The 288,358-nt window shown below is 41.7% G+C and overlaps 5 protein-coding genes across 19 annotated transcripts; 3 read left to right on the top strand and 2 right to left on the bottom strand.

Moving 5' to 3' along the window:
* Nucleotides 1-28,180: 28,180 nt before the first annotated feature.
* On the bottom strand, nucleotides 28,181-30,754 carry FOXD1 (forkhead box D1). Its single transcript, XM_063180636.1, has one exon. It carries the CDS (start codon nucleotides 30,752-30,754, stop codon nucleotides 29,489-29,491), a length of 1,266 nt encoding a protein of 421 aa, XP_063036706.1. The 3' UTR covers nucleotides 28,181-29,488.
* Nucleotides 30,755-41,033: 10,279 nt separating this feature from the next.
* BTF3 (basic transcription factor 3) lies at nucleotides 41,034-48,569 on the top strand. The gene is made up of 6 exons (XM_063179830.1): nucleotides 41,034-41,128; nucleotides 41,394-41,462; nucleotides 44,652-44,765; nucleotides 45,003-45,204; nucleotides 47,670-47,726; nucleotides 48,208-48,569. The coding sequence occupies exons 2-6, from the start codon at nucleotides 41,394-41,396 to the stop codon at nucleotides 48,252-48,254; spliced, it is 489 nt and encodes a 162-aa protein (XP_063035900.1). The 5' UTR covers nucleotides 41,034-41,128; the 3' UTR covers nucleotides 48,255-48,569.
* A 15,738-nt stretch (nucleotides 48,570-64,307) lies between these two features.
* On the bottom strand, nucleotides 64,308-73,437 carry ANKRA2 (ankyrin repeat family A member 2). 3 transcript variants are annotated; one of them, XM_063179747.1, is made up of 9 exons: nucleotides 73,311-73,437; nucleotides 72,407-72,795; nucleotides 70,275-70,433; nucleotides 68,757-68,822; nucleotides 67,537-67,634; nucleotides 67,251-67,376; nucleotides 66,792-66,858; nucleotides 66,625-66,705; nucleotides 64,308-65,116 (listed from the first exon to the last, which is right to left on the bottom strand). In XM_063179747.1, exons 2-9 carry the CDS (start codon nucleotides 72,693-72,695, stop codon nucleotides 65,061-65,063), a joined length of 942 nt encoding a protein of 313 aa, XP_063035817.1. In that variant the 5' UTR covers nucleotides 72,696-72,795; nucleotides 73,311-73,437; the 3' UTR covers nucleotides 64,308-65,060. The 3 variants fall into 3 exon arrangements, with proteins under 3 accessions (XP_063035817.1, XP_063035818.1, XP_063035815.1); XM_063179748.1 differs by having other exon boundaries at nucleotides 73,260-73,431; XM_063179745.1 differs by having other exon boundaries at nucleotides 73,331-73,431.
* Nucleotides 73,438-73,603: 166 nt separating this feature from the next.
* UTP15 (UTP15 small subunit processome component) lies at nucleotides 73,604-90,513 on the top strand. 2 transcript variants are annotated; one of them, XM_063179750.1, is made up of 12 exons: nucleotides 73,612-73,802; nucleotides 74,139-74,231; nucleotides 74,313-74,497; nucleotides 75,597-75,775; nucleotides 76,546-76,671; nucleotides 77,330-77,465; nucleotides 85,190-85,274; nucleotides 87,262-87,411; nucleotides 87,673-87,774; nucleotides 87,971-88,104; nucleotides 88,600-88,658; nucleotides 89,168-90,513. In XM_063179750.1, the coding sequence occupies exons 1-12, from the start codon at nucleotides 73,713-73,715 to the stop codon at nucleotides 89,389-89,391; spliced, it is 1,563 nt and encodes a 520-aa protein (XP_063035820.1). In that variant the 5' UTR covers nucleotides 73,612-73,712; the 3' UTR covers nucleotides 89,392-90,513. The 2 variants fall into 2 exon arrangements, with proteins under 2 accessions (XP_063035819.1, XP_063035820.1); XM_063179749.1 differs by having other exon boundaries at nucleotides 73,604-73,802; nucleotides 74,139-74,497.
* A 5,323-nt stretch (nucleotides 90,514-95,836) lies between these two features.
* On the top strand, nucleotides 95,837-213,256 carry ARHGEF28 (Rho guanine nucleotide exchange factor 28). Of its 12 annotated transcripts, XM_063179675.1 has the most exons (35): nucleotides 95,837-95,867; nucleotides 102,018-102,234; nucleotides 103,319-103,362; nucleotides 129,527-129,710; nucleotides 130,947-131,129; nucleotides 134,325-134,397; nucleotides 138,079-138,125; nucleotides 139,631-139,691; nucleotides 159,762-159,892; nucleotides 162,364-162,665; nucleotides 165,137-165,281; nucleotides 166,574-166,685; nucleotides 170,998-171,070; nucleotides 171,581-171,704; nucleotides 173,033-173,165; nucleotides 173,543-173,598; nucleotides 175,093-175,144; nucleotides 175,673-175,820; nucleotides 175,930-176,051; nucleotides 176,928-177,068; nucleotides 177,532-177,782; nucleotides 178,676-178,798; nucleotides 179,191-179,308; nucleotides 180,205-180,459; nucleotides 181,342-181,418; nucleotides 182,061-182,239; nucleotides 182,907-183,001; nucleotides 183,881-184,063; nucleotides 186,644-186,775; nucleotides 187,405-187,487; nucleotides 190,804-190,842; nucleotides 190,932-190,979; nucleotides 192,791-193,270; nucleotides 195,420-195,720; nucleotides 212,170-213,256. In XM_063179675.1, the coding sequence occupies exons 6-35, from the start codon at nucleotides 134,367-134,369 to the stop codon at nucleotides 212,328-212,330; spliced, it is 4,203 nt and encodes a 1,400-aa protein (XP_063035745.1). In that variant the 5' UTR covers nucleotides 95,837-95,867; nucleotides 102,018-102,234; nucleotides 103,319-103,362; nucleotides 129,527-129,710; nucleotides 130,947-131,129; nucleotides 134,325-134,366; the 3' UTR covers nucleotides 212,331-213,256. The 12 variants fall into 12 exon arrangements, with proteins under 12 accessions (XP_063035745.1, XP_063035755.1, XP_063035754.1 ...); XM_063179677.1 differs by lacking the exon at nucleotides 95,837-95,867 and having other exon boundaries at nucleotides 101,947-102,234; nucleotides 170,998-171,043; XM_063179679.1 differs by lacking the exon at nucleotides 95,837-95,867 and having other exon boundaries at nucleotides 101,947-102,234; nucleotides 176,967-177,068.
* Nucleotides 213,257-288,358: the final 75,102 nt, after the last annotated feature.

Genomic DNA, 288,358 nt, shown 5'->3' with positions numbered 1-288,358 from the left:
TCTCCAAAAGGATGCAAATCTTGGTTTAGGCAGTTATAGATGAGGTATTTGAAAGGTAGATGTATTTCTAGTGGCAAAAGCTCATATACAAAGTCATGAAAAACTGTTTATTATATTCTAATCTCTCTTTTAGTGGGTATTTTATCCCTCACCCCCTGACCTTGAGCACTCTGCACAGCAGTTCTGAAGCAACCCCAATTAGTTACTTAGAGCGTAGGCAGACATGGTCGAGTGGCTTGGCATTTACAGACATTCAGCCATAACCTGAGCAGCTAGATTTGCTTTAATCCCATAAAAAGTAGTCAGGAATATAAATGTGCCAGATTATCAGCTGAGACAAACTAGCTCTGCATCACTGGGCTCAGTGACGCTGTGCACATTGAATCCATTGAAGCATTTGTCCTCGATATATCCTAGAGAAAGAGTCTTTCATAAAAATAATCAATGCAAAACAATGTTGTCATTGGAAAGCCTGGATGAGATGCATGTCAGAATTACTCAAGTTCTTTGGTGTGATATTTAAATACCAGTGTTTGAATGACAGGGAACTACAGGCCAAATAAACTGTTCCAAGTTGGATTTGGTAAGCACTGGCTTTTTCTATAAAGAACATTACTCATAAAAGTTCAGTCAAAAGTCATATGTAAGATTATTAGCTCTTGTGCAGGGGTTTTCTCATTTGTGTTGGCTCTTCAAACACTTTGGAAGCTGTACTGAGCAAAACACTGAACAGCTGAAGACAGTTGTGCTGGAGGCAGGCTTTTTTCCATGCCTTCCTCACTGCGCATCCGCTTGTTATTGGAATCCCACAAGAAACAAATTCCATTCTTACAATCATAGTTTTGGGAAAGCAGTTCTGCAAAAGGGAGGGAAAAATATTATGATGAAGCCTCCTTTTCCCAGCTTTCTTAGTATTAGAGACAATGGACCCCGTGGTGTCTCATACAGTTAAACAAGGGAAGGGACACAGCAGTCAAGAAAAGCATTGTCATGCTAAATAATGTTTCTAATGCTAGGATTCCAAGTTGTGAAATGGTCACAGCCTTAAGTCTGCCTCTTGAATATATTGTGAGAAAGCCCCTAATTCCCTGTTTATTAATCTTATCACTGAAAAACATTCATTAATGAATTAAAACATGATTAAAGCAAAAAAAAAAAAAAAATCAGTATGTGAGGCCCAATAGGTCACCCTTACAAAACTAATACCTTTAGCTCATATAGGTGTGAGCAACCTGCAGGGGCCAGACAGCTCAGGGACCAGCAGGGGTTCTTCAACAGCATCCTGAGGCTCCCAGTGACCAAAGGATTCACAGCACTGGAATGGTCTAGTGCAACCATGAAACTCAGAACTAGCTGAACTGCTTGTAAAGACCACAGAGACTGGAGGACCTTTTGAACACAGGGCAACGTGTGTAGTCTGGCAAGTGAGTTAACTAGTTGAGTGCCTCACACATGAGTCTGGTTCAAATTAGGTACTCCACCAATAACCTGGTGGCTGCAGCTTCCCATAGGGATATTGGTTTTTTCCTATATACTTCCCTAAGAATGTGTTGCAAGATACAAAAAAACTGTGTGGACACTTTAGTCTGACTGGGCAAACCTTGTGTTTTGTGTTCTCATTACTCTATCAGACAGATGGGCTGAAGCCTGACTTACTTCAAGTGTAACAGGCGCACTAGGAAAGACAAGCTATGGCAGACATGCCCTTCCAGGCAGTGAAAGCAAAACAGCTAAATTGGTCTTCCTGCCTCTGACACTATGGCTCTTCTGCTCTTTCCATTTTATTTTCATACCTCATATCCCAAGTAACTTTGAAATCAAATTCATGTTCACATATGACAAATATATTGTATTGATCTTTCCTCTAGACTGGCACAAGGCTGAAATGCTATTCATAAGCAATAGTGTCAGCACTCCAGCAAATGGGAAGAGGCAACAAGTACATCTCATCTTGAGCTCCCTCTCCGTCCTTCTACTCCACTGACAGTCAGCTTTCAGCTGCATTGACCTCCTGAATGGTCTGCAGGTGTCTTTCAGAAGAAAGCTCAAGCAACTACTTTGAACATGGTTTAGGCATAGCAGCCTCCATGAATTTATTCTGTACCATGCTCTGCTTCTGTACTCAGTTACAAACATTATTTGGCTCTAAATACAAAATAACTTGGAAGTTACCTTCATCATACTAATTTTATTTCGAATCATGTAGCTCTAGAATCGGATTTATGTCTTCTATATATCAATGTCTCTTGAAGTACAGCTACACTTCAAAGCAAAGTTAAAAGTGCATGTGAACACATAAAAATATGTGTGTTTTTCCTGTTTTCCCCACCCTTCCCAGCTTACTGTGATGACACCACTAGCACCCCAGTGGCAGGACAACATGCTGCCAAGCAGTAGTTCAGAGCAGATCTCCTCACTGGGTGGAGTGGGGTTGTACCATCCAGTTACAACATCTGCAGCAAGTCCTCCTCCCATCCTGAGCAGGGAGTTACATCTTCCTTCAGTCCTTTCAGCCTCTGGCATAGACCTCTGGCTTGTCTTGTTATATTTTTTAACCTACTCTCTAGCCTGATGATTAATTAATTAATTAATTGATTTTCCAATGAATATTGGGAAATTCTGAGCAAGCTGCCTTATGTCATGATTTCACAAACTGCTGGTCAGTCTAACACAGAAATGGAAACTGGAAGTGAAACTGTTGGAGTAAGAGCCTGTAAGAAATACAGAGAGAAAAAGAGAGAGAGAGAGAAAAAGAGAGAGAAAATGAGAGTAGGTCCCCTCTCTCTGTTTTCCTAAGATCTTATTTTCCTTTATTTTCATGGATTAATGAAAAAGAACAGCTGAAGAGAGTTGTTAAAAATTTGTGTTCTATAAACATGAAAAAAAATCCCTTTTTTGTGCACTCCTTCTCTGTAGTAACCAGTCCTAGTTACAGATCTGAAATTACTGATTGGTATCTTGGAGACTTGCACAAGTGTACAATGCACAAATAAGACTGTCAGTGTGCTCTGAGTAGAGGAAAGTTAATGATTATCATGTTTATGACTTGCGTTAAAATGAGAAAGCCATAAAGACAAACTTCTGATAAGGTAGTACTCACATCTGGTGAACTGTGAGTTTTCTACTGGGCACCAAGGTCTCCAGTCTCATTACTGAGTCACTTGCACAAACTGCTTATGATGTTGTTTAACCTAGCAGGACTATATTTGACAAGTGTCTGCAGGAACACTAGCATAACTCCTTGCTTTGTTCAGCTAATGTGCTAGGCCTCCTCTTGGGTGTAAGTCTAAAGGAGTATTATTTTTTCTTTTTTTCCACTTTGAAAATCCAACAGAGCTTATTCAACAGAAGGTAGCATCTCTAAATTGCAGCAGGCAGGTTGTATGTACATTGGTGCAAACCAAGTGTTTACTTTGACTGTGCTGTGTTGGAATATATGGATCTTTCATGAGCAGCATGAGAAATGGAAGAACCTGCTGAAGTCAGAAAGGGACCTTTGTCTTCAGATCCCAAACCTTCAGCAGTATCCTGTGCCATTGACTCTACGACTGCAGCTGGGGTACCCATCTGCTTTGTAGTGTGCTGCCACAGGTGCTGACTGCTGTTGTTTCTGACCGTTTACATATGCTCATCTGAACAACTGGACAAGCGTCTTTTTGTTTCACTAATGTTGTCAAGCCTGTTATTCACCCTGCAGATAGAGCTTCATATAGGAAGACACTCAGGTGAAGCTTTACTGAAGAATAAACAAGGTTATCCAAAACTTAGCATGATCACGCTTCCAGTCACTGGAATTGGATTGGAACCGAAGCCTTGAAACACAGAAGATGTTGGAGAGGTAAAATCCATTTTGCCTGCAAGAAAGAAAAGCAATAGTCAGCTGGATAGTATCTCCTCTCTTTCCCTAAAAATTATGGCTAACTGATTAGGATGAATGGTTACAGACAGTAAAGAAAAGAGTGAGGAATAGATGTGAAGTTCAGATAAAAGGTGCGATTGCATCACACTGTACGCAGAAATTAAATCCTGTGGTATTTTTGCAAACATTGGCCTGTGTACAGCAAAAGGATGAAAGCTCTGAACTCCAATTTAGATACTTGAGAGGTCTCAGAACACTGCAAATAGCCAAGAGCTGCTGGTGGAATTTTCAGTCTTTTTCTGTGTGTTAAATCTGGAAAGAAAAAAAATCTCAAGTAACATGGAGATAAAATGGAACAGGCAAGCATAACTCTTCATTCAGTAAAGCTCTGGAAAACAAATGGACAATCTTGGGATATTATGGATAAGGAGATTGATTAAGTTTTTACATTTTATAAGATAATAAAACAACTATAAAAAATATTTTCTAGCGCTGCTTATACTATCACAGCTCTGAGAAACAGCAATGTATTGACTGCATGGGCACTCTATGGAATTGTGTATCGAGTTTGTGCTTTGCTGGTCAACACATTGCAATGGATGTCTGGGTTTGATTAATTTGTTCATGTGTTTTTTTGATATTAAGCTACAAGTAAGGATCACACATTAAAATATGTTTCACACAACAACTGAGTAGAACTGCATCTATAATTAGAGGATTCCCAATGGTATATATTTTTTTTATATTTTTTTGCTTTTGGCACAGCTGGGAACTATCTTAATTAGCAGAAGTATCTTAAGTCTCTCCAAATGTGAAAGAGTTTATTACCAATTGCTATTTTTCAGTTTCTAACCAACTAATGACTCTCGGAAAATAATCAGAAAGACAAATGCTGTCCCCATATTACAAAATCAGCAGATATAGAAAGAACAAGCCTTGGACTTAACAAACAAGTATTTTTCTCATGATTTGATGAGTAAAACATGATATCAAGCCGTAGTCCAACAAATTCCAAGCTTGTGACTCCTAGCCACCTGCTAGGAGCTGTTGTAGGGCTAGTGAATATGGAGTTCTTGCTGTCTTTTGTGTTTTGGATCGTCATCACTGCAGAGATAAATTTGGAGCTCTACAGAATCTTGTCTCTTGGGTATTGCTAACATTCAGAAGTGGAATGAGCCTTTAGAAGTAGCATCACCAGAGTGGCTAAATACCACAAAGAAAGGCCTGTCATAGGGAGAATGGGAAAGTCCACAAGATAGGCTGAGACATACACACAGTAACCAAATTAGCCAATCCCAAAGCAGCAATTTAAGAAACAAAGAAAAATAAATTGCAAGAAAACATGCTGTGATGGTGCATTTTCCCCCTACAGCCCCCACCCCCTCTCAATGCCACATTATGATCTGAGAAATGCTCACTAGACTTTAGCCTTGATGAACAGGGCCCAGGCTCAGGTTCTCTTGAGCTTATTAGCTGTCTGTTCCCAGAAACTTGTGTTTTCCAATAAGCTTCTGGTTTTTTTCGTTAATAGTCTTAGAGACTTGTTTTTTCTTACCTGAATAACAACCCAAGCAGCATAATGTTTTTGTCATCAAACTTTCAAAGTTACCAACCTGAATTGTGGCCGGGATGGAAAATTACTCTGACTAAAGCCCACTGTCTTGCAACCCTATAAACAGTGGTCCAACACGAGACCCCTTGAGCTTTTTCAGACCAGAGCAGATTGCAGCCAGCAGCCTCCCTCTGAGCAGCGCCTCTCAGAGCCAGCAAACTCTCAGCTTTGCTATACTCAGAGGATCACTGAATGACAACGATGGATGACACCAGGATGCCTCAGGATAACCTTCAGAAAAATGTGAACATGGGGCAGAAAGACTCCCCAGAGAAAGTATTGTGCTCTGCAAGAGATGCTCTCAGGACCCTGAGGCCCACTTTGATGACCTATCTTGCATCACCTCCTCTCTCCACTTATTTTCTGAATTGTGACATATTTCTGTTGCTTTACAGCTCATAATGGAAGGTAGCTAGCTTGCTGGCAGTACTTTCAGAGAAAATTAGTTCTAACATCAGTGGCATTAATACTGTGTAGTCTTCTGATCTCAATAAATTTGGGTCCTTTTGATATGTCCTGTTGTCAGGAAACTGATCCATCATAGTTCAAAATTTATAAATCTTATTACCAAGATATTCTAGTAAATATATATTCATATTTATACATGCAATTCTATATATTTTAATTTATATATTTTAAAATACTTAAAGCATAAGCTCATATAGAGTACACCCAAAGGACTATATACAGCAACACTCAGCCACAGGCATTTATAAAGACCTGTACTGTCTGAACTAATCTCTCTCTCTACATTGCTGTTTCTCTGCCTGTGGAGCTGGAGACTGTCTGAAGGAATTATGGAAGACCCCTGTAATACAAATAATTATCAAAGCAATCTGGCTGAGCAAAACTGTTTAACGGATGGCAAGCTGCTTCACACTGTGCTACATTATGCTTTACCAATCAAATGCCTCACTAGTTAATTCATTGAGCTCCACATGGATTAAACAGGCTAGAGTGCACTCATCCTCTCCTTATGCAAAAGAAGAAGATTTGGTTCAAATGTTGATTTGTAACATGTCAAGAAATGTTTTCTTCAATTAAGTAATCTCATATTAAAGAGAGTTCCATGCCAGAAAAATAAACAGTGGAACTTTTCTACACACAGGCAGCAGTTACATGCAGGATACAATCTGATGCTTTCTTTGAGGCACCTTTTGAAAGCCAGGAATTAATATTTGTATCAGAATTACAGTTACAATAGTATTATCCAAATTTTGGGCTCAATTACACCTGTATGCATCATAGCCAATTAATTTCTAGCGGACCTACACAGGTTTAGAAATCATAATAGAGAGAAAACATGTCTTTCAAATTTGTTCTGCTAAGTGAAGAAGAATTAATCCATAGACTCTACTCCACACAGATTTCACTATTAATACTCCTTTTATGTAGCTGAATTCCTCACAAAAGGTTTTTTCCCCTCTGGTCTAGAAACTAATTGATTTGACTAAAAATCAGTAATTACTACTAAAAATAATAACAGGCATATCTTCTCTGGTCATTACTACTAAGGAGATCAGAGATACAAAGATAATCACACTCCTAAAATGGATCAAACAAAACAAAAGCCTCCATTATTGTCAGACAAAAGAAAGGTACAGAAGAATAAATGTACTATATAGTTTTATCTCTTCTTCAAACCCAATAACTAGGGGCTGACCACACACATCCTGAAGGCTATGTAGTTACAACAGAAGTGGGTTTTGGCCCTCTGACAGGGAGTTTTCATTAGATAAGCTAGACCTAAAGAATATATTTTCATAGGGCTTTGTGATGGCATAGCTGAATTATAAATAATTACTGACATCCCATCTGAGAGCCCAAGCAGCACACCATTATGCAGCTCATCGGATCTCCTGGGAAATGGGCACTAAGGCAGCTTTGCTTCTCTCCAGTTTTGCTCACCCAGCTGCAGTAACTGCCATGCAGTGGAAGAAGGCTGGGCTCCTTGCTCTGCTATGACCCCAGTAGCACTGGAACAAAACCCCAGGAGTGTGACCCAGAGGTGAGAGGACCCAGGAAACTGGGGAAGCCCAACAAACATATGTTCCAGGTCATTATTTCGTTCCTTCATCAAGCTTTTAGGGAGCACACACTGTGGTGGGGTTGCTGCTTTTTTTTGGGGGGGGGGGGGGGGGGGAGGGGGTGAATTTTTGTTTTTGGGGAGACGTATTTAATACCTGAAATAGTGAATCAGCACCTTGTTTCATATTTTTTCTAGGAATAAAGCCATCTATGATTTTTCTGTTACTTAAAATGAAAAGAACAAAAGAAATAATTCTTTAAAATGTAGACAACCTAAATACCAACTATATATATTGATTTGCCCTCGATGTTGGGGCCAAATCAGGGGGAAAACACACCAGAAAAAAGTACTAGATACCCCACCAACCAAATCTAATGAACTCTGTTGGGAGCTTCAGAGATGGTAGCCTGACTCACACCTTATTGCTCTGAGCAGAAACTTAAAGGTGCTGTGATGCCCTTTGCAGGGTCAGTGACAAGGGAAGCCTGTGTTACGCTGTGATTCCTTGCTGCTAGCTTTCCACCACCTCATCCTTGGTGTGATCCCACTGAGGCCAGGTGTCCTGACAGAATATTATGCGCCTGCTGATCTGATTAGAGCCTTCACCCATATCCACGTAGTAAATGCAGCCAAGGAAACAGGCTCAGACATGGTCCCTGATCCATCCATGCATGCATTGACACCAGCTTTGTAGATGTGTTCTAGCACACAGCCAATGTCCTCTAGGAAAAAGCCTGGTGCTGATGACCATGTGGAGGACGAGATACCGTGACCAGCACTGACAAGCTGTAGAAATTGATGCTTTACTCCCATATTCCCCATTCTCGAGTTTGTACTGATGCCTAAATGTGGATGGGTAATAAAACACCTTGGACATGGAGCAAACTTGAATTCAAGTGCAGGAAAACACTTAGATTCATATGAAGAGCTACAAGTAGTAAAGTGGCCAGGCCATTCTCCAGCAATGAACACAAATATTAGTGAGACCATCTAATCAATTAAATTATGGCATAATAAAAAATTACTTAATCACAAAATTACAATGGATTTTTAAATTCAGGTTAAAAAATATTTTTTAAAATTTTAGATTTTCCTGGCACTGTGAAATTCTTGTGTTTTAAAAAGGGGTAGAAACTTCATGGGAGAAAAAAAATCCCTGCTGGTGACTGGACTGAAGTAGGTACCACTGTCCTGCACAGGTAATATGTCTGAAGTAACATCGCTCTTTGATTCTGCTTTGCCTCCTATCAGAGGAAGCTTAGCAAAGCCAGTAGGTTTTTTCTTGCCATTCACTGGCTGGAGATAAATGTTTACTTTTCCTTCTATGCACAAGCTTTACTTTGCTCTAACCTTTGCCACAGAGATGCTGCAAGGACTAAGTGCAGCATCACACATAAGATCTAAATAGGATCCCATTAAGCAACTGGCAGAGAACAGCGCAGGCAGTAGTGAGTAAGCTCCTTCACATCAAATTCCTCTTTCATTCCAGATGAGCTGTTGGGTACAGTAGGTACAGTCCTGTGAAGTTCACCACATGTACACACATACACTTTCTGTTTCATTTGCAACGCTGACACCCTGTTCCTACAGTTTGCAGAGACTGGGATTTGTTTCAATGGTTTTAACTGGGCCGCTGCTTGTTCTCAGTTTCCTGTTGCTTTGATCATGGTTTTCCAGCTCTCCTCAAGTAAGTTGTATCCTCCAAGGTGAATTTTCTCCTTTCCTGTGCTGGGCCAAAGCATCTAAGTGGCCTTTGATTTTTTTCTTCTTCCCTCATCTTTTTTTTTTCCCTTTGGCTTTTTTTTGTTTTGTTTCTGACTCGCCATATGTGAGATGATTGTGCCCACAGGAATTCCTTTCAGAGTACCTAAACACAAAAGAAAAACACCCGGCCAGTTCTTTTTCTAGAGCAGTACAAACATTTCCTTAAACCTAAGTGTCTCGGGAGGGGCATTGACAGAAGGCTCCTTTCACCCAGAAAGCGCGCTCTGCGCTGAGCTGCCGGTGAACCCTCAGCCGCCTCCTGCATTTTGACGTCACTGATGGAGCAAAAGTTTTGCCAATAAAAGCAGTCAAGTTCTTTGATTCCAACTTTATGACAATGGAAAGGAGGCCAGGGCCAATCATGCTGTGGTGGGGTTTATTAATGGAAAAGGGCAGTGGGAGCCAGTAACTCTTTGGCAACTTCGTTCCTTTGACTACTGTCCCCCTGCCTTGCACTTGATGGATGGAAAACTGCATGCTCTCTTCTTCAGTGATAGCTTTCCCATGCTAATAGTCTCCCCAGTAAGGCAGCCTGGACTAACAATAGGAACTTGCACAGCTTGGGAAGGGCAAAGCAGATCTTAAAACCACCCATGTGATTTGACGGCTGCAAGGAACCATGCTAAGAAAATATCCCTGTACTCTGAACTCATCTTATTAAGGGAATAAATCTGATTTCCTCTTTGAGCTCCCCTCCCCTGTGGTCTGAACTGCTAACCCCTTGGTTTTAATAGATGAGTTATGTCCCTGGACAGTGACACAAAAATTTTAGTCCTATTTTCAGCATATCCCAATAAAATGAATTGTGATCTCTCCTCAGAACTGTTTCAGAATGCTTCTGTCTCTCACTGCACTAACAAAAGATGGGGTTGACAATTTTCTTATCAGGGGCTCATTTTTCCCAGGTTCAGCATGGTTGTGTGCTGAGGGAAGGGATTGTGCCTCTAAATCCCAATTTGGAGAAAGCACAGACAGGCATTGCTTCTCCCCCCTTCCCTGCTCTGTCACTAAAATTGCCAGTAAATGCCTGGAACTTGTCCCCCAAAGCAAGAACAATCCCCATGCCATGGACCACTGAAGAACAACAGAGATGGGGGGACATCTGCTTTAGCGGCCAAGCCAGCTAAAGGGAGGCCAAAATCAAAGCAAGGAGCAAGACAGGCCAGAGGTAGGTACTTCTTACTGGAAGGTAAGAAAGAAGGGCGAAATACCACTTCACTGGGAAAGAAGCTGATGGGGGGCCTAAGCGCCTCTTTCTTGCTTCACCAACCACATCACAGAACAAGTCACAGCACAGAAGTTTTAGGAGCTCCTTTCCTCTCCACTTTGTATCCAAAGCACTCTCAGTGCAGTCAGAAGTCACCCAGTCTGGATGGTTATTCATGGACTTTGCTGGACACCAACAAGGAATCAAGTGCATAAATTACATCGTGAGCAGTACACACCTCCCAGGGAAGCAATAGCCATAGAGGATATGAAGTTCCTGGCAGAAGAATTATTTAGCACAGTCTAAGATAATGTCAATAAAAATTCTGAAAGAGCACAACTCCATAGGAGCCTATGCTTTAGCGCTTACTTTGGGTGTGATGATTTTATTGCTGTTTGTAGGGGGAAAAAAAAGGAAGTATTCAATTGGAGCTAAACATCTCCAACATTTGTGGCTGTAGGATACAGATTTCAGAACAATCCTTGCTAAGAAACTTTACAGATTAGAACACAGCAATTTATTCCTCTCTTTGTCTGACAACTAATGAAACTTCTCTCTCCCAAAAAGTGTGCCTCTTTAGATAACTAAATTTTCTTAAAAGTGTGTAGAAAAAAAAAAGAAACCTGTTTTGACATATAATTTATTAATTAGCAGTTGTGGGGGTTAGGATACTAAGTGTCTAGAGATTTGGAATTTTTATGACATGGACCCAGATTCATAAGAAAAGTTTGATATATGTAGTTTGTGTCAGGGGGGTTTACAAAATATCTAAGTGCTAGTGTTCACAATATGCTGTCCAACTTTTTTATAGCAACTTGAAACCAGAATTTATAGAGTGCTATTAAAATGTCTTGGTTGTATGTGTTAGACTTTGATAGCAGTTGGATTAGCCTTAATTTTTTGTATTTTTTATAGGACGAAGAAGAATGTGGCTGTGCATCCCAGCATGTGAGTGAGTTTATCTAATACAAGGCAGCAGCCAGAACAACAGGAAATCGCATAAGAAAGCCCAACTCCTGGCTGGCAGAAGCACACTGACCTCTCCTTCATGTCACTGGGTTTAATACTCCAACTCCGCTGTAAAAGCTTCTTCCCCGAGCCTGGGTTCATAAACGTGTTAGTGGTCCTTGATGTTCCCAGCAGAGGACAGTAAGGAAAACACAGCCCTGAATAGCTCACATTGATCGCAGCAAATACAGAGCAGGAGGGTCAGAACCATTTCCCAGCCCAGAGCCAGTGCTGTAGAACTGAGCAGCTATTCATAGCCACTGGATCCTCTCCAAGCCGTGAGCGTAGATTTTCTTGTATCATCTTTGCAGAGAGGAATTGGAGTCCCCAATGCCTCCCGCTTGATTTGGATAGACGGTTTATTTGTTTAGTCCTGTAATGATATTATCCACAGGGCTAGAGCCACACAGGGAGGATTAGGAATTCCTGGGGGAGAAGCCGTGTGTTTATTACCCTGACAGCCCCGTGTGACACAAACCAACAGTTATTTGTAGTTTTCTTCCCCTCTAAAAACTTGGAGCATGCAGCCGTGGGGCGAAGGTGTCGGATCGATCTCGCAAAGGCACAAGGCGAAGAGGCTGCCACAGGGAAAGTGGTAGGATTAGCATGCTTAGAAAGTCCTTGCTCGACTACCTACCATACCTACCAACAGCTCTACCTCTGAATGTTTTCAAATGTGAATGACGAGAGGGGGGACATCAGAGACCAGAGTCTTTCAAACATCGATAACAATCACAAACCTGTGAATTTTACTTGCCTTTTAAGAGCATTTATTAAGCTATGCAACTCAGATTGTAGCCGGCTTTTTTTTTTTTTTTTTTTTTTTTTTTTTTTTTTTTAACCCTGCGTTTTTAAAACAACAAATAAAAAAGCACGGGCACAAAAAGCTCTTGCAAGTATATGCATAAACCCAGGGAAAGGGGAAGAGGGGCCAAGGGGGAGGAAGAAGGTTGTTGGTCTGGGGTTTTCTTCCTATTATTTTTCTTTATAAAAAATCGTTTCCTATTTTAATAAATATTTAATCATGGAAAGGGAGGGGAAAGGCCAAAAGTAACAAAGAACTGTAGGTTGTTTAGATTGCTTGGGAACTCCCTCTTTGCAGCTGACCATTGCTACATGTAGGTTAATTTCCACATGGAGCTGGAGAAACTCTATCCCCGGTTTGTGAAGTATGGGTCAGCCGAAGCATGTTAATCTGTTTAGCATGTGTGCTTCGTGGAGGTGCCAGACCACCGCCGAGCAAGAGCAGAAGCAGCAGCAACCATAGTCCTTAGGGGTAGTTAATAAAGACTTGAAGGGAAACAAGTTTATGAAGGTTTCAGCTCGTACGCTGTGCCAGCTTTGGACATGACAGGCTTCCAGCCCTGAGGAGCAGAAAGCTGAGAAATCCCCGGGCTGTTTATCGCAGCCCTAGAAGGCAGAGCGCCCGTGACGCAGCCTGCGCAGCCGGGGGAAGAGCGGGAAGCGCCGTGCTGCTGCTTCTCCCCGTGAAAAGGGGGCACCAGCTGCGTCTCCCCAACCCTCTCGGAGCACTCCGGGCTCCCGTAGCCCAGTACACAACTGAATCTTCACTGCTTTGGGTAGATAGAGATGGTATTGGAACCTCTGTTTTAACCTCCGCCCTTCCCGGTGTAGAGCCTCACACCCAGCTGGAGACTTGAGGAGTCGTACGAGCCGCTGAATGAGATAAATGCAAATAAAGCTCCGTGGGTATATTCCTACAACCCCTCACAATGCAGACTAATCAACGTCTCGTCTCTCGCTCGGGGATGAGCTGCGAGACATGTGGCGCTCGGGCTGACACGTCTCTTCTCTCCCATCATTTTTTAAAATTTTCCTTTGAAATTCTAGACACTTATTAAAGCATTTTTAAATAATCAAAATATTTGCTGATGAGTATTTATTTTGACAAGGGTTTTTTGGTTTGGCTTTCGATTTTCCCTTCAACTATATAGACTGCAGTATTAATTTACTGCAAAACCAAATGTGGATGAGATTATTTTGCCTCGACGCTGGATTTCCGTCATTCGGGAGAAGTTTTTCTAGAAGATGAAATGAACAGTCGCAAATAGATCTCGTTCCGTTTTCCAGCGTGCTTTGCCATGTGTTCTTCAGAGCCCAAGGAAGTCGATTACTGATCGACAGGAAAAATATCCCGCGAACAGATACACACCGTGGTCGTATCCCGCAAACAAGGGCGTTCATGCAGCCCCGTGGTGTCGCTGTCCTCGCTGTGTTTAAAGCGGCCGAGTGGGCGCTGCACGTCGAAGATCAGGAGAAGCCACGAACTGGGACGGGGTTAGTCCCAATAATCCGGTGCCGAATTGCTCCACCCGGGAGGGATTCTGGAGGGAGGGGTTCTGGAGGGTGCCCTTTCACTGCTCGGCACTCGGACCCCAGGCGGGGGAAGGAACCCCCTGTTTGGACAATCCCCGCCGGACAAGGCGTTTTTTGTCTCCAGGCCTTGAGCACTCTTTGCTGTTGCATAATGCATTGACGGCGATAAGATCACAAGTGAGGGGACAGAGGCAGAAGCAGCCGCGATACAAATGCAGCTGCTGGAGAAGCCCCTGCCCGCTCTCCCGCTGCCTGGCAGACCGGCTCCCAGCCGTCCCTCCAGCAATGATACGCACGTGCACTATTTTCCTTGTTTTCTTCCTCACTTGCAGGGAGCAGAGGCAGTGGTCACCCTCTGGGGTCTGCTGGCAGCGGCTCATCATCGAGCTGGGGTCAGGCTCCTCTCAGGGGATCCAGCTCCCTCCAAGAGATGAAGCTCAGCACTAAAAGAGCCTTCTGTTAGGTTTCCTGGCCTTTCGTTACATCTTCAGTAGTTTACTTTCCCCGGAAAGGGGCGGGTTTTTTACTTTAACATTTTGGCAGGTTGGTTGGTTGGTTGGTTGGTTGGTTGGTTGGTTGGTTGGTTGGTTGGTTGGTTGGTTGGTTGGTTGGTTGGTTGGTTGGATGGTATGTGGGCATTGTTTGTTGTTTTACAGCCTAGCGCGGACTTTTCTCATTAAGTTTTTTATTAATGCTGAAAGAATTTGTCGAAGTCTAAACCGTGAGCTATCTTCTGTGCTGGCACTCCTCGCCCTCACGGTTACTTGTACTGACAGAAGGCACTTACGGTCACTCACGGGCTCCTTGGCTTGACGTCGCTTCTGAAACGGGCCTAACTCATCAGTAAAACTCACTGACACTGACATCGAGCGTCCTTAGGCCGAGGTGTGCGGCGGGAAAGTGTCAACTATTTCAGAACAGGAGATCCCTCCCAGTTAGTGCTTGCAGAGTGAGCATACACACACACAGGGAGATGTTTTAAATAAATTCTCGGGGGAAAACCCTGTGCTCTCTGCTTTTCCCCGCTGAAATCTTTTACATAATGTTATTTCTTTGAGGAGCGTCGGGAGGTGGGGTGGGAAGGGTGGTAGTACTCCTGGATTAACACTGTCGATTAACGTGAGAAGCCCTTCTCTGCTTAGGGCGTTTAATGCTCTGAAGCCCTGTCCTCCTCGAGGGAAGAAGAGAACTCCCCTCAACCATTGCTCCTTGTCCTGAGAAGGCCTGTTCTGGCTCCTCCAGCTGGGCATGGAGCACGTGGGGAGATGACATTTCAAGCCACTAAAATCCTTCTTATTGCTCTAATGACCTACCACCTATTTTCGTTCTCTAAAGGATCCAGTAGGACCTATTCTGTTAGAAGCAGTCGCTGCGCGTTCTGATCGCAGGCCAAGTAAGAGTCCTGCCAGAGGAAGTTTAACAATGAGTTTCAGAGAAATGTGTGTGTTTTGCGCTTGATGTATGCTCCTGGTCAGAAACTCAGGCTTTCCTCGCGCGGCAGCTCCTCTCCCGGTCATCTCTGCTTCTTTTGGAGCACGGGACAATCACTTTCACTGCGGTCAGTAAAGCCAAACCAGGAAAATGACCCGGCAGTGGCTCATGAATAATCGCCATAATTTAATGACTTCTGGCTCGCAGACCTGTTACATATAGTAACGACATCCAGTCGGTCTTTCCAGAGACCAGAAGCATGGCATAATTATGTGCAGATACCAGGTTGGCTTTCCAGTAAAATGAGGAAAGCTCAGCCGCCTTCGAGCCTGCCCTGGTGCGGTCGCGGCGGCAGCGGGGGTGGGTTGTGCGGACCGGGAATGTCCACATTCAGAGGCGGAAGGGACGGGCGAAGGGTGGCCACGGCTGCCGAGCGCTGCTGCTGCCGAGTGCGTGCTGCCTGGCGGAGCTCCCCGACACGATGCCGGGGCCCGGCGCGCCCGTCACGCCGGCCCAGGGCGCCTGGGCACCGCCGCCCGCCCGCGGAGAAGGAGGGCAGAGGGGCGCGGAGCCACTCAGCGCCGAAAAGGGAAATTGCGCACCTGCGAATCTGAATCTGGCGGGGGACACTGATGCGTTTTGGAGGCGAGGCAGAGCGCCAGCGCCGGGAGATCCTCCTCCGCCCGTGCCGAGACGAGGGGACGGGAGCCTGCCTCACGTGGAAGGGCCAAAGCGGAGGGAATACCCAGATCTCTAGGCTTTCGGAACAGCCTGGCAACACCGAAATGTCAAGTGGGAACACCCGCACGGTGACCATCCCGCCGGGACGTTCCACTCCCTGGCCAACAAGGCAGAAGAAAAGAAAAAAACAAAGAAAGAGCAACAATACAAAAAAAAAAAAAAAAAAAAAAAAAAAAGAAAAAAGACAAAGGAAAAAAGAAAAATCGCACCAAAAGAGCCCTGCCAAATAACCCACCTCCCTCAAGGTCAGGACGTGAAATATGGATTTCACAGGAGGCAGGGCAGACACGCATCAGTCTCCAGGCGTAGGCCGGGGGCCGATGCAACCTCCCCGAGCCGCTCGGAAGCCATCGCCCGTGGGGCTCCCACTGCCGGCTGGCACCGCTCGGGCGCAGCAGGCGGGTCCCGCACCCTCGGCCTCACCCGCCCCCGCCGCGGGCAGAGGATTTCCGCGGGCTCCGTTCCCTCGGGCGGCGCGGAGCTGGGCTCGCCGCGCCCGGCGGACACGCGTGGGAGCAGGCGGTGCCGTCCCGCCGCAATGCCGGCACCAGGCCCGCTTGCCGCGGTTCCTGCTCGTCTCGGGCCGAACGGCATCGTGAAATGCAGTACCGCGGGCCAATAAATTCCCCCAGCTCGACGCAGAGTAGGCTTCCCCCTTTAGAAGCTCTCCACGTGTAAAGAGGTATTTGGGTTGTCTCCGAAATAATAAATCCTAACAGCGGACAATAAAATTTACTATTACAAGAGTAACAGAAGCCTAAAATATTCCGAACATATTCCCTGAACAAATAACATAATCCCTGGCACACTAGAACACATGGTTTGCTTCAAACATGTTTCATTTTGTCATCGCATTGAGTGTACAGTATTTCTCTTTGGGTGCAAGAGTGATTGATATCTTTGGAAGAATTGTTTGCAAGAACATGAAAGTTGCCAAAGCAAACACGTTGGAGGGAAGTGTGCAGAAGGGGGAGCAGAAGAATTTGGAGTAGATTTGGATTTGGGGAGTTCACACAGAGGTGAGACAGCTAGAACTAGAACAAATAAAAACATTCTGCACACTTCATCTAAATAAATTATATACAAAAATTGCCCTTCTGCAGCCGGCAACAGCACAGTTACCACGCTTCCCTCATGCCCCTATAGAATGTGGGCTGGAAGCCAACTTTCTTCAGCTAATGATTTGTAACTTTTGCTCCACTTGAACGAGTCTATTAATATTTAGATCTCTCCAATTCTGCTCCATACAAGCTGTCAGTATTGTTAAACAAAATAATCTATTTACCTTCTGTTGTACGTGTCCAGCAGTGGCTTGCGTGGCTCCATGATGTACAGTAATATGTTTTTCTTACGCTCCACTGCTTTGGCCAAAGGCAGAACTTCACATATTTTGTTCTGTCTTTTTAAAAAATAATGTTTGACAAAACTCCTTAGATAGCGCAAACTTTGGGGTGTTAATTTAATAACTTCCATTCCTGAAGGACAAATATTTATCTCAATTCTCTTTTTATCTCTTTCTCATCAGGGGAAAGATGTTGCTCTGACTGGTTGAGATGACCAGATCACAAGGGTGCTTTGGCGGGAGATGGCGAGGAGTGCGTGTTTTCAGACATGCAGATCGCTGTCCCTCCGAAATCTCCCTTAGTAAAGCCCCTGACCCTTCGCGCCCCGCCATCACCGCGGCAGCGGCCTCCGGGGCCCTGGGAAAGGCCGTCCCCCAGCGGGGCGGGGTGGCCTGGGGCCCCTCGCATCAACCTGCTTCTACCCGAAGCACCCGCTGGAAAAAAAAAATTAAAAAAATAAGAGAGAGAGAGAGAAATGTCCACATCTTCCCCGCGGGGCGGCTATGACTCTGTGTGGAATTTTCACTGAGGTCTGGATTTCAGAGAAGCCTAATCCATCTTCTAACCTCAGCCTTCCCTTCTCTCTTCCTCGCTCCCCCCTCAAAAACATCTAATCTTCCACCACTTGCCTTCTTGACCAGCCTGGGGTGAATGGCACGTCTGCACAAAGCATATCCGAGGCAAAGTCATAGAGCCCAGACTAGAAGGAATGGAGGGATGGATCAGTGTCGGGCTACAGGTTTCAGTTAAACCTCTCATGTAAAAAAGAGAGAGAGAAAATCCCAGGGCTAACAAGGAAAGTTGCTGTATAACGCCCACGAGGAACGTAATGTGAAACATGTAAAGTGTAGACAAACAGCTCAGCCACCTGCTGACTGCGATGGACTACCAGGCACGCAGCTGCAGCTGCCCTGGTCTGGACACGAAACTCTGTCCTCATCCACTTATTTTCCAAATGAGAGAGGTCACCTTGAGCATCCTTGGGCTCAAGAAATGCAGAGTGGTCCTGGGAAGATCCTATACGCTAAAATTAAGAAACTCTGAAACTCAGTAAAACTCAGCAAACTCTCAACTAGCTGTCATGCAGTTCTTTGATCCCTGAAGTCCGAGCACTCTTCCTGTGTCTTGGGCACCTCCGGACTTGCATTTCCTGATTGCATTGCTGTGCGTGCTGGAGGGGTGTAGACAGGGGCACGGCCCATGAGCAGGGGCAAGAGAAAAGCCTGCCTTTTGGAGGGGGGGGTGTGTGTGCTCGCTCTTACATCCTCAGTAAGGGGCCAGCGCGGCCCAGCAGCCACGAAAAAGTCTCCTGGTCGTCTCCCAGGGACAAATTCCTCCCTCTGACGGGGGGGAAGAGGAGGGGTCTTCCGGTCTTTTCTCTTAATCCCGCAGGTGTGTCCTAAGGGAGTCTCTCACCCCGCGGTCCGCAGTGGAGCAGGGGTGAGGTCCTCCAAGCACATTTTATGAAGGGATGCGCTCTCTGCAGCAGCAAAAAAAAAAAAAAAAAAAAAAAAAAAAAGCCAAACCAAAACCAAACCAAAACTGTCCTCTGAGCTGGACTCGCTTTCGGAGGAGACAATAAATAAATAAATAAATAAATAAATAAATAAATAAATAAATAAATAAATAAATAAAGTAGGTTCTATGTCCCTAAGGGAAGTATTTGATCGGTTTTGTCCTTGGGACTCGTCCTGTTGAGTTCACTGGAATTAGACATGCTACAGCGTGAGCAGCTCCCCGTATGTTCCTAAGGGAAACATTTGATCGGTTTTGTCCTTGGGACTCGTCCTGTTGAGTTCACTGGGATAAAACATGATACAGCGTGAGCAGCCCCCCGCCCGGCCGAGGAAGAGCGCGGCAGAGCAGGGACACGGCTGGAATTGCCTGCTTCCCACCTGCCGGCTCATCCGGGTCCCGAGCTAGTCCTTCCCCCGCCGGTAACGTCGCCGGACTACTGGGACGAAGAGGAGCAGATCCTCTCAATTCTCTTCTGTTCCCCTCCCTTGCAGGTGACTCCCGAGGCTTGAAAGAAAAGGAAAATGTCAACGGGATTTCTCTGCCTGCCACTCCCGTACATCTTTCTCTCAGGAGATCCCACCTGCCAGAGGGGCCTCTCCTGGGGCAATACGGGGAGAGCGGGATGCGGATATGTTTCCCTGGTAGACTGGACAGTTTCTCCAGAACGCCCACCGCATCATTCTCAACAACGAGAAGACAACAACATAATAATGATTAAAAAATAAATTAACTCCCAACTTTATTGCCCTCTGCCGATACTTGGTGCACTGTAACCACCAAAGGCCAAGGGGTGAAACCCGCAACATCCACCCCCTACCGACCCGACGGTACCGACGGGGCGGCCGCTGCGCCCTTGCTCGCCGCCACAAGGTCAGAGAGCTCCCGCGGGTCAGAGCCGGCTGTCGCGGGCTCGTCGCCTGCCGAGCCACGAGTGTGGGCTCTTTCCAGGCACTTTTGGTCATATCTATCCCGTAAATTAAGTCATCTGCGTAACAGGCTTGTGTTAATGAAGAGAACATTTTCCTCATCCCTTCCCCCGCCAGCACCAGTCGTTGACTCGCCTTTATGAGGACAAAATCTATCTCTGCCGTACGGGGAAGGAACAGCGCCGCAAATTCGCGAGGTGCCCGACGCTAAAGTGCCCGGCTGAGGCTGCCTTTCCCGGGAGCGGGGCGACCCGAGGGCTGCCCGCGCCCCTCCGCACACCCCGCGGGCACACACAAATGCGTGCGTGCTTAGGTGAGCGGCGGTGCTCTCGGATTAGAGATGGAGGCACAAGGTACCCCAGAGCGGGATTTCCAACAGCCCCTCCGTCACTCAGCCCGGTGGCCTGCTGGAAACTGCTGCTCTGCGTTGGGCTCCCTGCAAGCAGAGTTTGGGGGACAGGAGCCGTCAGTTCCGTGGGTGACTTTCCCCCACCGTCCATCCTCCCCTTTTTTACTGCCCTGCTCTTTCTGAACAAGACCGGCGGGGCACAGCGAGGAGGGCAGCGCGGCAAGAAGGGAGCCGGGCTGCGCGCCCCGCACCTGTGCGTGCGAGGGGAGGAGGGCGACGGCCTTTCCCCTTCCCCAAGATTGACTGGCTTGCCGCAGGCAGCGGAGAAGGAGCTGCCCAACCTTAACCTGTCCCGACCGCTGAAGATGAATCCAGTAAGAAGAGCCCGTGCGTGCCGTCGGGAAAACCGTGACCAAACAAAACGCTTGGGGAGAAAGATTTTTGTCCCATTTCTCCGCCCCCGTTTTTATAGCTCCGTTATCTTTTTCTCTCCCTTCCAACTCCGCCCGCCCCCCCCCCCCCCCCCGCCTTCTTTCTTTTTTGGAGGTGGGGGCGGGGTTGTGGGGAGAGAAGACATTCTGCTGAACAGAAAAGCCAAGCCCGGGAAGGAGTTCCTTTTGACTGCTCAGGGCGATCTATCCAGGCCCTCTAATTAGAGAGGGATCCAGGGTGGCATTAGTTTCCAAACATTTTAATCGAGCTTTAAGCAGAGCTCTTTTCAATAGCAGGAGATAAATGTAGCAACTGTTACCGTACCCCTGAATGGCCACCTCCCATGGCGGGCATTCAGCTTTCCTTTCAGAAACCCTAAGCAGTTTAGTCTATGGACCCAGCAACATTCCGCATATCTTCTAATTAGTCTAATTAGAAAGGTGGATTGATAGATACAAGGAAGACACAGTTAAGTTAGGAAGATGCTCAATGCTACCAGTCTGTGCCGGGGAGACGCTTGTTCTCAGTGTGAGGAAAAAGAGATAAAGGGGAAAAAAGAAGAGGAAGAAAAAAAAAGGGAAGAAAAAGAGAAGCAAGAGAAGGAGAGAAAGAAAAGAAAGAAGAAAGAAGAAAGAAGAAAGAAGAAAGAAGAAAGAAGAAAGAAGAAAGAAGAAAGAAGAAAGAAGAAAGAAGAAAGAAGAAAGAAGAAAGAAGAAGGAAGAAAAAAGTAATCCCGGAGCGTAACAGGAAGAACAAGTCCAGTGAAATCCGACGGGAAGGAGCTGCTGTCTCTTAATTGAAGGGGAGACATAACTGAGATGCTTCTCCTGGCTGAGTTTTCCCCCGATCCAGGCTGGATCGGCACAGTCCCGGGCCGGGACGCGCCAGTGGACACCGCTCCGGCCCCCTCCGGCTTTTTCTGCGACACCAGGCCCTGGGTTCACACAGATACGGAGGGGAAGGAAGAGAAACAGAAGGGGCCGAAAAAAGGCCACCTCGACCCATCACCTCCCGTGCTATCGCCGGGGAGGCGTCACCCGCAGAGACCCGTCAGGGGAGGCAGCACGGGTGGCTCGGGGAAGGCTGAACCTCTAATTGGGCGATAAATCAGGGAGAGGAGCATGGGGCAGTGCGCGCAGGTGTCAGAACAGAGGAAAAGTCGGCCGGTCTGCATGACAGGGCAGGGCCCCCTCGCTCCCCTCCCAACCCGTTAATGTCCCTGCGTTAACTCCCCTGCCCTCAGACGGGACGGGAAGAGGAGGAGAGAGGGACCAAGCAGAGCCCGCGGATCTTGAGTCATCTCGGGCCGTGGTGGGGAACGGGGCCGCACGTGTTGTATTCTACGCTCTATGTCCCGAGCAGGCTTGTGCACCTGTGGGTCTTCTCTTTCTCTTTCTCCTACCAGGCCGGTACAAAAACCAGCAAGAGAAGCTTGGGAAATGTCCCCACCCCTCATTTCGGCGCTCTGCGGCACCCCTCTCGGTCCCGCTCTCCTTGCTCCTTCTGCCCCTACCTGCCTTTCTCCTCGATTTCTGGCAGAATGACACCATGGAGCAAAAGACGAACTATTTCAAATTCAATACTTATCTCGGGAAAACGGTGTGCGTGTGTGTGTGGGGGGGGGGTGGTGTGGTGTGTGTGTGTCTGTGATTACAATCCAGCCTGTCAAAGTCCCTAATCAAACTGCTGGCGAAAGGGGATTCGTAGACAAAAGGAAACAATGGAAGTCTCGTTAGATCATTTTTCTGGACATTGTTTATGGTCTGGAAGGGATCAATCGTTTCAAAATGTTACGAGTAAAAATGATCCTGTGTGGAATGCAGCTAATCCTTTTAAGTTCCTGTCAACTGTTTCCACTCAAAGAATCCGATTTTCCAAATCAAAGGTGCAGAACTCAATTGCCGAGGGATTTATAGCGTCGGCACCGGGCTCCCCTCACCCCACACGCCCCCGCGCGCCCCACGGTGGGTGTCGACGGCAGGACAGACCGGGCCGAAGGTTGTCCTCCCCCGGGGAGTCATGAGCCCAGAGGGCTCCCTCAGTGGCAGCAGCGCTCTGCCCTGCCGGCGGGCGGCCGAGACAGCCCCGCTAGCACGGCAGCGTACCTGGGGCCGGGAGGAGGCGCCGAGCACGGTCCGTCCTGCCGGTGTGCCGGCAGCGCCCCCGGCTCCGCCCCGGCACGGCCGCGGGGCTTGCGCCGCTTAACCGGGAGAACCGCGCCGTCTTGCAGCGGCAGGCGCAGCAGCACCTCCGGGACTGGACTCAAAATCTCTTGTGGAAACGCCACGTTTGGCTTGCCCATGGGTGTTAGCAAGTTGTTGCGGATTCCTTCTGGGTGGGGAGGAGGCTTGAGGGGAAGAGAGTCTTTTATTAAAAGCAAAGACATCCACTCCACACCTCTTGTCGGTAGCCCCGCTCCGGTGCGCGGGACGGGACATGTGCCTCAGACATCTGCGGCACGGGTGGAACTGGGGATTCCACCGAAAATCATGTCCCGGCCGGCAGATGTCTGAGTGCCAGGAGGAAAGACATCGGGATGCAAGCAGAGCTGGAAGCCATTTAAAGCGGTTAATTTTCAGAGAAAGACCACCCTTTGGCTTCTCATACAGAAGCGAAAAGTAGAGAGGAAGAGGTGTTAGCGGGGCCTCCGGCTGCCTAGCGCTTGCGGAACAGTGCGAGAGTACACACTTGCGTGCGCTGCCCCACCGGCAGCGCCGTCTGCACGGAGAAAGACAGGTTAAGGACTTCCATGAAGGTGAAAGGGATGCTTGACAGAGCCCACCGAGCAACCCCACGGCACTTTATGCAATCAGAGGCGGGCTGGAAAGAAAGTATAAAATATTTTTTATATAAAATACGGTCCGTAATTTCCAATCCCTCTACTTTCGAGCAGTCACCTGATACATCTGTTCATCCTTGCTCGGCGCTGGACATCTTTCCTCATTTTTCTTCCCCCTCACCAATGGTTATTTTAATCGTCTATTTATTCGAAGAGGCTGTTCTTCTCTGCCCCCCCCCTCCCCCCCATGCAGCCGACAGGTGGAATTTCACTGTATACCCGTATATTAGAAAGCTATCTGTTTCGTCTGGTTGTTGCTGAATAAGCAGACGTGACAGTGTTTATTAAACGAAAACAAAACCCAGGGAAGTCACCTCATTAATCTTGATTGTGTGTATTTAATGTATCTCGTGTATACAGGTGTGCATGTACTCTTCTGCAATGAAACTAGAGAAGCAGTCCTGCGACCAGTGTGGTACGAAGAGACATTCACAGGTTTTAAAAGGTCTTGGCAAAGCGTGGGCATTAGCAGGAGCGATGACCGCAGTGCTACAGTTGTGCGGGCGCTGGCTGGTGGTGTCACCGGGTCCGAGACAACACTCCTAAATGTTCACACGCGTTTCGATGCACTCACATGGTTTTCTATTGCACTCAGGGGACAGAAATACCTTCGGATTGCCTGTGGAAAAGGCTTTCCCTGTCTTAAGAAACGAATTAATGCAACAACGTAATTATCTAAGTATCGGTTTGCTTCTAACATAAATTGCATGAATAATCATCTAAATATGGGGGCCCGCAGATTTCTGCGTGCCGTTTTACTGTATCAGCGAAAGGGAAACAGAATCAATTCAACAGGTCTCCTGTGACTTGGAAGAAGGGAAAGTTTAATTATTTTGATTAGAAAAATAAAAACCCCGCAACCACAAATTTCCTTCTGAATTCAGTTTAGCGGTAGAATTTCTGAAATTGACGAGACACCGCGCTAAAAGAAAAAAAAAATTAAAAAGAGAGGCCCCTTTCGTCCAGTCCAGTCCATATGTATGTTTTTGTACATTTTGGGCACTACGGCGCCTAGCCGAAAGGTTTCTCCATGGCGCAGAGCGCAGGGTGCCTCTGTGTCTCTCACTGCGGCAGCTGGTGGAGGAGGAACGCTGCACTAAGGGTACATCTTCGTACGCTATCCATCTTCCGTGGGGCTTCCCGCGGTGATTCCCGCCGGGACGCTGCCGGGTGCCTCCCCGCTCCCACCGCCGCGGCCGTGCAGCCGCACACAGCCCTAGGGGCCGCCCGCACTGAGGCAGCCGGGCCGGCCGCGAGTGGGGCTGCGGTGCCTTCCCAGCCCCGCAGCCTCTGCCTTTGCTGTTTTCGGTCGTGCCGGTGAGAGGGCGGCAAGCCGAGCCAAGCGGCTGGGAAGGGGCCGGCGTGCTTTCAGGGCCGGCTGCCTGCAGTACACCTCCCGGCGGGGACCGGCGGCGGGGAACAGAGTTCTTCCTCAAGCGAAAAACAAGAGGAAGAGGTTTACCGATTTGGAACTCGAGTTCATTTCTCCATCTCTCCACAAAATCGGCGGGCACCCATCTGCGCCATGAGGCACCGAGCACGGCTGTTGCCGCAGCGGGGATCCATCCGGCAGCAGCTGGTTACCTTCTGAAGCGCCATTCTCCTGCACACACGTACACACGCTTCTGCGCGAATGCCTCCTCCGCATCTTGGTGGTGCTCTGCAGTGCAGGAAGGGGCAGCGAACAACGGCGGCTGCTCGACGTGCCTCTCACGGTGAGGGTTGCAAAGGAGAAAGGACTTTCAGAGAAGGGCGGAGAGGCCTTGCGGTGACCTGCAGCAGGTCACTGGGGCTTGGAGGTGAGGAACGGTGGAGGGGGCCACCTACCTGCTCAGGATACGCCCAGCTGCGGGCACAGGGCAGCCGGTCCCCGCCGGTGCTCGGGTCCCGATGGTGTGTGCGGCCGGCCGCTGCCGAGGGAAGCAGAGGAAATACCACTGCAGGTGGGGGAACCACTGTGAACAAGTTGAAAAACGGATCTGCATTGGTTCCAGAGCAGCGAGGGCTTGGCCAAGATCATAATTTCCATTACTTCTGTCAAATACAATATTATCAGAGACTACAGCAGTACTGACTGTAAGTACTGAGGGAAAGTATTACATACGGAGAGGAGTCTCCAGGCCGTGCCAAGGGACAGCTAAATCAGATCCACTTTCCCACAGATCCCCCGAATAGGCCTCAGTCTCTACGGGGACTACCGTGCGCTCTGCCCTCGCCACCAGCGCTGCAAGAAAGGGAGCAGCTGAGAGCAGGTGAGAGCCTCGCTCCCCTCTTTCATCTTCCGGACTGGGTGATGGGGCCGGTCCTGGGTATTTGAAACCAGCCTGCAAGCACGGGATGTGCGTGCACCCCGCTGACCCCAGGAGTGTTTCTCACTGCACCTAAAATACAAACCAGATCGAAGGTGTGGTCCAAAGGAGGTGCGGGTGGGGATGGTTTGGGTTGAGAGCAGCTTCAGGGCTGGGGAGCCGTGCACGGGAGCCACGGGGCTCGGCTGGATCCCCGGGCTGCGCAGCCCGTCGGAGCCCAGGGCGGTGTAGACAGAGCGGGCACGATGTCCGGCCCCTCTGCACAAGGAGCAGGAGTGCTCCAGCGGGAAGGGCGCAGGGTGTGGACGTGCAAACTAATCGTATTCAAAACCAGGGAGGGAAGGGGAAACCTCTTTTATAGGGGATGTGGGAAGAGACCTAACACAGTCCTGCTTAAGAGAAACGTTATACAAGATACTTGAAAAGAAAGAATTTCTTAAAAACCTAATTAAAAGTATATAAATCACCCATCAGAAACAAAGAACTATGTGGAAGGAAACGTTTCTGGATAGAGACACTGTGTGTGGCATAAAAGACGATTGAATACATAAGGGCTTCATTAAATTCCCAATAGATAACATTTGGCTAAATCTATCCCTAGATTAAAACTCCGCATAATAGCACCATAAACGAAGAAGTTTCTTTTTGTGTGGTCCTTCAGGATGAACTGATTGAAACATTAGCCCCCTTATAGAGCAATCCCCTCCCAATTCAGATCCAGTAATTCGTCTCTCATAGCCCTACGGGGATAGGATGAGCAAGGAGACGGGTTAATGAATCCACACTTTGTCTCTGGGAGGAGAAGGAGACGACACTATACTGCATGTCTTACCAGATTGTTTAGGGCCCAGACTATTTTGGAAGGATTGTTCGTCCGGGCTCCGTCCTTGCGAGGACTACACTGTTCGCTTCTCTGTTAGTCTTGGAAGCCGCGGAGAGCACGGCGGGCCATTAGCATGCGAATGGGGCGCTGCGGCCCGGCGGTGCTGCGAGCTCATCAAAGGGCTGTGCGGCCGGCTCCTTTTCTGGCAGCACCTGCTCTGCGGCAGCAGCGGGGAAACAGGACCCTCGGGACCGGCACCGAGGCCAGGCGTCTTCCCCTCCGACTCGAGGAGAACGGGCAAAAAGTCCTTCACCAGGACTCTGGACCTCTTACTCGACCCCCTTTTCCTTACAGGGAAAAAAAAAAAAAAAAAATCCGTACCACCTACTGCAGTTTGTTCCTGTCGCCTTCCCTAGCAACTCCCAAGGGAAGGTTTTGTCCGCACGGGATGGAGGCAACCGGCGAAAAACATGGAAGGAAAAAGTAGCCAAGCAGTTTGCTTGCCATGTATCTCTGCGGAGACCTGAGGGATAGGTAGTGGGCACACTCAGACCCCACTGCCCACTGGCGTGGGCCGGGCTGGATTCTGCGTGGGGGAGGTCGCCGGGCTCCCTGGGATCTACTGCGTACCCGGGGTCTGCTGCGTAGAAGCCAAGAGAAACAAACACAGGGTGGGTCGCCGGAATCTACCCTTCTCATGTAACTGCTCGTGGAGATCCCTAGGACTCGAGCAGACAGAGCCCAAACTGAGCGCCAGCAGCACCCCTCCTCGGGAAGCCTCGCACCGCCGCAAGGCCACAGCTGCCTTCTCTTCCGCGAAACACTTCCCTGTTTGATTTTATCTGCCTCTTCGAGGGGGGCCTCGGCTTAGCTCCGTACTCCGCGCCGCACCGGCCCGTGTCGGCCCGGCGCATCCCCAGGCCAGGCCCGGGGAAAGTGAATTAATTGGTCTCTCGTGAAAAAGACTCGCTCTCCCTGGAGAATACGAACACGGTGCCTCTGGGGTATTTTCCCTTTTGTTTAAGAAATTAGAATGGACTTATTTTTCTGCTAAGGAACCCGGAACATCCAAAGAGGCCTTCTAGCTCCAGACTGCAAATGGAGCCCAGCAGAGATCTTATGTCCAGTCTTTCTGCTTTCTGAAACCCACTATTTTAACGCAGCATTGCTACAAACAAAACGGAGAATTACCACTTTTCCGTCTATGAGAATATTTAAAACCCAGGCGACGAAATACTTCTACATGTAAACCCCTCCTCACTCCAAAGAGCACTAAAAGGCATCCCTCCCTTTTTATTATTATTATTTTTTTATTATGAAAATTCACATATTTGATCCCCGAGTCTCCTAAATAGTTATAAATACAGTCGCAGTTAAAAAGCGCCTCCCTGTTTTGAAAAACGTGTATTCCTAGCCCACAACAAACATTCACATGCCTACTCTTAAAACATGCGATTCTCTTTTCCATATAAAAGCTCTGAATATTTGAGGTCGGATTTTTTGGTTAAAATTTTTTTAGTCTATAAAATATATATCTATGGACCTTATGCTGTTAAAAACGAGTGTTTGGAATCAGAAAAGCTGCTTTCATGGTTTGTTTTGTACATCCTTATTTCGACAGCTTATAAACTTAATCAACTCATCACACGAGGATATTACAAAGCGCATTTATATTTTATGTATTGAAAAGTAGAAACACATGCCACTATTATCATCATCACAGAAACATAAGTGTCTAGAACAAATCTCTCTTAAGTTCAATGCACGCCCTTTATTAGTAATATTTTCCTTTGGCCTCTTGGAAACCAAACTATGATGCAGTTGTGATTTAAAACACACCCAAAAGTATAAAAATAGTTTTAAACCGGCGTTTTAATCAATCCCCTGATTTGCGACTTACAGAACTGGGCTTTACTCCCTCCAGAGAGACCTATTTCTATTTATCCCCTCTCTCGTTCCTGCTGTTTTTTGTAGAGTGTTTTTTGTTTTCTTGGGGGCGTTTTGTTAGTGTTGTGTGGATTTTTTTGCTTTGTTTTGTTTTTTTTTGTTTTTGTTTAGTTTATTTTGGGGTTTTTGTCATTCTTTATCTGCTAGGGTTAACAATGCATTGTCTGCAAAGATCGTATTTTTATTTTCTTCTTTGCAGTCAAATCTGCACATAATAAATTCCAAGCTAGAATATTCCTTGACTATTGTGCTATTAATCCCAAAGAAAAAAAAATTTAGTGTCCCAAAGAAAGGAGAAGTGCTAAGGAGGGAAGGATCCAAAGCCAATTGTTTGGCTGGGCTCCTTTGGTCTTTGGGTTTGGTTTTGACTTTTTTTTTTTTTTTGAAAATTAAAAATTTTATTTTTGAAAATGTGTAAAAATTTTACATTAAAATGGTACAATAATACTTGCTGTAATTTTAACAATATTCCTTGTAAAGAATACGCATAAAGTACAAAATAAAAAAACTCCGTAAGTCTATTATAATACAAAACACAGGTTAAAATAAGAAATGATAATCTTGACTTTCTTCTGTGTAAACACGTTAATCTTTTCTTTTATAAAAGTACATGAGACAAGTGTACTAAATGAAAAAGTATTGCTCTGCTGTCCTCCCTCAAGCCTTTTTTTTTTTCCTCCTGTACATTACTGTTTTCAAGCTCCTAGACCTGAGAATCTCTGAACTTCAGCGGTTTAGAGACATTATTTATCACCATGTTTGTTTCTTTTTAAGGAGTAGCGAGTAACTTTCCGATGTAGTGACCGCCTGCCCGTGCAGTATCTAGATCTACACCTGGCTTTGCACTAGTGAAGGTCGCGGGAGGTCCGTCGCTCGCGGCGGACGGCCCCCGAGCCCCGTCACAATTATCCCCACGCAAAGACAGGCAGCCCCTGCGGGCAGCGTCCGCCGGGCGTCCGAGCGGCGGAGAAAGGAGATACCCCAGATCCTACCTTCGGAAAGACTCCCAAACACTTAACAGTTAGAGATCCGTGCCGCGAAGCCGGGGGTGGCGGGCAGGGCGGCGGCGGGGGGCAGGCCGCTCCCGGCGCTCCCCAGCGAGCGGGCCAGCCCCGGCGCCGCGGTCGACTGCGAGCCGCAGCTGCTGCCCGCGCCGGGGCCGGGGCCGGGGCTTCCCCCGATGATGCTCTCGATGGAGAAGGGCGAGCGGGCCAGCGCCGCGCCGCTGCCGGGCTTGGCGGAGTGCAGCGAGGCCGCCAGCGCCGGGCCCAGCGGGTGCGCGTAGCCGAAGGGCGTCCGTGCCAGCTCCGCCGCCGGCAGCAAGGGGCCCGGCGGCGCGGCGGCGGCGGGGGGCAGCGCCGCACCGGGGGCGCTGCCGGGGGCGGCAGGGGGCTGGCGGGGCGGCGGAGAGGGGTGGTGGAAGGCGAAGAGGGCGGAGTGGGGGTGGTAAGGCTGGAGCTGGAGACCGTAGCCGCAGCCGTAGGGTCCGTAGGCGCAGGGCGGCTGCTGCGGGGGCTGCGGCGGGGGCTGCGGGAGGAAGGCGGCGGGGTCCACGGCGCGCAGCAGAAGCTCGGGCGCCGGGAGCTGCTGCCGCTTGAAGCGCTTTCGGCGGCGCAGGAAGCTCCCGTTGTCGAACATGTCGGCGGATTCGGGGTCAAGCGTCCAGTAGTTGCCCTTGCCAGGATTGCCGGGCTCCCGGGGGATCTTGACGAAGCAGTCATTGAGGGAGAGGTTGTGGCGGATGCTGTTCTGCCACGCAGGGAACTTCTCCCTGTAGTAGGGAAAGCGCCCGCTGATGAACTCGCAGATCTCACTCAGCGTCAGCCTCTTCTTGGGGCTCTGCAGGATGGCCATGGTGATGAGAGCGATGTAGGAGTAGGGCGGCTTCACGAGGCTGTTCTTGCCGCCGCCGCTGCCCGCCCCGCCGCCGCCGCCGCCCGCCCCGCCGCCGCCCGCCGTCGCCTTCTGCGGGCCACCCCGCGAGGGGGGCCGAGAGCCACCGGCAGCGTCCCCGCCGCCCGCCCCGCCGCCGCCACCTACGCCTCCGCCGCGCACGGGCGACCGCGGCAGCAGGGCGGCGGCGTGGAGGTCGCCCACATCCTCCTCGTCCTCTTCCTCGTCGTCGTCGTCGTCCTCCTCCTCATCCTCGGCGTAGGAGCGGCGGCGGCGGCGGGTCCGCGGCTCCTCGTCGTCCTCCTCGTCGTCTTCCTCGCCCACCACATCGATGTCGGTCTCCTCAGCCAGCGTCGACGCCTCGGACATCTCCGAGCTAAGGGTCATGGCGCGGCGGCGGGGCAGCGCATCGGTGGCGGCCGGCGCGGCGCGGCGGGCGAGCGGGCGCTTTCCCTGCCGCCGCCAGGCCTCCGCGCCGCTCCGCGGAGAGCCGCCCCGCCGCCGCCACGGGCAGGCGGGCCGCTCCGAGCCGCGCCGGCCCCCAGCGCCGCTGCCGCGCCTCTGGAGCGCTCCCGCCGCCCGCTCGGAGGCGGCGGCTAGTCAGGGTTTTGTTTCGGGGTATTTTTTGCTGCCGTTTGGATTTCTCTCTTTCTCTTTTTTCCCTTCCCTTCCCCCCTTTTGGGGATCTTTTTCGGGTTTTTTTTTCGGTTGGGATCTGTTATTGCGGGCGCAGGGAGGTTGCGCCGTCTCTCCTGGAAGTCGGTTTCCCCTTCTTTCTCCTCACCTCAGCCCCCAGACATTAATGGATGCGGGGCAGGAGGGAGCGCGCCTAGTCCTGGGAGGAGGAGAGGGGAGGAGGCTGGCGAGGAGGGAGGGCGTAGGGGACGGCTTGCTGGGCCTTAGGAAACACGGTGAAAAGGCTGGGGCTTAGTCCCAGGGAGGGCAGCCTTCCTCCCCGCCTTGTAGCGAGGGGGCCATCACATGGCTCCCAGCGTCAGAACCCGGCGAGTCTTCCCCCCTGGCCAAGAAGGGCGCCTCGCCACCGTCTGGGCCCTCCCGGCCTCACCCCATCCAGGGGGGGCCCCGGGGGGGCCGCGGGGAGACCGGTGCCATATTTAGTGGAAAAGGGAGAAAATAAAGATAACACTTGACCCTCCGCGGGGAAAAAAAAAAAAAGAACAAAAACCAAAACCAAAAACAAAACAAAAAAAAAAAACCCAAACCCCACCAAACCAAAAAGACAAACAAACAGCAACAACAACAACAACAAAAAAAAAAAACCCAAAAGGAAAAAAAAGTCTGTCGCAAAGTGTAGGCGCACCTTCCCGGATACCCTGAGGACGGTCTAGGAGCTTTGCATCTTCCGGGGTTGCCCTCAGAGACGGGGTGCTGCTTCCCGTGGGAAGGAAGGGGGAAGAAAAAATCAAACCGGAGAGGGAGATGGTGAGTTAATAAACTTCAGACTTCTGTCCGCGGAATGGTTGAGAGACATCCTTCCCTACCTCTCCCCCATCACTCTCCAGAGTTTAATTTACTTCAGAAGGAAATAAAATATCTCTGGCTATCGACCTCACAAACTCTAAAAGAACAGCCTCCAAAACACACCACTATTCTCAGTCAAATTGTAAGGCTATGGTTATTAAAGAGAGAGAAGCAGTTCCCTCCATTATGAGAAACACTCCACTCCCTCCGCTATGAGAAACACAGAGAATTAGCGTTACCTCCTTTGCATGTAAAGGAAATAAAGTCACTGGCCTTTAGAATGGAACTTTCGCTTTAAGTAGGAGCAACACCCCTGCGAAAACGACAGAGGACTGCTTGCTAATTTAGTGGCACTGTTCCCCTTTTCAGGTGATCTATGATACGACAGAAGACCGGGGCCCCCTTTATGTAAGGGCTGGCAGGAAAAAAAAAAAAAAAAAAAAAAAAAAAAAAAAAAAAAACAAACCCAAAAAAAAAAAAAAAAGAGAGAGAGAGAGAGAGAGAGACAAAAACTCCACCAAAGAACCAGAACCCAAACAAAATAAACCCCCAGAAATTTGGACAGAAATGCAATTACCATGGTCTTAAAAAGAAAGGCTTTGAAAATTCCCATCTTTCCCAGTTCTGGCAGGATAAACCGCAATCAAGATCCGACTGGGAGTAAAGGAGCATTTCTTTCTTTGGCAGAAATCGTCCTGAGAAGGGCAGACTGATGCAAAAAGTCTCATTGATCAAATCACACTTCGCAAACAACGTACACACCCAATTTCTCGAAAAACGTTTTGGTTTGTCGCTATACTGTCCTAACCCAAAGCTACAAGCCACCCTGTTTCAAACCCAGTTCCATGGATTTACAACATAATCCTTTCTACTATTTCCAAATAATCCTATTTACATTTTGTTCACTACTAAGGCGCCTGCAAGACAATACCACCAAAAGTTACAAAATGGGGGGGAATAAAAAGTAAAAAACCCAACCCTCTATATCCAGCTAATTGCTATATTTTTTTTTTCCCTGCACAAAAATAGATATCACTCGGATTTACAGTTCCTACAGTTCATAAAATCTCTCTTCGAATTAGTTTTAAGGTCCTCGGGAAGCTACTAAAGAAAGGTAGATAGGATTCTTCGTCTTCAGGAGGTTTCTCGTCTTTTACAAAGAGTTACTATTTTTTCTTTCTGCTTCCTCCCCCCCGCCCATTCTTTATCTTCTCCTAGCCTGAACGTTTAAAACTGTCTTTAAAAAAATCATGCTCTAAAGTCTGAAGAACGGTGAAGTTTAAAAATGCACCAGGGAAGCGACAAACCAAAAGAGCCGCGCTCTGCCCTCGATCCTGCTCTAGCAGAACGCGCGGGTGTTTCACTGAGCGTGTGACACCGGCGGCTCCTCCTCAGCACCGAGCTCCCGCCAGCCTCGGCTGGGCTGCGGCTCGTTCTGGACGGGGCCGATCGGGGTGCCATCCCGGGGTGGCATTTCCCTTGGCGAAATCCGGCCAGCGGCGGGGCCGGGGCTTTGCCCTGTCCCCCAGCTCGCGGTCGGCGCCGCTCCGCTCCGGGCACGGCTGTGCGCGGACGGGGGATGCCATCTACCGGCAAGGAGCGCCGGCGGCGGGACCGAGTGCGGGGCTCGGGGCCCGGCGCGACCTCCCCGGCCAAAGCAGCCCCCGAGAAAGGCACGGTCGGGCAGGAATCCCCCCGCTCAGCGACTGGGCGGCACCCCGAGACCCTAAAGAAGAATTTTGGAGCCACACCGCGAAAGGGCTGGAACTTCCTGGACCACCTTACCACCTCCGTGACGGGGCTCTCTGCCCACGCACCCAACCACCAAATGACCACCACTGACCCAGGATCTTGAGGGCTGTCTTCTACTGTTTCCTGCTAGTCGTGAATGATCTGATATACATCTAAAACCACAGTTGCGGGATGAGAAATACAGTTACTCAGCTAGGATTTATGCTTTTTTTGTTTGGGCATATTAAAATGACTCATAAGTTTTGGATTATTATGAATTGTAATTTTTGTTATATACTGTACACACAATTCCTGCATGCATACACAGAACATCCACATTTTACCAGTGCAGCCCAGGCCGTTATTAAAAATCAAAGATTACCCTGGGCACTATGCAGGGCATTTTCAAGCAGCCACACAGGCACACTGGCTGAGGCGCTCTGAGTTTTCTGCAGCTGCAGAACTGGACTTTTTCTTAATGTATAGAACCATTTTTTGAGTAATTTCCATATTCTGTGAATGTTGTGTCTTGAGTCAAAGATTGGATGGAATTCTGAGCTGCTTGTGTCATAGAATAAATAAATAAATGCACCAGCAATTACCTTGCAAAAGGATGGCGGTGTCCATGACCTCTGTCCATGACAGAGACATTAACAGTGACAGTGACAGCCGTGGTCTTCTTAGCCCAGTATAACAGTGACCGGCATTTTATCTCCACGTTTTTGGGTGTTTATTTTCCCCTACTCTTGCCACGCAGTTTTGGGGAAGGTAACACCACCTTTAAACCTTCTGCAGAGGCCAGGATTACAATGTCTGTGTGATCACAATGCATTGGAGAGGATTGGCAGCAGTCACCTGAAAAACTAAAGAAAATCTGGGGTTCCAGCCATGTCTACTGCTGAAAAAGGGTTTAGCATCCTTGGAGGTGATCTCCCCTCTACTCCTGTCAAACATTTTTTTCTTCTTGACCAAGTTGGTTTGGTTTATTTGTTTTGTTGGGTTGGATTTTTTTGGGTTTTGTTTTGTTTGTTGGTTTGCAGATTTTTTCTCCTTGTTCTATAATTCTTGTGGGCCATGTACATTTGTTCTGACAAGTGAAAGTGACCACCTTTAAAGCTCTTTGGATTTTTAATTTCTGTAAAATGTGATTTAATGTCCTCATGATGTTCTGATCTTAAGAAGCATTTTTACTGGGTTAGACCAAGACCCATCTAGCAGAATAAACTGACTTCACCATGAGCTAAGACCAGATGTTTAGGGAAGAATATAGGAACAAGACAAGTGTGTAACATTAATTCCTAGCTGCCAGAAATCTAGGTTTCAAGCTGTTCGTTTGTTTGTTTTAAAGCAGAGATAATATCGGAATTTAACAACCTGTGAGAGAATTTATTCCATGAATTTGTCCAGTTGTTTTCTGAAATCATGTACATTTACACCACTAAACATATTCTGTGGTGAAATGCTCCTAAGCTTTAACCATGAGTGGTAAGAAGTGTCTCTTTTAATTTGCTTTATGCAAGTCACCTGCTCATTTAAATGTGATGCGCCCTCATTTTTGTCATGGAAGAGACAAGCAACAAGTGTTGTTCAACACTTTCTTCCTGCTGTTCATGACTCCGTAGATTCTATGACAAATTTTTTCATTTGTCACCTTTTTTACATGCTGAGGAGTTCTCCTTCAGAATCACTAGAGTAGCACAGAAGTAATTATGTATTCCTGATAATCTTTGTCATTCTCTCCACCTTTTTTCTTGTTCATTTCACCCCTATTATTTTCTTACTAGTCCTTCAAAACAGCATGAGATGCTTAAATTTTCTTTGCCAATTCTAATTTCAACTTATTATTTCTACCCCTTAAACCCAGTAACTCTTTCCAATGCTGGTGGAAGGATATCAGATTTACAAAATTAAGCACTGGCTGCTGGAGCTGATATAGCAGAATACTTTTCACACGAACAAATCATGCTTGTTTAGGTTACCTTTAATTCCATAACTTCACCAGCTACTGAAAATCTTTCTACCATTTTCCACATAAGCCCTTATTTTTTTTGTTGTAAACAAGCTTTAGCAAACTAGGAGGGAGATCCCATAATTCGTGTCTCAAATATTTGAAATATTTTCTATTTCATTCTGTAGAGTTGGAAGTAAGCCCCAAAGGAGTACAAACTCATTCATAAATTCAGTGAATATTGGCAGGTATATTCTTCGTCCACTTAAAAATCCTTGGGGATAAGCTGTATCGTGATCAAAGACAATGATCCATTTTTCCATCTAGAAATTAGTGGGTAATGGGTTCCTGCCAGGACTTGAGCAGAAATAGCAGCTAGCTGTTGCAGAGAAAGGAAGGCCCTTGCCTTGTTCAGCCTTTCCACCTCTTGCCATGTATGCTCACCACTCCTGCCGAGCCACCAGCTGGACCAGGAGGTCTAGAAAATCAAGTAAAATCCAGAATGAATAAAAATTTTGGAGATGCCAAGGCAATAATCAAAGGTTGCATGATGGTACTTATACTTCTAAAGTGGGCCAAACTTAGTCCTGATTCATCCCGGACTAAATGTGATATGTTACACATTTACACGCGTGTGTTGGGTTGTTGTCTCAACAATGTTTTGACTTGTGTTAATGTTTAAAGACAATACAAAAACCACTGTCTTAGCAGAGGTCAAAATATTTCTGCGATCATGGCTTGAAGGACTCAAGTCCTCTTGAATTCTGTGTATAGGATGTCTTTAGGAATAAACAGTTTGTCTAAGTCTCTAACATCCATGCATAAATTCAAGGTATCACCTTTTCAATGCATAGCCAATAAAGGATATAGTGACTTCTACCTCTTTCTTATTTTCTAGCAAGGTATTTGCTATTGACTAGAACTAACAGGCAAGCCTTTCTTGGTGAGCTTTTAGCAGTCTTATTAACTCAAATTCCCAAATATCCTGCAAAGCCCAGTTGAACTATGTACAGTGAAGGCAGGGGATTCTTGATGTAGCCCTTCTCCAACTACTCCCTAGTAGGACTCTGCAGGGTGTTACAGGGAGAGGCATCCTGGAAGTTGTAAAAAGCCTGTGATATGGTTTGAAGCCCAGGTATTTTGGGTTGCTGAGTTTAAAAACTACAGTCATGGTGAGAAAAGGACATTGTTTGCTGGGCAGCAGCCTCTCTTCCTTGACACTAAGTCTATTACAGATCAACTCTGTGGTACATGATACAACATGGTAACACATGAGATGGAAACAGCACCAGACTTTGGTTGAATCTTTCTGGGCTCCTATCAAAGTTTATATATTTTACGTCCCTTAAAAAGTTTCTAATTCTTCAGTGAGTCTAATGTCTTGATGTCTGGAGATGGTTTCTTTTCCATTCATCTCTCTCTCTCAACATTTTTGGTTCTCTACTACATAATGCTGCTATTTTCCTCCATAAAATTGCTAACATACATGGGTATTTTCAAAATTACTCAGTACTTTCCCCCCTATGTCCTGCAGTTAAATACAGCATTCTTCTGAACAAATGTTTCCAAATGAAATTTTAAATATCAGATTTCCTTCACTGCCTAAAGCCATGTTTTTTCATCTTCTTGTTCCTGGTAATCAAGACAAATATTGCTTCACTACAGCCTGATCACTTATGCTTTAGATCTGTGATTAGTTCCCTCAATATAATACTAGCACTTCTCCTCAACATTCCCTGTTATTACTTATGCAGCACTGGCCATGACTTTTAGGAGAGCTTTTCCACTACCATTTTGAGAACAAATGTCATTCTCCTGCCTTTAAACTTCCATATAATTTAGGAAACAATTTTTCTAAGTAACCATTTTAACGATCTTCCTCCATTCCTATGCTGTTTTGGTGTAGCTAATGAACTTTCCTTTAGCAATGTATATGCTTCAATGTTTTTGAGGTCATGACTTTCACCCTTTTTCAGAACTGAAAAGGTGTTTACTGAGCTCAGGATCCCTCTCAATGGTACAGTCCCTGGATCTGCTTCATTTCTCATAGAAGATCTGCAGCTACTACGAAATCCAGGTTTAGGTTTATGTTTCCCATTATGGAATTACAAAAGAAAAACTGAAGAAAACAAGCCAATACTATTTTAGCATGCTAAAATGCTTTTTCTCAGATGTAAAGCTTGTTTTTTTTGAAGGTCTCCTGTTTGATCCATGAAATGTAACCAAATCTTAGAACCTCTTGAACTGCCACTTTTGAATCACTTTAGCTGTGTCCTGATACAACACAGCAATGCGGTTTTCATCATAGTTTGTCTTCAAAAATCTCACATGAGAGCATAGGAGATCATATCTCTAGACCAGTTGATCCTAAAATGCCAGCCATAACAGCATTTTCTACAGTTTTTATCATAGGGTAATCTTTCTGTGATTAATTTTCACTTCAGTATTTTAGTCTAATAAAATATTTTGCTTGTTTGTAATCATTATTTGGCCTAGCAATTCTAGACTATTACACATATATGGATGGCAGAGCGTAAAAAATCTGAAGAAGATTTGTTACAAACTCAGGTGTGTTCTGTGTTTTTTCATCTTGGTTCTCTTCACTTTTTCTGCAGGTACATTGGCAGTTTCATCCTGCAATAAATTTATAAGCTTTCTTTTTAGTTCCTAAGAAACTCTGTCTTCCCCAAACACCCCCTTCTCCTAAATCTGCTTTCCCCCCCTCCTTCTGAATGATATACTGGGGTTGCTAGTTCAGGTAAATAATATGAGCTTCCCCTGCCATTTTTCTTAGATATGGTGAACCAAATTTTTGGAGGTTCCCCCACCATCTTTTACAGTTGTTTGATCATCCCCCAATTTTCATCTGTGATTCACCTGGTGGGAGGCACATAGGCTGCTGCTCTTCAGCAGTGCCTTTTGAATCATCATCCCCCTGAGAATTTCTACCCCCACCAGATGGAGTCATCTTGGGGTTATCATTAATTTTCACTAATTACAAAGGCCTCGATTTTAACAGGATCAATATCTTTTGTACAAATTATCACTCGGCTCTGGTGTAGTGAAAAGATAATGTAAGAGCAAATTAAATTTACAGACACATAAAAAGTAGTGCCTTGGCAAAATCTTGGCTCTGGGGATTAGTAATAAGGGAGACAATGTTAATCAATGAAGAAGGACAGATTAATTATTAACATAGTCTTACAGAAACAAGACCAAAGAGAATAGTTAACTGAGGATATTCCAGAGAAGAATCAGTATAAAAAGCATAAAAACACAGGGTGAGAAGGCAAGGTCAGCAGTGTTTCCACTGGTCCCAGTAGGCTCATCAAGCTCGGTTGAGGTGGTGACTGGGACCATGGAGCAACACGGCTCCTCCTCTCTTGCATCACTCTGTGAGCACGTGTAGCACCGATGAGAATGCCAGGCTTCTTCCCCCACAAATCTGCTCCTGCCCTCTGCTGTGCAGCACAGCTCCTGCAAGGACTGCTTTGCCTCCTGCTGGAGCCAGACATGCGCGTTCCCCACGGCTGTGAGATTAGTCACACTTGTCAGAGTAAACTCAAACACAGTGGCAAACTTGTGGGAGACTGAAATTGTAGACTGAATGATCTCTGCCTCAGAAATGCAAACTGAGGAACAAGGTTTACATGTACTCAAAGGCAGCAGCAACTGTGTGAGTTAGAGCCTGGGAGGAGTGTAAGTTTGGCTCTCAGAACAGGACTCCGAAAACACAAAGATTGGCAATACTTAAAAAGGGTAGATTAAGGCCTTGGTGAGGGAAAACAGCTACAGGGGGACATCTCTGAGGGATCCAGTAAAGGCACACAGACGGTGTGTGCCCTCCGTGACCAGCAGCAAGCAGCTGCATGCGGATAGTTTATAAATTACAATAACATAACAGCGGAGGAAAAGCCACAGGGAAAAACACACAAGGTGGAAGAAATAAAAAGAACAAGGGCTGTTACACAGGCAGTGGTGACAGAAGAATCTCAGTAGTTTGGCTGGGCAGGGGCAGCTGGGGGCATTGGGGTTTGTTTCACTTAAGGGGCCCCACCACAGAGCTCTGCACTGGCCAGCTGGGAGGAGGGAGGTGAGTTGATGGGGACAGCAGGGAGAAGCACAGCCACGGGCTTTGAGAGAGGGCCTGCACTAAAAAAGGGAGAAAGAAACACAATGCTCACGTGTTTTCTAGCATGAAAAATAATAAACACATAATTAGTGAGGCCACATCTGGGGCACCACGTCCAGTTCTGGACTCCTCAGTACAAGAAAGACAAGGAATTACTGGAGAGGGTCCAGCCACACAAGCACAACTTCTGGGCCACCTCTGTTATGACAGACTGTGGGAGCTGTGCCTGTTTAGTCTAGAGAAGACTAAGAAGGGATCTTGTCAATACGTATAAATATCTCAAAGGCAGGTGTCAAGAGGATGGTGCCAGACTCTTTTCAGTTGTGCACAGTGACAGGATGAGGAGCAATGGCCATAAGTTAAAACACAAGAAATTCCTCCCCAACATGAGAGATAACTCCTATATGTTGAGGGTGGCTAAGCAGTGGAACAGGCTGCCCAGGGAATATGTGGAATGTCTCTCTCTGGAACTGTTCAAAACCCACCAGGATATGTTCCTGTGTCATCTGCTCTGGGTGTTCCTGACTTATCAGGGGCATTGCACTGGATGATCTCCAGAGGTTCCTTCCAATCCAAATGGTTCTGTTACTCTGTGATGCCAGACTATGGATGTCAAGCCTGTGGCAGGGAACTTCCCTGGCAAGGCTGCAGGTAGCAGGCTGGGTAAGAGGGCAGGGCAGGCATGGTGAGCACTGGGTCCTGCCCTTGCCACAACAACCCCAGGCAGCTCCAAAGATGGGGCAGAGTGGCTGGAAAGCTGCCCACAGGAAAAGGACCTGCGGGTGCTGATCCAAACATGAGCCAGCATGTGTCCAGGTGGCCAAGAAGGCCAATGGCATCCTGGTCTGGATCAGCAATGGTGTGGCCAGCAGGGCAAGGACAGGGATTGTCCCCTTGTACTGGTGAGGCCACGCGTCTAGTGCTGTGTCCAGTCCTTGGCCCTTCAATAGGAGGAGGACATTGAGGTGCTGGCAGAAGACCAGAGGTGGCCAACAAAGCTGGTGAAGGGTCTGGAGCACAAGTCTTATGGGGAACAGCTGAGGGAGCTGGGGATGTTAGCCTGGAGGAGACTGAGGGGTGACTTTATCACTCTCTACAACGACCTGAAAGGAGGTGCAGCAAGAGGAGAGTCTACATCAAGAGGAATTTCTTCACAGAAAGGCTGACAAGATATTGCAGCGGGCTCCGCAGGGAGATGCTAGAGTCACTATTCCTGAAGTTGTCTAAGGAAAGACTGGCCGTGGCAGCGCGCGCCAACCACACCGCAGCTCTTTCCCGAGCCAACAGCTCCCGGGATTCCGCAGCCCGCCCCGAGGGGCGCCCCCTGCCGGGCCCGGCGCGGCGCACGCGCGGCCCGGCGCGCAGCTCCTTCCTTCCGGCCGCCATCTCGCCGTGCCCGCGTGCGGATTCCGGCCCCGCGTCCTGCCCGCCGCCTCCAGCCGCGCTCCGCGCCCCTCCGCTCGCCGAGGTACCGCGGGGGCGGCGGGGGGCGGCCAGGAGGGGAGCCTGACTCGGCCGGGGGCGGTGGGGACGGTGGTGGTTGGAGAAAGGGACGGCGGTTACGGGCCGGGCCCGGCGGGGCTCGGCGGCTCTGGCCGCGATCGGAGAGCGCTGCGGCCCGCTGGCAGGGCGGGGCGGGGCTGCCCCCGTGCCGCGTGTGGGTGTGTGTGAGGGGCGGCTGCAGAGCCCCCTGCGCCCACGTGTTCCCACACCCACTTTTGTTGTTCCCGCAGATGAAGGAGACCATCATGAACCAGGAGAAGCTGGCCAAGCTTCAGGCCCAAGTGCGCATCGGTGGCAAGGTAGGAGCCGCCTCCCTGCGCTGCCTTCGGGATTGCGTGTCCCAGCCCGTATGTCGGGCCTGACACAAGGGGTCCCGGAAACGGGTGTGTGGAGCAGCCCTGAGTGCTTTCAGCTTGGCTGGACTGTCCTCAAGAAAATCTGTGCTCCGCCAGGGCCCTCTGAAGTCACTTTTGTAGGTGCAATATGCAGTAGGTGAATCTCCAGGCGTTTCTCTCTGTGTATGTTTTGTTACAGCAGATTTAATATTCTTTATTAAGGTGAATGTGAATCTAGTAATCAGCAAGGTCAAGTGCAGGGTACTGCAGCTGTGTCAGAGCAGCCCTGGTGCCAGCACAGGCTGGGCATGAACAGATCCCAGCAGCCCTGCCCAGAAGGAATTGGGGGTGCTGGTGGCTGAGAGGCTGGACATGCCCCAGCCACGGGCACTGCCAGCCCAGAGAGCCACACGTGTCCTGGGCTGCATCCAGAGCAGGGTGGGCAGCAGGGCAGGGAGGGGATTCTGCCCCTCTGCTCTGCTCTGCTGAGACCCCACCTGCAGGGCTGCATCCGCTCTGGGGGCACAGCACAGGAGGGACAGGGACCTGCTGGAGGGAGTCCAGGGGAGGGACAGCAGATTGATCAGAGGGCTGGAGCTCCTCTCGTGTTAGAACAGTCTGAGAGGATTGGGACTGGTCAGCCTGCAAAAGGGGAGGCATTGGGGCCTAACTGTGGCCTCCTAGTACCTGAAGGGAGCCTACAGGAAAGATGCATCAAGACTATTTACAAGAGCACGTAGTAGCATGTCAAGGGGGCATGGGTTTAGCTTGAAAGTAGGTTTAGACTGGATATTAGGAAAAAATTCTTTACTATGAGGCCGGTCAGGCACTGGAACAAGCTTCCCAGAGAGGCTCTGGGTGCCACATCCCTGGGGGTGTTAAGGGCTAGGTTGGATGGGACTCTTGAGTACCTTGGTCCAGTTAGAATTGTCCCTGCCCGTGGCAGAAAGTTTGGAAGTAGATGGTCATTGTAGTCCTCTTGCAGCCATCCCGTGCTAATTCTGTGGGCTGTTTTAGAAAACGTGTGGGATTTAAAGTGAGTATACCTTACAGCAGGTTCGGTTCGGTATAGTTTTCATAACAGGTCTTAGAGGTCTTATGTTACTGATTTGTCAGAGATACTTATGTTGCTCAAGGCAGTTTTTTGCCTTTCTGCACAAATTTAAAAATTCTATATATTGTCATACTTTTTTAATTGCAGACTAATATAATAAGAAAAACTTTGTTTTGTTGTATTTGAATAGAGGTGTTTGTGTTGTGTGTTTACTTATAATGTGAGAAAAGTATGTTTAATATGACAGTAAACATTTTCATTTCAGTGTCAGTCCTAATTCAGGAATTTTTCAGGAATCTTTCATACCTGAGGGAGTATACACAATGTTCTAGATTACAAATTATTCAACAGAACTCTTGCTGACAGAATTTCCAGGAGCTTTCATTCCAGTGTTTGGGGCTTTTTTCCCTTTTCTTTTTGCCAATTGCTGGAGATTTAGGCAGCCTAAAGCAGGGTTTATGTAGTAATTAACCACCTTGGTAATTTTTGCATATTCTTGGTGTATGTTAATGGTTAATTAGAGAACTCCTGTATTATTTTGCTGATTGTATGCATGTTAACCAGTGTGTGTTTATTGACTATAGAGGCTTTTAATGTCTGTCATGTGAGAGCATGCATTCAGATTGCAGTTCTTGCAGCTTGCTGATCAATATAGGGCTTTTATAGACATTAGGCAAAGCTTAGAATGGTAATTTAATTCTAAAATTGGCCTGTGAAATAGTTGGAATGCCTGAACCTGCCATATTATTATTTTTTATAATGGGAAATTATTCCTGATATCTTTATTGCGTTGTTGCCATGTAAGTTGAGATGGGTGTGAAGGAGGTACATATTCCTCCATATTCCTTGATTCAAGATGTCATGTTCTGAAATTTACCGAGAATTTTGTTGTCCGGGGGACTTAGCATATGCCTTATTTAGCTCAATTCTTGGGTAGACAAACCACTAAAATAAAGCAATTCTGTTACTTTTACCCGTTTCCAAACCACTGTGTGTGCTAACCCAACAGTAGCAGGGTGTGAATATCAAGTTTTCTAGACAAAAACTTAAAGGTTTGAGTGGTCATCTTCCAAGTGTTGGTTTCATATGAATTTGTCACTAATGTTCCTCATTGTTGGTAACAGAATTATGTTAGATTTGTTACTGTCCAGCCAACTTTTAAATTTCTGACAGTAAACTGAAAAGGAATTGCAGCTATTTCCACAGCTAGGCAGCAACACATTCTCTTCTTATTAGCACGAGGTAGATGAGCAGCCAGAGTGGGAGGGCTTAGATTAGTAGTTACAGTTACATTATATCAAAAACAAGCTTAGTTTCACTTTTTTTACCGACATTTTATATCAGATTTTTTTGAAGCCTTGTGCAAGCAGTTGGAGAATGACATTTTCTGCTTTTTTATATAAATAGATGTATTCTAATGTGGAACTTTTACTTCTCTGGAAAAATCTAGAGCTTTGGATCTGTAGCACAACTTAACCTTTACTTGTTTGGTTTCTAAACAGGGTTGGTCTAGAACAGCAGAAGTATTATTTAAAATGTATTTATAATATATTTTGGAAAAGTAGGCATTCTTCAAATATGTAAATCCATCAGATGAAAGATGGCTATTTAGAATAAAAATGGAGTATTTTTTGCTTTTCTCTTATTCATTTGTTAATGATGTGTTCATAGCCTTACGACCTCTGATTGTTACCAAAATTTGGCTATAATCTAAGAAAAACTAATAACTTTTGGAAATTGCTTGAAACTGTTCATTCTTCAGTTTTATGTCTTGTGATGACTTGGGTTAAGAAGGTTAAATTTGCAACTCCTCTTTTCTAAGATGTTGCAGTAAAACTGTGACATTTGTGGAATAAATACTCTGTGATGGCATTGCTTCCTAAAACTTTATGCTTCTCCTACATGTGCAAATCTTGCCTAACTGCAAAGAGAAAAACTGCTGCAGTGCAGTTGGGCAGCAGGGTTACATGCAGTGAAAAACAGGTGCAGTATGTTAAGGTGATTTGTAGAGATGGTGAAGTAGTTCTGCAGCCTTTAGGATTAGAGTTTGTCAGAACTACTTAAGCTTTATCTTGTAATTTTTTTTTTTTTTTGCAAAGGGTACTGCCCGCAGAAAGAAGAAGGTTGTTCACAGAACAGCTACAGCAGATGATAAAAAGCTTCAGTTTTCATTGAAGAAACTGGGAGTCAACAATATTTCTGGAATTGAAGAGGTAATTGCTTCAAAGGAAAAAAAATTTAAATAGAAAATAGAAATAGTATTATAGAAAATAGAAAATGTATTAAATAGAATATGCATTAAAATCAATTTTCTGGTAAGTAACATAGCTCCTAAACTTGTCTGTAGATGATCAATAGGTCTTCCTGGAACTTTAAGAATCTTTATTTCCTGTTAAATTGAAAAATCCTGTTCAACTGCTTCAAATACTGGATTTCTTTTTTTCTTGCAGGTAAACATGTTTACCAATCAAGGAACAGTCATTCACTTCAATAACCCAAAAGTTCAGGCATCTCTGGCTGCTAACACTTTCACTATCACCGGCCATGCTGAGACAAAGCAGCTGACAGAAATGCTGCCTAGCATCCTAAACCAGCTCGGAGCTGACAGTCTGACCAGCCTCAGGAGATTGGCAGAAGCCCTACCCAAGCAATGTAGGTTGAAACTTGAATGTGTTTCATGCTGGCAGCTGACATGAAGCTTGTTTCTGTAGCAGCAGTGACATTCCCTGCACTCTTGTTGTCGGCAAGCATGTTGTAAAATCCTTACAAAGAAACCAAACACTTTAAAATCAATTTTATTTGTAGCTCAAACCCAATGGCAAGCATGACTCAGTCAAGCGAAGTCACCTGTAAGTGTGTCTTGTAGCTGGATTAGCACTGGAAAATTGTAGCCAGACTTGATTTTCTGGTACTTTCCTTCTTGGTGTGGCTGTCATATTTTGACATATCTTGTTCATTATAGCTGGGTGAATTAATTACTCTGTAAGTGTTAGGTTTTAAAGAAGGATAAGTTTGAGTATATTTCTTGGCACTTGGAATGGAAATGTAAGTAATGGGGAGAGAGATATAACAGATAATCTCGTGATTGCTTTCCTCCCTCCCAGGTGTGGTGCAAGTATTGCTCCATGGGCTTTTTGATAACTAGGAAGAAATTACAGGGTATTTATAGGCAAGTACATTATAATTTCAGTATGTGTAAAACAGTATAGAGAACAGGGCTGATATGAGCATTAAGCTAGATACACCAACTTCTATTTCATACTTTAAATAGTAAAAAAGTATGAGCATTTGTTCTTTCTAAAACTGGGAAAAGTATAGTAAGGACTTAAATTTGTAGTGTTTGATAAAGGTGCTGCTGCTACAGGATGAAAATCAGGAGTGAAAGACTTGTTGACACTGGGAACATTCCTTGTGTCCTGTATGTACAATCTTCTACTTCCTGAAATATCTTAAGCCCATTCCTTCAAATATGTGGAACAGCCTGAACATAGAAAAAATGAGATAAAATCATTGTGTCCGATCTTTGGCAGTTCTAATTTGATTAATTTATTATTCTTCCTCTGCTTTGTTGCCAAAGCAGCCTCTCTTTACATTCCTAAAATTGAATGTGCCCTGCTGGCAACTTACCAATGAAAAAAATTTTACTAGAAGTAGTCCTCAAGATATGGAGTAAAGTGTTCTTTATCATGATCCTCAGATCCTTTCTTCTAATGTCACCTGTGTGATAGTAATAGAGCTTGAAAGAAAAGAGTACTTGGAAGGATTTAGAATGATTGCTGGAGTTCTGTTTTCTGGTAACAATGAGAAGCCAGTTATAAGAGGCTATATACTAAGCTTAACTGTGGAGTTTTAGAAGGAGGGAAGCTTGTTTGAAGTGATTAGTTTTTATGTTCTAATAAATGGCTGTTTCTTTCCACTAAGAGTGGATGCCAGAACTAGTTGCACAAAACTTTCTATTCGGCATTGTCAGCTAGGTTTGGAAGCTTAATATCAATGAATGAAGCATCTGTGATGATAGCAGATGCTAAGGTAAACTTGGACTGGTCTTGGGGATGAGAGAGAATGCAGGTAATTTAGGACAAAATAACATGGTTTGCTCTTCAAATGTTGTTTTTAATGTTAAGATGCATTTAAGATTTAACAACTTTCTGCTTCTTAAAAAAAACAAATGAAGGACAGTGATGTCCATGTCCCAAGTCCTTTCAAAACAAAATTTATTTATCAGTTCTGGTTCTCTAGAAATTAATGTACAGATCTAGTACCATGTTTTTCCTCACACTTTTCTTAAAAACTGAGAAGGATTAATTGGAATAATGCTAAGGTAGTAGAGAGTAAGAGACAATGTGACAGTACAGCTAAGAATAGTTGTAGAGTATTCTTATTCTCTAAACTCAGACACTTGAGATAGCATTATCCTTTGTAGCATTATACTTCTGCCTGGTTCAGCAGATGCTCACTGGTCTGCTACAATGGAGATGATTAAATCTCATTACCTGTGTCAAATGCAATAGGAATGGTTAAAGAAATTACTGAGTCAGCAAACATGTGGACTAGAACACTAGGTCGCCTAAACCACCTAAGGAGTGTAAAACTGTGCATCCAATTCCATATTCCTTTGACTTTGCCAGAGAACAGTAGTACCTTTTAAGTACTTCTACTTGTGTCTGCCTGCAACTTCATAATTACACCTCAGCTTTCTTTGGATGTGTGGGGTAATAAGATCCTTAAAACTTCGTGATGTAAAATATGTAAATTTAAGAGCCATGTGGTAGTCCATAAACTAACCTACTTTTAGGAAAAACTTGTAAAATCAATCTCCACTTGTATTTGGGAGTTATTGTTGTGCAGAGTACTCAATATCTTTGTACAAGATGGTGACTGGTATGCTGTTTAGCATGCATCTTCTAATTTTACTTCTGGGCTGTTTGAGCATTATCAGTAAAAAAGGGAATGTAAACTTCTGACATTAGATAAAGAGTTTTATTTACAGAACTGGATAAGCATTGCAGCTTGGCCCACAATCTTTGATAATGTTTTCAAAAAACACAAAGCTAAACAATAACTCAAAATGCCTATGATGAGCTTGAATGAAGTTTTTGAACTACTTGCTCTTGCAGCTGTGGACGGAAAAGCACCACTTGCCACTGGTGAAGATGATGACGACGAAGTTCCAGGTGAGACCAAACATGCAGTGGTGGAGAAGTGAATTTTGCTGAGAGATCTTACACATAGCATAAGATCAGACCAGGGATAGTAAGAATGATGTCTAGTGACTTCTGTGGGCAGAATTTCTGTGGGCAGATTATTTCATTAATTTCAGATACTGTGAGAGACTTCGCAGTTTAAGCTAGCATTTTGGTCCTGTGTTGAAGTGATAGCTGCGACCAAGATCATTATTTAATATTTCATGAGAAACTACCTTGTCAGAATCACTGCCCAGTCATTATCGTGAAGTTAAATGCTTTTAGAATTGTGCTTTTTAATGGACTGTCCAAAATTTCTTTGGTTGAGCAATATTTGCTCTGTATTTTACAAGCTGAAAGATTTTATGGTAAAAACTTGATATGAAGTAGGACTTTGGAAAAAAATTCAAACCCTAAATGTTCGGCAGAGGGGAAATGGGTCAAACTTTTAATTCCAACAATCTTTTTCTAGATCTTGTTGAAAACTTCGATGAAGCGTCGAAGAATGAGGCAAACTGAACTACTGAACTGTCACCTCCTGAATAAAATTAAAACTTGAAAAAGCTATATGGAGCTGCTATTTTATATTGCGACTGCCTTGATTTATTTCCTGATGAGATCTCAAGATCAGTGATATTTGGAAACTCCTTGAATCTACAGCTCCTTAGTTACTGCTTGTACACTGTTATTTTTGTGGCCCGATTGAACAAAACTATGCTTTGAAATAAGTCAGATTGCTAACAAATTTCTGCCTAGACACATTTTTTGAGTAACTTCTACAAGCAAACACTCATCTTTAATGAACTTTGGCTTACAATAAAAATATAAAACAAAGTTTCTGGTGTGACTTTTTGTCAGAAAATCGGGGACAAAAATATTAAACAACAGGTCCTAAATATTAAACAATCTTAAAATGTTTTGCTTTTCTGCAGAGCATTCTCCTTTTGCTGTGTTAAAAAGCTGACTCCTGAAAAAAAGCTTTCTGTGCATAATGAAACCTTTTGGACTTAATTGGTGAATTTCTGGCATTGCAGGTTAGAGCTAGATAGGCTGTAAGTCAGTTTGTAACCTACTGGATTTACGAAATAGAATTGTATTTTAGCAACAGTTAATGGTGGCTTAATCTAACACAAAATTTGCAAGTTCAGGAAGAATTTTTACTAGCCAGCTGCTTGCTGCTGGACTTGGGGGAGCTACATGTGAGTGTTAAATTTTTATCTTCAGTGAGTGTTTAATAGATGTTTGCATGGTACAACTGTTTAATGGGTTAAATAATACCATTTTAATTTTACTTACCTGAAACCATCAGTTATATGGGGGAATGAAGCACGGAAAGAGGAAAAGCATTTATAAAATTGATAATGGTTCTTAAGTGTATTTACCAGCTTTGGATCTATTAACTAATAATTTGAATGTTTCAGGAATGTGTTGTTTTTATTGCTTTTTGGGTTTTTGTTGTGTTTCAGAGAAAAATATAACTTTCTACGGCACAAGAAAGACATTTTGCATTCCATTCTGACCTCTGTATAGCTGGAGTTTCTAAGGGTGAGAACTAAATTTCATGTTTGTGAGTCATTGATATTAATGATAGATCAGAAGCTTGCATGACCGAAGAGCACCCAGCTACTGGCCTCCTAAGGTTGTTTCTAGAGCAGATACTTCAGGAAGTGTAGGCTCACTGTGACTTACTGAGAATGAAATTCAAGGTAGGAGTTGCTGTACCCATAGCAAAGTTCTCTGTGTTCCTGGAAAAAGGTGGGTCTGTGTCTGACTTGTCAAGGATGTTTGTCATAGTGTACATTGGGAAACAGTGGAGGAACTTGTTCAGGCCCTAGAACTCCTGTGGTTTGAGGTAAGCAGACTAATGTGGGCGTGACATGGCTGAAGCTGGGTGCAAGAACTTGAGGTAACAATTTTAGAGCACTTGTCTTGGTTTACAAGTACTTCAGTGAACTGTGCTTGTACCATTGAATTAGCTTAAAAAGTGGATTCATTGAGTTGTGGCAGTAAGGTAGAAAAACTAGGCCTGTGTGAATTTGACTTTTGAAATAAGGATGGCAAATATAATTGCTGTGTATAAGGGAAAAAACCAAATTCAGCAGAGTAGCTTGCCAGACTTCCTGTGACCTGTTGAGTAAATAAATGACATGCTGGGTTTTTATGAGTGCGTTACCTGTTCTGTGATTCAGATATGCTAGTCCACATAAATTGTTTAAGCCATCATAGCCCTCATGAAATACTTTCTACTGATTTCTGTCTTACAAAGTCTTTGGGCCTTGCTTAGGTGTTATAGCCTTTTTCCCTCTAACACACATACATTTAGTACTTAAAAAATAAGATCCTCACTAAAGCAGTGTCTTTGAAGTGCAATGTAATCTAGTGATCCACACCCATGTGACATACCTGTGGAAGTCTTTGTGCAAGGTATGCTCCCCGTACACTCCCAGTCGGGAAATACTGGCATAATCTGCATCTTCAGACTCAAACTGAGGATAAAGGTATGAGCAAACTATGTTCTTGACTATAGCAGAGTCTAAATGGAAGTAAAGTATTTATCTGGTAAGGTTATAATGTTCTTCATGTGTAACTTAGTGTTCAATCCTGGACTCAATGGTGTGTGATTATTTTTCTCTTAGTAAAGAGTTTAGTTAGGTTTTTAGTAAAGAGTTTTAGTTTAGGTTTTCCTAATCTGTCACTGGTTACTAGAAACTGAGGATAGTTTCTCAACCTGATGTTTCTCATCAGGTTGAACTTCAGGGTAACCATACTGTAATTATGCTGTTATGGATTCATATCTAGTTTTACTCAGGGAAAATGGCTCTCCATTCCAAATATTTTGGACAATGGAGGAAAACAAATGCCTGTGTTTCTACTGAGTTTTGTATTTTTAAAAGGCTAAAGGAATGTTCAGGTTCTGTCACATTAAGCTCTGAAATAGCTTAACTCAGTGCAGTGGTGGGTTCTAGTGAGGTTTGTCATAATGTTTGGAACAGATTTTTGGAAATATTTTCATATTAATCTTACGCTTTAAGGGCTTTACAGTGTTTTAAAATTAGTATATTCTAATATCAAAACCCAAACAACAAAAACCTTTTGGGAGATGGTGAAGCTGTGTGTTTTATTAGTGGTGTACATATGAAAAGCTTCTAACTATGGTTTTAAAGTAAGCCACATCTCTATGACAGTTGCTGAAAATGTTTTCTACTGGATATGATAGTTGTAAGATCCTGACCAGTAAAGTTCTCAAAGTCACCTTGCATTATTATTACATGTTTGTTCTTATTATTAAAGGCTTGTGAGTCTTTGGTTGTGTCTGTTAGGAAAAGTAATAATTGAGAATTTAATGTAACTTGTAATGCACATTTGACATACATGACGAAGGAAGAACATGCTTAAAATGTTCACAGCTCAATACTTGAAATTTGAAATCAATGTTTGTGTATTTTCTTATATTGATTTGCCTGGAGTGTGGGGGAAGTTAAGTATAGTTGCCACCTCTCTGAAATTTTGTGCTGATACTGTGTTTTGTGGGTGAAACATCATAGAGATAATTTACTTTTCCTCAAGTTGTCTACTGTATCTGCTGAAAACCTAAATGTGTAATGGTACGGTTGGAATAACAGGCTGTTCTGTCCTTTAAATGTGGGAATAGATTTGAACAAGTTAGTAAACTGGAGAGTTAATATTCAACAGAGATATGGGGAAGTCCATGTTGATGATGACTAGATTACAGCCTTAAGTGATTGGCAAGATGGTGGTATATGTAAAAAAGAGAGATTTCTAAGCTGCGTATTTTAAAATATTAATAAGTACTCAACATGTCTTGCACTTAACTAATACATGCAATGTGGCTTCTAATTTTTCTGAGCTATTCTTTCTTAGATGTGGCTGAAATGATAGAAAACTATGAGAGTTGCTGAAAATGTTTTCTACTGGATATGACAGTTGTAAGATCCTGACCAGTAACAGAGATTGGACTCTGAAAGGAAGTCTTATTTTACAGAAAAAGGAGCTTATGGTGCAGCTGAGCCAAGCTTACTTAGCTTGGGGGAACTGTCTGTAGGACGAGGAAATAACAATTAGTTTGACTACAAGGTGAACTCAGTAACTTTAAAGATGGATGAAAAGTGGATGTATATATGGAAGCTCTGAGAATCAGGAGTATTACTATTTCTGTGTATTCTAATTGACTTTAAGCTGTGGTTTCTTGGTGACATGGTACCTGCAGTTTCGTCATGAAAGTTTTAACTCCTCTGCTAATACTCTGTCTTCATGTGTGGATTATCATTATAAAATAATGTTACTGAATAGAAGGAAGACATTTTATGTAGTACTATTACTGTATGGTCTTACTGTAATCTGTTTTTTTTTTAATAAGAGATTTAACAGATGTAATTTACATTACATTTACATTGCACCTAAGGTATCCTGGTAGTGAAAAAATGCCATTTGAACAATGTTTGTGTAAAGGGATTAGTAATACTTTAACAGATGAGTTACAGCCCAATGTTTTGCATTCGTAGTGAATCCAGACAAATCAGAACAATTGCTGACTAATTAGTGTTGTAATGGTATAGGCTATAATACAGTGCCTATGTCTGTAACCTCTTGCATGAGTGGAAGGCAGAATTCTAGGATATCTTGCTGCTAATCAGATTGATTGAAGCTCAGTTTGATCCTGCAAAAGCTTTTGGTTGTGATACCCATTAACCAAGATTTGCAACACGTCCTCGCACAAGGATTTGATTGATGCGTGCTGCAGGTTACTGGCAGATAAATCTGCTGCAATTGAGATCCTTATTCTGCAATTCCATTGAACAATGCCCTTTTTTTTTCCTTTCTTTTCTGGAAAAATGTAGTAATGGGCTGTATCCTACTCCAAATTTTTAGGGCACACATGAAGTTAACATTCTCTGTGTAAATTGTACCTGAGTTAATAATGTCTGTAAGGATTATGCTGGAGTCTCAAAAATTTCAGCTCTGCATACCTGATAAGTATCCTGCTTCCCAACTTGTGGCAAGTGTTTGTGCCTGCATATTGTCACTGGCTTAAAATGATGCAATAAGATTAGGCAAGGTTTGAAGTTGTGGAAAGTATCAGCTGAAACGGAGGGAGCTGTGGGTTTAAGCTGCCTCTTCAGGGACTGTGACTAGTCCTGCTATTCTTTGCTGTTACTTCCAGTAACTACATCAGGCAAATGCAGATGTAACTGAGTATAGTCAGAACTCTCAACAGTAGCATCTCTCCACAGTGAGCTGCTGTTTTGTGATGGATGTCTAGTAACTGTGTGTAAGCAAGACTACTGCCACCTTTGAGAACCCAACTGAGGTGTTCTGAGAGGGCTTCTTGCCCTATTGTGCCTGTAAAAAGAAAGATGGTTGGACATGCCAAAATTTATGCTTGTGTGACATTGGTGTTTGACATAACATCTGTGGTATTACACAGAGGTTGTCACTAGTAGTCACAGTAGAGTAGAATGGTGTTAAAATGAATGGGGTGATGAATATGCTCCTTGTCTCTTCAGTATAGTTGCCTCTGCAGAACTAGGAGGAATTAAAAGTAATAATCTTTAGATTATTATTCGTTGGAGCCACATGGGTGAGTAACATAGCTAAGATGCGCAGTGAGCAGACTAAAGCAGTTAGGAGCCATTTTTATAATACTTTTGCATCTTAAAGACTTCTGCATTTGTGCTCATTTCTAACATTGTTTGGCTTCACCTGTCCAGGTCAGTCATCTCATTTTGTTGTGTTAGATTTGTCTTATTCATCTGTCCCCAACAAGCATAAGCCTTATGTAAATATATGGTGAGGGTTATGTGAACATGTGTTTGAAGGATGCAAACCTAAACTAAAAATGAGGTGAAATGAAAATACTGAACAATTGTGTCAGCAGAGTGGCAGGTTCATTGATCTGAGATGTCCATTACAAGTTTTTGTTCCAGGGACAGTTGGTATACAGAGCACCAGGGAGGAGTTAATTTGAGAATTCCTTTTTTTCCCCTCCCAGCTGCTTTGCACCAGTTAGTGTTAGGAATCAGTAATTACTACAGTTCTTTCTGGTTTAGGGAAGCTCCTAAACAGCATGAAACTAGCATAGCCAGCTCATGTAGCTGGGGTTTGCCTTTAGCGTATGTTGGGGGCAACATTTGGATAAACAATTCTCATGTACATCTGCAGCATTTCATGCTCCAGTAATTACTGCCCGGGGGTGATGATCTTTAAGATTTTTGGGGGGGGGGGGGTGGGGCTGGGTATGTTTTTACTGTGTAGAAGCTAGACTAGCTTACAGGTCTCAGGATTCACTGAGTCATCATCTTCCACCAGCAAAAAAATTCAGACTTGCTCAGATGTGACCTTGTGCACGTATACACTGGTGTCTAGGCTGACCTCTGTCAGGATCTGTATTCTAGATGGATTGTCACTCTGCTTAAGTGCATCAGCCCTTTACAACAGACCCTTTACTCGTGTTATATTTGTTCCTCATATTTTAGCATTGTCCTATTTTAATAATTTGTACCTTGGAAATAGGTGATTATTTATTTCAAAACCTGTTTTTATTCTTGATTATGTCCCACCTTGGCAACTCTCTGGTTTCATCAGGATATACAATATATTTGAGACAAACTATATAAGCAGGCTGTAAATTAAATTCCAGTGGGGATGCAAGCTTTGAGGATGCACCAATACATTTTTCTGGGATGCTGTGGACCTTCTGGAAACAGTTTTGTGTGAACAGAAAATCATAATACTTCCAAACAAAAGCCTTTTTGGAGACAATGATGGTGCTGTTATGCCTGTGATTTTACCGTATATTTGGGATAGATTATACCACGATTGCAGAGTAGAAAGGCAAGCTATTTTTGTGATACATTTTCAGAAACAATTGTGCTGAATCCCTTAGATTGTAACATTTAAGACAGTCTAGATGCAGTCTAGTGGCTACAAAAGTGGGATGGAACGATCTATGTGGTTTAGCTAAAGCTTACCTGTTTTTCCGTGGTGCTAGAAGCCTGAATAAGTTCTGGCACATCAAATGTGCCCGCAGACTACATATCATTCAGTGTCCTTTAGCTGACAACAATACACAAGGTTGAGTTCAGGCATTGGATGGTATAATAGGTCCTTCTGAACTGCTTGACAATGGTATATACTAGAATTGGTGTGAAAGTGATGCTGTTCTGTAAGCTTCATTTATGTTTATGATGTAGAAATGCTGATGTGCTAGAAAATTTTGTAGGCTGTGAAAAGCATGTGATGTGATTGTACTTGCTATGCTTTGATTTCAGTGCTGAAGAGCATGTTCGGTTGATTTACATAACAAATCAAAACAGTATCTCCCACAATGCAGGTCAGGATTTTTTTTTCAGAGGATTATTTAGGGATTACTTAGGTTTATTCTTGCAGGAAAAGGATGAGCCATACAGTGCAATCCCACAGCTGTAATCCACCTTGTTGCTGTGTCCAGTTTACATCTTCTTTCTGTTGGGGTTTGCAACCTTCCCTGCTGATTTCTGCGTACATGGTTGGCCTCATCACTGCTCATCTGCAGAAGATGGACTGACGTGCTTTACAGTCCTGTATGCCTGGAGAGTTGCTAGCTTAATTTGGTGACAAATAACCCTCAACAGAAAGATCTATTCAGACGTCATTCCTAGGACTATAATAATACATAACCCCTAACAATATCTTTGATCTTTAAAGTTCCAAGTGACTGGATTCCTAATTCACCCAGTTATACATTCATTGCCAGATGGAGCAGTGTACTTCCTGAAAGCATTATGTGCTGCACAGCAGGAGGTGCATGCAAGCGGAACTGCTATAACAATACTAATGATGATCATTCTAGTGATGGGCAGTGTCTACACTCCAGTGATTTATACCGTTGTTGTAAAGGAAAAAGGTCTGGTCCTCAGTGTTCAGGAAAAACTACTGGAATGCCCCTAACATTAGCTTACTAGTTAAAAATGCAGAACATATTTGAGTCTTTCATTTGAGTAAATACAGTCTGTCCTTTTTTTTTTTCCCCTATCCTTCATTCCTTCCAGAGAATATGGAGTTACATCTGGTTCATGCTAGGTGTAGGCTAGAGCTGTGAATGTGAAATGCTTAGCCAAAAGAAGTCACCTAGAATTAAGATAAACTTTCATGGTTGCTCTGCTTCTGACATTTTTTGTCCAACTGTTACAAAACAGTTGTGGAAGATGAGTAATAGTTCTGGCATTAGTTTACATCTGTTTCCTCAGGCTGAGCTAAGCATCATCATCAAGGCTTAAAGAAGCAAGATTCGAGATTTTTTAAAGGTAGATTGTAGGACTAAGTTGCTCTGGAAATGCAGAGCTGGTGCATGCTGTAAATAAAAGTTTGTCTCGTGTTGTTTCTCGGCTAAGAGTAAGGTCCAGTGGCTGATTTTCATCTTGGAGCTGTGCAACATTATTTCTTACTGCAGGAATACTGCTGGGTTAACAACGTCGGGGTGGCGGAGGAAGAAAAAGTGTCATGGGGCACTTCCATCATGTCCCTGGGAGAGAGTTTTCCTCTAGTACCACAGTGAGGAGCCAGAATCATCTCCTGCGGATCATGGAAAAGGTGAAGAGCAGAGGCCCATCTTCCATCTCTTGGCTTCCTGCTGTGGGCACCTGCTCCCTGTGTGGCATAAGGAAGTGTATGATACAGACTTTTTTTTTAAATGCCAAGGAAAAGCCCACAGGAGGGCTGAAGGGAGATTATGCTCTACCCTGGGAAGGTCTGGCAGGAGGTTGCTGCTTTCTGTAACTGTCTCAGAAATACAAGTGGGGAATTCAAAGTACAAGACAGATGAACAAAGAAGGCAACAGAGTGGAACTAGTAACAGCCCCGGGAAAACCAGAGCAGACAGGGAAGAGTGTTACAAAGTGCTCGTCAAATTTACATGCAAATAGTAATGCTAACATTGTACATGATTAACCAGAATACCCTGCAAAGTCAAACGTGAATGAATAAGACAAAGACTTTGTGCAGTTCTGAACCATTTGGCTGTTACTACTACATGAAACTGCTGGCAATCTGCTTTGTGAGCAGAGTTCATGACATCTGTGTTTACATGTTGCACACTGAATTTGGCAAAAAATAATTTAGTTAATCAGGAAAAGCAATTTATTATATATAGATCTTAATACTCTGAAAAAGTGCATACTGTTATTTAAGTTCAAATTTAAAAGATGAAAAATTTCTGTAAGAAATTACACTGACTAGAGCTTTTGTAAAAACTTTGGAGAAAATCAGCTTGTAATTAAGATTCTGACTGCAGAATTTTCAAGCTCCTCTGGTTCTGTGACAAGGAAACACTTTGGATCCATAGGTGTAGTTCAAAGGCAAGTCTGTCTTAGTGTTGTCTCACTGCCATCAGAGGCTACAGAAATCATTCACTAGAATGAAATCAGAAGACTGACCTTTCAAAACACTTAACCGACGCTGAAGTTCCCACCACTTAAAATTTTTGCCACTATAAACAAAGGAAAATGAATACTGAGAAGTATTTACACCAAGAAAAACAAAAATTCGTTGTTGTGCCTCAGGGAAATACAAAGTATGTGGAGTGAAGCATGCTGTTAATATTGCATAATCACCAGTTGTCTGTGCCTTTTACATAGGGATTTTTTTTCCTGTGAGTAAGGCTTTTTCTTTGCATAGATTTTTTTTGCCGCTGTTTGCTAACTCTTGACTAAATTTTCCTCAGGGTATCTGAATCATAGCTTATGAAATAGTGCTGGTTGGTCACTGCAAGGTCCTGAGAAGAGCCACAGAAAACTTCAATTCCGTGTTCCCTTAGCAGCATAATGTTACATAGTAGAAAGGGCATATGATGCAGGAAACAGCTTCTGAAAAATTACCATCTTCACCTTTGTACTCACTCTTGTGGGAGGTGTTGTGATGACTATCTGACAATTCCTTGAAATTCTGCAGGAAAAAGATGGAAGAAATTGCATTGTCTTAATCTACATTCCTCTTGTATGTCTTCACATATAATTAAAAAATGCATTTTCTGGGATATCTTTTGAGGCAATAGCTAAGAATTAGTCAGTTTTATTTCCTATATGTTATCTCATTGCTGATTGAAATTCAAGACAAAATACAGAGCAGATATTGAAGGTTCATTATTTAGAACAAGTACTTTCCTGTAACACAAATAATACAGGAAAAGGAAATTCTGTTCTTTAAGCATACTGATGTAGTTTTGTGTATACATAAGATGTCTTGCAATTTAATAAAAAATGGCTTAGGTTATGGTATCTCAAGGAAACACAATTTGCCTTTTATTTGCATTACTTTTCAACAAGTGTGGAAATTCAGCACTTGTTTTTACACAGGACATTAAAATCTCAGTATTTTTAATATGCAACTTTAAAGTAATTGGCACTTCATCTTATTTTACTTTAAAATTACTTACAAGAGACATTTTTCTGGATTTTGATTATAAAATATTTTTTGTCTCTTGCTTCCAAGGCATGTCAGATTTGTTGTTTCTTTCATCTGATTTAATCATGCCTGATGCAATAAAACTTGTGTAAATGCTACGTAAGAATACAGGTGTCAAAGCCTGGGGGACAGATAATGGAGCAAGGATTTCACCAACACCTGCAAGATCAGTTGCATTTTTTTGCTTCACTTCCCCTAAGGCTGATTCCATTGCAGATTTCACTGTCTTGAAAGAAATGCATCTCTGCACTGGCTCTTCACACCACCTTTCAGAGGTTACTTCTGACCCAGTGTACACCTTCTATGTACCACAGATGTTTCGGTACATAGAGTCAGAGGGAAATTAGGCCAGAAATCACGGTTTAATCCATGGAGGTTTGGAATTTTTTTCTACATTTTCCCCTTTTGTATATTCAATCACTTTGTTATTTCAGGGTTAGCATTTTTAATTCATTATTTCTCTGACTCAGAGAATTTAGCTGGATTGTTCTCCAGCCTTATAGTCCCTTTCATCAGAATCACAGTGCATATTCTTTAAATAGTGCTCATTTTCTTTGTGTATGGATTTACTTTCAAATAGAAAAAAATTAGCACAGTAGAGACACTATACAAGAAATACAGGAACTTGGAGGTTGTCTTGCTACTCACGGACTGGGGAAAAAAGGCAGGGATTAATGTCAGTAGATGCCAGACCTCTAGTGGGCACACTGGAGAAATGCTTGGAACCGTGAACATTATATGGGAGGAAACCTTATGTACTGTTGGGGGAGAGCTGCTGAAAAGTCTCTTTCAAAAGCTTATCTATTATTTGTGCAAAACTGTTATGTTCCATAATTCATTGTAGCTTTGAGTAAGTGCAGAAGTCCCAGAAGATCAGTTAACATTGTCAGATTTTTTTCAACTAATTTAAAAATCTTAATCGCTGTTTTGACTGAACAGCTATAGTAGGACATCCCCCAGGCTGGAGACAAGAGGCTGGAGAGCAGCCCTGCAAAAAGAGATGTGAGGGCTTGGATTGGGGTCGAGTTGAACATGGTCAGCAGTGCCCTGGCAGCCAGGAGGGCCACCCGTTTCCTTGGGGCATCAGGGACAGCATGGCCAGCCGGGCAAGGGAGGGGATTGTCCTGCTCTGCTCTGAGCTGGGACAGCCTCACCTCGAGTGCTGGGGGCAGCTCTGGGTGCCAAAGTAAAAGTGAGATATAAAACTATTGGGGAAGTATCCAAAGGAAGGCCTTGAGGATGGTGAAGGGTCTTGAGAGGAAAGCAGTATGAGGAACAGATGATGTCACTTGGTCTGTTCATTCTGGAGGAGCCTGAGGTGACCTTATGGCAGCCTACAGCTCCCTCATAAGAGGAAGTGGAGAGGCAAGCACTGATCTTTCCTCTGGTAACCAGACTTTGGACATTAGGAAATAGAATGTAACTGCATCAGGGAAAAGTTCAGACTGAACATGAGGGAAAGGCTCTTTATTAAGAGAGGTGTTGATCACTGAACAGGTTCCCATGAAAATGGTCTCCCAGCCTGTCAGCATTCAAGGAGTGTCTGGGTGATGCTTAGTGATATGCTTTAGTCTGAGGTAGTCACAGAATATCTCAAGTTGGAAGGGACCCATAGGGATTGTGCTGCAAGGAGCAGGGAATGTGACTCAATGATGTGCATTGTCCCTTTCAACTTGAAATATTCCATGATCCAAAGAACTACAATGGCTGAAGAAGGCTGTAGTGCAGGAGGCTGTGGCTTTTCATTCCATACAGCTGATACCTGCTTTCAGCCACTGCGTGAAGGATATTTAGGAGCTAGGAGTTCTGTACTAGCAATTAGACTTTCTTGTACCAAGGAAATTTCAATCTACAATGTGTTGGCCTAGTTGTTCCAGGACTAACAGTGGAAGGCAGGAGGAAAGAAGTCAGGTACTGTCAGTGTTCCCACAGAAACCACACACTGCTCATTAAGACTCCCTTCCCCCTGTGGCAGACTAGAGAGAATTGGAGGCATGCCAAGCTGTGTGATCTACAAGACCCACTTACTCCATACAGATTTGGTGGCATGCTGTGTAGGAGGGACTTCCCCTTTGAACATCCATCCCAGCACTGGCAGTCAGGGTGCCAGAAGACTGTGAACATCACTTTAACCAATGGACATCCGAATTGCAACAATCAAGTCTCGTCACGGGATTCACCGTGGTAATACCTTTCTACTCTTATAATTTCTTTCTCATTATTTTCCTTATGTATTTTCTTAAGTGTTACTTTTATGCTTTTATATTATTACCATGGATAACAACAACCAAAATGGCTACATACATCCTCTCCATTGCAACCAAATTGTTCTAAGGCAAACTCTACACACATACGCACATGCACATATATATAAAACCACCAATCATTCACTCTGTTATAGATACATATTATAATACTGGCTTTTTGCAAATATTAAAATGGATTCTTTATGTGTGGTGTTAAAGTAACTTTGTTATGTAGTTTTTATTTCTGTTGTTAATTAAGCCTACACGTAGTAGTGAAATCGCTGATATACGTATGCTTGCGTTAAAATGCCTGCTTGAATGGGATAACATCCAACGAACATAGGAAGAGGACACCTGCTACAGATATGCCAACTATCAGCACTTGCCATCTGAAGACAGGTGAACCAAGGCCCAAAACCTGGAGGTGATAAGAATGGACTAAAACCACAACCAAGGAACATGCATGCTCTAAAAAGGTGGATCCAAGAGGACTTGTTAAATAGTTCTTGGAACATGTGAACTAGTTTGGGAAAAGTTTACTATGCATAAGGGTCTATGAATATGCAAGAGGCTGATGTAAGGGAAAAGATATTTAAGGGGTGTCTCTGAAGTTAAGTGTGGTCTTGGCTGAGTGCCAACATGCACCCAGCCGTAATAACCTTTGCTCTGTGGTCCTTGTCTCCTATTATCCTTTATTAAACTTTTTAAATTTTCACAGGAGAGTGAATGTGTTTTTCACACACTCTACTCCACCCAAAAGGATCTATCTGGTTATTACTCAAATCCTTATAGACTGTGCTCAGTGTGAAAAACACGTTCACTCTCCTGTGAAAATTTAAAAAGTTTAATAAAGGACAATAGGACACAAGGACCATAGAGCAAAATAATGCCTAGGTGCATCTTGGCACTCAGCCAAGAGCACACCATCACCTTCTGAGATACCCCTTAAAAACATTTTCCCCTACATCATCCCCTACAGCCTGTTGCATATTCATAGACCCTTATGCATATCCATAAACTAGTTTACATTTTCCAGGTTTTACATGGCCCTTCCTCGGGTCTGCCTTTTTAGAGCATACGTGTTTCTTGGTTGTGGTTTTGGCTCCTTCTCTTTTATCACTTCCAGTCTGGGCCTTGGTCCTCACTGTCTTCAGACGGCAAGTGCTGATAGTTGGCATATCTGTAGCAGATGTCCTCATCCTATGTTCATTGGATGTTATCCCATCTGGGCAGGCATTTTAACACAAGCATAGCTATTTCACTACTAGGTCTGAGCTTGGTTAAACAGCAAAAATAAAAACTATATCTTTAAAACAGTTACTTTAACATCACAGATATAAAATCCATTTTAATATTTGCAAAAAGCCAGTATTGTATGTATCTATAACATTCAGCACAGTTAGTTCTCTCAGGTACTGGATACCTTTTTCAATAGCATTCCACCTGCTTGGGTGCACTTCTAGATCATGCTTGATCTAGTACCTTTCCCTCATGCTTGACAGGAGTCGCCTGCAGGGTCTGAGTTTCTGTCCTCTTCCCAATCCTCTTGTCAGTGCCCACATCCCAGGGTCAGGGATCCCAGTTGCCCAGCTTTACTACTGTCTGATTTCACATCGTGGGTTGCAATACCCCAGCACTGGGCCAGCCAGGTGACCAGGGACTCTCCTGACTGCTGGCTGAAATCTTCTTGTGCATCCCGCACCTCACTGAGGGACAGAAATGGGGTGATTGATTATCTCTGGCCCTGCCTCTTCCTCCTGTTAAGAGAGCCCTGCTTCCTCCTCATTCCTTCCTGTGTGAACTGATTTGATCTTGCATTTCTTCTTCTGTATAGGGGAGATTGCTACTGTCACCTAAATTGTGAAAAACCAAAACTATCTGACAACGATTTTAGTGTTAAATAATCAAGGCATTACTTTACTTCTGGCCAGAATGTTGTTCTGGCCAAGATATGCAACAGAAATAATTTTATCCACACGTAGTCTGGGTGTGCAGAGAATGTAATTTCATCACATGTGAATTTTACCAGATTTTTCACAAACCTTATACAGTCAAAATGAAAAAAAATGTTGGTTCAACGTTCATTGGTTCCAAGTTATGTAGTTCTTAGTATTCCATTTCTCATTTTTTACAAATCTCTTTGCCTCCGATGCTATATAGATCCTCATCCTTATTGCTTTCCCTGAGGAGGTGTCTCTGACCATGCCAGAGATGTTTGGAATGGATGTTCTGTTAATGGCCCTTGATGGCTGTTGCTGGCTGTTATCTTTTCTGTCTCTTCTGTGCTGCTCCCAGTCTGTTGAGATGTTAAGCTCATCAGGCCTCACCTAGTAGGGAAATGGCCTGAAAACAAATTTCAGATCCCTTCCTCCAGGGCAAAGGTGAACAAACCTGACTAAAGTTATAAAATAAAAAAATTTTATACTTATATAATTTGCAACACTACCAGAAGAGGTTGTTCAGCTGCAGTCTGCGTGGCCATGGTGCCTGGTGGTCTGCTTTCTGGCCTCTCCCCTGAGCGTGCTGTTTAGGGTCAAGCAGTGCCCAGGAAAGAGTAGCCAGGCCCCAGCACATTGCATAACTTTGTGCCTCTCTTGCTACACCAGTTTTCCTTCACATATTATGCGACTTTATCAGGATCTCATAGCTGGTGAAGGTATGAGTGTTTACCTCTTTGAAATGGCTCTTACTGTCTCTACTAAATTCAAGGCAGCAGGTTTGTTGTAGAGACCGGACAGCTTGGCTCCTGAGATCGACAAGAGTCTTCACAAGCCTGAACTTCTCAACTTTGGGGTAAAAAGACACATTCAAGGGGGCACATGGGGTTGGTGGTTTGGGAAGGCTGTACCTTCCTAGTACCTCAGCCAGTGGGGAAATGAAGAGGGAAACCTGCGGCCGGGAGTTTGGGATAAAAGGAGGCTGTGCCCTCTGAAACCCCGAGAGAGAAATCCCTGTGGGTGTGTGTGCCCCAGAGGACTCTTCTCCCTTTATTTGAATGAAGTTGAAGGAGTCCTCTGTCTCCTTTTTGGACACAGAACTCTGGCATTTGTGGATTTTCCTGACACAGGTGAACTTCCAAACCACTGAAGCACAATAATCCTTCAAAAGCTGGCCCATTTTCTTCCCACATTCCATGCCACTCATGACTATCTACCCTCAGGGCAATGTCTGAATAACCTCCCTAGAAATATCTAAACATGATGTAAACTGCCCTGAGGAGACCTGCCAGACTTAGCAACAAGAACATGCTCTTCTTAACCATCCAAAGGGAATTCAGAATTTTCAAAAGCTCTTGTAACAGGAGTAAAAAGATGGGGAAAATCGTCCTTTCCAATTCTCCCCTGCCAGACTGGACATGACTACTAATAGAGTCCCAAATCGTAGTGCCTGAGGTAAGGGTAGGAGAGGAGCACTGAATACATATCCCAAATGGCCCTCACTGCCTTTGATGTTACCATGCCATGAATGATGTCACAGTGTACAGCAACAGAACAATCCTGATTCCCCTCCCTCCTCTGAAAAATACCATCAGGAGGAGCACATAGAGGATTATACAAAGGGTTAGGTACAACACCCACACCAACAGACAAAGCCACACTGTGACCAGTGGCTCCCTACCTAATACAGCAAATACTTAGATCAAATTTGTTTCCAATTACCCCTGATTTTATCTGTCATCTCAATCCTTCCTGGCCCATAGTAGGTGCCAAACAAGACTGCTGTGGTTTAGGAATGGTACTGCCCAGTTTAGTGCTCCCTGGGACGCTTCAAATGCACTCCCACTTGCTTGCTCCCCCACTCCCTCTCTGCTTTCCCCTGGGGTGAGATGGAAAGGGGAATTCGAGGCAAAAAAGGTAAAGATCACAGGTTGAAATAAGAAAAATTTACTGGACACAGCAATGAGGTAAGAAAACAAGCATTAACAGCAACAATGTACAAAAGACAGAGCGATTCACATGCAAAACTGCTTATTGCAGAGCTCCACCAACCCCAGTGCAACCAGTCTACCCTGACTGGAAGGAACTCCTGCACCCTGGAAGGGACTGCCTCCTTCTCTTAGCAATGAGGTGAGGTGATGCAGAGTAAGCTCTCCATCCTAGCCACCTTCTCTGTATCGCAAAAATGAACCCTGCTCTGTCTCTAGCCAGAATTAATATAAACTGGGGGGGGGTCTCAAAAACTTCACACAGAGTGAACATTTTGGCATTATTAACAATACATCTATCTATCTTTTGGTGGTGATATCCCTCAATATCTAAACACATTTCTTCCTGTGAATATGTATTGATGATGTGATGAAGTAGGACACTTGGCATAGTGCCACCAACTACACTCAGTGTAAACATTTAGATGGTCAAAACTGGATTTATTTACAAATACTTTCATGCATGACAACTGACTCTTCTAAAATTATACAAAATATATTTAAGAAAAGGATGACATTGCACATTTGTATTAACAACAATGAAAGAAGAGGAAGAACACCAAAAAGCTTAACTAAAGCCAGCAAATAGTTGCACTGAAGTAAAGTTACAAAACAACCAACTCTTGTCACTGATTAGAGCTAAACAGCAGTTCAAATCTCCAAGCCAAGATGTGGCACCCGCAGAAAAGCCAACCGCTATTCCTTGATATTTTGAAGTAGCTTCAATAGATGAGACTCAATAACCTGCTGAACTAAAGCAGAAAAAGAGATGAGTTTAGTATTTATTTTTTCTCTATTTTCAGAGTTACACTTTTTTTTTTTCTAGCAGATATCTGCTTGTCCTGTGTAATCATTTAATAAAAACCAGACATTTATAAATTCACTCTGTGAATAAGTCAGCATTCCTTCAGAAAGTAAAAGCCTTATATAATGCAAAAACAATACCCCCAGATAGGCAAACAATGTTTTGGGGGGTCATCATCAGTTCTTTGGTTTGAATAGACTGCTAGCACATGGAAAGCAAATTTTTAGCCTACGAAGAGAAAATAGGCAGAAGCATTTATGAGAAACTTCTGTGAAACACTTGGAGACTGAGCTCTTGAAGCAGTCTTCTATGTAAACTCCTGTCAAGTTGGGCTGTGCTTGTTTCATCTGGGGTAGAGTTAATTTTCCTCACAGTGGCTGCTATGGGACTGTGTTTTGGATTTGTGCAGAACACAGAGTTGGTAATACAGAGATGTTTTTGTCATTGCTGAGCAGGGCTTGCCCAGAGCCAAGGCCTTTTCTGCTTTTGGTGCAGCCACACTGGGAGGAGACAGAGCCAGGACAGGTGACCCAAACTGACCAAAGGGATATTCCAGACCATGTGGCACCAAGCTCAGAGTATAAAGTGGGGACAAGAAACAGGAAAGGGGGGGACACTTGTGGTGATGTCATTTGTCTTCCCAAGTAACCATTTTGCATGATGGGGCCTGGCTCTCCTGTAGATGGGTGAACACCTGCCAGTGCATGGGAAGCACTGAATTAATTCCCTGGTTTGCTTTGCTTGTGTGCACAGCCTTTGCTTTCCCTATTACACTTCTTCTCTCCCTGATCTCTCTGGTGGGGGAGTGATTGAGTGGCTGTGTGGGGCTTGGCTGCTGACTGGGGTTAAACCATGACACGGGCTCATTCCTAAGCACAAGGCAGGGCTTGGAGAAGCTACACATAGAGTGCTTGGCTTACTTTTTGATTCCATTCATTTCTGTAATGGCAGACATTTCACAGGTTTCAAAATGACAGCAGCAGTGAGGGAAAAAAACAATAAGGAGTCCCTTCTTTGCTTCTGGTTTCCATAACCAAGCCAGATATTACAATTCACTGATTACTGTCTGCCTCAAGACAAACTAGAGCTAGAGCTGATCTGACTGAAGAAGGTTTAGCAAACTACATAACATCATTCCAGTCAAGTAGGCTGATGGGTTCAGGAGGGTTGCAGGCCTTATCTGAGTCATGGCTGCATCAGCCCTAAACACCATTATTTGTGTCCAGTGATATAGAGCCAGGTCAGGGACATTTTCTTAGTAAGTACTTGACTTTCTGAAACAAGAATAGAAGCTCCTACCCATTTTGGCTTAATGCACTTAGGATTATTAGGACTTGTACAACAGGTAACATGTTAAGAGCTGCAAAACCTCTACTGGGCCATTACAGCAGCTACATAAATGAGGAGCTGCAAAAATGAATTTTTTTTTAAAGTGTTTACATTTGCAATACTCACCACTGCGATAGCCCAAGGCTACAGCCAAATCCATGGAATTATAGCCAGCATCTGTTTCAATGGTTGGATCAGCACCACTCTCTATGTAAAACAGGGATAGAATCTTACATTTCTGACAGGGAGAACTGATCGTACATTATTAATGATAATTTGGACAGTCTGCTTACCGAGAAGAATTTTAACACATTTCACATGGTTCCCATGTACTGCATATAGCAAGGGTGTGCCTCCATTCTGCAAAAGCAGAGAAATGCCTCAGACACTTAAATGATTAAGCAGCCTGCAACTGTAATTCCTTAATACACAAATATGCTTCTATGTAACAGTAAGAGACTTCCTAGGTTTTATAAAAATGAGGTTCAGTTTTAGATCTTCACAACTTTCATCATTTTTGTATACTGTTCAAACACTAAGATCACACTTCTACAAGAAGTCAGCATTGGTCTCATTCTCTTTCTACCATGAAGTCAGAACTAGTAGCATCACCTTCTCGTATCCTATGAAAGTTGTAAAACTCTCAAGTATTTCAGAAGAGGTAGAACAGCTTCAAACTCAAGGCAGTGCTATGTCCTGCTTCAATTTTCTGACCAAAGCACCCTCTGACTAAATTCAAGCTAGAATCTTACCCAGTCATACTCATTGACATCAACTCCACAGTCGAGCAGCATTTTGACAATATCAGTGTATCCTTTACTGCAGGCCAGTGAGAGGGCACTTTCTCGCCCCTTGCCCAGAATCTGAGGATCTGCACCCTGAAATAAAGTATCAGTTTAAAAAAAAGAAGCAAATTGGAGGTTTTACATAGACCTTACCTTTAAATCTTTTAAGCTTGTAGCAGCATTGACAAACTTAGGAATGCAAAACAAACTGAAGAGTAAATGAATTCAAAATCAATTGTGATTTTTTCCTTACATTCTGGAGCAGAAATTCCACTACTGCTATCTGCCCATGAGCTGCCGCCCACATCAGAGGGGTAAATCCTTCTTCATCCTTATGATTGATTAAATTTTCTGTTCAGAGAAAAATATATAACTTAGTAATCCTTTTCTCACTGCACTGTATCAGCTGGTGAAATGTGCTGATGGTAACATTTATTCACCAGGAACCAGTGTGACCTAAATGTTATTCTCAACTTTAAAAACAAAATTCTGTCCCAGTGGTGGTGGTAGTATCTCTGTCCAAGAAAGAAAAACACATCCAACTGACAAAAGAAAAATTTCAGCCTTTAGTTGAATAATTTAAAATTCAAGTTTTTAAGCTCTATAAATCAAACTCTGTTTTTACTCAGAAAATTACAAGTTGTCTGTAATCTGGGCTTCACCTTTTTTAAAGAAGATAAAGGATGTTTGAAAAATAAAGAGGTACATCCTGTATTATACTGTAGACTGTTTTTTCAATAGAATGAGCCACACAATTTTGTAAAAAATGAACTTGTACAGCAATATAGGTAAAACAACCCCATTCTCCACAAAGTTTGTGTAATCAATAAGGTGGTCTGTGAAAACAATTAAGGTCCACATCAAGTGCAGCTGGAAAAAGAAAAGAACTTCTTTTAACAGCTGGCTGACAAGTATTTCAGCTGGATTTTATTTTAATATCTAAGTTCTTTATAATGCTACTGAATTCATAAATATGTTAGAGAGAGCTGAAGTTTTGCACATGTATTATGGACGCACAAATGCCACATCATTCAGAATGTGTACTACTACTACACTGCAGGTGTGAGGCATGGCTTACATTAGCGACATGCAGGTCTTTATGCTGACTGATTAAATAGAATTGGAAAGCCACCATTAATGCAAGTATGTTTAAAATGACAAGGATAAATTAAAAATGAAATTAAATAAGCTGCTGTGACAGAATTAAAATGTTCCTTTTTTAGTACCATGGATTACCTATATACCCCTACAGAACAGGGAGAGGAAGGGATTTACCTACTGTTATTAATGTTAATGTTTTAATTTAAAATGCAAATGATACAGTGAGTGAGTAATAGATTGATAAAAAATATTAGTCCACATCTGCAAAGAACAGATACCTCAAATGTCTTCCTTTGGTGAAAAGGTCAAACACAACAGCATATAAATGGCCCAAAGAAAACAAAAAAGGCATTTAACCTTCTTCTGTCTCACCTTGTTCAATACGTGTGGCCAGATATAACATTTCTCCCTGAGCAGCCAGCTGATGGACAGATAAAGCTGCAAAAAAGAAAGCAAAAGCCATGCTACATACAGCAGTTTTAATTCTGCTCTATTTAGAGCAGAGCATAACATGTCCATTGGCTTCAGCAGTACAGAACTTGGAATCAAGCGTGTAGATGATTCTACCTTAGGCTCTGAACTTAAATCACAATTAAACCACTGAAAATTTTCTGAAGAGTTTCGCAGATTTAGGTAATTTTTAAAGCAATGGAGCAGTTATTCTTGAAAGCAAAGGATACTTCCCACACTGACTCTTTACAAAGTAATATGCTGTCCTCACTGCTGTTCGGTCAGCAACCCAAGATTACTTTAAGACCCATTTATTAAGTGAAAATAAACACATTTTGATAGATTAAGGAAGTTTAATTTAAAAATCACACTCGGATCACTAGAAGATCTGTCCCACTGGTCAACAAAGGAAGCCTCTAGTGTGTCTCCCACTCCCTATAATGTGGAATAGATCAGACATTACAAAACTATACATAACTTGATATATAGAGAAGAAAACAAAGATTGAAGGATTTGTTATTGCAGAGATTATGCAAAAATAACCTCCAATCCCACAGAAAACTGCATGGGTGCATGGTTTTGATGACTGCAACTTGGAGCAGTCCTGAAAGGTAATCAGGAGGCTAAATGTAATAAAGTATCCACATGATGTAGTAACAAAATTAGCTAATGATTACATTAACTGTAAATGTTCACTGTCCTCCTCCAAGTAACCACATGAAAGTTGAGTTTGTTGAGGAAGATGTTGTATTTTGTTCAGTAGCCTATACTGCAGCTCCCGATTAATTTTTTCCATGCAAGTAGCATTTTTCTTTAAAAAAGAGTGACTTATAATTTATAGAGAAAATAATTTACTACAAAGTAAATTACAGCAAATTAATTTAAAAAGGCAATGCTTGACAATTCAGAAAAAAATCCCACCAGAAATAATGCTTCCTTGATTTTCAAGATCTGTGACAATCATGTCACAGTATTCTATATTTACATTACATCTTAAGTATCCTGCAGCATTTACCAAACATCTAATTTTAAGATGCACAAGTTCTGAAAACATGGGCATGAAGTACATGAACTTACAACTTACTATCTAATTTTTGATTTAAAAAGTATAGGTAAGGCTTTTTCTGGTTTTTTTTTCCCCATCTGGAAAATAAACGTCAGTCATGAATTCCATACAACAGGTGGATGACTATTTTATGGCTGGACCCATGTGAAATTATCCATGTGAAATTATATGGGCAGGTACAACTCAAATAAATGAGAGGGAAAATGAGTCTCCATCCTTTTTCTGAGGAGGACAGGATGAGAGGGAAGACTATCTCAGTGTTTTTTTCCTATATTTACGTTCATTGCAACACCAAACAAAAAACCGCACAAATTTGTCAAGCATCCAAAATATAGTTCACAAAATAATTAATAGAAAAGCAGAAAGATACTTACAGTTTACAAGTAGAGGTGTTGTAGAGACTTCATTTCCCCTGTGTTTGTTAGTTAGTGTAGTTGATTGTTTTATTGGTGAGAAATGCTTAGTAGTTGATGGAGTATAAACATGTCTTACTTGGATACCAGGGGAAGGAGAAGTGTGGCTGTTGCATTCAGCTACATTGAACAAAAAACAGAGAGGATTTCAGTACTAATAAGAGCATTAAAAGCAAGCCATAGATTCTAAGTCAAACTGTAAAGCACTGTAAAGTATCACAAGACCTTTAAAATCCATGTTAAAGCTTTGTGACATGTGCTTTTCCCACTGTGTACTGTGAAAGCTGAATAAAGACCTGCATTAGTTTCTAGCATAAAACAATTACGCTACTTCATAAGTTCAGTATGGCATAATGTCACCCAGAGACAAGTTAGTATCTAAATGAGGGAAGCCTTTGTCTTGATTTTTCAACATCCTGGCATGGATTTATTAGGTAAGAAGGTTCTACTTGTCATCTTCTCATAAACACTCTCCAAGGCAATAACATGATGCAGCTCTGGTCAGACCTGCACTCAGGTACCTTTGCAGCCTTTGCCTGCTCCCTAACCCCTCCACTGCACGAGTGGAGACAACATTCATTAACTTCTTCACCAGGGCTCTTCCCACTCCTGGATAAAATTTAACAGCATTATAAATGCCTGATTAATACTTATCCAGGAGAAGGACAGCACCCACATGAATGTACCTAAAATGCAACAGCAGGTCACTGCTCAGAGTTCAGGAAGTCCTTCACTACTGATGTGCTCCTTCATACTAACTTTTCTTGCTTTCTCCTAGAAGCTAATGGCATTTTTTTACAGAATATATTTATCATGTTGTCTTGGCTTCTAATTCTCAAAAGTAGCTTTTGGTTTTGAGATTAGATTCTTAAAGGACATATTGAAGGATTAAACTCCATATTGGCTTAACTGATTTGACACCAGTAATTAATGCGTAGAAACTAATTAACACACACATTGAAGTAACACCATAGAGAAGTCTGTGATCATAAATGCAAGCACAAATTCAGGGAGACTACTTAAAAGAAGTAGAGTGTAAAAGGAAACAAAATTATGTTTTGTTTGCCAATCAAACAGCTAGAACGGACTGTAAAGAATTAAGAGTCCAACCACAGATTTTGACCTGTGGTCCCTGGATTTGCAGGACTACTTCTAAGGGACTTAAAGATATTACCTAAGAAAAACTACCCAGGTGCTGATGGGTGTAAATCTGCCACTCAGACCTGCAGCTCTGCTACTGAGCACTTGGGGCAAAATCAAAAATGTTTGAAAACTATAGTGGCTGAAATGCAGCCAAAGAACACAAGTCAGTGAAACCAAAATCAAAATTCAGAGGAGGCCTGTGTTTGGATTTGTCACAGGCAATAGGTCACATGGACTTCAGGGAGAGATACACCACGAACAGTCTGAAATATGACAGCAAATGCTGGAAACCACAACAGCTAAGGGGAAGTAGATGGCAGTGCTAATTTTGCCCTGTATCAATATCCTCAGCTATGAAAAAGCTCAGTATTTAGACTCAGTGACTCATTCATGAGATGAAACTGCCCAGCAGTGGCAGGATTAGCTGCAGGGATCCTGCCCTGGAGCAGCATTTGCTTTCCAGCAGCAGTGCAGCTACAGTGGCAAGCCCATGGCTAGGACCAGACGCTCTGTACAGCCACAGTGACAAAACACACCTGCCCTGTGCAGTCTTTCATCACCCTCATGAAAAGATACAGCATGCTGCTGAAAGTTACTGAAGTGCCCATAAAGTGCTTTCAGCAGTGTTTTGTGAAGAAGCATACTGCTGCACGACATGCCATACAGAAGCAGCTTGTTTTCCTAATTAGCATCAGCTCTGACTAGCTTCAAAAACTTTTTGTGCCCCTGATTCTTCAGATTATATATATATTCGAAATGTAGCATAACAATTAATATTGGAGCAAATTTTTATATTAATAATCCATTAAACATATTAAAAAAACGTTAGAGGAACATATCTTAGAAAACTGATCAATACACATATAGCACAGAAACTCTTTTTTCAGAAAGCATAATAACTTAGCAGGATGACACACTACACAGATAATATTTTGTACCATAAATTCAACCTTTAAATAAGACAGATGCGACTTCAAGGTCAGAGTTGACTTGATCTTGAATATTTTTACTGTCCTCCTCATTCAAAGACTTCACAAATCGTGAGCAGACGTTCATATCAAATCTATTGGGCAAAATGAATTTCATCCCCATGGTGACACTCTGAGCTGGGCCCTCCTCTGTGCTGGCATCAAGCTGATGCTCCACTTTAATGTCTGGCATGGGTGGAAGGCTGTAGCTGGTGGTACATTCTTCCACAATTAACTGGGCCCCGACATCTACGTTTGTTGAAGATGCCATGATCTCAGTCCCGTTCAAGTTTCATGCAAAATGGTTCTTCATTGTTTCCAGCCAGGAACAATTCTGGCCAGCCAAGCCAAATTTCCTGGACAACCTGCACCTGAACAGACACAACACTGGTTAAGAACATTCTGGTAAAACAATGCATAAAAACACATCAAACTGTATTTAAGCTTATGGTATTTATTTTTGTCAGTCAAAACACTGGTGAAATATCAATCTTAAACAATGCATAAAAACACATCAAACTGTATTCGAACTTATGGCCTTTCTTGTTGCTGTCAGAAGTTAGTGACCAAAACGCAAATATGTTTCAGCACCTGGATGTTTAAACCAAACTCCGCTATTAAGCCAGTAGGAGTTTCATCCATGTGAAACGACGCTTCAGAATATTTGCCTAGTTGCAACAAAAAAGCCCACACAACAACCAGATTTATACTAAGCCAAGAACAAGCTATGACTTTATTTTCCGAAAACATTACACTTGAGGAAAAAGTTAAAGCGACTTTAAGCTCCCATATGTCTTTTGCAACCTGAGTAAAATAAACTGCTTCTATTACATACGTAGGAAAAAAACCAAATCCCGTTAAACCGATAAAGGCAACCCCAGAATACCCGTGGCTTGTTCGCAGTACCGCGGGAAGTCTGGGGCACGTCTGGAGGCGTCCCCTGTCCCCGCAGGCAGCCGGTGAGGACAGGCCGAGGACAGGCCCCACAGCGCCGGGGCCCGGGCCCGGGCCCGGCCTCGCCTCGGCTTGCAGCCGCCGCCGCCGCCACTGCCGGAAGTGAGGTCTCGCCGCCCTGCCGATTGGCCAGCGAGAGGCGCGCTCTGATGACGCACTGCCGGTGCTGCCGCCATCTCTCCTCGCGGCCGGCGCGGCGTGCCGCGTGTGCTCCGAGCCCGCCGCCGCTTCCCGGGCCTCCCCCACTTCCCGGGTCTCCGCCGCTTCCCGGGCCTCCGCCGCTTCCCGGGCCTCTCCCGCTGAGCTCCGGCCTGCCCCGGCCCGGCCCCGCGTCATGGCCGCGTACAAGCCAGTGGTGGTCCAGGCGTGCCCCAAGCTCGGGGAGAAGATCACACAGGACACGCTGTACTGGCGGGGATACAAGGTAGGAGGAAGCCCAACAGTCGCAGTTACTGGCTCAGAATGCCTTCTTTTACTACTTTGGTGCAATGATTTTTTTTTTTTTTTTAACACGTATGAGTTAGTTTTTAAGTTCAGAGCACGTAATTAAAAGGGTAAGTTGTATTGAGTGAATTGGAAAAAAATTAAAAGAACAGGAGTGGTCTGTCAGAAGTGAAACTCATTATCATTGCACCGCAAAAACGTTTTGGTTCTTACGGAGTTTTAAATTCTTTGTAGGAAAAATAGCTTTTATTTTGCAGTTTTCATACTTGATTGTGTCCTTATGCGTATTTAACGATCTTTATCACAACTGTTTTAGACACCTGTTCAGATAAAGGAATTCGGTGCAGTAAATAAAATTGACTTCTCCCCAGTCCCGCCGTATAACTACGCTGTCACAGCATCCTCGAGGGTAAGTGGCCTTTCGGAGGCTTTTATGCTGTTCTTCAGCTGGCATGACACCAGGAGATGTAATTCCCTCTTGTTCTGGCAGATCCACATCTACGGCCGCTACTCGCAGGAGCCCATCAAGACGTTCTCTCGCTTCCGGGACGCGGCGTACTGTGCCACCTACAGGGACGACGGGCGCCTGCTGGCCGCCGGCAGCGAGGGCGGCAGCATCTCCCTTTTCGACGTCAGCGGCAAAGCCCCGCTCAGGCAGTTCGAGGGTCAAACCAAGTAAGGCAGGGCTGTTTTGTTTTGTTTGCATCCTAAAGCAACCGGGGGGTTTCTTAAAGATCGCCGTGTTCCACCCCTCCTGCCACAGGGCAGGAACGCCTGCTGCTATAGCGCCCAGGCTGCTCAGAGCCCCCCGCAGCCTAGCCTTGAACGCTGCCAGGGAAGGGGCATTCCCATCTTCTCTGGGCAACCCGCTCAAGTGCCTCAGCAATATTCAGTATTTACATTAAATTATGGTCGTATGTCTGCTTCACGTGCTGCTGAAAATCTGAGTAGAACTGATTTATGTCGCTTTTGACTGTCTCATGGAGATCTTACTGAAAAGTAGATTTAAGTTAAATTTAAAATGGGAGTGAGATTTTAAAAAAATCTAAATATGAATCAAGTATGTAGAAGAGTAAATACATTTTCACATAGGTGCCTCTTAATATGTTGTGTAGATACTCTCTTGCGGGTACATTGCATTGATAAGCACATCTTATTTGATGCTGATAGGAAAAGAGTTCTAAAATAAACAAAACCAATGAAGAAATACACCAGTAAAAGCAGGAATTCCTTAAAAAGCTCCAAAAACAAAACCAAAGAAGTGCATAGTGGTAGCATGGGGTGAGGAAGAAATTAGGAGTTCTGATGTATCAGTGAGGAGAAGACAGTGGTAGTGCCTCAACAGACTTCTGTGCTATGAAAAATCGATTTGTGGTTTATCTATGTAGAACAAGAAGAATCCCCCTTTCAGTAGGAAGTACCCAGACTGACCTTCAGAGTGTTTCTGTTTGAGGTCTGTTTGCAAATTGGGTGTTCCAATGGCTAGGTTGACTTCATATCTGCATTTGCACAGAATACACCTGTGTGTGTTCTGCCAAGACCCGTTGGGATATTACAGTGATAACAAAGACTTCAGTAGTGATTTTAAAAGGCAAGAAGATTGTTCAAAGCAGCCATACTTGAAATTTGCTGTTATAAAGTGAGGCTTTGCAAGTTCTGACATTAAACACTGCACTTCTAGGTTGGAGTACTTTAATAAACTCTTCATACATACTAACTCTTCTTGAAACATGAATATATTTTAACTTCGGGTGTTGTGGACTTTGTTTTCTAGACCAGTTCATCTAGTGGGATTCCTGTCTGATAAATACCGAATATTTTCTGGTGGTGATGATTATTCATCAAAATTGTGGGATATTCCAAGTGCCACAGAAATCATCTCTTACAGTGAGCATACTGACTATGTGAGATGTGGCTGTGCAAGTAAAGTGAATGCAGATGTCTTCATAACAGGTTTGGTTTTGTTTTTTTGTTTATACTTCTTTTAGATTGAGTTGAAGAAAAATGCAGAAAGTTTTTGATACAGTAGGGTCATGTTTATTGCATTTTAGTCGTGAAGGATCAGTCTGCCTGTGCAGTACCTACTTTACTGTTTCCTTTTTTTGCTTGCTTTTTAAGCTTGACACTGATGTTCTAGGGGAAACTGCAGGAACTGAGTTTTAACATCTTCATGGTTTAGTCTATTAGGGTTAACAGAACTTGTGAAAGAAAATACTGTGAATGTATCCTTAGGGAGTGACTGAAATGTTGTACCAAGTTTCTGGAGCAGGACTCTAGTCTGTACAGCTCATAACTGGCACACTCAAAAATGTGAAGTCATGTGGAGTTTCTTGGAATCAGCTGCTTTTGGTTTTCCTAACAATTGCTTTGTATTAGTCTGTGGAAAACTGTGAAAAAAACCTAGTATTCCTTTTTTCATGAGGCACAAGAAGCTAGGTTTCATCAGGTTGCTTGATATTCATTATTATAAATACACTTCGTTCATGGAAGTGAAATGAAATGAAAACAAATTAATTTTACAGACTGACAGGTAGCTAGGGCTAGAATTAGAAAATTTGTTTCCCCAAGGCTGTAAACTAACCAAGGTAAGTCACAAGGTGTTTTTACATGTATGATTGAAGACTGTTGCTATTAGCCAGGAACTCCTTTAGATGATAGTACGCAGCTGTTTTAGTTCTTGAACTAGTTGAAATTATGAAACTGATTTATGGTGATGTTTGCAGGTTCCTATGATCACACTGTGAAACTGTTTGATGCACGAACAAAGAGTAGTGTCATGACGATAGAGCACGGCCATCCTGTGGAGAGCGTGCTTCTCTTTCCATCTGGTGGACTTCTGGTATCTGCAGGTGATTCTGTGAATTAGAATTTATAGAATTAAATCAAATGTATTTTCTGTGGTCCTCATTTGAGGAATACTTCAGCTTTTTGTGTGCTGTTTTAGTTTGATAATGAAGTGGTAAGTGATGTAATAATTTGATTTCTCAAATATCTTCTGTCAGAATCTGCGTTTAGGTGCCGGGTGCAAGTAAGGGTCTTTCCTTTTTGTCTTTGTTTTAATATTCTTGTTGTTTCCGCTACCTCCCTGCCCCCAATATAATTTGTAATAACAAAATGCAGACTAATTGGCCCACTTCTAAAGTGAAGGAATTAACATACTTAGCTTTTGAAAGGATAGGACTGTCTTTCTCATCATGTTGACAAGCTTTTTTAGTCTCTTGTTGCTATTCCATCAGAGGTACCATAACCCTATGGTTTAAAGTTTTTTTTTTTTTTTTGTAATGAGTATGATTGGAGAATGGTTGAATCATTTAGGTCCATTCAGAATGGCCTAAAAAAAGAACAGGCTTGTGCCAGAAGATAGAATGGAAGAGGATGGTGAGTAGGTACAGAAAACTGTTAGGAGGTAAAGGTATTGCGAAGGAAATACTGCATCACTCTGTGAAAACTTCTTCAGAGAAGCATAAATATGTACATGTGTATGTTTTGTGTGCTTCCTCTTCACAGGAGGTCGATATGTCAAAGTTTGGGATGTACTAAAAGGTGGACAGTTACTAGTTTCACTTAAAAATCACCATAAAACTGTGACTTGTTTGTGCCTGAACAGCTCTGGACAAAGGTTATTGTCAGGATCTCTCGACAGGTTGGTATATTTTGTGGCTTCCTTATGGTTCCATTCTTTAGGACCTTTTTTCTTTGAAAGGTATTATTTCACATCACTGCTAACCTGTTTGCGGTAAAGTGTACTATGATTCTATGATTCAAACTGTACTATGCTTCTATGATACAATTTAATCTTTTCCTCTTACTAATCTGAATATCAATAAGGATTGTATGTGCCGTTTGGGAATGCATATGGAGAACTTCTGAATAAGGATTCAGTTTTTTAAATAAACTGATCTTTCCAGTCTTTGGAATTGTCCAGGTTTAGAGCAAATTTGGGGAAGAATCCCCCGAAGGAGCTCCGGTGGGAAAAGCAGATCCAATCGGCCCCTCCCCCCAACTGGTCCGGGAGGAAAAAATACCTCCTTAGAGAAAGGTGGAAAAAACCTGTTTATTAAACAATAAAACCAAAACAATATCAAAACAATGAGACCCCTTGCCACTCTAAAAGAGATGACAAACTGAGAAAACCCCGGGCTGAAGTTCAGCTCACTCAGTCTCTGATCAGTCCCGGAATTGTTGCAGGCCAGGCCCGGCCCGGTGGGCCTCAGCTGCAGCTGCCGGTGCTCTCCTGGGTGTTCAGTCCAGAGCAGGTTCAAGAGGTCCAAAGAAAAAGGACAAAAAACAGTCCAGGGAATTTCTCTGCCTCAGCTAGCTAGAACTAACTAAAAAGCAAAAGAAGAGCTCTCTGCCCTGCTGTCTGTCCACAGACAACACAGTCCAGGAGCAGGAGTGAGTGCAGTGTCTGAAAACAAACTGCGCGCTTCTTTTCTCCCCCCCTTCACTCTCTGTAACATTCTTAAAGGTACAAAACTTATTATTATTCAACATAAACAGAATGTGACGATTGGGGATAAAAGCATCATATAGTCAACCCAGGACATTCCACCCCTTATCCCCATATCGTCTGCTCACTGCTAACACTAATATAAATTCTAACTCTACAAGTACATACGTGATACGTCCATTATACAACTATACACAGACAATGGTAATAACGTTCAGGAAACAGGGATATTTATACAGGTTTTATCCAACAATCAGAACTCCCTGAGGTACACACCGTGTTCTTCCATCTTTTTGCATTATCCACCATGTGCAACCTGGTCCCTGAGCAAAAACAACCCCACAAATGGGTTTGTCTGTATTCGAGGCAGGATTAATCCAAACTGTCTTCCCTAATAAACCTCTGACATGTACCACTGGGACTTTGTCTCCATCTACTCTCTGCAAAGGCTCAGATTGGGCAGGGCCCACTCGGTAAGTAGAGCCTCGGGTGTTAACTAACCAGGTGGCTTTTGCCAGATGCTGCTCCCAGTTCTTGAAAGATCCCCCACCTAATGCTTTCAATGTGCTTTTTAACAGTCCGTTGTACCTCTCCACTTTGCCTGCAGCTGCTGCATGGTAGGGAATATAATACACCCACTCAATGCCATGTTCCCTAGCCCAGGTGTTGATGAGGTTGTTCTTGAAATGAGTCCCATTGTCTGACTCAATCCTCTCAGGGGTACCATGTCTCCACAGAACTTGCTTTTCAAGGCCCAGGATGGTGTTCTGAGCTGTAGCATGAGACACAGGGTGGGTTTCCAACCATCCAGTGGTGGCCTCCACCATGGTCAGCACGTAGTGCTTGCCATGGCGTGTCTGGGGCAGTGTGATGTAGTCAATCTGCCAGGCCTCCCCATACTTGTACTTGGACCACCGCCCACCGTACCACAGGGGCTTCACTCGCTTGGCCTGCTTGATGGCAGCACATGTCTCACAGTCATGGATAACCTGAGAAATACTGTCCATGGTTAGATCCACCCCTCGGTCTCGTGCCCACTTATAGGTGGCATCCCTGCCCTGGTGGCCTGAGACATCATGGGCCCATCGAGCTAGGAATAACTCTCCTTTATGTTCCCAATCTAGGTCTATTTTGGACATCCCTATCTTTGCAGCCTGATCTACTTGCTCATTGTTTTGGTGCTCCTCATTAGCTCTACTCTTGGGTACATGGGCATCTACATGGCGGACCTTCACAGGCAGTTTCCCTACCCTGGTAGCAATGTCTTTCCACTCTTCAGCAGCCCAAATTGGTTTTCCTCTACGCTGCCAGTTAGCCTCTTTCCACCTTTCCAGCCATCCCCACAGAGCATTGGCTACCATCCATGAATCAGTATAAAGGTAGAGCTTTGGCCACTTCTCTCTCTCAGCAATGTCCAGGGCCAGTTGAACAGCTTTGAGTTCAGCAAGTTGGCTTGATCCACCTTCTCCTTCAGTGGCCTCTGCCACCTGTCGTGTGGGGCTCCATATGGCTGCTTTCCACTTTTGTTTCATTCCCACAATGCAGCATGAACCATCAGTAAAGAGAGCGTATCGTGTATCTTCTGCTGGCAGTTGGTTGTATGGTGGAGCTTCTTCAGCCCGTGTCACTTCTTGTTCCCCTTCATCAGAAAGACCAAAGTTTTCACCTTCCGGCCAGTTTGTAATTATTTCCAGAATCCCAGGGCGATTCAGTTTACCTATACGGGCGCGCTGAGTGATGAGAGCAATCCACTTGCTCCATGTAGCACTGGTGGCATGGTGAGTGGAAGGAACCTTGCCTTTGAACATCCACCCCAGCACTGGTAGTCGGGGTGCCAGGAGGAGTTGTGCTTCAGTGCCTGTTACCTCTGAGGCAGCCTGGACTCCTTCATAGGCAGCCAGGATTTCTTTCTCTGTTGGAGTATAGTTGGCTTCAGACCCTCTGTAACTACGACTCCAAAATCCTAGTGGTCGGCCTCGAGTCTCCCCAGGCACCTTCTGCCAAAGGCTCCAGGACAAGCCATGGTTCCCGGCTGCAGAGTAGAGCACATTCTTCACCTCTGGTCCTGTCCTGACTGGGCCAAGGGCTACTGCATGAGCAATCTCCTGCTTGATCTGTGCAAAGGCTTGTTGCTGCTCTGGAACCCAGTGGAAAGCATTCTTCTTACGGCTGACCAGGTAGAGAGGGCTCATGATCTGACTGTATTTGGGAATATGCATCCTCCAAAAACCTATGGCGCCTAGGAAAGCTTGTGTCTCCTTATTGGTGGGTGGAGACATTGCTATGATCTTGTTGATGACATCAGTGGGAATCTGATGCTGTCCGTCTTGCCACTTCACTCCCAGAAACTGGATCTCTTGAGCAGGTCCCTTGACTTTGTTCTTCTTGATGGCGAAGCCAGCTTTTAGGAGAATCTGGATGATTTTCTCCCCTTTCTCGAACACCTCTGCTGCTGTCTTCCCCCACACAATGATGTCATCAATATATTGCAGGTGTTCTGGAGCCTCACCCTTTTCCAGTGCAGCCTGGATCAGTCCATGGCAGATGGTGGGGCTGTGCTTCCACCCCTGGGGCAGTCGGTTCCAGGTGTACTGCACGCCTCTCCAGGTGAAAGCAAACTGAGGCCTGCATTCTGCTGCCAGAGGAATGGAGAAAAATGCATTGGCAATGTCTATAGTGGCATACCACTTTGCTGCCTTGGACTCCAGCTCGTACTGGAGTTCCAGCATGTCCGGCACAGCAGCGCTCAGGGGTGGGGTCACTTCATTCAATGCACGATAGTCCACTGTCAATCTCCATTCTCCTTCAGATTTTCCCACAGGCCAAATAGGACTGTTGAAGGGTGAGTGGGTCTTGCTGACCAGCCCCTGGCTCTCCAGCTCACGGATCATTTTGTGGATGGGGATCACAGCATCTCGATTCATTCGGTACTGTTGGCGGTGCACTGTTGAGGTGGCAGTTGGCACTCGTTGCTTTTCCACCTTCAGGAGACCTACTGCAGATGGGCTTTCTGGCAGTCCAGGCAAGCTGTTCAACTGCTTGACACCCTCTGTCTCTACAGCAGCTATTCCAAATGCCCATCTGAGTCCCTTTGGATCTTTGAAATACCTACTTCAAAGGTAGCCTATGCCCAGAATACACGGGGCCACTGGGCCAGTCACAATAGAGTGTTTCTTCCACTCATTTCCAGTCAGGCTCACCTCAGCTTCCACCAAAGTAAAAGCCTGTCACACCAGCAATAGAAACAGACTCTGTCCCCACATGTCTCGATGGGATTAATGTGCATTGTGCACCAGTGTCAACCAAAGCTTTGTACTCTTGTGGTTCTGATGTGCCAGGCCAACGAATCCTCACAGTCCAAAAACCACGGTTTTCCCCAGCCTCTACCTGGCTAGAGGCAGGGCCCCTCTAAGCCTGGTTATCCTTTCCCTGGGCATATGTCTTGGAGGTTCCTTCAAGGGGATCAAAAATATTGTCATTATCATCATATGTGACAGTTCGGTTACTGGCCACTGGAGCTGCTTCCCTTTTGGAACTTCCTCTCTGAATCTTCAGTTGTCTCACCCGTTGTGCCAGAGCAGCGGTAGGTTTTCTATGCCATCTCCCCATGTCTTCTCCACAATCACGCAGGTAGAACCACAGCTCAGCTCGTGGGATGTACCTTCTCTCGCCATCCAGGGAACGTCTGCGTTGGGTACCAGAACCTCTGATCTGTACTGCCGAGATTTGGAGAAAGCCCTCTTTAATCTCCTCCCTCAGTTTCTTGTGACCCTCCTCTATCTTGTCCTCTAATTTTTGAAGACGTGTTTCCACCGCTGTGATTCTGGCATGTGTTGGGCCATTCACAGTGTCTGTATAAGCTTGGAGCTTCTTTGCCATATCAAGCACAGTCTCCTCACCATCACCCTCCTTCATCATTGCTAAAGCAGAAGTGTATTCTCGTGGCCCAAGTCGTACAAGTTTTCTCCACATCAGAGATGTGCATGGTACCAAGTCTGGATTTACAGTGTTTCCATCATCTGAGAAGACAATCTCAGCTACTGCCATTTCCCTCAAGCGTTGAATCCCTTGTTCTATGGTTTTCCACTGAGTTTGCTGCATATAGAGATCGTCTGCACACAGGTATCTTTCTGCTACACTTCTTAGGACCCGTTCCCAGAGGCTGTGAGAGCCCCCTCATCATTCCTTGGTCTATGACAGGATCCTGTGACAGGGATCCCAAATGCCTGGCTTCAGTGCCATCCAGAATTGTAGCCTCGCCTGCAGCATCCCAGAGACGGACCAGCCAACTAATGATGGATTCATCAGGTCGTTGGGTGTAATCCTTCCTTAGGCCACGAAGGTTCTTCAGGGAATAAGACTCAGTATTTGCGTCTGGTCTTGCACCTGCTGCTTTGACTCCTGATTTTATGTAAGGAGGCATTGAGGTTCCTTCTCCTGTATCACCATCATCGTCATCATCCACTGGTCGATCAGTTTTTTCAGTGCGTTTCTCACTTCTAGTACTGGTAGCAACAGCCATTGGTTTAGATGCTGGCTTAGGCTCACTATCTGGTCTGGCTGCTGGCTTCGAGCCTGGGCTGTTGGCTACAGCTTGAGTGACTGGGATAGCTGATTTATCTCCCTGCCCCCCTGCCTCTGTCTGCTGCCCGACAGTATCTAACAAAGTGCGATAAGCATAGGCCAGGGCCCAGCTTATTGCAATGAGCCTTTTCTCCTTAGAATCGTCATGGCACTTCTCCTTTAGGTATTTCCCCACCTCTGCTACGTTCTGAATTTGTTCCCGTGGAAAATCCCAGTCTACAGGATCAGAAAATTCCTTCAGGGTTTGGCCTATATTTTCCCATTCTCCACCCCACTCAGGATTTTTCACGCCTGCATCTGCTTCTGGGTCAGGGGTCTCACCAGCTCCTCTGGATATCTCAGCTCTCATTCTAGAGAAGCTGCAGACCATATAGAGGAAGCTTACCAGATTAAATACCAGAAAGATGGTCTCTTTAATATTCAGGGGAAACTGAACATTCTCAAAAAGTGACATAACCGATCCAAAGGAGAAGAGGGAAAGGGAAGGCTGGAAAGTCTCATTCTTGGCTCCTCCTCTAACAGACTGAGTGTAGTTACTAATAAATTCCCAAAACGTACTACTGGAATTGGGATGCTGGGTAGGATGAAGAAACCATAAACCGCACATGTCGTAAACAGGGGCCAGTATCTTTGTGAATGCTTTATAAATCATTATCACCAAGGCCAGCGCAACAGCTATTCCAATCCGTACGCCTCTACCGTAAAAATTACTTGTTAAGGACAATAATCCTAATGGCCAGAAAGGTATTGAAACCTCAAAAAGGTCTAGAGCCCAGAGCCACACGGAGGCTTTCACAACCAGAGACATCAGGGGTCCAAGCAGCATGACTACTAACTGCTTTAACAACAACAAACACACAATTATAGGGCTTTTTTCCACCTTTTCCAGCAGCGCGTTGGGTGCCAATTCATGTATTTGTCCAGGTTTAGATCAAATTTGGGGAAGAATCCCCCGAAGGAGCTCCGGTGGGAAAAGCAGATCCAATGGGCCCCTCCCCCCAACTGGTCCGGGAGGAAAAAATACCTCCTTAGAGAAAGGTGGAAAAAACCTGTTTATTAAACAATAAAACCAACACAATATCAAACAATGAGACCCCTTGCCACTCTAAAAGAGATGACAAACTGAGAAAACCCCAGGTTGAAGCTCAGCTCACTCAGTCTCTGATCAGTCCCGGAATTGTTGCAGGCCAGGCCCGGCCCGGTGGGCCACAGCTGCAGCTGCCGGTGCTCTCCTGGGTGTTCAGTCCAGAGCAGGTTCAAGAGGTCCAAAGAAAAAGGAAAAAAACAGTCCAGGGAATTTCTCTGCCTCAGCTAGCTAGAACTAACTAAAAAGCAAAAGAAGAGCTCTCTGCCCCGCTGTCCGTCCGCAGACAACACAGTCCAGGAGCAGGAATGTGGAGGAGGAGTGCAGTGTCTGAAAACAAACTGCGCGCTTCTTCTCTCCCCCCCTTCGCTCTCTGGAACACTCTTAAAGGTACAAAACTTATTCAACATAAACAGAATGTGACGATTGGGGATAAAAGCATCATATAGTCAACCCAGGACAGGAATGTAACTGTTTTTAACTTTAATACAGTTTAAATATCTGAAAATGTGCTAGTATTCGCCTTTTAAGAGCCTGGGTTTTGTGTCTTGCTGCTTTTGCTTCTTGTACCCAAGAGTGCTTGTGAACGTGACCTCTTTGCTTTTTTCATTCGGTTTCAGTTGATGAGTACTGATAGTTGGTGTCTTGTGTCTGAGACATTAGACATTAGAAATACAAAGTGATGTGAAATGACACTGGATCTGTTTTCCTTCTTCCTCCTGTATTGCCTAGGCTACCTCAGGCTTTACAATTACATAACACTAGCTTTTGTCCTTGGAAGATAATACTTTGTTTTCGAGTTTGTTAAATATTTCGTGCTTCCAACTCAATCCTTAATGGGCAGCTGGATGCAAGAGTATCTACAGATTTACTCTCAGATATTGCTAGTAGATCTTGTATTTAAAATTTAAGAACAAATTTGAAGAGATGCTGTCTCAGTGTTTTCCTAATACGCATTTCTGAATTCAAATAATCACTATGCCTGCCTTCAATTTCTTCTTCTATTTTTGCCCCATTTTCACCTTTTGTGAGGTAAGTGCACTCCTGACTTGACTTGTGGATACCTTTTAACAGAACATTACTGTGGCAGGAGTAATACCTAAGAAGCTCAGTGGTAGTCTGAGGAAAGCATTGTATTAACTCTCAGTTTCCTTGAATGATCTGTAGAAGATGAGAGTGATGAAGTTCCTGTAAAGTGACAACAGTAAATCTCTACTAACAGGTTTTTTATCTTTGCTCTTGTGTGTAGGCATGTGAAGATTTACAGTACTACATCCTACAAAGTGGTCCACAGCTTCAACTATGCAACATCCATCCTCAGTCTTGCGTTGTCGGTAAGCGCATTAGAAGTCTCTCTAGACTAGAAGTGAATTCCTGATACCTTTTAAGTCATGAAAATAAATAATTGTTGCTTTCCTGGCTGTTGGGTGTTTCAGAAGAATGGTGTACGTGCAAAGTAGGGTTGAATATGTTTCTCCTGAGTAACAAACACTAGCAGTTTTTAAGCATAGTAGATTCAAATACCATGTTACCTGACTAGATCAGTGCAATGTCTTGTGTTTATGAATGACAATGTACATCATAGGGAAAGCATTCACTTTAGAAAGGTGGTCCTTCAACTTCAAGATGATTATACTTACCTTTTGCCTTTCAGGAATGCTGTGAGTCCTTTCGCATGGCAGCAATAAAAAAAAGTAGTTAATTTGTTGAGAAATTCAGAATAGGATGTAAACTTGCTTTAAAAGTTGGTGTCAGGTTGGTCTGAGGAAGAAAGAAAATGGTTGTGAGCATAAACAAATTTGTTTGTCAAGGTGTCTCTTGGAAGCAGACATCAGAGACTCTTACTCCTCAGAAGCTCTTGATTTCCAGTGGATAAGTTATCTGCTGGCCTGAAATTTGGAGGTTGGCACCAGTTTTTAAGCAATACTGTTGTCATGTAGTATCCCCTTATGTAGCCTTTGAAGGACATGTGAATGGGCCTGTGAGGGATCTTTACTACCTTTGCTAATTGTCCTTCTCTACTGGAATGTGGAAGGTATGTGTGGGTAGTGTCTTCATTTCCTACTGTATTACCAAGGGAGCTGAGCTATAATAAATTTGGATTTTTTTTTCTTTTGAAGTGAAGAATCCATAGCCTTTTAAGACCCTATGGCGACTGGAAAATATGCAATACATGTAGTTTAACATCTCTAGAGTGTGTATAATACATCTTTTTAAGTATGATCTTGTTTTCTGTTGACAAAACTGGAATTTTTCTGTTGACTAAATTTGAATTTTAAATGGTCATACAAGAACATTATAATGCTTTTACTGAGTCAAATCAAAGGTGGGTCTAAATCCACATGCTGCATAAGGAAATGCATATAGAAAACTAAACGCAGAGCAAGTGTGTTGATATTCTCCCAAATTCCATTTTCAGATGAGAAATTAACTCATCAAAGTGTAGTTTCGTTGTAATTCAGTTAATTACTATTGCATAAGCCTGTTCAGTCTCTCCTTGAGCTTGATTAAACTTGAAACCTTGCCTAGATTCCTTGATAAGGAGTTCCACATTTCTGATATTTGTGTGAAGAATTGCTCCCTATTGTTCCACTTGAATCTTCATAACCTTCAGTTGATGCCCTTAAATGAGCCATTCATCAGCTGATCTCCATCTGTTCCTGTCATAATTCTGTAGGCTTTTATTATATCATCTAATTGTAGAATGGCTTGGGTTGGAGGGGATATTAAAGGTCATCTAATTTCAGCCCCCTGCCCTGGGCAAGGACACTGCTAGACCAGGTTGCACAAAGCTCCATCCTGTCTGGCCTTGAACACTTCAAGGGATGGGGCATCCACAATTTTTCTGGGTGAAATTTACACCTGCTTCATTATATAAGTGAAATGATGTAAACCAGTGACTGGTGTTTTGAACAACTTTCAGTTATTTCTCAAAATCCTGCTGTTCCATGGTAGCTTTGCTTTCTCATAGGTTCTGTTCATGCCTGCTGTATGGTACCTAATAGCCAAAGGTAGTTGTATGCTGTTGGAAAAAACAAAACCTTATAGTTACAGAAGGGTGTTAAGCATAATTGAGATTGATTCACTAGTCAGTCTGTAATGTTGCTTATGAGCATTGCCTGGAAGCTGTCCCTGCCTTGAACAAAGTATTCAGTCATGGAACCTCAAAAAGGTGCATTCCACATTAAGTCATCTATGATACTGTGATTTGAACCTTGTAATGAAACATAAAACTATAAAAGTGTGTAGCTAGAGCACGTACATGCATGGTAGAGCACAGATAAGCACTGGGTCCTAACTCTGTGAATTTCTTTGTGCTAGCCTGAAGATGAAACCATAGTTGTAGGCATGACCAATGGGGTGTTAAATGTTAAACATAGAAAACCAGAAGAAAAGAATGAAAACTCTCAAAAGAAGAGACAACCAGCATATAGAACCTATGTGAAAGGAAGAAGTTACATGCCAAAACAGGTATGTGGTAAGATAATATGTGCTGAAACATTTCTGAAAAATTGGTTTATTTGAATGTGCTAAATTGGCGAAGGGGAAGGGTATAATATATAAATATTATATAAAAGAATATATAAATATAACATATAAATTTATTTATATTAAATTTATATATTGTATAATTTTATATGATATATAAAATTATTCATGATAAATGTGTCTAATCCATTATGTGAGTGTGTGTGTATTTATCTTACTGTGAACTATTTTTTTGGATTCTAGGAAGATTTCTGTGTCAGTAAACCTGTAAAACGTGTTTTGAGAAAATATGATAAGCTGCTGAGGAGCTTTCAGTCTTCCAAGGCTCTTGATGCAGTACTCGAGGTGAGGCATTGGTTTTTCTTCTTTGTCGGAGTTCAATGCGTCACATGATGTTAATTTTCCCTGTATGTCACACTAATTTTGTTTTTGTGTATAACTAGAAAGGAGTCTTAAGTTGTGTTCTGTTTTGGTTTTGCTGACACCAGTGTTGTGTGTAAAGATGTTGCTTTGCTACTAAACTCTTCTTTTATGTGTCCAGCCACCCATCATGCTTCATACCCCTGAAGTCACGGTTGCAGTCATGCAGGAGCTGCATCGCAGAGGAACACTGAGAAGTGCACTTGCAGGCCGAGATGAGAAGCAAGTTAATCTCCTGCTTACCTTTGTGGCAAGGTATTATTTTAACATGAGCTCCCTCTGACTATTTTGACACTTCTGTTCCCTAATTACTCACCACAGTTTCAGCAGATCACTGGTAGAACACTGGTACTCCTGAAATGTCATATGCCTTTTCTATTCTGATACCAAGGCTTTGGGATAGGTTTGAAACAGTTCACCTGTTAGCACAGAATGGTTTTGCTGATGAGCTATTCTACTTCTTTGCTAAACACTCTACCCTTAGTCTGTTATTTTCTGTCTCCTTGATGAAATTTGTGTTTTTATGTACTCAAGGCTTTTTGACACTTCTCCTGCCCCGTGTGGCTTCCTGAAAGGAAGAGGGTAAATACCACATAGGTGGGGTTTTTTGACTTGCATCTCTGACTGCTGTTCTGTGATGTCTCTTCATCAAGAAAAATTTGTCTGTATGCCTGTGTGAGAAAGCTGCTTGTTGGTGGTGGAGTACAGTTGACAAAACCAGTAAAATAGGAATGTCTTCTAATTTTGCAGGCGTGTGATTGAGCCTAGATTTACTCCTGTGCTGGTTATTGTTGCCGATATGATCACTGGTAAGACAATACAAAAAAGATTCTCAAAGCCATATAGCTAGCTTGCAAATAAAATTGAAAGTGCTACATTTTTAAGAAACCAAACCTTAATGATTCTGTTTATATCTGTGGGCTTAGTGTCAAGAGAATGATCCAAAAAAGAGATATTTCCAGATATCTTTGACCATAGTCAGGATTTGATTTGCACAGGCTGCAGGGAGCTCCTTGTGGTCTCTAAGTACCTTTGATACTTCATGTTTCTGTGTTTACATAGTACAAATAGCTTCCTCTTATTTAGTGATGTTAAAAATAGTATTTGAGGTTATAAAAACTTCTGTTTCTGTGAGTTTGGCATACTGCTGCTGTAAGTACATAAAGCTTATGCTTTCAGAACAGACAACATTAAAGTTGTCTTATTTTTTCCGAATGTTTGACTTCTGCCAGAGTCCTTAAATGTATCTCTAACTAGCTAATATAATTTTTACCTTTTTATACAACTATAGATTCTTAACTGATATTTTTCTTTATAGACATTTATCAACCTGTGGTTGGGCAGTCAGCAATAGTTGATAAACAGTTCTTGAAACTCCAGCAAGCTATTGGAAAAGAAATTGACTATCAAGAAGAGCTACTAGAAGTTTTGGGAATGATGGATACACTGTTTGCTACTTTTACTAAGAAAAGAGATACGTGTCTAGAAGAGAGCAAAAGTAATGGTGTCACGGAGATCATTGAAACAAATAGGAATTACTGACCCCCATCTCAACAAATTGTCACTATTAACTTGAAAGACATGACTTGTTCTCCTGGTAATTTCTTATAATAGTGACTTTCAAAATAAGTTGAAGTTCTGTCTTTTAAACTGTGTTGCTGAGTAGGCTTGATTACTGAAGATGAGAGAGAGGACATTTTCAAGATTGTCCATGCAATATTTTTCAGACAATTTAGTTTTAAAGTTTTATTTCAGAGTTACATAACTTCCTACATTTACATGGGGATTTACATGGCCTCATTTTTGGTAGCAGCAGGGCTGCATGGGTGGCTTCTGTGAGAAGCTGCCAGAAGCTTCCCTCATGTTTGGCAGAACCAATCCCTGGTTGCTCCAAAGATGGACATGCTGCTGGCCAAAGTTGGGCCCACTAGAAATGGGGATAACAAAGTTATTGTGCAGTTGTGACTGTGGCCAGAGAAGAGCAGAGTGAGAACATGTGAGAAGAACAACCCTGTGGACACCGAGGTCAGTGAAGAAGGAGGGGCTGGAGATGTTCCCAATGCTGAGATTCCCCTGCAGCCCATGGTGAGACAGCCCTGCCCCTGCAGCCCATGGAGATCCATGGGGAATGCAGAGATCCATCTGCAGCCCATGGTGAGACAGCCCTGCCCCTGCAGCCCATGGAGATCCATGGGGAATGCAGAGATCCATCTGCAGCCCATGGAGGAGCCCGTGCTGGAGCAGGTGGATGCCTGGAGGAGCTGTGACCCCGTGGGACACCCATGGAGAGAGGGGCCCTGCTCCCAGGCTGGAGCAGCCTGCCCTTGGAGGATGCACCCGTGGGAGAGTGGCCACCCCACAGCAGTTTGGGGAGGACTGTGGCCTGTGGGATGGGCTCACTCTGCAGAAGTTCATGGAGATCTGTCTGCATGGGAGGGGAGCCCACAGTGCAGCAGGGCAAGGACTCCTCTCCCTGAGCAGCGGGAGAAGCCACGGGTCATGGACTGCCCATAGCCCCATTCCCTGTCTCCCTGTGCCACTGCGGGAGAAGGCAGAGCTGGGAAGGAGGGAGGGCGTGAGGGGAAGGTGTTTTTAAGGGTTTATTTTACTTCTCATTGTCCTGCTCTAATTTTGTTCAGTAATAAATATAATTAATATATCTTAGTTGAGTCTGTTTTGCCTGTCATGGTATTTGATGAGTGATCTCTCCCACTCCTTATCTCAACGCATGAATCCTTTGTTATATTTTCTCTGCCTGGTCCAGCTGCAGAGGATTGAGTGAGGGGCTTTGGTGGCTGCCTGGTGTGTGGCCAGCACCAGCCCACTACAGTTGTGTGTCCAGTACTGTCAGCAGTCAACAATTTTCAGTTTTTATTTACCAGAAAATAATTGTTTGTTTAATTTTAATGTGTCACTGTCTTTATTTAAGGTTAATATCCGATCTCACATCCTTGAAAATACAAAGAAAACAGCATATACATTTGATAACACTTGGCTACATTGTTTTTTCTCTCCCCGCTTCATCTCCATTAAAGATTTTGATGAATTCACAGCACATGGCAGAATGATTCAAGAAGTGCATGCTTTTTAGTTTACTTTTTTTAATGATGCATATGTATTTTTGAGTTACAATTTTTCTAGAAAATAGGTAATACTTCTAAAGGGGAATTAATTTGAATTAATATAATGAGTAAAGTACCAATGAGAAAATATCAAGCTCAATATCAAAACTCAATTTTGTGTAATTCTGCCACTTCCAATGTGCAGTAGATGGAATTTGAGTCTATTGTTTGAATGCTAGGGTAATGGTTTATTTTAACTTCAAGCAGGGCTGGATCAGTGTGAATACAATGGAAAGAGGTGTGCCAAAGGCTGTTGAGTACATGTAGTATGACATTAGGGTAGAACCTTGTTCTTAGCCTGTTCTATGGCTTGAATTCTCCCATAGGCCTGGAATTTGGTATGTAATAGGAATTTCTTGCAAAATTAATTTGCTCATGTAAGACATTGAAAGGCAGATACGAGTGGTAGAAACAGCTAGAAAAATTTTGCAAGTTCTACCTAAAAGCTTAACAATTGTGACTGAAATGGAGTGCTGTTAGGTCTGCCCTTAAATTGGGATGTGAACAATGTATGTTCCTGACTACTACTGTTACTGGTTTTGAATAGTTAGAATGATAACAGGTAATAACAGGAACAAACTTCAAACTTTAGTTTGCTTACTTAATTATTTTTATTTTTTATTTTGTTTGTGTTAATAGACCTAAAACCTCTTCTGTCTTTTAGGAAATCGGTGTACTTTTAATTGTGTGGCTTAATCAGGCAATAGCACTTAGATTTCACACAGAATTAATTTTCGGAGTGAAGATGCAGGGGATGTTTATCTTGGAGCATCCTTATTCTGTGAACTGGTACTGCTTGGAGTTGAGGGAGCACATTTCTCTTTGCAGCATAATTTTTTTCCTATGGCTTGCAAACCACTAACCTTGACATAAAACATGCTCTTAGTTCTTACTGACAGTATTCATGTCGATAGTATGTATCTATTTCAGTGCTTTAAAGTTTGATGTATGGCTAGCAGAAGCATAGGAAAATGTTAGATTAAAATAGTGATTAATTGGATCTAAAGTAGAGAGAGATGGATTTCATGGTTGGACTCTTAAGGGGATGAGAATTTGGTTGGTTGTTTGCATCCAGAGGGTAATGGTCAAGGGCTCAATGTCCAGTTGGAGATTGGAGATAGTCAGCAATGTCCCGTAGGAAGGAATTCATATTGGAACCAGTACCATTCAGTATCTTCATCAGTCACATGGACAGTGGGATCCTTAGCAGGTTTGCAGATGGCACCCAGTCAAGTGATGCAGCTGACACACATGAAAGGTGGGATGCCGTCTAGAGGGACCTGGACAGACTTGGAGAGTGGCCCATGTGAACCTTAAGAGGTTTAACAAGACAATTGTGCAAGGTGCTGCCTGTGGGTCAGAGCAGGCCTGGTGCCAGCACAGGCTGGGCATGAACAGATCCCAGCAGCCCTGCCCAGAAGGAATTGGGGGTGCTGGTGGCTGAGAGGCTGGACATGCCCCAGCCACGGGCACTGCCAGCCCAGAGAGCCACACGTGTCCTGGGCTGCATCCAGAGCAGGGTGGGCAGCAGGGCAGGGAGGGGATTCTGCCCCTCTGCTCTGCTCTGCTCTGCTGAGACCCCACCTGCAGGGCTGCATCCGCTCTGGGGGCACAGCACAGCAAGGACAGGGAGATGTTGGAGTAGTCCAGAGGGGGGCCATGAAGATGATCAGGAAACTGTAGCACCTCACCTATGAGGACAGTCTGAGAGAACTGGGGTTACTCAGCCTAGGGAAGAGACAGCTCCAGGGGGACATTATCGTGGCTTTTTTTGGCACTTGCAGGAAGCTGATAAGAAAGATGGGGACAGACTTTTTAAGTAGGCCCTGTTGTGATTGGACAAGGGGTAATGGTTAAAATGTAAAGGGAAGATGTAGACTAGACATATGGAAGTTCTTTACAACAGGGTTGATAAAATGTTGGAACAGGCTGCCCTGAATTGGTAACTGCTCCATGCCTGTAAGCATTCAATGTCAGGTTGGATGAGGCCCTGAGCAACCTTATCTAGTTGAAGGAGTGCTCTGCTTATTGCAAGGTATTTGACTAGGTGATCTTTAAAGGTCCCTTCCAACCCAATTTGTTCCATATATCTGTATCTTATGGCTTTTGATGCATTACAATGTTTGTTATTCATGTTTTCTTTCAAGTGAGTTTGCCAATGTGGATGTGGAAACAAATGTGAGATATTCTCTACACAAATCGAAATGGAAAGAAAATATGAAAACATAAATGCCATTTAAGATCTTGATGTCTAAGAAGGCTAATAAAATTAAATTTGGAAGGAAGACTTTGGAAGATATTTGGAATGACTGATGAGTTGTATTTTAAGCTCCACTGGATTTCCTACCTCTGCATTGAAACGTAATATTTGTTCAGGTGACAAACTTGCCAGACATATCTGTTCATTGTGAATGTAAGTTTTTGTTCTGAAAAATAAGTTTATTTTTTCCCATTTAATAAGATTTTTTTACATTATGCAAGTTCTTCAAGACAGATATAACAGAGGAGCTAGAAAAAAGATACTGTTATTACCAGTGTAGAGCCTGTTGTTAATTTTCTGATTTTACTGAATTACAATATTAATATAAGGCTTTTTTTTTTTTCCTTTTGAAGTAGGCCGCAGCTTGAATAAAATAGGAAAAAAAGTTCCAGGTAAGAGTTTGTAGTGGTCTCTTGTGCTGGTGAATGTTTGAAATGCTTTACAGCAGTGCCAAGCCTACATATATTTGTACTACAAGTTAAAAAGTAATTATTTATATGAAAACATAGTTATTTTTCCAGCAGGTTTTTTTCCATCTTACGCTCCAGAATCTAGTATTTTTAAGTATTAAGATGGAATGTAATAAGCTGGAATACTTCAAATAGTTAATTGTCCATTGTATTGGAGGGGACGTAATGCTGGGTGTCCTTTTTGGGAAAGGATATTAATCTGTTTATAAGGGAAAGGGAGCATTCATTGCACATGGCATAATCTTTGACTTGTAGGTAATTTGGAAATAACCAGGTTGACTTGTCTTGAAATATAGTTAATGAATTACCTTGCTGCAGAGCAGTTACAGACAAAAAGCATGTCTGTTATTATTCTTTTAATGTACTTTTCATATGGAACATTCTTGCAGCTCTTTGTTGCAAAGAATACCTCCTTACCCTGAATATTCTTGGGGCTCAGGAGCAGTGTGTTATCAGAAAAGAGGCTTTTCTAAACAAATGCAACCAGAATTAGACTGGTATTCAAAAGGAATAGTGAATTAAAACTTCCCTGTCCTTTGTTCAGGCATCTGAATTACATGGGAGAAATAGATGAGCTGGTTGGTCATTCTGCTGCTTTTATCAAGGCTTCAACTGAACATTCCCTAACAAAGACAGTGGAATCTTCCCTGGACTAATTCTGCCAATAAGTGAAACTTTTATTGCTAGATCACCTATACATTCTAATATCTTGAGGGAACTTCAAGAGATAGGCTTCCAGACCACGCTGCTAGAATTTACTAAGTTGTATTGTTCGAGTTGTTCAAGGCTGAGTAACTAATGATGTGAAAACTTTTGGTATTTTAGAAAATACTAAAATACTTATCGTCTAACATTATGATTAAGCTATGCAGAGTGTTTAAAATATAAGAAAGTGAAGCAAACTTATAAAAATGAAAATCAGAGATAACTGGTCCATTACTTGATGTGGTCAGTTACATCACAAATAGGGATGTAGACAGAGCAGAGGAACTAAGGAACTGAGGCCTGATAGTATCTTATAATAATATTACATCGTTACATTGGAAACTATGTAAATTAACTTTAGATAATAATTCTTGTATTTTTTTCAGTTGTCAGTATTTGGCATTGACATCCCAGGTCTACAGCTGCTGCAGATGTGCCTATGAAAACAGAATTAACACTTTTCCTTAATTTACCCCATAGTTCTTTTGGGCAGAAGCAAAATCCCCTTTCACCTCTCACAGGGAAGTGTCTTTTTGACCTCTGCTCTGTTACAGCAGTCTAATTTGCTTAATATTAGTCTAACACTGCTGTTACAAAGAAACTATGCTATCCATCTGCAGCAGACAGGTTATGAATTAAATTACAGTGCAGCAGGAGGAAACTTGCTCAGCCTCTACGCCCAGTCTGGTACTCATCACCCTACATCTTCAGTGCTTCACTGTCCTTAACCAGTGTAACAGGTGGGCAGAAAAGCCTTAGGGAGTCAACTTTAGATGCTTTTAAGTGCAGATGAATTCACATATCATGTGTAAGTGGCAGCTGAGAAGCTAAGGTGTGGCGTGCTTTGTCGGGGTCCGTGCACCGTGCAACACGAAGCACGCATGGAAGGGCCGGGCAGCAGGCTGATCAGCCAGCCCCTTGCGTGGGCAGCGCCCGGCCCAGCGCTGGTGCCCGTGGGAGCGCGGCCGGGCAGCGGAGCGGGGGCTGCAGCACCGAGCGGGACAGGGCTGCGGAGCGGGACAGGGCAGCGGAACGGAGGCTGCAGCACCGAGCGGGACAGGGCAGCGGAGCGGGGGCTGCAGCACCGAGCGGGACAGGGCTGCGGAGCGGGACAGGGCAGCGGAACGGAGGCTGCAGCACCGAGCGGGACAGGGCTGCGGAGCGGGGGCTGCAGCACCGAGCGGGACAGGGCACCGCTCCGCTCCCGAGCGCGCCAGGGCTGCCCCCCGCCCCGTGGCTCCTGCCTTCCGTTCCCTGTCCCTGGAGCTGCGGCGGCTGGCCCGGGCCCTGCTCCCCGGGAGCCTCCCAGCGCCGGGGGCTGTCACAAAGCGCCTTTGTTACCGCGGGCTGCCGGGGCGGGCCCGGGCGCGTCCCGCAGCGCTCCCGCGGCGGCTCGGCAGCACCGCCTCCCTCCCTCCGTGCCTCCGTCCGTCCGTCCGTGCCCCGGCACACGAGGCGCAGGTAAGGCGCCCGCTGCCGCGGAGGGCGAGCGCGGCCGCAGCTGCTGCCGCGGCCCCGGGGCACGGTCCGAGCCTGCGGCGCCCCGCTCCGAGCGGCTGCGGCCATGTTCCGCGCTGGGACCGCGCCCCGGCGCCGCCGTGCGCCTGCGCGGGCTCCGCCTCTGCGTGCGCTGCCAGTGGCCTTCGGAGCCCCGACAGGCGGAGAGCGATTTCAGTGGGGTTTTGCTGTAGCTTTGTTGTTGTTGTTTTTAAAAATATATGTGGCTGTTTGTTGTCCTGTTTTAAGTTCACTACTTTGCCGTAAAAGCTAGTCTCTTCCCCCCCCCCCCCCCCCGGTTTTTCCCTCAGTGGGGACAAGGTATTCGGTCTTAATCATAAAGATGCTTGCCTTTCTCATACAGAGCAAAAGAAGTTTTTAACTACGTTACTCTTAACTTTTTTAGTAGCCAAGAATATAAAGGAAATTAAAGCGTTTCTAACGGTAAAATTCTGAGAAACACCTTTTGAAGCTGTTCTTGTTGGGGCACTGCTGTGTGCAGCTTAGAGATGTGCCACTAAAAATCCTTCATTTTTACGGCCTTAACTCATGCCTCTGTGTCTGATCTTATATAAAAATGGTTGAAGTTCTGCTCGTAAATCTTTTAAAGCACACAGATGTGACTGAAAATCTACCAGATGTTTTATGTTACAGAAGTAATTTGCTCTTTACTGCACATTGTGGAAATAGGATATCAGGGGGCATTTTACTAAGCGGGATTTTTCCACATAAGTAAAGATGGAGCTGTATTCTGTATGCTCAGGATGAAAAACTGACAGGACAACATCTGGTGGAAATATTGAACTACTTAAATGCTTTTGTTTTTCCATAATGGGTTCGAATATTAACTGAAACAATGAAAGCGGTTGTGTAGGTGTATCTTGGTAATAGGCAACTCATCTGGCCTTCTCAGTTAACTTGCAAATTAGACATTTATGCCAATGATTTGCGGAATTTTCAAAAACTTACCTACAAACTATTTGAGTTGTATCTTTCAGGCTTAGCATCATTAAGACAAGCAGATACCACCAAACTACATTAATAGTTAAAAGAGCGCTATAAGTTGCACTTCTCAATGGAAGCTGCTGCTTTGATTATTGGAATTATATTTAATGAATTTTGGTATAAAATTTTTTTTCTGGTTCTTGGTGTAGAGCTTGTAGCACAGTTCTAGTTGTCCATGAAGATGAAATACCAATTACAAAAGTATCTTTAAATACACAGAATATCCTCTTGCTTTCTTAATTGTAGCAGTTTGGTGGATGGCCAAGCCTGAGGGAGGATGAAGTGTCACAAGATAGCACTGGAGCCCTCAATTTTATGCATTTGTAGAACCAAAAGTTTCTGGTCCATTTCTTTGCTACCTTGTCATTCAGCTGTACAACTGTGCTGCATGAACTATTTCAAGGGTTTGCTGTTGCTCTGGGTTCACAGAGCCCAAACTAAGGAGTAATAAATGGTAAAGCCGTAAAAAAATTCACAATTAGAAAGCTACTGTCTTTGTCAAAACAGGTGTTAAAAGGAGTGAGGTAAGACAGGTGTCCCACAATATTATCAAACATATTTTATTTATTTCAGTAACCTTAGTAATACATTTGATTTTATTTTTGCCTTTTGGTAATGTAAAACCCACATTTCACATTTTTAAGGTCTAGGGCCCCATTTTCTTTTTAGTTGAAATGAAAATGCTACATTAAGAAGGTTAAGACAGGAATACATAAAGAATGTATTTTGCCAACCTCAACAGCAGACTTCTGTCAGAAAAGAATTTTTTTCCCGTGTTTTAAAACCCAAGACTGTTCTTTAAAGGTGAAGAAGTATGGTCCTTTTTTGGAGACTCTTAAATTTCCTTCTAAGGATCACAAAATGGCTATGCTTTTCACAAAATAATTTGTGTGTATTTTGGTATTGCAATAGCCCTAAATGGGGTGATTTTTTTGAAATAAGATTTAAGCTTCTGTTTGTCTCAAATTGTTGAGAAGAGTGACATTTTAAAAGATGGTTAGCTATACTTCTTCTGTTCAGTTGCCTTCAAGAGCAGCTAGTGTCTGGTGAAGTATCAGCACTAGTGCATGCTGCTTCATGATAAATGTGACAGGCGCAAAGGTTTATTTCACCTCTCAGTTTGAGTAGTGTTAGAAGGCAGTAAATGAACGCGCTTGTGAAGCTATGAGCTGAGGGCTCTGCTTTGTCCCCTCCCTATTCCCCAATGCTCTCTATATGTTCAAGAGACCCTAGTGGAAACATGGAAGATCATGTCAAAAACCTTGGCTGTAAAGTTAAATCTCCGACTTTGGGAATGTAATATTTATTATGTATGTATTTTCAGCTTGCTAGTTTTTTCCCTTTCATTTATTTTATCCAAGATCTTTTAGTCAGGTTCAGAAAAAAGATCTGTACTTAAAAGACTGTTCTGTACCACATTTGACCTGGTGGCTGTGCAGTGTAGTTCCTGGTGCTGGGGAAGCTGTGAGTGAGCCTTTGGTGTAATAACATAACATAACATAACATAACATAACATAACATAACATAACATAACATAACATAACATAACATAACATAACATAACATAACATAACATAACATAACATAACATAACATAACATAACATAACATAACATAACATAACATAACATAACATAACATAACATAACATAACATAACATAACATAACATAACATAACATAACATAACATAACATAACATAACATAACATAACATAACATAACATAACATAACATAACATAACATAACATAACATAACATAACATAACATAACATAACATAACATAACATAACATAACATAACATAACATAACATAACATAACATAACATAACATAACATAACATAACATAACATAACATAACATAACATAACATAACATAACATAACATAACATAACATAACATAACATAACATAACATAACATAACATAACATAACATAACATAACATAACATAACATAACATAACATAACATAACATAACATAACATAACATAACATAACATAACATAACATAACATAACATAACATATAACATAACATATAACATAACATATAACATAACATATAACATAACATAACATAACATAACATAACATAACATAACATAACATAACACAACTCAGATGGAATCTATAAATTCAGGAGCACAGTTTAGTTCTGTTGCTGTGCTTTTATAGTGGGAGCTGTGGGATGAGTGTTAGTAGTGGGCACTGGCTTGTCTGTGAGCACCATACTGAAATCTCACAGGTTTTGAAGAGTACAGATTATTTGCATGGTCAAAAGAAAAATAGAATGGTGGTAATGGTTAGTTACACAATCAACAAGCAAAAGAGAGCTCAGTAGAAGACTTCTTGATCTGCATGTGCTGCTAGACTTCTACAAGACATTTTGCTAAGACAAATATGTTGGATTTTAAAGCATTACAAATGATGCTCTGAGGATTCATGCTTGCCTTCCAGTGGCCTCTGGGGGGGATGCATCCTTGCTTTATTGTTGTTTTGGTTGACCACAAATACAGATTTAATGTGTCTTGATATAGTGGTAATAAGACTAATTCTCAGTGTTTTATAGACATGGGTTTCAGTGTGACTGTCACCAAAAAGAAGTGTAGTTAAAAAGGAAGAATTGAGTTCCAGGACACCTCTGCAGAATCATTTAGGGTTTATTTATATAGTATATTTTTGGCATTAGGTCAGTTGCTTTGCTGTTATGAAGCAGCAGGTCTGTGGCATGGATTGTGATCTGAAAGGAGAATGTAGCAGAGTACAAGCAAAGACCTTATGTTTTGTTACCTTTGAATTGATATTCAATTGATATTGATATGGGAGTATGAAATTAATGTTTTATACCACTGCTCACACTTTGCATCTCTCTGTAAGGCACAGTATTTTTGCACAAACCGATCTGGTGCAGCTTAAGGAGCTGTGGAGGCTTGCTGGAACAACCACAGAGCACAGAGAAGTTCAGTGAAGTTTGTACAAGTGACTGCTGGATTGCAGAGCAGCATCAAAGCCAGAGTGCCATCTTTACATTCTCTGTCTCTTTCTTCCACAGTGATATGCTTTATTTACAGGGAAGAGGAGAGACTTAATTCACTGGTTGTGAGCTGAGTTGCTGTAGGATCAGGAAATGTAGGAAAATGCTGCATAGACAGTAAGTGCTAGGACAGCCAATAGTAGTCAGTGTTGGCTGAAGGGTCACCTTGTCAACTGGTAGAAATGCCTTTCTGCTGATAGTTAAATAATGCTTCCCCTTATTTAATTTCTTGGTGTGTACAGAATAAAAATGTTTGATAACTGACATCTTATAGTGCAGTTAAGTAAATAATGGATGTCTTTATTTTCCATGGGTTTATTTTCTGACTGTAGTCCTTCTAACATATCTTGATAATTGGGGAACCCATACTGTAAAATGCTAAAATTTATAATGTTGAAACAATTTGAATATATGACAGTCCCATAATTGACAACCAATAAATAAAATATTGGGTGAAGAATATCGGAATTACATATTCCAGCTATGAATGAAACCTCTACTGCAAGTCTTCCCAGTTTGCACCATATCACCCTATCACAACATATGATTCTATTAAATTAACTGCTAAACTGGATGCTGAGAAGGTTTTTTTGTGTGTATAGATGAATTCTGCTACTGCTGTCATTGGCAGTGTGGGCAATGCCTGAAACCAGACCTGTTTGTTAGATGTCCGTCGTGCTGGTTTCTGTGTCAGAGGCACAGATGTCAGAGGAAGGGATCAGGTGTTGCTCTGTGAAATTATGTGCATTCATGATGCCGGGAGCTTGACCCTGCCCTTGCTGTGTGGGGTAGGACTCTGCCTTAGCACTGGAGAGGATTTGTCTGCATGGCACCTTGTGTGCTCTCCTGCCTTTTGTGGACGTGGGCAGTTCTTTGCTGTACAGAGGAGGTGAATGGTGAGTAGTAAGCTGCATGTGTGGTGTCTTTTTCAGTCCCAAGGTCTGAAATGGAGATTGCACAAGCGCTGTGCTGTAGCCAGAGCTGAGTATTTCCTCCCTACGTGCATCCTCTTCTTCCTGCCTCTCCCAGCCACTTCCAGCAGCCAGGCTGAGTTACTGTAAGCCCCAGACAGAGGAAAGACGTGAGCCATACACGTGGAATTTTTTCTAAACAGCCAGCATTCTTAAGAGTGTGAGAAAAGCAAAAGAAGCCACTTAGTGCTGTGTGTTGATATTTATTGATTCTTCTGCAGAAAGCAACGAGTACCATTAGATACTCCTTTGCATCCAGGAATCCGTTGTAAGCTGGTTTGTCAGGCAAGTACACAGGGAAAGTACTGATACTCTTTCAGCATGGTTCTGGTCAGTGCTGTATGAAAAACCTTGTTTGGTTCTGATGAGCTTATTCATCCACTCAAAATTCGTGTTGAGCTAGGTACTTAGTATTTCCAATGCCTCAGGCTCCCAGGGGATCCACAGTGTGATGCAAGCAAAGGGTGGAGGGAAGCTAGGATGGCACCACAAGTGAGTTGTGTTTGTATTTGCCAATACAAAACAACTTTGTTGTGCTGGTGATGGAATTTTTATCCTCCAAAGGAAGAGCTAAGTTATGTTTTCTTGCTCACGCTTTCTGTAGAGTAGGTGGACTAGACTGAGTACCTGCCTATCTCATCCTTGCAGAGGAGGTAGATGTTGAGATACATCTCTTAAGGCTTTGGAGGTCAGAATAATAATTTGACAAAAGCGTCCAAGAGTAGTTCTTACTCCCTTGGCATGGTGTAATGACTGGAATGTGGTCATGTTTTCTTGAGGAGACAGGAGATGGTGGATTTTAGTTTGGATGTGTTCCTTGAAAGATTGAGAACCGTTGTAGGTGGAGGAGTTTCATACATAGGAATAAAGCAATGATGTCAGGTGGCTGACTGATGTGTCTCTTGTTTCAGACAGCCATGAAGTGATGCCCACTTCAGAAGAGCAGCTGTAATTGTGAGGCCTGGGACAGATATTAATGTGGGTCATCTATTCTGTCAGCTAACACTTGTGGAGGGCTCTAGCTTAAACTACTTCTTGTGGAACTAAGGTTACTGTTTCTTAACTTCTCTTGTAACCCTGTTTTCTTCTGTACCAATAGGGCTGTGCTTCACGGGCTGGTGCTCTTGAGGTTGGGCTCAGGATGCTGTTGCTGGAAGCTGCAGAGCTTTGTCTGTTGAAGTGAGATGCCGTGGAGTCAGCTGGAGGATACCTCCTTTCTGCACAGAAAATAAGAAACCCCTCTGCCTGAATCTTGATGCTGAATAGGCTGGCTGGATTAGTGTTCGCCTTGATATCTTTTTCTCACAGTATAAAAGGTTTGGATGTTTTTTGGCTGAATCTTTATGACCAGTGATTTTGTTCGGGACTTTGCCTTGTTTTATAACTGCAGGAATGTGTGGATTTGTGAATGTACTTGAATTGATGGGCACCCGAAGATGAAAATTAACAAATTTGAGGTTTAAAAGGACTATATGCATGGATGGTAATCTTTGGCTTCAACTGAAGCCATGCATTTAATTTCTGCATTTGTAGGCAGAGAACTTCTCAAATCCTATCTGACTCATACAATGCTGTATATATACATTAGCATGCAATGAGCTGCACAACTGTGTTGTTCTTGGAAACTGTTCAGCTGTAAAAACAAGGCCACATCTGAGCTGAGACAGCCCTCTCTTAACACAGGCTTCTTTTTTTGTAGCCTGTTGTAGCAAGCTGAGGAAGACTTGTGCATAGTTGTTGAGCCCACCTTGCTGCTCTTGTATGCTTTTCCCATTTGAAAGGAATATTACTTTTAGACTATGAATTTTGAGGGTGTAGTGAATCTCAAATATAATTATGGAAATCAGAGTTGCTATGATGACTGTTGCTGTATTAGATCTGGTGAGGACTTGTCTCAGTAGTTTGCTGTTTATGGTAGTTAAGGCAACCTGCCCTGGGGATGACTTCTATCAAGTTGCTGAAAAAAATCAATGCCAGACACTTGGGAAATTGGTGGGGAGTAAAAGTTGCTACAATGCAGTTCAAGTTCAATTCTTTACTTCTAGGGATAAATGCTGAAATTCCTGCTACTTAATTAGCTGCAGCTAGGAGTGTCTCAGCAGCTGGGCTCAGCCTGACCTGTTTTGTTCACTGTTTCTATTATCTGAAATGCATGCGTCATGTTAACTAACACCAGCCACCCCTCCTCCAGCCTTACGTAGGCATTATGTGACTCTGGTGAAAACCAGTGTTTTCTCATTCTGGGGAGATTTAGGGCAATTGATAAGCTTAACATCTTTTCCCCCACCTTGCCCCCCCAGTTCTGGAAGATGTTGACCTAGTTTGCAGACATGAATTGCACATTATATCAAGGCCTCATCATGGGTGTGTAATAATTCCACTGGTTTATTCTGTTTTTAGATGCTGTGACAATGGAGTTAAGCTGCTCTGAAGTACCTCTTTATGTAAGTCCTACAACACTAGGCTTCTGCCTGGAGAGTTGCTTTCTTTCGGGTAATAGCTCATTCAAAATCAGGATGAATGGAACTAAAGTCCATTCTCTGTTTTTCTGAGACTGGAGGATGTTGAATGTTGCTGTCTGATGACACACATGTGAAAGTGATAGTTTCCAGTAGTGCAGTTCAGCTCTCTGAAGGAAGTTTTAAATTATTTCTCTTTTGTGATAATTATTTTATTCTCCTTCAGTATTCTCAATTGCAATTTTCAAAATCAGTTTTACTGCCTGTGAAGAGACACCTCTCATTTGCTTTCCCACAATTTTTGGTTGTTTTTTTCCTTACAAAATTCCAAACTACCATTCTCTCAGTTTCCACAAAGCAGGAAATTTTGTGTTATGTAAAAAAATAAGTTGAGATTTATAATGAAATGGATTTTTTTTCCTGCAAAACAATAATTGCTTAATTGCTTAATTGCTTAAAATAGATGTAAAATCGAAATAATTGCTTAAAATAGATGAACTACAAGTTAAAAAACAAGTAGTAGCATGACTGAGGACATACATTAGATAACTTAAATTTTTTTTGTGCCTTCAGGGGGATGTGATTGTGAGTATTAAATCTTGGGAACTCTTAACAGTTATTATTTAAACAAGTTTCTGTGTTTTTTATACCTGTTCTTCTTTGCAATGAGGGTAGCAGGGGTACATGGATGATGCCTAGCGGAAAAATGAGAGAAGAGTGAATGGTTTTCAAAAGGGTGGTAAAAGATTAAACAAAGAAACAAAACAATTATCTACTTATTGTGGCGAGATGGGGATGGGAAAGGAGGAGTACAAATAATCTGTACCCTGGAGTATTTAAGGAACATATGATTGGTAATGCACCAGCACGATTTTTCATTGTATTGGTCAGCTTCAGACTTGGAACTTCAGGCTTGCAAAAATTAGATGCAGTATCTTTAAAGACTTTAGCAGAAAAGTATTTTTGAGGCCTGCTCATGTGATGTTTATTATGTGGTGCAAGGCTTTAAAAACAAATTTTTACAGGAAAAGTAGTAAGGGACATGGTGATAGCTGATCTGACTGATTTGGTATCTTCCCATAATAAGGTAACTGACCACTTTGCAAAAGGCAATTCAGTGGTTTTAATCCAGGTTGTTGAAAATGACACATTTGGTACTGTGTCTCGCAGGAAATTCTTATGGACAATAAAGAAGGGGAAGATTAATATAAAGAGATAAAGATGTATGGGTACTGCAAGAGCTCTTAGGGTAGAGAGGTCCTTAAGTGTCATACTTAAGGCTACTGTAGTACTTTGATTATAACCCTATGAGTCAGATGTAGGTTTGCAAAATATATGTAAATCTATTGACATCATAGTTTTGGGAGATGCTGGTGAGTACCGAGAAGAATTCAGTGATTATGTGGGAAGATTGAATTTTCCCACCTGTTATTTATGCCAGTGAGAAGTGCAAAGAATGATACAAAACGGTGCATTTGAAGACTAATAATGGTACATCTCTTATGAACAAGGGACTCACCAGGGGAGGCTTGGAATGTTTTAGTCACTTGTAGTGTGTTGGATGAGAGAATGTGATTTCAGTTGAGAACATTCACCCCAAGCTTTGCACAGGTGAAAGTCTGTACCAGATCTAAGGTTTGCTGATTGTCATCCTGTGCTTTGGTAACTTTCCAGTTGTGGTCTTCAGCCTCTCACCAACCCAGGTGGATAAATTCCGGAGGGAGCTCATAACTTGCTAGAAACCCAGTGAGAGCAGTTTGAATTGTCACCAACTCATTTTCTTGTGGGGGCAGCAGATGGAGATGGTGTCTTTCTTGTGGGTCCCCAGTGTCCTAACATGCCTGAGGTTAGTGGAGAAAAATGGACTACCAGGGACTTGCAGTGGGAGCACCTGGGGTGAGTTTCTCAGAACCTGGGATTGTTGTAATTTTTTAACAGTCTCCTATATTTATTTCTGTGTGTTTGTGTCGGAAAGATGGAAAGTTTTCTTTCAACCCACATCTGAAACTTGGAGAAATCTTAGCAGATCTTATACTGACCATTTGAGGTTGATGTAGTTAATCTAATGAGTTGGTGCCTGAAAGTGTTGCAGCTTCGCAGTCTTGCACAGCACAGTATTGTTCATAATGGAAGTGCCTTTGCAGTGTGTTTGGGAAAATCAAAGAGTTCTGAGTGTCCTGAAAAAGTCCTTGAGTAAGGGCAGTTATCTTCTTTAGTTAGATCCAGTTATTCCATAAGTTCTGGAAATGCCTTCCAAGTGTTTCTGCTTTATTTAAGTGACTTTGTTGGAAAACACAATCAAATCAGCATTTAAGTTAAACATGAAGGCCCTTTCTGATTATTCAGTTGCTTTGTCAGTTTTCATTAAGCAGTTCTTCGACAAGCTGAGCTTGTCTAAATACTGTTCCATCTCCATCAGCTGAATGTTGCTGCCATGTTCCATAAGCAGGGATAGAGAAAACATCTCTGGAAAACTGAGGAAACAAGACAAATATTTGCCCTGCTGTGAATTTAGGTATCTGTCTGATGTATTCCAGTCCCTTCTAAAAGGCCACAGTGGAACTGCAGAATACCATGTCATGGCAATTGCACACTGTTCACATGTGACTTCAAATATGTCAGCATATTGTTTTCCACAAGAAAAGTGAAAGAGATCAAAAAGTAGGAAGTAATATCTTCCTTCCAGCTTCTGTGAAAGCATAGGTTTTGTTCATTGAGGGAGGGAGAGATCTGCTGTATGCTGGGTCCAAAATTAGGATTCTTTTCACACTGTGTGTAAACATGCTTAGCATCTATATCCGCTGGATTTTACCCTCTTCTTTGTGGTAAGGATGCCTGTTTTGAGAGGTTTGTATTTCATGCCACATTATCTGAGAATAACTGCAGTTTTGTGTTTATAATATGCATTTTTAAAGATTATATGTAGGATATTTTGTTGATTCACTCTATGTGAGCAGCTGTTAACACAGCTGGAGCATCTGTCCATACAGTGTGGCTTCTTCAAACTGTCACACTTCAGCATGAAATGTGAAACTGAATTACTGAATTTCTTGGCAAATCTAAATTAGTATGTGTAATCTTGTTGGTCTAGTGATGGCGGTTCTGTTTTGTTACCTAAGAGGGAATGCTTTCCAAAAGCTCAAGGATCTTGCTGATTTGATATAATTTTTGTGAAATATCATTTAAGAATACTCTATACAATTCCTCTATTGTGAAAATGCATTATTTAATACACTTCTTCTGTATTTAATTTTGGTGGCAGCTGTACATTAAAATCTAATTACAGCACGCATCGGTGCCATGATTTAAAAATAAAAAGGTAATGAAACAGAAAATCAAGTATTTGAAGCACATTTCCTCAGTTAATTTGAAGAGCTTGTTTCTGCCTTCTAAACAGCAAATTATTGTTAACCACTCTATAAAGTTACTCTTTACAAGCCAATCTAGTGTTCAGGACTGAGTACACTGACATAGTTCATAGTTCATCTTTTTTCAATGCTAATAATACATCATTTAAGTATATAGAACTTGAATGTAAGTAGCTTTTGCCCTCCTAAATTATGCTTTTTTTAAACTGATACAAATAAAAATATATTTAGCCAATTCTATTTGTAAGAGGAGCAGCAAGCTGAGTTTTTTATTTCATTGTGTACTTAAGACACAATATGGAATAAAACCTCACTATCTTCTGGAAGACACTGGTCTCATTGTAGATGGAAAAAAGGCTGTTCATGAATGATGAAAGATAAAAGCAAAATATTTGATGAAGCACTCTTCAGATATTAAAGAATTTATGTATGGCAATTGTTCCTCCTATTGTAAGCAGTTTTTAGAGTGGAGAAACACATCTCCCTCATGGAAAAGCATTCCATCTTATTTAATGGTAAGTAACTGGGTTTTGTTAGTTTTAAATAAATGTAATTGATTACCAACTTTGATTTTGGCAAAGAAATACCTTACTGCCATGGAGCAAACATACTGTGGAAGTAGTGAGCTCCCAAGAGCAGTAAATAAGTGTTCTCAGCAGTTTGTAAATTTTTTTCTGCTGGGAGCCTTAGGAATGTTTCCCATGGGAGCAGGAGAGATAAATAAATAAATAAATAAATGCTGAGCCACAGGGGGTATTCCCAGCAGTTTTGTGGAGACACCAAAGGGACCTCATCTCCCCACGGGATGGTGCTGAAGGGTATGTATCTGTCTTTCCAAAGGAACTTTTGGAATTCTCTGTGAAGAGGCAGAAGCACAGGCTCCTGCCTTCAAGACTCAAGATCTCCTGGAAATTAGAACTTTCATTTGCTCTTGTGCTGCAAAGTGCTTACTATTCTCAAAATGTACTCTCCTAAGGTATCACATGTTCCTATGTAACCACTGGAGCTGGCTTACAGTCCTCAAGGTTTAAGCTTAATTACCTTCTCTTGTGTTCTGTTATACAAAGTCTTCCTCTTAAGGTGCCCCTGCTCCAATGTTTTCACTTGGGGACAGTTTTGTTTCTGACACTATTACATCTTCCTGCGCGAAGCATAGGTGCCAAGGAGAGAGAGGTGCTTAATACTGATGTATGGAAGTATTCCTACAGGGAAGTTTTGGAGGCGTTCTTGGCTGGGTTGGGAAGGGCAGAGAGTAGGATGTGGCACCAGGCTGCTTGCAGCTACAGTGTCTGAGGGCCTGGAGACTCTCAGGCTTTGGGTAAGCTCAGTGATGGTCTAAGCCTGGGCTGGGTCTGCAGAGTGCCAAACTCTATTCCAGCATGATTTTGTGTGATTTGGGTGGGAAGCGGCAGTAGGACTTAGGTATTGATTGTGAGTAGTTGATTGTCTCCCTTGCCCAAGCTGTCTGCCTTCCCAGTTCCTCCATGCTGTAGTTGATGTTTGAAGAGGGGTGGAAAGGGATGATTTTCCATGGCTGGATACAGCTTGTGTATTTGCTGCTCTTGCCAGGTAGTCGGTATCTTCTAGCCAGCCCTTTGTGGAAAGAAGATGGTTTCTGGCCCGTCTTGCCCATTCTGTGCTTTCACATTCTTTGCTTGCAGTGGGTCTGGCCCTAATTCTGGGCCTATCTTTGTGTTCAGTGAGGCTGAAATGACTGCCTTACTTAGACTTCAAAACACAAAAAGTAAGTGTGGTTTAAAATGTGAATTTGTATTGGCCTTTCAGCATACCTTTGCTAATGCACAGAGCTGTGTTGCACGGAGCTGATCCAGCTCTGGCTGGAGTCAGGAGCAATTTGTTGTTGTCTGCTCTGGGAGCCTGGTCAGGTCCATCATGGAATGCCTGCATGGGGATGCACAAAAGAGTATGCACAGGCTGGCCTCTGGATGCAGGCTTGCTGCCAGAATGAGACTGAGAAAATGTATCTGAAAGTATGGGACCTATTTTAAAAAATATGGAAGAAAAGAATGGGTGCTTCAAAAGGTGTCCATCAGCAGGCAGATAATTTTTGTTCCACTGGTATATTAATTTTTTTCCCCTCAGTCCTTAAACTGAGATTTTTCTGGGCAGGGACTTTGAGCTTACATGTTTTTGTGTAGTGTCTGCAGCAGTAGAGCCCTGATATTACATAGGACATGAGAATAATAACTGGTCTGATTTGTATATTTTAAACCAAGTCAACTAAAAGAGATTACTCTTTTTCTTTTAGTCAGCAGTTGCATGTCAGAAGGGAAGTTGATTTTCTTATTGCAGGAATTTTCTGACCTATGTTAATATCTCTTTCTTAAGCTTTCCAATTCCACCATATTACTTTATGCATGAACATAAGTTGTGTCCCTGACGGCAAAACCCTGAATGATATTTTCAATGATAGATGAGCAAGCACAATAATGTATGTTTAAGCAGTGGGTTTAAAATTTTTTCCATTTCTTCTGCTTTCTCCCCTCTCCTTTCTGATAAAAGCATTCCAGATATTTTTATTTTTATCCAGTGTTTCCAGAATTAAAAGATATCCCATTTATTTATTTATTTATTTATTACTTATGTTATGTTGCTACCAAGTAGGACTCTGAAAATTTTTCTCCAACTTTGCTGCTGTCTCAGTTTGATAATTAGCTAAACACAGCTTTAAGACTGGTAGTGCCAAGGTAAGGAAAATAAAGTCAGTTTGATGTAAAGTGCTGATTTGCTGTAGACCTGTGCTGCGGTTCAGACTGTTTAAAAACACTGGTAGATTAATTCTGCATGAATGGTCAGTTCCATGACTGTCTCTTATACTGCTGCTGACATAGAGCAACCGTAAAAAGCACAAAGCCAGCAAAAACTCTGTATCGTATGCTCACTGATGCCTTAGGATTTTAGCTTTAATATTTTTCATGTATTTGTAATCCTGCAATTCTTTAGTGTATAACTCTAAACTCCATATAGAGTGCTATTTAGTGCTTTCCCATTTTGATCAGACAAAACAATTCCTCTCCAGGCCTGGGGATCAAGGGTTCCTCACTGTCTCAGGCCCTGAGAAATGTGGATAAAATGTGGACAAAATGTGGACAATTACAGCTGCAAGTCATGAAGTCAATGCTGGGCAAATGGGAGTGGGAGCAAACTTGCGGTAAATGACTTCATTACTTGCAGCTGTAATTGGAAGATTAACCCCCAAAATGCAAACAGACCAACTTATATAAGTACAAAACCCCGTGACCCATTGTCCATTTTGGGTGTAGTCCCTGGGGAGGCCTTGTCTGCCCAAAATGTACCTGAGAGCCCTTCAATAAATATAATTGCTTTTTCTTCTCTTCATTTTTTCTGGTCTCTGTTTTTCGGTAGCTCCAGCAGACGCCATTCACTAATTCAGCAAAAAAGAGGTTGTGTACCCAGAGTCTGACCTGAGTCAGGTTAGTGTGACTGGATGTTGCTTATGGTGACGTGGAAGTGGTGGTGGTGCCAGCTGTATCTTAAATTGAGCAAAGGGCTGGTTGAGAGGAACAGGGGTTAAACAGAAGAAACTCCTTAGGACTGAGGAGGACAATTTTTTTCTGGTAAGATAATGCCATAGAAAATAAAGATCTGGAAAGCATCTGGACATGTTGCATGTGCACTAAATGAAAAACATATGTCTAATACATGATTTTTAAAGTGGGTAATGTTAGAGGCAGCTTAACAGTGCACAGTAGCGTAGAGACTTGCAGACATATGTATGTCATGACCTGTTACTTTGTTTCTTCTTATTAGAGGAATTTTTTTTATTTCTTCTGTGTTTTTTTTTTTTTTTTAATTCAGTTGGATTCTAATTCCTTTTGCTGGAGGCAAATCTTGCAGTTCTCAACAAAAGCCCTTGTTTTTCTGTCTGTGTCTCTGAAGAGAGCAAACCTTTGTTGAGGCTAGTGAGGAGGTAGAAGGTGTAACTCATTTTGAGACATCAGCTTTGGGTAAAAGCCAGTGTATGCAATTTCAGAAACTCCCAATACATCGGATGCATTTCAGTCTGTCACTGTAAGGGGAGTATTGCAGTAAGCTTGACTGAAAACCCACAAGGTTTAAGGATGGTCTCCTATTAAACCCCAACTACATAAAACAATCCTTTCTCTCTCTTCCCCTAATCAAGACCAAAGACTTGTTAAGCCGTTAAAGAAGCACAAAGTTTGTACCAGGCTCAAGAGGTGGGAGAGGCCAGACAGGGATTGTTTGGGTGGGAGGAAGTTCACAGTGCTGTGTGTTAGGGGACTGTGTGAGTGGTGTTTTCAAGCAGGATGAGGAAAATCCATCTCTGGGGAGTAAACTTGGGCAGCTTTTATCATACTGTGAGGCGGGGGAGTCAGCTAGTTAATTTGTCAGTATCTCCTCCATCCTTCTTTGCTTGGAGTGTACTTTTGTGGTCAGTTTGGGTGTAATAGAGTGCTTAATTTTTTTCCAGTTTATGTGGGCTACTTACTCAAAAAGGTGGCTCTAACTTCTACCAGTACTTACTTTTTCTTTAAAAAAGGCAGTGCATCTGAACCAAAATGAGGAGCTTCCTGCTTTTTCATATCAAAAGAGGGAAGCTTATTAGGAAATTAGCTTAATTAGGATTTTCTCTTTCAGCTCTTTTCTATTCAAGATAGTGCTGGGGCCTTGCTAGAGGCTTCTTTTAGATTTTGATTCGGTGGTCACTGAACACTTTCTTTTCTCACTTTTTTTGACAAGAACAGAGAGCTGCCTCAGCTGCTAGTCAGTGGACTTCCTGTGTGCTGTATTGCCTTGAGCACCTGTGGAGGTGATGCTTCTTACTTGTGCTGGAGGAATCTGTGCAAATGCATCCTCTGCATTTCTCAGAAACCTGCCACATACTGAAGAAATACCTGCAGGTAGTTGATGCATAAAGCTGATGTGGTTTGGAGAATCTGCCATGGTGCACTTTTAGCTATACAATTTGAAAGCTAATGCTTCTAGAGAAATGTTCAGCTTTTATCTCTCCTTTTTTTTTTTTTTTTTTTTTTTCCCAGTTTGTAACTTCTTCCCTTCCCTGAATGCAGTGTTGCTGTTTCATTGTGTGCTGAATGCTATTGCATTCAATTCAGTTGGAGTGCATGCTTTTTAAGCAAGTCCATAATTGCATTTGCTGCAATTTGTAGACAAGGTCTGTCTGGTGGACACTATAAAAACATCACAGAACATTGGAGAGGCATATTTATAACTTTTTTCTTGCTATTAATATTTTGAATATGATTGATTTGGATTCATTTAGAATTTTCCTACTGCTAAAATTTCCCTATTTTAGCATCTTTTGTGTAGAAGTGTTCACAGTTGCAGGTGAGTTGCAAAAGGGTCATTAAAACTATATGGCTGCTACTGTTCTTGTCCAGGCACAAGTAAAATATAAACGTTTTCTGAAGTGAACCTTCTCAACAGTGAAAAAATATATATGTGAAATTGCAGTGGCCAGTAGCAGCTGACATAGAGGAAAATATTCAAATATTCCTATTTTAGCTGGCAATACTTGGGGATTTGCATTTGCTTCAGTGTGTTGGGACTTGTGTTTTAGGAACAATTAAGCCACTGTTTTACCCCAGCACATAAATATTTTTCTTACAGCATGTAATTACAAAGCTGGTATTTGTTTGTCCTGTTACGTTTGGAGATGATATTCTTGAAACCCTGGATAAAACATTACTTCTCAAGCTATTACACTGCATGCTTAGTTTGGTAAGGAAATTTTTAGCATACTTTAGAATGTGTTATTTTTCTGGTAAAAATCTGCTGGGAAAGTAGATTTTTCCAGGCTATGTATACATGGATAGAGAGCAATTGTTGAAATTAAGCATGGTGGCTTGTATCTGGAAGTCCTGTAAAGATCTTTTTGTGCTGCACCTATTTTGCTGTGGCAGGTTCCTGGTGAGGAAGATGGTGGTATTCAAAGTGGAAGAAGCACAGTTCACATTAATGGCCAGTTATTTGTTGAGGCATGAAGTGTCTTGCAGCAGGCTGGGGATGAGGCATAGTGGAAGTGCCATGGTCAAACCCCTCCTGCCTGCCTGGATGCTGCTGTGTTTCAGCTGTGGGGGATTCCTAACCACACTGCCTTCTCCCCAGAAAGCCTGCCTCAGTCCCCTTCAGGGAACAGGGACATTCCTCAGACCCTGCTCCCCCGCAGAACAGGGTCAGATGAGTGTCACGAGGTGGAAGTTCTCCCAGGTCTGGCCTTTGCTGTTTCCTGCCCAGGACAGGGGGTCAGTGGACCTGATGTGGTCAGTTCTCAAGTGCCCTAGACAAACCAAGGGAAAATGTGTGTCTGGAAAACCTGATTGGTGATGCTGAAAGAGTGCATAGACCTATAAATCCTATTAAAAACACAAACCTTGCTAATCTGCTCCCTGGTGCCAGTACCAGGACAGTGCCTTCCCTGCTAATGAAAGGTAGACTTTACTTTATGGATCCCAGAGAGACAAAAACTAACACTTCCTCAGCCACAGATTTAATGTGTTCGGAGTTGAGTCTGTGTCTCACTCAAGGTCTCCCCAACTACAAAGTCTTCTCCCCAGTTGCTGTGTATGCTTTTCAGGTTTTTATTTGAAGGATTACAATGACAATCTTGGCTTTCTTTAAATTGATGTCAAAACTCCTCTTGGCTGCAGTAGGCTGAGGACTATAGGTTGGGTCAAAGGTGTTGCTGCAGCTGCCTGAAGTTCTCTTCTGTTACAGGTCTGAGTGGTATTTGAGAGATCTCCAGTTTTCATGTGCTCCTGTGGTGATTCTCTAGAAATGAATACCTTTTTTTAGCCATGCCTGTGTAAATCTAAGTAAGATAATGGCTGGTCAGTGTCAGTAAGTGCTCTTTGACTTAAAAATTTGTTTTCCCTACAAGTCCATCAGAATCAACGCAGTGTGAGCTTGAGGCAAGGACCTTCCCCTGCACCTGCCTGACAAATGGGCTGTGGCCAGGGGCTGTGATTATTTGCTGAGATGGTGAAGTGGCACATCCTTCCCCTTGCTTTGATTAAATGGGGACTGACCTATCTGAGGTTCACAGGGACCCTGAAGGCATGCTTAAGCATACCTACACATAGAAATCAAGCTCTTTCTGTTACATTTTCCCAAGTCTATGAGGATACAGGTAACCTTATTAAGGCAAGGAAAGAGTTGGGAGAGATGTCAGACTGTTGTTAAAAGAAAGAACCTGTGAAAATGGTGTGAAAGACATCTAGCAACGGTATTGTCAAGAATCTGGCTCTTCTGGATCCATGCTCTCACAGCTGCTTTGTATTCAGTGTATTTGGCCACTTTGCCAAAGATGAGGTGCCAGTGTGACTTATCTCATTTGGGTTTTGGTATCTGGAGGATAAGCTTAAATTTTATGTTTAGAAATGTAGAAGAAACAGTTGAGATGTGTTTCCAGTTTCAGTGTCTGGAACAAACTCAGACCAAAAATAATTTTGTAGAAAGCCAGTGTTCTCATTTTAGGTGGTGTGTATACTGTAATCTATTTCTGTTGATTTTGCTCTTTTGTACTGATATGTGAGTTAGGGCTTAATTACTTACTTTTCAATGCCAGTAACTGTAGTTTTAGTTTCTTTGTGCTTTAGTAGTAAGTCAGTGCCAGGGCTTTTTTTCAGACTTGAGATGGTGCATTGATCACGCCTTGCAGAATGGGTTGTGAAGCAGTGGAGAAGGCTTTCTCTCACTTGAGGTGACAGTGATGCTGGGCAAATGAGTTTCCTAAGTATGAATTTCTCATGGAACACCTGGAAAAATGAAATGTTTCATTGTTGTTTATGTAGACCATTTAATTGCTGTAACAGTTAAGTGAATATGCTTTGATAGAAAACCTTTGATTGAGCACTCTGGCAATGGAAGCAGTGCTTTTACAAAAGAGGTGTCATCTCCCAAAACCTCCATGAAAGCCTTGTGAAGCAGACAGACATTTCTTTGGTGGAGGACTAAATTACTGGATCTCATTGCAAGATCTAGCCTGCTCCCCTCTTCATTGTGTGCCTTGTTAGGAAAGGAGGAGGAAGAAGGGAACTGGAATTGCTCCCACTCCTGTGACTCTGAGTTAATTTTTCTGTGGTGAAAAGATCTGTTCAGGTAGTTCCTGCTGCAGCCTGCTCCTGGGGCTGGACTGACCTTGCATGAGGGACTCAGGATATAAATACTTCTGCAGGAAATGGGTATAAAACTTGAATTACATTCTCAAAGTATTTTTCTACATAGGAGTTTTCAAGAATGGACTGCAAGTGATCTTTTTGGATAAAAAAAGTGATTAAATAGGTCCTGTAATATATTTGGCTTCATACAGAGACAATTTGAAAGTAAACTGATACATGTTTTAGTTGCAGCAGCAGCAGAAAGAAGAAATACTTTTGAACAGAGCAACATGAAACAGGAGTATCTGAAGGCAGGGTAGAAAGTGCTGGAGATGATGATAGGAACTTGCATGAAATAACTGTTTCTGATGTCAGGTGTGATAATCATACAGCACAAAAAATAATATTCCGCTATTACTTTCTGTGTTGTCTCTGAATCTTATACTGTAATATAGGGTTTAACCTCTTTTTGGATAATTTGGGACTTTCCAGTTGAATCACTTAATTGTTTGGCCAGATACAAGGTAGCTGCCAATTTCCTTCTTTTTGTAAAATCTTTGCTTAAATGACCATGACTTGAATTTTCTTTAGTGTTGCAAGGAGTGAGCTCTATAGAACTTGTTTTTTATTATGTGTGCGCAAGATTTCCACTGTCATTTTTCCTCTAGACAAGGATTCGTGAAATTCTCTCTCATGCTTACATATTATGTAATGTAATTAGTTTAAGATATTTCTCTGTCTTTTGTGAACCTGCGTTAGCATTTTTTAAAAAGGAGCAGTATGGCTAAAATTTGGCTTGAATTTTTTTCCCTGCCAACAGTGGCTAATTAAGTGAGAAGAGTTTCCACAGATTATCTCCCTTGTTTTGCATAGTTAGGGCAAAGAAAACATGAAAACTGTGTGGCTGTGTACTTTCTCTGACTCAGGGGTCCAGAGGGCATAGAGATGGTTTGGGAGTTGTGGTCTCAGGCACCCATGTGGAAGAAATTCTGCTGTGCTCCTGTTTACTAGGCAGCTGAGCTCACTGGAGCACACTCTGGAGGATCTTCAGAGACTTACCCTAATCCTGTCTCCCCACATTATTACTCAACAGACCAAAATGGTTATTCACAAATACAATAATTTTTTTTAAAAGAAAACTGTTTTAATAACAACAGTAAAAGCAGCAACTGCAATAATCATAACACGTTCTGGTTATAGTAGTGCAAAACCCAAAGACAAATAGGAGAAACACTTTGCAGCTATAATAACACTTCAGGCCACTTAAAAAAGGGTGTTATCAGTGTTTGGGGATAACAGGCATGTTTGCTCTTGATACTGAACTCATAATGTTGTTTCCATGTGTCCTTACGGGAAGAGTCCTATCTGAGGAAGATTTTGGGCTTGAAACCAGTCTTTGCCTCTTGACCCCAGTTCATTAGATTTGTCTGCATTGAAGAGGAAAACACCTGCAGAGTTTGCATTGTTTTGAGTGATGAGAAAGATGTCCTTGGGGAAAGTAGGCTGAGGTGTGAAGTTGTTGAGGGTGGCAAGAGTCACCCTGCAGTGAAGTGTTTGGCTTATAATGACCAGGGTAAGGACAGTCAGAGGTGTAAGCGTGGCTTTCAGCCACCGAAATTCCTGTGTTACTGTGTTATGCTTTGTTTTTTACAAGACTTGTCTGTCGAGCTGGTGGAGCCAGTGCTGTGGTAACTGTTTGAATAGAGCAGGCCAGGCATCTTTGGAAATATGGCTCAGATATTCTTTTGTAGCATGCTTTCTGCCAGATGTTGGGGCAATTCTGCCTTATTTAGAACAACTGTGGCAGTCAGGAACTATGCTGTAGCACACTATCCTCCTCCTCAAGGAAATGCAGCTTGATCTAAATTTCCTCCCTCAGACTTGTCAGGCATCTGTTATTGTTTGCCACTTCTTAGATCCTTTTCCTGTTCTTTTTTGAAGCTATTGTATGACAGGTTTTTCTTGGCCGGTTGCTTTCTATTTACTATAAAGAAACCCACAGACAAATATCTGGGAACTAGTGTTCTTTGAAACCATTTGTAGAATTGCATTGGTGCTTCTTTTTGAAGACTGAAGTCTAAGGTAATTTAAATAGCTTCTGAATTTTTTAAATTTTTTAAAACAAAACTTGCTTTTGTAAATAACAAAATATTTGGGTTCAGTTATTCTGATGCATTTTAAATAAAAAGCCGATTGTATTTGTGTGAGGTAAGATGAAATAAATTTCTTTAAAGATATTATTTTAAAAGCATTTTTAAAAATTAGCTTTGCTGTTGCAGGCATAAAACCAGTGTTGTTTTCTAAGTGGAAGTAGGAAATGGAAGATTTGTCACTCTATCAGGGCCTGTGTGTAGCAGTTATGAAGATTACAATAAGCTTAGACCTGAATTATACATCAGTGGGTCTGTTGAAGATGAGAAATTTACTGGATGTTTCAGAATGCACTTTCAATTTCAGGGACAAGTGACTGTACATGCAAAATTTGACAAAGACATTTACCTCCCAGTGGATGCTGAGTTTTACTTTTTTTATGATGGATCCCTGAAGAGACACATAATGTTTGCTGAGCGAGTTAGTGACAACACTCTTCAGTCCATAGCTCCAGGTGAGCCTGAGTTCATGTTTATATTTTTTCCACTCTTTGCTCTACCCCAACCCCATTTCAAAGCTCAGCATGACTGGACGGTTTGATAAAACTGTTTTATGTTTCTGTAATGGAGAAAATGCAGGGATTTGAATGATGGGCTTTAGGATCCCGGTTGAGTTTGACTCTCCATAGGTGATCCTGCCTTTTGTAGCAATCCATGCCAACGCAGTATCGGATTAAGTTTTACTGGACTTGCACCATGGGGTGTGCCTTAAAGTGCAGTCTTCAGGGATGGCAGAATCTTTAATGTGACTTGATCCTGTGCCACAGCCACTTGCCTCTGGTAGTCCTAACACCTGCAAAAGTCCTGTTATTTCTGAGCCTTCTGTTGGTGCAGCTGTCAGCCTGGCTTGCAGGACCCTCCTGCTGGTGATGCTCAGAGCTCTGCTGGAGCTGCACATGGTACAGAAGGGTCTGGGAAACTGTTCCAGGGTGCCTCGCTGGGAACAAGGGACATCTGTGTTGCCTCCCAGCTGGCTCTCTGCCTTGGGCTTGTCTGCCTCATGGATGTAACATATACCCTGCTTGTCACCTTGATTGTGTGCTTTGTGACCTTTTCATTTGTGTGAGTAGGAGGCAGTAACCTGTGCAATTGGATCTTCTTGTTTTCTCTTGTGTTCTAAAGGGGATTTAGAGTCTGAAAATAAGTGCAGAGTATAAAAAAAGGGAAGTTCATTGCTGTTACATAGTGACTCCTCTGAACCTGTAAATGCTAAATAGTTGTCATGGATTACAACTGGGAAAAATACAATGCTAGGCTTGTTCCAAGTGGGTTTTAATTTTGTTTTTAAGATCTCAGCATATTGTGTGACACTGTTAAATGGTTGCGTCTGGGGGAGGAGCAAAATCCAATGGCTACAGGCAGCCCTTAATCATGACTAAAGCCACGAACACATTACAATAAAATGTGAGGTTAAACTATATCCCTGCTGATATTAGTGTTATTTTATGGTAGCCAAATTGCACATAAGGGAACACAGAACGCTTTAAAAAGAGCTAGTTGTGGCAAGTACGTGCTTCCTCCTGCGGTTACTAGATTGCACGTGTACTCATAGCTTTTCAGAGTACATTGGGAAATTTAAACTTGGGCCCTTAGTACATCGCATTTAACTCTCCAGTGAGAGGTACAGCTTGCACCTCTTTTAGATATCCTCTTTTCGGCGTCCACCCTGCCTTAGATGTCAAAGGAGTAGGAGAGAAAGACAAAATACTGATGAGGTTAAAGGGATAAACTCCCTTGGACTGGGAGGGTCCCAGCTGTAAGTAATAGAATTGATACAGCATTTAATCAAGCTTGCCAAGACCCTGAAGAGTGCATTAGTTAAAAGCTTTTGGGTTCTGGCCTGGGTAAATGCAAAATTGGTTTTAATAAATAGATGTATTACTCAGAATTAATTTTGCAGGCCACAACCCCACTCTTTTCAAGAGCATCTAATTTTTCTTAATGCTTTATTTCTTTCTACTGTGGTTGAAGAACCCTCACCTAAAAAGACTGGTTCTAGAATTAATCAAGTTGGTATAATTGGGAGGACTATCAGTTCAAGTCTAGTTGAATCCAAGTTCATCAGTATAAATTCTTGGTGGATGTCTAAGACAAATCAGTGTAATGAAAGGGAAGAACAAAATAATTCTGAATGAGCAGCCACAGCTCTTAGATAAAGATGAGATGAAAAATAACTGATGTATTTTCTGAACACAGATGATGTTAGTGATTAATTTACATTATAATTACAGGCCACAGATACCAAGAAGCAGTTTCTGTGTCTTGTCAAAGTGCACAGTGGGTTTCTCACCTGTGGTCCTCAGCAGCTGTCCCATCACTTATAGAGAGAATCTGTCATGCAAGTTGTCTTTCTTTCTGGTTGATCACGCAGAATGTGTCACTGCCAGTAGTCACAAGATGTTGCTGGATAAGTTTGGGCTAAGGATGAAAGATCTGCAATCACTGGATAATGACTTGATGATGGCTGTTGCTTATGAAAAGTTGCCTTCAACTTGGAACATCTTTGGAAGCTGTCCAGAAGGTGGTAGAGTTTTATTTGAAGTTAGAAAGCTTTTATCAGTGGTTTGGTGCATGGTTCAGAGCAGAATATTTCACTGTTTGGTCCAAATTCTCTACTCTTGTGCTTTATTTTGAGGTTAATGTGAAAAATTGTTCAAGTGCGAGAGGGGTAATCAGAGATTTGGTTTATGCCCAGAGAGTTAAAAAGGATGGTTGTTGTACCTCTGTCTCCCTAGAAGGTTTTTCTGCCTTGACTCACTGTGAACGCAGTTCTTATTTATAATTAAAGCTGTTTAAAAGAAGCAAGAACTGTATCTTGAAGCTTTGCAGCCATAATTCTAACCAAGTGAGATATTTTATCTTGGGAGTAAAAGGTGATAGAGGAGAGTATGTTACTGTAGGCATTCCAGTGTGTAGAATGAACATAGTTTTTGCCATTGTTCTGTCAATGTTTATCCTTCATTTATGACTGTGGTCATTCTTTGGGGAAATACCATTAAATAAGTTTCTAAGTGGTTTTTATTTTTTTGTTTTCAGTTGCAGAGGAAGTGGAATGAAAATACCTGTGAATCATTATGTTAGGGTATGCTACTGAAAAACTTCATAACAAAATCGGGTGGGATTTTCCTAGTTTCAGGTTTCATTGCAAACAAAGAACCGTAGATAGGGTTTGCTGAAGAGTTTATTTTTCTTTTGCAAAGTCAGCTGATTTATAGCTGAGAGTGGAAACTGTGTTATACTTGATAGCTTCACATGTTTTTCACCGAAAATTTGGTAGTTTTGGCTGTTTTCCTTTTAGTACTTTAAATTGCTGAAAATTAGAAGACGGGCAGTTTCCATGTCAGCCAAACTGAAAGAGATGCATGCAAGCTTTTGGGAAATAAAAACATGTCAGTTAAACTCATTTCTTTGGGTAAGGGCTTTTTTCACATCTTAAATCTTTCTAATTCTAAATGACAGATAACTTAAAATCTGAAGAATGTTTTTTGTCTGTCTGTTGCAAACAGTTGTAAAACCAAATACCAAGTCTCATTCAAATTGGCTAGACAGGAGAGGATAAAAAAGGCTGTTAGTTGTTTCATTTTGTGTGGAGTAAATATTTGCTCAGCTTCTGGAAAAACTGTTGTATTTTAGCAGTGAGGACTTTGTATCAAAACCTGAAGAAATCAGCTGTAGTTTTGTTCACAGGCTTATCTAAGCATTTAATCAGCTGAAACCCAACCCAGAAGCATCAGCAGGATGCCAGGGGTACTGAGAGATGCTTGGGCATAGCCAGCTGGGTACCTGCTTGCTTGAAACATGGGGAAAGGTTATCCTGGTTGTGTTGTGGGCCCAGAGAGTCAGAGATCATCTCAGCTGGTATCTCAGAGTAAGCTCTGCCAGGGCAACTGCTATCCACATATAGCAAAATTGTTTAATTTTCAGTTGTCCTAATTGTTAATTTTCAGGTGTACTGCAATGTTTATATGGAAAAAGAATATGTTGCCCTTGCAAGACTTTTATAGATCTTATATTTTTTGTTTCTATGTATTTTTCATACTTTGTTCACTTTTCAGATTAAAATACTATACATAAATGAAATTTCATTGCAGCCAAAAAAGTTGGGATATGTGCCCCTATTGCCATACAGAGTCTCTGTGAACATCTGAAGTGTTAGACAAGCATGTCTTCAGCATACTGTGGTGGGGTTGCCTCATGGGCACAGTTGCACTTGAAGAAGTGACATCTCTTTCTGTGCAACAGATGCTGCGCTTAAATGAAACCAGGGTCTTTTGCCTGGTTTCTGAATAAACTAATTCCAGGCACCTGGTAGCAATGCTCATTTACAGTGGGATCTGTCAGTGCATTCCTGCCTGGGCAGTGCTTGGGCCCACCTCCTTTCAGGGGGACTCCTGAAAGCTTTTGGACAGCTTTTACTTCAGCCCAAGGGAGGCTACTCCTTCCCATGTCTCTCTCTGAGGTCCAGGCTTGGGCTGGGCCTTGTATCTATTTTGCTCTCCTCTAGACAGTTTGTATAATATTTCTTAAACTTCTGTATCCTTTCTTTTTCCTTTTGGAAAGTATAGTTTTGATCCTCTCTCTTGGGTCTGAGAAGCATTGACTGGAGTTGCTTCCTTGTGCTGTCCCCATCCCTGTATTTTTGTCCTCAAAGCCAAGAAAGCCCAGCAAAGCCAAGAAAGCCAAGCAAAGCTGAGGGCTGTCTGTGGCTGAGGGAGGCCTGTGCACAGAGGGGAAGGAAGGGGAGGGAGAAGGGGATGGACTGAGTCTGGAGAGCTTCATGCTCAGCACATGAGGAGAAGTCCTTCATTTTCAACAGTGAGCTAATCAAAGGTTATCCCTGTGCTTTTCTACATGCTCTGAAAGTTCAAAATGGGTGAGAAATAGGATCAAGAAATTTATGAGTATTTAGAAGTAGAATGAGAACTTTCCCTACCTGCTGTCCCTACGATTCCTCGTACCAAAGATTGGAGATACCTTGACACTTGACATTGTCAGGACGTTCTTTTTAATATGCATGTTATAAAATATATGGGTGCTATCTTTCAGCATTACTTAGGGCATAATACTTTTGTGATTCAGTCAGTTTTCAGAGCTGCAGGGCTATTTTTGTTGGAAAAAATACTTTTGAGTGACATGTTGCTGGAGAAAACTATTGCACTATCTGCTGTTTTTTGACCTCATTGATTTTTATGAGGATTTAGAAATGTAAGGGTTGATGGAAAGATAGAGGAACTCTTTGATCATAGGAGTTTTGGTATTCAGGAAAAATGTTTGAATTCCTTTATAAGGTATAAGAAGGATTGGATAAAGGGAGCCAAAAGATTATCTCGAGAGCATTGCAAATAATTCAGGAATTTAGTGTAGTTGCACAGGTCAGGAGTTGTTTGCCACATTATAGGAAGCTGGACAAAAGAAACAAGAAAGCATGACCCTCTTTGTAATCCTTCCCCTTTTCTTTGTAATTAATGCTACTCTTTTCACTTGGTAGTCTTTCTAAAGTGCATAAGCTCAAACCTGACTGATGCATGTCAGGATTGTGTTGTAAATTAAAGAAAATTCTGTCTGTGTCTCCTTTCAGCTGGTATTTTAGATTACTTTTTTTTTCCATTGAAGGAAATGGAAAGGAGTGCAAAGTGCTTGTTCTCCTTCACAGAATTAGAAAAACACTGGGAACAGTGGATAAGTATGTCTGGGTCTGGTGAGATTTGTGAGGAGGGGTAATTGTATTTTGGTCAAAGAATTCAGGAAGTTAGAGAAACAGATAAATCTTTGTCCCAGTTGGAGTTTGTCCTTTTGGAAACTGTGCCTGGCAGAGGGAGGAGGATGCTAGCCTGTGCGTTGTGAAGCAGATGTGTGTCTTCTAGAGCCTACTGCTGACCCAGAAACCTGCATGGGGCAAGATATTGTCAAGCACATTATGATTCTCATCTCCTGGTCAGTGGAAACAATGGCAGAGAGGAGGCATTTGGGGTCCCTTTGATCATGAGGAGGCTTTTCTGGGAAAAGTACTGAGCACTTGGAGATACACAGAATGACAGGAGAGTGACTACTCTAAGAGATACAGAAGATAAAGTTTCCCATTGAGGGCAGTAGAGAGAAGTGGGACTCTGGAGCCACTCTGCTGCTGAAGATACAAAGCTGTGCTCTGACCCAGACCAAAGCCTTCAATCAGCACTGGGCTGGAGAGCCCTGCTCTTCTCCTGGCTGAAAAGGGGTCCCAGCTGCTACTCTGCACTTGGATGGTGCTCAGCAAACAAGTGTCTTACACCAGACACCTCGGGGCAGTGTTTGGCTGCAGTACTAGAGGATGAGGACTGTCCCTCCCAGCAACAGACACCATCTCCTGTGGTGTTTTGCATCCTAGCTGGGGTCACCCAGTCTGTAGAGTCAGGTGGAACTCCATCTGAGGCGTAGGTGTGGCTCCATGATGCATGGGGCTGGTGGATGGGAGCCTTTTCTGGCGCCCCTGCTGCTAAAACTGCTGGGGCAAGACTCCCTTTGCAGTGGACTCCCTTTATCTTCTCTCCTTTCTTCTGTAGGATTGATGCCAGTCTCTGGGAGTTGGTTCACGTGGGTATGCTCTCAGATGGTCTGTCATATACCTGACTTCAAGCATTGTAGCCTGATGTCCCTCAACAGAGCCACTTGTGTGGGTTTTTGCAGAAGTGGGGTACACTGGAGACAACTTTATAAATAATCTTATTCCTAATGGAGCAATGAAAAAAAATAGCAGTCATGTATAAAAGTATGAAGCCAGGAAAAAATTCAATTTGTTAGCCAGTTTTGATGTCAGCCCCTGCTTTTCAGTCTTGGAGTTTTTAGTCTCCTTCCAGTAAATGAATGAGATTCAGAGCCCAGAAGGGGCTTAGTCATTTCTGTCAGAGAGAAATATTTGGTTTTAGATTGTTTTTTTGGACAGAGGAAGGGATTCAGGTGCAAGGAAGAACAAAAGGATTTTTTTAATGTTTGAGTCAGCTCTGCGTAACCCAAACAGAATGTTTTGGCTGGAAAACAGGGATGCAATGCAAAACAGTCTTGATAGTGCCTGTCATTTACAGCCCCACTACGGCTACTTGCAGTAGCTGACCGTCTGAATCAGCCAGCAGCATGTCCTTCAAATCACAGGTGTGGTTTTGTTTGTACATTGATGGAAAATGGCATTTTATACCATTGAAATTAAATAGCATTTTATACCATTTAAATATGAATATGTTGAAGAAGTCTTGTGCTTTCCTTCTTTTCCTTATTTTGTTCTTGCTTGCCACAGAATGCAGCTGAATTATGTTGGGTTTTTTCCACAATATTGGTCTATGTGTATGTTTATTTCTGGAGAGTTTTCTTTCTGTTGTGTTTTCTTTGTGGTTCTCCCCACCCTGCCTTTATGCCACACTTGAATTCTTCCCTGTCGGTTTCTCGGCTGTTTAGGTGACCTGGAAAGGCCCAGAGTGGCCTTGGACAGCCCGGCGCTTCAAGGGACGAGGAGAGACTTCTGATCTTGTCTCGGTGTTTATTAATTGTTTATCTAAAAGATTTTCTTTCAGCCCGACAGAGGTCTGCACAGCAAGTCAGCCATGGGCACACTGAGAGCCCCCGGGGCGGTCACTTATCTTTATACCTGAAGTTACGTGTACAATATTTATGATTTTTCCCCAATGCCTTCTACCCTTATTAGCCGGTGCACTTCTAGTAAAGACCAATCCCAAAGTGCCACCATCACCACAGAAGATGGAGGCCAAGAAGAAGAAGAAGAAGGACAGGACACGCCCCAATTCCTCCATCTTACTTCTCTAGACCCCCCTGTACAGAAATCCTAAACCCTGTGTTTTATACTCTAACTAACTTATCCCTTCACCATTCACCCAGTAAAATCCTCCCAGTCCTCATACAGGTGTCGTCTCCCGTGTAGGATCAAAGTCCAGCCACCAGACACTTCTGGCAACATTCCAGGACTCCCGAGCCCCCCAAGGGTGGTCTCGGTCTCTCTGCACCTTCATCCTGAGGTGCTGAGATCCCACACTTCCGCAGAGGTATGGGAAAATAAAGTGAGAAATGTAGGAAAATGCCATTTGTTCTGTCATGGTGAGGAAGTATAAGAGAAGGTGGTAAAAGTAGAGAACTGAAACTAGAAATTGTTCCTAAGGGAAAGAATTGCTAACCTCCTGTTGTTTCAGAACTTTACCATCTTTTAATGAAAATATTTTCTTTATAGGCAGGTCTGTTTAAAAACCTTATTATCAGTCATCATGTCTTTTTGAATTTTATTTTGTGTGTTTTTTTTTTGTTGTTGTTTTTATTTTTTTTGTTTGTTTTGTTTTTTTGGTTTTGTTTTGTTTTGTTTTGTTTTGGTATTGCTGATTCTGGAATAGGACAACAGCAGATTTTGGATGTAAGTGTCCCTGGAGGTGGCCAAGCCCAGTGTTCCTGGAGGTGATCTGGTCCTACCCTCTACTTGGAGCAGGGCTGGCTTTGGAGTTGTATCAGGTTGCTGAGGATCAGGTTTTGAACGCCTCCAAGGACAGACAGTCTGTAACCTCTCTGGGCCACCTGTCCCAGTGCTTCACCCTCCTTGTGGTGAAAAATTCTTGTACTGAAGAGCATACTTACCTTTCCATTTATCCTTCAGAGTAGACAGCTCAAATTTCAGATTTTCCTTTTGTGAAGGTATTAGTAATTGCTTTATGTCATCGGTTTCTGTTCACTTCTGGGCAAGCCATGTGGGACTAGTAAGAAGAGAGTAGCCTAGCAAACACATTATCTAGAGAGATAAAGGATGGGGAGATAGCTGAGTGTTGTTTCCTACTAAGTATATCAGGGCTGAGAGCAGACACTGAACCTGCAGGGTGGTTCGGCTACCATGTGCATTCAAGCTGGCCATGAACAAATTTAGCATAAGGTTAGATGGAGGTTGTTAGGTTAGGCAGATAAAGATCAGTTACTAGACTATTTGTGGTGAGATAGTAGAACTTATTGTTTAGGATGGTGGTTTCAGAAGACAAAGATTAATTACTGTTATTTTTAAAACTTGTTCTTTTGCAGCAGACTTATTCATACTGCATTGTTTGTAAGATTTGGCTGCCAGAAGAGTAACTTTATTTGCTGCAGTGTTGGAGCAGAGAGAAGGCTATTCCTCATCAGGGCTATCTAAGGGCTCCCTTTTTTGCTGAGTGGGAAAGTGCTAATCTTATCATCCTCAGAGCAAGCTTATCTGGCTTTTTTTTGCATTGTTATAGTATACATTGAAACCCAGTGGCCACCGGCCAATGTTCAGAGTAAAGTTTACCTTTTTGTTTCAATGCATTTAGTCTGAGGATTAGGGTTACATCTACAGATATTTGGCATGCTTAATATTGAATGATGTATTTGCATGTGTTTTAATTAGATTAGTGTGTCTGCTGTCTTGTTACTAACAGTGTAGTGTAGTGTAGTATGGTCTACTAGAAGCATCTGAAGAACACAGCTTGATATCTAAAGTGGTAGCGCTTTACACATCAAGACTTTAGCAGAGTTTCAGTATGCCAGATCAAGAAGCGATTCTGAAATAATTTTTTTTTCCTGTGAATGCATAATATTTGTTCAGGGTCTGCATTTTGGACCACATAATTTTCTGTGTATTTAAACATGAACTCCCTGGTGTACATATAAACACTCCAGACCAGGTTTTCTGCTGGGCTCCAGACGGGTAGCACAGCCTTAAGTCTGCTGAAATCCTTTCAGGGGAGACTCTGAAGTACAGAAATAGCACTGGGGCCAGTGCTGAATATGCAAAGCACACATGATGTTATCAATCTGTATTCAGATATACAGCTAGAGAAAGGGAAGATACTGGCACACATTTTCATACTGTGACTGAATTGTTAGGTCATTCTCTGAGTGAATGAGAGATCCGGGCTTTGAGCATTGTTTTTCTCTTCTGACAACAGTATAATGAGAAAGGCATCCACGTCTAAACAGCACAGACTTCTAGCTGATTGTTGCATTGTAGTCAGTCTGCTGTTTTCTTGCTTTTGTGCCCTGCATCCCCTGGATTTCCCTCTGCACTATGCCCTATTTTCAATTACTCTGCAATGGAGGGAACATGGTATGCTTCCATCAGATGAAAACAGACTATTTTTTTGGAAGAAATTTGAAGATGTGTATGTTCAAATCACATCTGCCTGGGGGGAAATTGTACTGTGGTCTCTCATTTTTCAAGTAGCACATCATCCACAGGTTTTGAGAAGCCTTAACTGTGCTTATTTAAATGTCCTCCATATAAGAAGGTCTCAGGTCCAAGCAGACCACGGTGTTTGATGAGGAGTGTTTGACTGGGCTTCGAAACAGTGAGTAGCAGTCAGATCTTTTGGGCTGCATTGGTCACGGCCAGGTTAGATGGTGCTTTGAGAAACTTCCTGTAGTGGAAGCTGTCCCTGTCCATGGCAGGGTCTTTTGGAGTAGGTGGTCTTTGAAGTTTACTTCCGATCCAGGCCTTTCTGTGGTTCCATGTTGCTTGTGGTTTTGTTTAGCAAAGCAGTCTGCAAGGGCTTCAGTTGGATTCAGTGGTGTAAAGATTGCACATGCTCAAAAACTTTGAAACATCTGTACTGTCTTGTTTCATAGATGTGTAAACGCTATAGATCATATTAGTGTCGGTAACTAAAATGTAGCAATGATCATCCTTTCCAAAGACTGAAATAAGAAACGTTTTGTAGACCTCGGAGGGAAAAAACTCCCCATGATTCATTACTTTCCTCTGTGGCTCTGGATCCTACAGCAGATCCTGTGCCCAGATGGACATATATTTTCCTATAATCTGAAATGGGGAGACCAAGAAAAAATTTTAAAGACTGAAACCTGTGGAGAAAATTGTTGCATAGGCAGGCTAGCAGGTCACATATTGGCTAGCCACAGTGAGATGCGCTTTAAAAAATAGTGGTGTGACATTTTATATGTGTGTTCCACAAATACTTAGGTACATATTATGTAAATGTTTAGTGATATTCTGATATAAAGAATTCTCTCTGTGTCTTGTTAATGTGTCCACTTCTGTTAGAACTGCAATAAAAATAGTTTTCAGACACTACATTCAAGTGTGCTGGCTGTTAAAGTGCTCAAGTGCCTGGAATTTCTTTCATTTATTGAAGGAAGCATGGTGTCTTTTTCTGGGATTTGACTGTCTGGAAGTTTTGATTCCATCTGAAATGGAAGGGTAAAAAGTCTGGAGGGGTTGCCACCAAATACTCAATACCAAATACTCAGATAAAAAAACTGTATTACCAGAGGAGATCCAACAGTGATTTTCCCTCTGTAGTGGTAGGGAAAGTTTCTTAAGTTCCTTGCAATTCTGGCTCTATGGGATGTGGAGATAAAGGATTTTTTGGAATATAATAACACTCTTAAGTCCAACATTTTTGAAAGAGGCTAATGGCTTTCCCCCCATTGCCTCCAGAGAAGACATTCGGCTTTGTAGAACACAACTCTTCTGTTAGAATGTCCAGAGAGGATGTATTTGGCTGAGACATGACAGCAGCCTTCAGTTATGCAAAAGGAAGCTGTGAAGGGAAAGAAATGGAAATTTCAGTGACATTTATTAAATCACTGGAAACCTAACACATTTTAGCTGATTGTTCTGAAATCTGTAGAGCAATGGTCCCTAAATACTTGACCCTCGTGGAGGAACACTTATGTTTAACTTCATACCAAAATATCAGTGTAATAAACTGGTTGAGTGGCACTTGAGAATATTTTATTTATTGCCTTTATACTGCAGAGACCTTTTGTTTGAGAATATATGTATTGAGGCAAATAAATCCTTCCTTGAAGAGAGGCCAGGGAATGGTGTGAATAATGATTCAGCATCTAGTGACTAAGTCATGGTTGTGTACTCCTTTATTTTAAACTTCATCCCATTGAACTGGATGATTATGTGCTAAAAAGGTGGAGAGGAGAGGAAGGATTGACACATGCAGTTAGCTTTTGATAAGAGAGAAGCAGGAATTATCCAGCATATTCTATGTATGTGTGTGTTATTTTATAGATTTCTTACTGTCCTGATAAGCAGCCTTGCCTTGAGAAATTATATCCCTTTTTAAAATATTTTAAAATTTTTTTTAGTTTAGATACTTGGCTCTGCCGCTGGATGTTTTGTGTTGCTGAGGCAAGGCAGATTGCAGGAAAATTGTTTTTTAACTATCTTCTCCATTGGGACATTTACTGGTGCTGAGTGCTATATTACATACAGAGAATGAGAGAGATAATAATTAACAGCTGGAATTATCTAATTTCAGCTGATTTCTTTGATGGAAGAAATTATATAGCATTTAGCTATTCTTTAGCTCTGCATATGCAATTAAGTATGTAACTGGTGTTTTCAGTCAAAGACCTAAAATCTTCTGCCAAAAGGATTTTGTAGATCTGAACTTGAGCTATATTATTTCTGCAGATGATAATAAGTGTCTTTTGATGCTTCCCAGCAAGTAAAATGCTGGGGTTTGTTACTGATGATTTTGATCTGCTTGCTGTGTTTCTTTTTAAGAGCCTGAACAAAGAGAAACTCTTCTCCACCTTGTGATGAAGTTGGGCTTGGTTAAGCTTTCCCTGTTCTTGGCAGCCCAGCCTGGAGGGTCATCAGCCTTAGCATTACCTAATGAGGATGGAGCAGCACCTTTAGATTTGGCATTGCAGATTGGACACTCCAAACTTGTTGAGATCTTTACAAAGTGTGTATAATGCTTTCTTTGCTCTTTTCTTTGAAATTGTCTTGTCATTTAAGGGATGTGGGGAGTACTGTTATTTATCTGGAGAGAGTTGCCTATTTTGTGCTGGTTTCTGCTGCTTTTTGCCCGTATTATAATTTTAAATGGTAAATTTGCATTTACAATTGTAGGAAGTTTATTATTTGTGTCCTTCATTACATTTGAAGTCAATTAATAGTTAAATGATAGAGGACCAGCTGCACCATCAGGTACCTCTCTCAGCACTGTATCAGCTGAATCCTGACACACTAAAAACATGCAAAGACCTTCCTTAAAATATATATAAAGAATTATTTATATACGAACAGAACCATAGGAAAGCTCAAGTTTGGACAACAAATAAGGGAGAATTAGCAACGAAGACAGTGCTGCAGTTATGACTCTGTTTTGCCAGAGAGCTGCCACACTGACAAATAACTCAAAGGACAAGTGCTTTCTGGCACCTTTCAGCTGTCTGGAGCTCTGTCTGTACAGTCCTGAGGAGCTGCATGGGGTGTATGTATGTGTCTTGGGATACCAAATGGTAAGCATCAGACACGCCTTCTTACTCTTGGCTTTTCTTTGCAAATAGAAACACACGAGAATTAGGGTGCATTTTTATTTTGGTATGTGGTTCTTTCAGTTTTGGCTCCATGCAGCCTGTAGTTTATGTGAGACTTATCTGTACTTCAGCTTAAAAAAAAATACAGCATGGGTTCAGTACATTATGTTATGACTGTCTCATTTACTTGTTATGTCCAAACAATACTGTATTCCCTTGAGATACTTTCTGTTTTTCACTCTTGTGGGATAATAAATCTGCTAGCTGCCAGTTGTGTCCTACTGCTATATATGGCAACATTGACAGGAAAAGGTACTTTTTTGCTCATTTACAGCAATAAGGAGAAATAGGTGTTGTCACAGCTTGTTCGTTCTGGCTTCTTTAAATAGTAACTGTCTAGAGCTAACATTGTTTTTTCCCAGTTGATAGCTAGAAGTAGCTCTGTGTTCTTAAGGCTGAAAAGAGTCATTGGTAGGTTTTTGTTTGCCCAGCTGTGTTGTCAGTGGCTGTTTCAGATTTTCTGACTCTGGTTTTTGCAGTGGGTGTGTTGGGGTCCTGACGGGCTGTGCTGGAGGCGAGCCGGATGCTCCCTGTGGCAGCGCTCTCATTCTGCCTGTGCAGAGGGCATCTGCTGTGGCTAAAAGGGTTTGTCATTTCAGCTTCCAGGGCAGTCAGTCGCTTGACATTTCAAGAGCGGAGATCAGCGAGGGTGCCTGCATACAGTTTGTTCATTCATCTGGAGCTCTGGCGCTGACGTTCAGTCGCACTGCACAGCACTTGCTGGAGTCAGACAGTAAGCTCTTCAGAAAATACTTCTGGGACAGAGACCTCTTCTTTACCAGGTACCACGGATTTTCTTCATGATTTCCAGCTGTAGACTTTTCAGGCTGGATTTGTTTTCATTGAGTAGCCTTTTAATTTAAGCTGCCGTGTCACTGATCGCCAGTATAACTTTATGATTACTGGTTTGGGTTTCTACTTTGTGTAGGTGCAGCACTTTGTATGTCTGAAGCTGGAGCATAAGAGGCATTGAGAACTTCGTAAAAGCCTCTTTTGCCTCCCAAGTGGTTTTTCAATCATGGTGGACTCTAAAGGGAGTATCTTTCCCTGAAATCTCTGTGTCTTCAATTGCATTGCCATTGTATTCATGTTTGTACTTGAAATATTTAATTTAGTTCCATTCTTCTGGTAGTGTAATGCCTGGGAGCCTTTATCAAGAGCCAACCCTGGTCTGTTATTTTCAGCAGAAATACAGAGTACAGATTTTTCTATGGAGTTTGGTTTAGTTTTTCTTATTTTAATGTAAAATGTCTGAAGCACTGTTGACTTATGCTTCAGGACATCTCTTGATTCAGTAAAATAAAGAGAATGCTTGAATGTATAAGTTCTTTAATAGCAATGCAAATGCTTACCTGTATTTTTAGACTGAGACTGCACAACATGTATAAAACTAGTTAACACACTAAAGTTGGCTTTTTTCCTGGTCTTGAAATTCAGATTTCTTTTCCATTCTTAGCTTTGGGTTTGCTCATTTGGGCACTGATTTTCCTTGTGTTACCTTTATTTCATGCTGCATTTTTTTAAACTTAGAAAATGATTTAGATGTTATGTTTAATACAGAAATTTAAGGCACGGCGTACCGTAATAGTCCTTATGTATATTCTTACATAACTACATTATTGAGATTTTGATTTGTTTCCATACAAAAAAAGTTATTCTCTGTAGTTTGCAGAATCCCTGCAATTTGTGTGTGGCTTTTCCATTAACAATAATGAACTCAAAAGGAAAACCAAAACTATAATCAAGAATGCATTGTTATTTATATGATTGCCTTTGTCTTGCACTCACAAAGTCCTTGTTTTGCATTCAGTCTTTGAAATGGAAAAAGAAAGTGGCAAGTGGCATGTTAGGTATTCTCAAAGACTTTGAAAAGCTAGACAATTCTGCATTTGGTATTTTCAGGAAAGAGCCTACTGCCCTGGATTTGTAGGTTCCCCTTTTGCCATTCGTCTAGTTTCAGCAGTCTAAGTTCTGTTGTGGGGACCTCATTCCCTCCTGCTCAGCATCAGTGTTGCAGCACTTTGAATCAAGCAGGAATAGACAAGAATAATTGGGAAGATCACATGGTTCATTTAGTTAGTTTCTTATAAAAAAGCTGTTGTTTTTAGACTATGTATTATGTCCAAAAGCAAAGATAAAATTAATTTTCCTTCTGTTGCAAACAAGAATTTTGAGCTCTTTGGTTGTATCCAAAGCATTGGGAGGCAATTATAAATCTTGGGTAGGTATTAGAGATTTCACAGTACATAGTCTTTTAAAAATAGAAATAGAATTTACTGCTGTCCTAGAGTATTCATTTAATTTATAGAAGACTAAGGCTGTACATCTGGTGTCTTGAGACTGTACCAATGACCAACATTGCTACTTTATGCTTGAGTCAGAAAATCATGAACTGAAGAAAGGGAGCTTTGTCTCAGTTATGGTGGCATGTAGTGTTGGATTTGTGTGAGATGATTGCCTCAGACAGCAGCACATCTATTCATGCAAGAAAAGCATGAATTTTTCCCAAGTATATTCTTTGCTCTTTGCTGTGTCAGTTCTTTCAGTTAAAACAGTAATGGAGAATTTAAAACAAGCTGCCAGTAAGCTAAAGTCACTTGTATGGGAGCCATGCCTTCATTCAGCAGTTCAAAAAGTGGAAACTCTGTGGCCACTCTGGGCAACAGAGATGGGGGAGATAGCTGAAATTTCTGAAAAAGAATGTGAAGTTGCAAAATTCTGTGTGACCTCCTTGGGGCAGAGATTGCTGTGTGGTAGTGGTGCCTGCCAGTGGGACGATGTGGCTGGCTCCCTGTGCACCTCCAGTGGAGACCTAGGCAGCAGGAGAAGGTGATCCACGGGCAGTCTGAGCTGCGGCAGGTGGCACAGCCAGCGCAGGGCCCAGGGCTCTGTGGGAGCAAGTGAGATCTGGGGACTGATGGATACATTTGAAACGTGTCAGAGTAATAAAAGAAGCCAGAATTGGCAAGCTGGGCTAATAATCCAAAATGATTACTATAGTTTATGGTCATTTAAGTAATTTTTTTTGCCTGGTGATGGACAGATTTAATAGTTTCCCAACTTTCTTTTGACTTTTTCTGCCTGACAGGTGTTCAAATGGGAAACTGCCTAGCACAGCAAGAGATGAGCAGAGAGAAATGTAACTTGCCCCACTGAGGTGGGACTTCATGGCTTTCAAATTAGTTTGGCTGCAGTATTCAGCCCAGGGTCATCCCTGGCTTTTTCTTTTGTGTTCAGGTTACCATGTCTTTTCTCTGTTTGCAGCTCTTGGTAGTTGGCAAATAGACAGTCTACTAGAGGGAAAGACTAGAAGCAAGCAGAGTAGTAGATGAAAGGACACAAAAGAATCCATTCTTTCTTCCTCCCACTTTGTTTTTAATTTCTGGGAGTAATTTCTAAAATAGGAGACTGTATCCCAGCCCCCTCTTCCTTTTGAGCAGGAGTTGGTGTGTATCTGAGTAAGGGAGCAGCCTGGCCAGAGGCTACAGACACGGGGAGTGGAATGTCTCCTGGCCTCCCGACTGGATCTGTCATGTAGTTAGTGTTTAGTCCCAGTTTATTCTCTTTGTATTACCTATCCCTCAAAATTGCTTGCTTTACAGGATGCTTTTAATGTAAACTAGAATTCTGAATGGAGCTGTTGTGCAAAGCTGTTGTGCTGCTTTTCTCATAGAGAAGAAGGCTGTAAGCAGTGAAATGCAAATGGCAAATCTGTTCCTTTAGATCTTTCATGTATTGTAAGCAGGAGGTGACTTCTCTCTGTGGTTAAAAATATTTTGTTTCTTTTCCTCTTGAGGGATTGCCGTCAGTTTCCTCTGGAAGGTAGCCAATAAAATATTCTTTGTGGAATTTCTTTCAGTCATCTTAGTATTGCTCATAACATAAGTGTTTGTCAGTCTTTGATACTGTTGTTCAGTTTTCAGATAAATGTCATGGGCATCAAATACAGTTACTGTAATTTTGATTTTTTTTTATAGAGTATTAATTCAAATGAAGTTGAGACAGTGGAAGGTCCAAAAATGCCCTGCAATACAACACACTTTGTAGAAGGTACAGTGTTTTTATTCCATAATGTTGCAATCTTTCAAAGCTCTAGAAAGTTGACACAGATTCATTCATTATTTATTTATTCAGAAAGATCGTGTTTCATATGGTTTTAGAGACCTGTTAGTACAGAACAGTGGAATAGGTAAGTCATACATTACAAGAGTTTTGTAAATCATGATACTCCCCACAGAGCTTGGTTTTCCAATGTCAGACTGAAACTGTTCACAAAATATTATGACGTTTATAGTGACTGGAAAAGCCTTAACTGATTCCATTTTAAGAGCTAGAAAAATGTCAGGCGGTTCCAGGAGAGGGCAGTGTTTAACTGAATGAACTCTCGCAAATTCCAGTAAAGCCTAATAAGTTAATAAAGATAGGAGCAGAGTAATGATTTGTACGGATAGTTCTGGGATCTGGCCTAAACTTCTTAATGTGGCAAAATCCTCATTTGTTTCCATTAGATGTTCACTATTTTGGTGAGCAGTTTACCTCTGCAAGGATTGTGGGACTGTTCTTGCGGGTGAGAATGCTCTTTCATTACCAAAATACCTCCCTGTGTACCTCAGAGCAAGCAGGTCTTAGAGTTGAAGAGAAAATCACAAAAAAGTATCATTCTTCAGCATCAGAAGCATGAGGCTTGGGGATATATGATTCTTAGGAATGAATTAAAAGTTTTTATCAGTTATCCATCAACCTTCCTTGAGGGCAGCAGAAATCTGAGCACCTGCACAAACTGCTGACAGGACTAGGACCTGATGCAGGGAAAGAAAGGACGGGCACTAGTTCGAGGGGCATCAGCAAGTAACTTCAAGTGAATGGGTAAAATAGGGACAAAGTCATGAATTTAAATTTATATGCTGCCATTGCTAGTGCTGAAAACCAGCTTTATACCCAGTTTCTCTGTCCATCTTCAGGCAACAAGTATTCTGCCATTAGAAGTTAAATTTGCAGAGAAATAATAAAAAGTTGTTAACAGTTACAAGCTACATATCTGTTATTGTGAGTGCAAGTGAGAATTTATTGTACGGGTTTTGTGAATGACCTTGCTAATGCAGTGTGAAAATGCATTTACTCTGGGTGTTCACCTGAGCACTCCACTCTGATCAGGGGGGTCTTTATGCTGCTGCTTGGGGATAGAAAGTGAATGGCCTTCATTGGCAGTCTATATGTGGCAGTCACTTGGCCAGTGTGACTTGTAGGTGGTGATTACTTCTATATTTTTCACAAAAAGCAGCTTTAACTTGGTCTGACTTGCACAAGCAGAATGCAAACATCAATGGGTATTCATAGCCCAGAGAGAGAGCGAGAGAGTCTCCAGTTCAGGACATCTACTCTCATTTTGGATTCTGATAAGCACCAGAAATATTTGGCATAGCTATATGTGTTTTCAGTGGAAGCTGTATAATTTTGTGCCTTCATGCATCAGAGTTACTTTGCACATGTTAAAAAAAAAAATCATTTCAACACCTTGAAAAGCAGTTTTTAAGTATTGTAAGTACATTTTTAAGTATTCAGGACCAACACAAACAGATTGTAATAAACATGTTGCATGTTCTATGCTCTGTGATATCTGCTTGTAGACAGGAGAAGTCTATAACTACTGTTTGTATGGTGTTAGTCCACAAAGTTTTTTCATCTTCTGGTATTTTAATATTTAATTGGTTACCATATTTCTGCAAGGCAGACTGTTTTCTAACCACCAAGTAAAAAAAAAATTAAAAATCACTGGTGGTTACTGGTGACTAGTGGCTTGTCTTAAAATTACCATTTGCCAGCACTCAGGAGATCAAAAGAACTTTGTTCCAGATTGAGTTAAAATTGTTGCTGCTGGAAGCAAAATTATATGAAATTATTGTGCTTTTTTACTACTTTCTGAGTTGCATGCACTGAACTCATTTATAAAGTGTCTGCTAAGTTCAGGATTTTATTTTGGCGGACTCATGTCATGAAAGTATCCCCCTCAGATTTTAAAACTGCTGCTGTTCCAAGAAGGAGTAGCTGCTCGCTCCTAAAGTCAAGATCAACAGGCCTTTAAAACCCCATGCTATCAGAACCCCTCAGCTGTTAATGAGAGGAGGCTGATATAGCCAACCTCCTCCATTTCTTGTGAAATGCCATCATATGAAAGCAGTGGGCCAGTGTAAGGTGATGCTGCTATCTTGATCTCCAATAGCAGCTTAAATTCAAATATATGGAGTGATACATTCTCCTGACAGGATGCAGAACAAAAAGTGAAGGAGGAAGTTTTTTGGCTAATTTTGTACTTTGTGCTTTTCTTTTCTCTTTTCTGAGTTTGAAATTCCGTAGCTGTGAGTTGACTGAACACTGTTACTAAGAATATAAGCCAATTGTTGCTACTGTATATATTGTACAGAGAAAATGGCTTTTTATTTCTGACAATTGTGGAACTGAATAATAATAATAATGATAAGTGCATGTCAATACTGTAGAAAAATCTCATGGAAGCTTTAAAGTAGGCGTCTGCATTTACAGAAGAAATAGTCTGTTCCTACTAGCTGAAAGGTGGAGTCTGGAATGTTTAGTTTGACAGCACCAGGGATTTTGTGTTCTGTGGTTGTGCTGTATTAGAATCCAAGGGGAGATGTATTCATGAGTGCTGCAGGAGTTTAATTAAAGAGGGTGGATTAATTCAAAATTAATCACTTGGGTACTGATCAGCATGGACCCAGTCCTAGCTCCTGCCAGTGTCCAGGTGCCTTGCCGGGGTCAGGGACAGCATCTTGCAATGGGCACATAACTCCATCTCAGAACTTGTGTGATTTAGGTAATGGGCAGCATTCTTTGAATGGTTTTTTCCAAGATGTATTGATAGAACTCTTTTTTTTAAAACCTTGAGTGTATACTTTGTTCAATGCCAGTAAAGGTCCCCAGGCTCCATATACCTCAAGGCACCCTATGCTGCCTGCTGAAGCATGCTTAGTTTAACTGTTTGCTGGAGCTGGAGAAATGAAGAGGATGTCTGAAAACAGATATGAACCTAGAGTTGAAAGATGCAGTATAAAATGAAGCATATCTACCATGATGACTCTATCTATATGATTTCAGTATAATTTGATTTTAAAATATGTTTGCTAAACAATAATGTTCCTGGATGCATGAATGAGGCTTGTGTCCATTTACATTCCTGTATCTTTGCTGTTTCACAGTAGTCCTTCAGGCTGCATTTATGCAAAACTTGAAATGTGTGGGAGGTGTTTTTTTGGTGTTGCTGTCTCCTTCTCCACATCCCTTGGAAGAAAATATAAACCAAAACTCAAACAAACAAAAAAAAAGAGCGACAGTGAAGTGAAGATATTTTTTTACTTTTTGGGTTAAAAATGCAAAGTCCGATTTCAGAAGATGCATGACATCCCTGCAAAAGAAAAGCATTGGTGTGAGGCACAGTCCTGGAGCTGTTGATTTTCTGAGTGTGTGGGGGTTAATCAGCCCAAACATAACTGTGACAATAAAATAGCGCTTGTTGTGAATCCAGCTTGCATGCTGCCCACGGGATCGCTGCTGCGGGGAGATGCACGGGCTGCCCATGTCCATTGTTCTGGCTTGCCTGCGTGCTTCTTGTGTCCCCTTTCCTATCTGAAAAAAGAGAGAGACCAGCAGCACAAACCGAAGCAGACCCAGACTGAATTTTCTTGTTATGAAAGGCAGCAATCTTTGCTCTTGCAGGTCCTCTGAGCTTGGCTTCTGATGAGTTGTCCCAGGATGATACAAAGGTACAGATTTCTCTTTTTACCAATAGCTAAGCTTTATTTAGGGTGAGAAGCAGCAACCTCTGCATGCCTATCCGAGCTAAGAAATAAGATCTAGCCTGCCAGGCAACACTTCCTGCTATTTCTAGGCTGCAGGAGTAGTTATGTATGTGGATTATAATTATTTGAAATAACCTAGTATGTAGTTGTGGGTTGGAATGCTAGGTTACAGAAGCAAGCCCTGCTTTTGGACCAGAAAGCTCTTGTGTTTATGGTGAAGCTTAGTGCCCTTAGGGAGCTGGCAGCTGCTAGTTTGGGGTCAGCACCAGACCTACGTCCAGCATAAGTTTCATCCTTCAGACAGCGTGGTTCCTTACATCTGAGGAGCTAGTCTCTGAGGCAGACTTTGTGGGTAGCTGTGAGTCCTTAACAGGATGCAAATGACAATAATGCTTGATGCAAAAAAATACTGCAAGTTTCCATTGTCATCTACTTGGAGGTATCTAAACAGCTTAGGGGAGAGACCAAAATATGTGAGAAATGCCATTACATCTGTATTTGTGTCAGTTGTACTTGATCTCTAGTCTTATATTCTGCTTTTTATTTATATGTATTTGTTTACAAAACTAGAAAATCTTTGTCTTGGTATTTGTTAAGTACCTTTAAATCAGGAGCTTGATTAGTACCTCAGTGGGTATGAAACTAAAATAGTAATTTAGATTAAGAGAAACAAAATCTGGTCAAACCAGATAAATCTAGTAAAAGTGATATCCATACCAAGTGACTACTGTTGTTTTAGGTTCTTTTAATAACATTTGAATGTAGTGGAATGTTGCTGAGCGGACATGTTAGGTAATTTTTATAAATGTGATGACCTCTTTAGGCTTTTTTGTTTGGTGTCTTGGATTTTTTAAATTTTTATTGCCAGCTGTGAGGGAGATTGACCATTTGTTTGGAACTCATATTTTGGTATTGTAATCTGTGACATCTCAGAATTAAATCTGCAGTATGCACACATTTTGGAGTCTATACTGAAAGTGTGTGTTGGAGCACAGTGTTGCAGCTCATGAGTCTTGTTGGGGGGAAAAGATTCTGGTCCCATACTGATTGTCTCTTGTTTTGATCTAGCAGAAAGAATATAATGAAACTCTAATTAGTGAACTGAACTGTGACATTTCTATAGGTATGAACAGCTCAGGCATTAGAAATATTTCTAATCTTAGAAAATATTGCTGTTTTCTCCATAGCACTGTATATTGGCTATAAGCCAATAAACTTCGTAAGAGGCTGAAAATCAAGTTTGCATAGGAAGTAAGATATGATTTGGTCTCTCCTTTGATTATGGTTAGGATTTCAGTCCTTGGAGTTCATTTGCATATGGAAGTAGTGTGCTGTATCAATTGCATTTATGAGAATGCCTAAATTGAATAGTACTTGAAGTGAATTATGAAGGCCTGTAGCACAGTTTGCAACTAAGCATAAATACAGTGTTTGTCTTCAGAACTATAGCTCACTTTTTCTGTTTCTAGCCTTTCCAAGACTCTGGGGTTCCTTCTAAAGAAAATGAAGATAGTGTCTTGGTGGCCTTAGGTAAGAAAGAACTAAAATTTTTTACTTCCCAAAAACTGCTGATAGGTAGTGTTATGTCAGTTACACACAAGACAGTTTCTTTTAAAGAGGTGAAGGTAATTGACATTGCAGAGTAACTTGCTGAAAATCAGCCAGTTGTATCTGCGTCAAAGAGGGAACCTCTTTTGTCCCTGGCTTATATAGATGGTGTATCCAACAGTACTGTGATTCCAGGACTTTTCAGTAATGTGTTAGGTGTTGTAGGAACAACCACCTTGAAAATAATATCTGATGGAGCAAACATATGTGACTGAAGCCATATAGGTGACTGGAGGCGAAATAAAGTCTGTAGAAATATTTAAATGACACAGCGAGTTGTAGGCCTGGTAGGATAATATAGCCAGCTGTTCTAGACAGCACATTTATAGGCTGAAACTCCACTGGAAAGGTTTTTCAAGCCTTGTGGAAAGCTACAAGAGCAATAGACAAACACGGGCTGGTGGAAAGCACAGCAAGTTGGAAAATATAATAAAATAAAAAATATAACTAAGCTCTGCATGTGGGAGCTGACACTCTGATGTCACTGGCTTGTGGTCCCGTGCTGAGCTCAGAAAGAGCAGCCCAAATGGAGGCATTCTGTATGCAGATTTTGGTGCTGCAAAGTGAATATCCACTTGGTGTGTGCCGAACGGAAGGGGATAGATGTCATGCATAGGGGGGATACATGTTGGAGGGAAATGAGCTGACATAAACTCAGAGACAGTTCTAAGATAAGAAGCTGGCAGAGTGTTTTATTGCCTCTCCCTAAATCAGCATTTAGTTATCTATTGTTTAATTACTGTTATGCCAAATACCTGTACTTCAACTATTTGATGATGATTTTCTCACTGTCCCGTACAGGGAATACAAGAGCACCATGAGGGATTCAGGACTAGTAGCAAAAGCCCTAATATTCACAGTCATTCTAACTTTAGTACTTTTGAGAATAGGACACCGTACCACTCTTTGCCTTGCTCAAAAATGCAAGGTATGTGTGATGTTAGTGCCCATGGGTTCAAATCTGTTTTGTCAAGCAAGACTAAAGTATTGGACTGTATCTCAGTGTAGGAGTGTGTGGAGCCACTGGGGAGTGATTATGGTTTGTTAATATGAAATCCACATTTGCTCTGGTCTTTGTTCCAGCTATACCATCTGGACAGAACATAAAGTAATTTAGAAGCTGACAAAGTAGAAGTTCTCCACCCTGAAATGATAGCTGATATTTCTTTTTCTTACTTCTGAAATGCTTTTTCCTTCTAAGGCATCATTTGCACAGAATTGCTTGTGACAGCTGAAACAGAAGCCAGGCCCTTTGGCTTCAGACCTGCTCATTCTCTTGTGCTTGCTTGGGCAGATGCATCAGATCCTGAGTCCTCTTGGAGGAACAAGCAAGTGACTTTGGCCATGGTTCATATTGTTAGGAGTGGTAGTGCAGATTTTTAGAGGAGCTAAGCGGGTAAAAAGAGTGGTGAATTTGAGTATGATTTGAACAAGTTTTAGGTGCTTAAAATTTGATTTAAATAAATTTTATTAGGCATCTTATTTGCATAAAAGTAAAATTATAATGTGTAGACATACCTATACGTGTTCATACACATGTGTACATGAAATGTGTCCTCAGCACAGGATTATCTTGTATTAAACTAAGAAAACCTCCTTGTTGTAATGCCTATATGAGAAAGAAGCAGCCCTCTGTCACCCTCTTTATCTTAATTACTTTAGAGTGTATTTAAGGAGTTGACTTGTTTGTGGAAAAACTGCAGTGAAATCAGTTCTACTCATTTTAGAAGTCTCTGTAACTGAGAGTTTGACTGCCCTGTGTAAGGACTGGAGCATGGACTTGCTGCTGGCCCTACTGTGAGATGTCCTTGCCCATCTCCGGATTGTGCTCTCAAGTTGGCCAAAACACTCATTACGTAGACATCCAGTGGGATTTTGCCATTGACCTCAGTGGGGCCTGAAAGGCTTCCAGTGAGCACTGTGCATGAGATCTGATGGGGCTGGATTGCAGGCTAGGGAATGAGTGGACTGTTGGGTGTGCAATAAAAAGTGGATGCGGGGAGGGATGAAGAAGGATGGAAATAGTTTGGTGACAACCAGAAATTTTTAAGTTTACCGAAGCTGTGTTTACTGGTTTATGTGAATGTAAAAATCAGCATATGTTCTAACCTGACTCATTTAACCATATTGCTGAATATCATAGTTTTCTTACCCTGAACTGTTTCAAACTATTCTTAAAAAAAAGTTTGCTTGGCAGTGCTGTTAAATGGCAGTGGTTTTGGCAGGAAAAGAACACAGCGGGGGATAAGAAGAGAAATTCAAATAGTTGTCAGTGGGGGAGAGGGAAACAGCTAAAGGGGATTGAATGAAAAAGAATGAATAGAAACAAACAAACTCTGGCATCTCACTAGTAGCTGGATGTGCAAATCAGAGAGTACTTGTAAAAGTGAGAATGTGAGTGCTCTTTGAATGGGGGTACAAAGTCCCCCACTTCTGTTTCTCACTCCTTTTCCTATGTGGTTCTTGCTTTAGAGATCTTCACCAAAAAATCAATGTTGTCATGGAATGGTTTTCATTGGAAGGGACCTTTGAAGTGACTACTGGAAGGGCTCTCCTGTTCCTGCTCTCTGTGTTCTTCCTCAACACCCCTTTCAAGCATGTTGTTCATTATGGCACTTTCTCCACAGAGTTTGGGAAGTGCCTTTGCAGAAGTGCTATCAACGTTTGGTTGGGCGCTAAAAGGGCACCAGCACTCCCTTCTCCCTGTTTTCTTCATCTTTGGATTGGGACCTGGCTGCCTTAGGCACCAGGTCTAGTAGTGTAGTTTGGTTTTGAGAATTGTAGTTCAATTTTTGTTATGCAAAATGTTTCTCATCCTCCAGGATCTCTGAAGAGCCCCAGGGATATCAGTCCAGGGGGTGATGGGCCAATAAGAAGCCAAGAAAATGATGAGTTTTGGGTTTGCACTATTTAAGAATGGAAGGAGCGGGAGTAGGGCACAACAGGATGCTAGACCATACTTAAGGAGAGGCTGTAGGGAGATGCTTCGGTGCTAGTCACGCCTGCCCGTCTTCTTTCCCCTCTTTCTGTCTCCTTTGGAAATTGTTAGATACCTGTTTTATGTATACAAGAGAAAAAACTGCTAAACAAAACCCAAAACCAACCAACCAACCAAACCTCACCACACCCCCCCCCCCCAAATGGACTTTTTTCCTTTTTATTATTTAAGGTAAATGTGCTGGCAACACTGTGAGAAAACCAATATCTGTTGGGAAGAATGAATGAAAGAAATAAATGGAAAGCAACAAAAAAAGGATTTTTTTCCCCCTTTCAATATTATGCATGTGTTTTATTGCCAGGCATTATCATCCTTAGAATCAGCAACCCTGTATGTACATTTTGGGAAAAGTCTAGGAGGTGACAGCTGTATGCTGTCCCTGCTGGGCATGTAACAGTGTGAGCAGAGCATGGGTTTTTAAACATTTTTAATTCCTTACTGTTCTTCATAGCTGGTTGAGAAAGATAATGTTCACAGGGCCATTTATAAAGCTGCAAAAGTTTCTCTTTCCCATTAAGAAAAAGTGACCCAAACATCCAGTTTTTCTTCCAAGGAAATAAAGCTTTCCCCCACATCTCCCCTAAACTTCAGGAAGGGATGATGATGACAATTTTTCAAAATAATTTCCATTATCTCCACGTTACATTGCCAAAAACTTAGTAGTGTCTGTCTCTTCTATTCTGTTTGCTCTGCCAGTGATGAAAAACTCCTGGAAGCCATGTTTTGCCAGAGATGAAATTACTGATGCCAAATTTTTGGCAGTTCACTGTGTTACCAGGCAGCTACAAAATATTTTTAGTAGAGTCTGCCCTTTGATTTTCATGATTCCACAGAAATTCTCATTTAACCACAGATCAGTTTAAGGAACAGAACATAATTGCCATAATGATCTTCTTTTCTGTATACCAGTGGGCCTGTACTGAAATATGCAGAAAAATCTGGTTTCAGTGTTGCTGTTTTGTTCTTTTCTTTGATTAGATTTCTTCACCATGGTGGGTAACACTTAAAAGTGGTAATTTTTTTTCTTTTAAGACAGAAAAAAGCATGTTCCTGCTGTCTGGAATTCTACCTTTGTGCACTTTTTGTTATGCCTGTATATTTATTATATTTTGTACTGACTGCAGTAATATATTTTCTCCTTTTTTTTTTTTTTTTTTTTTTTTTTTTTTTTTTTTCCTTCTGGGGTTTTTAGGGCAGAATGTTTGCATTTGGAAGTGTTTGGAGTCAAGTGTGCCTGTTTTGACATTGGAACTACAGGAAATAATTTTATGGTTACTGATAGGTAAGAGTGAAAGTTAGTGTGTTAAGTGTTGCCTATTTGAGACAGTTACAGGAGTTCTCTGATTCAGGCTGTGCAGATCTTTTCTGTTTGCAGTCCTTTTTATGTTCTTCTGGCAGCTTTCCATCCTATCTTTGCTTTATGTATGCTTTGAGAGAGGTGGAGTGATCCAGAATAGCATTTCTAGTCCAGGACCTGCAGACTTCTGCTTCAGTTTCTCTCCTTAACAGATTTCTCACAAGACTTTGGGCATATCGCTTATCTTTTCTCTGCAACTCATTTTTTCCTGAAAGTAAGAGGACTATAGAGAGCAAGCTGATAAAAAGGCACTACAGTACTTGGATGATTGGAGATATGCAAATACTCAGATTGGTTGTGCCAAAGAAGTTCAGTGTGTGGTAAAGGAAGATTTAAACCCCCTAATTTTTAGTCAAAAGGTAGATGATTTGTAAGTTGCAGAGAGAAACATCAACTGAAGAAAATTTCACAGTTACCACTGCAGCTAATGATGGTGACAACTGCACTCTGGCATTTTGGGCTGCAGCTGTGCTGCTTCTTCCACTTTGCAAAATCTTTGCATGGTTCCTCACATTAGAGGCATACCTTGGGGTTAGTCTGTCACAGTACTGCCAGCACCACCAGCCTTTGAACAGCATTTAAACATGACAGTAACGTATTTCTGTAGATAAAAATATTCACATTTGTTTGGAGTGTCTGTAAACAATGCTATATTGAAAACTGCAGAATAGTTAAGAGCTGCAGAAGATACAGGAAGTCACATTTTCCTGGGAAAATGTTCCACAGTTCAGGCTGTGAGCCTGAACTGAGATTAATTAACAAGCTAGGGAGAAATCTGGAAGAAGCAGCATTAGGCATTGAAACAAGCTTGTTCTTGTTGCTTGGAATTTCCTCCACTCTTGATTTTCTGAGGCAATATAATTTAAGCTAACCTCAAAAGGAAGAAATAAAGGAAGAAAGAAAAATCAACACACTACAAACATATGGTTTCTGGCTTCCCAGAACTTGTTCTATTCCTCTGCCTAAAATCCCAAACAAATTGGCTCAACAAAATAACCCTCCATAAAGGCGCTTTTTAAAAATGGATGTTTTAATTACCTTTTTTTCAGCCTGTCTTCTACCTAATTTCATTTCATGCTAACATAAATGAGCAATCTGGGATGTATCTAATGTCAAATTACTCTGTAAATGTGAAATATAACCCAAAAATATATTATGAAGTAAACAGTTGTAGTCTTGAGAGTGCACACAAGAAAACATTTCTCAGCTTTCTTCCTCCTCAAGAGGCAACCTTCCCTTGAAGTCTTCCCTGAAACATAGAAAAATTGATTTTTAATGAGGTGGGTGTTTGGTGAACTTTTTGGCATCACAGTCTGCCCGTGTGAGTGTAGACTCAATACCCAAGTCACTGCTAAGCTTCAGTAGAAGCGAGGTCCAAGTCAAACTTCGGTTTGCTTTCACATGAGGCAATATGCATGCTCCCCATTCCTGCTCTCACAGGCCTCCATGGACCTGAAACAAGGAAGACTAATCCCTTAGTCCTCCTGCTTTTGCAAATAATCTCTTATTTTCATCAGGGAGCTTTTCATCAGGATACTGAACCAAAAAGTGACGAGCTTTCCACCCACATTTGTTCTGTGTTTCCCAGCTAGTCTTTTGATCTGAACAGATACTGGACAAGGAGATCATTTAGGCAAATTATCTCTATATGTGCTGTGCTTACTGCTTGTTTCAAGAGTCAGGGCATGCTGACCGCTGCCATGTGAAAGTAGTATTTATGTGCCTCTTATCCTTAACCGAGCTTGCATGCTACCCTACAGTGATACTGGTGTTTTATAAAAAGGATATAAAAAAGAAAATATCTGCCATCAGCCATGAACCAGACATCAGAAAGTTCTGGGTTGGAGGAATGCTGTGAAATCCTAGCAGCATGTGAGTGAACTGGGCAACACAAAGATTTTGAGACAAACCCCAAGATTTTGTGTGTGCCCATGGGCTTTTTGGAGCTATGTTCAGTCAGTACTAGGCACAGGTCATATTCTTGCCTAAGTTTTGTAAAAATATTGAGCCCTTCTCTATCCCAGTCTGGCCAGTGTTTTCCAAGGATCTTGGAGTACTAGTACAGTTTGTGCAAAGCTATTTTTTTAAAATTTGTGAAGGTATATTGCTTTTTAGTTTATCAAAGAAAGCCTTAAGTCCCACCACTTACAAACTGCTGCTTTTCAAAAGAGGTGCCTATGGCTAAGACCCCTTTGTAGGAGAATGCATCATTCATTGAATATCACAAACATAATATTTTTATCATTTATAACAGTGTTATTCTTATTATAGGTGTTCTAAGTGTAGTTGTCACCCTGCTTTCAAAGAAAGCAGTAAAAAAGTAGCCTCAACAATTAATTTAGTAATTCACATTAAAATTAGACATGTATCTGCTGGGGAATAGTAAGGAGGTCGATGGAAATTTAGATAGTATGGTCTTCTCTTAGTCTGAATGATTTGCTGCAACACAGTGATTCCATGTGCCTTGTCTGGGAATGATAAAAAGATATCACTACCTTTGGAAGTGGATATATAACTACCTTTGGAAGTAAATGCAATTAAGTACAAATACTTCTGGATTGGAAGTCCAGCTTAAAGCAATCCAGAAAGCAGTGTGCACAAGTTGTCTCTGCTTTTTCTGCAGCCTGCCATGATTGCAGAGTGTTTCAGTGAACTTGCTGTGTCTTAGAACAGTGCTTTTGGAGATGGATAGGATGCTCTCAGCAGAGTGTCTGTGAAGGCAGCAGCTGCTCTGTATTCTTTCCAGGCTAGTGTCCAAAAATTGTTCAAATAAGTAAATGAAAACTTGACCCAATTTCTAGTGCTGTATTGTTATCTTATGTTTTTCCTTATTCTTTCTGTTATCTGTCTACACAAGATCTACAGAAGATCTACTTGTTACAGTAAGAGGTCCCAAATGGGTATGAGTTTTATCTTCAGCTGTTTGAATGGAAGAGTGATGAACAGAACATGAGGGGGACGTGAGCAGGAGGTGTATGGGCTGGCGATCAGGGCCATTTAATCTCATGTCAGAATGTGGCTGGCTTTGATACCTAAGTCACCCAGGACTGTGCTTTTCTGGGAGTGCAAATTCTGCTGCTTTAAACTTGTAGTAGGAGGAGCAGGCTCTGTGATGATGAGTGGCTATGATCCTCCACCCTGTTGAAACCTGTGGCTTCATCAGGGTTGAAAGCATGGAAAACAGGTATATACCCCGTTAATGTGTATGAATTATGAAAGGGTGGATGTCAAGAGGCTCTTCTCAGTGGTGACAGGCAATAGGACTAGAGGCAGTGAGCAGAAACTGATGCACAGGAAGTTCTACCTGAATTTGAGGAAGGAGTTCTTTACTGTGTGGGTGACTGGGCACTGAACAGATTGCCCAGAGGGTGTGGAGTCTCCTTCACTGCAGATACTCAAGAACCGTCTGTGCTCAGTCCTGTGCCATGTGCTCTGGCATGACTCTGCCTGAGCAGGGAGGTTGGACCAGCTGACCATTGTGGTCCCTCCCATCCTGGGGTTCTGTGATTCTGTTTGCAAGGAAAGCATGCAGTGCAAGAAATTCTGTGTTCTTCCTTCCCCTGCCCTTCCCAGCTCTGATCCCCTCTGGGTCATGCCGTGTGGGTGGGCTGCCACAGGGTGCTGGAGAGGGAGAGGGAGATGGAATCCACCAAATACTGCCATGACATTGAGTAGTGGTGATGGACAGAGACTGCCTGCATGGACCATTTGAAATCCACTGCTGAACAGTTTAAATCCCAAACTGCTTTGTTACATGTGGGAGACCTCTGCTTGAAAAATAAGAAAATAATGGGTCAGTTCCCTAAAAAAATGCCTGAATCTCCCATCAGAAACTTAGCAATAAGGAGCATCATAAAGAATAGGTGAATGAGGTTATCAACTAAGATCTCAAGGATCTGGACTTGGTCCTTTTTTCTTTAGTGATTGGTTCATCAATGATTTGGGAAAGGGAGAGGGAGAGAATAGTGATGTGGTGAAGCTTTTCTAACAATTCTTGTATAGACTTCCATAAGAAAGACCCTGGACTTTACTAGAGAAGAGAAATGGTAAAACTCTTGTCTGTGACAAGCCATCTTTTGAGACATATGAAGATGTTGTCAGCCACAGTCTGCATAGCTATTGTGTCATTTCTGTGGGCTAATAGTGTTACAGTTGGCAGTTGCTTGGTGCCTGGCATCTGGTTGGTAATGTTTTCCTTTAGTTGCCTTTTTGCTGAGTCTTTTTACGTCTAATGTAGGGTAAAGCAGATAGTTTGTGTAGGTGCATTGTCTGATCCTCTCTGTGGGAAGATATGCTCTAATTAGTAAGAACAATGGAGTGAAGAAGGTAGGGAAGCGATGTGTGTTTGTGGATCACAGAGACCAGTGGTGGAGATCACCTAACCCCTTCTACTCCATTTTATTTGTCAGATGCTTTGATGTTCTTTGGGAAAGGATTGCAGGCTCCACTGGACCTAGGACAGAATCAAGCTGGGGGAAATAAATTTCATTGCTGATATCAGAGGAGACTATTCCCAGAGCAAAGTGAACAGGGTGGTTTTTGGCAGAGCTTTTGTTTAGGTGGCTCTCATTCTACCAAAAGTGTCCAAAAGTGACCCCCTCCTGCTCTGTTTGTGGTTGTTAACCACATTTTCCATCCTGTATATGTCCCTTCTCTGTCTGGGGAGGGGGTGGTGGCTCAGGGTTGTCCCCTTCTGCTCTGCCTGAGAGAGAACTGCCAGCTGTGGTTTAGCAGTGTGTGGGGACAGGCAGCCCACCCACTTGGTACCATAGTGCTGTTCACTGCACGTGCAGGGAGGCAACAGTGCTCTTGCACGGAGTCTGCGGATGTGGTGACATTCCTTTCCTTCCTTCCGTCTTGCCGTGAACCACAGGAATGGTATGACAATAGACAATACACTGTACTATCTCTGAAAAACATTTAGATTTTATGAATGTATTTAGGTAAGCAATGGTTGAAAGAATTTAAGGCATTACATTATTTATCAAAAGTGTTAGCTCTAGATAATACACATGTTTATGTGTATTGTAGTTGTTCTTTATCTTCCCATCTGTGTCTTGGTATATATTATGAAAAATATTTTGTCAGTGGAAAGAGAGGTTGATATTTTCCAGCTAAAAACACCTTTTATCTCATAAGCGGTCAGATCTCTTCAGTAGCTGCCTGCAAATGCCACTACTTTGGAAGGAAGGAGTGGCAGGTGAAAAGTGGGTTGGATCACCCTACAAAGTGCAAGAAACAAAATATTTTTAGTCAAAGACTGTACGGCAAAGCCCTTCTTTGTAGCAAAGAACAGCATGACATCTTTCATGGTTGCATAAAGGAGTTTTACAAATAAGAAAAAAGAAGCCTTTCACAAGGCCCAAACAGAGCAAGTAATGTGAGTGATATTCTATTAACCCTTCAAAAGTAGGGGTTAAGGTTGACAATTTATCTTCAGAGTGGCATTGACAAATTCTCATGCAAGATCCTGTTCAGGAGAGGTTGCAGTGTACAGGTGAAAAGCCCAAGAACTTGGACAAAAAAGAGATAGGAAACAGCAGGAGTGCATGTTCAGGGTTTTATCACTGCTGAAATTTAGTTGTTGGATTCTCTGAGAATTATGTAATAGGGCTGCTGTTGAAAACTTATTTAACAATCTTAATTACTTGTTTTTGTTAGAATGTTAAATGAACACGGCTTGCTTAAGGAAGGTAGGGCAGGCAATAACTGAGCAGTCAGTGCAAACATTTATGCAGTGTACAGAGGTCATTCAGGAAAGTAAATGTCTAGGCATGTAAAATATTTTAATGCCATTAAATACATTGGCTGCATTTCCTCATGGTGAGTGTTTTGTTCAGCTCTAGTCACCCCTCCCTAAATTGAACAGAAGTCTAGAAAGGCCAATGAGAGTGAGTTCTTTTAGCTGAATCTGTAAGTGAAAAAAGCCAGATTTGCAGAAAACATTCACAAATGGAGGTATCACAGAAGTAAGCAAATTTTACCATTTCTTGTAAAACAGAACAAAAGAATAATTGATGAAATTGAAAGGTGAGAAATTTTACAACAGCTCTCTACATTTAAACTGCCCTTTGTCCATGGAACACTGCCATTTGTGCATGTCTGAAACGAAAACTTTTATTCTGGTTGGCGTGAAATATATCCAATGAGATAGACAGCACACTTGTGTAGAGAAAGTTACTGTGTAGAGGGGAAATCTTCTCTGTTGGAGCAGTTGGGAAGGCTTTCCTTGATATGTTTTGTGCTATCCATTTCTCAAACTGTGGCCATGGTGGGAGGCAGGCGAGTGCCCTGGGTGGTGTGCAGGTGGGAAGGGCTGCGTCAGTGCCTGCGTTCCTGTATGCCCAGGGGAGTTATCAGTGCAATTTGAACCTGTCATTCCAGGGAGTGGAGATATTTTGAAGTGGATGCTTAAAGCATGGATTTATATCCTCCCTGTATTTTCCATTGTCTGTTGTAATTCCCTGGGGCTGTTAATTATACATATAAATCAAACAAAGTCTCTGAGAGTGTCTAATATTTAAAGTGAAAGTCTAAGGCTTCCAGTGTCTGGGGTGAATTATTCTTTTCAGGCCTAACAAAGCTGGCAGAACTTCAGTTAAGGGAAGGGCAGAACAATGATGTGTTTCAACTGTGTTTTATGTAATTTGTGCACTTTATGAAGGGTTTGTATAATTATTTTATCCCTGAAAATATGATGGATATTTTTCTAATGGGTTTTGAATTAAATTTGCATTTGAATTGCATTATTTCCTTCAACAAATACATTGTTATCTCTGACTGAAATGTGGATCAAAGAATCAGTTGAAACATAATACAGGAGTAGCGCTGCCGACCCTAGCAGCCTGAAAAATAATTGAAGTGAAGTAAGGAATGTTAACAAGCTCAAATGTCATCATCTTCCAAAACCTGACATTTAAGCTGATCCACATTCCCTCTCCTTCTTTATGTGGAATACAAAACCACATGCATTGTGGGGTAACTAAAAGAAATGTTTGCTGGAGTTGGTTAAGAAACAGAGGACATGTTATTTTTGTATTAGCTCTTGTATAGCCACATATAAACCTGTTTGAAAAAAATGTAGTTTGTGTAGCGTAAAGATGTTGGGGGAAGGGATAATGAGTTCCTACTGAATACTAATTGCCTGTGAGTTGTTCGGGGAGACTGTATGAGAATGGAAGATTTGTTGTAAATTAGTCACTAGCTGTATTGTGCATTGCAGTGAGGTTAGACCAGAGCTGTAAAGGTGCCAGCTCTACAAAATCCTGATGATTCACTGTCTAACTTGGTGATTGTGTGAAGGAGAAATTAGTGTGCAGACTAAATATTATTGGAAAAAATGCTCCTCTAATGACAGTGTAGTCTTTCTTCAGGACACTTAAGTTTTAAGATCATTTGAGCTAGAAAGATGGGAGTGACAGATTTTGAGTGAGTTATCACTGCTTTTCCAGCTGCAACATCCCAAGATCTGCCAAAATTATAAACGCTGAGAGGAGGGGTATTGCTCTGGAGTGATATAGAGCTCAGCAGATTGATTAGTCCTCATAGCTTGGTGTTCATCTTTGGCTACCTTAGGTCCAGCATTTTGCCTGACCTTAATTTGAGATCTTCCAACCCCCACTTTTAACATGGAAACAAAGATTTGCAATAGTTTATTTGCTTTTGAGAAGTATTTTCTCATTCCTTACTTGGCTTCTATTGTTTTCATTTGCATCGAAATGGAAAGGTGAGTTAATGATTCATTGGCACACAGTGACCTTTCAAATAGTTCTGGACCACGATGCAGCAGCTCAGCTCAAAGCTCTCATACTTCAACCTTCTTGCTTCTGCTTTAATATTTGCAGCCCGATCTGTCTACATGCCTGGACGCCTGAAGAGAGCAAACATTTACAGCTTCTCCCTCCCCTGTGTTTAGTGGGCAATTCGATCCTTCTTTGTCCATTCGTTTATTCCACATTACTCTTAGGCTTGACTTGCTGTTGAGAACAACAAAGTGCAACTTTGGGAATCTGCTCTCTGTTTATTTAGCACAAAAATGGACTCAGACTCTGATTCACCTTTTAATTACTCTTGGCCTTCCTTACCTAAAATGAGGATTCGAAGAAGGGCATCCAAACCAGGTAGAAAAAGCTATCTTCTTTTAAATGGCTCTTGCTTTACAGCTCTGACTCCTTTTCATTTTCTGCTTCTGTGAAGGTGGCTCTATAAACTGCTTGTGTGAGGTAGATTTTTTTCCTATCAAAAGTCCATCTCACTGTTTTTAATGCCTTTTTAGATAATGGAGTTGCAATTCTTTAAGAAAAAAGAAAGTATTTTTTCTCCAGATTATGAACTGTTCTTTATGATTGTTTTTATTTCTTTACTCTCTTGAAGCTTTTTTTTCACTTCTTGATGTATATGTAGCTCTAACTGAACAATTCTGACACCCTGGAGCTGCACGGGATGGCAGCAGCTGAAAAAGTTCTGCTGGTTGCAGTTATTTTCACTTAGGGAGAATTTGGCAATTCAATTATGCCTCAACAGCTAACAGGTTTTTGGGTTTTTTAAAATAATTATGAGAAAAAGCATACCAGAATGAAGAGAAAAATGAAATGGATCAGTTACTGTCTTTGCACAGTTAGACATTATCCTTCTTTGTGGAGAAATCTTTGGGAGGTAGGGATTACAAATGCTGTCAGTATGGGAAAGGGGGGTTTTAAGGAGGCTCAAAGACACTGACTGGTAAGTTTATGTAAGGAAAAGCTATGATTGGAAGTTTTAATGAGGAAAGAAAAATTTTTACTACATATAAAAGGAAAAGAATTAAGAAAAGAATGGCAAACATGTGATTTATGCTTCCTTTCTTAGAATTGGGAGGGTTTTTCTGTTTCAGAAAGGGAAAAAAACAAATCAGAGAAGTAAGATGCATCAGTGTCATTAAATACAGTAAGCCAAGAAACTCATTTTTACACAGACTGAGACTTTGACCTAGTTTAGAGTGGAAAATGTGTACAGAATTCATGTTTTAATGTGCAAGGCACTTCCTCAACTTTTTCCTTCTTTTCATGAGGAAATCCAGTATTTCCCAGCTGCACAGGAGTTTGTGCTGTGTGTATGAATGCACACGCAATTTGCAGAGACGAAATGAGTTGCAAGTTGCAGAGTATGTGTTTACTCCATCTCAAAAGAGGGCTTGTTTTATCTGTAAATGCTGTAGCTGTGCGCTTAACCGTCATTCACCTTTGTTTAGACAGATCTTTTTAAAATATTTGACCAGTTGTAAAGCACTGGACACAGATGTGGTGTTTGTGTGTTACAGTATTGCACCTTATTTTCCACCCCTGCTAATAGTATACCAACACAGTATATACACTGCTGACCTTATATGTGGGGTTGTTGGAGCAAGAAGGTGCTTTTGGGTACCTGTGCATATTTCAGTCGCAAAGTTCAAGGGTTTGTTTGTACTTGGCTGATTGAAATTCTGTGTGTTGATGTGGTGGGAGAAGTGCGTTTGCAAGGGGAGAGCAGGCTTATGATCTAAGCACGTGATCTGTGTTATTTTCTGCAAGTGTTTGAACGTGACCAGTTGATCCTGGCGTGTAGGTGTGGGGCACCTAGCTTATGCCTGCATTTTATTCCTGCAGGGCTTCAGGTCTCAGTGAACAAGAGACTTGCAGTGCCTGGCAGGAAACAGTTCAGGGTTCTTCCAGACACTCCACAAATCATGAAATCTGTGCTGGGTGCTCCAGCTGTTCTGGACCATGGCATTTCAATGGCCACCCTTCCCCTCTGGAACATCAGGCTGTTGGTATCCTGACCTAGGGCTGCTCCTCTTGAGAGGCCGGGGAGCTGCACAGACTGTCCCACTCTTCGGAACGGAGAGTCAAAGTTATCACACATCACTTCCCATCATGTACATCAGTGTTTTCACGTTTTAAGGCCCAACATTTCATCGCTGCTCAGGAACCTTCAGACTGTGTGTTCAGCTCCTGCCCTTCCCCTGAACTCCTGGACCCTGTCAGGAGCCAAGTGCAGACTTATCTCCTTTGGGACATGCATTGCAGATTGCCCCCTCCTGCTGAAGTTGCATGGAATATTTAAAGGGTAATTAGGCTATACAGAGAATGTGAACATGACTCTGTCTTAGTGATTGGACTGGGGAGAGGATCTAGGATTTTCTCCTTGTTGCAAGACACCAAAGATATTTATTTTGTTTTTTTATGTGAAATTATCACCAGGCATAGTCCTTGCTCTGCACAGTCCTACCTGCTCAGAGACAGTGACTCTCTCAGGCTTTTTGTGAGCTTTAAAAACCTTCAGTGGTGCTGAGAGTATCTGTCTCTAATAAGTCTGTCCTACCGCACTGGGAGGTGGGAGTTACACACTGAGTTCACTCATGCAGAGGTGTGAAGTGAAAGCAAACATCCCATATCATGGGAAAGTTTGTTGGATTTTTTTGTATACTGTTCTGTAAAATGAGACACGAACTTATTTCTGTTTGCATATTCATTTGTATAGTAGGTAAGGTGCCTTCTTCAGGGAGGGAGTCAAGACTGTGAATCTCATGTTGAAAACAGCCCACATTTAGATGAGCAAGACCAAAAGTCAGATTGACAAGTGATTTTATTCTTAGTGGCTACTTTGGGATTACATTTTGAACATGTTGGCATTATTTTCCAGCATCTATATGCCTGATCCTCCTTGTTTAGTATATAGGTAACACAGTGCTTTAGTTTCTACTTTGTAGATTTAAGACAGTTAAATGTTCATCCATGACAATAGCACTTCAAAGCCTACCTCATTTTTCCTCCATGTAGGCTTATTCTCAAGTACTTGCTTAATTTTGCTGTCAGAGGTTGTGCTGTCTGAATGAAGGCCTAAGAAACCTCAATTAAGAGTGCAGTTCTCCCCCTGAAACTGATTGCAAGGTTCATTCTGTAGATGTGCATGTTGCTTCAGTTGGACCTCTGCTAGGAACTTCTTTTTAAAAATTCGGGTGACCTGTTTTTAGAGCAGTAGTTCTGCAGTCCTACATGACCCAGGCACTTAGCTGTCTGTATTTTTCCCTGACTTCCAATTATACATTAACCCCTGTTCAGATTGCTGGGGGTAAATGTGATGAGCTGTCAGAAAACTGTTCATGGTATTTAGAGAAGGGAATTCCTATTTTCTTTCCTGGCTCTTGGCTTGGTCATGTTGAGTATTTAAATGCTCTTTTACTGTGTGTTCTCCCATGAAACAGGTTAAGTTTTGATTTTTGTGAAAAAAAATCAGTGTTGTGTTCTTGCCATTTTCTGACACAGGCCATTCAAGGCTATGTGTTTTCTTTCACCAAGATAAACCATGTTTTTAATTACTGCTATGATGATCTTTAAAGTTACAGTATTTGTATAAACGTTGTGGCTGGCAGAATACACAGTCCTTGCTGTGTAACTCTACAATACTAGACAAGATGTAGAGAAAAGAAATTGTGCTTAGTTAGTCTTCGATCAAGGTCTTTTATTTTACCCATGTTTGGAGATTATTCTTTCCAGCATGACATCTAAATAACACGTACATCTATCTTGACTGTTTATCAGGCAGATGGCAGAGAGCCACAGGGTCTTCTAAAGAAGGCATGTCTTTATTCTTTTTCTGTGATCACAGTGTAGAGCCAGAGGGTGTTCAGTTCTGGCAGAAGGATTAGCTTGTTGAGCTGTGCTTGCTAGGTTGTTTTGGCAGCAAAGGTAATTCTCCTGTGTTCTATTCAGTTAATTCTTACTTTAGTAAGCATCTTGAAATCCATTTCCAGTACCTTACAGAACCTAAACCCTTCTGGGGATACCTTTGCCAGTTTGCTTTGGCAGTTCTGTCTTTTCGCAAATGATGCTGAATTTTTGCATCTGCAATGTGAATAACCTCATTGAATGCTCAGGGAAGATTTTTGAGGCATTTTATTTGAAAATGGATTTTGTTGATATGCTTCATATTTCAGGCAAGTTCAGCCTTGCTGCATATTACTGCTGGCGCCCAGTACACTGAGCTGTTACCTGCTGCCATGTTAACCTGGAGGGAAAGGTGTGCTGATGGTCCCTGTAAGATCAAGAGCACTTGTAGCCAGCAAGGCAGGCCGGAGGCAGTTAGCAAAGCTGTAGGAATGCAGTGTGTGATTTGGACATTTGCAATGACTTTGTCACTTTTTAAACTATGTGGGCCTTTCCAGTGGAAATAAGTTACTAGCACAGTCAATGTGTAATTAATATTGCTCTCCCCCACATTCAGCAAGGCTTTAAACTTCTCATGTTACAAAGTTAGTTTGATGTTGTCATTCCTTCACATGTTTGAAATTGAGGGGGCGAGGCGGCAGAGTGGGAGTAAAGAGGTACAGTGGAGTCATGCCGCCATTGCACTCAATGATCTTGAAGAACTTTTCCAACATACGTAATTCTATCATTCTATGAAGCCTGAAATAATTTGTTACCATTTAAGACTCCAATGAATATTAATTTAGTCATCTCACATTTAACCACAGGCTAACTGGGGCATCTCCAGGAAAACATATGATATTTAATGTGGATAATTAATAAAGGTTTACAGACTGAAGATACTGCAGGTAGCATATTGTGCTATAGCTTGTATTTGCAGCATTTTTCTCCAGAATTTGTTACTTAGGTTTTTACTCTTGTACAGAATTTTAAAATAATGTAACATATTATTAGAAGGGGGATGGCTTTCTGGCTTGGGGTGTTGCAGTCCACTAAGTGACTGTGAAGACCCAAAGTGACATCCCACCCTGAAGGGGAAGAGATCACCCAAGATGCTCATAGATGGTCAAAATGAATGGCAAAAGTCAGAGAGCCCATAAAAGCTTACAAAATTTTAGTAGTAAATTACAATGTGGCATGGAAGATGTTATAAGGTAGTTCCTGGTGTCATCCTGTGTAAGCACACAGCAGTGGGTTTTTGATAAAGAGGTGGGTTGAAAAGGGAGATCACAGTCCTGGCTTCAATGTCAGTCCAGGCAGTGGGCTGTCCAGAGTCCTGGGGCTCATGTACAGCCCAGGTTTAGAGAAGTATGTTTATTAAATAATTTTTTTCACACCCGGGAGCTGAGTTTCTTGCTTTCTATACAAATGAGTTATCATGCACAGTCCATTTTTCTAGATCTTTCTTGACCTGGGTAAGAGGGCTTTGGCGGTCTTGGGATGTCTTGACCTTTCTCCTACAGTCCATGCCTACTTCTTTACCTCTTTCCTGCACTTGAGCTGTATTGTGTTGTGCTTATCTCCAGGATCCAGAAGAAGGATATTTGTCTCAGAAAAGTGCTGCCCTACCTCTTGAGCCACATCCTGTTCCTTCTCACAGCATGTCATTATGGACAATCCTTGGCTGGCTCCACAGCTGTCTGTCTGTTGGTGTTTGAGACATACACATCAGCCCCCTTATCTTTGAGGTTTCTGCACCCAGCAGTAGGGACTATTGCCGAAATCAAGAAACTGACTTCTTAGGGTGAGGTTTACACTCTGGTGTGGGAATCCCTTAATGCCTGGGCTGCTTTTCGGAGTATGTGTTGAACCTTTGCCAGCCTAACACTGGAGGTGTACCCCACCCTTGCCTGTTGTATCCCATGGGTTTATATACGAGAGGGAGAGCAGGCTGGAGGCGGCATTAAGCATACAAGAAGCGATGGAGACTGACACTTTTTTGCCTCGTTGTTGGTTTAAGACCAACCCTTGGAAAGCTTTATATGCCACAAGAAAGTACTGTCAATTTTGCCAAATCACATTTCCTTATGATGTGAGCTGCCAGAGTTTGATGAGCTGCTGTAGAAAACAATGCTTTTATATTATTTATAAACAAAGGCTTTGGGATCTTGTCAGACACAAGGAAATGGTTTGCAGCTTTAGCAGTTCTCAATATGAGAGTCACTAAAATCATGTTAAAATTCTTGCATTGATGGAGAAACAAAATGAGATGCATAAGGATGTTTTAATGGTATGAGATCCCACAAGGCCTGCCAGGACTTGAAACCAAAAATTCATATTATGCCATTTCTAAATGGGAATTGCCATCTTTCTCTAAGTATAGAAGTTACTGTTCTTAGGCTTTATGAGATAGAATCTTAAAATTAAATAAAAGCTGTGGTGTATCATTGCAGATTTGGCAGTGGTCTTGGTTTTTTATTTTTCAAAGCAACAAATGCACCAGATCTTAATAAGTGTTGTTTCTAATCCAATTCTATTTTTTTTAATGAATTTTCTTTCAATCTGATTCCTATAAGCATCTTGGATGGGCTTTGAGCAACCTGATCTAATGAAAGATGTCCCTGGGCATGTCTAGGGGGTTGGATTAGATAAACTTTAAACTTTCAACCCAAACCATGCTATATGGCTCTGTGACCTTCCAAAAGCAGTTACATTGCTATATTAATATAGTGTGAGGAAAGTCTTTAGTGGTATCTTTTCCTTTACATCTCAGTAGAAAATAAATTTCTGATGCAGCATAAAAAATATTTTAAAAATAATATTCAATAAAAGACAAACTCAAATTAAATTTATTGAGTGGTTTGATTTTGGATATTTTACTGTGTGGAATAGTTTCCTCTATCACATCATTCTTATGCTAGTGTGTCTCCATTCACTTCCAATGGCAATGCTTGCCTTACAGCATTTTAAGGAAAACGGTATTATGAACTGTATTTTTTTTAGCCCATTTTCACACAGTCTGTAGCAGCCTGGTTTTGTGCTTTGTTAAATTTTACTTGTTTTACATTCGGAAGATAGCCCAGCTCAAATGCTGGACCCTTCCTTCTTATAGCCAGTTTTAAGAGAAATGGGCCTGTAGGACAAGATTTCTGCTGCTCAAAGGCATAAAATACACAGCCTGTCCAGCTTTTTTTAATATTTGTAGTCACAAGCACACTTTCAAAAACTAAACTCTGGCTTTCTGTTAATGATTTCTGGTGAAACTGTTCAAAAGCAGATCAGATGCAGTATTCATCCTAAACATCCTCTTAATGGATCAAGTCTTGCTTGATTGCTGTCACTCTGTAAAGGCAGTATTAGGGGTATGTTATTTATATCTCTTTTGCAATTTTATTGTGTTTTTCTAAATTTTGTTTTTTTTTGTTTGTTTGGTTGGTTTTGTTTTAAGAACATGAATTTGATTCTTTGGTCTAAGACTAATATTTATGTGGTTGCCAGTAGGTAGAATACTTTAGTAGAATCATTATTTGATTGCAGTTGAACAGTATTTCATTTATTTAATGCATCAAGTGTCAGGCATTTAATGTATAGGCAGAATCATGCATAATTCTTCCCAGCCCATTAATCTTGTCCTGTGTTCTTCTGCAACCACAAATCTCCGCAAAGTTCTACTTAGGTGTAAAATAATAGCTTTTGCTAGACAATACACAGGAACATTTATTTTTTATTTATATGAATTATTCTGTGGTACCCTTGAGAGTCTTGACAGCTGTAAGCTTCCTGGAACATACAGCAAATGTTGGGCAGTTATGAAATGAGCACATTTTGCTGTGGTAGCACAAGTATTACTCAAATTGTAATGCTAAGATTTGGTTCTTAATGCTTAACTTTGCATTTTTTATGGTAGTACATATACATGAGAAGGAAATGGTTTGAGATTTAATGGAAAATTTCCCATACTTTTTATTTTCCAGAGCACAGACACTCTACCCTTGATGTTCTTAGGAAATTGAAGTCTGCCCCTACTTTCTTTGCTGCAACCAGACTTTCTCCCATGCTGAGTGGAAGTGATGAAGTATATGCAAACTGCATGGTAGTAGACCAAGTAAGCTTATATTTCAACTTCTGGCTAATTTTTCTTCATTTTTGGTTAATTTAGTTGCATAATAGTAGGAACTTCTGGATCTGTCAGTAGTGCTGCCAATTAATACAATTTTAAATTAAAACCAGTAATATCTTACTCTTCTCTGCTATATTTTGTAACCTTTGTATGAGGTCTCTTTTAACAGATTCAGTCGATTATAGGAATTACTCTCCCTAGACTGCAAGAAGAACTCTTAAGGCAGGCTGTCTCTTCTGTGTGTTTGTGAGCTAAACAACATGTGCTTCTCAACAATATTACTTGTTTGTGTGCATTTCAGATTTCTGAATTCTGTGTACATTCACAGTACAGATGAATTTGCTGGATAATTTCAGAAGTTAATTATAAGCTCAAAGTGAGGCCTACAGGCTCAACAAAAACAAGACATTGGTGAAAAGGTGAAGTTGATGTCCTAAAGCTGTCATGGAACATTCTGATATTGGAGGTCCTCATTAGAATTCCCATTTCTGATTTGTCACCAACACTGGAGATGACCTAAAGTGACATTTTACATCACTGTGTTGCACCTGGAACCTTTCTTTCATGTCGCACTCAGATACCATAATTTAGAATGTGGGCATGAGTCTGACTAGTCACAACTTGTGTGTGGTGGCTTGGTCTAGCTAAAGAGATGCCAGATTCTGGTGGTGTGTAGCTATTTTTCAGTGATGCTTTAAGATATTTATGTATTTGTAACCTGCTTTGAGCTCTCCCTTGCCTGAATGTTGGAATATAGGAGTAAGAAACTATCAGATAATGTTAGAAGTCTAAGATGTTGCAAGTGTGATTTTCCCCCCTTTTTTTGCCTCCTGCCCACCCCTACCCCATTGCCTGAAACACTTCACCCAGTGCATTCACTGCAGATCAGTTCATGTGACAGCTGAGATGGAAGTTTGAGTCAGAGGCTTTTTTGTGTTCAAAATGCACAGAAGAGATGTAGTATAGATTACATATATATGTGTAGTATATCTATATATTTATCTATATAAACATATCTATATATCTGTAATATCTATTACAGATGAATGTAAGAGATGAATTTATGTAATAATGATGTGCATAAGTGAGCATCTGTCAGGGGACTATAAAGTGCAGTCTTTGAACCCTTGATTTGAACAATATTGAGTTTGGAAGGACAGAGCTGCATCTCCATTACAGATGGAGATGTTACCCAAGTGTATTGCTCAGGGGGCCTTCAGCTTGGGTTGCTAACCTTTGCTTGCCATGTGGCCACATTCTGCTTTTTAAAATTACTGATTGGGGCCAAATTCTCCCTTAAGCACCACTCAGCAGGAGCCAGAGTGGCTGCTGGAGAAGGTCCCTCTGGTGCTGAGGAGGAACATTGCCCAGACAGGAATAACTTTTCAGGGGGAAACAGCTGCATAAGACCTGGGAAAAGCATTTTACCTTCGTGCATGTCATGTGCACAGCGCAACAGAAGTATTTCCAGACTTGCATGTGCTGTAGCTTTGAATGCATATGTGGGCTGCTGTAAAAAGGCCAGCAGTTCTTCCTGTCTTTTACTAAGAGAAGCATAATTAAGATGGGGATGAAAGCACATCTCAAGAGGAACTCGAAAAGAGGAAGTAGCAATCAGAAACAGCAGGGCTTTAGAGATGCTTGCAGTCCCTCCTTTATTCTTGCCTTGATACAGGTGCTTTTCGTAGATTGAGTGTTTTAACTGGCAATGTGACTTTTCAGTATTATTCAGTATCTAATTACATGACTGTTGCCTCAAGCTAAAAGACTAACAGTGAACTGTATTTTAGTGTCTTCTGCAGAGTCAACAGGGAATTATTTGTGACTAGAGTCTAAATCCTGATCCCTGTACCTGAGAAAATAGAATTTCCAAATCCATTCCTGTCTTTTTGCAAAAGGAGAGGTGCTTCAGAGCCCAAATTGCTTAATGGCAAAAAATAAGAGTAATTTCCCTTCCTTCCCTGGAGAAACTGTGTTCCAGGTCATGTATATTTATCTCAAAGCTTAGGAAACTGGTGCTGAAAAATTAAAAGTGCATGATGTGTAGGCTGATTTTTCCAAATTAAATTGCACAATGTTTGAATTCTCTTCCATATGTCTCCCACATGAATGTATTATGCATATTTTTTGCTCAACTTAAGGATAGTTTTAAAATAAAATCTATAAATATTTGAATCAGTACATTTAATAAAATGTATAAATATGAGTGATAAATTCAGAAGACTTGGAAATACTAATTAATTGCTGCTCTAATTAGGAAAAAAAAGTAATGCAAAGTCCAGAATCCCTTAGTCATATAAATTGCCTTAAATTCATGTGGTGTGGAAAGTAATAGGGAAAAAACCCACAAAACATATAGCCATAAATAAAATGGCAAACTTCTCCGGTCCTTGCTTCCTGACAATATGTCAACAATATGTTGTTGCCTCTTACCAGCACTCATTTTTTACCTGCAGGTTGGAGACTTAAAGCCTAACTACATTCATGGAGATGGTGTCAGCAGTAAAATGTGTCTGAACCCTACCAACTCAGTCCCGATGGATACAAGCTCTTCGTCTCCCTCCCTTGAGGAGAACGATCAATTTATGTATCTCCCAAATGAAGAACGTCAAAGGCCAGTAAAGAGAGAAGAAAACACGGTATTAAGACATGGCATTTCATCTTCTCATCTGTATGTAGCAGATTCATATCTTCCATTCAAGACCCATGGATTTATTAAGGATCGGAGCCAACTTTATGCTGACATGAAAAGAAGAAGGTATGGAATTGACTTGATGGTATGGCCAGAATAAGCATTATTTATTACCACCTTTTGTTTGAAAAGGTGAAGCAGAATCTGAAGTGATAACTACTATTATTGGGGTGAAATCTCTGTTTTTCTTCACTAATATTTATTGTCCTAATAATCTGTTTTCATAAAATAGCTGTGAAGACCTTTTTAGTAAATGTATCTTGAATGCAAATGGATACTTTTATACCTTTATTTCTTGTATGCAAATAGTCTTAATAAATAAAAAAAAAAAAGAATCAGCTCTTCACTGTCACTGCCATTGTGGCATTTTTGACAGATAACAGAATTTCACTGTGGTTTTCCTCAGTTATATGTTCCATTAAGGAAATTATGAAAAAATCTGTTGAAGTCTCTGGGAATCTTTCAAGTCTTTAAATAGGCCTGTAGAAGGCCTCCTGATTCCATAGGTATTTATCTCAAAAGACACAGTGCAGAGTGTATCTGCTGTTAGGTTCAGACTGTTTTCTTCTCCGTTGCTGGTACACAAGGTTTGCTGCCATTTGTCTGAAGACCCTCCCCCAAACGGCTTCAGAAAAGCAGAGAGCTTTGAAGATGGAACTATAATTTTGGTCATTAAACGTGGATTTTTAACAATTAATTTAAAATTAAACAATTTAACAATAAATTTTCTTGATGAAAAAGCTTTATTACTTCTCTGAATAGACAAGATTCCTTCTTATGCAGGAGGAAATCTGAATCTTGCTCCCACCTTCTGGGGAGTATTAGGACTAGTTGGAAGTAGAGCATCAGATCTATGTAAAAACAGCAAGGAAGAGAAGGGCCAGCCAATTATTATTTAAAATGGGCAATAGGATTTTCTCTACCTTAATTCTGAGTTTCTTATGCAACTATGAAGTGCCACTAGCAGGAATATTTAACACAGATAATATAATATAATAAATGTCAGGCAGAGTTTTTCTTTCACACTCTTTTTTTGGTGTTTGTTGTTGTTTGGGTTTTTTTTTTTGTTTGCTTTTTCTTGCTAGCTATAGGAATGTCATGTAGAATACTATAATCTTCCTGTGCCTCTAGTCAGAACCATTTTTATCCTATGTATTTTTAAACAGCCCCACCCTTTTTAAGACCTTGGTTAGGTTCCCGTATGAGAACTGTATATAAATATATACACCTGTATGAGAGTGTATATAAATTTTCAGAGATGTGACTTGCCTTAACATGTCATATGACATATGTAATTGATCCAAATATTAGGCATAAAATAAGACCAGTAATATGTTATTCTGTTTTTAAAACAGCTGCTTATGTCAGAGAATTTCCCTAGAGAAGTTACCACAGTAAGTCATGGACACTTGTCTGTTGACACAGACATGTACTGCTTTTTCAATTTTAACATGTGACAGTAACTGATAATGCATTTATATAAGTTGCTTCTGATATGTCGTGTGGGCTGTTATTCAGAAACATTGCAAAATATTGTCCCCAGAATTGTAATAAGGAAGCAGTTTCAGACAGTAGTGATAGATTTGTGCTTCAAAAAAGTAGTGGTGTGTGAAGGAATTTTTGTGCGATTATCCGTGGTAGGAATTCTGGATATTTAGAAATACCACACATAATTTAAAGTTTTATGTTGTAAGGCTGGAATGCTGTTGCAAGCAGTCAACCATTCCTTTCAGACACTCTGATGAAGAGACCATGAACTTGCTCTTGCAGGTAACAGGCCTCATCCTGGAAAACTCTGATACTGCTGAGCAGCTTTGGTGCACTCTCCTGTTCAGGAATCTTTTCCAATAAAGTAGTCTCTATGTGTTTGACATATTGATTTAGCCAGAGATTTTTCAGTCTGCTTGTTGCTCTCTATGTTTTTTGATGTCTATCTTTTGAAGTGAACCTCATAAACTATCTCAAGACCCTCCTTAATCTCTTCTTTGTGTTTTTCTCTTCCATCTTCTGTCATGAAGTCACAGATGTAGATAAAAATGTCTGTTAACAGCCATGTCTTATCTTCCAAATACACACACGTACATAGTATCCATCTATACTCACGTATACTAAAATCTGAGGTAGTTCTCTCAGTTCCCCTTACTGTCTCAGCTCTCCTTATCTTCTTTGATGTGAGACAGGTTTGTGCCTGGAACAAAAAATCTCATTTTTTGGGAGATGCTGAGCATGTGTCTAAAACTCATGATCCAGAGGTGGCTGGCTGTGGTGGAAGTGTGTGTGATCCTGGGTGATGCAGATACCTGCACTGTAGATCCGTGAGACTGCGTCAGAGGGTCCTGGACAGGGAAACTGACTGCCTTGACCAGGTGGCTGCGGACCTGAGAGACACCTCAGGACATGGTTTACCTGACATAGTCATGGTGCTTTGGGCTGTCATTGGTCAGAGGATTCAGTCAGAACTTTGCTTAATGCATTAAGGTTGAAGTAAATTGCTGTGAGGAACTCAGGGAAGTTAAAGACTTTGTTGTCTTCTTCAGTTCAAGTCTCGATGACCTTGAAGTAGACAATGCAAGTGGAGGTGTGTCGGACAGATCCCATGTTCACTACCGTCCCCTCAGCTCTTCAGAGGCCATGGCTTCTAGCAGAGATGGATTGGACTTAACTACCAGTCTGCAGCCCAAGGTATTTGACCCTGTCTTGGTTTGAATTGTTTTCCTTTTAAGTAAATCACTGAAACTATGCGAGAAACATCTGAATCTGAAGGAGAAAGATGAATTCCCAGCTGGCAGTCCTAGTCTCTCCAGGGACCACTCACATTGAGTTGTGAAGTTGAAACTGGCTGTGGCTGAGCTGGGTACCTGCCATGGGTAGAAAGTGTCCATCAGAGATTTACCTCAGCTTTAAAAAACACACCATCTAATGGAAATGTTTCAAAGGAAATATTTCAGGTTCAGTGAATCAGCATTCTTTTAACCAAAATATATTTAGCGAGAAAATGTTTAACCAGCTCTAGTTATGTGAGAGAGTAATGGTTTGTAAAGAGTAAAACTAGCCTGCTGCCTGTTTTACAACAATTTCTACACTCAGGGAAATTCAGTTGGGGTGTCCACTGATTGATGTAAATCTCTTTGTTATGGTTTTCTGAAGTATCCTATCTACATTAATTTTCATTAGACCATGGTGTCATTTCTGAGGTCTTCAGACACGTACATAGAGTTATTTCTTGTTTGCAGAGATTCTTTATGATTTTTTTAGATGCACTTTCTGCCACTATAGAACTTTATCTGACCTTCAGCAAATGATTTCATGAAGGGAGAAAAAGAGTTCAGCAAAAAAATTAATTATGATAGGGCTTCTTTAAAAACCAATAAGGTAAGCATTTTACAGGAGTTTTAGTAATAGTCTCTATTTAAGTGTAAATGACCTATCAAAAATTAGGGGATTTCCTTTCAGGTTTTGTTGTTGAGTTATTTGGTAAGTGGAAAATGTTTTCAAATATGATAATGATTAAAAAAGCAAAAAACAATGTAGAGAAAAGAAAAAGAGGTCAGCTCCTTTCTTCGGAAACTCTGACATCAGTAATTACTAAGGCATGGCCAAAGTCTCCATGAAATGTTGTTCAAGTATTAAAGTAAGATCAGTGCCTTCCTTGGTAAAAGGAGATAGCTTGGTCATCAGAAATAATAGCCAGCAATACTGTGTGGATGTCACCGGTTACCAAATTGGAGAAGAATGTAAGCTTTCTTTTTTTTTCTTAGTCAAACTTGCACCCACAACTTATTTCCTGTAGCATACAAAAATTTGTCATGGTGAAAGTATGGCAGACTTCCTAGGAATTCACACGAAGTTGTCAAAAATTCAACTTGAAGCCAAGAAAATTGATGCGACTGGTCAGTTGTTCCTGATTTATTTTGGTTTTGTTGCTGATGCAGTTCAAAATGACACAAGATTTCATTTGCTGCAATTTCTCATAGGAATGCACAGTGTTTGGAGTTCGGTCACGCTCCTATTCCTACTCCTCATCCAAAGGTGTGGTGGGAAGACCTCGCATTCCTCGTGATTTTGGAGCTGGAGATTCAAATGGAGGTCAGTTATCTGGCTTTGCATTATTCAATACCTGCCTACTTCAGGCCCAATGCTGATGTTACTCTACAGAGCTCACCAGTGTGTATGTTTGGTAGCTCCTTCAGGGCTAGTAGTAGCTACTAGATGGTATCTAGTAGCTACACCATCATCCCTCCATTTTCTCCCATCTGCAGTCCCATCATACCCCCATGATACAGCGACTGTCCTTGACAGGGCATACAAATGGAGAGAGCAATAGCCACAGAAACGAATATAGACAAGGGCAATAATCCTCTCATTGGAAGATCCTTACCCTAGCCGCCTGCTAAGTGTCTGACAGAGACCAGGAGGAAGCCCGGAATGATACAGAAGAGGCATCAAAGAGGACAAATGGTTCCAGCTTCCCACAGATCCTAAGCAATCTCTGAAACACAGGTGGGCTGTGGTACCTTTACGGGCTGGGAAGTAAAACCCACCCACTTCATCAAGTAGAGTCAGAGATGTCTCTGAAAGAAGTTTGTAATTTTTTATGACTTGTGTCTGACATGCTTTATTTCCAGACACATAGTTTCATGTTTAAAAGACAACACACACTTTTCTCAGTAAGGATATGGGTTATATTTAAAAAAAGTCTGTCCATTGCCATACTTCCAGCTTGTTTCTCACTCCAGTATACCTTCAGTTTTTCGCTAGAGACAGGACATGTAAGCCACAGTGGACAACTGGAGAAGTTTTGGATGCTGTATCATTGGACGTGTTCAAGGCCAGGTTGAACAGGGCTTTGAGCTGCCTTGTCTAATGGTGACCTCTCTGCCTGTGGCAGAGGGGTTGGAACTAGATAGAATAATCTAATTAAGATTGGAAATGACTCCAAGGTCTACCCATTCAATGAGGAAATTCTTCCTTCAGGATGTCCAACCTGAACCTCCCTTGAAGCAGTTTGAGGCCTTTTCTCTTGTGCTGTCACTTGTTGACTTGGAGAGCAGGCCGACCCCCACCTGGCTGCACGCTCCTTTCAGGCAGCTGTAGGGAGTGAGGTCACCCCTGAGCCTCCTTTTCTCCAGCCTAAAAAGCCACAGCTCCCTCAGCTGCTCCTCATATGACTTACTCTCTAGAATCGTCACCAGCTCTGTTGCCCTTCTCTGGACATGCTCCAGCCCTTCAATGTCCTTGGAGTGAAGGGCCTAAAACTCAATACAGGATTCCAGGTGTGGCCTCACCAGTGCCCAGCACAGGGGGACAATCCCTGCCCTGCTCCTGCTGGCCACACCATTGCTGGCACAGGCCAGGATGCCATTGGCCTTCTTGGCCCCCTGGGCACAGCCTGGCTCACGCTCAGCTGCTGTCACCAGCACCCCCAGGGCCTTTTCCTGTGGCAGCTTTGCAGCCACTCTGCCCCAGCCTGTGGCACTGCCTGGGGTTGCTGTGACCCAAGGGCAGGGCCTAGCACTGGGCCTTGTTGAGCCTCACACCACTGGGCTCGGCCCATGATCCAGCCTGTCCAGATCCCTCTGCAGAGCCTTCCTGCCCTCCAGCAGATCAGCACTTCAGCACTCCCATCCAGCTTGGTGTCTTCTGTGAACTGACTGAGAGTGCATTTGATGTCCTCATCAGATCAGTGTTAAAGATACAAAACACAATTGGCCTCAGTGCTGTCCCCCTAAGGAACAGTGTTGCTGACAGACTCAAAACTGGATATAACTCCACTCACCTCCAGTCTCTGGGCCCAGCCGTTCAGACAGTTTTTTATCCAGCAGAGTGCACCTGTCCAAGCCATGAACTGCCAGCTTTTTCAGTTGGCTGGGCCTGATGACCTGGTTGTCGTGCATGTGCCAGTCATCACTCTCAAGATACTCTGTTCCATAACCTTCCCCAGCACTGAGGTCACCAAGGTCAGGCTGACAAGGCTGTAGTTCCCCAGATCCCATTTCTGACTCTTCTTGTAGATGGGCACCACACTTGCAAACCTCCATTTATCTGTGGTGTCCCTGGTTAAACTAGGATTGATCATAAGTGATATAGAGTGGCCTTTCTAACCCTAACCACTCTGATTCTTTGACATTCAATGTGAATGAAACATACAAAAAGTGTGAAAATGTTGTCATTAACTTTGAAAGCATTTAACAACTTCAAAAACTGTTGGGGGGGGGGTGAGATACACAATGTCTGCAGGCTTCTTTTTTCCTAAGAAACTGAATTAAGCAGTGCAGCAAATAACTTCTATCATGTTACTGAAACTCACGGTATGATTTCATGTCACCTTGTAAGGAGGAGTAAGTATTGCAGCTTGCAGGATGCAGCTATGTTGTATTTTCATCCATCTCCTAAAGTATTTGTAAGTATTTATATTCAACGCTTTAGGTGAAAAGTCTTTGAAAAAGACTAGAAGAAAAAGCTAGAAGCTCACAGAATTAAAAGCTAGCAGAATAGTAAAGCCCTGTGTCATACTTAAAGTTAAAACAGAATTCCTTTGACACTGCAGCTGAGGGACTTTCTTGGTGTCACAACCCCTTAAGTTTCACCCAGACATCATTACTTGCTCTGATTTGGTATGGGCTTGAGTCCATTTTCTTTTCATTCTTTCTCCTCTTCCTTCTGGGACAGTCATTGTTGGAGAAGGTGGAAGCCCATTCTTGTCCACACTCTAGAAGCAGGGTGTTCTATGCCTGCACCACAGATGCAGTATAATGCTGGGAGAGAGGGTGGTGGTTTGCTGAGCTTTCTGCTGGCACGTCCTTCCACCAGCACCTCCTGCACTGTGCCTCTTTTTGTCAGCATTTTCCAAGTATGGGAGCATTGAACACAGTGTTTGGCAGCTGGCAGTGGTGATTACTGTGTGAGGCAGGCACACCTGTGCTCACTTTGAGCAGTTTTATCTGGGTGTGTAACTAACCTGGGAACTTGGTCCAAGAAGCTGGCTCAGATAGTTCATCCTGATCTCTGTGGACTGTAGCAGGATTATGTCTGGGCCTGTGCAGGAGTCTGCACGTGGAAGACCTCCCCCTTCACCTCTGCCTAGCTGCCAACACTTTGGACATCTTGCTTAGGGCTTAGCTATGCAAGAAGGAGATGCAGCTGCCCTTGCACGTTGCAAAAAAATCTAAGCTAAAGCAGATTAATTCAGAATGACAACAGGACCTTTTTTTCCACACAATATATGAGAAAAAAAAGAGGCAAAACACCATCCTTTTCTTGTGCAAACTTTAAAACGTGCTCAGGTTTAAAACATATTACCTGCCTTTATTTGAGAGGGTTTTACCAGGCTGTAACAGTAAAGGATTTGTGCCTGCTCTGTAGATAGTGTGCTCATGAACAGAGGTTCATTCCTCCTCCAGGCCCTTACACTCTCCAAGCCTCAGCTCCATGGTGCTGTTTTGCATGAGACATCTCCTATGATTATGTGGTGTTGGTTTCTTACAGAAGCTTCCTGTGGCACAGATTGTGCCTGACAGCTAACTGAAATGCCCATTTTGTTTTGCTGCCTCTTTGGTAAATATTCTAGCTCTTGCTAACCTGATGTCTGCATTTCTCTGAAGAGATGTGGATTCAGCAAAGAGTGTTTAAGCCTGTATCTGACTTCAAAGAAAGCACAGTCTGGTGCTTTGACTTAGGCAAGCACGTATCTTTCTGAACTGCACCTGTGGTAGCTTTGCTAAAAACATCTGCAAAAGGGAAGTGGCTTTTAATTTGAAAATGGTAGTGTTCTCTACAGTTTTGGGCTTATTTTTGTCCAAAACAACCCAACTGAGTTGTTTTTCTTTTATTTTGCTTTTTAGAGAGCTTGTGAAAAGTATCGCCTTGGGTCATGTGTTTATAGGATCATAGAATTGTAGAAGACACAAATTTGTAAAAAATTAAACATCCTAGGCAGTACCTAAGGTAGTAGTATTCCTCTTTGTGTAGAAGGACTTTTTTTTTTAATAAAGCTGCATAAGATATGTAGCTGCAAATGATAGAATAATGTCATTAAGATATTTTATAACAAATTATATGAAAAGCAAAATGAAGGGAGAGTCATTCAAGTCTATGTTGTTAAGAAAAACAAAAGAAATAATTTATGCTGTTCTTAAAAACAGCATAAATTGTTTGCAGGGACTGGCATTCAGTGACACCCTTCTCAGTTCTGTCAGAGCCTGTCATCTAAAAGCTTAGTAGGAAGTGTTCTTAACCTAGAAAAAGGTGTTTCTAATGTATGTATGCTTTTGCCTTCCTGATTTTCAAATGACATTGCAAACCCTCCACGGTAGCCTTATGGCTTGGTGGAGGTTGTGAGTTTGAAATGAGCCAGATGAGCTTGCAGTGTGAGTGCCCTGTGGCTGTTTGTGTCTTGCAGAGCGCGTGTACAGCCTGCCCGAGCAGTGCCGGGAGCAAAGGTACGGGTGCGTGTCACGGAGAGCCGGCAGCAGGTCTGTGCCAGAATGCCATCTAGGGAGCCCTTGGGCAAGAGACCTTCCTCCCACGTGGGCTTTGAGCAGTGGGGTAGAGGCCCCTGGCTTCTGTGAACTCATGCTCAAACCGTGTGCCAAGCTCAACCCAGCTCTCACCGCACGCATCCTGCAGCAGGGATTTACTGGGATGTGCAAAGCAGGGATGGGCTGCTGCCTGCTGCTGGGGCTCCTGTCCACTGTAGGAATGTCCAAACCACTGCAGTAAAAGCTGGGCAGCATTTGCTACCAGCTGTAACATAGGCAAGCTTGTTACACATTGCACAGGCAGAGTGCTTATTGGCAAGTGTTACTTCTTTTTTCATAATATGTTAGCAATATTTTTCATAATATGTTAAACCCACAACAAAGCATGTAATTGTAAATGTTAGGTGAAACAAGCACTATCCAGATTCTGTTATATGTTAATTAAAGGAGTGTTGCTGTTAATTAAAAGAGTGAGGAACATTTTTTCACTGGTCTCTGTTTTAGGATACAGGAAGAGGGATGGAATAAATATGTTGTACCCTCAAAAAATGAGTCTGAAAAATATAAAGTGAGTCGGACTTTCAGCTTTCTGATGAACAGGATGACCAGCACACGGAATAAAGGCAAGGTAATTTGGGATTTATGTCCATATTATTACATATGATTATGTCACTGTAATTAAGTGTATTATAGAGGGAAGCTGATTTTTCATGTAAAGATAAATTGTTTATTACAAAACCACAAAAGTCATAGGAAGACTCTTTTCACTTTTCTTTTTTTAAATTTAAAACACGTGCAGGTTACCCTGAAATGGCATTTGTATTAAAAACCAGCTTTGCTTTGATGTCATTAGGAATTCTGTGTAGTGATTTAGCAAATATTTAAATGTATGAGTTACATTTAAGAAATATTTTCTTTCTTAAATAAAATTAAGAGATATGGGCCTGTTCTTGGAATTCCTCTCAAAACATAATTGAGTATGTAAAATTCTACATTAGGATGTAATTAGTTGAATTTGCCTTATTTGAAGTTAATGCAAGTTCTTGCATAAGTAAACAATGAATCGTGTTAAAGAGTTTGAGAATTGAGGCCTGCACAGGCGAACAGTCCTACTATAGAAGGTAGATTACAACACTGTAACTTAATTCTAAGGCATATTAATTTTAGATTAATGACATCAGTCAGCAGCTCGAAAGACAGGCTTGGCCTCCGGGCTCTTTCTGGGTGGCCTTTTGATGGCTTTGCAGGCTCCCTAGTATGCCCTCCTGTGCCCCAGGACAGCCTAACAAACACAGATGTGAAGGTGTTTGTCTGAGGCAGTGCCTTCAGGAGTGTCAGGGCTGACCATGAACATGTGAACATATATGTCTGGTTGTGCAGCTTGTGTCTGTGGGTTCTCCTAAGGTATAACAGTCAGTAACTAGAAGTATAAGCTGTATACCAACTAGGGTAGTGGAAAAATAGGCAGAATTTATTAAATTTTTTACCACTCATTAAAAATAAGTTGTTTCTAATGTCTTCTAAGATCTAAAGATAACTTTTCTAAATTTGCATAACTGCACCTCTATCTGCAGAGGCATGAGCTATATACATGTGGAAGATATATACAGTGCGTACAGTGAATGATCAGCACTTCTAAAATTTTGTTTCCTGTCCCTCCTCTCTTTTTAGATTTCTAAATGTATTTCTGCCAGTCTTCCTTGATAATGCTTCCAGGCCTAGCTGCCAGTAAAAACAAGGCCTATGTGAGTTTAGAGCTTTAGCAGTATTGGGTATAAGAGTACAGTATGCTGTTGCAAGTCTTCCAGGACAGGGTCTAAATATTCTATTATCATTTGGTTAGATAAGGGAATATTTTTTTATTTTTAAGATGGAATAATTTTTATTTAAATAATTATTTATTTAATTTTAAAATTTTATTTATTTATTTTCCTGCCTTTGTTTTTGGGGATGAAGACAAAAAGTAAAGATACCAAAGATAAGGAGAAACCAACCAGGCACAATTTTACAAATGGGACTTTCCCAGGAGTTATCCCATGTATGGTCTGCGAAAAGGCCCTCCTAGGAAAAGAGTCACTGCAGTGTTCTTGTAAGTAGCTGCTGGCTTTTACTTGTGCAATTACAGTGCTCTAAGTGCTGTTCTGACATCCTGGTTCAGTGTGATGTTTGAAACCTTGTTATCATTTGGATGTTCCTACGTTATGTAATGAGCTGAGGTTGACAAGGGAGAGGGAGGAAGGACAGCAGGTAACAGATTCAGAAAGACGTGTTGATCTCCTAGCCCTATCACATTAGGCAGAAACTTCCTTCTAGCCTATATCTGTACTCAAAGAATCCTGAGGATCATTTTAGTAAGTGAATATCGAGTTTTCTCTGAAAAAGGGAAAACTGAAGCCTCAGAGTACATTTTCTGCAGACTGGGGACCTTGTTTGGTGCCAGGCTTTGAAACATACCTTCTCTTTCAGATTGCAGTGTGATTGTGCATAAAAGCTGCAAGGAGTGCGCTCCTGTGTGCACCAAGGTAACCTCCTACACTGATCTTACTAGAGGATACTTGCTTTCCAAGGGGCTGGAAACAATGAAGGAAAAAAGAAAATACACTTAGGCTGCCCAGACCAAGCGTCTGTGTGTGAAGGGCTGCAAGGATGCTAGAATGGCTAATGTGAGCAACAGAGCAAGCACTGTTTGCTCTGTGTGCTTGAATAACAATTTTTACTAGGGGGTCAAAAAACAGTTTCACAAAGTGTTTGTATTTTTGAAGCTCAGACTGTGAAATGGTGTGCCTAGACGGTTACAGAACAGGTTGAAAAGAAAGGCTTCTCAAAACCTCAGAGAGAAAGTGCCCTTGTGTACGGGGGGGATTTCATATGTTTGGAATAATGGAAAGCAGAGATGGAAGGGGCTCTGGCCGGTGACCTCATCTAGCTCCCCACCCTTGTGCTGGCTCACTTCTTGGTAACAATTTGGGCAGATGTTTGTTCTAGGTAGCAATTTGGGCAGATGTTTTTTTCACCCATTCTGGGAAATCTCTGGGGGAGGAGACTCCACAGCTGCCTGCCTAGGCAATTGCTCCCAGTGTTCAGCTGCTTCTGAGCAGAGCAAAACCAGCACTGGAGCTGATGGATACTAACTTAACAGTTAAGAAGGAATACATGCATGGTGAAGTTATCATAACAAAGGCATAATCTTGAAAACCAGGTGTAAGGCTACTGCCCTCAAGCAATAAAGTGGGACTCGAAGAGAAATGTGCCACAATGATGCAGGTCATTTTTCACATTTGTGGAGCATGTCTTTCTGGTGTAGCTGGGTTTTGCATCATGGTGGCTTTCAAGGAGAGCATGATTCCATACTGATTCTACAAGCCTTAAACTGTACATAAATCAAGCGGGTTTAATTTTGTTTATAATTTTCACGTCATGGTCTTGCACTAATTTCTGGGAAACTTTAGGCATTAAGACTGCTGAACTGACAGCTTTGGTTCCTGGGGATGGTGGGTTACTTGCAAGATGACACAAGAGCCCACAACTAATCTCAGCAAGAATGCAGTGCAGGAAATGTTCACTGACACACCTGAAGTGAAGTATATGCCCAAGTACAGCAGGCTTTTAGTACAGATTTTGAAAAAGTCCCCTTTGGAAGGGGGAATGGTTCTGCTTTTGGTACCCATGCTTCAGATAGTGTACTATCAAAAATACTTTGATCTTATTTGAGTATGAAGCCCTGAATGTGCGCTTTTCTTGCAGCCTTTGCAGCCAATACTCATATAGAGAAAGTAGAACGTTGTAACTCAGTCTGCTTAGCAGAAATAGTTATGTATTGTAGTACAAATAATATCCTACTTTGAATATTATTATCTATCAGTGACTAATAAAATTAGTTATTGGAATTAATTAATACCATAATTTAGGACCACTTTCTTGTAGCCCTTTGTGTGATGGTGTATGTGAATGAGTTACTGACTTGACTGTTAAATATATTATCAGCTATGTGATTTCAAAAAATTCTTTTTTTTCAGAAATCCCAGGAGAAATACCATAGTAGAAACAAGGTCCAAGTTGGTGTAACAAGTAGGTATAAACCTAGCATTTCTAAGGTAGGCCTTGATTAAAAATCGTGGGACTGACAGCATGAACTTTCCCATGTAATTTCTCTGTTTCTAATTTTTCTTTCAATATCTGTAAGAAAGGGCACACCCTTTCTTCTACTAAAGACACACTCGTCTTCTATTAAAATGAGTATGAATTTACTATACCTTCAGTGAAAACAACAAAAAAAGTAGCCAGTTCTGTCTACGTCATTTATCTTGTGCACAAGTATTCATACACCTATAGAGGATGTATGATTTGAGATTATTTCTTTATCAAGTGATAGTCACTCTGGGGCTATTCCATATTGCCTACAGGCTTATTTTTATATTGTGTGATAGAGCATTGAGGTCATGTACCTTTGCAAGTGGGCATTCTTGATGTCTGATGTAGGTCAATGTGAACACCAGATAGCATCTCTCAGTATAAGTGTGCTGTTGGTGACATACGCTGTCAAACAATGACAAACTCAATGTTTCTCAAAATGTTGCATTGTGCTTTGCCTCGCAGATTCCCTGCCTGGAGACATTTCACAGATGGTGCTGTCCTCAGTGCATCCTTCTTTCTCAGTGCCTGTTGGACTGTCTCCTGGAAAGAGGGAAGCCTCACAACAGCCCTACCTCTTGTCCAAAAGTGTCCCCAGTGCCAGTTTGGAAAGGTAGAGGGGCAGATGCCAATGGACTATGCTAAATACATCCTTCAGGATTTCTAGGAAGATTTAAACCATGAAATAAATGTGGGTTTTTGTAATTTTATTTCTGCTCTAGAAGAGCTACACAATTTTCTGGACAAGACTCTGAGACTAGCACCTGGAAGTCCAAGTCACAGTCTGAAGAGATGTTACAAGCATTAGGGACCTTTTCTTCAATGGATGCTTTTATGATGGAAGGTGAGAATATTGCACAGATGTTGCATCTTATAGCTAGTATTGGAAAGTGAAAACCAGAAAAACTCCTTAGCTGATTTAGGAAGACACTTCATCTTCTCAAAGAAGAGCACTTACTTTTGATAATTACATTTGCATCCCTCTTTACAATGGTGAAATCAAACAGATTAATCTTAAAAATGAACTTTTCCTTTCTTCCTTGTAACTAACTATTTTATAACTTTTGGAATATTTTAGTATGCTATTACCATTTTAAAGTAATAGGGATAAATGTACTGGCATCCTTTCAGAAACAGAACAGTAATACACTTTTCTTTTGCACTCATCCAGATAACTCTGTTTACAGTGTCCATTGCAAATTGTAAACCTGCAAAACTTGTATTTCCTCAGTAGCCCAAATTCTTTACTCCTGATAATAAGATGTGCTGTTACAATAGCTGCATAGCCTTATGAAGAAAATAGAAATTGATTTTTTGTGTAGCTAGGTGTGAGACTGAATTTGAAAGCTGAAGGGCTTTCACTCACGTAGGATGGTGCACATACCACTCACTGGACATCTGGTATTGGAAATGTTGAATTTTATTTTTAAATTTTAAAAGGTTTATGCAAGCAAAGAGTTATAAAAATGATTTGAGGAAAGAAGAGTGTTTTTTACCTATTCTCCTCCCCTTCTGTCATAAAAGCAATTCAACACTTTGGTAATAGTATTCACATCTGGCAAACTTTGCTGTAGTAAAGACAATGCCAGCATTTGCAGAAGTCTTACCTGTGATGTTCATCTGTGTGATGTGTTCCCTATATGAATAGATCTACATGTGCCAAGGGACTTCCTTTACTCTTTGTATGTGTGGTGTTAAAGAAATACAAATTTTGTCATAGATGATGTGGATTTGTCTCAGTGGACTGATCTCTGCACAGATGCAGAAGAGTTTGAGGCAGACTCCTGGAGTCTTGTTGTGGATCCAGTGTTCTGTAGCAAGCAAGAAAAGGATGTCGTCAAGCGGCAGGATGTCATATTTGGTCAGTATTTCAAAGCTGTGTGTAGGTTTAAATGCTATTTGGTGTATCAAATAGAGAGGGAACCTACATGGTTTATGGCCAGAAGAATGAGTGCTTCAACTCAAAACAATACGAAGGTTCAAAGAACATTTTTATCGCAAAGTATGTCTCCTAAACTAAGGAAATTTATAGTAGTGGCTACCAGAGACAAACCTAGCCTATTCACAGAATGGTTGAAATTAGAAGGGGCCTCATCTGATCCTCAGCTCAAGCTATTAAAACCACAGCTTGTTCAGTGGGATACAGAGAGAATTGTGTCAGAGCCAGATAAATTAAGTCTTCCTGCTGACATAATTGATTAGGTTTGAGGCTCACACCCAAAAAGGAGTTATGACTGTGTATTTGATAGAGTAAATTCTGTCTTATAAGGTGTGCAGAATATTCAGGGGATTACTACACTATCCTTTTTTATTTTATACCACAGAGCTGATGCAAACAGAAGTACATCACATCCATACCCTGTTCATTATGTCTGAAATATTCAGGAAGGGGATGAAGGAAGAACTGCAGCTTGACCACAGCATAGTGGACAGAATATTCCCCTGCTTAGATGAGCTACTGGAGGTGCACAGGCAATTCTTCTGCAGAATGAAGGACAGGCGGCAGGAATCATGTACAGCAGGGAGCGAGCGTAATTTTGTCATCAGCAGAATTGGAGACATCCTTGTGCAGCAGGTAGAAGCATCAGTTCTGTTATTCCTTTAAGTGCTCAGAGTTCCAAATTTAAACAGTTTTTTTACTCCAAAACTTCTGTGGGCAAGTGGACAATTATGGTTGCTCAAAAAGATTCAAAACCTGTCCTCCCCTGATTATTTCAGGGTGAAAGAACAATGCGAAAAGATATCATTATTGTGACGTAGCTGTGTGAACTTGGGGTGAGTGACAAGGGAAGTGATGAACTTGGTCATGTTTGCAGTAGAAAGCTTCTGTCATACTACGGACTGCAAAAAATGGAAGTAATGGATTCACTTTATCAGTTGAGGAGAGATGTGAAGAACTGATGATGGAAACTACCCATTAATTTCGTGCAGTAATCTGGCATCCCAGATCAGTTACATCCCAGGATACTGCTCAGTAAGGAAGGTGTGGTTGCAGGGTGTTTCCTGTGGCTGAAAAATAGCTAACTGATGGCTTGGCATTCACACCTCAGTTCCTTGTGAAAGGGAGGTGTCGCTTTTCACCTTCTGTCAGTCTTTTTTAACTCCGCTAAATAAAGAGCTGAGATGTTAGTTTATCGAGAAACAATGTGGAGATGGGACAAAAGTAAATGAACCTCAGAGGGTTGTGTTTGAAAAGAGGTGAAGGAAATCCTGTTATAATGTTCCGGCTGTTACTGGCAAGAGTACAGTGTAGGTTGCTTGTGCTCTCTCCAGCCTGCGTTCCTCTTCTTGCTCCTAAAAACAGTTAGCATATTTTCATTCTTTAGGCCTACAGACAGGTTAGTGAAATTCAGAGAACTTGATAAACCCTTAATGTAAAAGTTCCCAATTTGTACAAAATTCACTTGTTAAAATTCAGTTTCCTGTTAGATAGAATGTTGAGCACAATCCACTTATGAATTTCTTTAGTTTTCAGAGGAAAATGCAACTAAAATGGAGAAAATATATGGAGAGTTTTGTAGCCATCAGAAAGAAGCTGTTAATCTCTTCAAAGAGCTGCAACAAAACAAGAAGTTCCAGAATTTTATTAAAGTAAGTTAATGTGGAATCATGAGCACTACTGACAAAGTGCTCAGGAAAAAGTTGCATAGCTATTACTTAGATTTAGGGTTGGAATTATATTCAGTAACTCACTTTAAATGGCTAATAAAAATGGCAAAAGTTTTTTTCTCCTTAACTAGTGAGCTGATAAATCACAGTTTTCTTTCAAATTTTAGAATGCTTTGGCATCCAGTGTGTATTACACACCTGTTCCTGTTACAGTATGCCTCATCCCTCAGCACAGCAACTGTTCCTTGGGGATGGTTCCAATTACCCAGCATTTGTTTTAACTTATTCTAATGCTTTTAGATCATATTTCTTATTAGTCAGTTGGTGGTTTAATATGCATTTACTACCTAAGGTATATATTTACATTTGTGCAGCTGAGAAATAGCAACCTGTTGGCACGACGCCGAGGAATCCCTGAATGCATTTTGCTCGTCACCCAGCGAATCACCAAATACCCTGTTCTGGTTGAAAGGATATTGCAATACTCAAAAGGTAAATAAAAGCTAAAGTGTAGCTTCATGTCTGAAATCCTAGCACAATTCTAACATAAGGAATTTGCACAGCTACAATATCACAAAAGATTAAATTTACTGCTCTGTAGAGATACAACCAGAGCAACATAAATACCTACTGTTCAGGCAAATGTCACCTGAACAGGGCTGTCTGGTGTATATACGTCTTGTCTATCTTCTAGGTGAAGATTTCTGACATTCCAGCCAGGTAGGCCATAGAAGTCCAGAAGAACATACTTGTTTTAGGAAAAGACCTTGACTGAAGTATGTGAACTAGCTCAGATACATGTGTACCTTTGGAATTTATTCTGGAGGAACTTTTTCTAAGTAGGGCTGGGCAAACATTTTGTAAATTACTCTCTGTTTTTTCAGGCAAAGCTTGAATGCTCTCTGGAACTTAGTATAACTTTTTACAATTACTATTAACTTACAGATATTGCCCCCTAAATGGGCAGTAAATAAGCATTGTAGAAAGTTGCATATACAATGCAAATCCTTTGTACTTGTAATCCTGTTTCAAGGGTACTTTGTTTAGCCAGAAAAATAATATGCTATATGATATACTTGGCCACTGATTTATTTTTTGAGCGTTCACACCTCATAAATATGTCAGAAACTATTCAACGTGGTTTTTTGGCTAATGAATAAATCTGAGGTACTGGCCATCTTTTAATAGGTGAGTCAAAGGTATATACCTCTAATAATTCTATACCTCTAATAATTCTAGTAAAATGGTTGCAAGGTTCAAATTTAAATTGATAAATTTATCAATTGAGTTTTGCATCATGCTGATTGTTTCTAGAAATCAAGGAATTATATCTTCTTTTGAACATGGTGACTAGTGTCATGTTGTTTATTTTTTTTTGTTTCATACAGAAGGAACAGAAGAACATAAAGACTTGTGCAAAGCCCTTCATCTAATTAAGGATATAATAGCAACAGTAGATTTGAAAGTGAATGAGTATGAGAAAAAGCAAAAGCTGTTGGAAATTCTCTGTAGAACTGAAAACAAAACATACACGAAGCTGAAAAATGGCCATGTTTTTAGGAAGCAAGACTTGATGAGGAAAGAGAGGATACTTCTTCATGAAGGCTTAGTGTATTGGAAGACAGCCACTGGTCGGTTCAAAGGTATTTCATCTGAGAAGTAAAGTCCTTTAACTCTTTATTTGCAAATAACATTCAAAGATTGGTTAAAGAGTGAAAATACTTTCTTGTGCTATATTGAAAATAAGAATGTCTGAGGTAATGGTATTGCCAATTCTGGATGATCAGTTCCAGAAGCTGTGAGTAAACTGTGTAAGAACACAAATTCACATACAATACCATTTGCATTTCTTCTTCCAATCCCCTCCTTCAAGTTTTTTGTTTTTCAATTTCATTTCATAATATAATGTTTTCGCTTGTACATTTTATTGTTCGCAGTATTTGCCATTGAAAATAGCTTATTAACAATTCAGTGGTAATGAGACACCCGTAGTAGAAAAGAAATTCTGAAGCCACAATTGGCTGGAGCACAATTTTTACATGCAAGCTCAGATTTTGATTTTTGGTGTTAATCTTGTATTAGGGTTTGGGCTTTTTTTTAGGAAAAAACACTAGTACAGTTTTTGCTGTACAACTTTATAAAGCTGTCTGTTGATCATTATTCTAGAAATGTTTTTACCAGTGTAATACTGTGCTGTGAGTTACAGCACAGACAAAGCAAGGTTATGTAAGATAGTCTTTGTCAGGCTTAGGGAAGTTGTACTGCTGTTGGTACAAGGATTTATTTTTTCCCTGGGCCTGTTGCAGCATGGTGCACTGTCCTGGGAGATATCAAGCAGGGATGTGCAAGTGCTTCATGCAGACCATGGGCTAATTCAGATATTTCCTGTTTAGTTTGCTGTAGGATTCTACAAGATATTTCTTCATCAGGGCTTCTCCCTTTATTTTAAAAAGATAAAGTAAGAATTTAACACTGATTGCACTAATTTTAATTAAAAGCCATTATTTTCCATTTCTCATTTTAAGACACCTTAGCTCTGCTTCTCACTGATGTACTACTGTTCTTACAAGAAAAGGATCAAAAATACATCTTTGCAGCTGTTGTGAGTATATTATCAGATATTTTAACACACATGTTGCACATTTACTTGTATCTTTCCAAAACTTAGGTCGTTATCCAGCTCATTCCCACATAACTTATGTTTTTTCTAAAATCCTGGCATTGTATATCAGTATATAGAAAATTTAATTTCTTTTTAAAAGTAAATTTTTTGTGGAGAAGGATAAAAATAACAGAAGTTTATCTTTAATATTGTGCCTTACATGACTGTGAAGGTGGGAAGTAATGCAGGCTCTTTCAGTTGTCTAATACAAATTTTAATTTTTTTGTTCCATAAAACAAACAGAAGAACAGTTTTTACTGAAAATATAGTAGTAAACACACATAAAAGACATGAAAAGTCATGGAAAGAAGTTCCCAAACTATATAAATACAAACATTATATGAATATTGTGTCTCAGTATCAGTGAGCCTCTGAGATTTTCTTTTGAGCACATATCTAGTGCTTAATTTTTTTGTTGACAGTGTAACATATTTTAAAGAATAGTTTAAAAGAATGTCTGATTACTCAAAACTTTCAGTAGTCTGACTATACCAGAACTAGTGAAAACTCATGTGTTTCCTAGAGTGTGGTGTTTTATAAGAAAGTAATTTATTATGTGTGTGCTTTGACTGTTTCCTGCAGGACCAGAAGCCCTCAGTTATCTCCCTTCAGAAGCTCATTGTAAGAGAGGTAGCCAATGAAGAAAGGGGGATGTTTCTGATCAGTGCTTCATCTGTGGGGCCTGAGATGTATGAGGTTCATACCAGCTCCAAAGAAGAACGTAACAACTGGATGAGGCATATTCAAGAGGCAGTGGAAAGGTAGGGAAAAAGGGGTTTGGTTTTCATGCTGGTAGTCCAAAGCAGATGGGAGGTTGGTTGGATATTCATGGCAGGATGTTCTTTGTTCTCCATTGTACTGGGTCTATCTGTGAATTTGGGTTTTCCTTTGAGCTCAAGGTGCTAAAACCTCTTAATCACCCCTGCCATACTTCCCATATTCCTCCTGGTTTCCCACTGAATCAACAGACCCTTTCTGTTCCTCATTAGACATCCTTACCAGCCATTTTACCAGCCTTCCCCCACCTTTGCCTTTGGCACTGTCTGCCTTCCAGGGTCCTGCAGGTGTCCATACAACCATTTTGAGAAAATCACAATTCATGACTGTTATCTTGGCATCAGCTCATTAAGAATGGTGGGGAAAACATTGCTTCTGATGGGCCCAAGGTTCTGCTTGGGACAGCAGACCTGTGGGTGCGCACCAGCCACTCTCTCTGCTCAGTGCAGCCGTACAGAGCAATAAGGAGTCCTTCAGTCTGCTTGATGTCCACTTGCTGCTTCTTAAAGAGGCAGACAAATGGCATGCTTCTGGATTATTGCAAAAGGTGCTGGTGTTGTGTTCTGTTTATTGTGAACAAAATATTGTATTGAAGATGAATATATGATGTGCAGATCTTGCTTTATCCACCTTTGTCTTTTATCTTTGAAGTTGTCCAGAGGAAGAAGAAGAAGTAAAAATGAGTCAATCTGATGAGGACAGACGTATTGCTGAGGCCAAGGCATACAGAATTCAGAAATATCAAGGTGTGGTATCCTTTCCTGTTGCTCTGAGAGCTCCAGCATCAGATGAATTCAGCATTCAGGATGAATTAGTATACTGGCTGATGTGTTCAAAGTGGCTCAACAGGCAGAGTCAGAGCAGAGACAGATGAGGTGGTCGAATGGTATAACGTAAGTGTAGTAAAAGAGAATGTTTTTTCAAACACTTTAATGTTTTTGCTACATTTCTGTAACTAAAAAATAAAAGTAAAAATTGATGTTTTCAAAACAAACACTGAATTTCACAGATTAGCATCAGGACCAAGTAGTTCTGGGTTTGCGAAAATACCTTGAATCTTCGAAATTGTGTGGCTTTTTGCTTGTTTATGGCACTTTGTCCTTTGCTGCTAATATTTTTATCTGCAAATATAGCTAATAAGGATAAATTCTGGTTCCTTGATGCCCCTACACCTAACTCCCACATCTTTATACTGCAATGAGGAGAGAAATTGCAGCAATGTCTGTCCTATTGAGAGCCACATCCTCTGCTGAAAGTAGGTGTTCTCTGAGGTTGAGGCCCTGAGTTATTAGCACACATGAGCCAAGTGCTTTTCCAGGAGGTAGAACTAGCAGGTTGTTGTGAGACAAGAGCAGTAATAAGGGCCAGAAAGGGCAGCCAAAGGCACTTCATTGGGGTAGGGCTTTGGCCTAGACTCTGCAAGGGTATATGTTAGCTTTCATTTGGACAGACTTGGATGAACTTGGATGAATTTGGGTCCTGGCCACTTAAATGAAGCTTAACTTGAATTAGCACTTCCTACATGGCAAAAAGATTAGAAAGGTGAATGGGGAGCATGCTTTCCCTGCAGCATAAAAAATGACCACAGTTTTCAATTTCTGCACTGTTCAATTTTTGGTTGACAGAATCACTGAGTAACCAGGACCAGCAAATCTGCAGTTATTTAGAAGAAAAGTTGTGTATCTATGCAGAACTGGGAGATATGTGTGGGTTTGACGATGTCCATGTAGAACCTCACCTACTTATCAAACCTGATTCTGGAGAAACTCCACAGGCTGCTTCACTGCTGGCAGCAGCACTCAGAGAAGGTGAGTTTGCACTGGAAGAATGGATTGATGGCTCTTCATGTGGGCAGATATTTTAAGGTAACCAAGTGCAGACATGTGGCCTTGTGTTGCAATTCTGCCAAGTCTCAAGAAGTGGCAGTGTCAAAAATTGCCAAAGGGCATAGAAAAAAATCTGCTGCATTTATTGTTGTCAGATACAGGAGATGGTACCTGCCAGATTTTAAAATAGCGGATATGTTTAGGGCATAGCATCAAATATGCAGGCAGGGGCGTGGTGTTAGGTTCTTAGCTGTCCTCACAGTACAGCTCTGTGAAGCGCAGCAGGGGAGAAGCTTGGATGCTGTATGATATTGCACCTGGTCCCCAACTTTCACCTACCTTGGCTGATTTTGATGTCACTTCAGAATCTTGTATGATCACCTACAGAGCAAATCAAATTTCTCCCAAGAAACACCTGCCACAATTGCTGTAGGAGCCCTGTTTTTTCTGCCTGCTATCTCACAGGATATTGGTAGATGGCCGCACCATCTATAGTGCTGTCCTACAAAGGAAGGAAGGGAATGGTATTTGTAGATACCTTCCCTAGCTGGATCTTCAACTAAACTTCTCCTAAACTTAGTGGAAAGGAGCACTGGTAAACAGAGTCCTGATTTTAGCATCACCTAAATTGGGAACTGTGTGCTACTAGCAACATTTCAACCTATAACAGTGGAACTTGGTCTTCATCATCATTATAAAGTCAAAGAGCATTTTATTGATAAAATTGATTAAATTTGTGTAGGGTAGTAAGTCAGTGATGAAACAGAAAATACTTGAAATGGAAGCCTATACTTATTATACACCTTATTCTACCCACTTCTGTACTTTTCGCTTTCTCTCAAGCTGTTGTTGATGTTGATGATGTCTTGGATTTCGGGACTCTACAACACTTTCTGTGAGCTTACAGTTGTTTACATTATAGACAAGTTGTGGGGATCATTTTCCAGGATGGAAATACTAGATTCCTGAGCTAATAGCAGGCTCTATGGGAATAAAGCGTTGCTTACAGTAGACAAAGACAGAATTACACAGTACTTAAGCAAATTAGGTATACACAAATCCATGAGATGAGATTGGATAAATCCAAGGCTGCACAGCAAGCTGGCCAATGTCACTGTGAGGCTGTTTTCTGTTGACTTTGAAAGTCACAGTGATCAGGAGAGGTTCCTGATGACTTGAAGAAAGCAAGCCTCACATTCCAAGAAGAAATATATAGAGAGCTAAAAAACAGTCAGTCTCACCAGCATCTCTGAGATAATCCTCCTGGAAGGCATTTCCAAGAACCTGAAAGACAGGAAGATGATTTGGAACAACTGTCATGGATTAATTAAGGCAAGCTGTGTCTAACTAACCTGACAGGTTTTAAGGTGAGAGAAGGGTGCATGTTGGTTACCTTGACGTTTCTCAGACCTTCCACACTGTTTGCACTGTCTGTAGTGTGCTTACATCTGAATTGATGTAAACTGCTTAACTGGGTGGAAGAAAGGCTGGACTGCTGGGCTGAAGGGGTCAGTTGTATGACATATGACATCCAGTTGGTGTCATGTTATTAGGGGATTCTTTTAGGGGGTGTATCCTGAGACCAGTAGTGTTCAACACTTTTATTAATGCAGTTAACCTCAGGATTGAGTACACTCTTAGCAAGCCCATGACTGTTATGGCAAGAGGTGGAGCATTCAGTGAGCTGGAGAGACCCCTACAGATGGGGAAAATGGTAAGAGGTACACTAAGACATTTGACAAAGAAAAATGCGAAGTCCTGCATCTCCGGTGATGTAATCCTGCATGTTGGTACAGACTGGACACTGATGACCTGAAAAATACCTTTGTAGAAGTGGACCTGGGAGAGCTACTCGACAGCAGGTTGACCATGAGGCAGCAGTTGCCCTTGTGCCAAAGATGCCCAACTGCTTCCTGGCCTGCTGCAGTAGGAGGAGAGTTGCCAGCAAGTTGAGGGAGGTGATTCTTCCTCTACTTAACCCTGGCAAGTCCTGTCTGGGCTGCCATGACAAATGCTGCACTTTCCCTGGCCAAGGGAGGCATTGACAAAGTAGAACAAATCCGGTGAAAGGCACCAGAATGACTAGAGGGCGGGAGGGCATGATGTCTGAAGACAAGCTGAGGTAGCTGGCTTGGTGGGATCTCATTTCTGTCCACAGCAGCTTAATGGGAGGATATAGAGAAGCTGGATTTTTGCAGAGGCGCATGACAATAAAAAAGAACACATGGACAAGAGACAGTAGTCCTGTGATGAAACAGAGGTAATTCCAATTAACTAAAATTAAAAATGAAATGCTATGAGAGTGTTAAAAAATTGGAACAGATTGCTCAGGGAGACTTTGAAGTTTCCATCTTTGGAGGCATTAAAGGCTTGTTGTGCAATGCTCTGAGCAACACAATTTAGACTGACCAGGTTTCCGTGAAGTGCAGGACTAGGTGACCTCTGAAAGTCCCTTACAAGCTAAATTATTCCATGTTCAAACATTTCTATGTCATTGAGTGCATTCATGCACTAAGGAGCTATTTAAGGGATGTGTGTAATTCTGCATGTTTTCCTCTTTAGTTGAAAGTCTCCACACTGCTGTAACAACATCACAAGTGAGTGAAACAGACAGATCACCAGAGGAAAGTACTGAGGAATTAAGTGTCAAGCATAGATTTGCTACCAATGAAATATTGGAATCTGTTCTGGGTGGTGAGTAAAATTTGATGCTTTTACATCTTTAGAGTGCTAAAATAATTGATACCAGACTGTTTTTTTGGGAAGCCTCCATGGTTTAGGACAGAATCAATAGAAAATAATGTAATAGAAGTTGTCTTTGGGCAAATGCTCAGGTAGTGTAAATTGTTACATAGCTTTGTTGAAAGTACACTTTCTTGTCATTGTCGTTAAGCTCTGCACCAAGTCTATGTTGCAATATAGGCTATTTCTCTTATTGTCAGGAGGGTTGAAAACTGGGATTAATATTCCAATAATTTCAGCTGCAAAGGGTGGCATTAATTTCTCACAACAAATTTGTGACTAAAGTTGTGTAAAAAACATTGCTACAGAGCATTTTTAGTGTTATGGTTACACTTATCTCCAACCTTTCATAAATGAAATAGTGCTAATTTGTATGGTAGGAAAACTGAGTTGAGCCATGTGTGCCATCATGGCTTGCAAATTAGTTTTTCCCCAGCCTAGGATCCATTATGTAACTACAAACTATAAAAATCACTTTCTCATAGTCCTGAGTAGCTGTAGAAAAGCATGCTCTTTGTTTTTCTAGTCAATATATGCTTTGATACCTTTCTTATGAATTTTCTTGGGGCTTTATTTGTTAGATGCAGAAAGAAAAGAAACTGAAGAATCACCAGAAATTGATCTCAGTGTTGAAAAGGAAATGGCAGGTGATCTTAAGGATAAGGTATTGCAAACAGTTTTTCTTCCTGCATTGCACACGGCACTGGGCACTGTGCATGTACATGCTATTCAAATTTTTATGGGGATTTTCACTCAGATCCAGGTAATTCAGTGTAATAGAGGTCACAGCAATTGATAATAAAATTTTAAAAAGCAGCCATAAACAATCCAAGCACAGAATGATTTTTCTTCAAGGCTTAAGATCAGTGAGTTGTAATAGCAGGCAGTGTTTTCAAACCACTTGTATGGGCTGTTCCTGTTTCCAGGATGATGAAAGTCTCCTGCAGTGACAGAGTCCTCAGCTAATGCAAGGAACACTTGTGCATTGGAAGAACTTCGTCCTCAGAACAAGCACAAGATAGGATCAATGTTTTTACACCAGCTTGCTTCAGAATTTAAATCAAAACAGAATAGAGCAATTAGAGAATAGAAGAGAAAGTGCCCATTTTTCAAAGTCCTATAGCTAATAAGCAAATCTGGGGAGAAAAGCAGAATCAAAAATCAGTTCTGGGCAAGACTAGGAATGACAAATTTTATGTAGCAGTGGAGTGTTGGAGTAAGCAACATGAATTACTGTGTGAAAATAAAGTGAACTGTAACAACGTAGTTCTTAGGTAGAGAATAAGAATCGCAAAAGGAATAAAGGGGAGAAACAAGAATGTAAGATACAGACTTTGAAATGGAAAGAAAACTTTGCTGAAAAGTTTAGCACTAACATACTGTATTTGCATCAGGTCTGAAAGAGGGCTTGTGTGCCCAAAACCTTGTGTTTGTTTGTTTTCTATATTGAGAATACTCTTGCTAATACACTAATCTCTCTAGTGCTAAGCAAATATATATGCTTAGCACTAGATCATCTTACTTATCAGAGTGCTGATAGAAGGGAGCAAGATGAAGAATGTGAGTGGAAAAAATTGTTTGAAAACAAAGTGAGGGAGCAGGTGAAGAGGTATAGAACCTAGAGAGGGTGGAGGGGCTCAGATATAGCCGGCTAAAAATTGCAGAATCTCTACATGAAAACTTTGCCATTGGGGTTATAGAGAAGGTAGAGATGGGCTTTTTTCTTTTTCAGAAGTGTGCAGCAAAGGGATTACAAGTTGCATAAGGGAAATTACAAGTTGCAGCAAGGGAAATTATGAGTGTATATAAGGAAAAAAAAAATCAGTGCAAGGATGATCAAGGAGCAATGCTTGTCCAAAGAGGTTGTGGGTGTCTCTACCATTGGAGGTTTCCTGGATTTGACTGGAGAAGGCCTTCAGCAAGCTCCTCTAACTTTGAAGTTATGCCTATTCATAAAGCTGGAGGGACCTGCCTCCAACTCTTCCACTCTAAGTCATCATCCTGTTATTTATGGCCTATTGTTCGGGAAGGCATGTATCACATCTTCTGATACCATGTCAGAATCAGAGTTGCCAGGAGGTGGCAGAATGAGCAAAGAAAACAAGCAAGGCAAGGGCTTTCCAGAGAGGTGGGTGTGCCGTCCCAGGGTTGTGGGGTGACGGCTCTGAACTCAGCCCAACTAGCTTGGGAAAACAGGAGCTGGACAGGGGGCCAAGAGCTCCCAGCTTGGAGGTTAGATGCTGACTAGATACTGGAAGGAAGAGCATTGTCCTTGCAACGTGAGGGCTCCCCAGTGGGCAGCTGTGAGAAGTGATCCCCATCTTGTCTCCCCTGCTCCTGCCTTTTAAGTGTATCTGCCCAGGCATTGTTCAAAGCACAGCGCAGCCTGCCCTGGAATCTGACCATCCTCATCTGTCTGAACCAAGGTGATCAGGAGGAGAGGCAGAGAGGTGGCCTTCAGCACATTTAAACACCTGAAATTACTGCTTCCCTCCTAGCTGGACTTGCAGGGATGTGCCAGCTCAGCTAAGCCTTCCTCAGCCTCATGTCCTAGCACTCAAGTGGTGCTGCAGTGAGGGGACCATGGGCACTGGGACTGGCCACTTGCAACTCCTTGGTCAAGCCAATACCAGACAAACCTTCCCCCTGTGTGCATCCATTTTCAGTTAAAAAGAGCTTAAAAACCTGAGGGAAACCCTGCTCTTGTTCAGTGTGCAGGCTCTCCCTTGTTCACTCTTCCTCACCCTTCCAGCATTATCTCCTTTCTCTCCCTCCTGGCCCTGTGCTGCCTCCTTACCCACTGCACACCCTACAGCTAAGGAGGAGCAGAACTATCTTGAGTCCATTGTTGTGCTGCACAAAGACATCCACACAAAATACTCAGCTTTCACAGGAGAGCTGAGCTTTTCTATGGCTTGGGGATACAGTGAGAAGGAGGAGGTTAAGATGTGGAGGGGGAGTGGAAGGAAATACTGAAGAGATATAATGAGAGAAAGAGTAGTGGAGGAAATGATGCAGCTGGTACTCCCTTTGCCTCAAGGGTGTCTGTGCTGGGTTGTGTTTAGGGGGCTGGTCTTTCTCATTTTCATTTTCAGTTATTGCATCTAAATGTAGCAGATGCTTTGCTCTCTGTGGCGGAAAATGAGACTCAGTAGAGAACTTAAGAGAATCAGAGAGAAAACAAATATTCCCCAAACTCTCGTCAGCTTCTTTGAAAAAAAAAAAAAAAAAGGAAAAATCATACAGGAAGTCTTGTCAGTGTAGTCTCAGAAGGGATTGTATTTGAAACAGTTCTCGCCATTTCATCTTATCTTTCTCAAAGGAGCTGTTCTTCATGCTGAAGGGATTATGGGTAGCTTCACCCCATAAATTTTGAGAACTTCTTAGGAAAAGGGAGCAGGATGGAAAGTGTGAAGCAGCTGTGCCTTGCTGCAGAGGACAGTAGTGACCATGCTGGTGCCTTTTGTAGCATATACTGGGCATAACATCTCACAGGGTACCTAAGGATTTTTTGTGTTCCAATAACGTGCCTTCTTGCTAGCTTCTTAGTACATTATTATCTCTAATTTTGAAGATTCTTATGCTGTTTTGTCCTACTGTAATTAATCTTAACCTACTGGGCTGTATATGCAGAAATCTGTATATACAATGGATATATAAAAACTCTCAAGTAAACAAAGAATGAATTGAAATGTCTTTTCTGTGTAGCATTACTCATAAGGGATTAAAATTGTAGATGAAATAGTTTAATTTGTACAGTTGTGTTCAGAATCTCTAGTAATTTCCATGGAAACTCTATTATTGATGTATTATTAGTCTTCACAGATTGTTGCTTCTGCCTTTTTTAATATACCCACATAAAGGGTTGACTCAGTACACATTTCCTAGCCACATGTCCCCACTAGTTAAAAAAAAATTAACTTGATGATACAACTTTAAAATTTAAAACAACTTTTTAAACCTACGTGTGTTTATTTTAGGGAGCAAATATGAATTTTTCAGAATCTACAGGGACAGAGGTGAGTTAATTTAAACTTCAGACAGAATGTAGTAATTATTTAGTTAACAGTGGTCAAACCTTTGAAAATCCTTCTCTTTTATTTTCTAGATTGTACAAGCAATCCAGAACTTAACCCGTCTCTTATACAGCATGCAGGTGACTACTCCACTACTAACTTCAGAGAGTAATTAGTTTGTCCTAATAATTTACTTTTAAAGAATTGTTTTCATGTTGTCCTACTTTTAGACATTATGTTAATTGATCCTGATCTCTTTTGACTGTTGCATAAGTTGTCACAGGATACAGTTTTATTCTACATCAATGGTAGGTTTCTTTTAAGACCTGAATAATATTAACCTGCTTGGAGATCAGTCCCTCCTCCCAAAAGAGGATATCTCTACAGTCCAAAAACCTAGCAGGAAAATAAAATGATGGCTCCACTTGAACTGATGTCATTCCACATACAGATTTCTGAAATTATAGTTCAAAGAATTGAAAAAAAAATTGTATTTTGATTAGACTGTTCTCCTGGCTAGTAATCAGCAGTAATTTGGCCAGGTAGCTCAGGTAGCAAACTCAGCCCATTTTAGGTGCTTAAATCCCACTTACTTTGGGCCTTACTTACTTTGGGCCTTACTTACTTTATTACTTACTTCACTTACTGTAGAGCCTTAGTATGAAGTATTTATCTCTTTTATGCTAAGCTTGAATATCTTAACTTACTTCTTATTTAGCTGCACTTTCATAATTCTATTTTTAAATGTTTCATCTAAGTATACCTAATTTTTAGACCCTCTTGCCCTTAGCAAATTTCATAATAATCCTGGAATCCTTGTGCTTAGAAGTAAAGTGTATTGAAACAATACAAAAGCAAAATAAAAATCCTGTAATTCGCAGAAAAAATTTTGAGTAATTGAAAAACAAATAGGGACAATAAAATAAGGTTAGGATCATGCCTTAACTGCTCAGACCATGAATGAAGAGTCAGGTGCTGAGAAACAAGCAGAGGATCTTGTCTTGTTTACAAGTCACTGGAAATGGCCCAATACTGGAGGAAGAGCGAAGAAAAGTGCAGATGGTACATTGCATGAAGTAAAAAACTTTCTGGGGTGAACAGCACGTGGCAGTGGGGCTATGTGAGTTCTCTGGGAATGTCTCCTGAAATAGATTCCCATGTCAGTTTTTAAACATAGTGCAGTAAGTACCTCAGCAGATCTAGGGTTTTCTTGCTTTTCTTTCTTCTTAATCCCAGCTATTTGTTTTTGCGTTACTGGAGGATGTCACAACCTTTATTGCAAACAGTGTCAAAACATCCTTGTGACGGATGGAATATAGAACTCCCGACTGTAAAATAGGAACATCAAACCTGAAACCATTACCATCCGGCAGGTTTATGCTTGCACTGACACCTCGGTCAGGTGTGTGTAGTGGTACAGTCCTGGTGACATGGCTGTGTCGGTAGGTGCCGCTAGGACTGGTGCTAGTTGGACTGCAGTGTTGCAGGTTAGCAAGGAGAGCCTTAAAGCCACAGTGAACTCACTTGGAAACAATACAGTTTTATGTGTAGAAGTCACAGCTGTGTTAGGAATACTTGGGTGAATATAGCATTCCCAATGCCTTATTGCCCTCTTCAACCATGAAATATCATTTTTCCTGTGTGTCTTTACATCCTCTGACAGAACAGGACCCCAGCTGTAATTGAAGTGCATATGAACAGCTGTAACATAAACATGTATTATAATACTAAGTGTAAACCAGAAACTTTTTAAAAAGTGCTCAAAAAAGTTGAGTTTTATTTTAGAAATACCCCTATGTAAAGGCATTATCACATAATTTTATCTATTTGCTTGAGGAATAACCTCCCAAAAAAGTTCCAGCATTTTTATATAATGATTCTATGTAAAAACACAGAAATGTATTAATGCTGATATTTAAACATTTGTGTCTGATTTTGTTGTGGTGTCTAGGCAGCACTGGCTATCCAGGAGAGCCACAAAGAGCTCCATAGGTTACTACTGCAAGAGAATGAGAAGACCAGTCAGAGCCATGGTTCTCGGCTGAACCTCATTTTGGAACAAGAGAAATATCAGAATGTGGAAAAACAAAGGGTGGAACTGGCCAACATAGACAAAACGAGGCAGCAGTTCCAGCAAGAGCAGCAGCGGTGGCTGCGAGAATGCGACCAGCGGCAGCGGGAGCAGGAGGCCAGGGCGGGCCGGCTGCAGCAGCGGGAGCGGGAGTGCCGGGCCCAGGAAGAGCTGCTGGAGCAGAGCCGGCAGAGCCTGGCCCTGCAGCTGCACGAGTACCAGCAGAGTCTGGAGAGGCTCCGGGAGGGCCAGAAAATGGTGGAGAGGGAAAGAGACAATGTGAAAATGCAGAAGAAACTCGTGTGGCACTGGAAGCATGGTCAGCAAAACGACCTCTTTTCACACACAGGGGACTATGAGGTTTGTGCTTCCCCATTGTAAATATCCCTGACTGCATTCCTAGAAACCTGCCTTGACGAATAGGCCAGGATCTCTGGGTTTTGTTGGTTCTTAAAGTAATGAGTGAGCATGTGGGAAGCTGAGATTCAGGCATATCCTAGCGTTTTCTTTGAATGTCATGAAGTTTAAGCAAGGAAAGTGCGAAGTCCTGCCCTTGAGAAGGAGCAACCCCATGCATGGGTAGATGCTGGTGGTCACCTGCTGGAAATCAGCTTGACTCTCTACAGCTACCTGAAAGGAAGTTGTAGCAAGATGGGAGTCAGCCTCTTTTCCCAGGCAGTTAGTGAGATGACAAGGGGAAATGACCTTGAGATATGACAGGGAAGGTTTGATTTGGACATTGGGAAGAATTTCTTTGCTGGCATTGAAACAGGCTGCCTAGGGAGGTGGTGGGGTCACCGTCCCTGGAAGTGTTCAAAAAGTGACTGGACATGGTAGTTAATGGTATGATTTTGTTGATGTGATGGTGGTGTGTTGGGTCAAAGGTTGGACTTAATGATCTTGGAGATCTTTTCCAGCCTTTATGATTCTATGATTCTGTGAAAAGGACTGGAGTCCTGGTGTAGAATATAAGCAAACAACGGGCCCTTCTAAAAGGGTGGCACATAGTGTCCAGGGCTGCTCTGAGTAAAGTATTGCTAGTAGGTCAAGTGAGGGGATCCTTCCTCTCTGCTCTGGACACACCTGGAGTCTGGCTCCCCCAGTACAAGAAAAGCACAGAGCTTGGGGTGGAGAGGAGGTAGAGGCAGGAGGATGGGTGTCTGGTGAAGTGCCTGTTTGAGAGGCAGGGATATCTCTCCAGTAAGGAAGGCTGAGACTGTTCAACCTGGAGAAGAAATGGTTCTTATTAATGGGGATTCCTTATTAATGGGAGTTCCTTTTAGTGTATAAAAACACCTAAATGGAGGTTCTGAAGGAGATGGAGCAAGGTTCTTTTCAGTGGCACCCAGTGACAGAACCAGAGGCAATGGGCACAAACAAAAACACCAAAGATTCGTTTTGAACATCAGAAAATTATTTTGTCTTGTGGGGGTGATGGAGTCCTGGCACAGGTTGCCCAGGGAAGTTGTGGAGTCTCTGTCATTGGAGATATTTCAAAAGCCACCTGGATGTGGTCCTTGGCAATTGTCTCTATGTGGCCCTGCTTCTGCAGGGGGGTTAGACCAGATGACTTCTAGAGGTCCTTTCCAACCTCAATCATTCTGTGATTTTAAGCTAGATACCTAGAAAACCCAAAGTTAGGCAAGTGTTTCTTAAATTGAGAAGACAGAAATTATAAATATGAGAATCTGTGTTTTATTCTGCTTTACTACTGTGTTTGTAAGACCCATTGTGTCTCTGCATCTTGTAGAAATATTTAATTATTGTAATGCTTAAGCATATAAAACACTTAATGAAGTTTTTGGTTGCTGTTTTTTTTCCTGGACCACTAGCTCCAGGGAGGAAAAGGTGCACCTCCAGGAGTAACAAACATCAGGCTCTTGTTAACCCCACATATCAGGTCCTGCTGTCCTGTTCCTTGAAACAACCAGCCCCCTAGGGGAAGAGGTTGGTGTGTGGCACCATCTCTGACAGTATAAACCCTTGGAGATGCTTATTATTTGGGGGTGCAATTTAAAGTAGCCCCAAAACTACTTAAGTGTTTAATAATAAAAATGATTAAGTTTTTGTTGAGGTTGAAGGGTGCAGTCTGCCTCTGAACTCAGCTGTCTGGGTGCTCACCTGCCAGGTAGGTCCTCATCTCTAATACCTGCTTCGTGGTTGTGGTCTTGAATTCCATAATTTCTCTAAAGTACCTGAAAATCAAAACATTTTGTCTGGCTTTTCCACGTATGGAAAGCTCACTGACCCAGACAGCTTCTTTTTCCCCTCAGGTTCTCGTTTTCACAAGACAGTCTGTAGAGCCTTTCTTCAAGCCATCACCTCCATAATTTTTCAGCTGGCAACTCAACCATAACCATTTGGCATCTAAGATTGTGCCCGCCTGAGGGGTTAAAGGATTGGCCTCTGACCTCCCCCTTTTCATCTGGCTTTTGTGAACACAGTGTGTACATGACTTACCCATATATGCTTGCTAGCCCAAACAATTGGTTTTTTTCTCTTTCTGCAGATAATGGGACATAATCAATTGGACAGCTTACATGGTGAAAATGCATTCTACTTTAATGAAGCTGTAGTGTGTGTGTCTCTCAGAAGAATCAACAGATCAAATTCTTCTCTTGTTTATGAGGACGGTGTGTATGGGATGAATATCTCAAATTCTGATGTAGCAGGGACTAGTGAAAATCAGATGGACCTCAAAATGGACACTTCTTGTCAGCCAGCATTAACTAGTGCACTGTGGAAATCCACTAGTCCTTACCAGCAGATGTCTTTTTCCTGCAAAAGCAACAAGGATTCCTTTAATAATGGTAATTAATATTTTATTTAATTAAGAAGTAGTACAGGCAGTTTGCCCCCTCTCTGGCTGAATAGTCCTAGGAACAAAGCTTAGTAATATCAGAAGCAAGAGATTTTGGTAAAACAGTTGCATGTTTCTTTGCAAGATTTTTCATGGTAGGTGAGAAAAACAGCAGAACAAAAATACAGAAAATTACTGAAAAACCCTATGAAACTCCTTTTTGTGTCTGCATAGTAGTACTCAGAATGTGTTTTTCTCTCAGTCTTTTCTCAACGCTTTTTGACTTATTTTTTTGTGAGCAGAAATCACTCTTCGTCAAGTGTATTTTATTGATTCTTTGAGAACATATGTGCATTACTTGATGGTTTCTGGTTAAAATAGCTTTTGATTTCCTGTCTTAGGATGACAGTCAGTGTTCGAACACCTTTTCTTACTTCATTAAGGAATGAAAATATCTTGAAAGATCTGTGGACAGACAGTGGTATCTATCTCTTCTAAGGAATAATATAATGTTTGAATAAGTTACATCAGTAACTCTTACTGCCTTATCTTTCTTTATTCCTGCATTTTACCAGTACCCCCAAAGATACGTAGGCTGCATGGCAGTTACTGATGGTGGCTACCAAAATGGGTGGAAGAGGCTGCCTATCTGAGCACTGCATGCACTGAAAATTCCTTGAAGGTCTTAAAAACTTATGAGAAACTCTAAACTATCTGGGGTTTATTTCTCATTTTGCACAATATTAGTTTTGATCTAACTTCTTTCATTAGTGTGAGTTGTAGACCAGGATGTAAAAACACAGCTGCTAAAAGTCTTGGGGGCCAATGGTGCACTTTTGGGGTAAGGGATTAAATGATCTGGTGGGGTTTTCTCCACAGTTGTGAAATTCAGGAGACGTGGCATGGCAATGCTGCAGCAGTGCCTGAGCTCCCATTTTTGTGCAGTTGGCAGTGCAGAATAACTTCTGTTGTCACACCAGCTTGCAGGTCACAGCAAAGACCAGTGGGCAGCAGAATTAGGAACTGAAAACATACACAGGCACAATGGAAAATTGTCTTACATCGGTGATTAAGGAACTTGCTCTTTAGTACTCCTTGTAATGAATTAAACAGACATCCAGTACAGCCTTACTAGTCTTTGGTATGTGGATTGCCAAAACAGCATGTTATAACCAAAGGTAGGGCAGGCTAGTCACATCACTACAATCAGCAAACCAAGCTGATTAGTATAAGAGATTAATATTTCTAAAAATGCCTAAATAATGCCTGGTGAAACTCGTTCTAGTTTGGCTGCGGTTGTAATTTTAGTTAGTGTGAATTTGAAAAGGAACACATATGTGGGTTTAAACCTCTCAAAAGTGGCTTAGCTTGCACTGGCAGGCATACAGATAGAAACTAACCAGGATACTTTCTGTTGAGCCCACATGAGAGCATCTCTTTTAATTAAACTGGCTTGTACCAGTTAAATTGCACTGATTCTGAGATAAGCTGGTGGAGCACCTTTGTCTCAAGACACAATGGACCAGCTTTGTGTTCAGCTGTTGACAATGCATACTGTGTAGGCATCGTTATCTTGCCCGGGTGGCAGGGCACCAAGGCAGTCCCATCACTCTTGGGGACAAGCTCTGTCTCCAGAGCCCGCCCAAGAGGCCAGTGTGTCTGACCAAGTTGTGTTGGCAAAACGTGCAGGTACTGCCTGGATGGTGACACAAGACACCTTATGCAAAGGAGTGAAGCAAATCCTTGCAGCATTCTGATGGTTCAGATGATGCTGTGAAGCCTACCACTGCATTGCTGGAGCAGGCAGGGCTGGAAGCCTCCCCTCAGAGAGATGTAACATCACATTCTATGGTTGCATTTGTTACTGAGAAGGTGACAAGAATTTTCTGCTCTGATCATGCAGCGCATGAGTCTGCATGATTCAGACTTGCTTCTGTCTTGCATCTGGACCACTGTACAGGGAGGGACTGGGGAATGAGAAGAGTGATGAATTTCCCAAGGGACCATGCACGTGGAAATTATGCAAATCACTTGTTCCTAAGCAATGTCAATCAAATCGAACAATACAAACATTTCATACTGGGAAACGGATTTTTTTTTTTTCTTGAGTAATTTTGGACGTGTTTTCTTCCCCAGAGAATTTAGCAGAGTTTCAGAAAATCTCCAAGTTTTGCCTCCATTTTCTGACACCTCTGCAGGATATAGTCAGTTCCAATCACTTTGAAAGAAAGCCATCTTTAAATTCAGTGAGGGAAAGAGCTTAAAAGTTAGCTAAAATCATCAATATTTTCACGTGGATGAATGTTTCATGGCATTTTTGTGTGTTTCCATGCATTTTCCACCTAGCTTTGTGTATAAAGTCTCATAATCATCTTTAAAAAAAACATTCTTAAATAATTTGTCAACATAGATCTAAGAAACAAATACTGAGTATGGTTTACTGCATATAGCCATTCACCACATACATACATAGCCAGAGCTAGTATATAGTTAAAGTTTTGTGTGCACACAAAAGAAATTTCTTGGGTTTGATTAATTTTCACAGAATTATTAGGCATTTTGTAAGAAGTCTGCTCAGTCAAAAAAACCCGCTTAAATTATTTAAAGAGAAGCACCATCTAAACTCGTTTCCAAGGAGTTAATCACACTGCATTCTACCATATATTAAGTGGTATTCAATTAAGCTTCATAAATATACAGAAATGGAAATGGCTACATTACTGTAGTGCATAACTTTCCATTCGTATTTCCTAAGGTAAGACATAGGTGTCTTCCCATAGCTAACATCATGATTATGTATCATTGTTCTATATGGGAGGGAACTTCAGTAAAGACCTTCAGGCAAGTTCCCACTGAACTGAAACTGGCATAAGTAACCTCACTGGAAAAGGTGTGTCAGTCAACAGGAGGAAAATATGATTGAAAGAAAAATGTGTTAATGCTTTACAGTAATGGTTATGAAATTATCTGCATGAAAGAAGCAAGTACTTTGGCTAATTAGGAAGGAGGGGAAGTATAGGTTTTGTGTCAGACTAGACTGAGAATTGAATAAATTAGTGTTGCATTTAATTGACATGTCAAGTAAAACTAGCCAAGGTGATGCCTGAGGATTTACCTATGAATTCACCTCTTTGATTTCTGGAATCAGGGCAAGTTTAATTCTTTTAAGCTTTGACGTGAATAGATTGTTTGCTGCTGCTACCTTAACTTCATTAATTCAGACACTGTAGTTGCAGAAATAGAATTGAAAAGTGATATATCTGGAAAACTGCTGAAACTTGAACGTGGGAAGGTTTTACCTAAGAAATTTAGTATGAAGGATCTATACATGTGACACAATGATAAACATAGTTTAAATCTTTATGGGGAACATAGGAAAACCTGTGATCTTCATAAGGAGCCAAATGCAAACCCAAGGAGCAAAAAGAGGACTCTATTTGACTAATGTAATTTAAATATTTTTTAAAGGAGAGAAATTTGTACATAGCTGAGTGTAAACAAATGAGATTGTTTGATTTTGGAAAAATTATTTATTTATAGTGGCTTTCATCAAAGTAAGTGGTTTGTAGAGATGTAGAATATTTAATTGGCAACAGAAAAAGCAAAGATTCCAGAAACACTGTGTAGTATCCTGTAACTACATATAGTTTATATGAAATTTCCTTCCTATTCCCTAAGGCAGATTATGGTGATTACTATGTTTAACCTGATCTTAAAACTGTGTATCAGATTCATTTGCTTTGATTTCCCATTGTTAATTTAGACGACATTTAGAACAGTGCATTTTTGTCTGTGCTGGTTTCATCTGGGGTAGAGTTAATTTTCTTCTCAGTGGCTTCTATGGGGCAGTGTTTTGGATTTGTGCAGAACACAGAGTTGATAATACAGAGATGTTTTTGTCATTGCTGAGCAGGGCTTGCCCAGAGCCAAGGCCTTTTCTGCTTTTGGTGCAGCCACACTGGGAGGAGACAGAGCCAGGACAGGTGACCCAAACTGACCAAAGGGATATTCCAGACCATGTGGCACCAAGCTCAGAGTATAAAGTGGGGACAAGAAACAGGAAAGGGGGGGACACTTGTGGTGATGTCATTTGTCTTCCCAAGTAACCATTTTGCATGATGGGGCCTGGCTCTCCTGTAGATGGGTGAACACCTGCCAGTGCATGGGAAGCACTGAATTAATTCCCTGGTTTGCTTTGCTTGTGTGCACAGCCTTTGCTTTCCCTATTACGCTGTCTTTTTCTCAGCCCATGAGTTGTCCTGCTTTCACCCTTCCCCGGTCATTTTGGTAAGAAAGGGGGCTGTGTGGGTCTTGGTTTCTGGCTGGGGTTAAGCCACCACCAAGGCTTAGCTAACCTAAGTTGTGGTGTAATGGCATTGTATAAAAGTATCTGCTCTGTGTTTACATCAGGGAGGTTGAGAACAATAGGCCCGGCTCTTTTATCCTATTTGTGTTAAGGTGAATTTGTTGCAGTCAGGAATATATACAGTGTAAAACTGATGCAAGTGTGATAAAAAATAGGTGAAATATGCTTTGCACCCCAGTGTTAAAAAGCCATCTGAAGTGGTACAGGCTCTTTGTCTATGCTTCCAACTCAACACTGGATTTTGGCAAGGAGCCTTATTCAGATAGCATAGTGCTGCTGCCAGTGCTGGAAGTGGCTGATGGGATACCATGATGAGAACTTAGTTAAATAAGATTACTTTCATCACTTGGAACCTGGTAAACAATGATTAGCAGCACCCCCAAAAAAGTCACCACAGTTCTGCATATATAATCATTGTAAACTAATTTTTATATTGTTGTTGCTGACAGAACTCCTTCTGATTTTTCTAAGCTGGAATGTAACTGTGTCCCATGCAGCACACATTTTAAAACAGCATCCTTTGGAGTCAGTGACAGGCCAGCCCCTTACCACTTGGAGAATTGCATGTGAAGATATGTTTCAACCTATTTTTTTCTGGTATGTCTAATAATATTTTTAGTAGTGCCATTTTTTTCACTGTCTCACAGTGACTGAATTATTTCTGATATTTTTTTTCACTTGGAAAGATGGAAAGAGGGAAATTTTTAAAAAGCAAAGGGTGATATGACCCACGGAGCTCCCCGTTTGTCAGGGAGCCTCCTGAACAGGTGTCATATTTTGTGCTACTTTAATTTTTTTGTCTTTTTTAATTGACTAGATGCCACATTGAGAACAATTCTAAATTGATTTTTCTGTGTTTAACATTTCCCTACTAATTTAAGTGCAGATGGTGACAGAGGTGATCACAGGACCCATTCAGTGCTCACTGTAAGTTATAATGAGAATAAAATTAAATGGAAATATATAAGAATATGAAGTTGAGGAACATCAGCACCAGCATCTTCCAAGTTCAAAATCTCCTTGATTTATTAGAACAATTGAGCTGTTACTTTTGACTCTGCAATAGGCAACAGCAAATTCTCCATACCACAAAACACTGATTTTCATGCTCTGCTGGAAGATTTCCATGGCTCTGAGATACTTGGAGGAAATGAATCAGAGAGGAAGTTTTTTTTTTCTCTCTCCTGAATAACACTGCCATTTGTTTAAAGCAAATGGCAAAAGGGATTAAATCACACAGCAGTGTGATACCAAAGTCAAAAATATGTCATTATATGTCACCTGCAATTAGTATATTTCAAGACACACATGCTTTTCACCTCTGTAGAAGTCAGATTTTGTTGTTCTGTTACTAATTTTCTCATCTCAAAACACTTTTCTAATTTCTGAAAATAACCACAGTAGATGCAGCACTGTAACATAATCCTTTAATTAAGGCAGCTAATGTTATTCTGGTTTTATTTTGTACAGTAATGTAAATAATGCCTATCCTGTGTAATGTCTGTCTGATTTTATTCTTTCTATTATCTTCTCCTTTAGAGATCATTCATTTGTGGAGGGAAGTTTAAAATAGTGCACATCTTTAAGGTTACAAATGGAGTAAAAAAGATTGCCTGACCCTGTCTTTTGAGATACTACCGGTGTTGGTGTAAATCTGCACACCATATTCAGGCTTTCATTAACTGCAGACTTACTAAACAGCAACAGGATGATGGCTGAATCTTTCTAATTTTTCTCACACTTATGGTTCCACCAACTTCATTGTAGTGGTTTATGGAATCAGTGGAATTAGTGGTATCAACAAAATTGGAGTTTTGTGGATTATCCCCCTTATATGCAGATTTATTCTGTACCTGTATTGTGTTTTTTCCATGGATAGAAGTTTCAGGGAAGTAGAGGGATGAAAGGAGAAAGCAGAAAACCAGAGGGTTTTTAGTCAGACAACTGGTTTATAGTGAACTGGATCCTAAGCTCCAGCTCTGGGATGTGCAGGGATGTGACTTGGATAGCAAGTCTGCAGGGGAAGAGGTAATCTCAGGAAAAGGGCCACAAAACGGCAGTCTTGCTGGTTGTTTGATGTTAAGAAGATTCCTCGGGAGGTCTTTGTTTTCCTTGGGAAGTGCTCTCTGTGGGTGGAGACCTGGCTGCAGTACCCTGCTTTAGTACATTAAAATATTTTGTATGTATTTTGTAATGAAGTTAGAGCCTGAAATAGAAGCACTAGTGTAAATAAATAATTCATTCTAATAGCTGAGCGAAGCTGTTTATGGATGATCAAATTTTGCAAGATATTGAGTATGCAAACACACCCTGTAAAACCATGTAGCTGAATCACCAAGTGTATCGTCTGGCTTAGTTTGGAAAGTACAGCCTCATTTTAATTATTTAGTATAATACTTTACATATTCCAAGAAATGGCCTGTAGCATGTTGTACAAAAATAATGAAGTGTTAGTAATATGAAACCTCCTCATCATCATCTGCTGTTAAATATTTATTAAGACACTGGGGAAGATTGTCTGTCTTGTGTGGACACAGGAGCCCCCAACTGCCTTCCAATAAATTTCATTGGCTGTCAGCAAACTGGTAGAGGAGATTTCATGGAATATATTGTTCCCCCTTGCCAGATGCTGTAGAAAATTTCTTTTGGGTATGAATTTTTAGTGGGGCAGTAGAGAGGAGAAGCCTTGGTGCTGGTATGGAACTTAGTTATAGTTTAATCAGATAGGAAGACTTCCAACAGTGACCTGCTGAGATTCCTTGGGTGTTCCTCAGAAGTTTGATCTAAAACTGGGACATAAATGATAAAAAATAGATATGATTTTTCTGTATTTGTTTAGGATCTGTTGTAGAAAAATCAAACCCATGTAGTTTAAAAACAAGTCATTAAATATATTCCATGATAAAGAATACATGAGAGACCGGGAAAGCAGGGTTTTTGGCAAGGATGATTTTTTTCTTTCTCTTTGTTAATTGAATTTTAAAATATAAGGTAATTGTTGCTGACAGAAAAACTGCAGGGAAGCTGTCTTCTGTGCAGAGCAACTTGCCATTGAAGCACAGTGCCACTGGGGAGGGGATGAAGGTCTAAGGAAGGCTCCTGCATTAAACACAGGCAGTTTAGAGCTGAAGTGAAAATGAATATAGGCAGGTGTTTTAAAACTTGTAGTAAAGGTGAGGTAGAAGGAGGAGGTGATGAATTCAAGCTTAAGGGTAAGACCAGTATTGCTCATACACAGGAGGAGTGGGAGCAGAAGAGAGGAAAGTGGATCCAAGTGCTCTCCACACACTCATGAGATGGACACACACGCTTATTTGAGAATTGTAGGGTTTAATGGCTTTGGTGTACAATTTTTCCTTTACCTCTTGTGCAAACTGTTTTCACAGCAGTTATATGTTCACACAACTTTTAGCAAACAGTTAAAAAGGGCATTAATTTCAAAATATTCAATCACACTGAAAATTCCTATGCTTACAATGCAAAATATGGGCAATGTGCAACTTTTCCATTTTTTTCTTGATTTTTTTCAAGGACTCCAAGAAGAAAACATAAGTGCATATACTTCTTGCCAAAAATGAATAAAAATGGCTGTGCTAATACTCAATATGCAATAAAAATGTAGTGAATATTTCCCTCAGTTTTGACTTTGGGAGAGAACAAGTATCTTTGCGACTGTAGATAATAGGCTTCTCTCAGATGCTCACTCATATAGTCGTGCTTGTATTTTTTCCTGTATTAATCAACAGCAGCAGTTTCTATTAAAGGGTAAGATTAGCATGTAATTGATTTGAAACAGGTGCTTTGCCTGATTTTTTTCTTCTGCAGCAATTCTATATATTGACTTAGTGCTCTTCTGCTGGTCTCTTTGAGTTTTGATCTTGTCAGCTTTTATGAGTAAGAAGTGGTGGATCTGGTCTGTTGTTGGGAAATTACCCTATAAAACCAAAGTGCTTAGGAGGAGACTTGAGTGTTTTATAAATTACCTCACCCTTTTGGCTCTTGTAACAGACCTGTGCCCTTCTGCTACTCAAGAAAATGTTTGCCAAAGTCCAGAGCACTCTTCTTTATGTTGCACCTGAAAGACTGGCCAAACGCTGGGGACTAAATTGATTTTTTGCCAAGGTCTTTGATTTCACGTTTATTTCAAAGTAAAAAAAAAAACAAAAACAAAACCAACAAAACAACCCGCAACCAAAGAGTGCCCATAAAATATGAGGCAGAGTTAATCAACACTCTAACATCTGTCTGTGGTAACAGTTCAGAAGAAGAGTTTTGATGTGTAAATGTCCCCTTTTTCAAAGGGAATGACTTAATGTTCCAGAGACTGCTTTTTCAGGGCTAATGCTGGCAGTTTCTCTTTTTTTTCGGAAGGGAAGGAGATAAAACCTCACTGCAGTGTTTTATCTTCAGGGTGCAAATTGGGACAGTGGGTGAGGGAAGTGTGTGGATGTGCTGGCAGGCGGCAGAAAGGGGAACTGGTTCATTGTCCCTTGAGTCCTTGGTAGTGCTGTTTGTGTCTGTAACTTTATGGGGTTTCTGTTTCTCCGTTCAAGCAGGAGCATTCCCTACTGATGGCCGTTTTTTTTGTTTTGACTTCAGCCTGCTGGCCAAATGACTTCAGCAGATGATGGGCTGGGAGGAAATGGTTGCAGACCACTTAGTTTGCACCCGCGTTGGACACCTGAAAAAGGAGGCCGAGGGGGTTTTCAGTGCTTGCCCACCACCGTTGTCAGTGGGCAGGCGAGCTGCCCTGCCCCTGGAGGGGTGCTCTGTGTGGGTGTGCTGCTGCCCTGGGCGCGGCAGGGGCCCTGCGGCGGCAGCTGGTCACGTTCCTTGTGATCCTGTGTAGGAAGGGTGTTCTTGGGGTTTTATGGCTCTTCCCTCTTGATCATCTGAGTGCAGCTGTGTTTAATGAGCTGGAAAAGAAGTAGGTCAATAAAACATGTGTTCGTTGTTAGCAGAATACCTGTTGGACCACGTGTTTGTCTGTAATTGACCATCTAAAGCTTCAAAGCTTAGCACAAAGGCAATTTAATAGGGAATTCTTACTTAAATAAATTAATAATAAGCAGAAGCAGACAGCTGTCAGGCAGTCTGCCCTCCCAAGGTGAGACTGTGGGTATTTAATGCACAGACAAATTATGATTTCAAGTCAGACCTATTTTTAAGTCTCTCTTATTGATATGCATTAGAAAAACAACATGCCAAAAATAGCTTGGAACCTGTGTGCTTCAAAAACCAATACATCTGATAACATAGCCATGTAACTTGGTTAAAATTTTAATCAACCTAATCAATTTTAATCAGCATGCTATGAATTTGATGTCGAAGTGACACTATCAGTATTTGAGCTTGAGTTAGTTTTAAAATATTTTCTTTGGTAAACACCAGTGTTAGAAATAATATATTTACTGGGCCTTAATAAAAGGAAAATGACTGCATCGTCACATTACTCCAAAACCTGGAGTATGAGTTGGAACTTTATGATAAATGCAATTTTGCTGGAATAAATATGTATTTTGTGTTTCTGGTGCCAAGAATTAAGTCCAAATTGTCTAGACGAAACTTCTCTGAAGACTTATGAGGCAAAGCCTGAAAATGGACCTGTATTGTTTTACCTAAGCCAGCAATTACACAAAGAGTGGAAACATAATGGCAATCCGAGTAATTTTACCCTGATCAAAAATGCAGCATTCAGATACAGAGAAGAGTTATGTTTCAGAACCTTATTCATCATACACTTTGAATTCCTTCTGTTCTCTCTTATAACAAAAAAATGCACCAAAATATGCAAAGACTAATTAATGTAGGAGATCTTCTGAAATAATTTCTCATCTGATTTTTTGTGTAAAGATCTCTTACTCATGAAGGTGCTTGTTTGCTTAAGAAATACAGTGGCTGCTTTTTCACAGGGTTGGGCTGGTCAAAAGTAAATAACAGCATTACAATTCCCAGACCGATTTTCTTGACTTATTCAGTCAGCTGGAAATGGATTAGGCTCCTCTTTCCTTGGAAGCTTTAGGGTCAAAATATTTTTTCCCAGTGTTTTTTTGAGACCTGGTACCAAGTTCAGTTCCTGCTGTGAAATCAGCTTTATTGAGTTGTGAAGGGCCTGGTTTGTGATGGTATGTGAGCTATGTTCAACTGCCAGTGAAACTGTTGGGAATTGTGCTCAAATATTCAAGGCTCACACATAACTTTTCTATAGCAAGTGCTGTGTTCTGGATCAGTAGCAGCAGTATCTTGGTTGTTCCAGGTGTTGCCCTGGTGTTCCAGGTGCCCAATACCACTGCATGGTGTTCCCTTTCTTCCACTAACTTTAAACAACTGAACCTGCAGTATGGAAATGCTGCATTGCAATCTGGGAAAGTCTTAGTAGGCCTTAAAAAAGGCAATCAAAACAGGTCATGTTGCCTTTCATGGTGAGGAAAGGGAGAGAGGCTGAGGTGCTTGGAGTTCCCGGGGGAATTGGCTGTCTGTTGCTAATGAATCTGCATGGAAACCGCTGGGAGCATCATTAGAGACAAAGAGCTGCTGTGGGATTTGCCAGTGGGTTTTTCAGTGGATCCCATGGGGAGTTAGGCTGCCATTTGCTGTTGAACTGTGGTGGCAAATGAGAGCCTGTTACCCTTGAATTCCTTTGAATATCCCAGACCCGGTAGACACTGGTTGTTAGGTGTCTGCTTGTGCTTTGCATTATGCATGAGTGCCAGTGTGGGGATTAAATAGAGCAGCTCTGCCATTTCAAATAGCTGTGGCCTGAAGCTGATGTGTCAGCTGTCAGTCCAAATGAACTTGGTACCAAAAACCAAAACCCAGCTCTATTTATTAATTCAGAAGGTTAGTGGTTTTGTCACTCTTCAACATATTTGTTGCTAAAAGTGGCATAAATTGCTCTTCATTTAATGCAGTTTTATTATGCAGTTTTATTTGGTAAAGAGGGCCAATGTGACAGATCTTGGAGAGTCACAGCAAGGTAATTGTGGTGCATTCCTTCCACCCTCCCTGCCCCCCCTTCCCCCCCTAAATTTTTTTCTTCCCTTTTTTTTCCCTCCTTCCTTTTTAGAAATGACTAAGAAGTAAAAAAGTATCCAGCCCGCCCTAACCTCAGAGCTTACCCTGCTTTGAGGAGGAGTTTGAATCTGAGGCCTTCTGAGATCCCTTCCAATTTGAATTATCCTGTGGTGCTGTGAAATCAGGGTCAGAGCTGAAGGAGGAACACTAAAGGCTTTCTGTTCAAAACACAGAGATTTGAGAGGTTTTTTGTTTGGAGTGTTTCTTAGTGCCTTGGTTCTTCTGTCCTTCCCACAATCTTCACTGTGTGCAGTCTAGCCCTAACATCAAGAGCTCTGATCCTGAGGGAGAGAGAGGAGGGGTGAAGGGGGTGAAGGAGAAAATCTGTGGCATTTATTTGATGTGGAAGTGCTTACATCCTATGACAACAGACAGGAGGTGAGAATCAGTGTGAGTAATGAGTTGTTTACTTGGCTTTTGTATCCCCTGCCCCCCCAGGTACATGGGCTGTGTTTGTTTTTGTATGTATTGATTTCAGATTCCTGCAAATACCATTCCTTTGTCCTTCACCTTGTCAGCAGTTTGTGAGATACTACTAATCCTGTCTCTTAATGCTGTGGAAAAGGTTAGTCAGGATGCAGAATGCTACTTGTTTTTTCTTTCTTTTCCTGTACAACAGTAACATGTTTTCAGCCAGGAGCTGTCGTTTCTTAGAGTCCGGACCCAGACCCTGTTTGAAAATCTGAGGTCCCCTTATAAACTCCCTTGAGAACTGATCCCACATACGACAGGCCTGCCATCTGCCATTGTTTTTATATTGAGGTGGTCTAAAAAAGATGGAAAGAGTAGAGTGCCTCTCAAACAGTTCCTGATGTTTGTCCTCATGGTACCAGACCTAAACCCAAGGAAAATGGGGGAAAAAAATTGAATTTTAGTGTTGAATTTGACAGTGTCTGTGTGAATGAGACAATTTGTGATTAGATCCAGAATTTGTTAGAAACAGCCTCTAACTCCTTTTGCAAAAATTGGTGAGGAAGACTGCTGGGAATGCCTGGGGTTTCTTTATTCAATGAAATGGTCTTGGCTGAGATTAAAAGGAGTAAAAGCTGTACTTTAGGAGTATTTAATACTGAGGTGTGGCACAGGCTACAAGTCCCAAAAAGGCTGAAGTGCTGTCACAACATACCTAACATTTGGTCACCAGCCTCAAGCACACCCTTTTTTCCCTTGGGTGTTTGACCAGCGCAACTTTGAGAGTGGATTTCTCTGGTCTGCTGTTCACTTTTACCTAGGGTATCCATGGTGCAGCTGTGGATCTGGCCTGTTCTTAAGGAAACTCTACCTGGAATATTGTAGGAGAAATATGTTTTATGTAAGTGAAAAACAGGTGAAGGGGGTTTCAGTTTGTGCATAAATTCTGGGGGCCATGGTACAGAGAGATGCTGACAGAGTGGGAGGGAGCAGAAGGCCGTGCCAAGAGTGGACTGTGGAAGGATCCGAGCTACAGCTCAGTTTTGTTAAAGCTTTGGAAATAGTCAGGGAGTATTTTCTGCATTTATCTAACTGTGAAAGAAAAACATTGCAGATGAGCAAGTGGATGGCTATGGCCAGGTACAGTGCTTTGGTTTGTCCTCTCTGGGAGGGTGTGAGAGCACGGCAGCAGGCAGAGCCCAGCCCGGGCAGCAAGGGTGTGGGCAGGGGCTGTGTCCAGCCTTTGCCCGGTGCTGGTGATGTGGGTGCTGGTCTGGTGGGCGCGCTGTTGAGCCAAACACAGCCTGCCAGAGAGAGCGTCTGCTGGTTGCTTGGAGGACAGCAGAAAAAAAGGGTAAGTAAATGCTGAATTTAAACAAAGGGGATAACACAGAACTCATTTTATGGCTGATTTTGACAGGTGAATTACAATCACATTGATGGAAGCTCATAAAAGGCCAATGGTCTGTATTTGCCTGACTCTTGATCCATAGTGATTCTGATGTTTGCCTCAGTGCAGCAGAGAATGGGCCTGGAGAGGGACTGGGGAGTTCCCATGGGTGCCCCAGCTGCCAGGGGATCTTTGGAGAGCTTCTTGGGTGTCACTTTCTGATAGCAGCCCCTTTGCCTTGCTGTCTGCACAAATAATCAGTTTGTTTTCCTTTTTTATTTTCATTAAGCATCCTCAGCTCTCAGAGTTCTTTAGTAGACATCAGCTGATGTTTTCAAGTCTTGTTTCAGAAGTTTCCTCCTTGTTTTGGGAGAGCATTTCAAGAGGAAGGTTTCTCCCACCTTTCTCCTGCTTGGTAACAAGGGCAACTCAGTTTCCCCATGCTACACCAGAGAGCTCGGGGGAGGCTTCTTGGCTGCTGTTACATTACAACAACCAAGGCCGACTGTCCACTCAGTCCATTTTCTGTCTCCCTTCACCTGAAACTGTTGTTACCATTTTTAGCACTTCTTCCACACTACCCTTGGGGCACATCACGCTGCTGCCTGTGATACCAGCTGGTCTACTGGCTCAGCTGCTTCCAGCATGGCACTGAGCAGAGAGACAGCAGCCGCCCTCCCCGATGGCAGCCTGAGTGTGTTGGCCTTGGGGACACATTGTGCTTTTGTTAGGCAGAGTCTGTGTTGAGTGCCACCTGAAGAGCATCCAAAACCAGCCCCTTCCCTCCTCAGTTGGATTAAGCACAACCTTTCCAGCCTGAAGCCACTCAGTGCCCCAGCAGCAGCTGTGCTCCTACCTCCTGGGTGCTCTCCTGCTGTTCAGGTTTCCCAGATGCAACATATTTAGGAAAAAAAAATAAAAAAGAAGCTGAACTAGTGATAAATCATTTATTTTGATAGTGACAGGGTCTGATTTGTTTTTGTAGAATGCTGAGAGTTTTCACTGCTCAGCTCTGCTGCTTGTAGTTATGACAGTTAATGAGAAATGGTTTGGAAATAGCTACTGTTTTAATTGCTGAAGCAATTACTATTTAGTTTTGATGGTGGAAAATTATTGCATGTAAGGTGTTTCTTGTCTGCGTATTTTCAAATTTGTAATTAGGCTTCTCAAATTATATACTTCATAAACTTTGGAAACAGATCTTTCAAATAAGTGTTTACTCCCTGGTGTTCTTATGTACATAACTAGGGTAATGTGAATAGACTCACAGGACTTAAAAGAAATATTAATGTGGGTAAAATTACCCAAAAATGTAAGTGTTTAGAAGTAGAGGAACTTCAGCTAGTAGGGCTCTTTTTAATAAATAAACAACCCAAATGCATCCAATTTCCATAAAGGTAACAGACAGATGTATTTTTGCTTTCTTCTGTGGGCTGGAAATTGCAGTAATTTTCTAATATAATCATCAAAAAGAAATAAATGCTGGCATCATCTTCAAAAAATCAGGCCTGTTTGACTAAATTAGGGAGTCAAGATTTTCTGTGTTATGTATTGCAAATAACTCACAATCAAGCAAGACTTACTCTGGATTTTCATTAAGACTGAAACTTAATTCAGAATAAAACAGTAAAAGAAAGACAAATGAAGACTAATTTTTGTACCATTCTGTGTCATCCCACTATGACTAAGCTCATTTACAAATACCTTGCTCCTGCCATTGGCTGTGCAGTCTTAGCAGCAAGAATAAGATGCATGTGGTTTATGCTGGGAGCTGCAGCCCCAAAGCCTGTTTGCTCCCCCCAGCTGTGAGAATATCAAAGAGGAGAAGATGCTGAAGGCAGAGGCTGCGATATGATGTGTTCCCACATGCCCATTGCATAATCATCCCACACTGCTCCACACAGCCCATGCCAGGGAGCAGCCAGAGAGCCTAGGCTTTTCAGGGTGCCAGCAAGCTTGTTGTGCCTTGAACTCCTGCCTCAGCAAACAAGACTGATGAAAGTCTCATATATTTGGGGAATGCCAAATGTGGGCACATGTCACTATGAATTGCTACCAACTAAGCAACATGGTGCGTAAAAACACAAATAGGTCCTTCATAGCAGATTTCCATTGCACATACACGTGAGAAGTAGGGACCAGAGCAAGCCTGAAATGTCTCTCCAGCTCTGCATGAGTGATCAAGGCTCAGAGAGCCCCAGTTCTTGGTTTGTGTGCTTCTGGCCATTACCATGCTGTACAAGGAGTTCAAATCTCCCTTTCTTTCTACAGAGTCCTTTTTTGAGAGGGAAGAATGAAAATTTAACCCTCCTGATGTAATAGAAGAGTCGGTCAGGCTACGATTACAGTGAAAAGTATTGCAGCATATCCATTACAGATATTTTTCATTGCTATGCATGAGGATACACATTCTTTGTTACCTAGCTTGTTTTTATGGTAAAGTTGCTTTGAAGAAATACAGATGTAGAAAAGTCAGGTACTGAGTTGCAGGTCCTGAGGGCCCAAAGTGCTACAAAGTGCTGACTAGGAGTAAAACCCAGCTGTAGTCATGTTGTTTTGGTTTATAAAGCTATATATGGATCATCATAGAAGTGTTCATTGTGGAATGCTGGAAAACAAGTACCTGATTCTCTGCATTTGTGGGAGAAAATTGGAAAGATAACAAGATTGTTGTGAAATAATGTTCTAGTGTTTGGATGCAAGTGTTTCTCTACACATCACGCCAAAAAGATCAAGACAGAGTGGAGTAGGTAGTTTATGTCAATAAACACAGGTAAACTTAGTAGAAAAAGTGGAATGCAAATGCCAGCCATGTAGACTTCTAACTTTGGTCACTTAATTCTTTTGCATCTATAAAAGGAAGGCTTACTAGTAAAATTCTGTGTAATGATGAAAACTGTATTAATGTTAAAACTGTATTAGTACTAGCAAAGATACTGATTATATGCTGTGTGCTTCCCTCCAGCTCAATTCTGACCTTGTTTATGTCTTTCTTTCCATTATTGTGTATCTGTTTAGTAAAGTATGGCTACACATTTATAATAATTATTATTGTTAAGGTACCTCTCACCAGGCCGTAGTATAATTTGTACTAGAGTACTGTTTTCCTTTCCAGACAGATGCAGCAAACTATAAAATGGTGCTAATGAAAAAGTCAGAATTTGCCCTTTTTGATGGCAGGGGCAGAAAATGCATTGTCCTTCTCTTGTGTGTTACAGATCTGAGCACATCAGAGACCCAAGGTTCCCAGACAAGTGTTCCAAACCAGGGATCCATCCAGTCACCACAGGTGGATGAACTGCTGCTGAACCACCAGCCTGAGAGCCTGCAGGATGCAGAGAGTGGAGCCAGAGTAGAGGAAAAGATTGTTTACCTCTGATAACTTGTTTTCTAATCTCAGTAGCACTTTGGAAAGACAGCTGTATTTGCTTTTCTAAATTTCTGTAATTGTTCTCTGTATGACCATCTGGCTTTAAGGGTAGTATTTAATAGTAAATGCAAAGTTTTCCCCATGATAAATATAGCAAGTAAGTTATTTTGAAGCCATTGTTGAATAATCTTTAATTTATGACATGATTTCAAATGCTTTGCAAGAAGCAATGAGTAGCAGGGGAGACATAACATTTTGAAATTGTAAAGGTGGCACCAAGGACTGTGAAAGCTAGTGTCGATTTTCTTGAGTCCTCTTCTTACAAGGATGAGCTAAGAGAGATGGGTCTGCTACTTGAGATTTCAGCGTGTATCAGTAACAGCTGTGATATTAGAAGACAGCAATGTAACAATGATGGCTCAAGTCTTTGCTGAAATGTGCTATATACCCTTAGCTGGTGGGTCATTTTCCTTATCTTCTAGCTCAGGAACTGCTCAGAAGGGGATGTTTTTATGGTCTGAGCATAATTGCATAATTGTGTTTTCTCATGTCCCAGGGCTTATTACTATTTTGATACTACTGCCAATTTCTGTGCAGAGATGCACTAAATCAGTTATTGTGTTATAACTGTTCCTCATTTCAGTAAGTGTCCTTACACGTTAAAATTTACCAGATGAAACTATATCACTGGTCAAAAAAAAAGAAAGGGGATAAATAGTAGGCTTCAGTTAACTGAATTCTTCTGAAACTCCACTGCTTTCCTATGTAGAAATCAGATAACTTTCTGCTTTCAGATTCCTGGGATTCTCTGTCTCTGTCTGTACAGGCAGTAAGAAACCTGTCTTGTGCCTTTTTGTGCCTTTTTGTCTTTCTGAAAAATACATACACTTCTGTCAAACTAAATAAATGTTATGTGCATTTCTATGAAACTGTAATTTTGATTCATTTTGAGATCCTCCAGAGAAATAAAAAAAAAACTGGAGGAAAAACACGTGTCTCCAGGCCTTGTTTGCACTGAGGTGTGCTGCAGATGTGTGCTGCTGGTCCAGCATAGCCAAAGCCGTGTATTTCAGCTGACAAAACCAAGGATGTGCCTATCACCACTCAGCATGGCTGATGGCATTGGCAAGGGTGCAGCAGAAACGCAGCTGCACAGCTCCTGGATGCTCCTGCACAGCTGCCTTACATCTGCCCGCATCTGCCCAGCTCAAGGAGCAGAGGAATGCAGGATTGCTCCCACCCCTTTGACTGGGTCAGCCCCAGGTGCCAGTGGTTTCCATTTTACCCTAAGCCTTGTGTTGTGCAATGTCTTTTGCAGGGCACAAAGTCTTTCTTAGATGTCTGCATTTGTCAGCAAGGGTGTCCTGACTGAGAAGGATTCTCTTCCAGGGACTTGGGTGCTTCAGGGAATACCCGAAAGCAGAGCTTTCTGAGCTGCATCTTACTGGCCTCCAGAGTAGTAGTTCACTTGGTATTTTGGGCAAACAACCAACCACCTGGTGTGATGAGCAGGATGTGATTCTCAGCTGTATTAAATGATGTGCAAATGCCATCAGGGAAAGACTGGGCCTGCAGATGTGGTTTCTGGTGTCTGTGTTCAGCTTTCAAGACTCCTGCTAACCTGACAGCACTTTAAAAACATGTCTCTTTATAAGAGAAAAATAAAGAAACCAAAAACCTCTTTTATAATATCTAGAACTGTTTTGTCTTCTTTACTTTTCACAATTAGATTAAAATTAAAATGTGGATCCAACTTCTCTTAAGGGCCCTGCAGTAGGGACAGAGAGTCAGCAATGAATTCAAGGTTGCCACCTCAACAGCTTCTTGGCAAATTTCTGAGTAGCCAGACTAATTTCTTGGGATGCTGTATACCCCAGGATATGTGCCTTGCCCAGAGACCCATGGGAAATTGAGAAAAAATGAGCAGTTTTCTCCACAGTTACTCTCTCTGCATTTTATTATGCCTTGGCTGTAACATCTGGTATTGGTTACTGTCAAATCCAAACTGCTGTATGGATTGCTGCTTTCCCAGTTCGGTGTGGGAATTCCCACATAAGCGTCTTGCCACCGAGAGAGGAAGAGATGATGCTGCTTCTCTCATCAGTCTTAATTGAGGGGCTGGGAGCTGAAAAGCGGCTGGCCCAGACTTCAGCTGTTGTGCAAATTCTTTAAGTCCCTTAAAATCAGGCAGCATCTTATTTTGCTCACCTGTGTTTACAGTAAAACTTCTGGCATTTCAGAAAGGCAAAGGCAGGAAACAGGTGGCCTCTAGATTTAGGTGTTTTAATTGTATAAAATGTTTTAAGTATAGGCCAGTATGGTCTTGGCAGGTGCTCTTTGTAACAAGATGTATTATGCACCCCTGAACTCTGTCCATTATTTAGGCATTTCTTAATACTTAGCAGAATTTAAACAGAGCCCCAGTGAGACTCAGCTATTTTAGCAGTCTGTGTTTTCAGTTGCCATCAGGCATATATTAATGCTGGGTCATCTTTTTTAATTAGAAAAATATATTCAGAAATTCTCTTCACCTTTTTTATATTATTTTGAGGCTGGTTTACTTGCAAAGCCTGTTTTTTTTCACTCATCCCATATATGGTGTTTTCTTTTTGCTATGCTTCTCAAAGCATCTTGCCTCTGAAAACTCAGATTCTAATTTAATCATTAATTTCAGTGCTTAAATTAAGGGAACAATTGCTGTACTACAAATATCCATGGTACCAGGATGAGGTTTGTTTGGTTTTTCTTATTTTAATTTTTTTTCTCTATCTTCTAACAAAGAATGGATTTCTTTGCTGTAATGCCTTGGCTTTTCCAGCATTTTCTCCTTAATGTTGTATGCTAGTGAAGTTGTCATATCAAGCAACTTCAAAAGACTTTTAAGAGAAACTTACAACAAATCTTTTCTTCAGCAAGTTTACAGTAATGGTAGAGAAGAAATTAATGAAGAGCTTGAGCTTACAGTGTGCTGGATCCAGACCCTTGGAGTTGTGCATTCAGTCATTCCCAGAATGAGGCCAAAAGGAAGGAAATTCTTCCCTTGGATGCTGTTTGAGTGTTAAGGTAAACAACACACTTAGCTGCATTTCTAAAAGATTTTTCACAAAGGTCATACACGTTATTTTCAAATTACTAAATTAAATACAGATTAGGCTATCAGCAAAACTCCCCAAAGTTTGTTTACTGAAATGGGTTGAAAAAAACATGTTGGTGTTCCATGTAAGGAACACAAATAATTTTACTTGGAGAGGGCTGTTAGCCGCATTAATTTATATGCCACCCACTTAGTTCAAAAAAGTCAGTAAGATTTTTTTGCTGCATCCTAATGCAGTAGGTGCCAATTTTGTAATGTGCCATATTGCTGCTAAAAACATTTTTGCAGTGTGATGGTGTTCATTCAAAGAAAAAGACATTGTGCTTTGGTAAATAACATGTGCAACTTGCTCAGGCTGAATTTTGAAAGCACTGGAGAGTTGCAGATGAGGCAGTTTTCCTTGTGCATTTGATGACAAAATGGGAAAATAGTGTGACTATTGATGACTAATGGGATAGGGTTTGGATAACTTCTAATGAATATTCTGTGACAAGAATTCCAACCCCAAATCCTTCCCATCCAAAACCTTCACTGTGACCCATTTATATTACAGAAGTAGAAACAGCACAGATTGTGGAGCATTAGCATACTGTAACAGGCTGGATGTCTGCTTTTACAGAATTGTGGGCCTGCAGTTGATTTCTTTCATTTTTCCAAGGCAAATTAATACATTTGTTGTTTTCTCATCCCTAGTAAAGATTTGTATGTAGAAGCACTGAGAAAGTATCTATGAGTGTTCTTGATAATCTTAGTCATAAGGACAGCTACATGTTAACCTCCAAAAAGATTTTTTCTGAATTACTGCAAAATAGTGAGATAAGTCTGTGAGGATGGCCTGAATTCAATGGCTTGAATTTTGCATAAAGGCTCCCTTTGGCAGGCTGATGTCAAAGAGTGTTTCATTTCTTCAGTATAAAGGAAAACCCTCAAAGGATAACCTTAGAGGCATTATTCTAAAGTGAGACTGGCATTATCCTAAAGTGTTGGCATCGATCCAGCCCTTTGCTCTGAAAAAGTGCACCAGACACTAATCTACTAGACTTCTATGAGGAGCTCATCAAAGACTACACAAGGAGCTCATCAAAGGCTTCCACATTGTGGAAGAACTTGCAAGGGTGTGAAATGATCCAGGTATCTCACCTAGAAATGTCAGTGTCTTTCCATGACATGCAGAGCAGAGCTGGAAGCAGCTCTATGCCGGTCAGTAGTTGGCTCACAAATTCCTGGAGAGCTATGTTTCTTATTCCATGCATCATCTCTGCCGAAGTTTCTTCCTCTTCTCCTCAGTCCACCTCAGGCCCAGATCAGGATGTTGCCACCTCTTATATGGAAAGGTTCTGCCAGAGGGAGGTCTGCAGCACACACCAAATTCTGAGCTTGAGTCATAAAATATCCTGGGTGGAGACCAGGAGAAGAGAAAAGAAACATTAAAAAGCTGCTCTGGATGTAGAAAAGGCAGGAAGAGTGCCCACTCTAATTAGATGTTTCTAAGCTCCTTCATGGAACAACATGGTTTATTCAGAGAAAAACCCCTCTATTTATCACGCTGCTATTGATTCCAGTACCAGAGAGACCAAGTACCCTATATGTACGAAAAGGACAGTGAAGAATGTAAGTTCAAATAAAGAATTTCTCCTGTGGAGGCCTAACAGACCCAAGGGAAATTTCTTATCAGATTTCTGTAAAACTGCCAAGCCCTACTACAAGAACTATGCAGAGACATGAACCTTCCACTCACCTGGATTACCACTGCTAATAACAAGGACCAGCATGGGTAAATAATTGCATGAACTGAAGACAGCTTGTGAAGATCAATGTGAGCCCTGGCCTTCCCATGCAAGGGAACAAACACGATGTCTGAATTCCCTGTGCTTAGCCCATTGAAGATGCTCAGGCCAAGCTGTGAATCCACTTGGGCTCCTTTTGAGTAGTACAGGAAACGTGAGAAATTGGTGTTGCTCCTGATTAAAGTAAGTAATGTCTCATCTGAAATGGAAACTGTCCCCATTTCCTACATGCACACAGCTGTACTAGCATTGTTGAACAAATGCTAAAACAAGCCATTACAGGTAAATTCCAGATACAAAGCAGCCAAGTGGACAAAAAGAACTTTATTAGTACTGACTGAGCATCTCCTGCTTTCAGTCAGTGGAGACTAGCTATCCTTATCCTCTGGGGTTTCTTTCCAGCTTTTAATTAAGGAGCAAGTTTTCACAGTGTCATCCTTGAATTGTCAGTGAAAAGAAAAACATTAAGAGTGAAAGCTACAAGGATATTCCTCTGGATGGTCCCTAAGAGAAATGCTGTGTGCTGAGGGAAGAGCTCCAACTCTGGGGTTTGTACATGGATATCATCAGTTCAATGGTGCTGGCGGCTTGGTAATCCAGAAAACCAAATCTGGCTGTGGGACCAAGACATTTGGTGTCACTGAAGCTGATGCCTGGAAGCATGGCTGCATGTTCAATCCTGCTTTGGCACACAGCAGAGTGATGGGCTTAACCTGTGCATTGCTCCGGTCACCTCCCTGCCTGGCTCCCATCCTTTCAGTGCCTATCTTGAAGCTGAATGGTTGTGTTAAGCCTGTGAGAGATGGCTTGCAGCCTTGGGAAACCTCTCTTGGCATATAAAATAAATGCTGAGCACTGAAGAATATTTCACGCAAAGAAGTTATTGACAGGAGTAGGATGCATCTGCTGTTTTACTGAAAGTCACCATTTGCTCAGCAGAAGTTCAATTTCTAATCCTGACTCCAGCTGTTCTCATTTAATTTACAGCATATTCTTCAAAGGGATCAGGATAACATCTTTCAAGGACAAGATATGGACCCACTAAAAGGCAAAGAAGTTTAGTTTATTGGTAGATGGTTGGTTGTCCTACAAGCAGGACTGTTGGAATCTCATGAACTAAAAACCCCATGAAATGGCATACTTCCAACATATTTCTGAAGGACACTGATCATGTGTAACAGCATGGCTTGCAGACACCAAACTCAAAATATTCTTCTTTCTGGGAGTTTGAAGTTCAGAACACCTAGACTATTGAAATTCACCAGAATGCAGTCCTTCCATCTATAGTTTCAATTAAATGGAAGTCAGCTATGCTCACCACTTAATTTCACAATTGCCTTCTGATAAGCAGAAACATTTCCCTAAACATTGGTCAGATGCTTCCAACCTATTATTTCTGCCACTACCATCAACAGTTCTGGGGTAATTATAGAGATGGGCCTGAACATAAAAGAGATGTCAGATACTTGGAACATGCAAACCTGGGTCCGAGCTTGACAGGCTCAGACAAAATACTTCACTTCCACATAAAGTTAGATTATTAACTATCAGACAAAGTGATAAGGACTCAAAAATAAGTGACTGTAGAAATAAGCAGCACAAGCAATAGTGGAAACTGCTTCTTTTGTACAACATTCAGGGACTCACTGACAAAAACACCTGTATAGGTATTCTGTGAAATTACATTATTATAACAATGATGTCTTATTATTTGATTAGGGATTTTGTTAATGTGTATTTAGTGTATAATTAAACTACTAGGTAGCTCTAGTGGTGAAAGTAAAGCTGAAAAAGATGGACTGGGGTATAAAATTTTATAGCCAGGTAACAGGAAGTATTTTCATGGATCAAGAACCCACAGTGGGCAGAGAAGGAGAATGAGATTACATTGTCTCATCTCCTGGAGATAGTCTTGCCTTTTTCTGTCTACTGCTGTGTCTCAGTTGCCTCCCCAACACAAAATCAGGGTGCTCTGGGCCCATTGCAGCAAGCACCTGGTCTGGGTTTGTCTCCCCAGGGACAGAGATGTTAGGGTGTGGGGAGCCCACAGATGTGCCCCATTCTGGTGAGGATGGCTTCCCCTCTATGCTAAAAGGGGGATTTTGCTCTGTATTGCAGAGAAACTGTGCACTACACATATCACACACTCAGCCTTCTCGTATATTTGGTGCTCTCTTTCATGTTGCCATGTAATAAAATGCAATTGACAAGGATATTAAGTACTACCTTCTAAAACACAACATCTCTGTGAAAATTCAAAATGTGTTCAAATTTTTGCGAAGTAACAAGGGTCAAGTATGGTTATAATAATTAACAACATGTGTGTTGTTTAATCTTCAAAGCAAGCTTTACCTTTTGACGTCCATAATTTACTCAGTAAATATTGTTCCTCTTACTTCAAAAGGAAGCAATAATTAGATTATGCCTGGACTCAGATTAACATTTAATTTGTGCATAGTTTCAGACCAACATAGTTGTCTGCATACAATAGCAAAATAATTATTTTTAACCCTGTATGCTGCCAGTGTTTAAAGTTGTAATTTAATACCCAGAGGAAAAATATGGCAGAGTTAGACATGCAAGCACTCAGAGGTTTTCCAAGCCAACAATCTCTCCATCCAATTGTCACTTGTGCACTGTCACAGACTAAAGTTGCCTGCTCCTGCCTCCTTCCCATCCACTGTTTTATCAAAATCCCTGCTTGAGTCAATTGTCAGGGGTTTTTTTTGAGATTTTTCCTGTTTGTTTTTTTGGTTGGTTGGGTGCTGTTTTTGGTTTTGGTTGGGCTTTTTTAAGGGTTTTTTGGAGGGCTTTTTTTAATGTCCTGCTCTAGCCCCACCAAGGGAGCCTGGCCCACAGGCACAAGAGTCCTGGCTGGTCCCTTCCTACAGCTGTCCCTGAGGAACGGGCTGGCTGTGCACAGTGGGAAACAGCTGAGATAGCAGTCCTCCGTGCTCTGAGGCTGGCCCAAGAGGATTTATCTAAACAGCCTCCCAGTGCAGTGCTGGCTATGGGAAAAGATGGCTTGTGGGCAATGGTTTGCGACTGACCTTTGGCCACCAGGACTGCCTTCCCTAGGCAGGGCTGAGACAAGATTGTAATTCCTGGCAGGGAGTCCTGGCACTGTCATGATGGAGAAATCCAATTCAGTGCCTCTTTCAATGTAGCTGGGTACAAAAGGAAACTGAGAATGGAGGCCCATTGCCCACAGAATAACTGAAATAAGCAGCTTTTCCATTAGCTGGAACAACCTCTCTTACTCCAGCCTCAATTAGCATCTAAATGATGGGGATCACACCTTGCCGAAACATGTATTTGGAGCCTAAGCTGACAAGATAAGAGGACTAGTGAGATAAGAAATACACCAAAGAAGTTCTTATTTGCTACAAATATTTTCATAATCACCTTTATGATTTGAGTTGCAGATGCAATGCAAAACATTCCTATCCATTTTATGAAGCCTGATTTTTTTTTTAACATAAAAAAGTTGTAATGGGCTTCTTTCTAGGCTTTGAAAAAGAGCGTGTCTGCTTTAATGTGACTTAGCTTGAATGCTATTATACATTTTAATGAGGTAATGTATGAGGAGGGGTCAAGTAGAGCAAGGACTCATGCTGTTCACATCAGCTCTGACACTACTTTGCTGGCACAGAAGTAGTTCTGCAGCCACAATTTGAATAAAATATGGAATGTAAAGTGGTGTATTGAATATTCCAAATCAGGGTAGTCTGTTGAGCATTGTTGCCATGGGGACTGCGTGAAGGCTGGATTAATTAAGGCCTGAGCAGATGCTCTGAAGTATGTAGTGTCATTTGTGCTTTCTGCTTGTAATTAACATGCATGTGTGCAGGGTGAGAAACAGGGGAAGGGAGAGATACCCACCTTAATTTGTGTGTGACAGCTTCTCAGGTAACATGAATTATTGGTATATGGAAAGCAATTCCTCTACACATACTAAAAATGCAGATTAAAAAAGAAAGGAAAAAAGAGACAACAAAAATCAGCATCTAGCTGAGTCACTATGTTTAGTATGAGAATGCCAGAATCAATGGTACAGGCTTCCCTCCTTGTTACTACAAGATTTAGGAATTCAAAAGAGCCACCTCATCTCTGAAATAGATTAAGATTAAAGAAGAGCATCTTCCAATATTATCATATAAAGTTAAAACTTGACATAGCCTTGAGGGATATTTTTATGCATACACAATCTTATGCACACAAAAAGAAAGGGGATAGTTTATTCTAGGAGTGTGTATGTAAAGTTAAGTCTCCTTTCTGGTTTTTGGAAGTCTGTTTGAGCTGCTGACCTCAAAGGAAGCAGTGAAATAAAATTTCAAATCACTTTCCCTATGCTCAGTAAGCATTCGTTGTTGTCATAGCAGGGCTTGAAACCTTGAAGACAATGTTAAATCTTTTCTGCTTTGCCTGATGATGGAAGAGTAATGTCCAGCTCTTTATGAGTACTTCAGCACATGCCCTGAGCTTCACAGGGACTGTTTTTGGGATCAAACATAGGAGCACCTAAATAAACACCTTCCAAAGAGGGTGGTGAATATGGTGGTGAATATGAACCTACTCTTCCATGGCCACTCCTGTTCTCTCTCTACCTTTACACAGGGATGTGGAGATTCCCAGTTTTTCGAAGCGTCATTCAAAAACAAGAGAGAGGAAAAAATTCATAACTTATCCCATGAAAAAGTATTATATGAACTTTGTCTTTTGAGCTTTTAGAAGTGGGAATATAGTAGCTCAGATGAGGCACAGTTGTGATGTGACTACCTGGTGGCACTGGAATCACAGCTGCTAGAAAAAGAAATGCAAAGAAGTGCTCACAGTGTTTCCTATGAGGACTCAGTTGAAAAGAAATCAACCTCTCAAAGCTGCACACATTTCGTACAGTGAATGAAAAGTCATCACAGTGCTTCCAGGTGAAATTTTGCAGAAGCCCAACAGCTCCCTGTTTTAGGACAAAAAGTTTCCAGCCTTTCATGATTAGAAGATGAGTTTCTACCATTCCTAGTAGTAAGACAAAATTAGGCATTTTCATCTAAATATGTAGAGGGCAAAAGCAAGGATATTAACTTGCTGACTGCTATTAAATGAAATATTTCTGTAGGACAGTTATCATCCTGGGTTCTATTTTGAGAATTCATTTTGTAGGCACTCTTGGTAAACTTTTATACCTGAGCCAACTTCTTATATAGCAATCAGGGTTTTGAAATGCTTTTCTTTTTAAAATAAATTTATTTCCAGTGTAAAACTCTTTGACTTGACTGTGTGACTGTGGAATGAAAAGTAATGGATGTTTTTCTCCAGATTGTGAGAAAGAATAGTCAAGCTAATGAATGCTGAAGCATTTCTTTCCCAGGTGCTCCATACTCTCTCACTCTCTAATTTGCCTGCGAAATCTGCTGCATTTTCCTCTTATTTCTTAATGTTTAAGGATTATCTCATATGCTCTCTTGGGAAATGTGGCTTGCTTAGGGTTATGGAAGTAATTAGAAAAGATTGCAGCCTGCTTTTTGAATGAGTCTGGATTTATTTCTGTTTTTCCTTTTACTAATGGGAGGCTTGCTTGTTCTTATTTTGATTTAGATTTTTTTTTTTTCCAGAAAGAAAAGTACAGTCTAATTCACAATGTGAAAAAATAAATGTTTGAGTGAAAGCTGAAAAATCCACAGAAATTCCTGGATGCTATTGACCAAATGAACATGCTTAAAATAAACATAGACACCCTTTTAAACAGAAGGGACTGGAAGAGACTGGAGGTATTGATTCAGTTACCATGTCACTAGGAAAGTAAGAAGATAAATTAATCATCTAGGAAGAATATCCCCAGATTTGTGATGAAATCCAAGTAAATTTACACTTGTCTCTGTCCCAGCTCTGAACCTTGAAGCAAATGACATCTGTACTCTCTCTATAAGCACATGTAGACTTGTCTCTTTAGACACATAGGACAGTTTCATCAAAAGTGTACTTTCTTACTCCGGGCTTTCCTTATGTGAATAGTTTGTGAACATGTATATTTAATTACCACCTTGATTTCAATGACAATTTAGATATTTTCTCTGTTTTAGATAAATGCCAAAATAAATTTTTGCCCTGGTCGCTACTTCTTGGCTCTGGTTTTGTATGTTGTTGGCTGATCTTACAGATACTTGCCATCTTTTCTGTAAATAACTATTTTCCCCTTCCATTAGTAATACACAGAGGGATACTGTTATGTTTTTATAATATTTTCAGGAAAGCCTTCCTTGAGTTCATTGTTAGATCACCCTCACATACTATTCTTCCTTCCTGGCCTTCAGATTAGTCTGTATTTTCCCTGAGGTCCTTATTTGTCTGTCTTCCTGAATGAAGCAGTAACTAAATGGTAAGTCTTGAAATTATCTGTGTCTGAAGGTCCTTGGAATGTACCTGCACCAACCACCACCTTTAAAAGGATTAGAAGCCTTCAGCTAGGTATAACTCAGCTGGCTGGGAAACCAGACAAATTGTAGCTGTGGCCAATGTGCTTGGCAGGGAGAACGAGCTGTAGTGAGTGCCATACAGCTCTGTCTGCAGTGTTTGTGGTATCCAAACTAACTGGCTGAAATAGAGCTTGAATGTTGACAAGGCATTTTGCATCTTATATGTAAAAAACGCCCCGGGATGTCTCAGGAATTGTTTGGTGCTAAAACTGTTACATAGGGCAGGCATTCATGTTCTGTATTTATGCCTTAATTTCTTTCCCTGGCACTTATTACTAAATTTATTACTGGACTTATTTGTCAAGACTTTTGACATGACTTCTCAGGTTACACATCCAGTCAAAATGGATGGGGTGTTTGTCAATAAAGAAAAATTCAAAGCCTTGCGTCTGTGCTAAACAGCAGCAGAAATCTGAGAGATCCAGACCCAAGGGACCTAGAGACCCAGAAAAGGAGTGGTGGGCCCCAGTGGAGCAGCCAGTAGGTCAAACAAAGCAATTATTTTTTTTCTATTTGATACTTGCCAGGCCATTTTAAGATGCTATGTCCAGCTAGGGGACCCAGCACAATGTAGTTACTGAAGCTCAGGAGCCCAGAGAAGGAGGCAGTGGGTGCTGTACAAGAAGAGCCTAAGGTAACCCCAATGGCTTGGTCCATGGACGACAGACCTGCGCTGGGGTCTTACTGCTGTCTTCACCTGCCTAATGGGGAACAGAGAGGAGGGGGAGCTAGATTTCTCACAGTGGAAGGACAGGAGGCAACAGATGAGAACAGCAGCAACGGGAATTCCTACAGCATTTGAAAGAAAAACTTCACCAAGGTGTAGAACTCACCAGGTGTAGAACTGTACAGAGAGGAAGCAGCTTGTACAGAGAGGCAGTGCCAGCTCTATCCCTAGATATTTTCAGAACATCTGTAGCCAAGGTCCTGGATTGCTGGACTTAACCTGGAGTTAGCCATACTTTGAGATGGAGATTGGATCAACTGCTTCTAGAGAACTCCATCCACTAAGATTACTTTCTGATTTTGTGGAAACTGCCATTAAATTTAATCTGTCCCATCCCATGTACAATCATATCAAAGCTTTATTGTCTGTATTGCTCCATTACAGCCTTAAGGTTCCATTTTGGGCCTTTACCACCTCCCTACCTCTGATTCTGATTTAGAAGCCATTTAACATACATTTGCTGCTGTGAACAGATAAGTCTTTACTCTCAATTCAAATTACATCCTCTGCAATTACACAGAATTATTTTTTAAATCAATACAATTCTAGTGGTCATCATTCTTTACCCTGGATTTTATTATGCACTCACTGGCCTCTGAATAGAACAATATGGATCTGTGTTACCTTAAATATAATGCCAAAATGGAGATTTGCTTCTCTGGATGATTTGTTCTGTTTCATTTTCAATTTTGCTAATCTTCTGAGGACAGTAGATTCAGGAGGTGGACTACAACATTTTCTCTTAAGATACCCTTTTTGGACTCAAGAACACAAGCCTTGGCTTCACATGCTATGTAGAAATAATACCTAAGGCAAACAAGGATCTCTAACATGATAAACATCAGTCTACATTGTTTCACTGAATAAAATCTTAGCTAACCTAGACTTTGTTGCTGAAAACCTGTGATCTTAATAGGTATTTTTGCATACCAGCTATGGTATATACTCAAAGCAATTTGTGCCTCTTTTTTATCATTTAAATCCTACTAATTATTTTCAAAACAGAGTGTTGAATTTCAAGTTCTTTCACTTGCACCAACATGTAGTTTGAGGTTATGTAGGGTTTTCTGTAAGCTTTTAAAGAAATCTAATGAGACAAAGGGGAAGAGTCACGCTTTAATGAGCCCAGCACAAATACCTTTGGGAACTTTTGGGAGAGTGTCAGCCAGATACTCAGTTGTCTCCTTGTTTACCAGGGACAGAAACAGTAGTGGTGCAAAAGCCATTGCCAGACCACACCCGTCGCCCGTAGGGGTGACAAAGACAGTAGGGGAATTTGGTCCTTCTTCCACTGACCTTGAAGGGAGTGCCTGGGACTGCTGGCTGCAGCCACAGCTCAGCGCTGAGTTTCTGCCTCCCCGGAGCAGCATGGAGATCCCTAGCTCCCATGTGGAGCTGCCAGAAGGGGATGAAGTCACGTTATTTAATGACCAGCTGGCCAGTGTGTGAGGAATTGGTTTTTCAAGGAGGTTAAAGAATTTGGCCACTTCTGCTGGGGCCTGTTCAGAAAGACAGATCTCGACAGCTGGACCTAGCACCAGCAAAAGGAATGTCTGATCCCACATGCTGAGCATGGGGAGAAAATTTTCAGACTCCTCCTGCCACACTGTGCAGTTTCTACACTGGGGTTTAGCACATAGCATTAGGAGATGCTGCTGAGGCCTGGGGCATGTGAGCAAAGACTCCAGCATTTGGGTACTACACTGTTCTTAGCTGGTGGCTTAAGGATAGGCTTTAGGGATGGATGAAAGAAATTAGCAAAGCATAGCAAAGAGGAGATTATCAGCTGTTTGACAGACAGTGAGCAATTAGTAACCGTTTTTTGAAAATCAAATCACCTCTACTATTCGTTGCTGTGAAGACTAGGATGTCAGCACTGCACTGATCTGAGATGATGTATTGTTTGATGATTTCAAGATGTTTTTTCTCATTAATCATGAAAGTTGGGCATTTTCCCACCTTGCTAAAGGAAAGAGCAAAGGCTAATGGGGGTATGTCTGGCATCTGCCACATCTGAGGATGATGTACCCATTTGTTCAGTTTCTTAAATGTTACCACTTTTGATATTCGAGTATCAGTATCTAAGTGAGTTTCCCTTTTGACAGCCAGGAAAAATTATTTGGAAAACAAAAGCAGTTACAAACTCTAAAGATTCTTGGGGGTCTCGCCAACATAACTGCATGCCTCTCCCCTTGAAGCCCAAGTGGGCTAAGATGTGAGAAAGGGAGAAAATGGGCACTGGTTTAGTGGTGGTGTATCATTCAACTGTCCACGTGCTAGAGGGAAATATGGGACATCATGCTTCCTGTCTTTCTGTGGTTGTAGAGAGTCAGGAAGGGTAGGATTTGCCTCATTCCTGACTCATCCTGGCCATGCCTTGTGTGACCCTTCTCTCACCAGTTCTAGTTTTCTGAGGGAAGTAGGGTGTATGATTAATCCTCCTTCGGTTGCAGGTTGCAGACCTGGGTGTCTTGCTGCAAAAACAAACTTTATGCAACTGCAGGAGCAAGGGAAACTAATTTTCACTTTATGCTTGAGAGCTGAAGAGCTGATTTACTAAAGAAAATAGTGACAAAGTTTTCAGCACCCATGACTGATCTTTAAGTCTGGTGTTATTCATCACAGAGCAATGTGATGAATAGCAACGCTTCCTAGCACAGAGCCACTGGGAGGCCATGAATGCTGTAGAAGCAAGGGCCTGGGGAAGCTTTGGTGAAGTTCTTGGGTCCATTGAAGGGCTAACAGACAGGAAATCTTCTACATGGATTTCCCAAGACTTTCCTATCTGCTTGATCACAGTCTAGCTCTTTAGCATGCGAGACTATCAATTTTTCAGGAAGCACAGAGATAAGGTACACTCTGGGAAACAATTGATTCAAAGTCCTGCAGGTGTGTCCTTTCACACAAGCAGGTGCATTTTACTAATAGAGAGGGAATACATATAAACAAACAAAATAAAAATCAGAAAAAACCACAGCCAACAGTAAACCTCCTGCACTTCCACTAGCTGCAAGGGTTTTAACCTGCTATTTGCATAAGAAAGCTGATGCTTCTGCCTTTAAGCATTCTCCCTTCTGCTGATTCAAATCAGCATTGTACTGGTCAGCTGGACCTGCTGACAGAGTAGGTATGAAAATTCAGGTGTGTTGCTTTCTCTCTCTCTCTTTCCAGCTCTCTCTGCTCTGCTCTCTTTTCCTCTCCACCTCTGTATTAGCTTGTCTGACCATGTTTTACTGAGCAGATACGGGACCAGCCTTGATTTATGCTGGTGTGAACCTGTAACTCTATCTTTGACTTCCATGCCCTTCTACATCTGTGGAGAGTGACACATTTGTTCCAATAATTTGGCACTTCTCAAGCTACCTCCTGTCACTCAGGTGGGAGGCATGAAATAACAGACTAGTGTCTCTGCTGAAATGCTTTCCCTCCATAGGTTATCCCTTGGTGAATGTATCTAAGGCTGCAGAACAAAAAAAAAATTTGTTTCTGTTTTAGCAGTTTTTTAGTTTTGTTGCCTTTGAACACTCTCTGGAAACAAATACCTTTCTTCTTTATTTTCCTCTGGAGGTTTTCAGGAGATCTGTTTTCAGGCAGTTTAATGAGAAACAAGCCCCTGTTGACAATGTTTAAGGAATGTGATTAATTGCTTGATTTGAGAGTTTCAGCATGCCTCCATCTAATACCTAGAAGAGCGGGGGTAAGGGGCAGGAGTGTGCCTTTTCAGCAGTGTATCTGTGCCTTGGTGCAAAATAAGCCCACGCATCCCCTCCTTCACATCCCCAAGCTCTGAAATGTGATGCTGCAAATAGGCAATTACTGCCCTTTTTGGGTCCCATCCCCGCATCTTTCTCTTGCAGGTTTTCCACCTGGACATTTCTGTGCCTTGAGGACTCGGAGCTGTGCCTGCATACTGAATGTCCAGGGGAGGATGGGCCAGGTGAGTTGCAGCAGCCTTGCTACAGGGAAGTGAACAACAGCTTAAAAATCCTGAATTCGTGGAGAATTGACGGGTCCTTGGTTCTCCCAGCTCTGCTAAAAAGCAGCTGGGCAGGCTCAGATCATGCCTCTAAATTTGCATAGGTTCGAGGATAAACTGAATAAGCTCGTGCTCCAGGATCACCAGGATGTGAGGCTGTGGTTCTGCTTGGGGCTGAGGCCACCTGGCTGTGGGATCATTCCTGTTTCCCAAAGCAGAGCCTGGCACACTCCTACAAACAAGTACCGTGGAAGGAAAGAAGACTATCACTGGCTTGCCCCAATCACCAGGTCTCTTTAGAGACTAAAAATTCCTGGAAAATACCAACAGTAATTTGATGACCTTGGGACCTTCAGGGCATCACTTCTGGTACTCTTTCCTGATGTGTGATATTCCTGGTACTTCTGAGATAGAGGAGACCCTTAGAGAGCATCCTTGGTATTTCAGAGGCTGGTTTCCTCCAGGAGTCAACTTCCCTCTGTCCATACAAAGATTTTCCACCACAGAAGCTGAATCAAAAGTTCTTGGGTCTATCAACAGGGTTTGAACTTCTTCTGACCTGTCTGCTTAGAGCAGGGATGCATGCCCTGCACACCAGCATTTTCTTTCCACACATGTGAGCATTTTTAAAATTAATTTATCAGTTTTCCCCCTCTTGTGTCAGCATGGCAAAATGGCTTAGTGTTTGTATTTGATTGATGGCCTAGAAAATGAGGGGACAGTTATGATTCTTCTGGCCTAAAACAGACTGTCAACAGAAACGTTGCCATTTATTTCCATAGGGACCAAGTCTTTGCCTTTGCCTGAAAGGAAGTGATCAATCTTTGAGCTGGGTGTCTGAGGTCGTGGTTTTGCAAGTCAGTTTTCAGCCCTTCAAACCAGGCCGGATTTGTTTCCTCCTGAGGAAGTGTCCTTCTCTGTGCTATTTTGGAGCTGGAACTGAATCACAGCATTGCTTTCCAAACAAGAACTCCCAAAGAATATGTATAGATTGAGAAAACGGTGATTCCTTCTTGAAAAATTTGACAGAGACACAGTTAGAGAAAAAGTCTCTTCTAGTTTTCTGCACAATTTTAAATCATCATAAGGCACCAGGACATGAGTTCTTACCTCTAACATAACTCTCTTTAGTTTTCTTAGGGACAGTCTAAAGTAATTTATTTCTTTTCACCACATGTATTATGCTTGAGGGAAAATAAAAAGCAAGAAACAAGTCTGCAAATATTCACTGGTTTTCACATATGATTACTGGATGCAAAACATAATATGGTTCTTAAAATGGTGATTGACCAATTTGGATTGAGGAAATATGTTGGAAAAAGAGCTTCTGAAAGCTCTTTTCATTTTCTCTCTTGCCACTGCTGGCACTTATTGACATAGAAATCAAGAACTATTATGAGGGAAATGCAAAGGCTGACATCTGACATGAAGAAAGCAGCACAAACACTGGGTGTGAGGGAAAGGTGTGTCTAACACTGTTTGTCTCTGTTGTGCTGGATTAACTCACCCTAGTGTCTATTGAATGTATTTTAAAATTGGAAATGATATTGCAAAAATGCTACTGGAGCAGGCAGGAAGATTTTCAGAGCCAGGTGTAGAGTTTGCTTCATTCATGGGACATTCATTAGGACTTAGGCATGCAGTAATTCTTAGTTATTAATATGTGATTCATTCTTTTGGGAAGAGTAAGCTCTGACTGTAAAACATGGAGAGGTTTTACATTCTTTCATTGCATATGGATTGCAGAAAGCTCAGAAATCACATATATATATATATATATATATATATATATATATATATATGTATTATTTCTGTATTAATTATATCCTCCGTAAATTCTATGGCATGCTTAAAAAGCTTTGATTACTCATCCCACCCCAAGCTGAGAAACTGCTGATCCCCACAAAAATAAAAAGGGACGACTTTGAAGTCTTCCAACATTGGCTTGTCATAGAGTGAATGAACTTGAAAGAGAAATGTAAGCCCTTACTTCTGATATAGTAAAGAGCTGGCAAGTTCCTACAGATTTTTACTCCCAGATGACATCACTTACTCTCCAGCAACTTGCAGCTTGTCTAGCACTGCAAGGTAAATATAGCCATGCCACATAGTGCTCATCACCTCAGAAAGCATCTTCATGTCTTCCCATTCTGAATCCAGAAAGCCAACAAGCTTCAGAGCAGATGGTGTATGAACCTGCAAGGGCAGATCTACAACCAGTGGGCAGTGGCATATCTCCCATGTAGTGGAGACAGAAGTTATGCTCATTTATACCCTTTGAGATTCTAGCCCAAGGTAATGGCATCTTCATTCCTGACTTTAATAGGAGCAGGCGCTGGTGTTGGGAGTGAGGCTTCCTTCCATCAGAGAAAAACACAGCTGGAACACAAAGCTGAAGGAAGAGTAGCATTAAAAAACTGCCACAGCAGCAGTGGTTAGATTTAAACACTGTGCACACCTTTAATGTTCCTAAGAGCCAAGTTTCTGATGTGTAAGTGCATTTTTTGTCCGATGCCAAGAAAACAGATGTGAGAGTTCTTTCCCAATAGCCAAAGGCATTGTCACATGACTAATTCAGCATCTTCCAAAACTGGGTGCGTGCCTAGACATGTGATGGAAAGATGGAAGGAAATTGCCTGGCAATGTGGATTCCTTGTGGTGAGGCAAATTTAGCTCAGTGAAGCCCATGACTAACAAATAACCACGCACTCAACTTTTCAAATAATAGAATCGCAATACCCTGAAACCTGTTGATAAGCTCTCGCAAAGCTTGGAATTTTTGGATGAAAGCAGAGCATTATAGGATTCAGAAAGAGAATTTCATAGTGGCAAATAGGTGTGTGCCTTAGATGTTCTATTTTGGAATTAAGCCACAGCAAAATCCATTCGAGGGAGTACGTTCTGCAACTGTAACTGGTTTAAGAAATAATATTTTAAAAAAGCCACTCTCTGCAGGTTATTCTCTGCTTTGTAATTGCCGTGAAACTGGTAGGAAAGAATTTGATGGTACCACCTTCTGGCATGGAGCTGTGGGAGTAGGTCACTCTCAGAACAAACTATTTCATAGACCATTAAACTAAAGTTTTTTCATTTATGATGAACCTAGATTAACATTAACATTAACATTAACATTTAACATTAACATTAACGATGTACCTAGAATATCCTCCTCTGACTACCTTACAACTTGTCGTTCTCTAATTACCCAGTGAGGTACATCCTCTGCTTCATCAACTTTCTGCAACACTCGGTATAGCTCTGCTGTTGGCCACCCTTTTGTTTCTCTGCACCCCTTATCTCTGAGCATGCCTGGCCAGGAACAAAAATTTAACCCAATCAACTCTGCAATGCTTCTTGATCTATGTCTGTGCTGCAGAATCTGGTTTTTGTAATGGTATCTTACCTCAAGTGTTTTTTTTCATAAGGAAATGTAACAGTGTATTTACATAGTCTCTGGAAAGGCTATTTATATCCGCATGCCTGTTTCCTTCTCCCTGTCCAAGGCCTCACAAAGGTATTTTTTACAATAGAAGATTCAGCCTTTTGTAAGCTCAGATGGGCTTTTGCTCAAGAGGCAGGACAGCATCTGAGAAACAGAGAATAGGAACCCAAGTGTTGGGCAGAGGCTGTATACCAGAGGCCTCAGGGTTAAAAGGAAGGTACCTAGGCATGGCTGGACTCAGAAGCTCTCAGACAACCTGGGAAACAGGGATTGGATCTCACAGTACCTAGGTGATGAGCAGTGAGGACATTTGGACAGATGCCATCACAGGTGAATCATTACGTGCAAAGCTGAGTCATTACTGGTCTTATTTATAAAAGTGGCTACTTCAGGAGCATGTACAACACCCCATTTAAAATTTCCCATTTAAATAAACATATTGACATGTGAAAAAAATTGTAGCTGCTTATGTTTTTGCCCTGCCACACCATTGTGTGCCTGATGCTAGATTAAAATGCATGAATCTAGTAGTCACTTGTCAAGAAACAGACTGTGCTGCTCCTGGAACTGCAGCAGCTCTCCTCAGCAATTTTTTGCAAGAAGAAGACCAAAAAGCAAAGCTCATCAAAGGAGAGAAGTGAATGCAGGGCTGATGTCCCCCATTACTCCCTGTCCTGCCTTTCTCTTGGTGTCATGTCCTCAGAGCTGCCACATCAGTGCAGATCCTCTGCAAAGGATTGTAAGCTGGTCTTGCGTGTCCCCAGCAGCTCATAGCCCTCCACAGCATCCCCAGAGCCCTGGCAAGGGAGACAGTTCTTCTGCAAAATAGCCAGACAGGTTAGGTAGTTTAGTTTCTATTCTTTTGAGCCCCTTTTAAAATATGCTGTAGGGTGATGGAATAGTAACTCACATTTGTTGTAGCCCTGATGGTTTTAAGGCATGAGCAGGGCTTAGGAGAGACAATGCAGTGAGGCTGTCTGTAGAAGGCTTTGAAGTGAACAATACTTTAGTTTAAACACAGAGTTCACATCCCACCAGTTTTACCACTGTTTTAATACTGAAAAATAATAGATTCATTAGGAAGCCTGTTAGTGTAACGAGTGGCATTTGTTGTATCTTGGTCCAAAGGCATGTCACTCTTCTTAAAGAAAATGTCTTTAATTTTGGATGGAAATTTTGAGGTTTCTTTTAAAAGTACTACAGTTCCCTTGTTGAGGTAGGAGATTTTTTCTTGCAGTGTGCTTCATCATTTCTGCTCTCATGCATAATTTTTCAAATCTTCCCTCATCAAATTACCACAGCTTTAGGGGTCCTGAAGAAATTAGTATAATCACTCACTGTAATTAAATGTTTCATATTTTATTAGACACTGCATGCAATATGCTGCATGGAGATCTCATACGAGGCCTGCCATATCTTTGTGTATCTCTCACACACCCGACTGAATCAGTAAGTGCAAAGATTTATTTCCCTCACATCTTTTGTGTTGCGGAGATGATGTATTGTATTGTGTCAGGGAGGATTTGTCTTAGAAATTGGCAGCTGTCATGAATGGCCTCACCTGCATCAGAGCGTGAGGCAAAGGGAGACAACATGAAGTCATGTTGTATAGACAATAGCCTGCCTTTCTTAAGGTGGAGAGATAAAAAGGACTAAGTAGAGGGCCACAAAAACACAGCTGCTTTGTTGCGCATCTTGGTACAAACAGCAGTCCTCAGCTGAAGTTTTAAACATCTCTAAAAGGGATTTTTTTCCTTCATCCAGGACTTGGTCATCCAGGCTAAACAATGAAAATTGTCCTTGTAAGTCTCAGAAAACTGTCAAGAAGTTAGGAGTTTGGCATTAAATTATATTTCTGGGAGGATTTTGGTGGTCTCAGCTTTCAAATGCTGAAGTGTCATTAGTGAATTTATGGGGTACTGTGGAGAGAAATTTTCATTGTTGCAACATAAATTACTGAGAAGCCCGAGAGAACAAGTTCAGAAATAAACTAAGAGCCCACAACCATCAGCTCATAAAATAAGGAGAGAGTGACGTTAGCTATAAATGCCTCATCTCCTGTGTGGGTCCTGAAGGACCTGCCCAGGAGTTCCTAGGAAGTGATGATGTTGCTCCAGAGAGAATGAGCCCCTTCCCCACATTTATTTATCACTTTGGATATTTTCTTTGTTTTCCAGATCTAGTTTTCTTTATCTCCTGGCTGTGAAATAAAAAAGGAGAAACAATGTGAGAGCCACATGAAATGTATTACTTGAAACCGTGATCTCCAGAGAGAGAGGAAACCATGCAAGCAGACCAGTAAAAGAGAGGAAAACAAAAGCAAATTTAGTAAGTTGCAACAGAGCAGGAAGTTCAATGACATCAGCAACAAGAGGAAAAAAAAGAAGAAGAAAAAGAATCAGAACTGTAAAATTCAGAATGAAAGCAAAGAAACAACATGAAATATTTATTCCAGAACAGAAGGAGAAAAACTAAAGGAAAGAAAAACAATAAAGGAGATATATATTACAAGTTACCTTAAACACAATGTTGAATTTATACCATCACACTAGTTTGCTCAGGACCTTTATTTTGTGACATCAGCACATTAAGCTCCAGATATTGCCTCAGAAACCTGAGCTAGGGTTGTGTACTCCAGCAACTCTGTCCACATCATTGCTCCTGAAGTCCTGAAGTCCTGAAGTCCAGGCTGCGCAGTAAGAGGGCTAGTATCCTCCTCTTTGTGCATTGCCAAAGTTCTCAGCCCTTTTTTGCAGCAGTCATAATTTAATTACAGCACACTGCTTGAGTTACAGGTTGCCATCATTGTTAATAAGCTTCTTTCCCATGATACTAAAACGTGCAATCCTGATGACAAGGCTGAACTGGGAAGCAGGGAACCTGCCTGCTCTACCCAGACATACCCTTGGCCTGTTTTGGGATTATGGGTACACTTTGCCACCTTCTTAGCAGGATACATGCTATGATTGTGCTATACGTAAAATACAAGGACATATATAAATGTCTTTGTGTGGATGCATATATATATACATAAATGAATATAAGAAGTATTATGTTTTTTGCCTTCTTGATGCTTAATGCAGGTTGCTTGTATGAATGGAAAACCAAATTGCATCATCCATTGTTGTTTTTTATTTAGCAGCCCTCTTTAAATCAGTAATACTCAGGAGACGCCACACAGATATAGGACATTTCCTAGATACTGTGAATCCCAGCAGCCATCAGACTGTGCTCTGCTGCAGTTCAGATCCAGTCTGCTGTCTGTGCTGGTGCTGGCTGGAGATGTCACACCTCAGCACTGATGCCCGTTTGTGCCTCCACACCTGGGAAAAGCAGGGAACAGAGATCAATTACTTCCATCACTCCCTCCTTTGCAGGTTTTTCACCCAGAGAAAGCAGTTGAAAATGTCTTTCCTAGGTAAGAAATCCCATTTCCAGTCTCAGTCCCATAATCAGACAGGAGAAAAAAAGATTGGTCATTTCAAGCTGCCAATGCCACTGCACGCAAATCTGACGTAGGCAAAGACGGGCTGGGAAAGTTGCTGGCTCAGCAGGTACTGATAAAATGCTAATTTTAACAAATCATATTTTTTTAAAGCATTTGGAAAATACATTGTGGTCAGATGTCTTATTGTGAGAGCGTTTTAATAAAATCTACAGCTTTACAGCTTTTCCTTATTATTTGCTGCGACCCAGTTTGTCACATGTTTGTTTCTGGATGATAAGCACCTAAACATGTACACAGTGCACTGGAAACCTGAGTTGCTTATAGAATATCCCTGTATATAACTTTCCAGAAGAATACAGGGCCAGACATGGTGAGGTCGTGCAAATAATGTGATAAATTGATGGGTACCTTTTTTCCTCTGTTTGTATCACAACACACGCACAGACAAGCAACCATGCTAAAGCACATTATTAAGATTGTTTTATCAATAAACTCGAATGTATGAAATGCCAGAGTGAAGATTGCCTGTGTGCTCTTATTTCTGTTGCTCTTTTTACCTTATGAAGTATGCACAATTTTGAGAATATCCTGTATTAATTTTCCCATATGCCTATGCTTTATTAAATGTACAGTGTAGATGAGCCCCTTTAGTGAGCAATTATTCAGTGTTCTATTCCAGCCTTGCTATTTAATATGATGTTTTACACCTTACTTATTACTCATCCCTATAAATCCTGCTGCAAGAATGAAGTTATTAATGGCTTTATAGGCTTTTCTGTGGTATGTGCAATAATGAAGCCTGAATGTTTTGCAAACAATAATGAATATATTCTCCCACTAGCTCTGTAGGACAATAGTAAGATTTATCTCCATCTTAGAGTGGGAAATTTGAAGTACAGAATTAGAATCTGAAATATGCCCTAAGTTTAGAGGCTTAGTTTTGAGTATATGGACTACTAGACAATCTACTGCAGATTTTCTATGTCATTATTGGAACAATGTGTGTTTCACCCTTGAGGGTGAAATGTGCAAATTAGATACTGTTGGAAAAAACATATATTGTTACCACATACCTGAGGTTTGTGCTATGTTGTAGTTGGTGCCCAGATGGACAAAACAGCGTTCCTTACAGTCCACTGCTTTTTGCATTAGGTTTTTTTTTATTTGTTCCCCTTACACAAAAGATGAATTTTAAAATTTTTGGCAGCCAATAGAGGATGAATAGTGAACAATTACAGCTTATGGCTTAGATTGTAAGCCGCTCACCCCACCTCCACTTTTTCCCCACACCAAAATTCCAATCTCTCTTTTTGAGGTACTCATGCTGATTCTGTCTTTTATCAGTCTACCAGTATTGCTGCAGCCTACAAATGCAGCCAAGAAATGTAGCTTCTTTCCTAAGGTAAAAAGCACCACTGGTGTGAGAAAAAAATATTTGCCAACTTTCCACTAAGATATTTAGGCTATAATTTAAACAAAGATGCCTAAGTACCAGAAAAATATGCATAGAATGGACAAAGAAAGGCTCTTTTAAGATGCAGGTGAGTGAGATTCAAGATAAGCAAGTGTGTCTGTGGTGTCCCCAAGGTCTGGGGTATCTTTCCTTACTGTGGGCACCAGTCCTTTGCTCCTGCCTCAGCCAAAACAGGTTCCTTGGTCTTATCAGGTCCCTTCCATCCCAAGAAAGGTGAGGGCAGGTGCTAAAGTATGTGCGTCTTGGTAGGGATCGTCTTTTTTTGCTTGTATCTAGTGTTCAGGGTTCTGAGTCTGTAGTCATGGCAGGGAGATTGAGAGCTTTGTTCTCCCTCTGGATTTTGTCAGTCAGCCACTGAAGATGGATGGACACGGGACCCAAGAGCTCTACAGGTGTGCACATACCATGATGTGTGCAAGACAGTTTTTGCTTAAATAGTCTTCAGAATTTCACAATAAATAAATAAAATAAAGCCTTCATTTGTTAGGGGTGATTTTTGTCCACTTACAAGCCAGACAAATTTGGGAACAATTTCCCAAGAAGGTAGATGTGTAGGAAGGAAGTAATCTTATTCAACTTGTCAAATCTTGCCTAAAGGTTACAACATCTTGGTTGCCCAGAGCAAAAGGCTCAGAAAGACTTTTTCAACAAATGCAAAGATATCATCCCTAGTGTCATGGTTTAACTCCAGCTAGAAACCAGGCATCACACTCTCCCTTGCTCACTCTCCCACCAGTAGATCTGGGTAGAGAATTGAAAGGGTAAAAGCTGGGAAGTTTGCGGATGGAGAAAAAGACAGTTTAATTGGGAAAGCAAAGGCCACACACACAAGCAAAGCAAAACAAAAAATTAATTCACTCCTTTCCATGAGCAGGAAGGTGTTCAGCCAAGAAAGCAGGGTCCCATCACATATGATGGTGATTTGGGAAGCAAATACCTTACTCTTTCTTCTCCTCATTTTATACACTGAGACAGATGTCGCATGGTCTGGAATATCCCTTTGGTCAGTTTGGGTCACCTGTCCTGCTTGCATCTCCTCCCAACCTGCCAAGCACCCCCAGTTCCCTCCCCAGTGTGGCTGCACCAAAAGCAGAAAAGGCCTTGGCTCTGCAAGTCCTGCCCAACAACAGCAGAAACATCTCTGTATTATCAACTCTGTGTTCAGCACAAATCCAAAACATAGCCCCAGACTAGCAACTGTGAAGAAAATTAACACTATCCTAGCTGAAATGAATGCACCTAGTCATGTAATTTTAAGTGCCTGTACTACAGCTTTCTGCAATTTATACATTGCAGAAACCATTACTGCAGAAACCTGATGCAAACATCTGGCATACATAAATGTCAGTCCAGGCAATGTTTGGTGTATGAGGAATTGAAAAGAGGGTCTTACAATGTAAAGTGTCTGGTAATCTTAACAATGGGTGGAGTTACCAACCATATCTGTAATATTAAATTTCATTGCTTCAAAGCAAGTCTAAAGTGCTCTGTGTCCTTGCTGTATGTCTTGTCCTTTTGTTACACAGATCCCTCATATTATTACAGTAAGATCTCTCATTCTCTACATGATCAGGGTATACTCATATGAAGATACACACTGTATGTCATTTTTGGGGTGTAGTTTTTCCAGTGGGGTTCACCAGCTGTGTACTGGATCACAGTTCTACTGTGCACAGAAGGAAATGCACGTGTGTGTACATGCAATTCATGTGAGCAGGTGTGCGAGCGTGCTGGATACTTACCCCATGACTGGTTTCATTCCAGGGCTATGACTGTGTCTTGGCATTTGACAATGGGCTTCAGAGCAGAGAGTTTCACCCTGCTGTTCCACTCCCCAGTAAATACATGCCCCTTTTGGCTCAGAACAGTTTCTTTGCTGTGCCCCCATACACCAAAGGTGGGGGCATGGCCTTGGGGTTCAGAAATTTCCCCCAAGCAAGGAGGCATGGTGTAGCCAAGGCAGCAGTGCACTGTATGTGTCAGAGCATTGGCAACAGTTCAGAAAGTGCAGAGAGAACTTCCAAGACAAAGTGGCAATGGGATGACATTTGGGCGCCAAAGGCCTTGCTTCAGAGATACAGAAATGTGCAAACCCCTTCTATGAGCTGCAGCAAAGTAAGGCACAACAGCAGCATCATTCAAAGTGGTGCAGTATCACTGCCAAGGCGATAGTAGTTGGGAGGTGCACCAGTCTCAGCCTGGGGAGGCTGAGCAGCAGCTGGGCAGGCAGAGCATCACCGTGTGCTCAAGTCCCTGCAAGGGGGTGATGCGCCAGGGGGTGCAAGGGGGTGATGCGCCAGGATTTCAGGCACATTATAGAAACCATCCCAAAATATGATCCCACCTTTAAACAACCAGCTCACTGACAGCCAAGTGGCAACAGTATTCATGCAGGAAGGGAGATGTTCAAAAATTTCTTCACAGAGGTGAATGAATCTTCATTCTCCACACCTCAGGAGACTGTCCCAGCCAGCATTCCCACTCTAGGCTATGGGAAAGCCAGCGATGCTTTCCTCTCCCCTCTGCCTGGTGCAGCTGCAAGGAACACCCAGCCTCTCCTGGTGAGCAAGAGAAGGGTTGCATGCTGAGAACTCAGGGAAGGAAAAATCTCAGCCTCTGCTGCTAACACTACCTCTATATTTAATCGATATCTGATCAATGCAAAATACAGAAATAATGCAATTTTTACTTACTTTACGCTGATTTAAACTACAACCCCAAATGCTTTTACAGGATTTGTGTCTTACTCCTATTGAAGATTCTGACCAGATAGTGAATGGGAAAGAAGTCTTTGACAATACCCTCCAAAGGCCTGTTTAAGATAATTTTAATTTTTTCTACAGGCAGACTAAATTATGAGGCTTTGTTCCTAGCACAGTGACTATAAAAATAGCCTGACCCTCTCATTCTACAAACCTAGAGCAAATGAGAAAAATAATTGCTTTAAAGTAGATTTTTTATAAAGCTTCTACTTGGGATGGCTTGAAATGAAAAGGAATTACTTTATCTAATCTTGCCAGGAAAAGCATTTCAGCACAAAGGAGTATGAAAGTGAATACTTGACCTTCCTTGGAGGCCAGTTTCCATATGGGGTCAGGCAGAAAGACAGAACCTGATGATAGCTGATGATAAATCCAGGATAAAACACGGAGGCTGACTGAGAGTTCGGTCTTTGTGGTTTATGCTTGAGCCTTATCACCACTGAAAGAAAATTGAAGTGATTATATAGTACTTTGAACTTAATGGAAAGAAGAAAGATAGTGAATGGTTGATTACATCTCTTCTTGAAGTCCTTCAAGCACAGGCCACTGCCCATTAAACTGTTGCCAAGGCAGCTTTAGCTGGCAGCTAGATAGCTCAGGGTGCTCTCTCCAGTCTTCCCTAGTAAAGATTAACCATATCATCTCACTTGCCTTCATCCTCAGAGCCAATCAGAGCAAAAAGCGCTGCAGGAGATTTCTGCTCTTCTCTGTTGCCTCCATCTGGGATCCAGCTGCAATTAAACCAGTGGTGCTCCTGAGCTCCTATGGGAATGGGACAACCTTTTCACAGGAACATAAGAACAATGCTTCCTACATTTCTATAAAACAAGTTGCAAGCTGTAACACTCAAGAGCTCCTCAAGAATAAAATTACCAAGGATTACTGATGTTTTCCAAGAGACTCCCACACAGTGTTGAGGTCTGACTCATGGCTGGAAATGTTCGTGCCTGGCAGGATGCAGCATGCAAGGAGCAGCCAGAGATGTGTGTGTTGGGTACCCTGAGGCGCTTCAGGAAGGTGTTTTCCTGGGATCTGATGTGAAGACATTGCTAGGAACAAAGGTGTCAAAGTGTTAGCCTCTACTAACAATAAAATAACTTTTTATGCAAGTTATACCGCTGCCACTCATTCAGACATGACAGATTATGAACTTGCCTATGATGGAATTTTGAGAGTCATGATGAAATTTTAATAGAGTGGACGGATAGCAGAAAGAGAACAAGTGATGATAGCAATCAAGGGACACTGTGATCACGATTAAGTCACTGCACTTTGATCTCCCAGGGTCACCATGTAGGGCCAGCTCAATGCCTAATAATGGTGCCTATTGTCAGCATTAAGGTTGTCACTGAAGATGATACAGGCTGTACAAGTGGTTTCCAGTTTCCTCCATGATTCTGCAGGAGTGCTGTCTCCACAGAAAAATACTGTTCTGGGAGAAAATAAAACTGAAGCTTGTGCTGAACTCCATATGGCTAAGAGAAAAAGGACCCAGGATCCAAATGATAGTGAATAGAATATCTTTGTGCTGATGCAGGCAGAGCTCTAGTGCTGAAAGTGATGTATAGACAGGTATCAGAGCTTATCATGAGTGGCAGCAGCAAAGATTTAAGCCTGTCAATCAGAGACAGAGAGTGTTAATGCATCCACTTTCACACAAGAAATTCAGAAGTATTGGTGATCTTGCTAGCATTGAGTTGTCCTGTTTGTGAAAGACTTGATCTGGAGTTGATCTACCAGTCAGCAATGTCCTCTTCCCTTCTGTTTCTAAAGAAGGGCAAAAAAGACACTTGCACTACATTTCATTATAAAAGAGCTGAAGTCAGGAATCTGGTAAGAATTTTTTTATTCTTCCACTGCAGAAATATACTGAAAAGAGAGAGATTGTTGGCCTGTATATAAATGAACTCCAAGTTTAGCCACAGGAAGCAGGCACTGTAATGTAATTCAACCTACCAAGAAGATACATATAAATCAAAATTCCTCTTCATTCAGAAGTAGAAAAATTTCTTCCAAGTGGTACATTTTTCATCTGTTCCCACTAATACGGACATAGGTGGGAGTTTGTTTGGTGGAATAGAAAGAGTGTCTGGGAACAGTTTAGGTACAATAACACTGTCTTTGAAAGGAGTGTGATACCATTTTCTTTGCATGTTTACGATATGGTTAGGTTGTGGTATGTTTCAGTATATGAGAACAGCCTACCCTTATCCCAGAGCAACACCATAAGTACCTCACAGTCATGGTCCCCCAAAACATTCCAGCTTCTTCTTCTGCCCTCCATGCGCTCACTTCCCGGTCCCCCCTTCTCAACTCCCTTGCTACACACCACCATCAGAAATCTGGGGGGGCTCGGTGTTCAGGAGAACACCAAGCTGGCTGGTGGAGGAATTGGTACCCCTAAAACACACCTTTACTGAAGAAATTATTCTTTTCCTCGAAGTAGGTACTGATTTTATCAGAACTAGGAACTAAGACTTTCTGTCCCTTTGTCAAATGTGGTTTCAGTGGGCAATGAATGGAAAAGCTCAGAGGAAAGACAGTCCAAGAGAAAAGTAGCAAAATCAAACTTAGGACATGGGAGAAATAATGATAAAAATAACCAGTTTTCAAGGTCTTCATTTGTGACCTGCCATATGCAGGTATACATTCTGATTTTTAGGTATTAAAAGAAGGCAGTTCTTTAAAAATATACAGAAGGAACGTACATGCATGTGTATACATAAAAACATATGAAGAAAATGGTAGAATAACTTCAAAACAGAGTTTAGACAGTGAAGTCCAAGAGAAAGATTTCTTAAAGCAAACTCAAACCTAAGTCCTATTTAGACTCTTTTGTGGTCTTTATGGCAAAGATGATGGAAACCTAGATTCATATTTGAATGCCCTAACTCAGTAATGAATTAAACATGGCCCAGACACCCTGACATGCCTGATGGGATTTTACTACTCCTCCTCATAAAATACTCCAGATAGAAGCCAAAAGTCACAGCACTAAGACCATGGCTCATTTTTCATGATGAGTTTCTTAGTTTTACAGTCACATTTGCGCTTCCAGAGAATGTCCACCTATCTTGACTCCTGGAATCTAACACTTACTATCTCTTCTGAAAAAAAAAATCATGTGTTTGTGAAACTGCCATGGCCCTGGGCCCCATTAAGTTAAGCAATGTGTCATAAATACCAGAGGTGTTTCAGGGTGTTGCTTTTGTAGCAAGAGCTTCACCTTGGCACAAGGGTCATAGGAGGCATAAGAACTCTGTAGCTTAAAACAACCCTCCTAAGGGTGAAAAGTTGAAGAAAGAAAGGTAAAAGACACTTTGTTTTCTGATGGCCCCTTTGCAGGGCTGTGCGCTTCTGTGCCCACACAGAAAAGATTGTTACTGATTTCTTCCCATGCTGGCTGTTGGGTCAGACTCCCACAGTGTGCAGCCTCTGAAGGTGGTACAAGAATTTCTACCCTAAGCTCACTGAAGGCTTTGATATTTGTCCTTTTCCCTGTGAATTGTTCTGAGGTGTTTTTTTCAGTCAAACTCTGTACTCAAAGGCTTTCTGCCTTGGAAAATACTCTCCAGAGCACCCATGCTTCTGAGGTATTGCAGCACATCCCGCTGTTGTGGCAGCCTGCGGGTGCCTTGCACCAGCCATATGTGTGGGCAGTGGACGCATGTGCTGGGGGTGTTTGCAGTGCAGGGGTCCCACACACCCGTGCGGTTGGTTTTTGCTGCACTGAGCCCCAGGGCTGCTGCATTTGTGCTCTGTGTGACACATACCAGGGCAGCCAGGGCTCTCCTCTGGATGCACAGTAGGTGGAACAGCCCCATAATGTTCCCTTTTAGCATTTTCCTTGTTAATGTACTTCGGCTTCTTCTAAACCAAGTTTGTACCCAGTGAACTCAGAATTATTTGGCTTTAAGGAGTTTGCTCTACTTAACTGATTGTTTCTTTATATTTGGCTTATTCCTGGATCTGCAGGACTCCTCTTTGTTTATCTATGTCTGCTGAGCCCTATTACATGAGTGCAAACAGAAAAATGTGTAGGTGTATGGTAAGTGAACTCCTGCATCAAACTGGAATATGTAATTACTTTGTCATTTCCTAATGGGAGGGTAATGAAAAGTGAAGCATTAAAGTCAATGAAAATATCAGGATAAGAAATCAAGCTCTGAAACAGGAATTATATTTCTTAAATACATGTTGCCAGCTGCAAAATAATAACAATCTTTGTGGTCTTGCTACATGTTGATGATAAGCATATCTCACAGAGAGATAAATGGGACAAAATTATTTCTGCAGTGAGGTCTCTGATTCTTGAGATTTCCTGGGATCTGAAAACTCTCTTTTTCACTCTTAATGGTAGTTGTTTACTTTTATTTTTTCTGTTTTAAAGGTTAAAGGATGGAAAGGAACATCTGAACTACTTGGCACTCATAGTACATACATCCCATTGGCTTAATCTGGTCACAAAGCTTACAAGCTCCATCAGCTACGCCAGGAGACCTTGTAAATTTTCTGTTAAATGAAGAGTTTAGGTTTGCTGAACATGCAAAAATCTATCATCTTGGCCAATGGAGCTATTAAACTCTTTGATCCACAGCTGTTTGGCCTGAAATCTCTCACAAGCAAGCTGATGTTCATTTTCTATCCTGCCTTTTGCCAGGTGCAATCCCCAAAAGCATCTGAACCCCGGAGGAGCCCAAGTTCCCATGACTGGGATCTTTGTGTGTGAAGGTGCATGTTTGTCCCGCCTTGGTGTTAGCTCTCAGACATGGGGTGTGACACCTCAGCTGGCTTTCCAGCTCTGCCTGTAACCAGCAGGGATACCTGTGAAAACAGCAGGCTGGTCCCAGTGTGGGACACTGGTCCTGTTCCACCTGGAATGCTGAACCACCCATCTCCTTTCCCTGGCCATGGAAACAGCAGGAGAACTAGCTCCAACTTGATGCCCGGTGGTGATCAGGTGTGATGAATTTCCCCCAAAGGGCTAACCCAAATGATGGACAGATTAAATGGATAGATGGGCATCCATTTCAACACCCATGTGTGTATGGGATTCACAGCCTCTGCGTCTCTAAGTCCTTTGAGGGTGTGATCCAGATCATCACATGATTCTGTGCACAAGGACACATGTATTTCCATTGCAGGTCTTCTATCATCTGTTTAGAACACAGATCACATCACAGATTGTATTCCTGTCTCCAGGAAAGGTCTAACTGTTCCTTTTAATTAACTATTTCAGTTTCTTTAGGGAACAAGATTCTTAGCCCTGCCTATCAATATTTTCAGACAACCCCTTTCAATAAGCTCATTTTCTCTGTCTTTCTTCCTCCACAGCCTCATAAAGATTCAGTTTTCAGATGCTAAGTGACATGACTTGAACACAAAAGGTGAACTGTCTCTGTGCCCCAGATTCACCTTCAGTTTGTGGGTTAGGGCTCTCACTAAATGTTGGAGTAATAGACGTCTGAGCTTTTTAGCCCTCCTCACCCTTTGCCTAGATGGTTACTTTAGAAATTAATCTATTGTATAAAAACTCACTGGGATCTCCCTCCTCATGTTCTTTGAATAAAAAAGCATAACCTCAGATCTAACCTTCAATGTACGATCCATATCTCCGACAGACAGGCCTCTGTTACCTGTACACAGAGGGTTGTTTTAGTTTCCTAAATCCAGATATGATGACAGATCTGATTTCAAATCAACATCTCTGGACCAGAGACCTTTCCATACACCATTCCAGACCAGATCAGACACTTTTCCAGGTGTGGACTTCCGCACCTTTCCAGGTGTGATAGGTGAGGAAGTCCAAACTCTGTAGAGAACAGGAGGTACCTTACCAGAGACAGACACCAGCAGGTGCACACCTTTCCTCAGGTCACCACCACTCCAGAGATTTCTGAGGAAACTAGGACTAGGAGCTGAGGACTAATCCATAGGAAGACATAGAAGCAAGGATAGAAGTTTTATGAACCCAAAAGGAACATTTGGGTTATACACTCAATTAAGTAATCAGTATTTTAAATCACATAAGATCTCTTGGTTTGGTAGACAAATTGAACTCTCTGAGTCTCTTTGCACAGAGTAAAATTTTTCATTTTACCTCTGGTGTATGAATTTCTTTCTCCAGGATGTGAGTTTTTTGCCTTGTTTTTGATATTCCAACTAATGTGTTGTGCAAGACTTTGAACACTTTCCTATGTCTACTGGAAGTACTTCCCTAAAAATGTCTATGAAGACATTTGCATTTTGTACAGCCCTATCACCCTGGGCTCTCATAGTTACTCCTGTAAGTGAATAAAATAACCCTTTCTTTCTCCTTCTCTTTCATTTCTCCAAATTCTTGGAGACATGTAGTAGCAAATCCCCAGACTACTGCAGAAATCCTCTTGTTAGATATTAAAGACAATGTCTTGAAATGAGTGTTACACTTCACTCTACCACTATTTTCCCAGATCTGTAGGTTATCTGTTTCTATCTGTACCATGTTCAGAAGTACTTCTGTGCCATGCTGTCTCCTACAAATGTCTAAAGGGCATATTTCATTAACACACACCTACTTCTTCAATCAAGGTTCTTTGTGGAGACAGCTGTGAAAAGATTTGGCTCCCGGAAAAAGCTGAAAGTTGTCCTTTAGCACAACTACTTGCCATCTGCTTTTAGAGCCATTTCTGACTTTCTTGCTACAGTTTGTGTATTTTTCCTTTATGTCTTTTCCATTTTACCTAGAGATTTCCCATATCACAAGTGCTGCTCAGATGTTCATACAGCTTAACTTTGCTGCAATTACTTTTCTTAAAGCAATCAATCAGTGCTCTTGCAAGCAGAAGCTTTAGGCTGGCCTGGTACCCACCAGCTGGCAGGCACAGGTTGTTGTCCTTTTATTTTTCATTAATCATCATATCATTCATTATTTCTTTCACTTAAAATCCTCCATGTACCCTTGCATACTATTACAATCAAGCTAACAGGCCTTTAGATTCAAGTACACTTTCTTAATTATGGTTACTATTTTTACTGTTCTCAAGTCATGTGGATCCCTCTCCTGCACAGCTTGACAAAATTACATAGACTGGCTGCCAGGTATTCAAGTGTCCTGTAGTGAAGGATCCTGCTGGCTGAGCACATCCAGCTCTCAGAGTTTTGTACCTCCCCTGAGGAAGTATTTTTAAATTTCCTGACAATCATCATATATCTGTTCTCCTTTTCTCCAGAGTTTAATATTCTTACAGAAAACCGAAGCTGAGCTTCACTTAATGTTTTCACACACCTATGCCAGCATTAATCCTCTCAGGATAAAAACATCACTTCTTTTCCTGTCTAAACTCTTCTTACTTCGATAGCTAAATAACTTTTTACGATTTCCTTTTATTATTACTATTTAATTTCCTCTGCAAACGTCTAACTTGGTTTGACTTTTGGCAATATTTACCTCAGCCCTGTGCTTCATGGCCTCCAAAACTAAGTTTTCTTTGCTGATTAACTGTGCTGGACTTTATAAGGATCCATTTTGGTCTATAGCCCCTTTCTGCAAGTTTTCCTCCTTTTCTTCTGAAGTGAATTCCACAGAGTTGCTTACAGCTTTTATTGAATATAAATCATAGGTCTCCTTCAGCTAAGTACCTTACAATTCTTGGACTCCCTGGACTCACTAATCAGTTCACTTTCTGAAAACTGTTCTTTCAGAACTGGAAATCTGACTTGTTTTCATATATGCCTCCATTTCATCCAAAAGCTTGGCTAATGGCTCAGTTTAGCTCTGAAATTATTGTTAGTCTTTCCACTGGCCGTAGAAACTTGGATCTATCCTGTTTAAATGTTCTCCAGGGCTAAGGGTGTAAACACAATGTTATGGGCTATGGTTTCAGCTGGTTTAAATTGCTAAAGCTCTGCTGGACTCTGGCCAGTCAAGAGGAGCCTCTGTTGTCTAAGAAGCTGAAGTTTTCATCAAAGTATTTTGGAAGAAACTGCAGTCTCTTAAATTACTAGCAAAGAGGTATTTTTGCCATCTTTCCACAGAAGAAACTGCAATAAGATCTGTGTTTTCACACCATTTATAGTAGTCTCCAAATTAATTTACTATACCTGTCACAATGTATTATTAATGTCTTCCATGTGCGTTGCCTCATTTGAGAGCCTCATATTGTTGCATGCAGCAAATGGCAGGAAAAAACCAATGTGGTACCTACGGGTACAATGTGTACAGAGGTACAAACCTTTTTTGGATTGATTAAATTCTGCATGCCTATACTCTCCCAGCCCTCCTACTTGCAGTGATTGAAACTTACAGTTCAGACAGTGGCAGCTGTAGTGAGACTGGGAGACGAGTGCCAATCTTCATAATCTCCAGTATGCTGAACAGAGCAGGCTACAAAGGGGCCAGAGGCTAGTTATTATACCAAAGTCTGATTAAGTGATAGCATTCTGGACTGGACAGCAAGATTACACAGTCTATGAGTCTGAGACCCTTACTGCATCCTCCCCTCCACCACACTCCACCACATCTCTATCACCAGGCGTGTCTAAAGACATGCCAGTGGAGAGGGGACAGAGAAGCCAAAAGGACTATAGCACAAGTGAAATGTGCCAGTTACCTCTGAAGACACTTCGTATCCTAGGGCAAAACAATACACTTCTGCAAGGTTAAAGGTGAAGTTTTTTCACATGAGGTCATAATAATAACAAACTTTCTGCCACCCACCATCCAAGTTTAATAATTTCCTGATAGCGTGCTGTTACTCATTCAGTAATAACAGAGCATTAGCTGAGGCTAAATAGTTGCTTACACTTGACATACTTTGAAGTATTTGCGTGAGGCTCCTCTGCATTGGGATTTAAACAAAGGGAGCTATGAACTGCAGAACTCAGCTTGTCCTTTCCTTTCTGCATCTCCCAATTTATATCTACTCTGCTACCTTACCAGCCTCACCAGGGGCTGCTCAATTCATTGTAACAGGCAGGCTAAGAAAGAAAGCATGGTCTCAGGGATTACCTGCCTGGCATAGGAGCAGAAGCCAACCAAAAAACCAGCCACTTCATTTTTGTAGGTGTAGACAACTGAGGAAATTAAAAAAACCAGCCATCCTTCTATTTTTAACTCTCTGATTGACACTGTGCGCACTTCAGATTGATTACAAGCCCTACTGCTGAGCGCTCTGCTGATGGAGAAGGGAGTGCTGTAGGACAGGAGGAGGGAGCTGGGGCCAGCAATGCAGAGAGGAAAACAGAGGCAAAGATGAATCCCTAAAAGGCATTCCTTTCAGTGATGGATGACTGCTCAGACTCTCTATATGCTTCACTGTCATCAGAAAGGATCAGAGGCTGAGCTGAGGAGAAATAATGGAGCCTGAAAATGTGTCCATTTCTAAATTGTTCTTATCTTGAGGAATACAGTTCCATGTTAGGCTAGTGCCACTTAAACCACTTGCACCAGTCCGACACCTAGCTCAACATTCAGCGATCATGTCCGTCTCTTAGCAGAGGCAGTCACTCTGGGGCACTGGTCATATACAGTTTTCTCAATATTGAAAATCCTCAAATTAGAGAGAAGTCATCAAAACTCAAACACTCCTTGATACAATGTAGTCTATACTGAACTAATTTCTGACATTGATTTTAGATTATTATTAACCTTAAAGAGTGGACAAATAGAAAACTTCACTATCTCTTTCTGTCTTGTTTCCAAAGAGGAAACAAAACATTGTTTCCTCTTTGGAGGTAAAGTCCTAGATACTAAAGCAAAACAGGTCATTGTAGTTTATATTTAGGCTATAGCAGTTGCTAGGGTTGGTTGTTTTGGGAGGGATTTTTTTGGTGTTTTTGTTTAATTTTGTTTAGTTTTGTTTTTGTGATTGCACACATGCATATGTAGTATAATTTAGCCTGCTGACATAGTCTTGCTTTCCTTAGTCGCCTTCTGCAGGCTCTGTAGAGGAAATCCATACATCCCTTGGGATTTCTGGGGTCCTCAGTCTAAAGAAAGTACTGACTGTATTATGCAGCAACACAGAGATGAGCCTTCAATACACTGTGGTTCTGGACGCAATGCAGCAGCAGCAGCAATGCATAAATCTGAATTTTAACCCCTTTTCATGGGTAAAACACTGTGAAAAAATGAAGAAAATTATATCATTAGGATTTATCCTAGATAATTTGTGGGATTGGAAAAGTCTGACAAAATGGAAATTAGTTGCTTAATGTGTTTGTTTTAGAATCTTGGCATGAGGTATGTAGGGGACTGTTAGTGTGTAAAAGGCAAAAGTGTGAATTTAAAATTCAAATAGGTATTCCTACACTTGTGCTGATCTGGTGTGTCTTCACTGCTATGCCTTGTAATCTGCATATATCTTACTGTATGTAATATTTATGCATATTCTGTATATCCATAGAGTTTAGCCTGATATTTTCTGCCAGGCAGCTTAATCCAGCTTGGAAAACCAGAGAATACACTGCAGTTAGTACTGTGCTGGCTATTCCCCACCAACTATCCTGCACTTTCTTCCTGCTCTTCAGCCAGAATAAATATATCAATTCTTCATTTTCCCACTCTGGTGCCAGCTGCAGTGCCAGAGAAACATGCAGCTCTCAAGTACAGTAAATGAGCAAATGTGTCTCAGGCTGAAGGCTTACCAGCTGTGATGGCTGGACAATTTGACTTTTGAGGACTGCTGCCCTCAAAGCCACAAGCTTTGGGAAGCAGTGGCACCATGGAGTCTTGAACTCTCTTGGCAGTGACTGAGTGGAGAATGCATCAAATTCTGGCTAGAGCACTCCTATCATCTGTCCATAAGGAATGTTACAATTGTCCTTTCTCCTCAAACAATTGCTTATGTTTTGGAAAGACATGAAAATGTTGGTATGCTGTAATGTGGTCAGCAAACAGCCTTCCTTATTTTACAGTTCACACTCAGAAGTAGCTCTTGGAAGGGGAACAAGTCACTGTGGTGTAAGGCAGGGTGTGAGCTGGCAGTTCATCAGCTGTGCTGCAGAAACACAGCATGCTCCTGTCTACAAAAACACAAGGTAGACCCTCACCCTAAGGAACAGGGTGATTTTCTTTGTGTTATGATGTGGGGTCTGGAGAGCTGCCTGCGAGCTCATCTAGTCATGAAAGCAGTTTGAAGCCTGACAATCCATCTCTGATGCCCTTTCTTGTCCTGTTCCTATAGCTTGATGTGATGCTGTCATACTGCTTTGTACACGGATAGTGTACAAATTGGTGAAAACGTTATGGTGAAAATTTCCAGCTATCAGGCTTGATCTTGACTGTTGTCTCAAACTGATATTCCAATACCTCATTTTAGTCAGCATCCATTGCTAGAAGGTTTTTTAAAGAAAAATAAAAACAAATAATTGATTCAGGAATTCAGTGATTTGTAGAATAATTTATCACATTAAGATTTGGCTAGTTCTTTTATGTCCTTCTTCCTCATGAGGAAAGGTATTACGACTGCAAAATTTCCCATCTTCCTACTCCCAGCGTAGAGCACAACATCTGAACACAGTAACAAGCAAACTTTCCTATCTATTTCCTTCATGGCCTTGTGCTTATTCATAGGTCTAAGACAAAGAGAGGAGGAGGCAGTCAGAGAAGTGCTGAGCCACTTGGATGCCCATAAATTCATGGGAACAGATGGGATCCATCCCAGGGTGATGGGAGAGCTGGCAAGTGAGCTTGCAAAGCCACTGTCCATCCTTTGCCAACAGTCCTGGCTCATTGGTGAGGTTCCAGAGGACTGGAAGCTGGCCAGTGTGACACCCATTCACAAAAAGGGTGAATGAGGAAGAGGGATCCTGGTAGTTACAGGCCAGTTAACCTGACCTCTGTACCAGGTCCTTACCTTATAGAACAGTTTATACTGGATCTCATCACACAGTGCTTACAGGATGGCCAGGGTGTCAGACCCAGCCAGCATGGGTTTAGGAGGGCCAGGTTGTGTTTTACCAACCTGGTCTCTTTTTCTGACCAGGTGACCTGCCTGGTGGATGCAGGAAAGGCTGTGGATGTTGTGTACCTGGAATTCAGCAGGGCCTTTGGCACTGTCTCCCACAGCTCACTCCTGGAAAAGCTGGCAGCCCACGGCTTGGACAGGAGCACTCTGTGCTGGGCTCAGAACTGGCTGGGTGGCCGGGCCCAGAGGGTGGAGGTGAACGGTGCCACATCCAGCTGGGGCCAGTCAGCAGTGGTGTCCTCAGGGGTCTGTGCTGGGCCAGCTCTGTTCAGTATCTTCACTGATGACATGGATGAGGGCATTGAGTCTTCCATTAGTAAATTTGCAGGTGACCCTCAGCTGGGAGCGTGTGTCCATCTGTTGGAGGGTAGAAGGGCTCTGCACAGAGACCTGGAATGGTTGGATGGATGGGCAGAGTCCAGTGGGATGGAGTTTAATAAATCCAAGTGCTGAGTCCTGCATTTTGGCCACAATAACCCCCTGCAGCGTTCCAGGCTGGGGACGGTGTGGCTGGAAAGGGACCTGGGGGCACTGGTGACAGTCGGCTGAACATGAGCCAGCAGTGTGCCCTGGGGGCCAAGAAGGCCAAAGGCATCCTGGCCTGTGTCAGGAACAGTGTGGCCAGCAGGAGCAGGGAGGTCATTCTCCCCTGTACTCAGCACTGGTGAGGCCACACCTCGAGTGCTGTGTCCAGCTCTGGGCCCTCAGCTTGGGAAGGACCTTGAGACGCTTGAGCGCATCCAGAGGAGGCAGCGAGGCTGGAGAGGGGCTGGGAACACAAACCCTGTGAGGAACGGCTGAGGGAGCTGGGGGTGTTTAGCCTGGAGAAAAGGAGACTCAGAGGTGCCCTTATCACTCTCTACAACTCCCTGAAAGGTGGCTGCAGTCAGGGGGGGTTGGTCTCTTTCTCCAGGGAACAACTGACAGAACCAGAGGTCACAGTCTCAAGCTGCACCAAGGGAAATACAGGTTGGACATTAGGGAAAAGTTTTTACAGAAAGAGTGATAAAGTACTGGAATGGCCTGACCAGGGAGGTGGTGCAGTCACCATCCCTGGATGTGTTTAAAAAAAGACAATGTGGCACTCAGTGCCATGGTTTAGTTGAGGTATTGGGGCATGGATTGAACTCAATGATCTTGAAGGTCTCTTCCAACCTAGTGATTCTGTGGTTCTGTGATTCTGTGAAAAGCTTTCCCTTGGAAAATATTGGCTCTTTCATGAGATCAATTTCTTTCAACATGGTAAACAATGTACCCAGAAAAGGAATTGTGCATGCTTTCTATTCTTTTTATTTTGCTACTATTTTATTCTGCTCCTGAAGGACCCGTGTGGAACTCCACTAGTCACAGGTCACCAGTCTTAGGTCACACCATTCACTGTAACCCTTTGTGTTGAATCCACCAGCTGTTTACCCACCATGCATGAAGTATCCAGAAGAATCCTGTGAGAGATAGTATTGAAAGTTTTACTGACATCCAAATATATTACATAACTGAGTTCCCTTGATCATCTTGGCAGATTATCCAATGACTGTAAGATGAAATCAGATACAAAAAGCAGGACTTTTACATCCTGAAGCTGTGCTGGCTGTGACTGATGACTTTCTCTTCAGGTATTTTTCAATATCAGAATACTCTTCTCCATACTTGTACCAGTCACTGAAATGAGACTGACAGGCCTGTAATTTCAGGTGACGCCTCTCGAAAATTGGTACAACATTTACAAGCTTCTAGCTGACTTAGATCTTTCCATATCCTCAAGAATATTCAAAATTTATTGAGAGAGACTGTGTGATGACATCAGCCATCTTTTTGTGTATTCTAAGATGAATCCCATCAAGATTAATATATTAGTGATTATTAACCCCTCCTTAGACTCTTATGTCTCTCCAGGTGAACCACTAGAAACTGAACACTGAGCTCACTGCGTTGAGACAGGGTCTAAAATCTGACATCATGGTTAGATGTGATTGGGCCTGACTAGTTAATCCCACTTGTGTTGATGAGAGATCAGACACTGGAAAATAAAGGATTCACATGCACTCACTGCTGTTAACAAGTCCTCAGTGGGATGTCAGCTATGAAAGGAGTAAAAGAACTCTGTACTGGAGTGATTATTACTCTCCCAGACCAATATGGATGACTGCCTGAGAGCAGTTTACACTCATGGGGCAGAACAAGGATCTCACTCCTGTGAAAATTGTGTCTGCTTTGAAGTCAAGGAAATTCCATTAGCAGAGAACAAGTGTGAGATCAGAATCAAACACCAAAGAGTTGTGATCTTCCTGCTGCTAAGAGGCAAGCACAGAGACTGCATTTTTCAGAGCTTGCTGCTGTGTGAGCTGACTTTTGCTTTGCATAATTATAATTGACTGCAGCCATACCCAGGGAAGGGAGCGGTGATGTTCAGTGCAGGCACACACAGACAAAAGCCAAGGGCAGACGCCTGCAGAATATTGATAACAGAATAATGCTGGTTGGCAGAAGAGTGGATGTATAGCAGCAAATCTCTGAATCTCATTCACATGCACTTTGAAGGCCATTGGCACAGCTGGTTATGGAAATTAAAAGAATTATAACTCCATGGTTTCTGTCTCCTTCCTTCTGGGTTTTTCTTTCAGACCAAACACTGCACATGTGCCAAAGTACCAACATCAAGTAAAGAAGTGCAAGCATGAAGACAGGGTCACCTTTTCATATGCTTTTCCATATGTGGATTGTGAGAGAAAACATGCTGTTGCATGACAGCATATGAGGGAGGATCAAAGCCCAAGATTTAGCATGGAAAGGTCAGGTGCAGCGCTGCCTGAACAGCCTGTTCAAAACCCAGCAGCTTTAGGATTGTCAGAAGCCATACAAATCACTGAGCAGGTAAGTCTGAATTCTCTGCCTCCCTGTTTCTGTACAGACAGCTCCTGGCTGGTGTCCCACCTTGATGCCCAGTGTGGGAGGTGGAAGCACTTAAAGCCAAGACAACATATTTTCTGGACATTTTATAACTCAGCTCCAGGGTCTCTTGGTTCCTAATTGCTCTTCTCTTGCATTAGCCCTCCCGTCAAATGTCACAGCTGGGAGATTTGAGGGAGAGTTTAGTTCTGTCTGTCCGTATTTTTTCCTCATTTCTTTTCCCCAGAAACTCAAGAAAATGAAATGCTGGCTCCTCTCCCTTTTCAGATTACCAGAGCCAATACAAACACCAGATAATGGCTTCCTCATGTGGAGCTCCTCCGTCTTGGCAGAGCTGTGGCTGTTTGCTGATGTTCCCCTGCAGGGAGGGACCTCACTGTTTGTGGGATGCTGGTGATGCTTCGTAACGGCAATGGTTAAAAGCAACTTGTACACCTCATTTTAACTCAAAAGGAATGATTCTTCTGTTGACAGAGGCAGTGACAATGTATGAGATTATCCTCTATATTGTTCTAGTAGTCTCTGGGACTCATTAAAATGGCCTGTTTTGAGAATCATCTGAACATAAAGAGCTTTTGTCATATCTTTTATTTTCCTCGGCTTTGTTGGGGAAGAGAGACTGTCTTTCAGACTGACACATCTGCTTCAGGAATTAAGAATGGAGATCTTTGTATTATCCCAGCAATGTGATGCAAAATCAAGGTTATCCAGCTAAAATCAGCTCTTTTTTAAAACCCTTGATTATGGTCTAGAGTTCCTTATGTTTTCTTACTGCTACATAAAATAAGTCATTCTGACACCCAAACCTAGCATCCCACTGGGGTGTGTGTGATTTGTATTGGAATCGACCTTGAAGATCATCTCCTTCTAACTCCTTCTCATGCCTCCCACTAGACCAGGTCGCCCAGAGCCCCATCCAACCCGGCCTTGAACACTTCCAGGAATGGGGCATCCAAGATTTCTCTGGCCAACACCTTCAGTGCCTCACCACCCTCTCAAAAGATTTCTTTCAAACAGATTATCTAAAATAATTTCCACTTGTCTAATCAATGCCTGCCCTTGTAAAAAGTTGTTCTACAGCTCTCTTGAAGTGCTAGAAGGTATTTTAAGATCTCCCCAAATCTTTCTGTTCTCCAGGCTGAGCAACCTCAACTATCTCAGCGCATCATCCTGGGAGAGGTGTCCTATCCCTCTGATCATCATGGCTGTCCTCTTGACTCCAATAAATCCATGTCCTTCTTATGTTGAAGACCCAAGAGCTGATGCAGCCCTGCAGGTGGGGTCTCAGCAGAGCAGAGGGGCAGAATCCCCTCCCTGCCCTGCTGCCCACCCTGCTCTGGATGCAGCCCAGGACACGTGTGGCTCTCTGGGCTGGCAGTGCCCGTGGCTGGGGCGTGGTGAGTTTCTTGTCAATCAGCAGATCCAAGCCCTTCTCCTCAAGTCTGCTCTCAATCCAGTCTCCATTCAACATATATTTGTGTTTGGGATTGCTCCTACCCATTTGAAGGATCTTTCACTTGGTTCTTAGCACCTGCAAATGCTGGCAGTGGACATCCAATATCCTGCAGCTGTGAAAAGTCATGAGGCTTCTGCCTTCATCATTTTGAATCTTCCATAACCAATGAGAGATGGTGATTTTTTTTGCTTAAAGTAGAAATACTAAAGGGGCTGTAGGATGGTAACAACAGTGTATGGTACGACAAACAAAACTGTGAAACACTCCTGTTATTGTGCATGTCACCATGGCTTTGAAAAGGGTGATGTTACAGAGCGGGGCATGTGACCCAAGACTGTGATGATCATCAAAGGACAGGCACTGCCCACTCTGCTGCAGAGGACAGGACAGCCATGGGGTGAGTCCTGGGGAAAGGGCTGGTAGTACACACTGCTAAGGACCTGCCTTTACTCACTGGTCAAGGGCTTCATTTCAGAGAAAACCAATGAGAAACAAAGAGCCCATATTGAAAGAGAAATTGATGCAAAATGATGGGTTGTATTAAATTTGGCACTGACTTGCAGAGTCTATCGAGAGTGGGGATCACAGGGATTGGCTGTAATATTGACACATTTTCTGAAACATGGCACTGTCTAAATTATTGAAGGAAGAAATATTGACTTAGTCCTGCTGTCACCATTCTAAAATATTAGGCCAGTGAGAGTGCTTTCACTGCAATTTATGATCCTTCAAATGAAGATCAAAATGTGATTAAAAAAAATCCAACAACAAATCAGAGGACAGTGGAATCTAGCTGCTTGAGAGGCAGCTAGGGTCTCTTTGTACTCATGACCCCATCTGAAGTCAGGCAAACACCACAATCGAGCTGTGGCTCCCAGACAGGAATACTCATCTGCAGAACTCAGCTTTCCTTATGCAGGATTTTTTTATTTTCTTCAATCCAGAAAGTCTGCTTGTTATTAGTCTAGTGACCTGACACACCAGTGTCAGCTCTTGCCCTTCGGAAGTTTCTTTAGACAGAACTGACGTTTGTCCATCTCAGCCCAGTCGCACACAGGATTGCCACCCTCCTGCATGCAGCCTCAATTGCAAGAGGAGAGCTTCAGAGTGTCCTGTTTCTTCCCATCCATCCATTTACATGGAAGTTCATGGGATATCTCACACTATTTTATTTTTTCTTACTGTGAGGAGCCTTTCTAGCTGGTAGGAGCAACAATGACAACAACCCTGGCACTTTTACAAATAGGATGATGTTGAAAAATCAAATTCACTACCCAAACTACTTTCAGTGAAATTGATTTCTTTCTAGAATTAAAACACAGATACTAAGATACTCTGCAGAAATGCAGATAAAGATGGGATTTTAATGATATCCACTATGGTTTGCTGTTATAATGAACTCCTGTTCCCAGTGACTCAGAAACAATGAAGGCCGGGGGCAGCCTTGACAGTAATGACCATAAGATGGTGGAGTGCAGTATTGAATGAAGAAGTAGCAGGACAATGTGCAAGAATACAACAAGATTTCAGGAGAGCTAACTTCAGAGCCCTTAGGGATCTTCTTGGAGGAATCTCATGGGAATAGACCCTTCAGGCAAAAGAGGTCCAAGAGCATTGGTCAGAATTCCAGGACCACTTCCTCTGGGCCCCAGAACAATGCATCCCAATGAGAAAGAAATCAGGACAAGAGGACAAGAAACTCCCATGTGTGAATAAAGAACTCCTCTCATTAGTCAAGTATAAGGAAGAAGTACACAGGAGGTGGAAGTGTGGTCAGCCCACTTGGAGTGAATGTAGACCAGTGATCACAGTAAGTAGAAATTAAATTAGAAAGGCTAAGGCCCATCTGGAATTAAATCTGGTCAAAGATGTCAAGGTAAAAAAAGTGCTTTTTCAAATACATCAATAACAAAAGGAAAACAATAGGCCCATTAGTAAAAGAAGAGATCAAGGTATCAGAGTACACAGAGGAGACACAAGTTATTGAAAGACTTCTTTGCATCTGTTTTTATTGACAAGACCAGCCCTCAGCATTCTCTGACCCAGGAGACCAGGGTAAAGGAATGTTGGAAGGAAGACTTTCCCTTTGTCAAGGAGGATTAGGTTAGAAGCCATCTAGGCAAGCCTGATAGTTCCAAGTCCATGAGCCCTGAGTGGATGCATCCACGAGTGCTCAGCGAGCTGGTGGACACCACTGCAAGGCTCCTCATGATCATCTCTAAAAGGTCGTGGAGATCAGGAGAGGTGCTGAAGACTGGAAGAAAGCAAATAGCACCGTGGCCCAGAAATATTTAACTTGTTAATTCATGACTTGTAAAAGGTGGAATGTGTCTCCTCAGCAAATTCACTGAGAACACAACACTGGGAGGAATGGCCAACGCTCTGGAGTGCTGTGCAGCCCTTCAGAAGGACCTCAGCAGGTTGGAGAGATGGGCAGAGAAGAACCATCTGAAAGTCAACAAAGGCAAGTGCTGCACCTGGGGAGGAACAGCCTCAGGCACCAGCGCAGGCTGGGGCTGCCCTGATGGGGAGCAGCTCTGCAGAGAAGGATCTGGGGGTCCTGGTAGACAAGAAGCTGTCCATGAGCCAGCAGTGTGTCCTTGTGACCACCAAGAATGCCAATGGTATCCTGGAGAGCATTGAAGAGCATTGCCAGCAGGTGGAGGGAGGTGATCCTGCCCCTCTACTCAGCCATGCTGAGGCCTCACCTGGAGCGCTGTGTCCAGTTCTGAACTCCTCAGGACAGGAGAAACATGGAGCTCCTGGAGCAGGTCCAGGAAAGCAACAAAGTTGACTGAGGGACTTGAGCATCTCTCTTACAAAGACAAGCTGCAAGAATCAGGCCTGTTCAGCCTCAAGAACAGATGACTGAGAGGGGACACCACCAATGTCTGCTAGCATCTGAAGGGAGGGTGTCAAGAAGATGGACCAGGCTCTTCTCAGTGGTGCTAAACTGTAGGATTGGCCATAGATGAAGCTTTGCTATTCCCAAGTCCTAAACACTTCTGACTTTTGGTATCCTCTAAACACAGAAGTCCATGCTTTAACCTGGATTATTTTGTATTGGCTAGAGGATGTGGTTATAATGGAAAAGACAACATAAAAAGATAGTTCAGAAAATAATTTGATTCTATATTAATAATGTAATTCCTCAGTTCTGTGGGAGTTGTATTTCTATAAAGAGGCATGCTTGTAAGGGACACCACCAGTTTTTGGCAAAAGATTTCCATGTTTGGGTACAATTATCTGCTAAAGCTTGCACCAAACAAGGTTCCAATCATTAAGTAGTATTACAAACATACCTGGAAGTTTTCACTTTAAATTGCAATACTTAACTCTTATACATGTGCCTGTGTGACTAGCCCGGGAAAGTGCAGGACAACCAGCAACTCACATGGGGCAATGGCAGATGACATGAGGTGTGATCTGTGCTGTGATTTCAGTTGCAGCCCTGCAGCAGCAGTTACATCTGGAAAACAAGGATAAACTAGCAGCAGCTTTGCCATTTTGGGACAGTGTTTGGACTAATCCAGTGAGGTCGTCATCCTTGTGGTACTGGAATCAACAATATTTCTGTCTGGGGGGAGGGGAGATAGGGTCATGAGAAGCAATGGCTCCTAAATTACAGCGACATTTCCCTATCCCTAAGATCAGGTGATTTTTTACTACTTAGAAGTCAAATTACAGGTCAGCATTCCATAGTAATGCTTCAGGCACATGAAGAAGTGAGACTTGGGTGTGTTTTCCTTTGTTCTATTAATAAACACTGAATAGCTTTGAATTATACATTTCCTCATATTATGAGCAACACCGTGAAGAAGCTATGCTGCTGGCCAACCTTATACATCAAAGTGAAGGTGTGTTGCCTTAATTAGCAGGTAAAACAGACAGCAGGTGACGAGATGCTGCCTGCTTTGAAGATAATGATTGAGAATCGTAGCTCTGTGTCAAGCCAACACCCTTCACTTTACCTCCTCATGACTCTGGCCGAGATGACAAAAGGGAAGGGTAGGAGAATTCTGCTCTGGCATCTGATGCAAAGAACACCCCATCCTTCTGCCTCAGGAAGATGAGGAGGGTGCTCTGTGGTTAGAACAGAAACTACATTGAAGCAAGTTCACTTATCCTTCCCCGGGCTTTGGATTGCTCTAAAGGCATAAGATGTTAGTTTACCCAAGGAGGAGAAACACTGAGTACTTTTATGTTTCATGACAGGAGGTTATTCTGTATTTCTTATGAATACAGAGCTTAACTGAGAGGCAGCTTTGATCAACTATACCCACAGGGAGAGATTTTAAAAATAGCTGAACTAAGTAGACCCTCTATATGCAATTTTCCAAAATATTAGATATGATAAAGAGTCATGAACATCATTGTCAGAATTAGTCATTGATTGCAAAAGAAATAATTATTGATAAAAAGTGAGTTTACCCTAGAAATCTCATGCCTGTTTACTTCAGATTTAATTTATTTCACTGACAAAAAATGAAATAAAAATTCTTTCTACTCTTCGTAGCTTTCTGTAAGACTTATACTAGCAGGTAGAAACTGTGCCTTTCAATAAGCTCACACACAGATGAACTACCATAATTCCTAAGGTGAACACAGTCTGATGATTAGTAGAAGTTATCTTCAAAGGGTAAGCAAGAAAAAGGATTCTCTTGAGCCACTGAGCAGCATTTTTATTGGAATTGAGCTCGATTGCTCAAAACTTCTTTGAAAAACAACCCTGTATAATTTTTTAAATTCCAGCTATACTTTGCAGAATAAATAAAAATGAATTATTTATGTGTTTTCTGGCATAGTTTGTTCCATATTATGGACTTGTGCTGCAGAGGTATTAGAATCTGTTATTGTGCAGAAATTTTATCTGGGCATGGGAACCCTTTCCGGTTGCACACAAGGCCTGTTAAGGATCTGATTCAGTTGTGAGGATAGGATAAACCCTTGCATTAAGATAAGTGAACTGTCTTATACTTGGTTCTTATGTTGTCACTGTAAGAGCTAGATAAACATGTGAGAAAATATTCTGGTATGTTTTTATAGAGCGTTTAACAGAAGAGAGGTACCTATGTCTACTTTAAAAAGGGGTCCTACAGACAACATATGGTGAACTACTGAAAATATATTATGCATAGACCCTCAGATCACACATGCAGGCTTTTCTTGGTCATATCTCATTGAGCTCTGGTGTAGAGGTCAGGTTTTGAATGAACACCATTAATTTACTTCCACAGTCTCTGCAATGCAGCTAAATCTGCATCAGGGCCTATAAGTGATCACAATGTATCAAACTCTGTTGGGAAATTTAAACAAACATTTTCTGAGATGAGAAATGTATATTTATTTTGCTTTTTACTTTCCATAACTAATTTGTAATGATTTGTTAATGCTGTTTATTTTAACTGCTGACTGAGTCTGTGAGACTGAAATATTCTTTGCAAGCCTGGAATAATGAGAGCAGCACTACAAACCTAAATCCTGACAATGTCCAATAGTTTGTTTGATTTATACAAGCTTTGTGCCATTTACAGTGTAGGTGCTAAGACAAAACTTGCCACGTGGTAATCTAAAGATGCTTTTGATTTATAGCGGATCTATATGATCAGACTAGAGGTGTTTCAATAAAAGGTTACTGTGTAACTCATAATGAAACAGAACAGAGATTAATGTTTCAAATGTACAAGGAAAAGTCATAGATGATTAAGAAATTTAATGTCCTTGTAATTATGATTGTTACCAGACTGAGATGTCCTAAAAGACAATCTCCACTGACACTTCGATCATCACTTGATGGATCATTATAACTAAAAAGAAAAGAAAAGGAAAATAATGATAAATATGAACTAGTGGTTCTTTTTATAAATCAGGTCTACAAAAGAACTTGCTCAGTCTGGTACCACCAACCTACCTGAAAGAGAGAATATGTGCTAGTCACCCTCATACAGCAGGTTTGGTTTCAGTTTCAGTGAAATATTTCTTATGGTTCTTATACAAAGCCAGCCCAGGAGAGTTGCATATGACTGCTGTATCTGATGGCAGTCCTCCAAGGACACTTTTACAATCAGATATATTTTCAAATTAACCCAAACAAAGAAATAAGGCAGTTTGCTGCTACTCTGCAAGGCCTTTTTTTGAAATAAATGGAGCAGATGCCACCTTAGTTTCTGAGCTTTATTGATTGCTTTATAAAATATGCTTTTCTTTTAAAAATACACTCTGAGTTGGCCTGCTGACCCTGGGAATTCAAACCTTATTACTCCAGTTTAAACACTGCCAGTGTATAGACAGTTAACAAAGCTAAATCCTCTCCCAGCTGAACACCAGATTCCCTGGGGAATTCAATCAGGCTACTTTATTCTGGTCTTTTAAAAAGTCAGGTCAAATAGCTGTTTGAATTGTAATGATCTCTATGTGAATTCTGGTTTTGATAGCAAATGCTGATACCTCTTCTCTTCCAGACAGATTTATTAATTGGCTATCTTCTGTCATATGCAGTGTGATGCTGCTGCTGCTGCTGTGCTGCTAGTTTTTTACTCACATCCAAACCTTTAGTTGTGTAAATAAGATAAATGAGGGAGCCATGAGCCCTGCTGTCTTGAAATACCAGCTGATACTGAGTCTTCTGCTACACTTAGTAGATGTATTAAGAGTTATGACAGAATAAGTTGGTAAAAGGCACTATCCATGTCTGTATACATGTCCTCATTCTGGACCTGATCAGTGAGAGTGGGCAGGACCAAGGTTTTGTGTTATTTGATACCATCTTACATCGTTGCCAGGGGCAGGGAAAGGGATCTCTCTCTCACTTGCAAGAAGAAAGGGTGTTCCTTTTGGTCGGGGTAAAGCGGGCAGAGAGTCTGTCCACTCTTGTTTTCTTGTCCTGGGCTTGGTGAGCATTTTGCAGTTAAATCATCCTCTCCTTATATCCTTTGGTTGTTTAGCCTTGTTCCTGCTACTATGTCTTATCTTATTGCTGCTTCTGGTAAATTGTTCTTATCTTTGCCTTTTGTGCTTCCATCTAGAGGGGAGGAGAAAGGAGTGCCAGCACAGTTTCACTGGAACCACTAAATTGGAGAATACTGTTCCTAAACCACAATCATCCAGAAAGGTGCAGTTTGGAAAGATTCAGGAGGACTTCTTGATTCATTTAATCTCATCTGCATTTCCCCTAGGCGTGATGTTAAGAATGATGTTACAGAAGGATCCCAATATGGCTATAGCAATCCTTAAGAGCTTCTCAGCAGACTCAATGCATTAGAAGGCATTTAATTATTACTGATTATTTTTTGTTTTAGTTAATTCTTTGATTTTTTTATACCACTTTCATCCACCCAGCAAATGATGGAAGATAAGCAGCAAGCAGACATTCAGAGTCTGACAGTTTTCACTCACTAGTTCAACCTTACAGCCTTGAAAACAGTAGTAATACGTTAAGTCACTATGGCTGTTCCCACTCCCAGCACGGTTAAATTTTGTTCACTTTTTAAAAATTATCTTGTTGTCTATCACAATATTTCTCCTCCAGCTGTTGTCACCATGGTAAAGTCCTTCTAGACTGGAATCTGAATTTTCCTCAGTCAAGGGCAATGGCAGCCTTTTTTAACTCAAAACGTCTGGAAACTAACTACTATTCAGACATATAATAATATAATTTCTTTTTGAATGGTAGAAATAGATACACTTTTCTCTTTTTGATTTTTCATTGAACTGTGTCTAATTTTTTTCTGGAATAATTATTCAGCTACTTCTTCAAAGGAGTACTATCACTAGGTCTATTTTGCCTGAGTTTTACCCCAAATTTTTAAAAACGATGGCAGTACATCTTTGCTTTTATTAAGTGGTTGTTTATATGCTTCATTGAACAGCGTTCTAAATGAATTGATCATGGTTTAAGTTCTATTGGAGTAAAATAATGAGTCTGAACTTTCCTTCAGGTAGATTTTGTAGAAGTACAGTCAGCAAGACAGCTGTATATCCCAAAGACATCACTCATCAGAAACTGGCACCTAAAGATTTAGATATTGGTCCCTTTTGTGCAGGGGACATTTATGCCAGTGGGTATTTGCTGCATTTGTCGGCTTGTTGGGAAGGATTCAGAGCATTCAGTGGTTACTTAAAACATCTGTGTCCAGTTGCGTACCATGGTTAGTAAAGTACTAACTTTACTCATAACGAAATGCCTCTTTTGAGGAACAGTGTTACCATTTTCCTTGACGTTCCAGAGAAAACCTCTAGACAATGACCAAAAACTTACACTGAGACTACTGAGAATGTTGATAATAAATTTATCTAGGAATGCATAGGCTGAGTGTTTTCCTAACTCACTGTGCTGCTATACCTTACTTGGAGTGAATTCAGGGTAAATCAAGAAATGTGGAGACAGAGGGTAAAATATATTGTAGTGGTCTGTTGTTTCATTTACAGTGATCTCACACATGTTTAACTGGCTGAAAGGCCAAAAAAACAAAAGTCCCATACAGAAGCATATCTTGAAGGGCTTTCTAAGCCTGAGCTAGTGTCTGTTAAATGTTATTTCTGCCATCAGGTTACATCAACACTGGCACTATAAGGGCTCAAGTGCTCGAGACCCACCACCTGGGGGATACAGAGAAATACCCTGTATTTCCTGTGGTGGTCAGCAGGCACTGGTTGATGCCTGACCATTCCTTCAGCTGACACATACACACTTCCCCTTTCAGCCCTGGTACTGGCAGATGATCATGTTCAAAAAACTCAGAGTTCCCTGATTCCCTGTAAAAAGTGATCTAAATAAAGAGAAGTTCAAAGTTCTTGGGTATTTGGCGGTGCCCATTGCATACTCCGCATGCCCCTGTTTCCAGCTGCCAAAGACCTGTAGCTCAGAATTCAGGGGTGGCAGGAGTGTCATGCAACCTGCCTGCCACCTGTGATACAACCTGTGCCTTGTCTCTTTTAGGGTTTTACCAAAGTGTGCCACTACGCTTGTGCTACTGTGAAAAAGAGGAAGGAAAAGAGAAAGAAGGAAAGACAAAAAAAAGAAAAAAAGAAAGAAAAGAAAAAGAAAAAGAAAAAGAAAAAGAAAAAGAAAAAGAAAAAGAAAAAGAAAAAGAAAAAGAAAAAGAAAAAGAAAAAGAAAAAGAAAAGGAAAAAGAAAAAGAAAAAGAAAAAGAAAAAGAAAAAGAAAAAGAAAGAAAAAGGAAAAGAAAAAAAAAAGAAAAAGAAAAAGAAAAAGGAAAAAGAAAAAAGATAAAAGAAAAAAGAAAAAAGAAAAAAGAAAAAAGAAAAAAGAAAAAAGAAAAAAGAAAAAAGAAAAAAGAAAAAAGAAGGAAAAGGAAGTTAGGGAGAATTAAGTAGTCTCCTGTCTTATTACCAGTGTAGAAATGAATTTTCGGCTTCCAAGTCATTCAATTTGGGAGCAGTAGGACAGTCTGAACAGTCATTTTAGCAGTCATGGATTTCTGCCCTGAAGATTTTGCTCAAATTGAAACGACTCACTTCTCACCCAACCGTCTGTGCTGCATAAAAGTGGCAGATGGAGAGAGGAAAATCTGGATTTTTTTGCTTTTAAGGAACCACAAAAGTTAATGAGGTAATGTTGATTATTCTGCGGCTGTAACTGAAGGAGGTGTCTGCACAGCATGTATATTGCTTCCTCTTTCTCTTGTGAGTGAATAGAACAGTGTATGAAAGAAATGCAGCTGAATCATTTTAGGGTGTGATAAATCAGATATGAGAAATTATGTAGTGGATTAGAAGGTAAGGAGAAATTTTATTTGTTCCTCTTGGAATAGGAATAGCATTTTAGAGTGCTTCTTGAGTTACAAAAAATGGCTCTAGTGACAAGAAAGAGTGATCTAAAAACTTACATTAGTACATTTTAGATATTCTTAAAAGTATTTAAGACACCATCTCATAGTATCAGTGACATAAAATTCTGTGAGCTCTTTGCTCACTTATCACTCACAGCAATTTATCTGCGCAGTATTCTAGCCAAACACAGGAGTAAATGTTGTTTTTTGACAAAAATCCTCACTTAAATAACTATTTTGCTGTCACCGCTTTTTACCATGGATCTGTGAACTGCAGGTCTTGACCTTTTCTAAAAATCCAACGAAGTTTGTGCCATGGTACATAATTAAGACTGATGGTTATGGTCAAAGTAACATTTCCTTATAAATTTCATCATTTTCTGATCTCTTTGGAGGCATGGTGCTTTATAATGGATGCAGTGTTCAGCATTTATAAGCATTTTCTTTGTTGTTTCCTAGAGAGCCATTCTGCAGATTAACAAAACAACAGTTAGGAGCTAATAAAGGTCCTCTCAGCTCGGCTTGAGAGGAGGACGTGCTGATGCCCCCGGGCAAAATGCCATTGAAACCAAAATGTCAGGGCTGGTCACAAAGACTTTGACCTGTAATTGCGTCCAGAGAATTAAAAAGCGTGAGAGTTTCCAGGGGAGGAGAAGGGAGCAGTTTTGCCAGGCCATTCACGGCCTGCAATTAGGGACAGCCTTCTTACGGAGAGAGCAGGCCCCCGCCAGATCCTGATGGATCTTCGTGGGAGCTTCTGAAAAGCCTCCCTTCGAACGCTTTGGCGAGGCGAGATTGAAAGCAAATTTTGGAGATTTAAGGAGTGAGTGCCATTCTCACGTGTGTCTGCACTGCCCCCCTCCAAGCTCCCCGGGGGAACACCGGCAAACCGAATTAGGGATGGGAATGGAGCGGCTCCTTCCCCTCTTTGTGTGCGACCGCAAAGAATAATGGCTCGATGTGTCTTGGTTTCCTCAGTTCTAAAGGCTGTACGGCATTTCTTGTCGCCTGGGGATTTACACCCCGAGGGTTAAGAGCAACGGTTCCCGCGGAATAAACACTGACTGGAATTTGCACCCGAAATTCAAACCAAGTTGAACATTAGTAACATCTTAGCACACAGTAGGCTATCGATCCTGCAGTTGTTTTCTATATGAGATACTTGAATCATGAAAGTACAGCCAATTCCAGTAAAAACCATGACACTACAGCAATGTGGCATCTGATATTAGAAAAAACAGGCATAAACAGTAGGTCGGAAGCAGGTTTGAGATAGAAACTGGTGCTCAGTTACAGTTTAGCCCGATCACTTCTGCTTGCACTGCAGGTACCCTTCATAATGACTACAAGTAAATATAACCTTTTGGCCACTTTTTGTCAAAGCTGACATATCCAAAACCTGTCTTCGCTTGCCTCATGCAGAGATAATGGTCCAATATAAATCTCAAGAAGAGACACCTGATAAAGTACTTTCGGCAACGTAAAGAGACTTAATCCAACCAGGTCTATATTTGGCACTGTTCCTTTCAAGTGTTACTTAATTTTCTAAGGCTGTGTCCTTTTCCACCTTTAAAATTCCACCCTTACAGTTGGTACAGTCGCATTAAACTTCATTTCTCCTAATTCTATTTTATTTATCTTTCTAAATGGACTCATGCTGCTATTGTTGAAGGAAAATTGAGTTGTTAAAATTCCAGATTTTCTTCTGTTTTTTTTTCTTTCTATATTTTGCAGCACTGAAAAAACACCTTATGGATGGTGTCATCCATTGTGCTTCTTGCTGTCATCGAGCTTGTCATGTCTAGCCTCCCAGAAGCCAGACCTGGCTGGGACACACTTTTGTCCCATTACTGTGATTTTTTATGGTATGCAAGGCTGGAGCCATTGCAGTTCATTTCAACAGCAGATAATTAGAGGAAGAGACATTACAAATACAAATCAGTTTGTGGGATTCCCCCTCTCATGTAATGGTTCCAAGACATGCCCTGGAAAATGTTGTTGTGTCTTGGACTGACAGATAGGGCAGGCAAACACAGGCAACCACTTTCTCACTGGCTTTCAAGATTTTAGACAGTGTGGTGTCTATTCTTCATTCATAGATTCATTGATCAGAGTTAGTTGCATCTCAGTAGCTACAACTGGGTATTTAGAATTACAGTCTACAACTTCACAGTCTGCCAGAAAGAGGGATAGAAATGAATGATGTATGTATTAATATGAAGAGGTTACAGACACTCCTGAAGCGCAGGGTATTCTGCATCAGAGATAGTTCAAGGATTTGCATTTAACCAAACATGGCCTGGTTTGTAACAAAACTCATTATGTGGCTGTGAATTCTGAGGAAATAAAACATTGAATCTTGGTGAGGATACACACTGAAAAGCAAAGCCATAAATAAGAAGTAGTCTTGTACTTTCCAGTTCTTGGCTTGGGGAGTAGTAAACCTGGTCATGCTCCAACATGCTGCACAGTCCACATGCAGAAGTCCCAACAATGAAAATGTTTGCATAAAGCCTCATATTCATAAATATTCTCAGTGCTAACCCAAACTTGGATGCAGGTTTCATTTTCCTTTTAGATTCTTTCCAGTATAAAAAGCTTTGGAAATTTTTAACCCCATCTAACCCCCTGTGGTCCCTGCCTCTAACACACACAAATGACTTGCTTAGGATTTGCCAATAAGTAAAATGGACCATATTTTCTGCAGCATGCCAGATGGTGCTGGTGAAGACCAGACACGCAGGAGGTTCCTAATTAAGGCTTTAAACCTAGGGATGAGAAATGGCAGGTGCAGTCTGGGGGTGCTCACATAGTGGACACACGCGAGCTGCCTACGGATCTTTTTGAGAACACCCTCACACTCATCCTCAGGGAACTCATAATGACAAGAGGCAGTTAATTTAAAGCTAATTGAGAAAACTCTATCCAGTCTTCACACAATAAGAAAAGGTGCCAGACCTCAGCTGGCATTTGCACCCTGACAGGAAGAAAATGGCCATTGTGGGGCTGCAAAACCTGCCACTTCATTCTCACCCGAGGCTCACAAAGCAACCATACCCTTGAACCTTTATAGTTTTAGCAGCAGTTCAGCCCATAAATAAAAACTGCTGAGAAGGAACGCTCATGTCTGGGAATAGAAATGAAGCCTGTAGCTTCATAAAGGCTGTTTCTTCAGCAGTAGAAGTTCACAGAGTTGAGGAGTAAATGCAGTGCTCTGCATGGATGCCTACCAGGACAGGCTGATGCCCTGCTGAAGGCAGGAGGGACCTCTGGAGCCATTCTCTAGGTTACTACAATTCCCTCATCTGCTGAAAGTGTTGAGTTTTATCCAAGCCCTGCTGCCCTCTGACACCTCTCCTAACTTTTCTATGACATAGAGTGATGTATCAAGTGTTTCTGCTTCTACTGCTTGATGTTTGAGTGCAGTAGACAAGGAGAAAAACTTGCACTATCTTATAACACACAACTACCATTTAATCCCACAAACCCAATGTCAGCCTCTCCAGTGCAAAGCCAGTTCCTAAATGGGATATAACCAGAAGCGGCCCTAGGGCAGAAACATAGTGTCTGTATAGCCATAATCACTTGGCTGGTTCCAGCTGCCCAGACATTCTTCACATCTGCTGATTTGCCTGGATGCAGAGCAGGGCAATAGTTGATAGGTCTTGACCTGCGTCACTGACATCCAAGGCAGCTCGTACAACAATGAATAAGTTTGGTCTTATTCTTCTACAGCACTGCACTCTTAAGGGCCAGAAGGACCTTCCACCCTCAGTCTCCCCCTAGGGTCCAGTTTACCTCTTCAGGTTGAACCACCAGAAATCCCAGTTCTCCACAGAAGCCCAGACAAGTGGCAGTAATTAAAGAGCAAACAGCTCAGGGACTGGTGCCAAAGCCTTACCAAAATAAAGTGGGATATTGTGCCCCAGCATAACTCATTGAGAAGGCTGTTCAGAGGCATCACAGTGCTGGCATCGCAGTGTAGCTGAGGATCCCATGTAAACACACTGTGTCCTTTCCATGTCTCTGGTCTGCCAGTGAGTTTCTTTCCTTGTCGGCCTCATCTCAGCTGTGCCCAAAGTCATGTACTCTTTGCTACTGTTTTGAACAAATGTTCAGATTTACTTGAATAAAGTATTCTTAACAGATACTAAGCACACTTAGAAGAATTTCTGTATTGTGATGAATCACTAGTTTTACAGACACATACCCAAACACCAATTTGCCTAAATGCCTCAGCTTTCAAAGAGATTTGCCCATTGATTCCCAAACACTTGGGTGATATGTCAGGAGATTTCTGTCACAATTTTGGAAGGAATGGCAAAATCTGAGCTATATCTCTGCCTCATGTTATGGACCAGTTGCAGATGCTGGACCATGGGTGTGTTTGAGCTAAGTCATTGGCACATTCTGTAACAGACAAATGGCTCTCTGTAAGTGTTTCAAGAGATTCCCACCTTTTCCTGCCTCTGGCAGCTCATTCTGATCCCAAATAACCTTGCTGGGCCAATCGTATAGCGATATGTGAGACTACAATTGATGCCAGGTCAGAGATTCTGGCTGAACCCCACAGTCCTCTTTTTGTTTGTTTGTTTGTTTGTTTTGGAAAACACAATATGGAGCAACAATTTTTCTCTTTCTGACTCTTAAGCTAGTCCCAACTACTGCACACTGATAAAGGAATTGGAATTGACTTGGTCTCCATCTGCTTTTATTTGCTACAGAAGTGACCCTCTGCTTCCACTGAAGTTATGGTCTGGACACCAAGTGTTTTATGAACTGTGAGGAGTAATCTAAGAAGTAGGTCATCCTCATTTTCCTCACACTGATTCTGTGGTGAATGCTTATAGAATTATTGTGTCCTATAAATACTTATTACTGCTGCATAAATATGCCATAGACTATGCTATAGCAAATGGTAACATTTATGAAATTGAGTGAGAGAAAGGAACTTCACTCCTTTCTAAAAGTTTAATTTCTTAGAAGTTTGGAAATCCTTAAGAACATGATGGAGAGGATTTGCAATGCGAGTAGATTCATAAAATTCCTATTCTAACAGACTAAATTAGCCATGAAAGCAGTATCACAGAACTGAAAAGGCCTTTCTCATCAGAGAGCTCGAGAAATGAACAGCAAACTAATCTGCAGGGTGCAGAAAGTGTGAGATTAGTTTGGCAGAACAGGAAGATTTAATTAAACACATATACAAACCAAATTGTCAAGCATGTTTTATTCTGCTTTTGAAGGACTTGGGAAAGACAGCCATTAGCAAACGGCAGGAAAGAATGCATGAGAGCTGCAGAATAGCGAGGATTGTCAGTCACTGGCAATGCTGAGGGCTGACTGCTCCTTCAGGGAACTCTCAGACAGGGTGGAGTCAACGCAGGGTACAAAAGAGCAACTGAGGTGAGGGAGCCTAAAAGAATCTTGACAAATTCTTACCCTGAATTTGACACTTATCGCTGTTCCTATAGGCACAACCCATTCCTCTGAAGAAAAGAACCCACAAGGGCAAGTAGCAGAAGGAAGCAGAACAGCACTTGGGTCCAAGCAGAAAAGAGGTCAAGGGCTGTATTTCTTGATTATAGACATGCATGCTTATTGGTTTCACCCTAGTCAAGAGCAGTATTTTCATTCTACAGTAAAAGGAACTGATTTGTGCATTCTGATAACACAAAAATTAGCTGTTAATTTGTCCTGGTCTGTAGGATCTGATTGCACAGTGGTTTGCAACTGTGATTTTCGGGACACTAATATTACAACTGCTGTGATAGCATTTCAATGTCAACCATATGCAGAAGGATTAATGCTTCATTTTGTGTAGTTTTACTGGTAATAATTTAAATGCTAAATTCAGCAGACCTCCTTCAGTATTACAAGCTCAGCTGTTTCCTAAAAGGAGACAACCATTCCAGCTATAAGACCCTGCCACTGAATGTTCCTTCAAATTTCCCATGGCTAAAGGGGCAAGTGTGTGCCAGTTGAGCTGCATTTCTGTGTGCAGCCCGTCTTGCCCCAGAAAGCTTTACTGGTTGTTTAGGAGAAGGAATGGCCCACAGGTCATCAAAACTGTGTCCCTTCCTGATGGCACCTGGGCGAAGAACTCTGCTGCCAGTTCTTGTATAGTAAGCAGCATGAGGAAGAGCATGTGGGGAACCTGCTTGTGCAAGATTTTCCTCCCTTTGCAGTGAGTAACTAGCTAAGATTACTAATTCAGATCAAATAGTCTTCCTGATGTCATTCTCTGTCAGGAAGAAAAAAACTATAGCTTCTTTATTAGTGAGGAAGAAAATTGCTTGGTCCTTGCCAAGAAATCTTTATGAAGTGAAAAGAGATTTGTCATTTTTGAAACAAAGTCTTACAGCTATTTGTTTGAGCGGTGAAGAACAACCCACCAGAACAGAAAACAGAATATGCAAATGCAATATCAAGAAAACAATGGCTATAGAAAATTAAATAATTAAAAAATTAAACAGAAAATACCTGAGTCAAGTTCCTCAGTGTGAGCAAAGGACTGAAGAGCATACTGATGGGGAAGTTAGCTGTCTGTGTGATGTGTTGGTGACTGGTTTTTGAGGTTTTTTCCCTCCCTTTCTGCTCAGGAAGGCAAATTGGATTTGTGCACCTTTTCATTTCCCAAGTGTGTTGATTCCAAGTAATCTTAAGGTGTAAAAGGTTTTGTTTCCACACCGTTGTGTTACCCTGCAGTTACTGCTTTCAGTTGAATAGATCTTAGTGGTTTACACCTGGCAGATCAAAATGGGCTATGTTTTTTCTGTCTGACAGAGTTCTCTTTAAGCTGATGTTAATAGCAGTTGTAAAACTGATGAGTCTGTGTGTATATGCATGAATGCAAATGAGATCAGGAATAATAAATATACAACTAGTTAAAAAAAAGCAGGCTTTTAAAAATTGTCTCTGAGAATTTGTACAGTTGATTTACAGTTTGAGGAGATAGAGCACTATGTGTCAAGGAGAGGAAACGTGGAAAGGGAATAAAATGACAATGTCAGTCTCTGTAAAAAGCTGGCACAGATTGGAAAGAAAAATTCAAGCCAGCCCTGTGAGCATAGTCTGCCACAAAGGGCATCAGGAAATGCTGATTTCCTGCAGGGAAAATCCCAGCTACTCTGTTTAGGATTGGCATCATGCCCAAGGGCAAACGGTTTCAGCAAGGTTGCAGGCAGAGTAGGGGTTCTTCAGGCTGGGCATGGAAATACCCACCATACACTCACAGAAAAACACGTGTTTTGGTGCTCTGTTCATCCTCACCCTCCTCCTCCTGCTCCTTCTCTTTCATTCATTTGACACAGTCTCCTCCAGCCTCAGGCTCATCTCACACACATCAAAACAAAGTCCTGCTCTGATTGACTTCAGTTTCAGCAGCTTCGCTGGATTATGTGCTTGAAGACGTTTGAATTTCCTGTCAGTGTGGGTGCTGCCAGAAATTTTCTTAGGCTTTTTTCTAGACTTGTAATTAAGACAGCACAGTGGTTCTTTGTGAAAAGGCTGCTTTTGAGATTTTCCTCAGGCGAACAATAGAAATGGTACAGATGGTGCCCTGCAGATTTTTGCTTCTTGCAGTTCTCTAGGAATTCAAGACCATGTGTTGTCTATATTTGGATAATTTCTATTTCTTGTTAAAGATACACAAAAGTGACAAGTTATAATCATAAAAAGTACAGATATAGGCTTTAAAAAAATTCTCACCATGTAAAATGTTTTTTCAATTCTGTTGCTTCTATTTTTTCGCCCCTCTTGAATGTTGCAGCTCAGAATTGATTCCTTTCTGATTAGAAAGCCTCAACTGAGATATCATGCCTTGTGCTACTTCATTTTCTACCATCAGGTAAAGAGATTATTGAGAAGGCCAGAATGATACAAAAAGGTCATTGAAAAATTGATCATTTCCCATCATCAATAAGATAAAAGAAAAAATGATGCTATTACTACAATGGAAAAAGAAAACCTGCCTGAGGTTTCAGAGCAAAACAGGTTCAGACAGTATTCTGAAATGGCTGAAATAGATGGTTAAAGAGAAAAATGAGAGCACTGATAAACGTCACAGTTGAAGTCTGTGAGATTGGATGGAGTAATGTGTTAAAATAGGACTGGAAAGGACCATATTGTGTAAAGCCAGTGTAGTTCAGATTTTGCATTTGAACTGAGGCTTGGGCCTAATCCTGTCAAAATTTCAAAATATGTATTGTCAGATTTCATTCAAAATTAAAACACCATGGAAAATTTTCAAGTTTATGAGAGTCTTGCAGTCCTGAGAAGCAGAAAATCCCTTATAGCTCTTTCTGTTTTGGTCCATATCTCAAAAGAGAGGCATAAAAAATGACTAAACTGAAGCCTTAAGTTCAAGGATTTCTGACCATGACCCAGGCATATTGTTATGTATGTAAAGAGCATTTAAAACCTGGTATTCTGGGCTTGCTTGCTGAAGGAAACAGTGACAGCTGTGAAGTCCAGAACCACATCTGGATTTTATCCAAATAAAACTTTTCCTGACTGGTGTAGATCAAAACATTCTTTGAGGTTAAAAGTGATGTTTATTTCACAAAATACTACATTGGTACAAAAATGTGTATGTTTATTCCTAATTATGCATATAAAGAAATAATAATAGACATAGAGATATCAATGGTATTTTGTATAGAATATTAATTTCAGCCATAATTATGAGAAAAATCAAGCCTATTTTTTGCACTGATAAAATATCACCCTTCCTTATGGAGCAGCTTAAAGAAATGCTAACTCCTAGCTCAGAAATGACTTGTAACAGTGAATGAAACATGAGTCACCAGGGAGGAAAATCTAAAAAAATTAACACCAAGCTTCACATAGCTACACAAATATAAGCATTGAGCTGTGATACACACAGCCTGTATTGCTGCTTACAAAGAAACTCTGTTGTTTTCATCTTTTATTTCCCTTAACTTTTGATGTAGGCAGAACAATAACCTCCACACAGCTAGATAATTGCTTTCACCAAAACCTCTGAGCACAATGTCATCCCTTAATGACACTCCACTACTAGTTCGTAGATGTTATCATAAAATTAATTTTGTTCCCTATGAGAACCCTTAATGTTGATTTTGATGTCAGTCGTATTGATTGGCTATTGAACTCCTCATTGTGCTGTTTTGAGAAGGTCCTGGCCTGACTGTGCAGAGAGCTTTTGCCCTGGGCTAGCTGTCAATCTCCACAACAAGGCACCTTGAAAAGGTCAGGGCTACCAAAGGCTGGCCGAAGATGTACAGCCTTTAACTCAACTGAAAGAGGACTTAATTAGGACAGAAATAATTAATTCACTGAATTTCTTTTCATGGGGTAGCTATCTAGCTGATGATAAGTAAATTCAGAAGATGGGCTGCCTGTTCTTATCCTGCATAGGGATTAGCACTGAAATGTCATGGCTTGACAAAAACCCTCCCACAACCCAAATCAGCAAGCAAGGAAAGGAATGCTGGCAGAGGAGGTGAAGGCAGAAAATATGTTTTCAGTCACTGGGCCCTATAACCAAACCTCTCCCAGGAGCAGCTCCCGTTTCCTTCAATAGCAAGTGGCACTGAAATAAAAAGGAAATCAAAGGAATGTGATCTTCAGTGTCAGGCACAGAGCACAACTACACTGTGAAACAGAGAATGGTAGGGCCAGCTCTGGGCAGACAGAGGCATCAGGGAATGCACAGAGTGAGCACAGAGCAGCATGGCGCATGCTGAGCTGGCGCTCCTGTGTTCTATCAGTCCAGAGTGCAGAAGACAAACCCTAATTTAGAAAGGCTTTATCACTGTGGGACATGGATATCCTAACAGCCTCCTCACCTGAGCTGGTGCTGAAGCAAGAGGTTCATTTTTTTCTGATGCAGGCATGTTCCCAGGCACAGTGTGGCCTCAGTCTCCCAATGCCTGGCCTCTTCCTCCATGCTGGAAAGCACTGGCTTTCAGTGCTGCTGAGGCTTTCAGTGCCTCAGCAGGCAGTGCCACGGTATCACCTCTGCATGGGGGCATTTTGCCTCACCTACACTGAATATTGACAGTCAAGGACAAATAGCAAACAATAACATCCAAATGTTTTTAACTTCAGGACAGCACATTAACCAGACTAAGCTGTCAGTTAAAAGCAATTCTGTGCTTTTAATCTCAGCTCTGTATACTTCCCGCATTACAATTGCAACTATTGGCACAAAGTTCTCATTCTAGCTATATCCTATCACAAGCTGGTTTCACATGAAAACTTTTTATGAGCCTTTGACTGTTAAAGGCGGGGGAAATATTTATTTCTTTGTACATTGGCCCTCAACACTATTATTTTCCATTAGCCCTGTGGGTTGGCTTTCACAGTCTACTGGAAGTTCTTGAACAAGCAGAAGACCATAATCAACCTGAAAACCAAGCAGAAGCAGTAGTCCACCTGATTATACATACTGATGACTCTTAGTAGCCACTTTTCCACATTTTTAGCTGAGGTGTATTGCAGGGCTGTTTGGGCTTGAAGAGTAGATGCAGGAAGCACCTGAGCAGAGGCTGCAGGAAAGGTGCTGGGGCTTGTCCTAGCTGGGGAAGGTGGATCACTCCAGGCAGAGAGAATGTGGCAGAAGAAGATTTGCTCTGTGCCAGGAAGGAAATAAGGACTGCTCTGTGTGTGTGGGTGTGGGTGTGGGGGTATGTGTGTGTGAGTGGGTTGGTGCAGCAGTGGAAGGGAACATGTCACACATATCCTGTGCCAGGAAGTAATTCCAACCTTCTCCTGGACTAGCAAAATTGAATTTTTGTGTGTGGTACAGAGACACTTGAGCCCTCTCTGCTTGAGTAATATAATTGAGTGACAGCAGGCTGAGTGAGGTCTAGCTATTCGAGCAGGACAGCTAGCCAAGTGTCATCTTTCCTTTGTTGCTGCTACCTGCATGTTGAAGAAACACATGATAGACATTGGTGTCCTTTGTAGGTAAGGGAGAGGAGGCGCAGCTAGAAAGTTATTTTTTTGTAGCAATCTAAGCAAAAGAGGAAAGGACATCTGCTTTGTTGCTCTTCCCTGGTATGCAGTGCTCATAATGAGAAACATGGGGTTTTTATTCATCCCTGCATTTCTGAATATTGATCTTAATTTCATTCTGTATGGAGAGATTTCATTCCTCTCTTTGCTATTGTGCTCTTTTTTTTCCCCAGCAAAATTATAAGATTAATTGAAATCTAAAATTAATATCTGATTGCAATCTAAATTGAATAGAGAGCTACAATTTTCCAGTTTTCTGCAATCATAAAATGTCATGGTTGAAAGAGCTAAATCTAATTGTGTGGGGATTTAAAAAAAAAAAAAATCTTTTCCTGCCTCTGCACTTGCCTTTGTATTCTAATAAGCCCAAACATAGAATGCATTTCTAATCAAATAGCTAGAATTTCATGTCTGATTATGAATGCATATTTGTAAGAAGAAATAACCTGGGAAACAACTGGGATTGGAGAAGCATTTCTAAATTATATGTATCTGTTTTTTTCCATCTGATAACATTTTCAGCATTTCTTGTATCTGTTAGCTCTGGTAAAGCTTCAAACTCTAGTGGCACAAGAGAATGCATTGCTAATCTTGCAGCAGGGCAGTAAAAATGTCAGCAGTAGGTTTGATACTCAGTGCTGCAGTGCTCTGTGTAGAAGCTCCAGTGAACTGGGACTGGGTCTGTTCCAGAGAGTAATTTGGTAAATCTCACCCATTTTTAAACACACAGGTATTCCTATTAACTTTATGGAAAAAGTGTGCTGGAGAAAATCCATAGGAAGTCCCTCAGTAGTGTGGGCATGAGGAGTCCTTTTTAAGCAGCTGCTTCATTTAGTAAGGTGTGAAAGAAAGCCATTCCACAATGACTCCCTTATGTGTGTCCTCCGTTCTGTAGCCTGAACTGGGCAGCATGGTGTTGGTGACAAAGCTTCTCTTGATTTAATCGGTAGTAGATGGGTGTAGGTTCTCATCTGAAGTTCTCAGAAGAAGCATTTGTTGGCTTCAGTGGGTAGAATAAGACTGATCCCTCTGTGCTTCAGTAATTTAACTAAGGGGCCTATTTTGGGAGTCTGGTGACTTGATTGTCTCTTTGAGAAACAACAATTGTTATATAAGGACCTCCGGAGGGTACTTGAACGTGCAGCTGAGATAAATCGTCTTCCAGCAATGTCTGGTTCTTTCATTTGGGATGGCTGGGGCAGCTGTGGGCTTATTTAGGAGCCTTGGTTTGTGGATAGGGCTTGAGGCTGATTGTGGATCTTGTGAGAATCACTTCCTTGCATTGGTATGGGGTCAGCAAGAGCCCAGAGACTCTAGCACTTCCAAAGGAATGTACAAAGTCCTCCTGGAAGAAGCTTTGCTTGATTTCTAAAGGGGATATAGTGAGGTTTTTACTAAAACAGGTTCTTCATCTGTTTTTCAGCTATAAGGTTGGTAAAAAAATTTCACTGCTTAATGGCACACACATAATCCTAGTACCAAAGAAAATTGTCACTTTCTTGTCATCTGTATGCAAAATTGCTGGCTCTTATTTTGCAACATTATAAACTAATTATTAAATTAGATCCGTATAAATACTCTTGGGATGCTGTCTGCATCAGATTAGCTTCTCATTTCATGCAGATTACAAAGACACACAGCTACATGCCAGAGGAGGTGAAAAGCACTGTCAGTAGTTTCTTTGCTGCTCAAGTGTGCTGGTGGTCACAGACTCTGTCCTGCCCTGGCTGTGGTTCCATAGAACTCTAAATTGGCTTTTTTAGACAAAGGTCACATTGTGGTATCAATTACTAGCTACCACCTGGAAAATTTAATTTCATGCCCTGTAGCTGGTCTGCTTTCTTCTATGCTATGATTGGCAACTGTTTCCCTGCTGGTAACTAGAATAGCTCATTTACGTTAAGTGATTAAAATCCAGAAGCTAACTGATTTGGAAGGATAGATTTAGGTTGCCAGCATAACCTAGAAAACTCTTGCATAAATGTGTTCAGATGAATAAAACAAAAGCCAGAAAACTCTTGCATAAATGTGTTCAGATGAATAAAACAAAAGCTTCTTCTTGCCTTTTACAAAGCCTTTTAAGAAACTGTGTTTTTTTGATTTGTGTTCACGTCAATCTGTTCCTTGTCCAGTAGATATTTAGTTAATGCACTTATGAAAACCAGAGTGAGCTAAGAGGTGCCTAATTTTAGATAATAAATTATCATGGTCTTGTTAATATTACTTATTTTTTAACCTAAAAAATTTGCTTGAAGATCATCAAATCTTTTATGTCTTTTAGAAGACTCTGAGGAGATTCTTAAATGCCTGGTTTGCAATTTAACACATATCAGTGCTATTTCTATGTTCCAGAAAGCTGGGTTTTCATTTATTCTCAGGAATTGTTTCCTTCCCAAAGGATCTATTATGTCATTTACTTTGAGGTGGAACAGCTAATCAAAATAAAAGGACATTTGTGCTCTAAAATTATGAATAGGAAGTGAGAGGTTGAATTGGACTCTGGGCAACCTGGTCTAGTAAAAGGAGTCCCTGCTCATGGCAGAGGGTTTGAAACAAGGTGATCTTTATGGTCCCATCCAACACAAATCATGAACCATCATAGAACCATGATTTTATGAGTCTGATCCTTCTCATGTGTCATGAAGTACAGGGTTTACCCTTTTACTTACACGTTAACTCAAGGTAAGAGGACTCTTTCAGCTTCATGAAGAACAAGAATTCTAAAGAAAAGACTGGTGAGGAATACAAGGAATTCTTAACTGATATTTAGGTGAAGAAAGGCTTACTGTTTTTGTTACTGTGACAGAAGAGTTTTGCTCGGCCACGTACTCCAGGACTTTCACAGTTCAGACGAAAAAGAATTCAAACAACTATTACTTGGTGACTGGAATGACAGCTGTCAGACTGCAGGTGCATTGCAGAGGCCTTTCTTGATGGACATTTTGGCATAATATGAAACAACCCAATATTATTTGAAAATTATTTATAACAGGTTCAAATGTGCATGTGGTGGAGTAGGATCAGAAGAATTTAAGGCAGCAAGTTGGAATTTGGCTAGTTAAAGGATACAGGGCACTGAGTTCTAGGACTCAGTGTTTTTTTACCAGCATACAAGAGGTTCTTCTTTTCTTTGAATTCAGATCAAATTGTCTAATCACTTCCCATACATTTTTAGCCTTTTTTCTGCCTATAATACTGTTGGAGTTGTCACTGTTCCACTACAGGTAATGTTTACTAAGTAAGGGTAAGTAAGTATAGACAATACAGAGGTCTGCTCATCACTAAAAAGCTTTGAGAAGGTTTAGGAAACCCAAATTAAATTTCTTTTAAAATAATTTTCAATACAAAGAACTACAGACATGCACATTATTTCTTTCCTTAGAAGTGTGTTGTTCCCAAGGGTAATCCAGTTGCTAGCACCAGATCCTGAAGTTATCCACTGGCATGTTGAAGGCTAGTGATGATCACCTTCCTCTTTGTAACACCCTTAGAACTACCTAAACTGCACAGTGACAGCGTGCAGTGACTGAGATACATTCATTGCCTCAAAAAATAAGAGTGAAAATGGTACAATTTGAGTTTCTCAAAATGCATTTAGCTTTTAAATCCTTGGTGCAGCATGTGCCACGTCTCATTACAGATGTAAAGAAACAGATAGTTTTTGTTTTCTCTGTAGGATGAAATGATGTTGACTATCATGTGTGAACTGATACTTTTGGAATAGAATCTGTTTCTGTAGTATTTTATAAATATCACCAAATCAAATGCCAGCAAACAAACGGGCACTTGCCAATCAATCCTTATTTATTTTGGTATCTTAGCTTTCATACTGATTGATGAAGAAACTTCCAACCAAGTTCTAACCATGAGGCTTTTTGAAAGAATCCAAAGGTGAACTATAAAATCAGTACTTTGCCTTTGTTGAGAATTTCTAGTATCATAAATCCAATTTCACATTCTTCAGAGTTCTTTGGTTATTTGTCTAAGGAGGGATCTCCACTGGCCTGGAAAGGATTTAATCAGTGGGTACGAAATAAGTACCCAATTCCCTTTTGTGTCTTTGTAAAGGTTTCCCATTGGTGCCTATGATGAAAAGAACTGGAATAGCAGGCCTTACTTCATGCAGTCTATAAGGATACTCTAGGCACTGTCCAAATTTTTTGACATCCTGATAAGTTTTTCATGCGGAAAAGGAATTCTTGAACTGCGAATCCTAAATACTAGGAGGACATCAAGAATTGTACCAATTTCCAGTCAGAGGCAGCACAATACTTAAAAAATTACTTCTAATTCTATTTTTTTCCCTGTTCTTCTTTCACCCTGTATTTCTGTCCCTTCTTTCTAGCTGGAAGTCAAGATCCACAGCTGGAGGAAATAAAATGTCTACATTGCAATGTTTTAAAATTAACATGGTTCCATTTCAGCTCAGAACTAACAGAGCTCTCTGCAGAAGGTCTTGAACCTCTTGTTTTGTTCATCTGTGTCTCGTATAATGAAAAGATCATAAACCGCTGCCCTTTTGAAAAAAAATTTAAAAATTCACCACTTAGCTTTTTCCCTGCACTCAGGAGCTAGTGGTCATTCTAGCTTGGTAATGAAAGGCAATTCTAGCCCCTCAGCATACATTATCAAGTAGCTTCAGGTTGTCCTTAATCACCTGATTAATTACTTTTCTCTTTCAAAGTTTAGACTAAATGATTTAACAATGCTCATGTGATTTCCCCATAAAGACAGTGGAGTTGGTAGCCATGTGCTGTGGATTAAGACACACCAGAAGGGGAAAGCTGAGCATTCTTGCTCCGCTGCAACAATAACAGCAAACTTCCTTCTCTCCCTGCTTTCCCCTGCCATTTGACAAACCCTCTTCTCCCAGACCACATAACCATATGGTCAAGGTTATAAAACATAAAGGCCTCTGTCACCATAGCAATCCCAATAAAAAAGCCAAGGTAGAAGCCTTCACAAGGCTTAAACTTCATTTACATCTCATCCCTGGAGTGTTTAGCTCTGCAGTTTTTAAACACTGCTCATATCCCTCATAAAAAATGTTTCCTATTTAAAATAGTAAAAGATTTACTACATGAACATCCTTTTCCCACTCTGCTGGATTACACCTCTCCAGGGACAAAACACTAACTAGCCAGGGTAAAACACCTGCCTTATTAATACCGTTAATCATGAAACAACAATGAGGAGCCTGACATGCAAAAAAACCTGGCCCCTCTTTGAAGTCAAAAGAGTTTCTGCTCAGCAAAACAGACTTCAGCTAGGAGTAACAGGTGTCTTTCCCTACAAATGATGCTGTTCTCCCTCAGGATAGCACAAGAATACAGAGGGCGGCACTGCTCAGAGAGCCAGCGTCCATTTCCATGCCATCACCAGCTCTGAGGAGGTCCCAAGAGCTCTTTCTGATGGGGTAATATGTGCTCATCCTCCCAGCCCAGGCAGTCTGAATTAAAGAGGCTCCTTAGCATCCCACAATCACACATTCTCTTCTTAGGCAGGGCAGCAGCCTGCCTTGGGCCAGCCCAGGTGGCACTGCTGGCTTGCTCTGTTAAGGCCAGACCCTATGTCTGGTCTGCACTAAACCTGTCTAAGCATGTGCTGCGTCTGCTTTAGGGAATATTTGGGTCCAGTCAGCATTTTCCTCTATCATGGGCTCACCCTGTTTCTGGTATATGATGGAGTTAAATATTACAGTGCCTAGGATGCCCATATGGTTTATATGGCACAAATCTTTGCTCCATGATGACTGCAGAGAAAGGCAGATCATTATATTTTCAAAGTACCCTAACTTGGGTGGGAATATTCTAAGCACTACTGGAAGTAAAAATTAGACCCTTGTGTATCTGAAGGAGCTAGAGTCCTGTGGAGAGCGTTTGCAGCAGCTTTACTCTAATCCAGGTCTAAGCAAAAAGAGGGACCTCCAAAACTATCAGGAGGTCCTGTAGAAAATCTGTGGTTTCAGAGGTTGGCAGGAAATTTTGTCCCTACTGAGGCTTACTCACTACTGCTTTAAAAGACTAGCTGTCCACTAAAAATAGATTTTAGTGATCCTGCACCTTTTTACTTTGAATCAACAATTATACTGTTCAGTCTTCAAAATCCTTTGGGTATCTGACATGATTCAGTAAAAATCCAGCTGTATTTGCAGACCTATTTTGAAAACACTCAGCATTGCAGCTCACCAGTACATATATAATCTTCCCCCCCATTCTGATTCTCCTCTTACTGTAGTCAGCTTCTGCTATTTCTGTACTGCAGTAGCATTTGCTGACATTTCCATGGGGATGTCATATATTAGGTAGCATTCCAGGCTTTGGTTAGCAATACATGGTACATCTTGAAGCAGTTAAATTCCTCATGCCATTTTGAAGTTAAAACCCTGTTTCATTTAAAAGCTGGACTCCTGGCTGGTAACTTGTCTGGAATGGTGGGTGGCAGGTCAGAGCAATTTGAAATGGCTAGGACAGAGAGGGAAACCATGAAAAATGGAGCAATTACACTGCAGGTCAAGGTTTGTTATTGGGTAGCACGCCTTCAATTTGGCACTGAGGCATGGCAACAAGTTTAGTAAGCATGTGAAGGCATTTTTGTTATCTGCCATTTGTAAACAATATTTGAGGAGGGGAAGGGGGAACATTTAGGAGTCCCACACAGCTATCTGTGATAGAGGCTTTTTTTTTTGTATTTTTTTCCCAAGGAAATAATTGTTAACCTAAAATTTGGAATAAAAGGATCCACATGCAACTTTGCAAACTGTGAACTGTTTGCCAAGTTGTAGATCAAAGGTGCTTGAAAGGATTGATACAATTTTTTTTTTGATAAAAAGTGCACATCTGGCCTGAGAATTGGTCTGCCAAGTTTCAGCCTAATGAACTTTGAAATCAGCCTCCTACCAGCAATTCTATAGACCTAGATTTCTTATAGAGTATCTGGACAATTTTTATAGCCAGAAGGTAGTCATATAATGACTACGTTCTCTGCTGGCAACTAATTGACAGACTCCTGATACAGTGTTGTTTCAAGCAAACAAAATTGGTTTTAATTTGTCCCCCATCATTTGTCAGCTGGCATGTGAAGCCTGGATGTTAAACTTTTATTGCATCAGAACAAGTTAAAATAGCCCTAAGTCCAGCAGTGGAACATCAACAACAAACTATTTATGCAGCACAGCTCTTCACTTTTTTTTCTTCCATTCCTTTTGCTTTATTATGGAGACTCAAAGTTGGTTGGAAACCTCAAAGCTTTTGCTGAAGCTGGCGTTTGTTGGAAACACCCTTTTGTTCTGCACTTTCCTGATTGCCAGATGGGAGGAACTCTTGACAGTTTAAAAGTAACAAAAGATCCTTGCTTATGCTCAGCCCAGAGAGTCGTAGCCCATACAGCCAGAAGCTCATGCAGAAAGAAGTATTTCCTGCCATAACTAAAATGAAAAGCATATTTTTCCCAAATAAACCCATTTTAAAAATCCCTAACCATTTGAATCTCTTCTTGAAACTAGATTTTGTTACTGACAATGATAATGATATTGTGTGAAAAACTGATGGCATTAGCTTTCCAAGCTGACCCTTGCAAAAGCCCAACCAGAAAGGAGGCATTTAAGTTCACAAAATTTCCTTGCCCCCAGGCAGGTGAATATGTACATCTCCAATCATCCTTGTGGCAAATGCCCCTTGTGTGGACCAGCAAAACTCTTTTGTTAGTGCTATATCTCAAATCCACTTATCTGAATTCTGGCAGACTTCCGAAGAGAAGGTAATTAACCCTCATCACCATTCATTTGGGTCCAGAAGAGTAATAGCATCACAGAATCTCTATTATTAAATTATTTCTCTTATTGCTTCTCTACCATAATTAAGGCTAGAAATGTCTTCCTCATGGCTCCTTTGATACTAAAACTCCAGGTAGTCCTAGCAAGTAATATTTCTGAATTTATGGAAGTTAAAATTATCCTGGTTCAGTTTAGATACACTGCTCTAGACAAGATGACCAGCACTTATGACTCCACTGATTGTATTTTCCAGATTTCCACTGATTTTAAAGAGAAGCACTCCTCAATCAAACCCTCTGATGGATCCCAAGTGCAGATCTCTGTACCTGGAGACATCAGTGCAAACAAAGTGGACCAAGAGATTCCCACATAATGTCACTGGTACAGTACATGGTCCTGGTGTTGATGGGCAGGATCAATCTCTGGCTGATTCCTTGAGCACATCCACCCTCCTCAGAGCAACAACGCTGTAGTAACTCTCTGAGCTCTCTGAGGAGTTCTCTGACATTTCCACCTTATCCTCTATTTGTACACCTTATGTCTTAGAATTAGAATATAAGCAGTTACAGACAGAAGGACTGGGAAATGAGCTAATCCTGTGTTCTCTTAGAAGCACAGTGCATTGAGTTAATACACTTTGTTTCTGCAAATTATTAAGAGCTTTTTGATGCTGAGCATATGCAAGAAAGATGCTGGGATGAAGTACTGTACAGGAGAATAAAGTCCAGCCTCTTGGTATGTGAAAGGCAAGCACACCTTCTGCGTTTTGCAGCCACAGCCTTTGCAAAGAGCTGAGTGTCTAAGTGGGTAACAGACTTTCTCACTGGCACTACTATATATTCTGGCTAGAGACATCTTGCCAGATGGCAGTGGCAGTGACTCAACCCCTGAAATCTCTCCGAAGACAGAATACTTGGGGAACTTCAATCACACCCCATTTGAAAAATCATCAGCTGCTTCCCCAGTGATCCAGAATTGTTGCCCCCAGGGGCACCATGCAAACTTTGCAAAGTCTCTCTCTTGCAGTATAGACATTGAAAAAAAATATTCAGTGATACTATTTATGCCTTTTGGGTTTTTTGACCCAAAATAAGAAAGGACGATAAAAGTAGGGCAGGCTAGGAAAGGTTTCCAAAACCTGTTATGGCTATACAGTTCTGACTACAATAGAGAATTTATTGTACTGATTTCCAGACTTCAAAAAAAAGAAAAATTAGTTTGAACCAAATTGGTTCTAATAAACAGATACTGTAACTTAAGCCAATAACATGCTTGTACAAATAACTTTTGTTAATAGTTTTTTTCTTTTCTGAAATGCTATTGCCCTGATTGAGAATTTGAACACTCCAGTTCTAACATCCACATTTTAAAATGTTGTTCTTGCACAACAATGCAACATTAGGCTATGGTCAGAATAATTGAAGCCCTTTATTGCTCTCTTCAGACAGTTATTAAAAATAAAAACATTTTGCTCCTTTTCTCAAAGTTATAAAGTTGTGTGGGCACCAGATGACCAGACCCATGTGAAAAGGAAAAAGAAAATTAAAAGCTCTTTGAAAAAGAGAAAGAATATAGTATTGCTGCAGGCATGTCCAACTGAGAAGAGCTAACCTATTATTGTCAGACAGCAGCATTATCTCCTTTATATACTGGTGCTCCCTGTGCTGAATAGTAAACTCTGTATTTTGCTGTCACTTTGAGTATTGCTAACTGTAAGACATTCCTGGGCTCACATCAGGTATAAATATCTTCCTTGTTCTAACAGCATCTTCCTTGTTCTAACAGATATACAAGAATGGATTCCTCTCAGAATCACTCACTCAATAGAGTTTACATTTAGATTACAGAGATATACCTAAATATATTGCATCTATCTTTCAAAGAATATTATATCTGAATGCACTGAAATCCAACTTCTGCAGCAACAGTGACAATAATTTTCCAACTGGTGCTGAACTAGTTCATGTCCACAGAGCACTGTCCTGCTTAAAATCTCCTCATTTAAACATCTACTCAGGATGACTCCTGAGGATGGAAACCAGCATGTGCAGAAAGGGTCTGGAGTGATCTCTTGTTCTTCTAGTCCTCACCTTCCCAGCCCTCACTCACAACTGGATTATTAGCATCCTTTTTGCTGCGTTATGTCCAATCCAGACTGGAAGGCACAGGCCTGACCTTTTTAAAAATTATTTTTAAAGTAACAAACACACTTCTGGCTTTTTATTAGGAGCAATTAGATAATTGCATAAACTGACTATTTGGCCTTTTAAAGAATAGCAAAAAATTTCCAGTTGCAAGTATACCATTTGCATGTAGGCAGTCTCTTAGCTGCCCTGCTGCTGATACAAGCCTTAATATTTACTGTGACACTGTCTGACAGCAGAAGACATTATTAATGCTTTCCAGGCCTTTATAAGGAATTGTACCAGCTTGCATTGGAGACACAGACCTCCCTTATCAAAATTATTAAGGTTCTGGACTTCCCTGACTCAGGGCTGACTCTAGAGGGGTGGTTTCCACCCTCTGCTAGCAAAAACCTCCAGTTTCCTGGTGTGGAAAGGAGGAAAATAGACTTCCACTGCCTTCTCTCATTACTTTGGGAGCCTGGGACAATGGCACATCTCAGCTTTATATTCCCCATCCTACAGAGCACAGTATCATTCCACCATGTTTCAAATGTCTTTGAAAAAGCTGGTGGGGCGGAAGTGTTTTGCTACTCTGCAAGGATGCACAGGGCATTGGCCATACCTGCTTCAGAAAATTCCACATTGTGTATATAAAATGAGCATTTCCAAAGATGTACTCCCCATAAATATCTGGAAAATGTCACCATCAACTTACAGTTAAGTCAAGACATGAACCTTGGCTGACCTATTTGTGTAGTTCCCTCTAATCCCTCACTTCCTCACAAAATTGGGTGAATGGTCTGAGAAACCCACGGACCTCTGGGTAAATCATAAACCCACAGGGTTTTCAGTTTGGAGGATTTGAGGAACAGATTTCAGGAAGTAGTGAGGAATAATGATGCTCTGGGGTATTTTATAATTTTCCATTCCAAGAGTTTATACATGTTGTCTGTGACTTCCTCAGGTGATTTGAAGGAAGGAACTGAACTATCTCAATATTTAATTTTTGAGTGATATTAATCAAAATTGTATTTTAAATGATAGTGCTCCATAATGTGAGTATTGCCATATCTCCAATAAAGAAACAAAGTCAGACCTGATTTAGATATAGTCTGCCAGGAATATATTCTTGACAGCAGCATTATTATACTATTTCATTTTGTCTTCTAGTGTATTACTTTCTGTACTTGCAAAATGCAAATGGCTGGTCTGATTCAGAGTGTGTGCAAAATTCAGAAAGATGTGCAAGGGTATATATATGGGTACATGCTGTGACATCATCAGAAATGATCATACATTTAGCTCATTGTTTTCTGCTGTTTGCTACTTCCCAGGGCTCCAGGAACTCGGGTTGTTAAAGTACTCAACTAAAGAGCTTTGAAGGGTAATGTGCTGTGGCACTTTTGGGCATGTTTCTGATCAAAACAGAGGAAACAAATAGAGTGTGAGACCATACTTTTTGAAAAGTTATTTAGACAAGAAGAACGGGATGGTACAGTGAGTCTGAGGGAGCTTCAAATTAACAGGTTTGAAGTTGATAATAGCCTTATCCTGGCAGCTCAGAGCTCAGTGCATATTACTGTTTTCTGCTAAAGTGCAATCAAGATGCATATTAGTAATCTGAAATTGTATTCACTTTCCAAACATATCTCTGAATTATTTGCATCTGATTCAGTCCGATTTTTTCATCTGCCACCTTCTAGAGAGAAGGGTCTTTCAGTGCAATGGCAATGCCGTGGAAGGACTTCTTCCTTCAGCATTCACAGCATGTTAGAAAGGGTCTGCTGCAACATTTCTTCCCTGCACCAGGGCAGGATTATTTCTGAGGAACAGCAGCTGGGATGTCCTGCC

Source organism: Melospiza melodia, chromosome Z, assembly GCF_035770615.1.
Source record: "Melospiza melodia melodia isolate bMelMel2 chromosome Z, bMelMel2.pri, whole genome shotgun sequence".
Taxonomy (NCBI): Eukaryota; Metazoa; Chordata; class Aves; order Passeriformes; family Passerellidae; genus Melospiza; species Melospiza melodia.
The sequence above is the reverse complement of the archived record's forward strand: the minus strand, read 5'-3'. Positions and strand labels throughout refer to the sequence as shown.

What these genes read in the sequence shown, in the direction of transcription:
- FOXD1 (XM_063180636.1), bottom strand. Translation starts at nt 30,754, where the DNA reads ATGACCCTTAGCTCGGAGATGTCCGAGGCGTCGACGCTGGCTGAGGAG.
- BTF3 (XM_063179830.1), top strand. Translation starts at nt 41,394, where the DNA reads ATGAAGGAGACCATCATGAACCAGGAGAAGCTGGCCAAGCTTCAGGCC. An exon ending in AGAAGCCCTACCCAAGCAAT is followed by an intron (nt 45,205 to 47,669) that starts GTAGGTTGAAAC and finishes TTGCTCTTGCAG; the next exon opens with CTGTGGACGGAAAAGCACCA. An exon ending in TGATGACGACGAAGTTCCAG is followed by an intron (nt 47,727 to 48,207) that starts GTGAGACCAAAC and finishes ATCTTTTTCTAG; the next exon opens with ATCTTGTTGAAAACTTCGAT.
- ANKRA2 (XM_063179747.1), bottom strand. Translation starts at nt 72,695, where the DNA reads ATGGCATCTTCAACAAACGTAGATGTCGGGGCCCAGTTAATTGTGGAA. An exon ending in GGCCACACGTATTGAACAAG is followed by an intron (nt 67,635 to 68,756) that starts GTGAGACAGAAG and finishes TTCTCTGAACAG; the next exon opens with AAAATTTAATCAATCATAAG. An exon ending in ATGTCAATGAGTATGACTGG is followed by an intron (nt 66,859 to 67,250) that starts GTAAGATTCTAG and finishes CTGCTTTTGCAG; the next exon opens with AATGGAGGCACACCCTTGCT.
- UTP15 (XM_063179749.1), top strand. Translation starts at nt 73,713, where the DNA reads ATGGCCGCGTACAAGCCAGTGGTGGTCCAGGCGTGCCCCAAGCTCGGG. An exon ending in TGCAGATGTCTTCATAACAG is followed by an intron (nt 75,776 to 76,545) that starts GTTTGGTTTTGT and finishes TGATGTTTGCAG; the next exon opens with GTTCCTATGATCACACTGTG. An exon ending in CTGCTTACCTTTGTGGCAAG is followed by an intron (nt 88,105 to 88,599) that starts GTATTATTTTAA and finishes CTAATTTTGCAG; the next exon opens with GCGTGTGATTGAGCCTAGAT.
- ARHGEF28 (XM_063179675.1), top strand. Translation starts at nt 134,367, where the DNA reads ATGCCCTGCAATACAACACACTTTGTAGAAG. An exon ending in TAGTGTCTTGGTGGCCTTAG is followed by an intron (nt 139,692 to 159,761) that starts GTAAGAAAGAAC and finishes TTTATTTTCCAG; the next exon opens with AGCACAGACACTCTACCCTT. An exon ending in CCCAGTGCCAGTTTGGAAAG is followed by an intron (nt 175,821 to 175,929) that starts GTAGAGGGGCAG and finishes TTTCTGCTCTAG; the next exon opens with AAGAGCTACACAATTTTCTG.